We start from the raw sequence: 279,867 nt of genomic DNA, 5'->3' as shown, positions 1-279,867 counted from the left end.
TCTGTGTCTCCCTCTCTCTGACCCTCCCCAGTTCATGCTCTGTCTCTCTCTGTCTCAAAAATAAATAAATGTTAAAAAAATTTAAAAAAAAATGGCGTGCTGTGTCCAAGAACTGCTGAAAGCTTGTAAAAGATCACCAGGAGAATGAAAACATGATAGTCAGGGAATTAATGCATAGGAGGCATTTACCACCTAAACGTCACACTGAAATTCATTGTCCTCCCCAGTGACTGCATTTTCTGTGACATTCAGAAATACTTATTAAATGCATGCACCATCAGGGCCTCCCTACTGAGCAATTCTAGAGAAGGCCAATCACATCCTAGACTATTCGAATGGCTCCCTGCCCCCCCCCCAGAAGTGTGGGGACAGTCTATTTAGCAAGTGGCCTTGTGCTGGATAAACTCATCCTCCTCGCTCCCCAGAGATACTTGGGTTGAGAGAAAAGTTACAAACAAGCAAATAAATAAACAAAATAAACCAAAACCAGACTCTTACAGGCCTCATAAGGCCTGAGTCTCACAAAAACGAGTGTAAACAATTAGAGGCTTTGATTTCTCAAAACTCAGAAGCTGAATTATCTAGAGTGAAATAATAATGGTTTCTGAAACCGCTGAATTAAAGAGTAGCTGTATGTTGTCGAGCAAGGTGTTTGTGTTCCTCTCTCTTCCCCAATGAATCTATTCAGAATGGTTCCTTCAGAATAAGCTACAATTAAAAAAATATATATATGAGGTGATGGTTACATGTATATACAGATATATTAATATATATATAACAAGTGTGCTTTATTATTTATAAATGTACCTTAATAAAGTTGAATGTGTGCATATATATATATACAAAATATATTTATATACTATATATGTGTGTATAAACACTATATATATATTCACTATATACATAGATGATAGATGATAGCTAGATAGAGGATAGGTAGAGATATAGATATTCGTGTGTGTGTGTGTGTGTGTGTGTGTGTGTGAACGTTGGCATGCCTGAAGGCTCAGTCTTTGGACTTCTTTAGCTATTCTTGCATCCCTTGATGATCTGTCTTGTTTTTTTCAATGTTTATTTATTTATTTTGAGAGAGGCAGAGAGTGATCAGGGGAGGGGCAGAGAGAGAGAGAGAGAGAGAGAGAGAGAGAGAGAGAATCTCAAGCAGGCTCCTCACTGTCAACACAGAGCCCAACCGAAAGATCAGGACTTGAGCCGAAATCAAGAATCACATGCTTAACCGGCTGAGCCACCCAGGCACCCCTCCTTGATGGTCTATCTTATCCAGTGTTCATGACTTTATATTCCATCTGTACTAGCACTGTCCAATAGAAATATAATGTGAGCCTCATATATCATTTAAACTCGATTAGCCAAGGGGCACCTGGCTAGCTCAGGCAGTAGAGCATATGACTCCTGATCGCGGGGTTGTAAGTTCGAGCCCCACATTGGTATAGGGATTATGTAAAAATAAAATCTTTAGGGGCGCCTGGGTGGCTCAGTTGGTTAAGCATCCGACTTTTGACTCAGTCATGATTTCATGGTTCGTGAGTTGCAGCCTCACGTCGGGCTCTGTGCGGACAGCTCAGAGCCTGGAGCCTGCTTCGGATTCTGCGTGTCCCTCTCTCTCTGCCCCTTCCCTGCTCACACTCTCTCTCTCTCTTAAAAATAAATAAATGTTCTTTAAAAGTTAAAAAAAATCTTCTACTAGACATGATCAAAAATTTAAAAAAAAAAACCACAACAGATGAAAATAATTTTCTTTAAGATTTTCTTAAAAGTAAGCTAGCTCTGCACCCAGCGTGGATCTTAAACTCACAACCCCGAGATCGAGAGTCACATGCTCTACCGACTGAGCCAGGGAAGCACCCCTCGATGCATTTTCTTTAACCCAATACAGGTTGTGCCCACTGTGTTAGAGGAGAACATTGCCCTAAGTGAGATTTGTCGTAAGCCAAAATGGCATAAAGCAAAGAAGCAATTACCATTAATTTATACGGAAAAAGGTTTGAGTGTTCCCAGACCTCAAAACAACCCGTCTTGGGCTTTTGTGATACCGTAGAACACATTTTGCTAATGGATGCACAAAATAAGTGGAGACAGAGCACAGATTCTCACAGACACAGCTCAAAGCTACGGCTGCTGAGATGCCCAGATGCCGAGTGCTTTCCCAGGGAAGGGGCTTGGTGGGGCCACTGTCACGGTTTGGGGTGCACTGCCCCGATAACAGCTCACTGCCAAGCAAACGCAGTGTTCACCCTTTTTGCCTTGTCTGGTAAAAGTGAAAATCCTTGCACTTCTTTCAGTTAGCGAAAGCAGGTCCCAACGCAGGTTTTTAGTAAAAGCCAAGCGGCGGGACGCGACCTTTCGAAAGGCAAGGGAAAGCCGTCCATCCAAAATGCAATTTCAACGTGTGATTAATATACAGTAAATATTCGTGAGATATTTTACTTTCGTTTTTTTCTGTGTTGCCTTCGAAGTCCAGTGTGCGTACGGGGCGCCTGGGGGGCTCGGTGGGTTAAGTGTCAGACTCTTGATATCGGCTCATGTTGCGATTCTGCAGTTCGTGGCATCGAGCCCCGTGCTGGGCTCTGCGCAGGCAGCGTGGAGCCTCCTTGGGATCCTCTCTCTCTCTCTCTCTCTCTCTCTCTCTGCCCCTCCCGACTTGCACCGTCTCTGTGTCTCTCAAAATAAATAAATAAACTTAAAAAAAAAAAGAACAAATCTAGTGTGTGTTTTATACTTAACGGCCCCTCTCAGTTCGGATTGGCCAGGTTCCAAGTGTTCAATGGCCACGTGTACAGATCTGTAACCTGACAGCTTCCAAACTTACTTCCCCAGCTCAGGTCTCCCCCCGAACTACAAGGCATCCAAGTGTCTCTTCAACCACCCTACCTGGATTTAGTGTGGGCATCTTCTCCCCAAAACATTTCAAAGGCTTACACATCTCTGTTAACGGCAGTTCCATTTTTCCAGTTGTTCACACCCCAAACCTCCTCTCTTTCTCTTACATGGCTCCAACCTGGTGGCTTCAAATCCTGGTGGCTCTACCTTCCAATTACCGGGCCATTTCTCACCACCGTGACTGCCAATACGCCGGTCCAAAGCACCGTCGTCTCCTACTAGGGAATGCGTCAGCTTCCTGAATGGTCTCCTCGCTGGTAGCCTTGGCTCCTTCAGATTGTTCACACCCCAGCAGCCAGGATGGCCCTGTTACGGTTGACCCTTGAATGGCGCGGAGGAGAGGGGAGCCAACCCCCACAAAGTTGAAAATCCATGTGACCTTTGACTCCCCCAAAACTTAACTACCAATGGCCTACTGTTGACTACAAGCCTGACGGACGGCATAAAGAGTCGATTAACACACATGCTGTATGTTATATGTATTACGTACTGTGTTCTTACAAAGAAGTAAGCCACAGAAAAGGAAGTATTGGGGCGCCCAGGTGACTCAGTTGGTTGAAGCTCCAACTCTTGATTTCGGCTCAGGTCATGATCTCCTGGTTTGTGGCTTCGAGCCCCAAGCTGGGCTCCTCGCTGACAGTGCAGAGACTGCTTGGAATTCTCTCTCTCTCTCTCTCTCTCTCTCTCTCTCAAAAAAAAATATCTACCTCCTAAACCAAGAGCACACTGTATACACTGTATTTTAGCCAACTTGACAGTAAATTATATTTAAAAAGTAAAAATAAATAAATAAAATAAAATACAATTGCACCCACCTCCACCCCCAGATTCCTTCTTTTTTCCCCTTCCCTGTTTGATATTCTCCCTGAAGTACTTATTACCTACATCTGTTGTTTGTCTCTCCCCCGTAGATTATAAGCTCTGTGCCAGCAGGGGCGCCTGGGTGGCTCAGTATGTTAAGTGTCCGACTTCGACTCAGGTCATGATCTCCCGATCTGTGGGTTTGAGCCCCACGTCGGGATCTGTGCCGAAAGCTCAGAGCCTGGAGCCTGCTTCAGTTTCTGTGTCTCCCTCTTTCTCTGCCCCTCCCCTGCTCATGCTCTGTCTCTCTCTCTCTCTGTCTCTCTCTGTCTCTCTCTGAAAGATAGATGAACATTAAAATTTTTAAAAAAATTTTTTAAAGAGTCAGACGCTTAACTGACTGAGCCATCCAGGTACCCCATATATATTTTTTAAGATTTTTAAAAAGTAATCTCTACACCCAATGTGCGGCTCAAACTTACAACCCCGAGATCAAGAGTTGCACGTTGCACCGACTGAGCCAGCCAAGCATCACACACTGTTCTTGTTTTTAAACAAGATTTAAAAATTCTTTTTATTTAAAATTTTTTTTCATTAAAAAAAATCTTTTTGAGGGAGAGAGAGGGGCTGCAAGTGAGCAATGGGCAGAGAGACTATCCCAGGAAGGGCAGAGGGAGAGAGAGAGAAAGAGAAGCGGGGCTCACCCAAAGCGGGGCTCATGCTTTGCCAAAGCGGGGCGCGAGCTCACCCAGTGTGGTACTCGAACTCACGAACCATAAGATCATGACCCGAGCCAAAGTCAAATGCTTAACAACCAAGCCACTCAGGCGCCCTAATGTAAACATTTTTGAACATTGACTTTCATGTCACATTTTATAACAAAACTTAATAAAAATCTCTGAGCTTAATATATTTTGTTTTTCATAAATTAAAAATAAAGGCACCTGGTCGGCTCAGTCAGTAGAGCACGTAACTCTTGATCTCAGGGTTGTGAGTTTGAGCCCCATGTCGGATGTGGAGATCAAATTTTTTGAGAGAGAAAGAGAGAGAGAGAGGCAGAGAGAGAAAGGGACAGAAGATCCGAAGTGGGCTCTGTGCTGATAGTGTGGAGCCTGCTTGGGACTCACTCTGTCTCTCTCTCTCTCTCGCCCTCCCCTGCTTGCTCTCTATCCCTCTTTGTCAAAATAAATAAACATTTTTAAAAATTTTTATTTATTTATTTAAATGTTTTTATTTATTTTTGAGAGAGAGACAGAGCTCTAACAGGGCAGGGGCAGAGAGAGAGAGAGAGAGAGAGAAGGAGACACAGAATCCAAAGCAGGCTCCGGGCTCTGAGCCGTCAGCACAGAGCCCGACGTAGGGCTCGAACCCACAAACTGTGAGATCATGATCTGAGCCAGTCAGACGCTCAACCGACAGAGCCACCCAGGCGCCCCATCATTAAATAAAATAATAATGATGATAATAATAAAAGCTTTAAAAAGAAATAAAATAAAAATAATTTAATCTTCTAAATATGCTACCATTGGTATTTTGGCATCTTACACAATTTCTAAAGCCTGTGAATCAAATCACAATCTTTTCTTGAAGCAATCAATTTTCCAGAAAACATGTTTGGTTTTTGGCTGTCTACCTTAATTCAAATGGGCATTATGTCTTGAGCTCCTGGTGGAGTTCTGGTCACATATGATAATTTTAAGAGTGTCCCTTGGTCACATACATGTGGGAAATGCTGTTCGGTCTATTACCTTGTAGAAACTACTCTGTCTCCTTGGCCCTTTACTTAATTTTCTAGACTTCCGCCAGCTTGATGACTTATTCTGGTTATTTGCTCTTCTCCCGATTTGTTAACGTAGGAAAGCCCGAATCTCTCCACACCAAATGCTTTGCCATTGTATTGCTTTTCCCCTAGTAGTTAGGGAGCGATTTTCAATTTTTCCTCGGAGAGAATATATTTTTTGTATCTAATCCTTGATGGTTATTGACTTCGGCTTCATGTTTCTCTCGAAATGGCTGAAAATGTCTACTGAGTCAGTATATTTTTAAGTCTTTGTCCTCCTCAGAGTGCTCCATGTGAAAAGCTTTGTGAAACTTTCTTTTTTTTTTTTTTAAGTTTATTTATTTAAGTCATCTCTACAACCAACGTAGGGCTTGAACCCACGGCCCCGAGATCGAGCGTTTCATCCTCTTCCAACCAAGTCAGCCAGGGGCCCCCTGGAATTTTCTTTGTCCGCAATTGTGACTGGTAGTTCATTTGAAATTTCGGGGCTGGGACCAATCTAAATGTTCAATTCTTTCCTCATATCCTCCTTGCACTAGCAAAAAATTACGGATATATAATATGCATACCTATCGTTATGTATATATCAAATGTGTACGTATGTTTGTACATATTTGTTCACTGTGGCAGATTTTGAATAGTCTGTTAATTAGTATGGTGAATGATGAAAATATATTCCATTATGCATACATATGGTTATGGTCTGAATGTTTGTGTCCCCCCCCCCCCCCAGATTCTTATGTTGAAATCCTAATGTTCAGTGTGATGGTATTAGAAAGTGGGGCTTTTGGGGATTGGTTAGGTCATGAGAGCAGAGCCCTCATGAGTGGAATTAGTGTTCTTTCTAAAATTTTTTTGTTGTATTTTATTTTATTTTTAGAGAGAGAGTGCGAGTGGGGGAGGGGCAGAGGGCAAAAGAGAGAGAGAGAGAGAGAGAGAATCTTAAGCAGGTTCCATGCTCAGTATGGAGCCTGACACTGGGCTCGATCTCACAACCCTGGGATCATGACCTGAGCCAAAATCAAGAGTCAGATGCTCAACCGACTGAGCCACCCAGGCGCCCCGGGATTAGTGTTCTTATAAAAGAGACCCCACAAACCTCCATAGTCCCTTCTTCCATGTGAGGACACAATGAGAAGTCTGCATTCCAGGAGAGGGCCTTCACCCAACCATGCTGGCTGGCACCTTGAACTCAGACTTCTAGTCCCCGGAACCGTGAGCAATGAATTTCTTTTGTTTATGAGCCTGTGGTATTTTGTCACAGCAAAAAAAAAAAAAAAAAAAAAAAGAAAAAGAAAAAGAGAAAAAAAAGAGACACATGCACACACATAGGTGTGCATATGTGTGAATATTATGTATGTGTATACATAGAGTTGGTGTAAATATTTCCCATGCGAGCTTGTCTACTTTCACTCCATGTGTACTTATCCAGAAACAATATATAGTATCTCCCCTCCATTCCATTGCCTATTTTCTAGAATGAATCGGCTACCACTGCCTCTCCTTCCTTTGACACTTGTTCCTCAGCTGCCGGCCACCTGGTCTCTCATCACTGCCTGACACAATCTTCTTGCCTGCAAGTGTTCACCATGTTCAGTAACCTTTCCCCAGTCCTCACTGCCTGGCTCAGCACTGTGTCTTGCTCTTTTCTTCGGGAGTCTCTTCTCCGTGAAGGGCTTATATGAAAGCAAGCAAGAGGGAAGGAAGGAAGGAGAAAGAAGAAAGAAAGAAAGAAAGAAAGAAAGAAAGAAAGAAAGAAAGAAAGAAAAGAAGGAAGGAGAAAGAAGAAAGAAAGAAAGAAAGAAAAGAAGGAAGGAAGGAGAAAGAAAGAAAGAAAGAAAGAAAGAAAAGAAGGAAGGAAGGAGAAAGAAAGAAAGAAAAGAAGGAAGGAGAAAGAAAGAAAGAAAAGAAGGAAGGAAGGAGAAAGAAGAAAGAAAGAAAGAAAAGAAGGAAGGAGAAAGAAAGAAAGAAAGAAAGAAAGAAAGAAAAGAAGGAAGGAAGGAGAAAGAAGAAAGAAAGAAAGAAAAGAAGGAAGGAGAAAGAAAGAAAGAAAGAAAGAAAGAAAGAAAAGAAGGAAGGAGAAAGAAGAAAGAAAGAAAGAAAGAAAAGAAAGAAGAAAGGAGGGAGAAAGAAAAGAAAGCAAGAAAGCAAGCAAGAAAGAAAGAAGAGAGGGAAGGAAGGAAAGAAGGAAGGAGGGAGAAAGAAAGAAAGAAAGAAAGAAAGAAAGAAAAGAAGGAAGGAAGGAGGGACGAGGGAGGGAAGGAAGGAGAAAGAAAGAAAGAAGGAAAGAAAAGAAAAGAAGGAAGAAGAAAGAAAGAAAAAGAAAGGAAGGAAGGAAAAAAGGAAGGAAGGAGGGAAGAAAAAGAAAACAAAGGCTCGTGTGGCCTGGTCCCGGTGACGTGAAAGGGTGGGCTTCAGGGCCAGTGTCCTGCTTTGCCACTCCCTGTACACAGGCCAGTTTCCTGTCCCGACCTCTGGCTTCTCACATCCTAATGTGTGTTTCTTAGCTGGATGTTCTGCTGTTTCTTTAAGCTGAACGTGCCCGAAATATACCTCCTTATCTTCTACAAAGCCAGGTTCTCCAGCTTCTCCTTTTCTGTCAATGACATCATCACCAGACACGAAACCTGAGTCATCTTGGACTCCTCTCTTGACTTCAAACCCACATGCACCCAGTCTTGTTGGTTCTTTAAAAAAAAAAAAAAAATGTTTTGGATTTGTGAAATATTTCAAACACGTAAAAAAGGATCAGAAAATAAACGCCTATTTAATCACAGCTCAGACATGACAAATCCTAATATTTTCCAATATGGGCTTCAGAGATTTTCTTTTTCTTTTTTCTTTAAAAGTTTTGTTCCATGGGGCGCCTGGTTGGCCCCGTGGAAAGAGCGTGCCGCTCTTGATCTTGGGGTTGTGAGTTCGAGCCACACGTTGGGTGTAGAGATGACTTAAATACATTTTAAATAAATAAATAAATAAATAAATAAAATTTTGGTTCCAGTTTTTTTTTTTTTTATTTTTTAAGATTTTAGTTTTGTAAGTAATCTCTACCTTCAACGTGGGGCTCAAACCTACAACCCTGAGATCAAGAGTCGCATTCTCTACCGAAGGATGTACATGTTTCCTTGTGCACCTGTGTAAAAGTGTCTCTGGAGTTTGGAGAGCCAGGACCATCCTTACCTTTCCCATGAACTAGCGATTTGCGAAAATTCCCTTTTCTCCTTATCCTCATGACTGTTCTTATCAGACTTCCTTCCGAAAGCATTCACATTCTGTTTTTATATTTAAGTATTTAGTTATCCCGGGATTTATTTTCGTGCATGGCGTGTTAGTGATGTAACCTTATCAATCTCTTCCATTTGGACAACCGATTTTTCCAGAAGCATTTAATAACGAACAGTCCATCCTGTCTCTCCTCTTATTTATAGCCAGCTCAGTCATGTAGTAAGTTTCCGGATATGACAGTCTGTCCTGGTTTCTCTGTTCCATTCCATTGAAACGCTTATCTATCAGGGCGCCTGGGTGGCTCAGTCGGTTAAGCGTCCGACTTTGGCTCAGGTCATGATCTCACACTTGGTGGGTTCGAGCCCTGCGTCGGGCTCTGTGCTGACAGTTCGGAGCCTGGAGCCTGCTTCGGGTTCTGTGTCTCCCTCTCTCTCTGCCCCTCCCCGACTCATACTCTGTCACTCTCTCAAAAAGAAGTAAACATTTTTAAAAAATTAATTAAAAAAAAAAGAAAGGTAAATTAAAGCAATAATTAAATATCATTTCTTACCCGTAAACTAGCAAACATTTTTTTGAAGTGAGACTGTTGGTGAGTTAGAAATTCCTGTTTATTGTTGGTGCTTCTTTTTATTTATTTATTTTTAAATATTATTATCATTATTATTTAGTTTAGAGAGAGAGTGTGAGCAGGGGAGAGGGGCAAGGGGAGAGAGAGATAGTCCTAAACAGGCTCCACGCTCAGCACAGAGCCCGAATTGGGGCTCAACGTGGGGCTCGATCCCATGACCCTGGGATCATGACCTGAGCCTAAATCAAGAGTTGGACACTCAACCAAGTGAGGCACCCAGGCGCCCTTCGGTGCTTATCTTAAGTAAAGCGATGTGATAGTGCGGGGAACGTTTGAAATATTCACTCGTGGCCGCCCATCACCTTTGGAACAGCATTTCTGTTCACGTTACCAGGTTTAGCAAATAGAAACATAAGACACCTGGTTACCTTTGAATTTCAGAGAAACCACAAATAATTTTTAAGCGTAGGTATGTCCCATAAATGTTTGGGATGCGCGGCTGTTAACTATTATTCATCGCTTCCCTGGAATGTGGACTTAACCAAGTATCCTGTATTTTATCTGGCAGCCTTAATTTCTATTTTTGTGGAAATTCCGAGTTTCCAAGCCCTGCGTCAGATTCTCAGGCTCTTGCGCTAGCCTGGAAGCAGGTGACCTCACCCCTGCTTTCAGGAGACTTAGATTTGACAGTGAGGGTGGTAATTAAACCAGACTCTCCGTGGAGCTTCTCTTTTTGCTGACATAGATGATGAAAGGAGAGATTCTGCTTTTTCCTGGTGCTGGTGACAGTGTAGGGCAGTGGGGTTTTTTATAGTGAGGTTCAAAGCCCTCGTATATGTACATCTCCAGAATGTGCCATTTCCTTAGGCCGTGATATCTTTTTCATCAAGCTTGTTCAGTGACCTGGTTTCAGGCATCGTTTCTGGCAGTTAGACTTTAGATTATCCAGTCCTGCCAACAATTCTGTGAAAAACTCCATATTCCTTAGTCAACTCCTTTCCTGCTTAACCTTCCAGAGTCAGCTTCTATTGCTTGTGATTAAGAATCCTGACTGATCGGGGCGCCTGGCTGGCTGAGGCGGTGGAGGGAGCGACTCTTGATCTCAGGGGTGTGGGGTTCTAGCCCCACGTTCGGTGGGGAGATTATTTAAAAATAAAATCTTAGGGCGCCTGGGTGGCTCAGTCCGTTAAGCATCCAACTCTTGATTTCTGCTCAGGTCATGATCTCGCGGTTCATGGCTTCGACTTGTGCGTCAGACTCTGTGTCTCCCTCTCTCTCTGCCCCTCCCCCGCTTGCTCTCTCTCTCTCTCTCTCTCTCTCTCTCAAAAATAAACATTAAAAAAAAAGAAAATTGAAAAACTGGAAACAGTCTAAACCTCTAACATCTAATTCTAGGAATCAGGACTCTGTTCTAGAAATCATTAAATGGAATTAGGAGAATATTTAAGGACACAAAAAATGCTGTAATATTAAGGGACAAAATGAAGATAAAAATTTACATATGTAGTATGATCTCTATTGTGTAAAAACAAACAAACAAACAAACAAACGGCAGGGAAAAAAGCTGGAAGAAGATTTGCCAAGATGGGGCTGCTCTGGGTCATCAGCTTATTTTTTTCCTGCCTTTTTTTTTTATACTTTTCATTTGATTTGTTACACAATGAATAAGAATTACTCCTGTAGGAGCACCTGGCTGGATCAGTCAATGGAGTGTGTGACTCTTGATCTTGGGTTGTGAGTTCGAGCCCCATGTTGGGTGTAGAGATGACTTAAAAATAAAATCTTAAAAAAAAAAGTGGGGCACCTGGGTGGCTCAGTCGGTTAAGCATCCGACTTTTGGTTTTGGCTCAGGTCATGGTCTGCGTTTCGTGGGTTTGAGCCCCGCACTGGGCTCTGTGCTGACAGTGGGGAGTCTGCTTGGGATTCTCTCTCTCTCTCTCTCTCTCTCTCTCTCTCTCCCTCTGTCTCTGCCCCTCCCCAGCTTGATCTCTCTCTCTCGAAACGAATAAATAAACTCAAAAATTTTTGAAAACAGAAAAAAAAGAATTACTCTAGTAGTCATAAAAGGAAATCTCTTCTCTAACCCTATTGGACCATCTATATCTTACCAGGCAGACACATTTGCCTTGTGTAAACAGTCCGTGGGGGTGGGGATTCTGTAGGCATGGGAGGTGACGTCCCGAGTCAGGCCGTGAGAACACAAGAGCAAAAGAGCTCACTGCTTCTTTCAAAACCGTTCACAACAGAACTCCTGGAAAAATACCCCAAGCCCCTTGGAGTAATGTCTCACTTTGAGTCTCATTATTTGCTTTTCACTTGTTTAGGAGCCCCTGACTCCCTTCTGGCATCCTTTTTGGGGGATCCCTCCTGTATGAGGTGGAAAAGCCTAGCCAGGCAGATCTAAATATTAGAATCTGGTTAACAGTTTCATCATGATTAAAAAAGCCTGTTTCTCAAACAGAGATAAACGAGCCTATGGAAGAATGGGGTCAGGTGGAAAAGGGGTCATGTGTAAAGCAACAAAATGCATCTTCTTGGAGTGTCCATTTTTACGAGATGATGAGTAACTTTAAATGTTTATTTTTTTAATCTTATATTTAAGTCATCTCTGCACCCAATGTGGGGCTTAAAATCACAACCCCAAGATCAGGAGTCTCATGTACCGCCAACTGAGCCAGTCAAGTGCCCCTAAGTGGCGTTTTTTTTCAAGTTTAAAAAAACTTATCTATTTTGAGAGAGAGAGAGAGAGAAAGAGAGGGAGAATGTGCACACACACGCACTCGTGTGCAAGGAAGTCGGAGAGGAGCAGGGAGAGGGAAAGAGAATCCCAAGCGCAGAGCTTGATGTGGGGCTCGAACCCACAAACCGTGAGATCATGACCTGAGCCGAAATCAAGAGTCAGACGCTTACATGATTGAGCCGCCCAGGTGCCCCTAAATGGTATTTTTATATTGTAACAAACCTAGATGTATTATGTAGTAAAAAGCAAAATGTGCATGGGCTTTTAAAGTAAAATCCAAGACTTCATGAAATTTTATGCTTGTAGCATTCATACACCTGTACTTTGGAATATTTCTGTGGGAAAATGTGGGAAGCACGGAAGGGCATACTTTTGCTTCTCTGTAAGGTGAGTATTCCATTTCTCCCTGTATTGGAGCCATATGGTTCTTCACAGAACATCTCCGACTGCGCGTAGGGAGCCCGGGGGAGGGGGGGTTGAACTTGAGAATAAGACCCGTTTTATTTAATAACAAACATGGATTTGGGGGGGGTGGGTAAAGAAGTTGCGGTACATATAGAATGGAATACTATTTGGCCATTAAAAAAATGAGGAAATCTTACCATTTGTGACATGGATAACCCTTGGAGACACTATGCTACGTGAAATAAGTCAGACAACAAAAGATAAATGCTGTATGATCTCACTTACACGTGGAATCTAAAACGAAACAAAACCGAGCAAACCCCAAACTCATAGGGACAGCTGGCTGGCTCAGTTGGTAGAACATGCAGTGCTTGATGTCGGGGTTGTGAGTTCAAGCCCCACGTTGGGCTCTCCACTCTCTGAAGCAGAGCCTGCTTCGGATCCTCTGTCTCCTTCTCTCTCTGCCCCTCCCCAGCCATCTCTCTCTCTCTCTCTCTCTCTCTCTCTCTGTCAAAAATAAACATTTAAAAAAAATTTTAAAAAGAAAACGCACACTCATAGAAAAAGAGATCAAATGAAAAGTACACAATAGGGAATATAGTTAATAACATTGTAGTAACATTGTATGGTGGCTACAATTATCATCGTGAGCACATGAGTAACGTATAGTATTGTTGAATCAATGTACGGTATGCACTCCTGAAACCAACATGCCATTTTATGTTAATTATACTTCAGTTAAAAAAAAAAAAAGAGAGATCGGGGCGCCTGATCTGGCTCAGTCAGTGGAACGAGTGACTCTTGATCTTGGGGTTGTGAGTTCAAGCCGCACATTGGGCACAGAGCTTACTTTAAAAAAGAGAGAGAGAGAGAGAAATCGGATTTGTAATTATGGTTGAGGGCAAGGGTAAGGGGGAATTGGAGGAAGGCGGCCAAAACGCACAAACTTCCAGTTATCAGATAAGTGAGTACCAGGGATGTAATATACAATGTGACAATAGCTAACACTGCTACGTGATATATAGGAAAGTTGTTAAGGGAACGAATTCTACAAGTTCTGATCACAAGGAGATTTTTTTTTCCTTTTTCCTTTTCCTCATTCGTTTCTTTCTTTCTTTTTTTTTTTTTTTAACGTTTTTTATTTATTTTTGAGACAGAGAGAGACAGAGCATGAACGGGGAAGGGGCAGAGAGAGAGGGAGACACAGAATCGGAAGCAGGCTCCAGACTCTGAGCCTTCATCAGCCCAGAGCCCGACGCGGGGCTCGAACTCACGGACCGCAAGATCGTGACCTGAGCTGAAGTCGGACGCTTAACCGACTGAGCCACCCAGGCGCCCCTCATTCGTTTCTTTAAGATATTTATTTATTTATTTATTTATTTAGAAGTATTTATTTATTTAAGTAACTCTGCCCCCAGTGTGGGGCTTGAACTCATGACCCAGAGATCCAGAGTCACATGTTTTACCAACTGAACCAGCCAGGGCCCCTCTTTTCTTTTTATTGCATTTATATGAGAAGATGGATGTTAGCTGAACCTATTGTGGGAATCATTTCACAATACATGTAAATGAAGCCATCATGCTATATGCCTTAAGGGGCGCCTGGGTGGCAAGGTCGGTTAAATGTTTGACTTCGACTCCTGTCATGATCTCACGGTTCGTGAGTTCAAGACCTGCGTCGGGCTCTGTGCTGACAGCTCGGAGCCTGGAGCCTGCTTCGGATTCTGTGGCTCCCTCTCTCTCTGCCCCTCTCCGGCCCGCACTCTGTCTCTCAAAAATAAACAAACATTAAAAAAAATTTTTTTTTGTAAATTACACAGTGACATATGTCAATTATTTTTTTATTTTTATTTTATTAAAAAAACTTTTTAATGTTTATTTATTATTGAGAGAGGCAGAGTGAGAGCAGGGGAGGGGCAGAGAGAGAGAAGGAGACACAGAATCTGATGCAGGCTCCAGGCTGTGAGTGGTCAGCACGGAGCCCGACGCGGGGCTCAAACTCACAAACTTCGAGATTGTGACCTGAGCTGAAGTCGGACGCTTAACTGACTGAGCCACCCAGGAACCCCTTTCTTTTTATTTTTTTAAAGCAAGCTTTATGCCCAATGTGGGGCTCGAACTCATGACCCTGGGATCAAGAGTTGCAAGCTTTACCAACTGAGCCAGCCAGCCACTCCAATTATTTTTTCAATAAAACTGGAAAAAAAGATTTATTCAACACAACTAAGTAAATGGGCAGTAATGATTTCTTTTCCCCCCTCAAAGCTTGCATGAGGAGTTTTTCTTCTTTGTCTACCTGGTTTGTCCTAAAGTTTTTGTGCAAGACTGGACAACAATGTTATCTCTACTCAACTTAACTCAATATATGCCAGAAATCAAGTGTCGCCAGAGAGGACTTTCTTATCAAAGCTTTCCAGATACATTCTATGAATGCAGAATCAGACCTAAATAAATTCCAGCGTGCAGGCTCCCCTTCTAGAATCTCTTCAATGAATCTTTGTCCTTTTGTAATATTTTCTTCCAAACCCTGACAGTGACCTTTGTTCTCTGAAGTGATTGCAGGGCATTTCCGGCTGCACTGTGAAACACTGAGATTCTAGAAGGAGTGGAGGGTCATGTAAAAACTCTTAGTGGAACACACAGAGATCTATTTATTCATCCGTTATTTCAACAATGCTTAATAAATTAAGCGTCTACTGGGTATCCAACAATAAACCAGAATTTTATTTTGTTGAATTGTTATTTTCTTTTTTTTTTTTTTTTAGTTTTTTTATTTATTGAGAGAGAGAGAGTGAGCATGAGTGGGGAGGGGTAGAGAGAGAGGGAGAGAGAGAATCCAAGTAGGCTGTGCACCGTCAGCAAAGAGCCCGACATAGGGCTTGATCTCACAAACTGAAAGACCATGACCTGAGCCGAAATCAGCAGTCAGACGCTCAAAAGACTGAGCCACCCAGGGTGCTGAGTTGTTCTAAAAAAACAACAAAACAAAACAAAACAAAAAGCATCTGCTATGTATGAGGGACTGTTCTAGATGCTGCAAATTCAATGATGAGCCAAACCCAACACCATCCCGACCCTCAAGGAGCTCTTACCCTGTGTGCAAGGGATAGGCCTTAATTAAATAAGCCGTGAATGCATGAATAATTATAATCAGAATAACATAAACAGACAGGTCAACTCTTCTCTGGTGTATGGACAAGAGTGCCCAGAATGCGGGATTACTCGTCTCTTCTCTACCTTCTCCCTACAAAAGAAAGATACATGCGCACCCTTTGCCGGGCAACTTCCCAGCACATCCCACCCAGGGGAGTAAGCGGAATGTGTTTCCCCATTCCATGGACTCTGGGCTTGGTCATCTGACCTATTCTGAACAACAATTCCATTTGGTCCATATTCATGGGCCAAGTTGATAGCGTCTCAGTCCTGAGCAGAGGCTTTCAGAGGCGTTGTGTTTTTGTATTTTTGCTTTCGTACGCCTGTATTTTTGCTTCCTGCTGCTCTGCTTTGGCATGGGTCCTGAATCAAGGAGCAGACCTGAACTCAAGCCTAAGAAGCCAGGTTAACTGAGCCTAGGAGGCCCACAGCCAGCCCGCAGAGCCGCAAAGCAAGGGAGAAAGATTTGTCGTCTCTGAGATTTGGGGGGCTGCTACTTAAGCAAAAGCTGACAGTCCACCAGTTTGTGAAGATTTATTGAGTACCTACTATATGCCAGGCACTGGGCTAGGGGCTGAGATTAAGTAGTTAGCAAAACCTGACCTTGTTCTCATGAAAATCACACACTACTTCTTCCTTTTGTTTGGCTGACGTATTTTTTTCTCACTCTTTCTGTTTATTTCCTCCTTGAGGTGGAGCCAGCACAATGTACTAAGAAATGCCTGAGATCTCAATGTTGTTTGATCTGGTCTTGAGTTTCCACCTCCTTCCAATCCCCCAGTATTTTTGTAGCCTTTCCTTGGGCTCTGAAAATGGGGATATTACCATCGAATTTTCATGTCCAATGGCATGGAAAATCTGTCTTCTTTGGGAAAAGAAGGGTTTCCTTGCCAGTGTCCAGGAGCTGAAAAAGATTGTTAACTACCCATATTTTAAAATTCTGTCTTTTAGTTAAAGTTTATGATTTATTTTTTGAGAGAGAGAGAAAACACAAGTGGGGCAGGAGCAGAGAGAGAGGGAGAGAGAGAATCCCAAACAGGCTCTGCACTGTTAACACAGAGGGCAATGCAGGACTCCAGCTCACGAACTGTGAGATCATGACCTGAGCTGAAATCAAGAGTTGGACGCTCCACTGACTGAGCCACCCAGGCGCCCCTAAAATTCTGTCTTAAGTTGTAAAAAACTTTCCAGTAACTGAGTGCCTTTAAGATGCTTCATAGATGGGGCCCCTGGGTGGCTCAGTCAGTTAAGCATCCGACTTCAGCTCAGGTCATGATCTCACAGTTCGTGGGCTCGAGCCCCAAGTCGGGTTCTGTGCTGACAGCTCGGAGCCTGGATTCTGTGTCTCCCTTTCTCTCTGCCCCTCCCCTGCTCGTGCTCTGTCTCTCTGTCTCTCTGAAAAATAGATACACGTTAAAAAAAAAAAAAAAAGATGCTTCAGAGATGGGGGCGCCTGGGTGGCTCAGTTGCTTGAGCGTCTGACTCTTGATTTCAGCTCAGCTCATGATCTCATGGTTTGTGGGTTCAAGCCCTGCCTCAGGCTCGATGCTGATAGGGTGGAGCCTGCTTAGGGTTCTCTCTCTCTTCCTCTCTCTCTGCCCATCCCCCACTCACGTGCGCGTGCTCTCTCTCTCGCAAGATAAATAGATAAAAACCTAAAGAAAAAAAAGATGTTTCATAAACGTAAGCAGAGTGTGCCTATGCCCTGGCTGTTTCCTATCTGATCACAAACATGCAAGGTAGAGGCGCTCCCACCTTTGTTCTGCGAGGAGACATCTTCATCACTCCCGAAGCTTTGATAGAACTGCTGGGGCCTCTGCTCAAAAGTTACAAACTCGTTCAAAAGTTACAGCAAAGGACATCAAGTGCTATTTACATCGTCTTCTTTAATCTTCCCAGCATTCCTAAGGTGTAAGTCTTCGTGAAAAACATTACTGAGGGGCGCGTGCGTGGGTGGCTCAGTCGGTTGAGCACCCGTCTCTCTCGATTTCAGCTCAGGTCACGATTTCACAATTTGTGAGATCGAGCCCCGTGTCGGGGTCTGTGCCGAGTATGGAGCCTGCTTAAGATCCTTTCTCCCTCTCTCTCTCCCTGTCCCCCGTACTCTCTCTCTAAAATAAAAATAATAAGAAAGAAAGAAAAGAAAAACATTACTGAGGGCTTACTACATGCCAGACGTTATTCCAGATGCTTGGGAATGCATCATGAAACAAAACCAAGACCTCTGCCCTTGTGGGCAGTGGGGGAAGACGGAAAAGAAATGATTCCAATGCTAAATAAATAATATTTTAGAATATCATAATTACTATGTAAAAAAAAAAGTATGACGAAGTACTAGTATCTTCTTTGGAAATGGGGTATCAGTGTCAGACCTGCGCTCAAATCTCAACCCTGCCACTTAATAACTAGGTGATTTCGTGTAAGCTGCTGAACATCTCTGAGCCTCGGTGTCCTCATCTGGAGAACCATGATCGAACCTCTCTTCAAGTACTATCTCAGGGACTGAGATAATGCAGGTAAGTGCTCGATGGTCGGTAGCTGCCTCTGCCGTGAATTCGTATATGTCGTCTGTGGTCATAGAGATCGAAGGGGCGTGGCCACATCTTCTATTTTAAGCTTTTAAATTTAGAAATAATTTCAAAATTACAGAAAAGGAGCAAAAATAAGAATGGTACAGAGAACACGTATTGCTGTTGTTATAGCTCATTTGTACCTGCTTTCTCTCTCTCTCTCTCTCTCTGTACATATTCTTATTTTTTTCTGAGCCATTTGAGAATAAGTCACATAACTTATGACCCATTACCCCGAAATACTTCAGTGTATATTTCACAAGAACAGGGAGACGCCTGGCTGGCTCAAGTTGGAGGAGCATGCGACTCTTGATCTCAGGGTTGTGAGTTTGAGCCCCACGTTGGGCGTAGAGATTACTTTAAAAAATAAAATCTTGAAAGAAATAAGACTAGCGATATTCTTTTACTTAACCATAGTACAGTTACCAAGGTCATTAAATTTAATATTGATATAATTTTCTGTAATCTATCATCGTATTCCACTTTTGTCAATTGACACAGTCATGTTCTTTATGGTGTTATCTCCCCCACCCATACAGGCTCCAGCCTAGGATCAGGTATGCATTTAATTGTCATGTCTTTTTAGTCTCCTTTAATCTGGAAACATTGCCAGAGATTTACTTTGTTTTTATGACGTTGACAGTTTTTTTTTAATGTTTTATTTTATTTTATTTTTTGAGAGACAGAGAGTGAGTCGGGGAGGGGCAGAGAGAGAGAGGGAGACACAGAATCCAAAGCAGGCTCCGGGCTCTGAGCTGTCTGCACAGGGCCCGACGTGGGGCTCGAACCCACACTCGAACCGTGAGATCATGACCTGAGCCGGACTCGGATGCTGAACCGGCTGAGCCATCCAGGCACCCCATGATGTTGGCACTTTTTAAGGTTTTATTTTTTTTTAATTGTTTTCAATAATCTCTTTGCCCCAATATGGGGCTCAAACTCACAACCTTGAGATCAAGAGTCACGTGCTCTACCGACACGGACGTTTTTGAAGAATACAGTCTTCGTGCCCTTCTTCTTCTTCTTCTTCTTCTTCTTCTTCTTCTTCTTCTTCTTTTTTGTCTGTTTGTTTCCTTCAACAGAACTTTCCTTATTTGGTGTTTGGTGAAGTTTCCTCACGATTAATTTAGGAGATGCATTCTCAGCTGAAATACTACAGAGGTGACGCTGGGGGTCTTTCTCAGGGTCTCACGTCTGGAGACACATGTCCCCCTGTTAATTTGTGGTGTTAGTTTTGATTGCCTGGTGAAGGTATTGTCCAATTTCTTCGGTGTATCATTATTTTTCTTTTTACTGTGCAGTGAGCAAGTACTTTATGGGGTAATATGTTAAGACCATGCAAACATCCTAGTCCTAATCAAAAGCCATTGATGATTCTTGTCTGACTAATATTTAAGTAAGATCCGTCCCCTCTCCTCCATTTTATTTATTTAGTTAGTTATATTTCTTATTGATATAGACTCATGGCTTTCTATTTTTTTTATTTAAGAGAGAGTGTGTAAGCCAGGGAGATGGGCAGAGGGAGAGAGAATCTTAAGCAGGCTCCATGCTCTCTAGGGTGCCTGACTCAATCCCACGACCCTGGGATCACGACCTGAGCCAAAATCAAGAGTCAGATGCTCAACCAACTGAGTCACCCAGGTGCCCCTGGCATTCCATTTTTCCAATGTTTCATAATTTATTACTGTACTTAATTATTGTGATTCTCAGTGTGTCCCAGATTTGGCCAATGGCCCTTTCAAGCTGGTTCCTGTCCTCGTGACATACCCCTGTCGTTTATTTTGAGCACTTCCTTAATTTGTGGCATAACAGTATGTTCCAGACTGGTCTTGTGCCTACCTTGCCCAGCCCTGAAATCAGCCATTTTTCCAAGGAGCTCTTTCTATCACACCACGCCTGGGTCAGTCTTGCCAACGCCAAGGCAATGTTTGTGAGATTTTTATGGAAAGGTGCATCTCAGGGGTGCAGGATAATTTCTGGGGAGTAATGGGACACAAAGTTGATTAGAAAGTTGCCTAGAGAGCTAGAACTTTTTGTGGTAAGCAAATGGAAATCAGTGAAGGTTCCTGATCAAAATTCTCAATTGGGAATCCCAGTAAAAAGAATGGGAAAGATTGACTCAGTAAAGATTGAATTTCTTAGCTGGGGATAGACTGTCTGGACACAGCATTATTAATCAAGTTTTTTTATTTTTTCCCTGAAGATTTTATTTTTAAGTAATCTCTAAACCCAACGTGGGGCTCAAACTCACAACATCAAGAGAAACATGCTTCTCTTACTGAAGCAGCCAGGCGCCCCAGCAATCAGGTATATTCTTGATTTCCTTAAATGGAATAAAAAGGAAATCATGTAAAACACCCCTGTTGTCATCTCTTTGTGTAATATATTAGGAGCCTAACAGCTACAATAAATGAAACCAACAGAAAATCCCTATTTTGTTTTTGTCCATGTAACATCAGTTTTGTCTGCCAACTTTTTCTTGGGGGGGCGGGCAGGGTCAGGACTAAATGCAAAGAATACAAGTAACTGTTTCGAGCCTCATCTCCTTTCTCTGGCTACCCTCTAGTGGAGGTGAGCTGAAATTATACAACGGCCTAAAAACTGATTGCTGAAGGGAAAATAACAAACCAGGTGAATTAAGGTGGTGTAATCACCAGTTAGACCTGGAAGGACTTGAAATATCATTGTGTCCAATCTCTATTCTTGCAGATAGGGAAACTGAGGTCCCAGGAGGGAGGAAGCTATGTGGTCAGTCATGAAGCTAATGGCAGAGAGCCAAAATATATGTTGCTGTCTGGTAAGCACCATCATTTTAAATAAATCCTTAAGGGACGCCTCGGTGGCTCGGTCAGTTATGCATCTGACTTCGGCTCGGGTTATGATCTCGCGGATTGTGGGTTCTGGTTTCGAGCCCTGAGTCTGGCTCTGTGCTGACAGCTCAGAGCCTGGAGCCTGCTTCGGATTCTGTGTCTCCCTCTCTCTCTGCTTCAGCCCCACTCATGCTCTGTCTCTCTCTGTCTTAAAAATAAATAAAAACATTGCAAAAAAAAAAAGAAATTCATTTTTAGGAAGAGGGGGGCAGTCAGTAGTTATTCCAAAATACCAATTCCCAATTTTTTTTATTTTTTAAAAAATTTATTTATTTATTTTGAGAGAGAGAAAGAGAAAGAGAGAGAAAGCACGCATGGGGGAAGGGGTAGAGAGGGAATTCCAAGCAGGCTCCGAGCTATCAGCCCAGAGCCCAATGCGGGGCTCAATCCCACGAACCATGAGATCACGACCTGAGCTGAAATCAAGAGACAGATGGTCAACCGACTGAGCCACCCACATGCCCCCCCTCCGCAATTATTTTTTTAATAACAGCTTTATTAAGATGCATTTCATACACCATAGATTCATACCATAACAATTTACAGTCACCACCATGTCCTTCAAAAACACATAGGCAAGCTCCTCTTTTAACAGTTGAAAACAATGATTCTCTTTTCTCCTTGAATGTATACAGTAGTCCCTCCTTATCTGTGGTTTCAATCACCCATGGCCAGCCACAGTCCGGAAACAGGTGATCCTTCTTCTGACATGTCTTCAGATGGTTGATAGCAGCCTAAGGCTACGCCACAGTGCCGACATCATTCCCCTCCCTTCGTCTTGTCACGTAGACGCTCTACAATCTCACGTTGTCGCAGGAAGAGGGGTGAGGGCAGGGCCGTGAGATAATTTGAAAGACCACATTCACATAACTTTTATTGGAGTATATTATCATAATCGTTCTAGTTTATTATTGCTGTTCATCTCTTACTGTGCCTAATTAATAAATTAAACTTTATCATAGGCATATGTGCATAGGAAAAAATAGTATATAAGGAGTTCAGTAGCAGTATCTGCGTTTTCAGGCATCGACTGGGGGTCTTGGGACATATCCCCCATGGATAAGGGGGAACTACTGTACTTCCATTCCTCTTACCTCAGATTTGTATCCTAATGTAATATATTTTTATTCTTGAAAGTGTCTCTATTGATCATCCTGTCATACTTCTCTGCAGCCAATCTAGATACGCACATTAAACTTGTATTTTTCATTTCCTGTGACCACAAAGCTCTGAATGTTTAACACTTCTCTTCTGAATCAAGTTAGCCTTACAGTTTTGTTACTACACAGGTGATCGATATAAATGCAACGATTTTAACCAAGGGGCACCTGCGTCGCTCAGGCTCGGTCGGTTGAGCATCCAACTCTTGATTTCAGCTCAGGTCATGATCTCACGGTTTGTGGGATCGAGCCCCGCGTTGGGCTGTGTGATGAGTGTGGAGACTGCTTAAGATTCTCTCTCTCTCCCTCTGACCCTCTCCCCTGCTCGTGCTCTTTCTAAAAAATGAAAAATAAATAAACAATTTATCCAATAATTATTAAACATGAGAAGCAAATTTTTGTTGGAAGTATGGGGGTGCCTGGGTAGGTAGCTCAGTTAGTTAAGCGTCTGATTTCGGCTCAGGTTGTGATCTCATGGTTTGTGAGTTTGGGCCCTTCAGATCCTCAGTTCCTCGCTCTCTCACTCTCTCTCTGCCCCTCCCCAACTCACGCTCCCTCTCTCAAACATAAACATTAAAAAAGAAAAGTTTAAATGAGGTGTATGGGACCATATGTAATTAGTTCATATTTCTGTGGATGACTATTTCTTACTGCTAAAAGGAGACAAGGTTCTGCCTCCATTTTATTCCTACTTTTCTTTCCTTTTACAGATGTAAACACTGAAGAACCTTATTCACAATTTTAAGTAGATGACAATTTTGCTATAGCAATGCCACTCAATTCTTTGACTTCTTTCCAAGTATATACAAAGAATAGCAGTGATTGATTATCAAAGTTAATTTTTTTAATGTTTATTAATTTTTGAGAGAGAGAGAGAGAGAGAGAGAGCGCAAGCAGGGGAGGGGCAGGGAGGGGGCGGGGACAGAGGATCCAAAGCAGGCTCCTTGCTGACAGGAGCAAGCCCGACGCGGGGCTCGAACTCACGAACTGTGAGATCCTGACCTGAGCTGACGTCGGGCGCTCAACCGAGCGCCACCCAGGCACTCCTCAAAGTATTTTTTTTTTTTAATAAATGGGCAAATGTGCCTACATTTAATTTTTTTTTAATGTTTATTTTTGACAGAGAGAGAGAGAGAGAGAGAGAGAGAGACAGAGCATGAGCGGGGGAGGGGCAGAGAGAGAGGGAGACACAGAATCTGAAACAGGCTCTAAGCTCTGAGCTGTCAGCACAGAGCCCGATGTGGGGCTCCAACTCACAGACTGCGAGATCATGACCTGAGCCGAAGTTGGAGGCTCAACCGACCGAGCCACCCAGGCGCCCCCCCCCCCCCCGCTTTTTTTTTTTTAAAGTAGGCTCTACACCCAACGTGGGGCTCGAACTCACAATGCTGAGATCAAGAGTCGCATGAGCCAGCCAGGTGCCCCTACCAGAGTTCCTGCTTCCCTGTTGTTGTAGTCACTCATTTTCTGAGCCCCAGGCCCAGTCGTTTGAATTGTCTTTCTGTTTCTGTCTAGGAGGTTTTTATACCCTGGGGGCAGTCCCCGCAGTAAGTTTTGGGCTGGATGAGAAGGAGGATTTTCTTTTGTCTCTCAAGGGAGCCACAGGCACTCAAGAAAGGGGATACAGGAAAGAAGGTTCTGCATGCTGCCTCTTCCTCAGGCGGATGGATTTTAGGAAGCCTGAAAACATCTGGAAGTGCAGAGTCTGGAAATTGATTCCTCTGACACTATTTGTGCCCATACTTGCCTTGGAAGGTCTTCGCGCACCCTCGCAGGTATGTGTACTTATCTTTACAGTGGTGGCAACCCAGGGGTTCTCAGATTTTGGTGCTTATCAGAATTGCTTGGTGAGTTTGTCAATATGCACGTTCCGGGGCCTGGCTCCCCGTGATTCTGATTCAGGAGGTTTGGGGCACGGCCCAGGACTCTGCATTCTAAGCTTCCCCCCTCCTTCCCCACATGACGCAGGTTTTCCGTGCTTGGCACTCAGGGTCTCCTGGGCTAGAGTTTGAGATGCAGAGGACAGCCTGCCTGTGGGCTGCAGGCATACACACATACCCAACCACCTGTGGCCTTCTTTCTTAGCTCAAGGTCTAGAGCAGGACTCTGACTGAGGCTAAAATAGCTGCCTCGTGGGTTCTGTGTGACCCCCGAGGAGTGAACAAACCAATGGCAATGGGTGGATGTTGGTTACTGGCAAAACCCATCCTTTTTATTTATTTTGAGAGAGAGAGAGAGAGAGAGTGCATGAGCAGGGGAGGGGCAGAGAGAGAGGAAGACAATCCCCAGCAGGCTGTGCGTTGTCAGCACAGAGCCCGACGCAGGGCTTGATCCCATGAACCCTGAGATCATGACCTGATCTGAAATCAAGAGTCAGATGCTTAACAGATTGAGGCACCTGGGCACCCCTCCTAGCTCAGGGATTTTTTTTTTCTTAGAGATTTATCATTTTTAAAAATTTTAATGTTTATTTATTTTTGAGCGAGATGGAGCATGAGTGGGAGCGGGGCAGAGAGGGAGGGAGACACAGAACCCAAAACCGGCTCCAGGTTCCGAGCTGTCAGCACAGAGCCCGATGCGGGGCATGAACTCATGAACTGCGAGATTGTGACCTGAGTGGAAGTTGGACACTTAACCGACTGAGCCACCCAGGCGCGCCTCAGGGATTCTTAAACTCAAGGGTCCAAACGGTCTTCTAGAAAGGTTTTCAGAATCGATTCCTGACCCTCCCCCCTAATTCTGAATCAGTGTGACCCGAGGGTCTGCATGTTTCACGGGCTCCCAGGTGCTTCTGAGGATGGTGGGCCAACCAGACAGACCACAATTTGAGAAGGGCTGCCCCATCAGACTGAAGGGAGAGGAGCTGGAAAAAGGAGAAACAAAATGTCCTGTTCTTGACATGAATGCATGAGAGTGAAATGCTTTCATGTAATTGTTTATATTTATAAGCTTAAAATAAACCCTTTCCCTAATGGAGATGCATGAGAGCTTGGCTGACGGGACCCAGCCTCTAATGGTTTATTGCTTTGATTTAGTGAATGCTCCTGTCAAGGAAAAATCGAACCAGGGAAGTGACACATAATTTCCAATCTCTCTCCCGTTACTCTAACCCTTTCCACGTTGTACTGTGCAACGCAGCAGACACAATTCAGATGGGACATTTGTTGAGCACCTCATGGTTAGAAGGCCCTGCGGTCAACTTCCATATGCATTCTATGGGTCAATCCATAATGACCAACAAGGAAGTGGAATGATTCTCTTCTGGCTTCTGTATGTAGTTCAGCTTGACTCCCAGGGGGTTTTAAGACTTTCCAGCACCTTCCAGACCCATTGCTGCCTGTGCAGTCTGCACCTCGCTGGCCTCGTAGACCAAGCGTAACTTTCTGGGGCACCTGGGTAGCTTAGTCGATTCGGTGTCTAACTCTTGGTTTCAGCTCAGGTCATGATCTCACATTTCATGGGATTGAGCCCTGCGTTGGGCTCCACACAGACCAAGTGGTGTGCCTTTCTTTTTTGCCTCATCCAAAAGTCACCTCTTAGAAGACTCTCCTGATTCTGGACTCTGACTTTCCCAAGCGAGATTCAACTGAAGTTCTCTTTGGCCATTATTTTAATAGTTAAGTTTTACTCAACGTCAACGTTTTAAGAAAATGGGTTTAGTTCTGGTTGGCACTGCCTTTTTTTTTTTTTTTTTAATGTTTTTATTTATTTTTGAGAGAGAGAGAGAAACAGAGAGCAAGCAGGGGAGGAGCAGAGAGAGAGAGAGAGACAAAGAATCCGAAGCAGGCTCCAGGCTCTGAGCTGTCAGCACAGAGCCTGACACGGGGCTCGAACTCATGAACTATGAAATCATGACCTGAGCTGAAGTTGGATGCTTAACCGACTGAGCCACCCAGGCGCCCCTGGTTTACATTGCTTCTACTAAACCCTCGGTTTTGTAAATAACTTAGGTTAGTTTCATGGTTCCCTACAATATACATGAAGTTTGTTTTGGCGCCCAGCAGACTAACGCCGTTCATCCCTGTGTTTCGGTTCCCTCTGTTTGGTCTGGTCCCAGGAGAAGGAAAGCACTGCCATCTGCCATCTGCTGCGGTATTCCTCCCCACCCCCCACCCCCAACTAGGGATGGTGAAAATCTAAGCCTTTGTGTTTGGGGAAAAAACATTAGGGAAAATGCTTCTGATTTGGAGCATCGTCAGTTCTAATTAGAAATCCTAGGGGTAGATCTCCGTCACCGATTGTGCCATTTTGGTGCCCCCGGTCAGAAGTTATAACGTCAGCATGAACATCAAGACACTAAGAACAAAAACCAGTGGATACACAAACCAAAAGCAGAGCCAGACCTATACATACAGAGAGGAAACTGATGGTTGCCAGACGGGAGGGGGGGCGGCAAAAGGGCGAAAGCGAGCAGGAGATACAGGTTTCCAGTTATGGAATGAATAAATCACGGGAATAAAAGGCACAGCACAGGGAAGACAGTCAGTGATACTGTAATAGCGATGTAACGGGACAGATGGTAGCTACACTCGTGAACAGAGCATAAGGTACAAACTTGTCAAATCACTGTGTTGTACACCTGAAACTAATGTAATACTGTGTCAACTATACTCAAAAAAAAAAAAAAAAAAAAAAAAAAAGGCATTAACAGCACAAAGCCGGACCTGTCCTGGCAGCTGGGTGAGACAGGTGATGGGCTTTGGCCCCGATGGGATTCCTAGTTGCCATTCCCAGCTCCCGCATCTGCTTCCCTTTCTTCCTTCTTGGTATCTTCCAACATTTTCCCAGCGCCCTATTTTTCTTTTTGCTCAACTAAACTAGTTAGTCCTTCCCAGGGTGAAACACCTTAAGACCCAGACAGACGAGGCTATGGAAGTATAACAAAGGCGGGGGAGTGATATCCTTGGATGAGGCGGCTGACCTCCTAGACATGTGGGGAGAGGTGAGCCGATTCTGTTACCCACCCAACTTCTCCCATCAGTCAGTTCTGTTGCCAGGAATCCCATCTTGGGAAACGAGCTCCCAGGGGTGACTTCAACAGACTGTTCACATGGCTGTGACTTTACAGGGGACGTAAACTGTGAGTGCCTTGCATAGCACAAGTCCTCCATAGTATCTGAGGAGTAAATAAATGAAGGTGGGTAAATCCTTAGCTACAATGCCTCTGATGGATGGAATGTGGACAAGTACATGGACCATTAGAGTTAGAAGGGATCTTAATAATCTAAATACCTCATTTTAGGGGCACCTGGGTGGCTCAGTCGGTTAAGCGTCTGACTCTTGGTTTTGGCTCAGGTCACGATCTGGCTGCTATGTGAGTTCAAGGCCCGAGTCGGGCTCTGTGCTGGCAGCACGGAGCCTGCTTGGGATTCTCTCTGCTCTCCCCTCTCTGCCCCTCCCCGACTTGTGCTCTGTATCTCTCAAAATAAATGAATAAAGCTGAAAAAAATTTAAATACCTCATTTTATTAGGCTCTCAGAGAATTATTGCATTTTTATTTGTTTCCCAAATTTTTATTTAACTTCTAGTTTAGTGAAGATATGGTGTAAAGTGGTTTCAGGAGACTCAGATACAACACCCAGTGCTCATCATCAGTGCCCTCCTCTATCACCCATCTAGCCCATTCCCCTGCCTACCTCTCTCCATCAACCCTCAGTTTGTTCTCTATCCTTAAGAGTCTCATGGTTTGGGGCCCCTGGGTGGCTCAGTCGGTTGAGTGTCCGACTTTGGCTCAGGTCATGATCTCGCCGTTGTGAGTTTGAGCCCCGCATCAGGCTCCCTGCCATCAGGGCAGAGTCCACTTCAGATCCTCTGTCCCCCTTGCTCTCTGCCCCTCCCCCACTCACGCTCTCTCTCAAAAACAGATAAACGTTAAAAAGAGAGAGAGAGAGAGAGAGAGAGAGAGAGAGAGACTCATGGTTTGCTTCCCTTGCTCTCAGAGAATTATCTAACTGTCCTGAAGTTACAAAGCTACCAGAACCAGGACTATAAACTGGGGCTCCCAATTTCCATGCAGAAGATCGTTGTCATCTATGATACTGCTTATCCTTAAGAGTTCATGTTTTATGTTTTCATTTAAAAAATCTACCATCTTAAGTCAATAATTAGAAATTCCGACAAAGATATTTACCTCCGTATCTCCCATTGTTACCCATAGTGATAAAATACAGGTAAATCCTGGATGTTGGATAGATTGCTTAACCTGTGTTCGTATGATGGAACATTTATACACCAGAAAAAATGGAAACTGCCTATATGTAGCATGAATATTATTCAAATTATGGTGTATAACTGTATAAGCTCTTAAAGACATATATGCATCAAGTTAAATACACCAAAATGTTAGTACTGGTTATCTCTGAATTACGGGATTACGGGGGATTATTTATACTCTTTGGAATAGGTCAGGTTTTCTGTGTTGAGCAATTATTACAGTAAAATAAATAAAATTTTAAGTTAAAAGGGATTTCTTATAAATTTGTGTCAGCTTACAGATCTGGTATGCCAGCAGCTGAATCCTCTCTAACGTCTAAGCCTGGCTGCTAGTCCCAGCCAGCAATCAGCATATAGACCCCAACTCTGCTCCCACGGATGCTGCTGCCCTGAGGGTAATTGTTTGCATGTAAATAAACCTTTTTTTTTTGGAATTTATTTTAAAACTTTTTAAAAAAAGTTTATTTATTTTGAGAGAGAGAGAGCGCAAGAGAGCGAGAGAGCCAGTGAGTGAGAGAGAATGAGTGGGGGAGGGGCAGAGAGAGAGGGGGACAGGATCAGAAGCAGGCTGGGGCTTGAACTCACGAACCATGAGATCATGACCTGAGCCAAATTCAGACACTTAACTGACTGAGCCACCCAGGCGCCCCTGCATGTAAATAATCCTTAAGTCATGGCTTCTCTATAGATTTTTACCAAATCCTCCTAAGATTTAGGTTTCCCACAAAACTGAAAGTTGAGTAAATGTGTAACAGATCTTCACGCTGTTTATGCCCTTGCGTTAATCTGAAGAAGCTTTATTAACAATTCTAATAGTGGGAAAGCTTTGTATTAATGAAGGGTGTTCTGGCTGGGACTTTTGATGCCTTATTATCTTTCTATCCTTTACATTACCTAGTATAGTAGGAACTCAGAAACTATGCAGCAAAATGATTGAAGTCATAATTGTAACTCTTTCATGAGTTTCCAAGATCCAAAGTGTATATATTATAAATGGTTCAAGGCAACCCAGGTGATTATCTGAAAATTATTTGCTTTGAAATTTTCCTGTGTTGTTTTAGCCTCAACCAGCTGCTTCAAACTGGGTTCACACAGACTTTTGAAGTTCTGATGAGCCCTTCAGAAATACATCAAAAATATGTTTCGTCAGAGAAATTAGGATTACTTTTCCCATGAGATACCAAAAGTTTCTGTAGAAATCACCAAGCTGACCGAGCATGAGAAGGAATGACTTTCGATTTTAGACATTTATTTTAGTATCTGTATATGCGTAAACACCGTACACACGCACAATTGACACTTGAACAAATTTATATGGAAATGCAAGTGACCCAGAACAGCTAAAAGAACTTTGAAAGGGAGAAACAAAGATGGAGGTCTCATGGTTCCCGATTTCAAAAGTTATGACACAGGTGCAGTAATTATGACAGTTCGGTACTGGGAAGTCAAGTGACTTTCGCAAAGGATGTCAAAGCAAGTCAATGGGGAAAGAATCTTTGCGGGAAATGATGCCACAACAAGTGGACATCCACATACTCAAGAATCAAATTGGACTCTTTCCTTCTAACATACATAAAAATTAAGTGAAAGTGGATCAGAGACCTAAATGTAAGAGGTAAAAAAACCGTAAGACTTTTAGAAGAAAACGTAGGGATACATCTCCAATTGAATTAGATAGCAGTTGGCTAGAATTGGAGAAAATATTTGCAAATCGTATATCTGATAAGGGATTTGTATCCAGAATATATAAAGTACTCTTATGAGTCAATAACAAAAAGAAAAATAATTCAATTTAAAAATGGACAGAGCCGTCTGGGTGGCTCAGTCGGTTAAGAAATCGACTCTTGATTTTAGCTCAGGTCATGATAACTTGGTTGCGGGATTGAGCCCCGTGTCCGGCTGCACACTGAGCAGGGAGCCTGCTTGGGATTCTCTCTCCCTCTCTCTGCCCCTCCCCCGCTTGTGGTTTCTCTCTCTCAAAATAAATAAATATACATTAAAAAAATAATAATAAAAATGGGCAAATGATTTGAATAGACATTTTCCCAAAAATCTACAAATGCTGAGCAAGCACATGAAAAGATGCTCAACATGATTAGTCACTAGAGAAATGCAGATCAAATGACAATGGACTTCACACCCATGAGAATAGCTATAATTAAAAAAGTGGACAATAACCAGTGTTGAGGATGTGGAAAAATTGGAACCCATACACACTGCTAGTAGAAATGCAAACTGATGCAGCCATTGAAGAATGGCAGTTCCTCAAAAATTAAAAAGAGTACCATATGACCTAGCAATTCTATTCCTAGGTATATACCCAAGAGAACTGAAAACAAATGTCCACACAAAAAGCTGTACACAAATGTTCAACACATTACTACTCATAGTAGCCAAAGATGGGAATGTCCATCAACTGATGCGTAAACTAAATGTAAATGGAATATTGTTTAGAAATGGAACGGAGTACTGAAATATGATATGATATGGATGAAAATATTAAGTGAAAAGAGCCAGAGACAAAAGAACACACATTTTAGGATTCCACTTATATGATGTGTCTAGAATAAGCAAATCCATGGAGACAGAACTAGATTAGTGGGGCTGGGGCTGGGTAAATGGAACTGGGAAGTGGGGAGCGATGGGTATGGGTACAGGATTTCTTCTGGGCGTGATGAAAATATTCTAAACTTGGTGGTGATGATTACACACCCAAGACTATTGAATTGTACACTAAGTGGGTTTTGTGGTATGTGAATTAGATGCCAATAAAAATGTTTACAAGTGCATGAGAAGAAATGACTTTAGATTTTAGACATTTATTTTAGTATCTGTATATGCGTAAACACCATACACACACACAATTGACACTTGAACAATGTAGGGGTTAGGGGTGCCAAACCCCCATGTGGTCAAAGATCCACTTACAACTTTTGACTCCCTAACAATTAACTACTAATAGGTTACTATTGGCTGGAAGCCTTACTAATAACATAAATAGTTAATTAACACATATTTTCTAGGGGCACCTGGGTGGCCTAGTCGGTTGAGCATCCAATTCTTGATTTCAGCTCAGGTCATGATCCCAGGGTTGTGAGATCCAGCTCCACACTGGGCTCCACGCTGGGCATGGAACCTAACCTGCTTGAGATTCTCTCTCTCTCTCTCTCTCTCTCTCTCTCTCTCTCTGTCCCTCCCCCCAGCTCACACATGCACACTCTCTCTAAAACAACAAACAAAAAGGCATTAATAACACATATTTTCTATGTTACACGTATTACATACTGTATTCTCTCAATGAAGTAAGCTACAAAAAAGAAAATGTTAAGAAAGTCATAAGGAACATACATTTATCATACTATATTATATTTACCAAAACAAAACAAAACAAAACAAAACAAAACGTCTGCTTATATGGGTGCCTGGCTGGCTTGCTTGGTAGAACATGTGACTCTTGATCTCAGGGTTGTGAGTTCGAGCCCCACTTTGTGTGCAGAGATTACTTAAAAAAATTTTTTTCTTAACGTTTATTATCGAGAGACAGAGAGAGACAAAGCATGAGCATGGGAGGGTCAGAGAGAGGAGAAGACACAGAATCCGAAGCAGGCTCCAGGCTCTGAGCTGTCAGCACAGAGCCCGACATGGGACTCGAACCCACAAACTACTAGATCATGACCCAAGCCAAAGTCGGACGCTCAACCGACTGAGCCACCCAGGCACCCCTGTACAGATTACTTAAAAAAAAAAGAAAAAAACCTTTAAAGGAGAAAAATCTACTTATAAGTGGACATGCTCAGTTCAAACTTGTGTTCCCATGTTATTCAAGGGCCAACTGTGTGTGCATGTATATATATATACATATATATGTATATATATGTATACATATAAACACATAAGCCCTGATATTCTATTCGACACTGTCAATTTGCTTCATATTTGAGACTGTTTTAGATGGATTTCATGTATAACTCTAAACACAGGGCCTGGGGGCACCTGGGTGGCTCAGTCAGTTAAGCATTCGACCTCAGCTCAGGTCATGATCTTATTGTCCGTGAGTTCGAGCCCCATGTCAGGCTCTGTGCTGACAGCTCAGAGCCTGGAGCCTGCTTCCGATTCTGCGTCTCCCTCTCTCTCTGCCCCTTCCCTGATCACACTCTGGCTCTTTCTCTCTCTCTGAAAAAAAAAAAAAAAAAAAAACAAAAAACATTAAAAAAATTTTTTACATAAACACAGGGCCTGAAAAAACAGGCAAGGGCTGTAGTAGTTCTAATTTCCCTGTGTTTCATCTTATTACTACAGTTTTATCATTTTTAGATGCATTAAAAAAAATTTTTTACATTTATTTTTTAGAGACAGAGAGAGACAGAGCATGAGCAGGGGAGGGGCAGAGAGAGAGGGAGACACAGAATCTGAAGCAGGCTCCAGGCTCCGAGCTGTCAGCACAGAGTCTGACGCAAGGCTTGAACTCACGAACCGCAAGATCATGACCTAGGCTGAAGTTGGACACCTAACCGACTGAGCCACCCAGGCACCCCTAGATTCATTTTAAATAAAATGGCTGTTGTTAGGGCAGTGTTATGGACTGAATTATGTGGCCCCCAAATCTGTATGTTGAAGCCCTAATCCCCAATACCTTAGAATGTGACTCTATCTGGAGATAGGGCCTTTAAAGAAGTGATGAGGGGGCACTCGGGTGACTCAGTTAAGAGTCAACTCTTGATTTCAGCTCACGTCACGATCTCATGGTTGTTAAGATCGAGCCCCATGCTCTGTGCTGACGCTGAGTGTGGAGCCTGCTTGGGATTGTCTCTCTCCCTCAAAAATAAACAAATAAATAAAGAGGTGATTAAGTTAAAGTGAGGCCGTAAGGTGAGGCTTAATCCAATTTTACTGCGGTCCTTTTAAGAAGTGGAGATTAGGACATAAAAAGAGACGACAGGGACACATGTGCGCAGAGAGATGACCGTGTGAAGAGGCAGCATGAGGGCGGCCATCTGCAAACCAAGGAGAGAGGCCTCAGAAGAAAACAAACCTACCAACATCTTGACTTTGGACTTCTAGCCTCTAGAACTGTGAGAAAACAAATCTGTGTTGTTTAACAAATGTGTGTTAGGACAGACCTAGCAAATGAATGCAGGCAGAGTCCTTTGCAACTGAATTACGGGCTGTCAGGCTGGCCTCTATGAAGATGCACAGCAAGAATCCCAACAAACAATATACTCAATTTTTAAAGTGTCCATTACAATGGCTACACTTCCATGTCTTTTCATCAAGAGAGAATGAAGGCATTCATAACTTAGAAAGGACTTTCTTTGAAAGAAAGGCTTTCCTATCTTCTAATGAATTACTAATTCTTCAAGATGACACTAAATTGTATACTGCCAAATGTTTGCTTTTTGATAACTCAGAATACTGCTTACATATATACAAGGTATAATCAATACCTGCTTGCATGTTGAATTAGAGAAGTGGGTTTCTACTTTAACCTGACATTCTTTATAGAAATGTATTCTTTACACAAAAATTACATATATACAAATATACATATATATATCCCCTCTCTCTCCATAAATGGTTTGGGATTGAGGTAAGAAAACCTGAAGATGACCCCTTTAATCATGTAAAGATAGCCTTAACGGAATTATCATTCTTGTCTGTTTCTCCTATTAGACTGCACTTGATGTTTGCCGAATGAGTGAGAAACCCCAGTGCAGTAACAGGATGGAACTGTAAAACTGCTTTAGAAAATGCTAAGCATCTGAAAGCAAGCCAGGAAGTGGTCCACAGGAAAATGCCACTGCTCACTTACTAAATAAGGATGGCTATGTACATCAACAAATCCCGATAGATTGTATTAGAGGGACAGATAATTTACTCTAATATTTCAAAGATACTGGGGGCGCCTGGGTGGCTGTTGTTGAAGCGTCCGACTTCGGCTCAGGTCATGATCTCGCCGTTCCCGAGTCCCAGCCCTGTGTTGGGCTCCGTGCTGACAGCTCGGAGCCTGGGGCCTCCTTCAGATTCTGTGTCTCCCCCCTCCCTCTTTCTCAAAAATAAATAAACTTAAAAAAAAAAAAAAAGATACTGGGGGTGGGGGAAAAAAGGCACTGACCTAAGTAACTTTGGAAAACAGTGTTGTGACCAGTAATTACGACACCAAAGATAAAGAACTATATGTAAAAACTGTACTTCCAGTTGGTAAAGTTGTTTCTCATGGGGCCGTGGGCTAGCAATTCTCAAACTGTGGAATGTGTTATGCTGGGATTGAATAAGTAAATGGAGAGTAAATGGTGGGAACCAGGTTCCTCACGGTTGGAGAAGATTATTGGTAAGCAAGAAGAGAAAACTAGAATGATGCATGTATTAATGGATGCGTCAGAGACATCAATAAGAATTCATATTTAATCAAATATTGACGGTTACACAGAAATATTTCTAGGTATTTGTATATACAGGTATTAGTACACGTACATTTATTTCTTTGCTCTGCCAGCTGAGAAAGCCTAAGACAAATAACACCTCGTGGCACTGAGCAAACCTACCACCCAGATCTTGGTTTCTAATATCCCTGTCTAATAAAAGGAACAAGTGCTCCTTGAGAAATATACAAGATGAGCCCAGAGCATCTTGGAGTAACAGAAAGTGCTCAAAAAAAAAAAAAAAAAAGGATGAGATGTCAATGGGACACAGAAGCCACCTTGAGAGAATTCTTAATTGCTAAGGCTGGAAGAAGTGGAACAGCAAAATAATATACAGTACTGGTTTGCAACTCAAAGCTTAAATACCCACAAGCTCACGCTAACATAAATAAAGGGTTGGGTACTAAACAAATCGAGGGAGAAGAGACCTACCTCTCACACACAGCAGTGCCCCGTAAGTGGTATAGCTACTTGCCCCTCCAGGAGGTGGGCTTTAACTCCTCCCCACCCTTAGAGTTTGGCCTGTGCTTAGTGATTCATTTCCAAAGAGTAGATTTATAGAAAGAAAAAAAATTCAGTTGATAGTGGAGAAACCCGCCAAACACCACCTCAGCCAGCTGGTAAGTCAGGCTGATAGTATGTATCCTTAAAGTGATGTAATGAAAATAGCAATTTACCTCTGTGATCTTCCTCCCCGGGAGTCCACACACCGAGTCGAATCAGGAGAAAAACATCGGACAAACCCAAACCCACGGACATTCAACAAAATACTTGACCAGTACTTCTCAGAACTGTTGAGGTAATCAAAGGCATGAAGAATCTGAAAAACCGTAATAGCCAAGAGGAGCCTAAGGAGACCTGACAAAGACATGTAACATCATATCCTGGATGAGATCCCGGAACAGAAAAAGAACATGAGGTTAAAAACCAGTGAAATCTGAATAAAGCATAGAGTTAACAGTATTGTACCAATGTTGGTTTTTTAACGCAAAAAATGCACCACAGTAATGTAAGACGTTGGCAATCGACAAAGTGGTGCAGGAGATACTTGAGAACTCTTTGCAAACTTTTTCTCAAAATCTAAAACTGTTCTAAAGTTAAACGTTTATTTAAATGAAGAAAGCATAATGTGCCTAAATGCACTATGATATTCTAGATTGGATCTTAGAACTGAAAAAGGACACTAGTGGAAAAACTGTCCAGGTTGAATAGTCTGGACTTCACAGTAATGTGCTAGAATCGGTTTCTTAGCTTTGACTAACGCGCCATGGTAATTCACGGAAGACGTCAACGTTAGGGGAAGCTGAGAAAGGAGTACATGGGGATTCTCTATTTTCCTTGCAACTTTTTTGGTAAATCTACTTGTTTGTCTAGCACAGATGTTCTCATTCTGCCACATCAAGGCCATGATGAAATTTTCACAGGAGAAATGGGAAAAGAAGGGAATATGGTTATTTTTTTTTTCAGAAGCTAGGTTTATTCACCTTAATAGATTGTTCACTTCTCCAAGATGAGCAGACTATACTTCAAAGTTATTCCACAATAAAAATTTTATTGAAAATAGTGTAAAGGCACCTGGGTGGCTCAGTCAGTTAAGCGTCTGACTTCAGCTCGGGTCATGATCTCACAGTTTGTGGGTTCGAGCCCCACATTGGGTTCTGCACTGACAAGAGTAGAGCCTGCCTGGGAGTCTCTTTCTCTCCCTCTCTCACTCTGCCCCTTCCCTGTTCATGCTCTCTCTCAAAATAAATAAACAAACTTAAAAAAATATAACGCAGGGTAGCTGGAGGTATGAGCTAACTCTATCTGCTTGGACCACCCACCGCATGATGGCATTTGATTTGTTTGGGACTCCGCAATATATCTCTCCCTTCATGTCCACACTCGTACCCCTCTCGACCCCCCTTCCCACTGGCCCGGCTGTGTCAATCTGAATGTATTTCATATGCATGAATCTATAGCAGAAAAGTGGCTGTGGTTAACAAGGGGAGCCTGGGTTCCCCAGGAGCATAGATGACTCAAGTCTGGACAACAAAACGGAACAAAACAAAACAAAACAGGCAAGGCTTCAGAACTGAAGGGAACAGGAGAGCAGCTGAGCAGAGGGGAGCTATTAAGCAGGAGTTAGCTCAAAGCAGAAGACAGTGAAGATGTCTTGGGAAATAACAGACAAAGATTTTAGGCTGGGAGGAGAGGACTAGAGGCCAGGAAAAATGATGCCATGGAGGTACTCCACTTCTCTGCCTCACCTATGGCTTACTTTTAAACTCTGTTACCCATATGCTCCTCGCTGCTCGTAATATTAGGTGAGCAAAGATTGGCCTGACATCAACTGGCTGCCACGAGTTACCAGGAGGGCGAGAACAGACAGGGGTTAGGATGAGAAGGGGCATTTCTAGGGCCACAGGCACAAGACACTTCCAAGCCTCTTACTTGTTTCTGTGGGCATCTTCTCCACCAGATCGTGAGCTCTTCTGGCACAGGAATGCTGCCTTAGTCTTCTCTAGTCCCAGCAGTGCTCTGCATACAGTAGGTGCTCAGTAAACATCTGGTTAATGAATTAGTAAGTCAGACAGCTAGAAACCGGCGAAACTGGGCATGTTTTTCTTTTGACAAGTTATGGAACCATTAAATCCCAAACATGTCTTTACCTTGAATCCCCATAGTAATTATTTTAAAATATTCCGATTGGGGCACCTGGGTGGCTCAGTTGGTTAAACGTCTGACACTTGATTTCGGTTCAGGTTGTGATCTCACGGGTTCATGGGTTTGAGACCCGTGTTGGGCTCGGCGCTGACAGTGCAGAGCCTGCTTGGGATTCCGTCTCCCTTTCCCTCTTGCCTGCTCGCACTCTCTCCCTCTCTCTCAAAATAAATAAATAAATAAAAACTAATAAAATTCTGATGATTTGATTCTTTTTCACAAGTGGGGATATCTGGTCTCTGATTCTCAAAATCATACAACTGAAATTGGAATTTGAGGGATAATATATTAATGTTAAACATGCATTTCAAAGAATAAAAAGTCACTGTCCAGCTGTATAACTTGAAGGTCGGAGAAAGTGGTATGCTAAATTATGTTGTCATTCATACTGGAATCCCAATTAAGGTAAACAAGAGAGAGAGAAAAAAGCTCAATATGACTTTCAAAGAGCTTTTGATAAAATGTGCTTTTAAACTTGTTTGTCTAGCACAGATGTTCTCATTCTGCCACATCAAGGCCATGATGAAATTTTCACAGGAGAAATGGGAAAATAAGGGAATATGGTTGCTTTCTTCAGAAGCTAGGTTTATTCACTTTAAAAGATTGTTCACTGCTCCAAGAAGACTGTACTTAACTTTTTTCTTAGTATTAAAATGTTCTCTTTTCTGAAGAGGTGATGGTAGATGGCTTTAAAAAATGTCAACTTGGCAAAACAAAGAATGTTGGTACCTTATGTCAATCTCTCAAATGCTATGCATCCGTGAACTCTCAATGTTTAGAAAGCGTTTCTATATGCTGTTTTTGGGCCAAGGAGGGTCCAGAGGGCACCCAGGGATTTGGGAAAGACAGTGAGAAATATACATTTGTCGACTACATCTACTGGCTAGACACCAAGCTTTACACATACATGATTTCTCAGCAAATCTTACAATTTCAGTTAAGTGTTCTCATAGTACAGGTAAGTAGAAATTAATACAGGATAAATAACTTACTCAAGGAATGCACTAATAGAGGAAACCAAATCTAAGTTTATCTGAGTCTAGAATCTGTGCTCTTTCCATCTGACTTTGGCTCAGGTCACGATCTGGCAGTTCATGAGTTTGAGCCGCATGTCGCATTCAGTGCTGACAGCTTAGAGCCTGGAGCCTGCTTTGGATTCTGTGTCTCCCTCTCTCTCTCTCTGCCCTTTCCCCGCTTGTGCCCTGTCTGTCTCTCTCTCTCAAAAATAAACCTTAAAAAAATTTTTTTTAAAAAAGAATCTGTGCTCTTTCTTATACCACACCACTTATTACAGTGAGTTTCTAATCCTCATTTTAGGGAAAAAGATCATTCAGTTTTTCTTTGTATACATCTTTTTCTTTAAACAAAAAATTTTTTAATGTTTATTTATCTATTTATTTATTTATCTATCTATTGAGAGACAGCACGCGTGTGAGCACGCACGAGCTGGGGAGGGGCAGAGAGAGGGAGACAGAATTCAAAGCAGCCTCCGCGTTCTGAGCTGTCAGCCCAGAGCCCAACACGGGGCTCGAACTCACGAACTGCGAGATGGTGACCTGAACTTGTCAGATGCTCAACAGACTGAGCCACCCAGGCGCCCTAAACAAAAAAATTTTTTAATTTTTATTTATTTTTCAGACAGAGACAGAGAGAGCAAGTGGAGAGGGGCAGAGAGAGAGGAAGACAAAGGATTTGTGCTGCCAAACCAAAGCCCGATGCAGGGCTCGAACTCAAGAACAGTGAGATTATGACCTTAGCCAAAACCAAGAGTCGGATGCTTAGCCAACTGAGCCTCCCAGGCACCCCTCTTTGTATATGTCTTGATTCTGTTTTCAAATTCACTTTGTGATTTGTAAACCTGCAGTGTATTTATGTAGTGATAGCAAACATTCTAAAAACTAAACTGAGCTATGTCAGTGTTACTCTCTCAAACTTGCATCCCAACTATTTTTTGCCTTTTTGCTTCAGAAACCACATAAAACCTACCAGGAAGTATTCATACGGCAACATCCCAATTATCTGCAGTTTTAACGATTAGCACCACAGTGGACTACAAGTCCTCAGGCAGAAGTCAGTGAAAGCCAAGCTGCCTTGAAGAGTTGAAGACATCAAGCTCTTTGAAACACTAGACCGTCCTACTGCCACCTAGATCTGGAGACTAAAGACACTGACTGGTTAGCAAGCCAGTGGGATAACAGCTCCATGTGTCAGGCAGAGTACAGAAGAGTGAGCAGAGAGGGCCGGGAGGGAGGAGAGAATAACTCCGGAAAGAGGAGGAAAGCAGCACGGGGGGCGGGGCGGGGGGGGGGGGGTGGAAACCAAGGCAAACTAGAATATCCAGAACACTCCAAGACCATGCTCATTGATAAGGATAGGATCATGGCTCCCTGGCTTCTCACGTAGATACCGAAAACAAATGCAATAAAGAACACATAGACGTTCAGATGAAGTCTCATTCAGAAATAGAAAAAAACTATTATGTTTCTTAAAGGTATGTAGCCAATGCATTATAACGGGGTCTAAAATCTGACCTTCTGCTTGCTAAAAATCAAAGCATAAAACAAGACCTTGTTTTTCTTACATTGCTCAGTTTACCAAAGTCATCAGAAAATAAAGTCACATATTTAACAAGTGTTTGGTGACCGACTTTTAATATACATATTTAATTTTCAGAAACATATGCTAACCATCAACAACATGATCAGGGTTCCATTGCCCCAGATGTTATTTCATTGGTACATTATATCAATATTTACAAAGGCTTTCAAATTCAACAACACAAAACAGAACAGCTTAATTTTTAAAACTACAATGCTTTAAAAAAATGTAAACAGTTCATTTTTACATTATTGTAAAAAAGAAGACTCACTCCTTAATGCGGCTTAATTTTTTTAAGTGAGCAAAGCCTGGTGCTCATGGATAAAGAATGAAAAGAATCCTTTACATAGAAACATTGTGCTCCAGTGTGGCAAAAAAAAAAAAAAAAAAAAAAAAAAAGAACAAAGAAAAAGAAAGAAAAAGGCAAAAAGAAAAAAAAAAGAGAAAAAAGAGAAAGAAAAATTATGTATATATACATACAAAGAAAAGAACCCTAAGTCCACAATTTAGACCACAAAAAAAATCTTGTCTCCAAATTGAGAAATTTATAAAAACCATTTACACATGGTTGTTGACCTATTGAAAACCTGTATAACATTTTCAAGACAGTAACTCCGTCAATACCACTTCTCTGAAAAATGAAATTCTGTGCAAAAGAAATTGTTTAAGCTAGAAACAAGACTCCCCCCCTCCCTGTAAGGGGCCAAAAGGGCCACTCAAATAATTTAACTCTGTTAGATTTAGTGCATGTAACCAAAAGGCACACACATGTGATTAATATATTAATATATTTTCATGCAGAAACCTGTGCATGTTCACAATTATATAACAAAAACACAAATATAACAGAACATAAAGCCTAATGTTTGGCAATGTTATTCTAGCCACATTTCTTTCTAATCTATCAGTCCAGGGTTTAGAGCTCATTAACACTGCCTCTCAAAAAATATATTATATTTGAACAACTTCCAACAAAAATTAAAAAAAAAATGTTAGCCTGAAACAGTATATTTTTTTTCAGTTCTGATACATATAGAAACTTACTGATATGTTTATTTTAAATGTCATTTCAAATTAAGATACATTTTTCCTTTTGTTGATAAACACTTTGATAGCTCCAGTGAAGTCAGCAGAAAGAAGAACTTCTGTATTATCTGTCTTCAGAATACCTTAAAAGCATAAAAAAAAGTTTTTAGTTGATTTTAAAGGAATGCAGAGCCTGCCATTATAAGTGTCACACGCTCATGACCCCACACCTTTTCCCCACGTTTTGTCTTTTTTTTTTTTTTCTTCAAGATTTTAAGTAATCTCTTCACCCAACATGGGGCTCGAACTCACAACCCCAAGGATCAAGAGTCACACGCTCTATTGACTAGGCCAGCCAGAAGCCCCATGGTCTTTCTTTTCTAGCTCGCTCCTGTAGTCCTTTCACTCTCCTGTACCTCTCCTCCTCTGTGAGGCTCACTTCCCCTTACCATATCTTAGCTGGTCTTTCCCTGGCTGGGGGATTACAGTCGCTAGGGGCTGGATGCCTGGATTCACTGCCAGGCAGCAGAGGCTTCGAAACTGCCCATTGCTTCACTTCAGGGCAAGAGGCTAGTGTGTGATTCAGCCCCAGAAATGGAACGCTGGCAGCATGGGATCAGCTGGGTAAGTGTGTTGCTAACAGGGGTCTCTAATGAGGTTGACAGTGAGGTTCACTGTCGGGCAGACATACTGAAATTGCCATGAAATGAAGTACATACGATCGCTCTGGGAATGCTGACAGAGACTTTTTGCCTCTATGGTTTGTACTGGAGAGCTAGGTAGCTATGCTGAATGGCAAAATACTTACCTCTTATTTGCCGTAAAAAGCATTTAACAAACAAAATTCTCGACCCTACTATGCATAGGCAAAAACCGTAGATTTATGAAGTACTGATTAATAAGGAAGAAAATAATCTAAACTTTAATTGGAAAGTTGTGCACAGAACGAGTTAAGACCAAATGGCTTCATTTAGATTTGCTAAAAACACATCCTAAGCCTGTGAACGTTCCTTACCACCCTTTGGCGTATCTCAAAGTTGTCCCATGCGGCAGTAGCAGCAGCAAAGGACTTGAGATATGAGACATGAGAAAGGCTAGAGAAAAAATAATTCGTCATGTACAGATAAATGCTTTATAAGATATGACAATAATGAAGACGACTGTTCTACGCACCAGGCATTTTGCTAGACACTTTATATATTATACATTCTTTTTAGTTTTTATTACAACCTTATAAACTAGGTATTGTCACTATTTTCTACATGAGGAAAGGTGAAGTGTAAATTGCCAACTATGTCAGAAATAGAGAGGGCAATCAGATATATTTTATGATTTTATACCACGAGTTTCAGAGTTTATTCTTAGATTTTACCTCAATAGGTACAAAACGGCAAACAAAATCTGAGTATGACACATTAAAAGTTGTGCCTTTTTAGAAAGGACCCAGTGAGTTAACTGAACCTTGTTAATATGGTGCAGTTTTTTTTTAATTTTTTTTTTTAAAGTTGGATTCATGCTCCCACAGAGCCCAATGCACGGCTTGAACTCATGAACCTGAGGTCAAGACCTGAGCTGAGATCAAGAGTAGGACACTTAAACCAGCTGGGCCACCCAGGTGCCCCAATATGGTGCAGTTTTGAAAAGTTTTTTTAAAAACTTTTTCGGGGTGCCTGGGTAGTTGCTCAGTCAGTTAAGTGTCGGGACTCTTGATGTGGGCTCAGGTCATGATCTCACGGTTCAGGAGTTTGAGCCCCGTATCAGGCTCTGCGCTGACAGTGCAGAGCCTGCTTGGGATTCTCTCTCTCTGCTCCTATCCTACCCTCTCTCAACAAATAAACATTAAAAAAAAAAAAAAGCCAGAAATTTCAGTGAAATGTATACAGGAGTTGTATAGAGTTTCTATAAAAAGGTATTACTGGGAGAGAAAAAAAAGAGAAGAAGAAAAAACCCCAAATGCCTTAAAAGAGAATGCCAGATCTGATTCAGAGAAAAAAAAAAAAAGACAAAAGAAAAAGAAAAAAAATATTTTCAAACAGGCGGTTTAGTAAAGGTAATCCTGACTTGCTGTCTTTTTAAATCTTGTGACTGAAGGGAGTACTAGGCTGAAGTTGATCCCTGCTCTTACAGACAGAAGAAATACTGTATTCTGTGCAGTGACACCACAAGGGAAACCACCTGAGATTAAATGAAGTAAAAATACTTGAGAACTCTGAAGTATTCAAATACTTTAAGAAGCCCCGTTTGTGCACTGTATCTTCTGTTGTGTCTTTAAAAGTCCCCAAAAGGCCTAGTTGTAGGCCGTAGAACAACAAAGGGATTTAATAAACTATTCTGGAACTCGTCTTAATAATACAGATTTGTTAACAACTAGTCCAAATTTAAACGGTCTCACCATACACTTAAGGACTAGCAGGGACCATTTTTATATAATTGGCACCGAATACTACTTGTTGGTGGTTTCTTTTCACTTCCTAATCTGATCATTTTATATAACTGGAATTACTCCTCATTTCTCTAGGCGTATACTGCAAATCGCAGGAAAGCAAAGGCTTGTAAATAGCTACGTATCTGAGAAGTTACAAAGCTATAAATTTGTGGCAAGTAGAAAAAGCACTGCTTTCATTTTGGTTTAATTCATTTGTTCAACACATGCTTATTAGGACCAAGTAGAAGCAGGCAAGCGCTGTGCTAGGCCCCGGCAGTCCAACAATACACAGGACATAACAAGTCTCTGTTCTCAGAGAGGACAGTCTACCAGAAGAGGCAGATAATAAAGAAATTTTGTATTTGTATGCCTTGTTAGCACTTCTCCAAGGGAAACAACTGCCCGTAAAAAAATTACGAACTTTCAAAATTTTCATTTTTAATTCCCAGATAAATTTAAATGAAGTAAAACTTGCAAGCAATAGGTTACTGAAATAGTCACAAAGGGATACAAGCATCACGTTGTAAATAAGAAGTATTCTTTGTACTCATGAAAACCTCATAATACCCTATGTAGGTCAATGAGACTACTGAGTGCTGGCTAGAGAAAATGTAGGACAAACAAAATAGGAGTACCTACCAGAGGGCATGGTATCCAAAACTTCGGCGTCTTCACCTTTTTCGTTCCCTTCTGACTTTTCAGATTGCACATCCAAAGACAACATCAAACTTGGGTTTGGAGCAAAGATGGCCGACGTAACAACTGCATTATGTGCTGGGGAAAAAAATTTACTTCAGATTAACTCATAAATTTGATTCTAAACATCAAGACAAAAAGTGTCATATGCAAAAAATATAATCGTGTATGTTTATGTTAATATCCTTTAAAATAAAATATCCCGAAAGTAGGGGTACCTGGGTGGCTCAGTTGGCTAAGCAGCTGACTCTTGATTTCGGATCAGGTCATGATCCCACAGTTCAAGGGATCAAGCCCTGCGTCACACTCTGCACAGAGAGTGTGGAGCCTACTTGGGATTCATTCTCTCTCTCCTCCCCCCCCCCCACCCCCCGCCTCTCCCCGCTTGTGCGTGCGTGCTCTCTCTCTCTCAAAATAAACACTGAAAAAACAAAACAAAAGGATATTCTAAAAAAAAAAAATACCTCATACAAGCGTACCTCAGAGATATTGCAGGTTTTGTTCCAGACGATTGTAATAAAGCAAATATCACAATAAAGCAAGTCAAATGATTTTTTTTGGCTTCCCAGTGCATATAAAAAAATATGTCTACATGTACTTAGTCTATTAACATACAACAGAATTAGGTTTACAAAAACACTGTACATACCTTAATTAAAAAATACTTAATGCTAAAAAGTAGTAACCATTATCTGAGCTTTCAGTGAGTCATAATCACTGATCAGTTCACCATAGCAAATATAACAAAAGTTTGAAATATTACAAGAATGACCACAATGTGACAGAGAGACACAAAGTGAGCAAATGCTGTTGAAAAAAACCTCCCAATTTGTAAAAAACGCAGTATTGGCGAAGCACAAAAAAATGAGGTATGCCTGTACAAATTCTGAGATTCCATGACCTCCCAAATTTTAGACAAGTATAGGTTCTTCCTTGGTATGGAGAAATCAAACAAAGCCGAATACAAAGCAAAAGCGGTTATAACTGCCAAACTGTCTCTGAAACAAGGCCTACACAAATTTACTCATAGTACACCTCCACTTTAACTTTATTCGCTTAAGAAGTCACACAAAAGTAGGCATTTACTTACCTTTAATACCTTCCCAAAAGTCATTACGGTCTCTCCTGACTGAAGTAAACTTGCTGAGGTCATGGTAAGTACTCCAGATATAAACATACTTATCTTCTGAGCCACTGACAAGGTAACTAAAATCATGGCTAGATTTGGGAAAGAAAGGAAAAAACCTCAGTTTGGATTTTTGTTTTTTTAAGTTTCCCTCTATGAGTGCTTCTTCCTTGAAAACACCTGAGCAAACACCCGAGAGAGCTTGTTGAAATATAGACTCCTAGTCTCACTCCAGAGGATCCGAACGTGCAGGTTTGACACGGAGGTCAGAGGCGTGAGGATTTTCGTTAAAGCTCTAGGTAACTGTGCTGCTAGCTAACCCACACTGGGAGACACGCCCACGTGAGACAGGAAAGAGAGGAGAATGCTTTACCAGTTACATTTCCCGGTAATTACTGGGTAATTCAAGAAGAAAGGAGAACCGTGAAGAAAAGGGCTTCCAGGAGAGTCTCTAGACCCCAAATTAAGAGTTCAAATGATACTGTCATGCAAAGGCGTAAATACAGGATACTGTACTTTAGGGTGTTAAAAATGCTTTATTAGCTTCAGTACCTAAAAGGATAAAGACCGTGGGTGGGTGGCAGATAAACTTCCTCTTAGAAAGCTTACATAATAAAGTACAGATGCACAAATTCCAGAGCTGGGAGTCTTCTAATCCTAGCGCTGCCACTAACCAGTGACTTTAGACCAGTTACTTAATTTTCTGAGGCTGGGTTTCTTTGACAGCAGAATAGGGGCAATTCTAACTGTATCTACTAAACAGGTGGATAAGGTAAGTACTGAATGATAATAACAAGAGACAGCAGTTGCAAAAGTGCGAAGAAACTAAACATAAGGCACAGATCACAGAAAATATGGGGAGAAATAGTCTATCTCTTTTGGGAATTTTTCATTGCCGATTTACCTGAAACTTGCTTTGATCTGGCTGCTACTGTTGACATAACCCTTATACTTCATGGACAGTGACAAATCTCTAAGATCATAGAGTCTGATTCTGGAGTCATTTGAGGTTACCAGTATCTAAAAATAAATTAAAGAAAAAGTTAAAAATATCATCTTTTAATCTACGTTAAGGTATAACCAAAAACGGTATTACGTACACATATATAGCGAGAATATACCTCACAACTACAAAATGCTGTATTTCACATGAGACAAAATATATTCTTAAGCCAAGGTATTAAGAGTTTTCAGGAGTCTACATATAGTGTGAAGAGAGATGGTTTTGAATACTTATTACCTTATTTTCTCCGGGTAAAGGTTCAATGCCAGTAATTTTTCTTCCAACTTTGTTGCGTCCTCTGGTAGAGCGGACATGTATTTGTGTGTGGTATTTCAAATGCTAAAAAGAAATCACAAATTTAAAACATGAGAGTAAGAAGGAACCTCAAAGATCATCTGATCCAACTTGTAGACAGACACGGTATTATTTGCCCCAATTTATAAAGCCCAGAGAGGATACACCAAGTTTATATAAAACCACTAAGTATTCCATTATGTAATTTATACAAGATAATCATTTACCTCGGTATCATAGAAAATACATCTGCCATCATATGTCCCAATTACTGCGTATTTGCCATTCTGACAGAAATTCGCAGCTGTGATCAATTTTGTTTGACCGTCTACTTCATTCCACAAAGCTACTTTTTTGTCAGGTATGTTCCAAAGGCGGAGCTTTCCATCCAATGACCCACTCAGAAAATACCTGTCATCCTAAAAATGTGGCAAAAGAAAAAGCTTTCGTTTTACCAGATCAAGAAAAATTCATTAGTGAATCAAAACATAAAGCCTATTAGGAAATAATGTTGAAAATATGTAGATCCTGAGACGCCTGGGTGACTCAGTCGGTTGAGTGTCTGACTTCGTCTCAGGTCATGATCTCATGGCTCCTAAGTTCAAGCCTCGCGTTGGGCTCTCCATTGCCTGCACAGAGCCTGCTTTGGACCTTCTGTCCCCCCCCCACCCCCCACCCCTCCCCTGCTTGTGCTGTCTCTCTCTCTCAAAAATAAACAAACATTAAAAAAAAATTATTAAAAAAAATGTAGATCCCATTGAAAAAATATTATTCTTCAAGCATTATTATTATTATTTTTTTAAGATTTTAAAGATTTTTAAGTAATCTCACTCAACGTAGAGCCTGAATTCAAACCCTGAGGAGATCAAGAGGGCTCGGTTGGTTGAGGGGCACCCAGGTGGCTCATTTGGTTGAGCGTCTGACTCTTGATTTCGGCTCAGGTCATGATCTCACAGTTTATGGGTTCGGGCTCCGCAATGGGTTGTGCGCTGACGGTGTGGAGCCTGCTTGGGATTCTTTCCCTCTCTGTCTCTCTGCCTCTCCCCTGCTCAGGCATGCTCTCTCTCTCTCAAAATAAATAAACTTAAAAAAAAAAAAAAAAGAGGGCTCAGTTGGTTGAGCATCCAACTCTTGATATCAGCTCAGGTCACAATCCTAGGATTGTGGGATTGGGCTCAGCATGGAACCTGCTTCTCTCTCTCTCTCTCTCTCTCTCTCTCTCTCCCCCCCCCTGCTTTTTCTCTAAAATTAAAAAAAAAAAAAAAAAAGTCATACAGTCCACCGACTGAGACAGCCAGGAGCCCTCAAGCAAACATTATTTTATTCACTAAGAATAACAATTAGAGGGGCGCCTGGGTGGCTCAGTCGGTTAAGCGTCCAACTTCAGCTTGGGTCATGATCTCGCGGTTCGTGAGTTGGAGCCCCACATCGGGCTCTGTGCTGCCAGCTCAGAGCCTGGAGCCTGCTTCGGATTCTGTGTCTCCCTCTCTCTCTGCCCTTCCCCTGCTCACACTCTGTCTCACTCTCTCTGTCAAAATGAATAGACATTAAAAAATTAAAAAAAAAAAAAACCAATTAGAAACTTCAGTATTCGCTTTGGAAATAGGACTTTCTAATTGCTTTATCATATCCTCAAACTGCTTTTCCCAAGGTATGGATGTTAATGGATAATGTGTTTAGAGTGTATACTGTGTAGGAGAATGGTTCAAGTAAGTTTGAGACATTCTGGGTTCCAGAAAGTTAAAGAGGATTCTCAGTTAACATGCGTTCTCAGTCTCCAAAGGAGGGATAAAGTATGTAGTGTTCTCCAATTTATTTAACCAGGGACTTTCCTGGTGGGGGGTGGTGGTTGGGAGGGAGTCAGGTAGGAACTTCAAGGAGCAGGCCTAGGTAAAAACTATCCTGTAATGATACGTTTGTTCACATCCTCCTCCTCCCTCTGGGATACATGTAAATACTTGGATAGAAGAATAATGCCGGTTAGCCCACAGAACCAGTTATTTATGTGGGAACTTTGACAGGGTGTCAGTAGGAAATCACTTCAGTATTCAAATTTTCAGTCTCAAAGCAGGGGTTCTCAACAGGGGGCACTTTGGCTCCACAGGGGACAACAAGCAATGTCTTGGGGGTGGGGGGCTACTGGCATCTACTGGGTAGAGGTTAAACATTCTGCGATGCACAGGACTTTCTTCCCTCTACAACAAAGAATTATCCAGCCCAGAATGTCAACAGTGCCGAGGGTGAGAAACCCTGCTCTAAACTAAACCAGGCCTACCACTAAACTAAACTGGTCTAATTTTTGATAACATAAGAATTAAGAGTAAAATAATTGGGATGCCAAAACAAGAAACATTCCCTTCTCTGCTCAAGGCTATTATTCTTACCCACCCCAGGGCCTGTCAAGAACAATCTACGCAGATTGGACACCTTTATGGCTATGGTAGAGTAGGCTCTGCTCAATGTCTACCAGTAGAAGAGCAGAACAAGTAAAAATACTTCATCTTGGTCTTATAATTCAGAATTTTATTTACATACATGCATATGTGTGTGTGTGTGTACATGTGTGTGCATGTGTTATCTTCATTTTACTATTTCTTTTGTAATTCTGCTACCCTCCTTCCAGGTAACATTACATAAGAGAGTCACATTTCCTAAGAAAATGTCAACACCACACCGTCCTTCCCTAGCCCCTCTTAAAAATCCTTCAGATCTGTAGATTTTTAGAATTAGGGCTTTTTAGTTTCCAAAATAGAAACCCAATAAAAGAATAGAAAAACTACTGGCTAGAGAGGAACCTTAATAAAAAGTACTACATAGATAACCATCATCACCCAATACCTCTCTCTTTCCATCCTGACACATTATAGTTAAAATAGAGGTGAGGGAAGGATTTTGCTCACAGTTGTGGACAGGAATAAAGCCATTCTTTTGTTGCACCCTTGGATGACAGGATGGGGGTGTTATTCTGAAAGAAGCCTCAAAAAGCTTGATGGTCAAAACGGATAAGGTATCAACACAGATGCAATATTTTTAATTTGCCAAAGGTCTTAACCAAAGTCTTCTAAGGGTTCAAAATTATTACTGTCTTCATATCATAAACCTGCCCAGGGAGGGAAATTATACTGAGGAAGAAAAAAAGTCCTCTCCTAATCTGGGAAAAAAGGGGAAGAAATGTGAATATAACTGAAACGTTGCATTAAAATGACAACGGGTGTTAAACATACAGAGATGAGGACGCAAATAGAAATGTTGATTCACACATCCACGTAGGGGAGGGCAAGTCAGGTCAGCTCAAGGCCTCCATTTCGTTCGATCTAGCTAGTGGACTGACACCACACAGGACTCCTCTTGTGCTTCTAGTTGCAAAGAGCAAAACGTAATTAAAGCCTTACTCATTTGGTGGCTCTATCCTACAAAAACATAAGATAGGTCAGCAATTCCATGATGAATTTTCCTCCTTTGGTTGAAATCGTACGAAATACTTCCTTTTCAGAGGAAAGATAGGGATTTTCTACACTGAAAATGAATAAGGATGGATCTCAAGATTAATAGTATTTCCAGGGGCGCCTGGGTGGCTCAGTCGGTTGAGCGTCCGACTTCGGCTCAGGTCACGGCCTCATGGTTTGTGAGTCCAAGCGCCACACTGGGCTCTATGCTGATGGCTCAGAGCCTGAAGCCTGCTTCAGTGTCTGTGTCTCCCTCTCTCTCTGCCCCTCCCCTGCTCCTGCTCTGTCTCTCAAAAATAAATAAATGTTAAAAAAAGAAATTTAAAAATAAATTAATTAAGAAAAAGATTAACAATATTTCCAGGGAGCCTGGCTGGCTCAGTCGGTAGAGTAATGTGACTCTTGATCTCAGGGTGGTGAGTTAAAGCCCCACATTGGGCGTAGAGCTTACTAAAAAAATAGAAAACAAAACAAAAAAACACACAAACCCCTCCTGCAAACACACACACACTGTATTTCCAGACATTACACAGGAATTCAGTATATCTTATAATGAATTTTGGTCTTTGCCTCTTTCAACCTTTTCCTCTTTGTCTCTTCCCACCCTACCCCTCCCACTATTCTTGCCTATATGCTTCCCTCTTATTTATTCACCTACTGTCTCCTCTTCTTCCTCCGTCTCTAATCTCTCTCACCTTTAATAGGATACTTTAGTTCTTTATTTATGCCCTGCATGTCTTATTAAAGATTTGGGATGACTTTTCATTCTTATAGTTGGACCATAACACTTCCAGTTCTTCTAATACAGATTAACAAAATATTTCCTTTCTAAACAAAATGAAACACTAAATTAAGTTGTCCTTAACTATGCGGCTGTTAATAATTTTTTTTTTCCTTGTAGTCCAACTGTCCTCCAGAGAAGCCAGGTTCCCTCACCTTCCTTATAGTACAACAACAAAAAAAATACATAAACAATTACTTACTCTTGGATGGAAAGCTATGGCAGTGACAAAATCTATATGTTGAAAACAGCAAAGGCATTCTCTTCTGGAAATGTGCCATAACCTGACTGTTTTATCCATCGAAGAAGAAAGCAGGAAGTAGTTCTATTGAGAAATTGACATTGATCATTTTATCACCCTATGAAAAAATACCACGTACACACTAATAAAAGCAAGCTTTTGGTTTTATGTATCTCAATAGTTTTGTTATTGCTATATCTAGCATCAGAAAGAACAAAAAGATTACCCATTTCATCTGGAAGATCCCATTTTTTCCCAGTTAAATACCGTATTCTTTCGATTCTAAGACTTTTCTGTATTACCTGTTCTGAAATTAGAATCTTATGATCTAGGTAAAAAAAAACCTGCTAGGCACTAAGAGAGGACTAAGGTGTATCTTACTTATTATAGTCCGCATATACGGAAACTTAGCTATGAATACAAGGCATCTATTCATTTGATTGTCACTTCACTTCAGTTACCCTGACATTGGCGACGCTGGCGAATTTTAACTCCCCAGAATTCCCTAATTGTCACTTAAAATGCCTTCAAAAAGATTACCCTATAATGCAGCATGCAAATGAAAAATTACTGTGCACCTGTCACACCACAGGCAAGAAAATGAGAGAAGAGAAATCGTCAAATGTCTCAGAATAGATCATAGAATTTTCAAAGGTAAAAGAGGGTAGTGTAACTGCTTTAGGCATTGTGATGGCCCCATCACCCAGGAACCAAACATTTATCTATCAAATGCTTCAGCTGGCAGAAATTCTTTAACTTTTCAACATAATCTATTTAAGGAGAGAACTATGAGTTATACTGAACGAGGAAGCCCAAATGAGACACTATTCTTTGGTATGCCTAAAGGTGCTAAACAAACCAAAGTAATGATGACATTTATTGAATACTTGCAATGTGCTAAAGACTGTTCTTAACACTATATTATGAGGTAGGTATATGATTATCCCCTTTTACAAATGAGAACACTGGGGCACAGATGCTAAATAATTTGTTGAAGACTACATAGCTCACTGGTGGCAAAACTGAGATTTAAACCTACGTAGTCTGCCCTTAGGTCCAGACTCTAACCACTACACTCTTCTGCAGAGTGCTTAAGTAGAACACATGTTTAAACAAAAAGCCACAAGATGCTTTGTCATCTACTAAAAGTAATAAGCAATCTTTAATCTCTGAATGTAAGAAGACTAAGTGCAAATACTGATTTTGATAGGTACTGCAATGATAAATAAATGCTATTTGGGGCTAGTTTTAAAAGTGTACACTTTGTGTGGTATGCCTGTTTTTAAATAGATCATGAAACGTAGAATTAAAAAACTGAACTTTGAGGGGTGCCAGTTGGGTAAGCGTCTGACTATTTTGGTTCAGGTCATGATCTGGTTCTTAAAAGTTCGAGTCCCGCATCAAGCTCCATGCTGACAGTGCAGAGCCTGCTTAGGATTCTCTCTCTCCCTCTCTCTCTGCCCCTCTGCTGTTCGTGCATGTTCTCTCTCTCTCTCAAAATAAATAAATAAACTTAAAAAAAAGCCCTGGGGCACCTGGGTGGCTCAGTTGGTAAAGTGTCCGACTTTGGCTCGGTCATGATCTCACGGTTCTTGGGTTTGAGCCCTGCGTCGGGCTCTGTGCTGACAGCTCGGAGCCTGGAGCCTGCTTCAGATTGTGCCCCTCCCCTGCTCGTGCTCTCTCTCTCTCTCAAGAATAAATGAAATATTAAAAAAAAAATTCCCTAAATCTATGGTTTGCTCATTAAGTTGATTTTATTCGATTCTTGCAATAGTCCATTGCTTTAAGCATATGAAAGAAATATGAAAACATCCCTAAAAGTGAAGACACTAGAGACATGCTAAGACGTGTTTCACTATGCCAAGTTCTGTTCAGTAAATACTTACTAAATAAGTGAAATTAAATAATTTTCTTGAATTTCATGATCTTCAGAAGTCAAAGAAATTAGATTCAAACCTAAGTTCTACCTATAACTAGTTTTGTGGTGTCAGATGGGTCAGAGACCCAGCCTCAACTACAAAATGAAGTACCATAGGGGCACCTGGGTGGCTCAGTCAGTTAAGTGTCTGACTTCAGCTCAGGTCATGATCTCACAGTCCGTGAGTTCGAGCCCTGCATCGGGCTCTGTGCTTGAGCCTGCTTGGAGCCTGCTTCGGATTCTGTGTCTCCCTCTTTCTGCCCCTCCCTCACTCACACTCTGTCTCTCTCTCTCTCTCTCAAAAATAAACGTGAAAAAAAATTTTTTTAAGCAAAATGAAATACCATCTACCTCACAGGTTACTGTAAGAATTAACAAGGTAATTCTCATTACCTGGGACAAAGTAAGTCTTCAACACGTAGAAAACCCACTATAAATACTGATTACGCTAGATCCTGAAGAGAAACAACAGTAAAATAAAATCTGGTCCCTACTCTGGAATGTCTTACAATCCTGTTGTAAATAATACCTAGAAATGTGCATGAGTAAACAGGTAAAAAAGAAAGTTAAAGAGAAGAACATCCAGACAGACAGATGAAGGCCTTAAGAACAAAAAAGTTTCCTGGAGAAGAAATTCTGCCTTATGATCCCAGAGTGACTCCTGCTGAATTTCTAGCCTGCCAGACTGCCCTACAGATTTCAACTTGGCTACACCCACAACTGAGCGATCCAATTCCCTAAAATAAATCTCCTTATGCATATATGTTCTCTTGGGTGTGTGACTCTGGAGAACCCTGACGGATAAGTGGTCAATGGAGATCCAATTTCTTCCAGTCAGCATTACACCCCATACAAAATATTGGGTTGCTTTAAGAAAATAAAAGGAGTGCAAGGTTCCCAATTATGTGCTTTGTACTTCTTATCCCAGATGAATATGATTATCAGATTAAGGACACTTTAGATTTCCATCTCTGACAACTCAGATTTCACACAGGGTTGGGGAGGAGTATAAAGACACAATCAGGGCTCAGTTTAAAACCAGACTACCAGGTGAGGTCTAAGCTTCTTCCGAGTTAGAGAAAGACATTATGACAGATGGTTTTTGAAAAGCATCCAGAACATGTAAACAAGTATGGCAGGAGTAGCAATTCAGAAATGGAGTGATTCAAAGCTGGAGCTCTGAGAAAGCCTGACTCGCCTAAGGAAACCAGCAGTAACTTTGTGGTACGTGAGGTTCTCCTGACACAGTGAAAATATATGGGCAACACTGGTATCTCTAATAGTATTCTGTTTACTCCGTTGACTTTTCTCAGTTTAAGGCTTTTCAATATTACTCCCCCCCCATTCTAAATATATTTTAGATCCTGATTACTGACAAATTTTAATACGAAGGAAGGGTAAGGTATTACGCAAAAATTCAAAACACTGTTTCATGCTTTAAACATGTTCAATAAAATTTGAAGTATCTTTAAATTTTTGCAAAACTGCTCAGATATTTGTTCCATGGCAAAATAGGCCCTCTACTTCTGAAATAATTTTGCTCTAAGGAAAAAAGAAAACATAAAACGATGCCTTATCAAAGATTCATATATTTGCAAACTTAATGATTTAACAAATATAGCAGATTAGCCAAAGCAGTCCTGATTAGATAAATCGGACTTCACCTTTGCAGCGAAAGTCGAAAGTCGTATCCATTTTGCAGAGAATACTTTGCAAAATTACTTTGTAAAAGAAGCAAAAAGTACAAGTATGTAGACAGATCCAGACAGAAACTGTTAATATAAACATTTTCTTATTTGCCTAATGTGATGTTTCTTTCTTTCTTTCTTTTTTTTTTTTTTTTTTTGATGTTTCTCCTCTTTTAATCGATAACTTCCAGGAAGTAAATACAATCACTCGACAGTGTGACAATCGTACAGATAAAACATTTGTTTTTATCCTAAAGTCATAGTTACATAGAATTCATACACACTTCTACTAAGAATTTCTTACTTTGGACCATGAAAGATCAAGGAGATCAGCAGTGTGTCCTTTGTATTTGCAAAACGGCCGCTGCCGAAATGGTGCATTTTTATCATCAGGGTCTTCATCGGCTCCACCGCACACCTATTTAGACACAAAGACAAATGTTAAAAGTGGAGAAACAAAGGCTTCGTACTCGTCCCACCCCATCTGTTCTCTCGGCATTCTGTATGCTGCCTGACTGAAATCTCGATCTACCGAAAACAAACTCCCCTTTCCGATGAACCTCCTACTGATCGCTTATTCGCCTCCGTGTCCTAATGAAACAGGATCGTCCCTGAAGACACTGTGCTGTCACCATCTTTCCCTCCCTAACAGAGCCCCTGCCTTGTCCTTTTCTGAGCATCTGTTCCCTCAGGAGAGGTGGGAGCCAGCCCCAGGGTGTGATTCATGCTTGGTCTGAGCTAATCACGATGAGCTCATTCCCTTTCCCAGTGAAGACTGGTTTGGGCATGGGCACGTGCTACCATTTTTGTCAATTAGGCAGGAGGGCAAGTTTACTGAGGGGAGTGAGGGGGAAGATAGGGGGACGTTTCTACAAAGATGTCCTCACTCTTAAAAAGGGCCACACTAAAGGGACGCTCCTGCCTCTGAACACTGCTGTCCGTGTGACACCTGAGACTGTAGTTGCCATCTTACCACCATGAGGGGAACAGACCCAAGAAAGGCAGACCAAGAGCAAAGCAGGAGGATGGTAGAACCCTGACGACATTACTGAGCTGTGCAATTAACCAACCCTGGAACCGCCTTACCTCCAGACTTGCTTCCTCATTGTTTAAGCCATTTTCAGTTGGATTTCTGTTATTTGAAGTCAAAAGCATCCTGACAGAGGTAGGTAGAAAATAATGCCATACATGTGTGCCACGCATTTAGTTTACAACATGCTTTTGTATTCATTACCTGAATGAATCCTAATGACTCTGTCAAGGAGGTATATTAACGTTATGAAGATGAAGAAATTAAGAAAAAAACCTGAGGCTCAGAGAGGTCAGGATAACATATTAGAGGACACACAGCCACCTGTAAACAGCAGAACCAAAGCAGAAATACAACTATAAGTTCAGAGATCGCCCCTCAAATGTTGTAGAGGATGTAGCCTGAGCCAAAACATGGGGCTCTTAGCGATAAGCTGTGCGTATTTACGGAAGGGGGCGGGATGACGGGGACGGAGGAAGAGTGTGTGCAGACATGGCGTGGGATTAGAGCGGACGGGTACTCTGGGAACAGACTGTAAAGAGCCGCGGATTTGCGGCTTAAAAGTGCAAACGTTCTACGGCGATGGGGAGAGCCAGCACAGGTTTCTGAAGAGAAAAAAAATCACACGAGGTGACTGGCGCTTCAGAAAGAGGAAGCTGGGCAAGAAGGTAACAGCATGGAGAAAGAGCGGAGGCAGGAAGGGCCGTCGGTAAAGTGTACCTAACACAATGAGGGCTTAAACTAGGACGGTGGCCATGAGAACAGATAAAAACTACTGCTACTGTGTGTCTAGAACCTTACGGTGTATAATAAAAACCTCCTCCTATCCTCTGTGCAGGCAGAGCAGCCGCAACCCATGCCCTGACCTTCCGCCAGGCACTCCCACTCCTGCGGACTCCAGCCGTGCCCTCGAACTGTGCTGCCAGCCTAGCGAGCGCGCCTCGAATACAGAACACCCAACGGGCCTGCCCTCTTGCATAAAATTCAGCATTCTGCTTAAGAGTCACTTCCATTTCAGGAACTTCTCGGCAGAATTCCTCTAGCAGTGATTCCAGATCTTATTTTTCTCCTCAAATGTCCCGTTTCTTCTCCTTATATTCTTTATGTCTTTCCAAATGACTTAAATAAATTCTTTGACTGTAAATACATGCCCAATAGAGACTGCTGAGAAAGCACGGGAAGTAGAGAAACTAAAATTAAAACAACAATCTGCTAACATTTTGATTGCCTTCATCTTTCCGTTGTAAAAAAACATTCACTGAAATCACTGTGCACAAGATTCACTGTCTTTTTATTATACCACGAGCATCCTAGGTATTTCACTCTCTGAAAACATTTACTAGCTGCATATGCATGTGCCATAATTTAATCCCGCTCCGACTTGTTGGTCATTTAGACATCTCCGACTTTTTGCTAGCATAAACGGCAATTCAGTGAACATCCTGGAACATAAACCTTTACCCCAATTTTATTATTTATCTTAATACAAAAGGTATTATGGTCAAAAGGTTTAAACCTGAGACTTTAACAGCATCTTCTGTTATTTGTGTTAATAAAAGCAGGCCTATTTACTAAAGAAAATTTTAGAAATACAGAGAAGTATAAGGAATCAAATAAAAATGACCTAAAATCCTACCACCTAGAGATGACTACTAGTAATAATTTAGCATTTTTTCCCAAAGATTTTATTTTTAAGTAATCTCTACACCTAATGTGGGGCTTGAACTCACAACCCCCAGATCAAGAGTCATATGTTCTACCGACTAAGTCAGCCACGTACCCCTATCTGGTGATTTCTTTCTGATAGGTTTTTAAAGGTAGAATTATTAATGGTAGAATCACCAAGTAAAATGTATTTTATCTATATGTATATATCTCTATAGATATCTATACCTAGAGAGAGATTTAGATCCTCTAAATCACCATATATTTATATCTCCATATAAACATATATAAAACTTTATTATGGCCATTTCAAACATACACTGAAACAGAATAATGTAATAAATGGTATAACAAAACCCATACATACATCACCTGCTTTGATGATTATCAGTATCTTACTCATGTTGTTTTAGCACTCTCCCACTTTTAAGTTTTGTTTATTTTTGCTGGAACACTTAAAGCAAGACCTAAACACTGTTGTTACCAGTAAATGCTCATGGGCTTTATGTATTTCCAACTAATAAGCGCTCTTTTTAAATATAACTACCATGCCATTATCACACCTAAAAAATATCATTCGTATCATCTAATGTCTAATCCATATTCAAATATCCTGGTTATCTAAAAATGTCATTTTAAAGCTGAACTGCTGTGAAAACTTGTAAGCCTTTTGATATTTATTACATTGACTATATACCAGATAACTGCGTTAATTATCTGAGATAACAAAATAAGACACTTCTTACCTTCTTATAATCTAGTCTCAGTATTTAAAAGCCAGAAGGAACCTTTTACAATATATCAGATTATGTCATATTCTCTGTTCAAAGACCCTTCACTGGCTTCCATCTTTCTCAGAGTAAAAGGCACAGTCTTTGCATTGGCTTGCAAATCGACTGCCCCTCCACACCTCTTGTGACTTCATTTTTTCTTTTCTTTTAATTAAAAAATACATTTTTTAATGTCTATTTTTGAGAGAGATAGAGAGACAGAATGTGAGCTGGGGAGGGGCAGAGAGAGAGGGAGACACAGAATCCAAAGCAGACTCCAGGCTCTGAGCTGTCAGCACAGAGTGCGATGCGGGGCTCGAACTCACCAAGCTCGAGATCATGACCTGAGCTGACGTCAGCCGCTCAACCAACTGAGCCACCCAGGCATCCCTGTGACTTCCTTTTCTACTACCTTCCCCCCTCGCTCACTAGCTCTGGCTACTCAGGCCTCAATGCTCTTGATGGTTTTTTTTGGCTTTTTAAGTTTTTATTTTAATTCCAGTTAGTTAACATACCGTGTTATATTAGTTTCAGGTGTACAACAATTCAACAGTTCCATACATCACTCGGTGCTCATCACAACAAGTGCACTCCTTTATCCCCATCACCTATTTCACCCATCCCCCATCCCCCCAACAATGCTGTTTCTGGAACACACCAGAGCTCATTTGCCATTCCCTCTACCTGGAATGCAAGACAGCCACATGATCACCCCCTCACTTCTTTAAGATTCTGCTCAAATGACCACCTCTGGGTGAAGCTTTGCTCACCCACCTTATTTATTCCCTGTTACCTCACTTTATCTGCTTTATTTTCATCTATGAAACTTACCACTTTCTAATAATCACAAAACTATGTATTTTGTTTCTCTGTCTCCCACCACTAAAATTTAAGCTTCACAAAAGATATTTTTGTCTCTTTTGCTCACTACTATATATCCTCGATTTCCTACAACACTGATTAATACATAGTAAGCCCTCAATAAATATTTATGGACTAAATGAAGACACAGTGCTAGACCTTACAATGACAATCAGTGGAGCATAATGGTTAACAGCAAAAGTTTTTCCCAAGACAGGTCAGAGATGGGTTCTAATTCTGACGCGATATACCAACTGTGTGAAACCAGTGAGTTGCTTAACATCTCTCAGCCTTCCTCATCTGTAAAACAGGACTCTTAACAGTACCTCACAACAGTACCAGGGCTATTGTGAGGTTAAACGAGATCAGATATCAACTGCACTTAGCAAAGTACATGGCACAGAATAAGGGCTCATAAAATGTTAGCTGTTGTTACATAAATTGATGTATTATATAGTGAGTGCCTTTAAAAGAAATATGAGCAAAGTATCATGAGGACAGTGAGGGAGTATATGAATAATTATGCACTGGGCAAAGCAAGAAATGCTCAAGCGAGGAGACTTGACTCTTAAACGAATTGGCCAGGCAAAGGCGAATAGTAAATATACGCAATCAACAAAGGGTTTGACATTTTTGTTGGGGCAACAATGCACAACCGAGTGAGTTCAGAACATAAGGTTTGCGAGAGGGAAGGGTGAAAAATAACAATGACAGCTGAGGTCAGGCTGATCTCTGAAAGACTGAGCCAAGCTAAGGAATTTGGACTTAAATCTGTAGGAAAAAAAGAGAGAACTAAAAGCAGTACTTAAACAGGAAAGGAACATGATCAGATGTGTTTTATAGGAAAGTAATTCTGTTAGCAATGAGGACGAAAGACTGGAATCTGGGAGAATAACTATCATGGTCCAAGTAAGAGATAAAGGCCCAGATTATAACAGTGGAAATGAAAGGAATGGCCAGATTCCAAAGACATTTCTGAGATCAAGTGGGCGGGATTTGATGAATGAGCAAACGTTGAAGGGAGAGAAGACTAAACAGTGAACACAGTTTCTAACTCGGGGAAGATACGGGTGTTAATTAACTGACATCAAGTACACTATCAAAGGAGGGGCTATCTAGGGAAAATGATACTTAATTCTGCTTTGGACATATATTATCACCATTGATACCGGTTTTTTGCCACACAGAGCTCCTTGACAGGAACTATCCATGGCTCCTTTATATTTTCAGTGCCTGACACACTGTAGAAAGGTAATAATTGTTGTTGACTGAACCAAAGCTAAACCAATGCATATTTTTAATAAAATGCTATACATGTACAATTTCACAAAAATTACCTCTCACCCCCCCTTAATCCAAGTTTTATGTCCAAATAATCTTGAAGGAGATCAGATTGTGTGACCGCAAATATTCCCTTTGCATAAAGATTATTTTGAGCTGAAGGCAACTGAAAGGAAACAGACACAAGAAAAGATCTCTGCTCTCCCCGCTTCTACCTGAAAGCAGAGCATGAAATTCTCTTTGTGAAGGTATCTCCCCTTCACCTCTTCTTTGCCAGGAATGGGAGAATAAAGCTTACGTCTGGAGACAGTACTAAATAATCTTCATCTTCCATTAGCTTCCCCCAAGGTTTTTACTTGGTCACAATTTACTGTACCTAAAGCCCAACCCCTCCCCTCCTTTGTGTTGTCACTTCTCCACAAACTTACTGCTTTTGTCAAAATGATGTGTGAGCCCCTGGGTCTAACTGCTTCTTTAGGTATTCACTATTCTTCTATGAGGGCCTCCATATGCACGTATAATAAACTGTTTCTCCTACGAATCTGTCTTTTGTCAGGTTATTCACGGATCCTAGCTGCCAAATCCTGGCTGCAGAACCTCAGAGAGTAGAGCGAATTTTTTCCTCCCCTACAATCTCTGAAAAATTCAAAGCAGCAGTTAAATGCTAGAACACCCATACTAATGTTCCACTAATCAAGCACACCAAACATAGATTTAACTCAAGAAAAGCACCAATTTCTAGGTAAACTGCATAGTTACAACACCTAGTGTCAAGGAGGAATTGTACAAAATCTCTAGCACAATGGAGCAAACGAGGCATGCCTTCTTCCTTTCTTCCTTACTTCAACTGAGCTACTTTTGAAAACCAACAGGAATGGAGAGCATAAGAGGCAGAATTCTAGGCATGGCATGACCAATGAGCAGGTCTGTGATCTTGGGTGTGCTGGTCTGTATGCCCAACTGTACAATAGGTACTTTTAGGTATTCTATTTTACATGAATGCTAACGAAAATGAGGATGCAGGTGGAAAAATAAATAGATCACTATCATGAGAAAAGAGGAAAGAACACACACATCAGGAAAATAAATAAATGAATAAGCTACGTCGTGTATACTGCCCCTCACTGCAGCTAACGCTACGTTCAAAGATAATAGCAGATACCACACTCCAAAGGCATGTGAAGTAGAGGATCCTTCTAACGGTCTCCAAATAGAATGACCAAAGTGAAGGAGCACCAATCTTTTCCTGAAGACAACAGATACAAATGCTACTCCACTACCACAGGAAAAAAGCACAGTACTCCAGGGGTCACTACTTTGGTGTCAAAGAAATACTACACTCCTTATTTAAAAGGACTGTTTTCAAACAAGATTGGGAGTTACTTAGGTCTTTTGGGGGATGGGGTGCGGTGGATAGACATAGTTAAGGAAGTCTGTCGGTAGGGTTGTTGAAATAAGCATAACACAAGATGGTGCAAATAGTTCCCGTTTTTAGTGGTCGTCAATGTCTGGAAACCGTATGGGGAATTAAACTAATAAAAGCAAACCCTTTTCCCTAAAGCAAAGTGGTTAAAATTTGTACCGCTACCATTAGTCAGGGAAAGCTTCATGAAGGAAGTAGGCCTTGAAGACTGGGCAAGCTTTGAATAGAAAGAAGGGAGCACCACAGGCATCCAGATAAAGGAGGACAGGAACGAAGCACAGAAGCAGGAATCCAACACCGATTCGGGCCCACCACAGTAAGGCACCAGGTCAGGTTCCAAGGACAATAAAATCTGGGAAGTACACTTTGTTGCCTTAAATCAGCCTAGAGTCTAACCAGTGAGACAAACTGGTAAGTAATAACAGTGTCAAAGGACCTGTAATGTTCTGTCAGAACACAAATCAGGGACAATTTTGCCTGCTTGATTCAAGGAAGATAATAAGAGAAGAAGATAAGAGATTTGAACTGAATCCTTGTGTGTGTGTGTGTGTGTGTGTGTGTGTGAACTGAATCCCGAAGGATGAGTCGGGCTCAGCCCCATGAGGAAAGGGGGCAGGGAGGGCGCTGCCGGCAAAGCAGACACCAAAGACGAAGGCACGGGAGTGACAGATACCGTAGAGTAAGGACAGACCTACGTTCGGTATGGCAAGTAGGATACATAGGCACCAGGGAATTAGAGCGGAGTTAGAAAGGTAAGATGAGGGGCGCCTGGGTGGCGCAGTCGGTTAAGCGTCCGACTTCAGTCAGGTCACGATTTCGCGGTCCGTGGGTTCGAACCCCGCGTCGGGCTCTGGGCTGATGGCTCGGAGCCTGGAGCCTGTTTCCGATTCTGTGTCTCCCTCTCTCTCTGCCCCTCCCCCGGTCATGCTCTGTCTCTCTCTGTCCCAAAAATAAATAAAAAACGTTGGAAAAAAAAAAATTTAAAAAAAAAAAAAAAGGTAAGATGAGGCAAGATCAGGAAGGACCTTATCCTGCAGGTGACAAGGAGCCACTGGAAGATTTTAAACCACAAAATGGCATCAGATCTATTATTTTGACAAAAAGCTGGGGACAGCAGAGAAAATGAACTGGGTACAGACCAGAAAAGCAATTAGGAGGCTACAGCAAACATTTAAATGGGTATTTAGGACCTAGATAATGTGAGTGACAACGGGGAACGAGGGGACGGATTCCATGGGCATTTGTAGGTGGAGGAAGAGTGGATAGAAATTTATAACTAATTTCATATGTGGGTAAGGAAAAAAATAAGTAATGGAGTATTTTCTGACTGAGTTAGAAAAGGAACTTATGGATGGTAATGCCATTAAAGAAGGCTCACAAAGGGCACCTGCGTGGCTCAGTTGGTTAACTGTCTGATTTTGACTCAGGTCATGATCTCACAGTTCGTGGGTTCGAGCCCCATGTTGGGCTCAGTGCTGACAGTGCAGAGCCTGCTTGGGATTCTTTCTCTCTGTCCCTACCCTGCTTGCTCTCTCTCTCTCAAAAATAAATAAATAAACTTAAAAAGAAAAAAAAAAAAAGATGAAAAACTGAAAAAAAAAAAAAAAAAAAAAAAAAGGCGGCTCAAAAGAGAGAGGCAGGGTTGTGGGTAGGTAATACAAATATTTCCATAAGTGACCATTCAACACCTAGCCAGTTATCCAATCCAGACAGCTGACACTCATCCTCGGCTACCATCTGCCTCCCCACCTAGTCGGTCACCTAGTGCCAGAGGTCCGACTTCTTTCACATCTCTCAAATTCAGCTCATCTTTACGGTTTCTAGACCCACTGCTTCATAATCGAAGTACTGTTTCTCTCCTGGGTTGGTAACCTCTTAGGTGGTCTCCCGGTCTCTGGCCTGGAGCCCCGATCTAATCAATCCTTTCCAGCGCTACCAGAATGCTCTTTCTGAAACAAAAATCTGAACATTAAAAAAAAATTTTTCAGTGTTTATTTTTGAGAGACAGAGAGCGAGTGAGTGAGCACGGGGGAGGGGCAGAGAGAGGGGAGACACGGAATGTGAAGCAGGCTCCAGGTTCTGAGCTGTCGGCACAGAGCCCGATGTGGGGCTTGAACTCATGAGTTGTGAGATCTTGACCTGAGCCGAAGTCAGATGCTTAACTGACCGAGCCACCCAGGTGCCGCAAAAATCTGAACATTTTAATTAAGCTCCTGATCGAAATCCTTCAAACCCCTGTTCCCCCGGCAGCCTGCAGGACAAAGTCCAAATGTCTTAACACACAAAAGGTCATGTAAAATCCTAACCCTGCCCGCCTCTCCTCCAACTCTCACACAGGCCCACTCTGCTGTAGCCGCTTGGAATTGTGGTAGCACCATTCACGTGCCATGCTGTTGTGGCCTCCAGGCCTTGGCACTCGCTATTTGCTCTGATGAACCCCTTCCTTCCTTCTCTCACACAGTTAACTCCTGGCTCACTCACAAAGCCTCCAGAAAGCTTTTCCTCACGCGCTGATTCATAAGGATACCTCCTATACTTGTGTAGTACCCTCTGAAGAGTATTCCCATCCAATACTAGAACTGTGGGTATATACTATTTCACTAGTCGGCATGGCCCTTGAGGCCAAAGACTAGGTCTCACTGGATTTGCAGAATCTAGCAGTATCTGGCACACGTAACAAGCAGTCAAAGAACATTTGTTGAGGGACTTCAGTTTGTGACCTCTTCATTGATGTGCGTGGTGAATATGCTGATGGAGAGATTCTCTATATATTGTGGTTTTTTTTTAATCTTTATTTTTGAGACAGAGACAGAGTGCGAGCAGGGGAGGAACAGAGAGAGAGGGAGACACAGAATCCCAAGCAGGCTCCAGGCTCTGAGCTGTCAGCACAGAGCCTGATGCAGGGCTTGAACTCACAACGTGAGATCATGACCTGAGCTGAAGTTGGACGCTTAACCGACTGAGCCACCAAGGCGCCCCAAGATTCTCTATATATTGTTATGTGAAAAGGGCAGCATGCCCAATAAGATCTCATCCTTGTTTAAAAACCATACAGCTATGAAAAGGAAACAGGAATTATGAAGGTAAAGCCAGTTCAGGACTGGAGGCAATGAATGAATATGTCAAATGAGGATGGCCAAGGACACAACCCTGAGAAACAGCAACATTTAAGTGGGAGGAAGAGGAAGAGACAGCATGCATATAGGAAGAGAACGAGGGAAAACAGAACCATAGAAAGCTGAGAAGAGTAAGTTTATCCATTATTTTTTTTAATTCTAACATGGATTTGAGGGGAGGGGAATTTTGTTTTATTTAAGTTAACATTGGTAGTTTGGTAGCTTGAGTAGTATCATTCACTGTATGACAACTTTTAAATATCACAAATTTTCATTTACTAATTCTAATAGAAAAAACTTTTGTTTCTAACATATCTTAATTTTAAATTAAGTGCTTTCATGAACTACAATTTCTAATAGACGATAAGGTACTTCATGGGAAACAAATCAAATTATATTAGTAACTATTAAATAAAGAACATACCCCTGTATCTGTATCAGACTTTGATGAATTCAGACTTTCCTGAGAAGGTGATGGAGACACACGTCCTAAAAACAACATAATTATAAAAAGGCATATGTATACACACACACACACACAAAACGTCAATCAGAAATAATGACATAGTAACACCTAATTAATAGTTGTAGAATGTAACATTCTGAAAAAACACATTTTTTAAAAATAGGCTCCATGCCTAATGTGGGGCTCGAACTCTCGACCCTGAGATCAAGAGTTGCAGGCTCTACTGACTGAGCCAGCCAGGTGCTCTGAGAAAATACATTTTCAAAATAAATGAAGCGTTGACTCGTTAGACACCAAAATATTGTTTTTATCACTTTTAATCAAAAAATCTTTATAAGCCATATTCCCAATTTAATAAAATACTGTTAAATCCTCATTATTCGTAGTGAATACAAAGATGAACAATAAAGGGGCACAAAGGGTCTAGGTTAGTAGAAGTCTCGAGGGCCACTTAGTCTTTCTGTTCCAGGCAGGGCAATAAAAGAAATGTATCGTAAACATAGTTCAACTTTTTGCCAACCCGTTATCATCTTCAATTATGTATCATAACATAATGCAAGCAATACCCACAGGGCTACGAAAGTGTACAGGGCCTCGTTTGCCAGTTTAGTGGATCTCCCTGGGTTTCTATGTTCCTCAAATTGGTGCTTCAAGTATACTCTATACTCCAGCCCATGGCCACTGATTCTCCTTTCTCCCATCCCTTAATTTCTTGTTTCAGCCTTAGTTGACTGGGGAAGGGACAGGTTTGTGGAGAAAATGTATTGGAGTTATGTAATTATGAGAAAAGAATCCCATAAACATAAAGCTTCTATTTACATCGATTCTACATACGTTCCTGGTAAGTTACCAATATACAGAAAGATTTCACAGTTGTAATCATTGTGTACATACATCACTCTCTGAGGTTTCTCTTTTCCATTTAACCTTTTTTCATATACCCTTCGATGTACGACAAATCACATTTACTTTTCATGGCTATGTCTCCTTTATCTTTATTATTGGATGGATATTATTATTCTCATTCTTTTTCTAGAGTTATCAGGTCTTTCATTTTAATCCAGGATAGAACTAAAGGTTGCCAGGGGACACCAAGTAACCTTGTTCCCAATGGTTGATGAAATAAACCCTGCGCTACACCTCAAAAGGGATCAAGTCAAAAACTTTGTGGTAGCGTTTTTCAGGGGATTTAGATGATTTTTTCGGTGTTGACTTCTGTCTACTTTTGGGTTTGTGGCTATTATGAAAAGTAGTGATTGCTGCAAATGGTTGCCAGATAAAAGAGCATTATACCTAAAATGTAAAAATACCAGATGTCTCTAGAGTTTTAAAGCCCACAAATAAGTGAAAAATACCTTCAGTATTGTATTTCATTCGCATATTGTTGAAATAGTCAAAAGCATTTTTTAAGGCCCATATTCTCACTACATTGTCTTGTCCAGCTGAGGCAAGTAGTCGGCCACAGTGAGAAAATTTCATGGTCCAAACGGCTCCCTATGAAAAGAAAGGAAGGCTCAAAGTTATTACTTTAAAAGTTGAAACGTTATTTTCTTTCAGATTTTATTATTTTTTTTAAGTTTATTTATTTTGGGGGGGCAGAGAGAAGAGGGAGACAGAGAATCCCAAGCAGGCTCCACATAGCAGCACACAGCCAGATGTGGGGCTCAATCCCACGACCTGATCATGGGTCTCACTCATTCATGGAGTGAGATCACGACCTGAGCCAAAACGAAGAGTTGGACACTTAACCGACTGAGACACCCGCACCCCTCAGGTTTTATTTTTAAGTAATCTCTACACCCAACATAGGGCTTGAACTTACAAACCCGAGATCAAGTTGCATGCTCTACTGACTGAGCCATCCACATGCCCCTAAGAGCTGAAACATTATTTTTAAGCCAAAGTAAGGAATTATGCTAAATTATACATACTAAGGTAAGGCTCACATTACTAACACCACTTAAGGCCAATAGTCCAATGATGCTACAACAGCACAAAGAGGAACTTTTAGGAGAAAGGCGGGATAAAATAGTAATTTACCATAACCTAAACTAACAACTTCAAAGCCCCAAGCCATATCCACATATTAATGGAAATGGAGTTGTGAGGTGGCCACGAATCACTGTAAAAACAAATCCTGGGACGCCTGGGTAGCTCAGTCGGTTAAGCGTCTGACTCTTGATTTTGGCTCAGGTCATGATCTCATGGTTCATAAGATCGAGCCCCATGTTGGGCTCTGGGCTCTCAGCGTGGACCCCATGTGGGATATTCTTTCTCTCTCGAAATAAATAAATAAACATTAAGAAAAACCCACAGGTCTTAGTTTGGGATCTCAGTCTCCTAGCTGAACATAAGGGGGAAGTGGGATTGGACGAGGCAGAGCCCTCAGGCTAGCACTAGCACTCCTGCTCAAGGCTGAGGGAAATGTAAGGGCCACCTTAGCAGGGACCCTCATGGCACTGGGCATTTATAAGTATTGGAATGCTGTGGTCTCATTCCTGTTTTTTTCCCCCCAGAAACAAGGTTTCAGAGTATATGGCTAGAATTCCCTGATACTGCTAACAATAGGGGAGTGTGGGTGTGTGTGTGTATGTGTTTGTGTGTTGGGGGGTGGTTAACGAATATAAACCCTTAAATTGGAAAAGCCAAACGCTATTACAAGAAATACTGTTATGTCTACTATTACAACACATACCTATGCAGAACAAAAAGATTATCCAAGTTATGGGGTGCCTGGCTGACTCAGTTGGGAGAGCATGCGACTCTTGTTCTCAGGCTCGTGAGTTAGAGCCCCATGTTGGGTATAAAGATCACTTAATAATAAATAAACTTAAAAAAAAAAGATACTCCTCCCTTTAAAAAAAAAAAAAAAGATTTTCCAAGTTAGAGGCAACAGCTCATTTACTGCAATAACACTGATTTCCACAAAATTCAAGTATATTAAAAAATTTGTAAAAAAAAAAAAATTGTTACTTGGAACCTACTACAATGAGATTTTACTTAAAACTGGAAGTAATGAAAGTGAATTAAAACAGTACAAAAAAATTCATCAGTTCCTTAAGGACATGACTATAACCAAGTCAAACATTTCATATGTAGATTATAAGCACCAAAGTTTAAATTCCAATCTGGCTGCCATCTGATAGGTTTATGGTTGCTTCCTTCCAATTAAGCCAAATTTTAGATTTAAAATCTAAATAGATACATAGATTCCCTGATCAAGGAGCCATAGCATCATCTGTCCAATTCTGAGTTCAGTACCACCTTCCCTGTGTTCCTAGCATTTTTAAGGGGTAACTGCAATATCATTGGTACATTTTAACTCTGATAGAAAACTTGTACCTCTCTCTCCTGGTTTTAGCCGCCATCTTACAAAATACATTGAACTACTGAAATATTTGTTAATTATTTAAAATATACCCAGGGAACATTTTAAATGTCTTCCAAAGTGTGATAGACCACCTTGTAAATTTAACTCTTTCAAATTTGGTACCTTTACATAGCTTTCTTAAAGATACGAGCTTAGAGTTGACTTATTCAATAACGTTCACTTCTTGAACAGTAATTCGGAGAGAGACTCTGAAGTCATCAAATCATGTTAATATCAATTTATTCTTCTTGAGTCAGTTTAGAAAAATTACATATATAACAAGAGATTGCCTTTATAGAAGCCAAAGTACTCCTCTCAATGAAAACAGAGTCGTGAAAAATATAAACGTTTCTTACCATATGCTCACCACTAAGATCTTGCACCACTTTGATCTGATCAAAATCATAAGGTCCTTTGAAACCATGCGCTGCTTTGAATTTGACTGGTCTCGTGTATGGCATTCCTTCATCATCACTCGATGAAGGATCATCTTGATCAGTATGAAACACTGAATAGAAAAGCAATATAGAAATCATCACTAGCTAACATAGATATATAGCTACTATCATATTTTCATATCCATTGTTTACTAAGAAAATTCATTAAATGGGAAAGCAAAATCTATTACTAAATAGCATATTAGTTAAGAGCATGGAGTCTGGTGCCAGATTGTCTAGGTCCAAATCCAGCTTTGTCATTTATCATCTGTATGACCACAGCTATAGCACTGGACCTTTTTGTGCCTCGGTTTTCTCATCTATAAAAGGGGGTAATAACAGTACTTACCTCTTAGGGCTTTTATGAAGATTAAATGAGTTAATATAGGTGAAAATGCTTAGAACACTGGCACAAAATAACCACTATGTTAGTGCTTATTAAATAAAGCAAATGAGTACAACAAAGGCACAGGAAGTTAAGATCTGTGCAATTCAGAAAATTTACCTAATTTTGAAAATGTTTACAAAAACTAAATAGCCTTGGGGCACCTGGGTAGCTCAGTCAGTTGAGCATCTGACTTCAGCTCAGGTAATTATCTCGCGGTTCATGAGTTCGAGCCCCGCATCGGGCTCTGTGATGATAGCTCAGAGCCTGGAGCCTGCTTTGGATTCTGTGTCTCCCTCTCTCTGCCCCACCCCCGCTCATGCCTCTGTCTCTCTTTCACTCTGTCTCAAAAGTAAATAAACATTAAAAAAAAAATTAAATAGCCTCACATAACTAGTTTACAACTGATTATTACAACTCTTCCAGGTTGCCACAAAGTATGTACAAATTCATGTTTAAGATGCACAAATTTCTTTTTCTTCCTGTTCATAAAATTAAGTGATAGATATCTAGAGTAACATGACTTACTGAAATGCTAAGGTGTTAGCTATAAAGGCTTATTACTTTCAACAAAATAGAATGTTTCTTATAAACTACAGGCTAAATTTGGACAATTACAAATCATTTAAATATTCAGTTGCAATGTTCTATTTCACTTACCTTCGTCTCTAACGCTTTTAACTTTATTTACAGCACGTTCACCATATTCCTCTGCAAGGTGCTTTGCTCTCTTTACTGATTTTCCTAAGAACTTCTTTAGTTGAGTCCTTACCAAAATTACAAAACAACAAAATTATTTCTTATTAACTAACTGTAAAAATTCAACAATTCACAGATAATCTCATTAGCTGTGACAAGTATATATTTTGAAATAGCTTCTTTTTAACGTAAATAGTAGGTCTTTGAGTTCCTCTATCCCTTGTCTCTGGAATAAATATATAGAAGCCAATATGACTGCAAAGAAAATACAGACACTTCTTCCCAACGTACAATATCATACTCTAAGAGCACTGGCTTTTCAATGGTGAATAATGAATTGATGGGGAGGGAGTGGGAGGAGAGTGTTTAAAGTGCATGAACTTGAGATCCATCTGTAGATCATCTGATTTAGAGGGTCTGGGGTGAGGCCATGAATCTGCAATGAGAATTGCTCTGAGAAGACAGCTTTAAAGCGTAATCCTTAAAAACACATTTTATCAATAAAAATAAGCTATAAAGAGGTATTTATTTACAGAATAGGATGTTTGGTACCCTCTGATGGCCCTTTATCTCTTCTCTTTCAGTTTGGGTGTTTGAAAGCAATACAGTCAGGCTGAGCTTTCCTAGGAGGTATTCCCAAACACAATGTAATGCAAGTATGCATCTCACACTTCCATAAATAGGACTTATTTATTGCTTTTTCAATAATCTTGGTCTCAAATTTCATACATTAAGATTATAAAAAACAAAAAAGCACAGTACACAAATGATATCTAAAACCAAAGCAAAATTTACAGGAGTAAATTTTTACCAATACATGGGAGCTCATGATATTAAGGACAGTATCTGAAAGACTTGCTAAGCTACATATACAAAGATATTCACTACAGCATTATTAACAAAGTGTAGAAAGTAGAGATTTCTCACAAAAGCCCTCCTTGACTCTTTAGAGCAGGTTTTCCTGTTTTATACTCCCAGAGTACCCCATACATTTCTTTTACTGCAATTACTACAAATGTAGTTAGATTTATCTGTGTAATTATATTTAGTATCTATTTCTCTTATTTAACTGGAAGCTCTATGAGGGCAGAGACTAAGATTGTCTTCTTAACGATGGTGTCTGCAGCACTGAACCCCCATATCTGGCTGATAAAAAGAATACAATAAATTTACTATTGGTACTGATATGAAGATATGTCCATTACATATTAGAGATTTTAAAAAAGCAAGCCAACAGGGTGCTTGGCTGGCTCAGTCAGTAGCGCATCTCAGGGTCGTGAGTTCAAGCCCCACATTGGGCATGAAGCCTACTTAAAAAAAGGGGGGGGGGCCAAAAGAAGCAAGCCGACAAACCATACGCACAGTATTATTTCCACTTTTGTGAGGGAAAACATTCTATGGAGAATACACCTAATTATTAACACAGATGATTTCTGGGGGTAAAAGTATAAAAGGCTTTCATTTTCCATTTTCCTCTATTTATTTTTTGAAATGTTTATTGATTTTGAGAGAGAGAGCACAAGCAGGGAAGGGGCAGAGAGAAAGAGAGGAAGAGAGAGAATCCTAAGCAGGCTCCACACTGCCAGCACAGAGCCTGATGCGGGGCTCAATCTCACTAACTATGAGATCGTGACCTGAGCCAAAATCAGGCATTTAACAGACTGAGCCACCCAGGTGCTCCTTGCAATCAAAATATGACCTGACATTCTTTTTTTTTTTTTTTTTTAATGTTTATTTTTGAGAGAGAGAGAGAGAGAGAGAGAGAGGCAGAGCACGAGCAGGGGAGGAACAGAGAGAGAGGGAGACACAGAATCCGAAGCAGGCTTCAGGCTCCGAGCTGTCAGCGCAGAGTCCTGTGTCGGGCTCGAACCCACGAACCGTGAGATCATGACCTGAGCTGAAGTCGGACGCTTAACCGACTGAGCCACCCAGGCACCCCATGACCTGACATTCTTATGTGTCGACTTACCTGCTGTCACAGTTTGCTACTTCTATTTTGCCAGGAGCTCAGACGAACCAGATGACCAGATATTAAAAAATTATGTAAAAAGTTAAGTACAGTGGCTTTGAATAAACCTAAGGAGCTTTTCTTTTGGAAAACTAATGAGCTTTGGGGCACTTCTCTCTCAAATAAATAAACATTTTTTAAAAATTAAAAAAAAAAAAGAAAAAAGAAAAATAATGAGCTTAAATGAATGGAGTAAGTGACAGCTCTCCTGGATGTTTACCTATCTCCTTCATAATTCCTAATTTTCCTATTCCTGTTAGTTGCCATTGCTGACAACCAAGTTCCAGACACCTGAGCTTTCATCCTATCCCTGCACTGTGGGTAAATCTTTTCGAAGAATTCTCAATGCTTTCTTTCTACACTAGGAAAAGATCAGACTAGAGTGGAGAATTTGCTTTGGACCATAGACTGAATTATTGTCAAATAAGTGACTGGTGTATAATGAAGCAAAATCTACATGCCCACCATTGTCTTGACGTTTGCGAGGGAAACAGAGGGATGGCATGATCACAATCCTTTTGCAACATATGGTTTAGTTATTTAGCCCCCATTTATCTCGTTTTTTAAAATTAGAAAACAATTTAAAATAAAACAAAGGGGAAATGTAAGTTACGTAGACCGTAGGTGCCACTGAAATTGAGACAAGCAAATTTACTATGAACTGGAGAAGTTAGGAAAAATTGCGTTAGTTGGGTTTAGAAAAACAAATAGGATTTGAGAGCAACTTCAAGGACAATCATGTCCCTCTACGAACACTTCTCATATCTACTGTCAGAAAAATAATCCAGGCATGATGCAAAATTTATTGATCATTTAGTATTTCTCAGATACTATAGAAATGACCAATAATACAGCCCCAAGTAATTCGTCATCCATTGGCTGGGGGTAGGAAGTGGTGGTGGTAGACAGACATATACACTAGATGGGACATAGACCGAAAGGAGTAGGGCAGGGGTGCCCGGGTGGCTCCGTCGGTTAAGTGTCCGACCCTTGATTTCGGCTCAGGTCACGATCTCACAGTTCGTGGGATCGAGCCTGGTCAGGCTTTGCTCTGTCTGACAGGGAGGAGTCTGCTTGGGATTCTTTCTCTCCCTCTTTCTCTGTCCCTCCCCCCGCTCACGTGTACTCACTCACTCACTCACTCACTCAATAAATAAGCATGGTGATTCTCATAAATTTTAAATAAAAGCTTGGAATAAAGAAAAAGGATGCACTGTAACTCACGTTTTCTGTTTTAACCTTCCACCATCAGTATCTGTTGTTTGAGACTGTAACTTCTCTTCATCATCTGACTGTGCTGCGTCATTACTACAAGAAGGGGAAGAAATCATTGTAAGAGAAGACATTTCCCCATCACCTCAAACGTCTTGTGGATACTTACTATATACTCAGATACTCGGAATAAGAAAAAAAAAAAAAAAGACTATGTTAACATACTTTTTGTAAGTTTCATTTAAATGATGATCCTGAGAAGTTAGACTTGAGAGATCAAATAGAATCTTTAAGCATGGTATAATGTACAAAATGCAAGTGAAAGCAATTTAGGAACTTATGGAAAACCTACTACCAATGAGCCTTTTTGCTGGACAAAACCTGCTGCACAGAAATGACAAATTAACTTTCTCCTAACTCTTCAGGCACATCATGTATTACACTTTATTAAGATTTGCTTTCAAAATAATTATTCCTTCGATCTACATATATCGCACAGTAAAGTCAATCCCCTTACTCTGAAGCCATTTTCTGACCTACAAAGATAATACAATTACTTTTAAAATCTGTGGCCCTTAAAGCAAGGTTTCAGAACACCAGGTGTTCATTCTGCATGGCTTTTTACCTTCAACATGTTTCAATAATGTCTCTAGTATTATATACATCATTTCAAAAGAGAAACCAAGGAGCGCCTGAGTGGCTCAGTCAGTTAAGCATCCAACTTGATTTTGGCTCAGGTCACGATCTCACAGTTAGTGAGTTCGAGCCCCGTGTCTGGCTCTGCACTGACAGCACAAAGCCTGCTTGGGATTCTGCATCTCCTTCTCTCTCTGCCTCTCTCCTGCTGGCGCATGCGCTCTGTCTCTCTCAAAAATAAATAAATCAACATTTAAAAAAATACATAAGAGAAACCAAATACTATGAGATTTAAGGTATATACTATTGTCTCTAAATAACTGTATGGTCTTAAGAGAGAACAATGTTGAAGAATACATACATCAACTAACTCTATTTTAATTCCAAATTTAAAAAAAGAAGATTGAATGAAACCACATTAGGGTCTGTTAGAGTTCATAAACAGAGAAATCTTCACCACTCCGAAATACTATGAATAAATAATAACAATAGCCCATACCTTACATATTCCTTAGTTCTTCTCATGATGTGCAGAGTGAGGGGATTAATACCTGTTGGCAGTTTCTCTTCCGCAAGACTCAAAGGGATTTCTTCGCCAGTATCCAGGTTTTTAATCATGACACTGGCTAAAATTTCCTGAGGTAACGAAGAACACCAAGAGGACCTATAATTTAATTATCTTTTTGAGTCTACGAAATCCTCAAACATTTAAGCTAAGGACTTTCTGGATACCTTCAGTACCGTGTACAATACTTTTCAACTTTTTCAGTGAGATACAATTCACACACTGCAAAACGCACTCATTTAAAGTATATACAGTTCAATGATTTTGAGTAAAATCGGAGTTGTGCAACCATCACCGTTATTTAAGTTTAGAGCATTTCCACTACCTCAAAAAGAAACCCCATGCCCATTAGACAGCATACCTCATTCCCCTCTCCTCCCAGCCCCTGGAAACCACCAATCTGATTTTGTCTCCGTGGTTTGCCTATTCCGGACACTTCATATAAATCAAAACATACAGTACGTGGTCTTCTGTGACGGGCTTCTTTCACTTAGGACCATATTTTTAAGGTTCATCCACACTGCAGCATGTTTCAGAACTTCACTCTTTTTAATTGCCAAAAAGAAGTGCCACGTGCCCTTGTTGGGATGAGCACTGGGTGCTATATGTAGGGGATGAATCAATGACTAGATTCTCCTGAAATCATTATCGCACTAGATGCTAACTGACTTGGATGTTAATTTTTAAAAAATTAAAAGAAAATAGTCCACATGGATAGGATATACCACATTTTATTTATCCATTCATGAGCGATGAACGTTTGTGTTGCTTCCACACTTTGGCTATTATGAATTTTGTGTGTGGACATAGGTTTTCATTTATCTTTGGTGTATACAGAGCAGTGGAATTGCTAGGTCACGGTAACTCAATGTCTAATATTTTGACGAACTGCCAAACTGCTTTCCAAAGTACAATAGGTTTTTAAAATGTGTTTAAATGAAATGAAAACTGGAGCGCCTGGCCGGCTCAGTCAGTGGAGCATGTGGCTCTTGATCTCAGGCTTGTGAGTCTGAGCCCCACGCTGGGTGTAGAGACTACTTAAACTTAAAAATTAAAAAAAAAAAAATCTTCAAAAAGAAGAAAAGAGGGGCGCCTGGGTAGCTCAGTTGGTTAAGCATCTGACTCCTGATTTCAGCTCAGGTCATGATCTCGCGGTTTGTGAGTTCGAGCCCCGCATCAGGAGCCGCACTGACAGCAAGGAGCCTGCTTGGGATTCTCTTCCTCGCTGTCTGCCCCCTCCCCTGCACTCTCTCTCTTTCTCAACATAAATGGACTTGAAAAGAAAAGACACATGGACACTAAGATTTTGCTTCCAAACTTCATTCGGAATAAATTGGCCAAAAGATGTATACTAAATTTTAATGGTAAGAAGCACTGAGTCTGTACTGTATATTACCTAACAAGTATAAAAACATATAACTATAATTAACATCAAGTTCTTTTTAAGCCCACTTGCTATAAAACTTGAGCCTTGTTTTCAACACATTTATTCTATCATAATTATATAAAAAGGCAAGTTAAAGTTACAGTTGCAAACCCTAGCATTTTATTAAAGAAACAAAAATGGGGCACCAGTCAGTAGAGGATGCGACTCTTGATCTTGGGGTTGTGAATTTGAGCCCTATGTTGGGTGTAGAGTTCACTTAAAAATAAATACATAAATAAATAATCTTTTAAACTAAGAAAATCATCATGGGGTGCCTGGGTGGCTCGGTCGGTTAAGCGTCCGACTTCAGCTCAGGTCATGATCTCACAGTTTGTGAGTTTGAGCCCCGCGTCGGGCTCTGTGCCGACAGCTCAGAGCCTGGACCCTGCTTCGGATTCTGGGTCTCTCCCTCTCCCTCTACCCCTCCTCCCCTCATGCTCTGTCTCTCTGTCTCAAAAAGAAATAAACATTAACCTAAGAAAATCATCAATTTTCATTTTTTCTTCTACGTATGTTTTTGCTTAACGGCAATAAACTTAAAAAAAAATTTAATCCTGGTAAAATACACACAATACAAAATTTACCATTTTAACCATCATATAGTCATATAGTTCGTTGTATAGTTCAGTAGCATTAAGCACATTCACAATGCTGTGCAACCATCACCACCATTCATCTCAAGAACTTCTTCAACTTCTCATTATGATTTTTGTATTTTATGTTTTTAAGAATAACAACAAAAAAATCTAATTATACCTCATCAGTAAGCTCTCTCCCAGAGTTGGATCTAGGTCGCTGAGGGCCCATCACTTCACCTGCTATGGTTTGCCCATCAGGTGCTTTTCCATTTTCCTAAAATTATAATTTCATAAATAGAAAGTAGATGGAGTCAATTTCTATAAATACTCAATTATTCATTACCACACACAGTTCTAAAGAATTCCATAATTCAGATAATGGAGGCTACTGAAAATTTAAATGAAACACTCCATTTCAGTCCTTTATTATTCCCAGCATGCTGAAAAACATTAGGTATCAAAACCATTGCTGCCCATGAAATAATGTATTAGTAGTCTTGAAAGCAAATAGATGTTCTATTTGAACCTGACCCAAAAGCAGTTCTCTACTAGGAGAATGCCAGCACTAACAATGCCATTAATCAGGGCTATACGTGCGCATAACTCAAAGGCAGGGGCTGGCAAACTTTTTCTGTAAAGAGCCAGATAGTAAATATTTTAGGCTTTTTGCTTCATATGTAGTTTCTGTCATGTATTCTTTTTTTTTTTTTAAACAGCTCTTTAAAAATGTAAAGACTGGAGTCAGTTGACCGTCTGACTCTTGGTTTCGGCTCGTCATGATATCATGGTTTGTGGGTTTGAGCCCCTCGTCGGGCTCCACGCTGTCAGTATGGAGCCTACTTAGAATTCTCTCTCTCCCTCTCTCTTTCTCTCTGCCCCTCCTCTGCTCACTCTGTCTCTCTCAAAGTAAATAAACTTAAAAAAAAATGTAAAGACCATTTTCAGTTTGGGGATCCTATAAAAACAGGCGATTGCCAGTCTTTGCTCTAAGGCTATGACAAGACCGAAGTGCTGTATCTCCGAGTCTGCTAACCTGCCCCAACCACAGCTACCACATAAGTAAGCCTTGAGTCCCAGAAACCGGCCATGGTAAATATACATGCCATCAGGTCCTTTCTATTGCCTCATATATGGATATATAGCCTAGTACATGAAGTTTTTGTTCATGATTATATAGAGGAAATTGTAATTTGACCACAATTATAAATAACTTTGACCACTATAGGTCAGGTAAATGAAGACTGTAGTTGATGTTTATTAGTATTACAAGAATATCACAAAATGCAGCATTCTTTCGTTATTTTAATTGTCTACTGAATGCCAGGTGCTTGGCACACATTAGCTCATTTCATCCTTTAAGACACCTTCAGGGAAGGTTTTCCCCTCATCCTATCCATGGGCCATCTGAAACTCAGATATTAATATAGCTTTGCTCGGATCACCGAGCTATGCAGTAGCAGAGCTGGCAAAGGGACAGAAGAAAGCCAGGTTTAGGGACAAGGAAATAATTTTGCCTGAAGAAAGAAGGCTCAAAAAGCAACAAGCCAGCCAGCTGCAGAAAATTGTTAACGCTTATATCAAATACAACATGAATTCACCAACCTGAGCAGTAACTATTTTATCTCCACTGGTAGCACTCGCCAAATCAAGAGAAGGCTGAGAATCCTTGACTGTATTCTCTGAAGCCATGTTCGTACTTAGGAGAGTATCAGATGTAATATTCTCTTTGGGAACTGCAATGATGATGATGATAATAATAATGATGATGATGGCAATGGCAACAACTACTGTTTATACAGGACCTTATATATAGCTTGAAAAGTGCTTTAACCTTTGTCTGATTCTTACGACAATCCCACGAGGAAAGTGGTTTTATAATTCTCATCTTATATATGGGGACACCAGGGTTCAAACAAGTTATTTAAATTCTTCAAAGCCATACAACTTACACATGAAGAGATCTAAGTCTTGAATGCAAATCTTAAGTCCCCAATGGAAACAGATTTCAAAGTTTGAAGTCTGCTGAAATGTTCTGTTCGAGTATAGTAATGTAACTTACTACCAATGTAAAACACTGTCACTTTTAATTACTAAAATAACTTTTAGAACTTGGTCATGGTCATCAACGTAGTTGTATATAGTATAAACTGAAATAAAATTGGAAAGTTAAATAGTTTCAACTCCAAAATCTCCCCACCAAAAGTTATTTCTCAGTTAATACTTGCCATCTAGATCAGGTGTTTTAAGGGCCTCAAACTCCAATTCGCTTTTCTTTTTTCTTGGTGGCGGAGCAGGTCGAGATGGAGGTGGGGGTCTAGGAGGTGGGAAATTAGTTGGAGGGGGAGGGCGTGCCGGAACAGGCTTCTTTGTACTAGCCACTATATCAGGTTCCGGAGTAAGTTGTCTTGGGGGTTTGGCAGGAGCCACTTCTTCCATGGCAGCAAAATCTTTAGTAGATAAAGAGTTTGAGGACACAGGTTCTAGAACATCACTTCCTTTGACTTCCACGGCTTCTTTGTTCAATACTTCTGCTTCGCTTTCAGGCACGTTATGCTGCTCAGCTGAACTTATTTCAGTTAACTTCGTGATTTCATCTATTGACTTCTCACAGGTGTCATCAGAAGGAAAACATCTATTTGATTCTAATTCAGTTTCTTCTATTGCATTTTGACTCTCTGCCTTTTTGGAATCTTCCTGCAGGACTTGATCTATGGCTAACAGTCCAGGTATGTTGCTAAGATCTGATCCAGCTCCAACAGGACTGGCAGTAGCCTGATCAGAGTGTCCTTTTCCTTTAGAATCCGAAGAGTCATCTTCAAGCTGTAGTACTTTCTGACTCTCCTCAATAATACTTTCAATAATCTGGTGAAAGGTTCAAAAGCAGCTTTTAAAAAATGAAGCTATTTATAAGAACATAATAACAGCTAATCATTTACATAGTACTTAGTATGTGCCAGGGCATGTTCTTAACACTTTACACATTTTAATCTTCACAATAACCATATGAGATAGCACTCTTAATGTCATTATACAAATGAAGGAACAGAGCATAGAGGGATCAAGTGACTTGTCTGGGGTCACAGAGCTAGTAAGTGATGAAGCTGGCAAAACTCCAGGGAGTTTGGTTCTGGAATCTGTACTCTTAAACCATTACAGAAGGGAATCCGTTAGTAGGTATAATCACAACAGTTCAACCAACCCTGTAAAGTTCAAACCTAAACTTACATTCACACTCTTGACGTCCTAGTGCATGTACATATTTATGCCAAGTTAGTTTTAGTAACAACCTGTTGCTTTGAGCTTAGTTAACAAAACCATGAGAATCAAAACCACCTAGTGCAAGAGTTCAAACTGTTTAGTTCTGAACTTAAGCCTATGGCAGAAAAAGCCAGCAGGTGCAGAGAGATTAACATTCTTAAACAAACTACACCTAATACTCCAATAGTCAGAGAAACAGTAGGACTACAAAAAGGGTTCAAACACTCAGCTCACCTTGCTTTTTTCCCTTTTATTTCTTGCCTGTAGCTGAAAAATACAGACAGGGTTTCTATATCTTCTAACATTTGGAAACAAAGATGTTCTCTATCCAGCCCTGTCATTATTACCACTTAAAAACTCCCAGTCCACTTATCTTTCCACCAGGCCCAACCATGGATGACGTCCGCTTTCTCAATTCCTTGGCTCCAGAAAGTTAACAGAACGTGTCACAGAACCATCCTGATGTGGCGTACCACAAATTCACGCTGACTTCAACTGGATAGGACTGCTGCTCAACAATATTCCTCCCTGATTTCCCAGCACGGTCCACACATTAATTGGTCTCAACCTTCACATTTTTATCCTCATCCTACCACACTTTTACCAGAGGGATATTAACTAGAGTCCACCTACTTTGTCAATTAGGGGGTTACCGAGCGCTGAGTACCCTAGTGATAACAGAAGCCAGCGGGTTGAAGAAAGAATAAGAGGTGAACAACACAGAGATAGCCAGCACGATGTAGGTTTTCCCAAAGCTTGGCTGTAAGCGGAAGAAGCTGCAAGAAAGTGACCCAGCACTTTTATAAGCTGAGGGGAAGGAGCCAATGGAAAGTAAGATAACAAAGTTCTGGAGGAGAAGGGAAAGAGGGTCTCTTGTGTATTAGACCAGTACACGTATTTCCCATTTAATCATCACATAGGCCTTGACGTAGCTGGATCATCTCCCTTCTATGGAAACAAGAATCTGAGGTAAAGCCATTAAGAATTTTGTCCAACGTCCCACAGCTAGTAAACTACAAAGTCAAAACTGAAATCCAGGTTTTTCTCAAAACTCTAGTGGGTTTTTTTTTTTAAATGTTTATTTTTGAGAGAGAGAGAGAGAAAAAGAGCAAGCATGGGAGGGGCAGAGAGAGAGGGAGAGACACAGAATGTGAAGCAGGCTCCAACTCATGAGCTGTGAGATCACGACCTGAGCCGAAGTCGGACACTTAACCTACTGAGCCACCCAGGCGCCCCCAGGCTTCTTAGTCTCTAATGTGTACATGAAGCAGCTTATCTGCTCAAAGTGAGAAGGATATAAGTGGGCACAGTGAATGTGAGATGACTGTAAAGGTCTGAAATAATCACTATGCATAATGGAAAGACTGACACCAGAAGAGGGGTTAAAACAAGGTTAAAAATCACAGGTCTTCTCTAATCCCTTATATGAGAACAATTTCTCCCTTGACTGAACTCTACCCTTCTTACCGTTCACTACAGTGTGAACTATAATATAAACACAAGGTGGTATATGGGTTAGCTCTACATAAATACTTTCTCCATGGCAGATAAATAGCTCTTGAAAAATAAAGCCCGTGTTGTCTTCCTCCTGATATGCCCCCATAGCACCTACTAACAGTCCCAAGCTCTGCTTCAGGAGGTAGCAAATAGAGGAAAGACCCAGAGAACAGTGAGGATTAAGACCAACAATGGAGATGATCGTGCTAAGGCAACTGTTGGCTTCCTATCACCTCCCTGCTTCAAAAAACTCACTGCTTTTCCAGTGACTGTACAATAGAAACCAGATGTATTAGTATGACATAAGAGGCATTCCCATAATTTGGCCGGGACTTTGGTCTCTATTCTCATCTGCAAACATGCTGCACGTTTCTCCATGCCTTTGGTTATGCCTTTCAACTCCCATCTTTGCCTGCCCAAATCTTATCCATTCATCGAGAACCAGCTCAGATGTTACTTCCTCCATGAAGTCTTCCTCATTCCTATCCTCAAGCAGGAAGTAAAGTCTCCCTTTCTGTTCTTATAATAGTTTGTAAGTCTACTTGAACACTTTTTACATTCAGTTTTGTGTTTATCTAATTTCCTCTACTAAAATGTAAACTACTGGGGACAGGGATTGTGTCGTGCCTGGTGCAGTGTATATCCCACAGCCTTTATCATTCATATGTGATACCTAAATTGATCGAAAAAACTAGGGCTTAAAAAGTGAGACCTAGTCTTGAGCCTCACTCAACCTCTCCAGTGTTTACTATGTTTTTCAGTTTCTAAACTACTTAAAAATCATTTTTTGGCCACTATTAGTTACCCATTTGCATCCTAAGAAAAAATTCTTAAAAAGGAAAAGAAAAACTCTAGTGGAAAACACAGAAACGTTCCAAGTTTTCAACAATAAAAATGGGCTAGATACATTGTAATATATTTGCTTGATAGAAACTGACACATGAAATAAAAACTGAGTATTGAGACTGTGTGATGAAATATGATGAAAAGTAATAATGGCAAGAGGAAAAGGTAAAATATAAAATTCTATCTACACTACAATTAGGTAAAAAAAAAAAGGCATGCAAATGGGTGAGAACCAGAAAGGAATGCTGAAAAATTAAGATGGCTGTTTGTTACAATGTAGAACTGTGGACAATTTCTGATTTAAACAGAAAAAAAAGGGTATTGCTCATATCTTACTTATGCTGATACACAATACGTTTCTCCCAAAAAAATTCCTTTTAAGGGGGGGAAAGTATGATCACTATTGAAATATGGAGTCCATTAAATTTATAAATTCCATAAGGGTAGAACAATGGATCTTCATTGGGGGGTGATTTTGCCCCCACACTCTTCCCCAGACATTTGGTGATGTCTGTAAGACATTTTTAATTGTTGTGATGGAGTGGGGGTAGGGAGGAATCTATTGATATCTAGTGGGTAGAAGCCAGGAATGCTGCTAAATATCCTACAACGCATAGAATAGTCTCCCCTTCCCTCTGCAACAAAGAATTATTCAGCCTAGGGGCGCCTGGGTGGCTTAGGCAGTTAAGCATCTTGATCTCAGCTCAGGTCTTGATCTCAAGGTTGTGAGTTCAAGCCCTGTGTTGGGCTCCACGCTGGGCGTGAAGCCTACTAAAAAAAAAAAAAAAAAAAAAAAAATTATTCAGCCCAAAGTGTCACTGTTGAGAAACTCTGGGATAGAGAATGTGTCATTTTGCTGGTCTCCAGAAACCCACTGGCTAGAACGGGGCCAGGGGCACAGAAAATACTCAAAGTAACATAACTGAACAAACACACAGCATCCTTTCTCCTTGGGTTTTATCCTGATACTGTGAACTACCCGTGGTCAAAATTTTTATCTTGTGTTCTGTCCCTTCTAGTAAACCAAACTCTGAAGCTTTTCTTTTCTTTTTTTTTTTTTTTTTTTTTTACTGTTTATTTATTTATGGGAGGGAGACAGAGCACAAGCAGGGAAGGGTAGAGAGAGAGGGAGACACAGAATTGGAAGCAGGCTCCAGCCTGAGCTGTCAGCACAAAGCCTGATGTGGGGCTTGAACTCACAGACTGTGAGATAATGACCTGAGCTGAAGTAAGATGCTCAACCGACTGAGCCACCCAGGCGCCCCCAAACTCTGAAGCTTTAAAGCATCAATTCTATAAAAGGTATTGAAGGCACTATCAGAGTAATGATTTCTTATAACCTCTAACTCATAAAGACATCAGGATTTGTTGCACTGAGCGTTTCAATACCTTTAACTCTTGGTAGTAACCTCAAGAAGAGCTGTTCTGGGGCGCCTGGGGGGCTCAGTCAGTTAAGCGTCCAACTCTTGATCTCAGCTCAGGTCACGATCTCATGCTTTGTGAGATGGAGCCCTGCGTTGGGCTCTGTGCTGACAGCACAGGTTCTCTCTCTACCTCACCCTCTGCCCCTCCCCCGATCTCTCTCTCTCTCTCAAAATAAATAAACTTAAAAAAAAAAAAAAAAGAATAGTTGTTCTGATAATGGCCTCTAAGAACAGCTTATTCTAATACAAATACAAGCATAAAAAATAAAAACACATTACATTTTTCTAAATACTGTTTCAAGGAAAAATTATTGATTACTTCGATTATCAAATGACCTCTAAAAAGCCTGATGTGTCTTCAATCAGAAACTCAAGATTCAAAGAACATTTACTGAACATCCAGCAAGTACACAGCACTATACTAAAAGAATATAGAAAACTTTTCCACTTTAAATATATCACATAAATAGAATATCTGTTAAACTAATACTGACATTATATCTTACTAACCTTTTTAGACACATCTTGTTTCAATTCTTGTACAGGAGACTCATTTCCAATTTTGTACGCAGTGTTCTCAGTTTCCTATATTAAAAAGAAAAAGCAGAGACCAAATGATGACTTCCTTTCTTTAAAATTCTGTTTAAGGGGCGCCTGAGTGGCTCAGTCGGTTAAGCGGCCAACTTCAGCTCAGGTCATAATCTCACAGTGCGTGGGTTCAAGCCCCACATCGGGCTCTCTGTTCTTTAGCGTGGAGCCCACTTCGGATCGTCTGTCTCCCTCTCTCTCTCTCTCTCCCTCAAAAATAAATTTAAAAACATTAAAATTCTTTTTAAGATGGGTACAAATTAGAAAATACAGCATTGATAAAGCAAAGGCCCATAGAGCTTAGATGTTTGTATACTGAAGACGGCCCAGAGATTTTATGTCAACTGGGACAATCTGATTTGTGTAAGGTTACCAATCAGCAATTTTCTATTTTTGTACAGCAATCAGATATTTTCCTTTAAAAGTGCCCCTCTTTTTAACATTAAAAACCATACCGGAAGATAAGAACTACCAAGCACCTCTGTAGCTTAAAAAGATTCAGGATTTAAACAAAGGGTTGAGTCAGAATTGTTCTTTTTCCCAGAGTATTGCTCCATAAATATGCATAAATATAAAAGTACATAATGCAGAAAACCACAGAGAATAGTTGTCTTAAAAGCTCTACATGTTTTAGATGAAAGCAATCAAGACAAGAAGTTAAATCAAGTCCCCCCAAACAGTAAGAGATGAAAAAAATTAAACCCACCAAAAATACATATATATCTACGTATACATTCATATACACATACGTACATATATATATATATTTGGGAGGTCAGAGACGGTAGAAATGGATACAGTTTTTCTGCTGGAAAAAAATTCTGGTAAAACAAGACAATCGTACATTTGCAAATGCAGCATAGTATTTATCTCCATCCTAAATTGTCACTACATTTACTAAAGTATAGCAATTTGAGTGCTACTAACAACACTAAGAAAAAAAACTTTTCGTAATTTTTATACACAACATAGAGTTAAAAAAGGTCACTATAACCATTTTTGACAGATAAGCAACCTAAGGCACATAAGGATGTATGTAAGTATCAAGGTAGCACTTATACAAGTATTAGGATATGATCATGATCGGTGCCATGATAAAATTACTCCAGATCAATATAATGCTGAAGATTTAATGTGCTAGAGAAATTTACGTAGAACTTCTGATATCTTCAAGCGTAAAAGCTGTTTCATGGAATTTTAAGTGTCAGGTAAAACCCAAACTACCACAACCCATGAGGGCCTACATCTTTGACATCTATATTTCTCACCTCCCTTGTCCACCACAACCCCACAATTACATTTTGGCCAACTGGATGGTTCTTTACCATCCTTAGAGCGACAGCTCAAGTGTTTTTAGAAAAGGGTGCCTGGGTGGCTCAGTTGGTTAAGCATCTGTCTGACTCTTGATCTCATCTCAGGTCTTGATCTCAGGGTCATGAGTTCAAGCCTTACAGAGGACTCTCTGCGCTGGGTCTGAAGCCTACATTAAAACAAACAAACAAACAAACAAACAAAAAATGCTTTCCCTAACCACCTTAAAATAGCCTTACCTGCTTAACTTTCTATCACATTATCATATTTTCTGTTTCTTCATTGCAGTTATCACCATCTGAAAGAACCTTGTTTACTTGTTTATTTATTTATTTTTTTTGTCTCTTCCCTGCCCCACTAAAACGTAAGCTCTATGAGAACAGAGACTTTTTCTGTCTACCACTGCACAGCCAGTACCTAAAAGAGTGCTGGGCAAAAGTAACCATTTGCTAAATGAATGTCGAATAACACATGCCTCTGGCTTTTCTTCAGTAAATATACATATCTTAAGTTTACATATCCTTTAATCAAATCCTGGTTTTAAACTGAAAAATAACAACTCTAATCAAAACCAATTAGTAAGATAATCTTGACAAGACCAGGGAGAGAGAATACTTGAAAGCTGATGGTCATTAAGAACAGTTAATGAATATTAGAGAAACACCTTCAGCTGTCGTATGAATTAAGTATATTTATCCAATTATCCTCCAATAATTGTTCATTAATAGGAAAATCAGAAGCACTGCACAACATAATCCCATGAGTATGTTTCCTAAGTTAACCAAAGCAAAAATACACACTCATAATTCCTGTACCTCGATTTAATTTGTTTTAATTAAGTATTTAGAAGGGTCACAGATTAACATTCTCACACTGATCAAAACTGCCAAGCAGTGGGGCACCTGGGTGGCTCAGTTGGTTACGTGTCCGACTTTGGCTCAGGTCATGATCTCAGGTCATGAGTTCGAGTCCTGCACTGGGCTCTCTCCTGTCAATACAGAGCCTGCTTTGGATCCTCTGTCCCCCTCTCTCTCTCTGCTCCACCCCACTCTCAAAAATAAACATAAAAAAAAAAAAACCTGCCAAGCTAAGCAGCGATTGCACTTCTATCTTACTTGGCTTTAACAAAACTCTCCTGGACTTTGAACCTTTGAAAGGTATCAACCTCTATAAGGTAAACTGTGATTAAGTCACAAGTTTAATGGAGTGATATGGCACCTACCAGAGGATCTAATCTCCAGAGACGTTAATCAGAAGATTTCTCAGTAAAACCTAATTTGGGGTTTATATAGTCATCTATGACTCTCAGTGGTGTGTAAGGTCCAGGTCCTTCCCCTAGCATCTTGATCAGGCTTGGGAGATGAAACAGTGGAAGCCAAAAATGTGCCTGCAGACAACCAACACCAGCTTAGACTTCACACACTCCTCACTTATCACCTCCTTCTGGAGATGGGCCTGCCCCATTACTAAAGCACAGGGCCTACTAAATCCCAGCTTCCCACCATTAGGCCGTTTCTTGAACCCCTGCTGATCACAACCTCAGAAACACACGTCCTTAAAAGGTATGGTAGATCATTCAATTTCTAGTCATTCACACCACGGTTTCCCTCCACGTCTGTTGGATATTAGAGAGCTGCGTGGACCCTCCTCACAGTATTCAGTTCTATGACTAGAGCTTTTAATTTTAATAAGCACATCCAACAAAAGACTAATCATTTTCACAAATCATTTGTACAAAAGTAATCTACGCTCAAGGAAATCTTCATTATTATTTACTAAAGAAGAGTAAGCTAAAAATGTTATTGAGGCATCTGGCTGGCTTAGTTGGTGGAGCATGCAGCTCTTGATCTCAGGGCTGTGAGTTTAAGCCCCGTGTTGGGTGTAGAGAATGTTTAAACAAACTTACAAAAACTCTTTAAAAAATAAAATAAAATAAAAATGCTAGTTATTAAAAAATTCAGGTCACTTCTAGTTTTTAGTAGTGAGGAATGGGAAGGTATTAACAGTGACTAAAGTGAAATTTTATTTATTTTTAAAAATTTATTTATTGCCCTTTTTTTTTTTTCCCAGTAATTTCTACCCTCAACGTGGGGCTCAAACTCAAGACCCTGAGATCAAGAGTCCCATGCTCTTCCGACTGAGCCAGCCAGGTGCCCCAAAAATGAAATTTTAAAAAAACGTTTTAGAGATGTGATCTCTACTCTTTTTTGCTGAGAAAAGTTAAAAAACAAAAACAAAAACAAACAAAAAAACAAGAAACAACTCTTAAATAGTGGTCATGTCCATCCACCGATTCCTATCAATGTGATCCCTTTGTCCAAGTCTCCAGTCTTGACATTCTAACTGCCTCTTAACAGCTCTCTGCACTTAGTCTCTTCCCTCCAAACTGTCTCCCACCCTTCCACCACTTATCTTTCCATTAGTTCCTCCATAAACAAAACAAAACAAAACAAAACAAAACAAAACAAAACTCTGAAGAGCACAACTGTAAGACGTATAAAACCTGACTTTTAAAATGTCTTGCTTCAAAATTTTAAAGCCCAGAGTTCTTAACCTGACATTCAAGGTTGATCGAAATCTGGCCCCACTTTACTTCTCCATCATTTTACCACTGAAACGTTTACATGGGTCACGCCAGTCTTTCAATGCTCCCAGCAAATTCTATACCTTTGCATCGTAATGAGCTCATGCTACTGCCTAACATATAATGCTTTCCCAGTTTTTCTCTGCCTATGCAGATTTCTCCCAATTTTCAAAGCCAGGCACAAGTTCTACCTCTTCCCTGAAACTTTTCCCTGATACACCGGGTACCTGTGCTCTCATGATTGTTCTATCTTCCCTTCCCCTTCCAAACTTGTTGTGGCACTTCAAGTTTATTCTATTCTACAAATCATCAAAAATCATCTATTTTGATTCTACAAATCATCAAAATTTTCTTTGGATTGCTTAAAATATCAATAGGTGTGCTGCTATACGTGATATGCATTCAATAGTCAGAGTACATTCACACCACAGACTACCATTTAACAATACAAAGGAATAAACCGTTGATAACACGCAACGACTTGGATCTCAATCCTTTGAGCCAATCTCAAAAAGTCACACACTATATGACTGAAGTTATAGGACATTCTCAAATGACAACATTACAGAAATGGAAAAGAGCTTACGGGCTGCCTGAGGTTAGGGATGATTTGAGGTAGATGGCGGGTGTGACTTTTATAAAAGGGTACATAGCTCAAGGGAGAGCTTTGCGGTGATGAAATAGACCTCCATTCTGTGGTGGTAGTTACACAAATATACATATGTAATAAACTGAAGCAGAACTATACACTCATATTGTACCAATGTCAAATTTCTGGTTTTGATATTGTACTATAATTGAGATATTGTACTATAATTAAGATATAACCACTGGGTGAAATGGGTGAAAGATACACAGGAGTTCTCTGTACTATGTTTGCAGCTTCTTGTATCTATAATTATTTCAGAATGAAAAGTAAAAACGAACACTATCCAACTGCATGTTTATTTACTAAATATGTATATTTTCTAACTTTATTCAAGTTAAGCACAATCTATAATTACTGAGATAAAGTAAATTTCCCAAACCTGTTTGTTACAACCTAAAAACATCTTAGAGCTAAGTGGCTCTTAAAACCTACAAGCACAAACAGCAATTGTCTCTGGATATGGGGATTGGGAGGTGGCAGATGAGGAATGGGAGGGAAGCTACATTTTCAACCATCTACTTTTTGTACTAGACAAATTTTCACCATGTCCACGCATTATTTTTAAAACTTGTTTTTATCAAATACAAGTAAATTTTTATAAAATAGAAGAACTAATTCTCCTTAAGCATTCAGTTTAAGAAAAAGAACATTACCATTAGCTTCCAATCTCTTAAATACCCTTCTCCATCTTCATTACATTCTTTCTCCCTGAGAGATGACTGATACCTTCAAACTTTGTGTTTATTATTCCCTTGCTGTTCTTTATAGTTTTACTATGTTTGTATCTTTAAAGAATATATTCTTTAATTTTACATGGTTTTGAACTTAATATAAATGGAGTATTACTGTATGTATCTTACTGTGACTTGTTCTTTTCCCCCACTCAACGCTATGGTGCTGAATTCATCCATGGCATTGTACGTAATGAATTCATTCATATCTACTGCTGTAGAGGATGCCACGTGAACATGCCACAATTATCAAAAAGATCGGTATCCAATGTGTATAAATAGAAGGTAAGAATACTGGTAGTAAAAAAAAAAAAATTCGGCACATTTGAGATTATATATACATTATATACAGACATACACAAACATACACAAACAGTATGTACTCTATTTGACGTAAATAGTTCTGTTGGGTGATGTTCTTGGCCTTAAAATGGCTCTCATTGGCACAGTATCTCATAATGTCTCAACACCAAACTTCTTTGCTTGGATATAAGGCTGGGATTGCTTTTTATATATAATGATGATACCAATGCATGTGCCCATAAGAAGTATAAAAGTGTTTTGGTTATTCCACATTTTTGTCATGCAAGTATTACTTTTTCAATTAACACACACGTATTTTATAGTATTCTTTTATTCTAAACATTATAAAACAAATGGAAATTAGTGGAAATCTAAAAAACGTACAATCCTTTTCCTCATAGCACAATATTTGTTATTTCTAGAGCACCCAACCACACCTAGTAAGATACAGTGACAATACTATTTAACAAAAATAATAAGCAACAGAAAAGCAAGAAAATTTACATAAAATAGAAAAATGAGTGAAAAGTATACACAATTTGTAGAAATAGAATTCTCAGAAAACACAGCTTACCTTTAATGTTGAAATCCCAACCTTTCCTGGAGACCTGTATAGAAATAAAAGGAAGGAGGTATTGAATAGTGGAGGCAAGAAGGGAAATACATCTACACACTTATTAAAGACAAGCCCACATTTTAAAACACTTATATACTTTGTGATTGAAAAAAGTCTTCTGTGCACATAGCAAATGTAGAAAACATAAAAAAGAGAGAAGAAAATTAAAGTGACCTATAATCCTACGATCTAGGGATTTGAGTATGTACCTTTTGTCTTCCCATATACATATGATGTATAATACTATAATAAACATCCTTGTAAATAAAATTGGGGCACCTGGGTGGCTCAGTCGGTTAAGCATCTCTTGGTTTTGGCTCAGGTAATGATCTCGTGGTTCGTGAGTTCGAGCCCTACATCCAGCTTTGCACAGAGCGCACTTTTGGGATTCTCTCCCTCCCTCCTTCTCTTTCAAAATAAATAAATAAACTTTATTTATTTTTTTTTTAATTTTTTTTTTCAACGTTTATTTATTTTTGGGACAGAGAGAGACAGAGCATGAACGGGGGAGGGGCAGAGAGAGAGGGAGACACAGAATCGGAAACAGGCTCCAGCTCTGAGCCATCAGCCCAGAGCCCGACGCGGGGCTCGAACTCCCGGACCGCGAGATCGTGACCTGGCTGAAGTCGGACGCTTAACCGACTGTGCCACCCAGGCGCCCCAATAAACTTTAAAATAAGCATCCTTCATAAATAAAATTGTGTGCTCTTCCATGATAATTTTTTTTAAGTGTATTTATTTTGAGAGAGAGAGAATCCCAAGCAGGCTCTGTGCCGTCAGCACGGAGCCTGATGATCCCACAGAACTGTGAGATCATGACTGGAGTCGAAATCAAGAGCTGGATGCTTAACCGACTGAGCCACCCAGGTGCCCCCATGATAAATTTCCTTAAAATAAATTTTCTAAAAGTGGAATTGCAGGTCAAAAGTATACATATTTTTCAGCATTTTGAGAAACTTTCAAAGCGCCCTTCAGAACAGTTGTACCAGTTTATACTCTCACTGCTCTGAGTGCCTGTTTCTTAATACCCCCGCCAAAAATGAGTGTTATTTTGAAAATCTTTACAAATTTGACAAGGAAAGTATCTCATTATCATCTTAATTGCAGTTCTTTGATTTGTAGTGTAGATGGAAAGTTTGATACACATTAGACAGTTACTCTGCTTTTGAAGAGAGGTACCCATTTTTGTTTGTAGCTCATTTATCTACTAGAGCAAAACTATTCCTTTTTTTCAAAAAATTTTTTTAGTGTTTATTTTTGAGAGAGAGAGAGACAGAGTGTGAGTGGGGGAGGGGCAGAGAGAGAAGGAGACACAGAATCTGAAGCAGGCTCCAGGCTCTGAGCTGTCAGCACAGAGCCGGATGCGGGGTGAACTTGGGAAGGGCAAGATCATGACCTAGGCCAAAGTCAGACTCTTAACCAACTGAGCCACCCAGGTGCCCCAGTAAGAAACACTTTTAAATGAATATTAATACGTCATTTCTAAAACTTTTTTGTAAAATGTAATGATTACAGATGATACTTTATTTTGAAAGGCATCTTCAACATTATCAAATCAGATAGCCTCTTTTTACAGATAAAGAAACAGAGGTGCCCAGAGGTTAAATGAGTTTCCCCAAAGTCACATATTTAGGGGATAAACCAAGAGAAGCATCAAGTTCAACTACCATGCTCTTCAAATGGCAAACTGAGTAATCCATATTTGCTGTAGCAATCTTGAACTTCTAATCAAAACTTAATGTGATAAAAAAAAGTATTTTGGTCACTTAACAGAACATCAACCCCTTTATTCAACAAACACTTATGGAATATCTACTATGTACCAGGGACTACAGATATGAAGATGAATAAAACATAATTCTAGTTTAGGAGGTTTTTAAAGCTCGTTTAAAAAACAAAAAGGTAGTAGGGGCACCTGGGCTGCACAGTCGGTTGAGCATCTGACTCTTGATTTCGGCTCAAGTTATAATACCAGGGTCATGGGATCGAACCCCACATCGAGAGCATAGAGCCTGCTTAAGACTCTTTCACCCTCTGCCCCTCTCCCTGGCTCATGTACTCTCTCTAAAACAAAACAAAACAAAAAAAAGGTAGCTATATAAAATAGTGCTGACCATTTAACCGTAGTGCCCAGACAATATAATTTCATGTTGACAAAGGACAATTTGCAGAAATGAAAAAATATATTCCCAATTATTTGGCTTCCCTGGCATACCTATACAGTACTGCTATGTAACAAAATCCTCTTTATCCAGGGGTGATTAGGACCAAAGCTACTCTGATTTAAAAAAAGAAAAGAAAAAAAAAGTGTTTGACTCTTGATTTTGGCTCAGGTCATGATCTCATTTTTTGAGTCTGAGCCCCAGCACTGGGCTCTGCGTTGAAGGTGTGGAGCTGGCTTGAGAGTCTCTCTCCCCCTCCCCTGCTCTCTCTCAAAATAAATAAACTTAAAAAAAAAAAAAAAAAAAGAGGGGTGCCTGGGTGGCTCAGTGGGTTGTTTTCAGCTCTTGGTTTAGGCTCAGGTTGCAATATCACTGTTTATAAGTTCAAGCCCCACATTGGGCTCTGTGCTGATAGCGCAGTCTGCTTTGGATTCTCTTCTCCTGGGCTCACTGCCCCTCTCTCTCCCTCTCTCTCCCTCCCTCTCCTTCTCTCTCTTTCGCACGTGCACACGCACTATCTCTCAAAACTAAGTTAGCATTAAAAAAACTAAAAAAAAGAGAAAAGATTCTACACAAAGGATGTCTAAATGTAAGTGGAAATCAAAAGAACAAAAATAAAAACAAAAAACCTCGAAGGTTATCCAATTTCTACATGGCACATATTTTGACTGTCAATTAGAAAACACAAATCATCTGCCTCAGAGGTGTAACAGCAAATGGAAATAAGATTAAAAAAACCTTAAGCCCCAGGGCACCTGGGTGGCTCAGTTGGTTAAGCATCTGACTTTGGCTCAGGTCATGATCTTGAGGCTTGTGGGTTCAAGCCCTGCATTGGGCTCTGTTCTGACAGCTTGGAGCCTGCTTAGGAGTCTGTGTCTCCCTCTCTCCTCTCTCTTCCCTTTCCCTGCTTGCACTCTCTCTCTCTCAAAAATAAACATGAAAAAAAAGGTTTTTTTTTAAATACCTTAAGCCCCATATGAAGTAGACAGTAGAAGAAAAAGAAAATCTGCCTTCCCATGACCCTCGTCACTTCAAGAAATCTGACCAGGTTTTTTATTTTATTCTTTTTTTAAGTTTATTTATTTATTTTGAGAGAGAGAGAGCACAAGCAGGGAAGGGGCAGAGAGGGAGAGAGAATCCCAAGCAGGTTCCACGCTGTCAGCATAGAGCCTGATGTAGGGCTTGAACTCACGAACCATGAGATCATGACTTGAGCAGAAATCAAGAGTCAGACGCTTGGGGCGCCTGGGTGGATCAGTCGGTTCAGTGTCCAACTTCGGCCCAGGTCATAATCTCACAGTTCGTGAGTCTGAGCCCAGCGTCGGGCTCTGTGCTGACAGCTCAGAGCCTGGAGCCTGCTCCGGATTTTGTGTCTCCCTCTCTCTCTGTCCCTCCCCTGCTCACTCTCTGTCAAAATAAAAAAACATTTAAAAATTAAAAAAAAAAAGAAAAAAGACGCTTAATCAACTGAGCCACTCAGGTGCCCCGGACCAGTTTTTTTTAGCTGTCAAAAAAAGAAAAACACACACGGAATGGGGAACTACATTTATCTCTTGTATGTAACATTTAATAAAGGGTACTTTTTGGCTATTGATTCACAGGGTCTAAATTATGGACTAATTGTTGACACACATGGAAATATTCCAGATTGGTGCTAACAGGGCTTTACCTATGCGTGTACAAACTATAAAATTTATTATTTTTGAGAGCTAAGGGGACATAGTGAAAAGAGCAAGAGCTTTCAAGCATATGGCCCCTGCTTAAATTAAATATTCTTCCTACCATTTACTCTATGTGTGATCTTGATGAAATCACTTAATTTGTCCAAGCCTCAATCTCCTCTGTAAAACAGGGTAAAAGCACTCTACTTCATAGACCTTTCTGTAAGCATTAAATGAGAGCACATGGGGCACACACAGTAAGTGGTAGTTTCTTCAGCAGCTTCGAATTGCTTCATCGAAATTCACAAATGAGGACCTTCAGCAAGTTTCTCTAAGGTACTTTAGCAGTCTGTTGGTAGTGGGGAGACTGAGACCAATTTCTTAAACACAGAAAAGATACCCTACAGGCTGTCAAATTCCAGTCCACCTACCAACAGGGAATACGAGAAAAACCAGATTATATTGAGCTGGTGATTAAAATGGGATCCGGCTTACATTTTGTGATGGCATTAAACAAAAAACTAATAACAAAAGACAGTCATGTTTGAGACATATTTTAAATGTTACAAAGTTGTTATGATCTTGATAGGCAGTAAAACAGCTTCTTCTAGGCTAATCAAGCCTAAAATTGTCTTTAATAGGGGTAGCCTATATGACCAGGATTCTTTAGTGATACATTTTTTTGATCCATTTATAGAACACTGGCATCTAGTAAAAAGTGAAAGCGTATTTATAATTTGTAAAGTTGGCTAAAACAACGTGTATGATTTGTATCATGTACTAAGATGAGAAAGGAACAATGCGTTTCACCCTAAGAAACAGTAAATCATAATTTAGTATTCCCACAGGAAGTATTCCTAATGGGGCATTATAATAATAACGAAACAATGGCCATCTTTTATTAAGCATGTGCCCAAAACCTTGCTAAGACTTGACTTAGTTTTAACTTCTTTTGTCCTCACAACTTTCCTATGAGGTAGTGTTATTACGTTCCCTATTATACACAACAACACATTTGAGGCTTGGGTCAGATTAGGTCACCTAAATTGCACTGCTAGTAAATTGTAGGGCCAGAATCTGACCCCAGGCAGTCTGACTCTAAGAGCCCACTCTCTCAAATACTTTGCAATATTGCCTCGTTTCCGGGCAAGGTCTTAAAAGATGATGATTATGAAAATACTACAATTGGCGCTATGAACACCAAAGTAAAGGCAATTAGTGCTGCTTCTTGGGTTGGACTAGACTAAGTCAAAGGCTCTGAATCCTGATCTGCCTTTAACAACTACAATTAACACCTAATTGATTTGGCACTGCTAGGGAATAAAATAATGAAATGCTCCATATATAAAAGTTCAAGAGTGATGAAGCTTCTCTTTTAGTGCCAAACTTCTGAAAGTATTTTAATTATTTTTGAATTTCCATTTCAAAAGCAGCTTGTAAATAAGTACATTATAGGCTAAGCCTTGCCCTTCCAGTAATCTTTCCCTTGCAAATACCTTCTTAAACAAAGGATATACAATTTTCCCTTTCTTACTGACCTGGAGTAATTATGCTCAAATACCACACTATGTTTTAATATAGTAATGCCCTCCAGAGACATTTATTTGCAGGGAATTTATTTGCCTTCACACTACAGGACCCCAGGCTATTATGCCTGGAATGTCTGTGTTTTACAGTTTTGCATCACTTTCCTCAATTTAAGTGGTCACTTTAATTGGTCACTTCTTCCAGTTGGCCATGTGCCTGTCTTTAAAAGCTTCCCTCCCTTTCTAATTTTTGCTTCTAATCTGCGTTGAGCTGGGAAACCAGGTTTTTAAAAATGGAATTGTACGGTAAAGGAAGAATCCAGAGATTCTCAGTAAAAGTCTCCCGTGAAAAAATTTTTACACGACTTTACTGTGGACTTCATGGCACATTGTTTGATTGGTCAGGGGCTGTTTAAGTGATTATTTCTTATTTTCAGCTGTACTGGAGAATCTATTACCAAAGAAGTGGCTGTCAGGTAAGCAAGGTGTCACTAATCTTTGGTATCCCTGGACAACCACTCAAGTCTTCTCTGTTTCTCAGTCTCTGACTTCAAAGTAGAGATAAGAACATTATACTATTTCAAGGTGATTATGTGCCTAAAGAAAACAACTATTCATGTTCAAGTTTGGAGACAGGAGAAATGGGCATCTAGAGGTCAAGAAAATTAAGTTCTATTCTAGGTTTTCCCAACCAACTAGCTACATGACCTTTAAGCATGAGTTTCTAGACTTCCCATAATTTTAGAAAATTTTAAGACCCTTCATTAGTTTGAGAGTGAAGGTGTTAATTTATACCATGATTAATGATCTAAATTTTATATCCTCTGATATCCCTTAAAATTGAGAAAAATTGTAGGAAACACTGACATAATCCAACACACATACATCCTGAAATGCCCAGTAATACTTTGATACATCTAGTTAAGTAGAAAAATAGTCCTTCAAGATTTCTGTAGATACTAATTATAGCAAATTAGATTCCTCCTGTTTACAGGTTAAGGTCAGTAATTTTTCCCAGAAAAAGTCCAAATGCCTACATAAAATAACTTTTATTGCACCCCACACAAGAGAAATTTTGACGAAACTCTGAAATGGGGCACCTGGCTGGCTCAGTCGGTAAAACATGCAACTCTCAATCTCAGGGTCATGAGTTCAAGCTCCATGTTAAGGTATAGAGCCTACTTTAAAAAAAAAAAAAAAAAAAGAGGAAGAAAAGAAAAGAAACTCTGAAGTAACAGGTAGACATATTTAAGTATTGGTGGTATACCCCACTTAAATAAGACTTAAGAAACCAAAATGAGAGCTTCAAAAGTTCATTTTTTCATTTGAAAAGTTTTTATTGTAGGGTATTTTTAAATGAAATATTTTCAACACATTTAAATATCTGACAAAGCTTAATTCAAATAATAAACGTGCTTCTTATGAAGTTGAGCAAAAATATAAAGGGCTAAACTTCCTTGATTACCTAACAGTGTAAGAAAAACTTCCAACATACGAATACTAGTTACAAACACAGAAAATCTTTGATTTTTGCAGCAGTTTCTGAAACTGAAAACATGTCTACCAATTGTACTATTAAACATGAAAAGCAAGCAATTTCTAAAACAGCTTCAAAATACAATCTGCTTTAAAAAAGTATCGGTATTCTGCTAAAAAAAAAAACACCCTATACGGCTTACAGATCAAATATTAAAATTATTTTTAGTGTGTTTTCCACTCAGGTTTTGAATATAAAAGCAATTTTCAAATTTGTACTTCAGTAACTTACAATACAGATAGAATATCTTAATTCATTATACCTTAGTTTCTAAAAGACAGTTATTTTCATGTACTCGTTATGTTGAGTTTATACTAACAAAGCTCATGTTTGAATATAAAATAATGTGTGACAGATGCTTTCTCAGAGTCCCTATCCATTTAGCATTTTAATTACAGTTTTCCTTTTGCAGCTAGGGTATTTGTGTTTAGAACCAATTCATTTTAATGTCTGCACAACATTCATTATTTTTAAAATTTACGTGGCTTCAAAACATTGCTTTGTGGATTTTGCAAGACAGTATAGGAATTGTTTTTCTTTTATACACTCTGACCTGATCCAGCAATAGCCTTCACATACCTCAAGCAAAATTTCATTAGAATAATAAGTTCACTAATCCAAAGGTAGGTCCTGGATTTGGATCTGATGACAATAACGCAACTTACCTAAAAGGTTGCCCACCAAGTTTCCACAGGAAGCACAAAACTCTGACAAAATAATACTGCATTCAATACAATTTCAGTGAACGCTAACAAATATGCAAGCAACACATTTTATTAACCCTCTTAGCTTGACTTTGGAACTTGCTAAACCTGACTCTCTGGTAATGTCGAGAACAGTACTCATTTACTTTAAAAAAACAAACTCAATCTCACAGAAAATGCATAGCACTAGGCTATTTTCAAGAGATCTGGATGCACCATAACTGTGGGGTTTTCTGTCACAGGTGTTGGAAGTGAATATCCTATCTATTGATGTTACCTAGCATCAAAAAAATTTACAGTAATCCCTCTCAAAATTCTAAAAGGACTTTAAAAAATCAGTCAGAAAGGAAGAATAATTTTTTTTAAGTGTTTGAAGGAAGCTTAAGAACCATTTAGACCGGGGCACCTGGTTGGCTCAGTGGGTAGAGCATGAGACTCTTGATCTCGGGGTTGTGTAAGTTCAAGTCCCACATTGGGTGTAGAGATTACTTAAAAATAAAATCTTAAAAACAAAAAACCAACCAACCATTTAGACCAACAATCTCATTTCACATGTGAGGAAAAGAAGCTAAATAAGGTTAAATGAATGGTTAAATGAATCCATTCATTTAACCTTTACCTACTGCTTACCATGGACCAGCATTGTGCTAGGCACTACGTGTAAAACAGTGAACAAGGCCGACAGGATCCCCACCCTCCTAGAGCTTAAGCTAAGATCAAAGGCCTACTTAGTTAGGACTTGGACTCAAGTCTCTTTGCGGATTTTAACAACTCATGCAGCCTGTGAACTCACCCTAATAATTCTAAAAACCCTTCATGGTTTCACATGGGTAGGTAGCCAATCAAGTAAAACTGGCCATTTATTAAAGCCTTGATTACCTAAAATACCACCACAAATTTCCCAGGGAAGATTTGGGGATCCCAGAGACTGAAAGGGCAACATGACATCAATTTGGAAGTAGGACTATTAAGCTTAGCTACATAGTAAAAAAAAAAAAAAAAACAAAAAAACAACAAACCAAAAACTGAGAGCTGGAATCAGGAGATCTGTGTTTTAGTCCTGAATCTGCTAGTAACAAGGACTGTGGCCATAAAAATATATTCTGGGGGAGTTTTTCCAACTTTTAATTGTGGCCATTTCAAACATACACAAAATTGGGAGAATAATATTATGAACCCACATGTACAACATATCAACCATGTTCAATAATGATCAATATCAATACTCTTCCCTCCACACCCCTGCCATATTATTCTGAAGCAAATCCCAGAAATTGTTTTATTTTTACCCATAAAAATGTCATACGTATCTAAAAAAGATATTTTTTAAGACATAACCACAACACTATTACCAATTTAACAATACCTTATTATACACAGTCATGATTCATACTTTGATACACAATTCATACTGCCCAGATTGTTTCAAGTATTTTTTACAGTTGGTTCATTTCAATTAATATCCAAATAAGGTTCACGTGTTACAATCAGTTGCTACGTCTCTCTCAATCAGTAGGTTCCCCTTCAATCTCTTTTATTTCTTGTTATTCATGTGTTGAAGAACTAGTTTATTCATCCTGAAGAGGATTTTTAGGGCAGTGAAACTATTCAGTATGATACTGTAATGGGGGTACCTGTCCTACATTTGTCCAAACCAGTAGAATGTACAACACCAAGTGTGAACCCTATGGCAAACTACGGACTATGTATGGGTGATTATGGTGCGTCAATGTAGACTCCTCAATGGGTAACAAGTGTACCACTCTGGCAGAGGATGCTGGTAATGTGGGAGGCTCTGCATGTGTGCATGGGAGGAGGTAAATGGGGAATCTCTGTACCTTCCTTTCAATTTGGCTGCGAACCTGTAACTGCTTTAAAAATATAGTCTTTAAAAAAACACCCAAACAAACAACAGCAAACAAAGAAATGAGGTCATCCATCCTGTAGAAATTCTCATGGTCTGAATTTTGTTGGTTGCATCTCCACCATGTCACATCATAAAAAATATTTTAAAGGAAAACCTTCACAAGAGGCTGGAGGGATGGAATGCGCACATACCCAAAGAAAACTGCAAGCACCTATAAGAACAATATCAGAAAGACTGGTGCTTAGAATGTGCTCGGATTAAAAAAAATTCCAGACACAGCTTTCCTGTATTTTCATTTATATTCAGAACAAGAACAACAAAAGGTGCGGGTCTGTTTACATGTAGACAAATAGTATAATATAAAATGCTGCTCCAATTCTTTTTTTTCTAGTGAAGATTACCGATAGTCAAACCAGAAAAGGAAAAACAAATTGTAATGAGGAAACTGAATCCCAAAGCATTCAAGGAGATAAAAGTACCTAGATAATCTAAATGAGTTCAGTTCTCCCGTCCCAGACAAATTATATCCCAGCATACCCTAAGAATGTACACAGCTTCCTATCTAAAGCCTTTAAAGAATCAGGTAGGATAGAAGAGGAAAATGAGAAAAACACTCAATAGTCAATAATGGAAAGCAGGTAAATGCTAAAAAACTATAAGCAGATTTGCTTGATGTCAATCCCAAGCAAAAAAAAAAAATTTTTTTTTAATGTTTGTCTATTTTTGAGAGAGAGACAGACAGAATGTGAGCAGGGTAGGGGCTGAGAGAGAGAGGGAGATGGAGACACAGAATTGGAAGCAGGCTCCAGGTTGTGAGCGGTCAGCACAGAGCCCGACGTGTGGCTCGAACTCACAAACTGCGAGATCATGACCTGAGCCGAAGTTGCACACTTAACAGACTAAGCCACCCAGGCACCCCATTTCCAAGCAAAATTCTTAAGCACACTGTTAAATGGTTTAAGGGCCCTAGGCATGGGTAAGATAATCATTAAGAGTCAGTAAGCATTCAGGACACCTTAGGTGGCTCAGTGGGTTAAGTGTCCAGACTCTGGATTTCAGCTCAGGTCATGATCTCACAGTTTCTGAGATCAAGCTCTGTCTCCCTCTCTCCTGCTTGCACATGTGCTCTCTCCCTCAAAATAAATAATAAACAAACCTAAAAAAGAAACAAAAACAAAAACCTAGTTTTAAAAAAAGAGTCAGTAAGCATTCACAGAAAGCCTGTCATACAAGATTAACCTAATTGCCTTTTTTGATAGGGTAATGGCTTAGAATATAAAGGGAATACTGTACACACGTGAAAAAAATTTGGATTTAAGCACTCAATTTTATAATATTCTCACCGATATCCTCTTTAAAAAAAAAAAAGATTTCATTTTTATTTATTTATTTTTATTTGTGAGAGAGAGGCAGAGCGTGAGCAGGGGAGGGGCAGAGAGAGAGGGAGACACAGAATCTGAAGTAGGCTCCAGGCTCTGAGCTGTTGGTATGGCGTCCAACGCGGGGCTCGAACCCACAAACTGCAAGATCATGACCTGAGCCGAAGTCAAACATTTAACCAATTGAGCCATCCAGGCACCCCAGAGATTTTATTTTAAGTCATCTCTACACCCAAGTGAGCCTCGAACTCACAACTTTGAGATCAAGAGTCACATGCTCCACTGACTGAGCCAGCCAGGTCCCTCACAATAATATCCTTTTAGACAAGGATATTAACAAGGAGATGTTAAACTACAATACACTTAGATGGGTTTGTAACTGATTGAACATTACTCGAAGTATGCTGATTAATGCATCAATAAAAAACCATAAGGAACTATCAAATAATTTCTACTGTACTCTATCCTACTTATTTTATTTTTTTAAGATTTTTTTTTATTTTTTATTTTTAAGTAATCTCTACACCCAATGTGAGGCTCGAACTTATAACTCCAAGAGTCACACCCTCTATGACTGAGCCAGTCAGGTGCCCCTATCCTACTTATTAATGTCTTGAATGTGGACACTGCTGGCATATCTACCTAATTGGCAGATGACACAAAGTTGGGAAGCATAGAGAATATACTAGCTGACAGCACCCACAAATATTTTAAGAGTTTACAACAATAAGCCAGTCTTAACAGAATGCAATGGAGCAGGGATAAATATAAAATGAATGATTGGGGATATACAACTTAACAGCAAACAACGTAAAAACATTTAGGTATTTCTGTTGATTGCTCAGACACAGCAAAGGCTGTGATATGGCTGCTGAAATAGCTGGTGTAATCTGAGGAACTATTATGACCAGGGCAAGGGGAGTGGTTCGATTCTGCTCTACTTCTCACTGATAAGAACACATTTGAAGAGGAACACTGATGAAAGAGAACATATCTGCAAGAGAAAAACCAATTTGGTGAATGTTCTAGAAACCAAGTAGAATGATATACAGAACTAAGGATGCTAACCTGATGAAGACGAGGAAGAAATAAATACCTCTTTATTTGGGGGATCTGGGATTTATTTTGGTAAGTACAGGCAGTGAAACTTTGCAGGTAGTCTGATGTTTTCATTGCAACCTATAATTTAACTCTTAAACTGATATTTTATATTTGATATGTAGCACATACATGTAACTATGAAGCATAACAAACAAAATGAACTGTGATTCACCATCTTACCTGACAATGAGAATAGCATGAAGACTAGGACAGCTACTGTGTTGCCCTATTCCATCTGCTGCCTTTCTCTTAAAGGGAACCGGTAGCCCAGATTTGATTTATTGTTCCCTTACTTTATCATTTTAAAAAGATAAGGTATCCCTGAACAATGTATTGTTAAGTTTTGTTATTTCTGAGCTTTGTTTTCACTGATGCACTTCCAAAGAAAAAAGTGTTGGACCCTAAAATAAACATTGCACTCAAAAATCTTAGTATTCCTGTCAGAGTAAAGGCTACCTTTTATCACTGCACACTCCAGTTGTATTTAAGTCTCCTAAGTGTGCCCATACCCACCAGTCTTCTGCTTCTCCCCCACCAAGGGATGCCAGATTTAGCAACCAGAAGTACAGGCTGCCCAGTTAAATTCCAATTTCAGATAAACAACAAATACACTTTCAATATTAAATGCTTATCTAAAATTGGAATTTCACTGGGAGTCCTGTATTTTATCAGGCAACCCTACCCCACACCCAAGTTAATTAAGTGGACAATTAATCCTATGATCTGTTGCTATGTGATAAAGGGACAAAGCGGGAAGAACTGCATGGCCAATGTCATTGTATAAACATTCATCTAAGTATTCAACAGTGTTCACTGACCAGAAAAAAAATAATTTGCACATGTGTGAATTCAAAGCTTTCCCAGACAGTGCGTTCAGTGTGTATGCCCAAATGCAAATACCACTGCATATATGCAGTTAAGTACATTTTTCAAAAACACTCGGTGAAGAATAGGAAGGTATATTAATAGCTTAATTATGTTGGCTTGGATTGTCCCCTCTCCAAAAAACCAAATTCTCTAGATATGTAAATTGACTTATAACCATTATGTAAACATATTCATATCATTTGTAAGCTGTCCTCAGTATGTTCAAAATGAGGTTAACTTATATAGGTTAAATAAACATCAAGCCAACTTTCTAGATAAATATCAATTAAAATGATGTTGTCATTAAAAAGGGATTCAAGGGGCACCTGGGTAGCTCGGTGGGTGGAGCATGTGATTCTTGATCTAGGGGTCATGAGTTTGAGCCCCATGTTGGGTGCAGAGATTACTTTAAAAAATAAAACCTTTCAAAATACATAAAGAGGGGCATTTGGGTAGTTCAGTCGGTTAAGCGTCCCAGTTTGGTTCAGGTCATGATCTAACGGTTTGTGAGTTCAGCCCCGCATCGGACTCCCTGCTGTCAGCACAGAGCCTGCTTCAGATCCTCATTCTCGCTCTCTCCCTCTCCAAAATAAACATTCAAAAACTTTCTTTTAAATAAATAAAGGGATTCAGTTACCATATACACAAAACCACTTTAGGACACGCTTCACTTTACAAAAGGGATACCAGAAATATTTCAGATGCAATCAATACAGGTGTGTATTAAGAACCTACATAGATTAGATTCCCCAAACAGAAGCTAGTAACATGCACTCTTTTGCCTGGCTTACTAACCACAAAGCTAATCTTTTGGAACCAGGTATTGAAATGTCTGACTGTATAGGAGTCTTGGTTTATCAGAGCTGCAGCAAGTGGTTTCTCTCCAATCACTGGATCACCTTTTCCAATTTTCAACTTAAATCTTCATCACTCATGTGCTATGGCTTTAGGGTAATCAGGCCTTAAAATCACGTAGCAAGTGCTTAAGTCTACTTTAGAAAAGAACACTGCGTTTGTACGGTTTCAAAGAGCCAGATCCCATAAACCATCCTACCTCTAGTGTCTCACCCTTTAGCTACAGACAGATCCTTCTGCCTTTTGGGCTTGGTGTTTCTTTACCTCTTACCTGAGGGTTATCTGAAAAACAAACAAACACAATCTGTAAGCCTTCTGAGAGCAGGCAGGAAGAAGAGTGCAAACTAAACCTACATCTGCCACCTGCTTCACGGTCAACTGAACAACGAGGAGCTCAAAGACCCACCTCCTAAAGTACACAAAGTATTAAAAGCAATCTCACACTTCACATTCGTGTTTCCAGACTTCTTACTGTACTGGGTGAAAAGAATATACCAAAACAATTTGGCAGCACACAGAAAAACAGACGAACGAAGTATTTTTCTGTCAGTAAGAGGACGCACCTTTTTTTAGGCTCAGAAAAAAAAGGTGGTTGGCTCTGAAGAAGCCTCTTGTCAGGTTGCAAAATTCCTGACAGGCTCCTAAAGGGTAAAAAGAGGCAACGACATAGAAGGAGGGAGTAGAGTCAGTCAGCTGGAATAAAGCTGGTAGCCTGGAAAACACTGTTCTTCTAGGAAGGTGACTACCAGGGGCCAACAGAGAATTACTCTATAGCTTGATTTTGTTTTTATCCTCCCTTTTTTTTTTTTTTTTTTTTTTTTTTTTGCCTGTGCCACCAGGAAAACGAAAAAGATGAGCCTCAACAGTTTGTCAAGAAACTGAATCCACAGAACAGAGAACAGCTTTCCTGTACAAAGAAGGTGCTGGAGAATCTAAGGCCCTTGAGGTGAACAGGATATGAGCATAGATAAGGCCTTAGCCGGTCATTAGAGTAAGCAGGTAATCAGAAGAGTTTTGCTTTCTAAAGCCCAGTCAACTGAATAGGAAATAGTTTGCTTAGGGGAAACGGAGATCAACACGAAAGTGCTAAATCTAAATTATGAATCAGAAGGGTTCTGGTGATTAAAACACCCTGACATAAAGATTTTCTACCCACTAAGGCCAGGCAGAAAAACAACATCAAACACAAAGCCAAAAACTAAAACAAAACCCAAACCCCAGGTTGAACAAAAATGGAACACAGTTCAAATTTAGATAAGATACTGTTTTATTTTAAAAAAAATTTTTTTAACGTTTTTATTTATTTTTGAGACAGAGAGAGACAGAGCATGAACGGGGAGGGGCAGAGAGAGAGGGAGACACAGAATCGGAAGCAGGCTCCAGGCTCTGAGCCATCAGCCCAGAGCCCGACGCGGGGCTCGAACTCACGGACCGCGAGATCGTGACCTGAGCTGAAGTCGGACGCTGAACCGACTGAGCCACCCAGGCGCCCCCTGTTTTATTTTTTAAATCTTGCTCTAAGTGCATAGTTTTTAAAATTTGGTATGCAATACTGTTCGTTGGTATTGAAGTGTATTTACGGATTTTATTAGTTACATTCTTATGGGACATTTTATTAATCATATGTGAAGTAATAAAGTCACCCATAGAAAGTGGAAGTCAAGTAACACCTTCAACTAACAACAGTCCTCAAATTAAAGAAATGGGATCTAAGAGAGAATCATTTGCTAGCTTTTCAAAATCAAATCATTTATGACAGTATCACATCCATTCTCAGAGCTCTATTTTAAGTTGGCTACTACCAAAAGTGACAATCCCAACTAAACCTGAAAAGCCTAGGAATAGCAGGAAAAACATAAGTGCTAGGCAATCACAAACAAGTCTTATTTTCCTAGTACACCCTATCATGTCATGTTTTCACTAGGCAGTTGAAAATAGGACTCATTCATATTTCCCTAGATACATGGTAATACTGACTTATTAACAAGATTAATAAAAAGCCAAGAACATACTTATAATTATCAAATAAGGAATTAACTGAATCCCTCAAGTTGTGAATTACTACTTCTAGTATTCTTTGAAAGGCCATTTTATGTTTTAAATACTATGAAAGCCGAGAACAATGTATCTAAAATACCTAATAACTATTTTGTCAATGACATTAATGGGAATAGATGGTGAAAAATTTGGCACAATGGCTGTTTTTTGAAAGCAGGTTTTGTGGCAATATTTATAAATGATCTTTAATAAAATAAAATCTCATGAAGAAATATAAATCTAGTCACATATAAAGTAATTACAAACTTTAAAAATAGACTCTTAAGCAACTGTGTGTATTCTGTCTAAAATGACAACTTGATTTTTCAAAACTGATTTACATAATTTATGTAGTTTTATGCCATATTCCTGAAGGAATATCTTGAAAATCTATTTACTGACAAAAATAACAGAAAAGCATATCCATTCCCTGGGCCCACTCAAAAATTCTAAACTAAAAACATTCTACTTTGCACATTTACAGCCATTCAATAAATACCCACATTGAAACAATAACTCCAGGAGAAGACATCTATTTCACAATGTCCCAATTTGTTAAAGGGGGTTAGTTAAAAATCATATCTATTAATGACTTAAAGTAATTTGTAAAGGGTGCCTGGGTGGCTCAGTCGGTTAAGCATTTGACTCTTGATTTTGGCTCAGATCATGATCTTGCAGTTGTGAGATCAAGCCCTGTGTCAGGCTCCCTCACTGAGTGTGGACCCTGCTTGAAATTCTCTCTCTCTCTGCTTCTGCCCCCCTCCCTTGCTCTCCCTCTCTCTAAATTCAACTAGGAAAAAAAAGTAATTTTTAGGGGCGCCTGGGTGGCTTAGTCTGTTAAGCGTCTGACTCTACTCTTGATCTCAGCTCATGTCTTGATCTCAGGGTCGTGAGTTCATGCGCTGTGATGGGCTCTATGCCCAGCGTGGAGGCTGCTTAAAAAAAAAAAAGTAATTTTTAGTAAAATCACAACAGAAACAGGTAACTAAATTTATGACTGCCTGGAGAACTCAATACTAAGGCAGTCATGCTAAATCACTTTTAACTTATTTTTTAAAAAGTAAACAAGAGGTTGGACTACAGGCTGTATCAGAAGTGTTATCAATTTTTGTGCTAATATGATTCTGTAAATTATCTAAAACACCCTATAGTGTACTAATCTTAAAAAGTAAATGCCCCGGGTGCCTGGCTGGCTCAGTAGGTGGAGCATGGGACTCTTGATCTCGGGGTCATGAGTTTGAGTCCCACATTGAGTCCCACCTGACTGACCTACTTGGTAGAGCATGTGACTCTTGATCTTGGGGTCATGAGTTCAAGCTGAATGGTGGGCATAGAGCTTACTTAAAAAAAAAAAGTAAATGCCAATAACTTCTAAGGTCACCCTATATAAAAATTAGAGCTCTGAAGAATCTGTCACAACCCCCTCTTTAAAAACTTTACATAAATAAATTCTATAATCAGTGAACTGATTACTCAGACTTTGAGATCCTTTGCTTTTCTCCTTCTGAGTTTACTGCTCAACACCAAAGATGGGCAGAGGAACAAAACAAAAAAATAAATCAAAGCAAACCATTTATTTTTAAAATTTAAAAAAAAATTTACTGCTGTGATAAAAGGTTTGATGGGAAAGGAAGTTGTAAACTAATGACTGAACTGAGGTTTTGGTATAAGTGGTAGCTTTTAATTATTCATGTTCTCCCTCCATATCATGAATAATAGAAAAATGAACATATTTCTGTACATTTAATATTAAGCATTTTATTTAAAAATTTTTTTTAACATTTATTCACTTTTGAGAGACAGAGAGACAGGGTGTGAGTGGGGGAGGGGCAGAGAGAAAGACACAGACTCCGAAGCTGTCAGCAAGCACAGAGCCTGACTTGGGGCTCGAACCCAAGAACCGTGAGATCATGACCTGAGCTGAAGTTGGACGCTTAACCGACTGAGCCAGCCAGGCATCCCAAGCATTTTATTTTATAAATTTGATTACCATGCTTTATGTATCTGAATTTCTACTTCTGCATTCTTTAATGAAATATGTATTAGATACTTGATAAACACTCTAGAAAAATCTCAAATTACCTAGAATGCTTACCTACGTAAAACATTCTGAGTGGCAAGTTTATTATTGATTATTAAAAAGGCTATTCAATCTTATTTATAGCCTAAATAGTAATTACTGACAATGTAGTTTTTGTAATTACTTAGCTACTATGAATGCATTTTTCCCATTAATTTGACAGCCAGAAGAGGTTTGATTAGGTGGAAAATATTAATAACTACCACATGCATTCATTGTGACTGCTAAAACACACCTTTGAAGGGGAAGAAAAACAAAACAAAACATGGTGTTTCCAATTAGTGGCTTGTAGCCAAAAATATGAATCAGTTATGCTAAAAAAAAAAAAAAAAGGAGAAAAAGAAAAAGAAAGAAAGAAAGAAAGAAAGCCAGCCACAAAACCGTGGCCTAAATAAACAACTGACAACAATCTACAAAACAAATAGAGGAAAAAAAAATCCAGGATCAAGACGTTTTGATGAGGCACAGAACACAGAAGCCCCATCAGCACTGGCTCACATCTTGAGGGGTTTTCCCTTAGGAACAAAGAACATACCCTTTGAAATGCAGTAGCAGTATCTGGGATTCCAGCGCTTTCAGTAGCAAGGTCATTTTCTGACCTAGCTACTGTACCATAATCAATTCCATCAGCGCTTAAAAAGAACATTAGAAATACTGCTTTTTGGGGCGCCTGGGTGGCTCAGTTGCTTAAGCGTTCGACTCTTGATTTCGGTTCAGGTCATGATCTCCCAATTCGTGAGATTGAGCCCCGAGTCAGGCTCTGGGCTGAGCATGGAGCCTGTTTGGGATTCTCTCTCTCCCTGCCCCTCCCATACTGGCTCTTTCTCTCTTTCAAAATAAACAAATAAACTTAAAATATATATATTGCTTTTGGGGGGACGCCTAGGTGGCTCAGTTAAGCCTCTAACTCTTGATTTTGGCTCAGGTCATGATTTCCCAGGTGGTGGGATCAAGCTCCGCAGCAGCCTACCTTCTGAGCATGGAGCCTGCTTCAGAGTCTCTCTCTCTGCCCCTCCCCTACTCACACTGGCTCTGTCTCTCTCAAAATAAATAAACATTAAAAATATACTTTGTAGTGGTGCCGGGGTGGCTCAGTCGGTTAAGCATCTGACTTTGGCTCAGGTTGTGGTTTGTGAGTTCGAGGCCCCATTGGGCTCTATGCCTAGGGCTCGGAGCCTGGAGCCTGCTTCTGATCCTGTGTCTCCCTCCCTTTCTGCCCCTCCTCCACTCGCACTCTATCTCTCTCAAAAGTAAATAAACATTTAAAAAAATTATATATATACTTTTCATTGTTTTAAATGAATTATACATACCCAAACAGCAGAAGAGTTAGTCTCATCATTCTAATAATTCACATTTAAAACTTAACATCACAAATGTTTATAGTTTAGAAAAGAAAAGTAGGGCAAAATCTAATGTTTTATATCTTCATTCAAAACCATCATCTTAATTACCACAAAGTGGTAAAGCTCCACTTTTGCTGGCTGGCCCTTATCTACCCTGAGTTTTATTTGCAAAATTAGGGTAATAATTGTCCTACCTGTTTCACAAAAATTGTCCTTCTGTTTCACAGAAGTGCAGGATAATCAGAAGAGATAATGTAACCAAAAGTACTTTGAAAACTAATGCCCGACATTGGTAGAGAGTATGGCATTACCATTCTTTACAAGTAACAACATAATACTTCTTTCTTGCTGTGAACACATTCATCCCTGGAAGAAACAGTTGGTAACAAGGAATCGATATGGCTATGGGATAACTGGAAACACCTCCTAAGGCTTCACTGTTAACATTTAGTATTTGCTGAGTACAGGGCGTCCTCAAGTTACAAGGGTTCCATAAATCCAAACCACTGTCCTTGCCTCAGCCCCCTCCATTTCCTCCCTCTTTGCTCTTAATAGGAACTGGTGTGGGGGTGGGAGTACAGATTTGAGAGAACCAGGAAGTTCAAAAGTAGAAGAAAATGTGAAGAGAAGTGGAACACCACAGAGCATGCCTACTCACCATCCCTATCACCATCTAGACCTTTCTTTCACTACTACACATCAGCTGTGGACATCTCTCTATGCTGGAAAATAAGGCAAAGGTTAGAAGTCAATAGCTAAGAGCTATGACGTGGAACAAAAGAGGGATAGTAAAGTTCACTTAAAGGAAAAACAACTGATTTCAGTCATTAGCCATAATCTCTAAAGCCAATCCAAGAAAGTCAAAATACCAATTGCAAAATATTGACAAACCTACTCACTTTCACTCACAAAGGTGTTAGTGGGTTTTTTTTGTTTATTATTATTATTATTTTTTTAGTAATCTCTACACCCAATGTGGGGCTCAAACTCAGAACCTCAAGATCAAGAGTCGTATGCTCCTCCGACTGAGCCAGCCGGGCACCCCACAAAGGTACTAGTTTTATCAAGCTACCTATTTATTCATTATGCTCACCTACCTTCCACTAACCCAATGAACTACCCTCACCTGCGATGCTAACCAATCCCACTTACCAATGTATTTACAATATCCAATTTAACCAATCTTTCCCTTGCTTGTTCTCAAAGATCCACCCATTATATTTCAGCCATCATGGTCCCTTCTCAGTTTTAAGGGACAGACAATAAGTTATTGAATCTCTGTACTGATGACATTGGGTAATCGAGGAAGGAGACAGCTGGGAGTTAAGTGGAGTAGAATTGAGCCTGCAGAAATGTTCAAACAACCTGCCATTTCAGTTTGACGTGAGTAGATAAGTGTATTTTAAAGGAGATTTTTTAAAAAACACACAAATTGTTAATAGTACTGCCAATAACCAGAAAGAGGATTCCCTCAGTCTCCCTGAGGATTCTCCTCAGTCAATTTAAACAGACTTTCAGGAACAAATTTAAAAGAGAACTATGGATATTAAGTTCATCCATGGCTAGTTTTTCCAGTTCAAGAGCAATGCCAGAAAAAACACTCCCACCTCTTCTTTTGAGCGTATTTAGTAACCAGTGGGTTTGAATACAGCTCTACATTCTATTTACTGGTTTTCTAGAAAGTCTGACCTGTAAGAATGCCCACAGTTCAATGAATTTGTACTGGAATAGTCTGTGACAATTAGTAGTGGTCAAGTAGGTTTTATACAGGTATGGCTTGCTCTGTACAGGCTGCCTACTGGAAAATATTGTTAAAATTTTCTGTCAGAAGCTTCCAAAAATTTTATGCTTCACGCTTGGCCTTTTTAAAAAAAAAAAAAAACAAAACACATTTTCTCTCCCCCCTGCCCACCTCCTTCTTTCTAAAAATGTTAAGGATTGGGGCCCCGTGGAGAAAGTAAACCTTTTACTGCCCCTAAATCTATTTGTGCAACTAAAATAAAGTTCTCCTTGGAGCATTAGCAGAATTTAACCACAGTTTTGATTAGGATACACAAGTCTTAAAATGAAACCGTTCTAATCACAATTTCAATAAAAATTCAAACCAGGAAGATTTAATCATTTCATAAACTTAGTCTTACAAAATAATCTTTTATTTAACAAGATAAACACTTGGGACGTCTGGGTGGCTCAGTAGGTTGAGCGTCCAACTCTTGATTTTGGCTCAGGTCATGATCCCAGGATCATGGGATTGAGCCCAGTGTTGCCTGCTTAAGATTTTCTCTCTCCTCCTCCGTGCACACACACACGCACGCGCACTCTCTCTAAAAAAAAAAAAATAAAAAGATAAACACACTTAGAAAAGTAAAAAAAAAAAATCATTTTTTAAATTAAAAAAAATTTTTTTTAATGTTTATTTATTTTTGAGACAGAGGGAGAGAGAGAGAGAACGCATGAGCGGGGAAGGGGCAGAGAGAGAGGGAGAAATAGAATCCGAAGCAGGCTCCAGGCTCTGACAGAGCCTGACGCAGGGCTCGACCTCACTATCTGTGAGAGCATGACCTGAGTCAAAGTCGTACACACTCAACTGACTGAGCCACCCAGGAGTCACCCATGCAAAAAAAAAAAAAAAAAAAAATCTTAAGACTAAAATTCTACTTTGATTTTTAAAAGATTATTTATCGTTATGTATGGAAATGGATACTATTTACTAAATCATAGTGATTATGTCACTTAATGTCAGAGATTAATTGTGCATATTTAGAAGTCACTACTACACCCTACAATATTAACAAGCATGAGCACCAAAGACAAACACTAACACAAATACCAGCAGTTTATATATCCTAAATATTTCTTCAATATATTTTTTTGTTTGTTTATTTTTGTTTTAAGTAGGGTCCATACCCAGCATTGAGCCCGGGGCTTGAACTCACAACCCTGAGATGAAAACCTGAACTGAGATCAAGAGTCGGTCGCTCACCTGACTGAGTCATCCAGGCACACCCCTCCCCGCTGCTGCTTCTTTTTCAAAGTAAACTCTATGCCCAATGTGGGGCTGGAACTCACGACCCCAAGATTAAGAGTTGCATGCTCTATTGACTGAGCCAACCAGGCGCCCCTTCAATATCCTTATTTTTAGCAAGACAAGTAAAGTCTTATGGTTCAAAACTATTTTATTTTCATGAATTCTGAGGTTTTTAAGAGATAAAAAATGTACTTGTCAAGTAAATACGAAGACTTCTATTATAAAGACCCATATAATAATTCAGTCTTTACCTTTCAGAATTTTCCTGTTTATTCCAAGGCTGCAAAGGAAAGATAACCCTTCCTATTAAATTTCTAAACAATTTTTCTCAAATTAGAATGAATTAATCTAAGGGCTAAACATTCTTTCTACAACGTACAGAAATCATTTTTGTTAGAAGCCAGATTACTTATTTGGTAGCTGCTGATAAATCAAGGTGCTTTTGGGTCACTTCATTTAGTGTGTGATGATACCAAGTCTAAAATCACATTTACAAATACATTTCTTAAATGGTCACTCTTGATCTTGAAATTTATTCTAGCTTGTATCACAAAAGGATGGCCATCGGATGTCAGTTGTGCAATGTACTCAATCTTCAAGACAATGACTAACAATGGAACTGAGAACAGGAGTATGAGGAACCGTTCCCTAAATGCATTCTTGTTAAATTCTGTATGCTTAAAATGTTTGGAGACAAAAAGGTTTTGTGGACTTAAAACTAATTGACCCTGATGGAATGCCAAACTGTAAACTGCCAGACAGCTGCAGCTGGTAATAAAATGCTAAGACCTGAAGAGCTTTAGCAGAACCTGATTATATGGTAATCCTAGTAGCTGAGAGAAGGCAAAAGAGCTAGAAGAATAACTGATAGGCTGGTTGCTATGGTAACCAAGATAAATTTGTATACTGACTGGGGAAAACATTGGGATTGCCATCAGGTATGAGGCCCACACTATGTCTCACGTGCTTTTTCTTCAATTTTGAATCACGAGATGACAAACTAACACAAAGACCGCTCAGTTTGAAGAATAGGGTTCTGCTCTGAAGAGTAAGGAAAGCACCCAATTAAAGGTTTAGCTGTTTAGCTGCATAATTTGACAGACTGCTAGAGGGGAACAGACTTTGTGAACGTTTGTAGAAATCAGTTTAACTCTGGGTAGAAAACAGAAATGTAGGTTATTTATCAATTCAATTTAGACGTCAGGAGGATATCATAAAGTACCTACAATTTTTGTTACTTTAAATTTTGTTTGAGGTTATTTCTTATGGGATATTAATCTCTTACAAAAAGGATTATTTAATTCCCACTGTGTAGGTGTGAATGTAAAACCATAGTAACTGGTGTGCTTTGTCTTATCTCAGTTATCTATACTCCAGGAAGCAGCCTTTTAACTTGGGTCTCTATTCACCACCTCTACCTCAATCACCACTACCCCCATCAACCAAACCCTTCCTCCACCTACACTACCCCGGAAGTAATTACCAGAATTGTGGGCAGAGTATGAGGAGGAAACAAACAGTGTCTTCAAGGGGCTTTCCTAGCAAATTCACTCGACTTTATCTAAAGTTAAAACAATGAAGAGAACACATGGATGGTTGTGGAGTGTATAGGTTACACACTTAGGTCTCAAATACCAATAATTAGAAATCATTTTCTGTTCTGTAGGGCTACAACTGAATTGTCACCATCCTGCAAGTATGTAGGCTTTCAAGATTTTAAAAATCAAATTTTATCTACCCTATTTTATGCAGTTATCACAAGAACGGACTAAAGTTTTCAGTTAATAGGAGTTTGTACAGATTCAAATTGAGTCCCCAAATTGCCATACTAATACAGACTGTTCTACCTCCATGAGTCACCGATTGATAGTTGGAGGCCACTAAATTTAGAGCCTGAATTTACCTTATATGTAGGTCCCCCTCCCCACCTCAATATAATGTTACGTGGGTGTGATAAACAGCATTTACAAATATATTTCTATCAACCCACAAAGTCAAAAGCAATCAAATATAATCCATGACTTATAAATATAATCTGATTAAATGCCAACCCATGAACAGCCATTTTTAAGGAATCTTTCCTAAAGTAACCCATACTGCACAAATTTTTTTATTGAAACTTGTATCAATTTTCTCTCAGAAAGAAATGTTTCTGATGCTTAAGTAAAGTGAGAAGCTGCGTTTCAACAAAGGCTGCTATGCAACTTGTTGCTTTTAGACTGAACTATTCTTCAGGACAGTTTGATCTCAGTTCTCATCATTTAAAAATCAAGATTTCACCATTACTTCAATCTAAAATGATAGACTGGTGGGGCTCCTGCCTGGTTCAGCTGGTAGAGCATGCAACTCTTGATCCCAGGGTCGTGAGTTCAAGCCCCACATTGGGCAAGGAGCCTACTTTAAAAAAAAAAAAAAAAAAAAAGAGGGTCACCTGGGTGGCTCAATTGGTTGAGTGTCCAACTCTTGATTTTGACACAGGTCATGATCCCAGGGTCCTGGGATAGAGCTCTGCATCGGACTCCGAACTGAGTGTGGAGACTGCTTAAGATTCTCTCTCTCTCTCTCTCTCTCTCTCTCTCTCTCTCTCTGTCGCGTGCGTGCGCGCTCACTCTACCCCTCTCCCCTTCACTCTCTCTCTCTCTCTAAAAAAAAAAAAAAAAAAAGAAGAAGATAGACTGGGGTTAATACTAACTAGACTCCTTTTTTTTTTCTTTCTTCCTAACTAGACTCCTGAAAGTGAACTAAATAACAACCACTGTTCTTAGATCAACCTTTCTGCCACCTGTTTTCATCCTGATTTGGAGAAAATTAGTGGGCAAAAGTTAGAATCCTAGACAGAACAGTCAATGTCCTCTGACAGCAGGACATGAAAAAACAGAATCAAGGTAGACAGACCATCTTAAGATCCCACTAACAGAGTAAGGGACAGTAACCTAGAGCAGGGATAGCTAGCAGTATTTTCCCTCCTTCCACAGACAAGGCAACATGGTATAAATGAGGAATCAGGAGACTTGGGTTCTAGTTTCAAGTCTGCTACTAATTAGTGATGTGTTGCCTTTCCCTCACTGAGCCTCGTTTTCTCTTTCACAGTTAAATGGGAGGGCTGGACTGAATGATCTCTGATCCTTTCCTATTCTAAAAATGTCAACCATTCTATCCTTCCTTCCAAGGCCTCAAAAATATTTTGGTTGCCATTAAAAAAAATAATAAAGAAAGAAAGAATGCTCAAAATGTCACATTTATTTTTATAACATGTTCTCACTGCCAGCCTTTAGTATGTGTATGTATGTATAATCCACACAAACTAGCAGGAGCATTCATCTTATATATAATTTACCCAGTAAACATTTAACTTAAAATCAATGGGTCTTGAACCATGTACCAAATATCATCAAGTCTGCTAAACTAAAAACTTTTTAAAAAAATCATGGAAAGATTTCCCAAGAACAAAAGCTTATCAATAAAAGCACACTATTAAACCTCAACACGATGACAGACTTTTAGAGTTGGAGGAGTTCTCAGAGTGTAATCTCAATTTAAAGATGAGGAAATGAAATGACTCAGAGTCCAGGGCTTTTTTTCTACTATACCTCACTTCCTCCTCCCTTTCCTGCTTTATCAAAAGACAGCGTAGTAGCAAAAAGAACGCTAGACTGTGAGACTGACCTGGATTCCAGTCCTCATTGACATTAATTTGCTGTGGCACCTTGGACAAGTCATTTCCCCTCTTTAGGCTTTGGTTTTCACAATATTTTATATGAAGAAAGTTAACTGTATGCCCCTTCTACCTGTAACATGCTAGGATCTTATTAAATTCTTTTCTGATACAACAAAATACACATTCCTGAAAGAGAAAGTGGAAATTTCTAGTCAAGAGAACCAAAAAGCAGGCTGCTGCTTTTCAACAGATGCATCAGGGGCGCCTGGGTGGCTCAGTCGGTTAAGAGGCCGACTTTGGCTCAGGTCATGATCTCGCGGTCCGTGAGTTCAAGCCCCGAGTTCAAGCCCCGTGTCGGGCTCTGTGCTGACAGCTCAGAGCCCGGAGCCTGTTTCAGATTCTGTGTCTCCCTCTCTCTGACCCTCCCCCGTTCATGCTCTGTCTCTCTCTGTCTCAAAAACAAATAAACGTTAAAAAAAATTTTTTTTTTAAATAAACAGATGCATCAGTTCAATTTAGCAAGCTGGTCCTAAAGCAATTTACTCCAGAATCTCTTGGAAGAAGATATCCCTGCCCCACCCCCGCCTCTAGACAGACAGACAGACACACACACAATGTGAGGCAGCTATGATATACTGCAAAAAAAAAAAAAAAAAAAAAAAAAATACTGGACTAGGAGTCTGAAGAACTGGCTTCAAATCCTAGCTGTCACTTACAAAGCTGTGTGTCTCATAGGTCAATTCATTAACCTCTCTGAAGCCTAAGGTTCCTCATATATAAAAACGGAGAGAACAAGGAAATCTGAGCTAAAATATTACTCAAAAGAAAGCTTTACAAATGTGGTGCATATTGCAAAGCTGGGCAAGCGGAGATGATCTGCCACTGTGGAAAAGTAGGCTGGACTATAATGAAGTCTGTCTATTAAAAAGCAGGGCTGATTTTTAACTTACTAAATTTGCTTTCCAAGACTAGGACAACAAAGTTGAAGATACCACTGGAGGGGAACAGAAGAAATAAATCAATTTTAGGAAACGGACTGTGTATTTGGATTCTGATTAACAAAACATATGAGATAACTCTCGACTGCCTAATCAGTTCACTAAATTTCACGAAATGGTCTGTGTACTGTGGCACACCCAACAGCAAAGAACATTTCTTAGTTTGCAAACTCAGTCTGTTAACCTCTTAGAGTTTGCACGGTGTGCCACTCCAATTCCTATCAAGGGACAGAAGGCATTTCTGATAACCAGATATCCAGTGACACCATCTGTTTCCACAAATCAAGATTTCTCACTGCATTTCTAGGTTGTTAGTTACCCGGCCAAATCTCTTCACAGTACGTTATGCAAAAGACAAAACCTGTCACAAAGGATAGAGGAAATGTTAATGATGCCAACCTTTTTCAGTCCTCCCAGTACTGCTAGTTCTTTTCAGATTCAATTCTCCAGATGAGTCTAATTCTCTTCCAAATTTCCCCCACGAATACAGAATGAAACCGTGAAATTCACAGACTGACACCATAGTTTTATCCATACAGCTCAACACGTTGAATATTTGGACATGTTATAGAGTCAAAATTAGAAGGGTGGATCCCAAAAGACGTTTTTACTTTTCACCTACTACAGAAGGATCAAAGTGCTTGAGAAGCTCTATTATCCCAAGAGGCAAGAAGTGATTCTATTAATTCTATCAAGATGACTCACTGGGTTCAAATAAGTTAAATAGCTCCAAGTTCTGCATACTTCCTCCCAAAGTAAGCACCGTGTGAAGTTAAATTTGTTAACTCCAAGAAAGGAAGGAGAAGGGAATGGACATTTGAGTTCTTCCTCTGTGTCAGGTACTAAGCTAGATAATATACACTCCTGATATAACTGTCCTTCAAAATTAAATGAATGTTTCGTTCATTGAAAAGAAACAATACTCACATATTTCTAAATTGATTACAATCATATACATAGATTGTTATTTCCTCCCCTCACTCCACACACATTCAAAAGGTCATTTAACCTAAATCAACAGTTCCTTACTTTGAGGGGAAAAGCACAAAAACAGAATTTTGAGGGTATCCAATGTATTTGGAAATCCAAAAGTATTTTCAATCCTCCACTGTCTAGCGATGAGCCTGTTTCAGATACTGAACTTGAAGGAGACTCCGTGCCATCAAGATTGGCCACTGCCACCCAAAAATCTTTTAATAGTGATAGGAAGGTTGGTGGAAACACATCTGCGACCTACCAATGAACATTTCTGATTTTCGTTCTGTAACTCTTTGGGTATATATCATATATAATATATATTAGGCTTTCGAATGTCTTCTAGAAAGTACAAATAACTTGATTTGCAGCAAACATGGTATTTCTTCCATGGGGGTAAGCTTGAGAATTGAAGGCAGATCAACGCCTGTAACCATACGGCGTCTACTTACACTAACACACGAAGTTCACCAATTCTCAAGTTCTTACAGCACGAAAATATATTTCCCTGCCTCTACTTCCACACAAGCCCGCAGAAGAGTTCGGCGAAATAGCTTTAAATCCCGTTTCAACTTTGAGAAGAGGAGGAGTGGGTAAGAACAAGTCCCAGGCAAGCGGAGCATTCCAACTACTGCACTTCCTTACTCAGAATCTCCCATACTAATCATCACTAAAACATCTTGCAGAATTAGATAAATAACACAAAGCTGTGGCTCTCCTTCCAACCACCAGATTACTCAGCACTTGTTTGTATCTCTGTAGCCGGTTGTGTACAATTGCGTCCGGCTCCCCTTTTAAGACAGCGTTCTCCCGAATGGGAAGGACCTCGTCTTCGATTTCCTTTGCCTCGCCGTAAGGTGCTATTTTAATAAAACACTGTTGATCTAGAGTACATCAGCTAGAGGACTCCCCGAAGTAAATACCCAGCCTTCCCCCCGCTCCTTCTCTTTCTGGGCAACGAAAAGAGGACGGCGAACAGTTACGGCCACCTCTGAAACGAACAGGCAAGTTAGCGGCACCAGAAAAAAACAAACGAGAAATGCAATTTCTCCTTTAATCTGTGGTCCCCAAGGCCAAAACGGATGTTTCAAAGGTAAAGCGCGGAACCCCAACAATACAGATCGCCGGCTCTCGGGCACGTAAACTGTCCCACCTCGAAGAAAGCCGGACGAGACGAGAAAGGGGCTCCGTAGCCCCAGGGACCGCTCGCCCAGGGAATGGAGGGGGTTTGGCCGAGGTGGGCGATTCCCCCTCCCCCGAGTCCCTCTGAAGTGCCCGAGCGAGACACCGAGGAGCAGCGGTGGCGGACACAGCGGGACCCGGGAGGGGTGCGGTGGGGAGGCACGGGGGAAGCCGGGGGACTGGAGCGCCCGGCTTCTGGGCCATAGCTCCAGTGACTTACCCCACAGGGTCGCCGCCCCCTAGGTGCACATCTTCGGGGGCATCAAAGAATTCCTCGGTGTCGCTTTCCGACGCCATTTATAGGACACACCCGCGGGTGAGGGGGCCGACGCCGCCTGGAGGGAGGGTGACTTTCGTCTCCTCCTCGTCGTCCTCCACCCCGGCGAGACCGTGGGGAGGTGGGTCCCGGGCGAGGACAGGGACGGAGCGGACTATCTAGAGTGAGGAGCCGGTGAGGGGCAAGGGGCCGCCGTCAGCTGCCGGGCTGCGAGGATGACCGGCCGAGCGGCAGCCTGAGTAGGCGGCGGTGGGTCCAGGGACTGTTGCTGCCGCCGCTCCCGGCTATAGGTGTACAAGGAGAGCGAGAGAAGAGGCGGTGGCTCTCTGTGGGGGAGGGCGGGCTCGCCGACGACAGCAGCTCCAATTTCTCCCGCAGCAGCAATTACAGCAGCTGGGAGAGCCAGTTGCCCGCAAAATACGGACGCGCACCTAACCTCGCGAGATTTCGGGAGGGGCCGGTGAAAGCGTGGGCGGGGCGAAGAGAAGGCGGGGGCGGTTCCAGAGCGGCGGCGCTCAGATTTCTTCCACCCGAGAGGCCTATCAAAACGGCGCAAGCGCGTTGAGCGCGTTCGGCGAGGGCCGGAAGTAGCGGAGGGGGGCGGAGAAGAGCCTCCTGAAGGGAGGAGCCGAGAACCTGCGCAGGGGCGGCGTGGTGCCTCGGTTCTGAGGGAGAGCGCCCGACGTGGGTGGGGTCGTACAGATCGACTCGTCCCCTAACTCGGCAGATGCAAAGACGGGCATCTTCAGAGGGGTGGTGTTGAGTCCTTTTTTTTCCCTTGTGAGGAAATGCTGTCGGGAGACGCTGGCATTGTGTCATCAGCATTTACGTCGTCTTAAGGTATCCAAGCCCAGGATATCCCACCACCTCTAGGACATAGGCAAGTCCATCACCTCTAGCGTTTCGGAAATAACCTGCCCTAGGTACTACAAGATTTCTAATTGAGATCCCTAGATACGACCCTGCCGGCCAGAGGGTGGGGTCCATGAGAGCTACTTGGGGAGTGTGCCAGTTCCATGGAGTAATGATGGATTTGTTGCTGGAGCTGCGCCGACGTAAGGCCTCCAGTTACTCTTTCTCTCCGAATATTTGTTGCCACCCACACTTAACGTGAGAGAAATTCTTACAGACTGGCCAAGGTGTGCATCAGTCAAGTGGTAAATATGTATTGAACAGAGACCGTTGCAAAGCTAAGAGCTAGTAGCTCCATTCTGACCCTCGATTGCCCAATGTCCAGCGATGAAAATAGAAAAGTATTTTTTCACAGACCAAGGTGGTCTTTCTTAACGGGTCATTGACCACCAAAGTGAAAACATTGACTTTCTTCTCTAAGAGCGCTGAAACACATTTGTTTCCCATTGATGTCACGACAGGAAGGCTCTCAGACCTGTTAGCACAGGCTCAGCTCACCGCTCAAGATGGCACCCGGGAAAGACCGAATTGGGTCTGGGTGCATGCCCTTAGAGGCTAGAATGGGGTTCTAAATTTCTGTTTGTAATGCAACCAGGAAAAGACCTGGCGTTGCCTGCCTTACTTGAGTAAAACCGAATGCCATACACTGTCACTTCTGTAACGTCCCAGGGAGTTCGGGGGAAACACTGCATATTCAAATACAGTAATATTTTTTGCCGCAAGCCACATGATTATTGATACGGGGTAAAGGAATACCAGTAAATAGCCTCATTCAGTTCGGGTCAGATACTACGGCCAAGTAAGTTTAGGTTAGATCAATTAGACTATCAAATAAGTTACTAAAACTACAAAACAAAATTTTTAGTTTCCAGAGCTTTTTGGATTTCAGAATTGCAGACAAGGGATTTCTGGGTCGTTGTGAGGATGTGACTTTTGTCACGATCTAGTAATTATTAGCTTTTATGTGTTTTAAACATGTTAATTTCCCAGATAGAAAACTGTATCTCCGAATACTTTTTCTTTTGTTGCTCACTAGGAAAGATACGCTTTTTTCCTTATGGATTTTGGAAAGATAAAAGTAAATAAACTACCTGAATTTATTCTCTTCCTAGTCATCTAATAGTGAATTTATGTTTGCCTTAAAAATTAAGTTTGGCGTTGGGGTGCCTGGTTGGCTCTGTCGGTAGAGCATGTGGCTCTTGATCTCGGGGTCATGACTTTGAGCGCCACCTTGGGTGCAGAGATTACTTTAAAAAAAAAAAAAAAAGATGACAATTTAGTTCCTGTCTTCCAGGAGCTCACAATCTAGCAATGGATCCAAATATGGATTCCTAATTTGGTATCTTTTTTCACCACACTATATTACCATATCACCTCTCTTGGACCTTCTTTTTCTCTCTCTCTCTCTCGGACCTTTTAAGGTACCTTAACATTATACTTAGAAAAAGTCAAGAGTGGAGAAATGATTAGGTGATAACATTCTTAGAGGTATTAAAGTTGTTGGTTTAAATGCTTTTTATCAGTTATGTGAGAAAGTGAATTTCTGGTAACACGAAAACATGTGTACTGCATGTCACAATATTTTTATAAGATTTGAAGCAATTTCTACACCCAGCTGGGGGCTCCAACTCACCACCTTGAGATCAAGAGTCACACCCTCCACCAACTGAGCCAGCCAAGCCCCTCCCCTCCCCCCCCCCCCCCCAGCCCCACGTGTCATAATTTTAAGAGATGTTTTGGCTGAATCTAAAGTTTTAAAGCAGCAGATTTTAGGTCTAGTACAAGGCAGTAGTTTTAAGGCTTTTCTCCTTATTAGAACTGAAACTTATTTTTTTTTAAGTTTATTTATCCATTTTGATAGGGGTGGAGGGGCAAAGAGAGAGAGAGCGAGGGAGAGAATCCCAAGCAGGCTCTGCTGTCCGCACGAAGCCCAACGTGGGACTCCATGTCACAAACCATGAGCTTATGACCTGAGTCGAAATCAAGAGTTGGGCTCTCAACTGACTGAGCCACCCAGGCACTCCTAGAAATGAAACTTTTTCATCAAACTTAATTCCATGCAAAAGTGTACTTCTCATAAAAATAATAACTGCTCCAGTTGAAGCAGGAGTAGTCCAGGTCCCTGCCTGCATGGCCTTCCCTGAGGTGCCAGAGACTGCCCCAAGGAGCCGTTAAAAAAAATTGAAGGCTGTTGGTCCAAAGCAGGAGTTGGCAAATTATGGTGCACTGGACAAATCTGTCCCACCGTCTGTTTTTGCAAACACAGCAATTCCCCCTTATCATTATTTCGCTTTCTGCAGCTTCAGTTGCCCGAGATCAACTGTGGTTCAGAAGCAGATGGTCCTCCTGACGTATCTTCTAATGGTACATCAGAATACCTACATCATTTACCTCACTCTGTTTCATCACACAGGCATTTTGTCATTTCATGTCACCACAAAAAGGGGTGAGTACAGTACAACAGCATATTTTGAGATAGACCGTATTCACATAAGTTTTATTACAGTATGTTGTTACAAGTATCCTATTTTATTATTAGTTATTGTTAATATTTTACTGTGCCTAATTTATACTTTTTTAAAGTTTATTTTTACTTATTTTGAGAGAGAGAGAGAGAGAGAGAGCAGGCAGAGGGGAAGCAGAGAGAGAGAGAGAGAGAGAGAGAGAGAGAGAAAGAGAGAGAATCCCAAGTAGGCTCCATGCTGTCAGCACAGAGCCTGACATGGGGCTCGAACTCATGATCCGTAAGATCGTGACCTGAGCTGAAATCAAGAGCCAGATGCTTGAGCCACTCAGGTGCCCCTATAAATTGTACTTTTCGTAGGTATGTATGGATAGGGAAAAACATAGTATATATAGGGTTTGGGACTATGTGTAGCTTCAGGCACGGCAGGGTCCAGGGCTAGAACATAGCCCCCATGGATAAAGGGGGGCTACTGTAAAGTTTTATTGGAACACAGCCAGGCTTATTTGTCTCTGTACTGTCTGTCTGCTTTTAGGGTGGAGTTGAGTAGTTGGGACAGAGACTGTATGGCCTACAAAGCCTAAAACATTTCCGATTAGGCTCTTTGCAGAAAATTGTGCCTACCTTTGGTCCATGGGATACTATTTTCTAAGGTATCTCAGAACTGAAAACACACGCATATTAAATGGCTTTTGAATTCGTTTCATGACGGAATTGTATAATGCCACAAAATCGTACATACAGATAAGAATGAGGATAAAACCTTTTCCCACCTGGCTCGTTCCTAGTGACTTTAAAAACTACACAGGCCTAGTGGAAACTTTTCATGCCTCCTTTTCTGTACAGCATAAACTCTACTTAGGGGTTCCAGAGGTGAGAGTTCCCAAACCAGTGTATGGAGCACTTTGTCTGTGGGATGCTTACTCTCTTCTCTTGGCAAGAATAATACAAACTGGCAGTGTACTTGGGGCCAATTTTTCTGCAACCTCAAGGGTAATCACTGGGAATGTCAGTGACCAGACTGTCATGGGCATAGACTTTTGTTACAAACAAGAGCTAAAGTGATAACTCAGGGAAAAACTTTTTTCCTTTAATTTTTTTTTAACATTTCTTTATTATTTTTTAATTAAAAAAATATTGTAATGTTTATTTATTTTTGAGGTTGGGGGGAGATGGAGTGGGGGAGGGGCAGAGAGAGACTGACTCTGAAGCAGGCTCCAGGCTCTGAGCTGTCACCACAGAGCCCAATGCAAGACTCAAACCCACAACCCGTTAGCTCATAACCTGAGCTGAAGTCAGATGCTCAACCGACTGAGCCACCCGGGAGCCCCAGGGAAAAACCTTTTATATACAAGGTTAGATGATTTATATACAGGGTTAGATGATTTGAGAAACAATATTGATGTGAACTGATTTAATATTATAATCTCCATGAGAGTTTTTATGGATTTTGAAGTGTCAGAATCCATAAAAGAAAATCATTCTGAAACTGGCCAAAATTTCTCAGGGGCAAGATGAAATTCTGTAATCATCAACCTTCAATTATGTTTGAAAGGTCAGCTGTGTTCCAGATTATGATGGTAAATATTAAAAAAAAATTCTGTTTGGCTTTGGAGTCTTTATATATTTTTTAGGTCCATACCACCTTCTTAATAATGTTTTGTTTGTCTTAATATTAAAATGAATTTTCAACCTCTGAGCACACAAGAGCTGAAAGTAGAGAAAGCTGGTCTGAAATTTGTTAAGAGATGCAGAAAAGCCCGTTCGGGATTTAAATTGTGTTATTATTATGTAATAGAATACTAAGTAGCCATGCACGTATTACTGTTCGGGACGCTGGAATAAAACTAACTGGGATTATCTGAAACACAAAAAGGGAATTTATTCATTTGCACAATCAAATACAGACTGCTCTACCACTTGTCTGTTCCTTTGTGATTAATATTATTAGAGAGCAATTTGAGCATAAGGTGCATTTTGCATTTCCTTACGTGTGAGTCTGCCAGCCAGGAGCACTAGGTGAAAGCAGAAAAGGACACCCAGCTGAATCAAGTCACATGGGAATGCGCAAAATACACACGCACGTACCTCAGGCAACTGCCATCTGCTTCAGCTCGTCGGATGTGTTTGAGCCCCAACCCATTTCCGCACGAAGCAAACTTCAGGCCTTTTCAAAAATAGAGTGCCATAGGGGCACCTGCGTGGCTCAGTCGGTTCAGCGTCTGACTCCTGGGTTTGGCTCAGGTTGGGATCTCGCGGTTTCGTGGGTTCCAGCCCTACATCAGGCTCTGGGCTGGCACTGAGGAGCCTGCTTGAGATTCTCTGTCTCCTTCTCTCTCTACCCCACCCCCACCCTGCTCTGTCTCTCTCAAATAAATAAGCTTAAAAAAAAACATAAAATAAAGTGCCATATTTATTTCAGTATTTCTTTTGTAACCATTTAATAGGTGTAAAACTGTGCTACCATTTTTATTAGGTTTGTATCTTTTTGCGTGCATGTCACTGACAACAGTTTCTGTTTTTATTTTTTTGGCTTTTGGGGGGTGGTTTAAAGAGCAGTTAGGTATTATTCTGTTTTCATAAACACATAGCATTTTCTTGGTATGGTTTTTAAAACACTTTTTTATTTGAATACAGTTGACATACAGTGCTATGTTAGTTTCAGGTGTACAATATAGTAATTTAACATCTCTATATCTAAAGTTTGTGAATGTTGTACTCCTAGCCTCATTTTCCACGTAAACCCTGGGGTTTTTATTGAACAACTTTGTGCGGTAAGTGATTGTGAGGAAAGCATATGTCACCGCCTAGCAGCACTAACTGTAGTCCAGATGAAGTAGCTCTCGGCGTGGCTGGATCCAGGGTCCAATATATCACTTCTCTCTTACGTCCACCTCTCATCTTTGCTGATCTCTGCTGCTTTTTGTGCACTGGCTTCAACTTTCCTGTCGCAGACAGCTTCCTTCTTGAAGTCAGTGAAGAGGGCTGCAGGCAGCTTTGGTTTATAATGTCTTAATAATTGTCAATCCCAAAGGAAGCGAGACTTTCTTTTCCCCTGCGGTCCTATATTAAATCTGAGAGATGATGTTGATTGGCCTCAGGAGATTCCTCTCGCTTTGTGAGGCCTGGGTCAGCCAATTCCCTGCTACACACCAAGTGGGGAGAGACTACTGTGAGTATTCCAGGACCACATAGAATATGCCATGGTTGTTTTTGTCCGAAAGAGAGTTACCAGCAGACAGGAACAATGTGCTAACCCCAGTTGCTAATGGTTCAGTCTCTGTACTCTTCGACGTGACAAAAGCTCACGACGTGTTAAATGAAAACAGATGTTATGAAATACTGCATGTGGAATAATCCCATTTATGTAAAATCATTTATCTGTGTATATGTGTATATAAGCACAGAGAATTCTGGAAGAATGTTCACAAATGATTGATGGTGATTGTGTTTGGCTGCTGATTAAAATAATGAGGTGTGTGCCTTATTTGTACCTTCATATGATGATTGAGTTTTCTACAGTGAATATGTACTACTTTTTCTGTAATTTCTTTATTTTTTTGGATTTTATTTAAAAAAAAGTTAACGTTTATTTTTGAGAGAGAGACAGAGTGTGAGCGGGAGAGGGGCAGAGAGAGAGGGAGACACAGAATCAGAAGTAGGCTCCAGGCTCTGAGCTGTCAGCACAGAGCCAGATTCAGGGCTCGAACTCACAGACAGTGAGATCATGACCTAAACTGAAGTTAGATGCTTAACCAACTGAGCCACCCAGGTGCCCCTAGATTTTATTTTTAACTAATCTCTATACCCAAAGGGGGGCTTGAACTCACAATCCTGAGATCCAGAGTCACATGTTCCACCGGCTGAGCCAGCCAGGCATCCCATATTACTTGTTAAATGAGAGAGAATAGTAAAAGAAAATATATAACCAATCATATACAAGGTAGACTTAAATACAAAATAAAGACCTGAGATTCATTCCCTATATGGTACATGAGTATGAGTCCCGGGCCTATTGTTAGCTTCTGGAACATTTCAGTAAGTACCACTAAGAAGGTGAACTTGGAAAAAATACCCACAAAGGAAATCTTGAAATGTAGTTAATCTACCAATAAAAAGTACTATTTTTTTGCACTGCAGGCCTGACACACAGAGAATGGTAATGGGAATTTCCAAAGTAACTATGAAATGATGGACTGATGTGAAGCTTCTAGAGGAAAGGATAATATTAGAGGTTCACTTATGAACTAACCGTGATTTTGTTTTGCAAAACAATAAGCAATATATATGGCCTGATCTAAACAGGAATAAATAAAGACATATGAACTTTATGCTTCAAAAAATTATTTCAGGTCAAAAACTAGAGATATTTTTGTTTTTCTCCTGTGACATTACATATATTTTTTAATTTTTTTTTAATGTTTATTTTTGAGAGAGACAGAGCATGAGGAGGGAGGGGCAGAGAGAGAGACACACACACAGAATCCAAAGCAGGCTCCAGACTCTGAGCTGTCAGCACAGAGCCCGACTCAGGGCTCGAACTCATGAACCACGAGATCATGAACTGAGCCGAAGTCAGACGCTTAACCGACTGAGCCACCCAGGTGCTCCTTTTACATATATTTTTAATTGCTAACACTGAATTGAATGGCAAACATTTGTATAACAATATCAGTCATCAGGCTAATACACACGTGTGCATGTACACACACACACTCACAACAGCAACAACTAAAATTTCATGGACTCTTACAATTAGAAGGGACTTTAAAGATCATGAGTCCAAACTGCACTTCTGATATATGAATTCCTTTTAGAAGTTTCCCTGATAAATGGTCATTCAGGGACCTGGCGCTTACTATTTACCCGATATGCTTTTTTTTTTTTTAACTATTGTTTTTACTTTATTTTATTTGTTAACTAATCTCTGCTGAACATGAGGCTCAAACTCATGACCCCAAGATCAAGAGTTGTATGTTCTACTGACTGAGCTGGCCAGGCACCCCTACCTCATCCGCTTTTTGATGAATGTTAACAAATTTCTTCATTGTATTTAGCCCAAATCTGCATCTGCATTTCTTTTTTTTTTTAAGTTTTATTTATTTAAGTAATCTTTATACTCAGTGTGGGGCTCGAACTCACAACCCTGAGATCAAGAGTCGCATGCTCTTCTGACTCAGCCAGCCAGGCGCCCCCCACCCGCACCCCAAATCTGCGTTTGTAATTTACATCCACTGATTATAATTCTGGCTACTAAATCCATATACAACCTTTTAATCTATTTAAAGATGGTTATCAGTCCTCTTTATATTTTTTATTTTGAGAATAGACACTGATGTATTTACACTACATGTGTTCAGAGGCAAAAACAAATGGGAATTTCAAATGCACAAATGTATGTTAATTAAATATGGGATATTAGGTATACATACTAAACATGTCCACCTATATATGGAACACTTGTCTAACGGTATGCTCTTTGTGTGTGTACCTAGTAATAATATATTACATTAGAATAGCTCTTTATACTTTCTGAGACAGCTTCACATCTCTTATATCATTCAATGATAATAAAATAACACTAATTGCTATCGTTAAGTTACTGCTAGGTACCTTATTAAGGGCTTTGAATATATTATTTCACTTAATCATTATAATACATGAGGAATATACTATTTTCTAAGCATGGAAACAAGTTTAGACGAATTGAGCAACTTGCCCAACGTTTCACAGCTCACATTTAGTGGTCAAGATTTGAGTCTAAGGTCACACTTTTATTTTATTCATTATCTCCCCAGAGTTTGCTGTAGTTTTACTACCCTGTAGCAACTGAGCCATGTTAAAGAGTGAAGTGTCTGAAACCATAATATGGCAACAAAAAAATTAAAGCACTTGGTTGACATTTCTTTTCTTTTCTTTTTTTTTCATTTTGTAATGCTATTCTTAATCGAAATGAGTACGTCTCAACATTGGGAGTTGTAGTAGGCAGAAGTTTAAGATAGACCCCAAGATTTCCTAGCTTCTAGTGTACTCACCGTCCCTCCCAGTTACTCAATTCAACACTAATCTACGTGCCGCTGGGAAGGGATTTGGCAGATGTCATTAAAGTCCAAAATCAGTTGACCCTAAGATAGGGGAGATTATACAGGTGGATTTGACCTCATCACATGAGCCCTGTAAAGGCAGAGTTTTCTCTGGCTGGTGGGGAAGAGGAAGTCAGAGAAAGGCACTCGGGCTGGCCTGGAGGAAGGCAAACAGGCTGTGAACTGCGTATGAGGTGTGGAATGTGGCCTCTAGGAACTGAGAATGGTCCCCTGCTGATAGTCCGTGAGGAATCAGAGACCTCGGTCTTGTGGTCCAGGGAACTGAACTCTGCCAACAACCGGAATTTGTATTTTTTAAAGCCACTAATTTGTGGGTAATTTGTTATGAAGTAATAAAAACTATCACAGGGAAGGGGCGCCTGGCTGGCTCAGTCGGTGGGGCATGTGACTCGATTTTGGTTGTAAGTTTGAGCCCCACGATTGGGTGTAGAGATCACTTGAAAGGAATATCTTTTTTTTTAGTGTTTTTATTTGTTTTTGAAGGAGAGAGAGAGAGACAGAGCATGAGCAGAGGAGGAGCAGAGAGAGAGGGAGACACAGAATTCGAAGCAGGCTCCAGGCTCTGAGCTGTCAGCACAGAGCCCGACGCGGGGCTCGAACTCACAAACTGTGAGATCATGACCTGAGCCGAAGCCGGATGCTCAACCGACTGAGCCACCCAGGCGCCCGAAAATAATATCTTAAAAAAAAAAAAAAAAAGAAGGCCAGATCTAAGTAGGTCATGGTAAAACAAGTGTAATTCATCAACAGATGCTTGTTTGCTTTCTGAAAGGCTTGAGTGTACTTGGGAATAAATGTAACACTGGAATGAACATTAAGGTATAATTTAACAGAAAAGAAAAACAGTGAATTTAGAAAAAGTAACTTAACATGCATTTAAAATATGAAATATCTTGCTTCACATACACCCACAGACAGACCACACCCCAGATTCAGCTCCATTTGCAAAATGTCCAGAGCCTAGTAATCCTGCTACCCATGTGGCGTTAGGGACTGTCTGATCCCCTGCTTCTCCAGTCTTTTACCATCGCACGAACCTGCTTGCATTCAGAATTTGGGCTTAGTTTCAATGTTACTCTTACTACTGACCTCCCAGTATTCTTATCAGACTTCACTGTGGTTGCTTGATCATCCATTCATTCACTCAACAAGTATTTATTAAGGGCTTACTGTGCACCAGGCATTGTGCCATGTAGTGGGTTGACAATGGTATGGCCTAGTCCTTCTGGGTTAGGCTCTTCATCCTGTCATCTGCGCTCTTGATCTGAGCTCTGACGTACAGCTTCAGTAGCCTGCTCCTGGAATCTGGCATATGTGACCTAGATCATTTGGGAATGGGGCTTCCCCTGGCCATTGCTCAGCCTCTGAATAAGTAAATCTCTAGCTTTTCATTTACGGCTTTTGCGTATGTTCCTTATCTTGGAAGCCTAAACGTCTGGACACCAGTCTTTCCTAGTTTTGGAGAAGCCTTGACCACAGTCTTCCTATGTTCCCTGACTAGTGCTAAGTTATGGACTCTTGACCTCAGGGTTGTGGGTGGAAGCTCTATGTTGGGGGTAGAGCTTACATTTAAAAAAAAAAGAAAGAAAGAAAAAAAAGTAAAAAAAAAAAAAAAAAAAAAGACTCACAAAAACTAATCTTTGATCTGGCCTCGGTCTTGGGTAAAAAGTTTGAAAGTCATGACCTAAGAAGAGAAATGGGGGGTGAAAAGAGAATAGTCATTTGTTCTGTACCAATGTTCTGGCTAGCATTTAACATTTTATCTCAATCATTCAATTTTCCAACCTCCCCACCCACTGTGCTTTTATTTTTATTTTATAGGTGGAGACCTGAAGCACAGTAGCAGGGTCAGAATTTGAACTTAGGTGAAGCTGGCTTTTTTTTTTTAAGTTTATTTATTTTTGAGAGAGAGCGAGAGAGATTGCACAGGAGGAGCAGAGAGAGGGAGAGAGAGAATCCCAAGCAGGCTCCATGCTGTCACTTTGGAGCCCCGATGCGGGGTGGAACCTAAGAACTGTGAGATCATGACTTGAGCCTAAATCAAGAGTCGAACACCTAACCGACTGAGCCACCCAGGCGCCCCTGAACCTGGCTTTTCAATGTATGCTTTCGCTAGTATATCTCACCAAAATACATACTTTCATTTCTGCTTTTCCTTTTGGAAATTGCAGAGTTAGAATTAACAGAGCTCACCTACCAGATATCACTTCGGACTCTGAAGGAACGGTCACGTTGACTATACAAAATCTCAGTTCTAGCATTCTGAAAAAAAGAGAACAACACAAACACAAACAAACAAACAAAAACACGTGAGGCTTATTCAAGCAACTCCACTAATTGTCCTTTGCTCCTTTTGGGGATGAGACATGACTGGGTACCTCACATAGGTAAATGAAGGGTTGGCCTTATCCTATTCAGTTTAGTAGACAGAGTAAGGATGCTACGTAAATGTGGCCTAAATCTGAGGGTTTGTTTATTTCACTAATTGTGGAATGTGCTCAGCCATTATCTATTGTATATTGTCTCTCTTCTGCTTTTTTTTAATCTTTAAAAAATAATCTAAAAAAAAATCTCTATACCCAACGTGGGCCTGAACTCACAACCCCAAGGTCAAGAGTCACATGTTCTACCCACTGAGCAATCCAGGCACCCCGTCTCTCTTATTTTCTAATATTTCCTTCTAGAACTCCCATTAGATGCATTTTGGCCCTTCTCATTATATCCTTTATTTTTCTAAGTCATTTATTTATTTATTTTGAGAGAGACAGAGACAGCATAAGGAAGGGAGGGGAAGAGAGAGAGAGAGAGAGAGAGAGAGAGAGAGAGAGAGAGAGAATCCTAAGGGGGCTCCACACTGTTAGTGCAGAGCCTGACTTGGAGCTTCAACTCGGGAACCGTGAGATCATGACCTGAGTTGAAATCAGGAGTTGGACACTTAACCGACTGAGTCACCCAGGCGCCCCTCTCATTATATCCTTTATATGTTTTAACGTGTCCTTCATTTTTGTCCTTGTGTGTATGTGATATTTATTTGTGAGCACACCGTTATTGTAACCTTCTCTTTGGAGGTTCTTTGAGATCTGGGTTTGAAGTGAATTCTTCCAGAAAAGAGGTGCACTCACTCCTACTAGTAACTTGGAAATCCATTTGGCCCTTGAACAACGTGGGGGTTAGGGTTGCCAACCCCCTCTGCGGTCAAAAATCTGTATGACTTTTGACTCCCCAAAAAGTGAACTAATAACTTGCTGTCAAACAGAAGTCTTACTGATACCATAAACAGCTGATTAACACATATCTCGTATGTTACACGTCTCATATACTGTATTTTACAGTCGAGTAAGTTAGAGAAAAGAAAATGTTAAGGAAATCAGAAGAGAAGCACCTGCCTGGCTCAGTAGGTGGAGCATGTGACTCTTGATCTTGGGGTTGTGAATTCAAGTCCCACATTGGGCATAGAGCTTGCAAAAAGAAAAAAAAAGAAAAAGAAAATCATAAGGAAGAAAAGTACATTTATAGTACTGTACTGTATTTATTGAAGAAATCTGCATGTAAGTGGACCCATGCAATTAACGTTTATTTATTTTGGGGAGAGAGGGAGACAGAGTACGAGCAGGGGAGGGCCGGAGAGAGAGAAGGAGACACAGAACCTGAAGCAGGCTCCAGACTCTCACCTGTCAGTACAGAGCCCAACGCGGGGCTCGAACTCACGGACCATGAGATCATGACCTGAGCTGAAGTCAGTCACTTAACTGAGCCACCCAGGTGCCCCAAGGACCCATGGAATTAAAACCTGTGTTGTTCAAGGGTCAACCATACTGCCAATACAGACCTATTTTAAGCTAAATTTCTGGTATGAGGTGTTTTGGCCATATAGGTAATGTGAATTCTGGACCCGAGCATGCCTGAGTACAGGTTTGAGGTTATGATGTCTAAAGGGAATTTCTCTCTCTCTCTCTCTCTTTTTCTTCTTCTCCTTTTTCTTCTTCGTCTTCTCCTCCTCCTCCTCCTCCTCCTCCCTGTCCCCCTCCCCCTCCCCCTCCTCCTTCTCCTTCTTCTTCTCTACCCAGAGCACAAACCAAGACAAGCACATATCTCTATCATCTGCCTCTGGGTAGTGTTTTTGTTTGTTTGTTTGTTTTTTGGTTTTTTTGGCTCTGTTCATCCATTAAAGCCGTCACCTTTAGGGATGTGACTTTGAGCAGAGAAGGAGGGAGATGCTGTGTACCTGATTCAACTTATAACCTAGCCTCAACCCCTGGATTTGTTTCTTTTGTCCCTTGCCCTTGATTGGCCCGTTAAAACTATTCCCTAGTGTTGCTAAGAACCAGTAGCTATCCCAAGGTAAATGCCAGCTTTAGAACTTCCTTTTTTTTCCTCTGGATTAGCACTGACATATTCCTACTGGCTCTTGTTTTCCCACCATCTCAACCATCAGCCCTGCATTTAAAAGGAAACTGTCTATCTGTCCCCTCTCTCTTTCTCTCTGTCTCTCTCTCTCATCTATCATTTTAAGATGTGCTATACTGGAAGTATTTCTTCGGTCATCTCTGCTGCTATGATGCCTCAGTTCAATTCTGCTGCACAGAAAGACAGCGATTTGATGAGGCGCCCGGCTGGCTTTGTCAGTGGAGCACGTGACTCTGGATCTCGGGGTTGTGAGTTCGAGCCCCACTTGGGTGAAGAGATTACTTTAAAAAAATAAATTAAAAAAATTAAAAAAAAGAAAGATAGGGATTTGGCTAGGTGGATTAAGTTCTGGTACAATTGTCATGGAGGCAGTCTTTCAGGCAAAAAGTGAAACTGTACAGGAGCTTTGCCTTTGGGTTTATATTGATTAGGCTATTATATAGTTGTTGCGGTGAATGTGTTGTTACCAGACTTATAGTGTCTTTTTTTGTTAAGTTTGTTTATTTATTTTAAGGGAGAGAGTGTGTCAGCAGGGGAGGGGCAGAAAGGGAGAGGGAGAGAGAGAATCCCAAGCAGGCTTCGCACTGTCAGTGCAGGACCTGACGGCAGGCTCGATCCCACAAACCGTGAGATCAGGACCTGAGCAAAAATCAAGAGTGAGACGCTTCACTGACTGAGCTACCCAGGCACCCCCCAGATTTAGAGTGTCTTTGAAAAAAATAAGGATGTTTGAGGTCCTGAATCGGGTAGTGTGTTGTAACTACCACCAGCGACAGGTCCTGAAGAGGACGCTTTCTGGACTGGAGAATTGCAGAAAGGGGATCAATCACTGTTTGGGTGGAAAGTGAGCATCCATTCTCCCTGCCTAGCAAGTATGGAGGTTCGATCTGATTGAAACTGATTTTAAAAATAAAAATTTCAAGGGCCCCTTGGTGGCTCAGTCGGTTGAACGTCCAACTTTGGCTCAGGTCATGATCTCGCGGCCCGCGGGTTCGGGCCCCGCGTCGGGCTCTGGGCTGACGGCTCGGAGCCTGGAGCCTGCTTCCGATTCGGTGTCTCCTTCTCTCTCCGCCCCTTCCCTTCTCATGCCCTGTCTCTCTCTTTCTGCCTCGCAAATATAAATAAAACTTTTTAAAAAATTAAAAAAAAAAAAAGCTGAGTTACAGAATATATGACGGGAACTGGATGGCACAGCAGCCAGGGAGTCAGCCTGGAGAGAGAAAACAGACAGAAACTGCAGACCATTTAGGATGCTATAATCCTGAGCTCAGGGATTGGAACAATGTGGGATCAGGGCCTCTGTCACAAGCAGGGAGGAGGAGATAGAAACAGGACATCCTGGGAGCAGCCAGAAGGAAACTAAGCCCTGTGGGTGTTGAAAGGTGGTCAGGAAGTTAGTGCTGTTTCGCTCCCAAAGCCCAAAACCATGTCTGTTGAAGGCCAGATAACAAAGGACTTTGCTTCTCAAAAGACCAAAGAGCTTATATTGTAATCTGAGATTGGGAGGTGAAAGTAGGGAAAATTAATTAGAAAAACGAGACTGCAAGGTCAGGGTCTCCTGACTATTGTGAATCCTCTGGACTCTAGGGAATGTTACCATGACTACTGGAAGGACCTAGTTAGTAGTTCAAGCTGTTGCAAAGTTGAGCAATACTTTTCCATCGCTACAAATGTAAATCGCTTTCCCCCTGATCTTCCTCTTAGTGCTTTAAGTTTACTTGTGTCTGGAATAGACCAAGGGAGCTGGTCAGTAGAGAAAGGAGGACCCCAGCTAGAGGGCATCCGGGTGCATTTCATCCCATCAGCAACCCCAGTAGACCTTTCGGTTGAAGAACAAGATGCTCACCCTTTAAGTCCTGAGAAGAGGAAGAATGTTTGCCATTTTTGTCTCCAAGCAGTCATCCTGAGACTAGAGCTGAAGGAACAATGAGCCTCCAGGCCGTCGGTTGCTTTAGATTACGCTTCTGCGTATATGATGGCCTTATCAAATATTCAGGTCCCTGTTCGCTTGGAAAGGGATAATGGTCCTGGTCCATAAATACCCTATGTATGTCAGGTAAGGTGAAAGGAGTTGAGAGGGCCCTTTAATAGGACACCCCTGTCAATGCAGGGTTCAGATTAAGACCCAGCTCAGGTCAGACCTTCACATTTCCCCATGGCCGGAGACCTCCAAATCATGGGTAGGCACCCCTACCTGAGGTAAAGGCCCAAGTTTTCTGGTATCTTCTTTGTTGTGGAATGACATCAACAGATGTCTTCTATTTCCATGGTCTCTCAACTATCTTCTAATCCCAGAAATATCTTCAGGTTCTTTGGGCTGGGTTGGCTGAGCTGTCCTCGGGACTTTTTAGCTCAGCAGCTGTTGATAAGAATGTGATGGCGTAGTGAAGGCATCTAGGGAAGCTGCTCTGGGGATAAATTGTCCTTGGTGCCAGGATCAAGTTCTATCTAAAAAAGAAAAATTTAGGTGGCTTCATTGCACTCTGTGTCTTGGAATGTTGCTGCATATGCCAGTAGTAAATCTATCCCCACAAAATAGGACTAGCTAGAATTATAAATATCCTCTGAAGAGATTTATTAATTTACCTACAATGGTTTTATAATACATTATTCCAGGGAGCTAGAATTATTATGGCTCTATCTTTCAGCAGCTTGAGGTAGTTTTTAGTGAGGACAATCACATTCTTTACGCAAGTAACAATAGTTAGTCCACATCAGCAAGACAATTCTTGCACGCTTACAAGGTAATGTTGCAACATATTTTAAATATATATTTTTAAGTTTGTTTATTTTTGAGAGAGAGAGAGAGCATGAGCAGGGGAAGGGCAGAGAGAGAGAGAGAGGGAGACAGAGAATCCCAAGCAGGCTCTGCACCATCAACGCAGAGCCCAATGTGGGGGTTGGTTCCACAAACCTTGAGATCATGACCTGAGCCAAAGTCAAGAGTTGGACACCTAAGCGACTGAGCCACCCAGGCGCCCCTGCATCGTATTTTTACAAAAGAGAACTGTATGTGGTTATAACAAAAATATTAATGGAGGGGATTAGTAGAGCATGCAACTCTATTTTTTTTAATTTTTTATGTTTATTTAGTTTTTGAGAGAGAGAGAGAGAGCGAGTGAGCAAGTCGGGGAGGGGCAGAGAGAGAGGGAGAAAGAAATCCCAAGCAGGCTCTGTGAGCCTGACATGGGGCTTGAACTCACAAACCCTGAGACCATGACCTGAGCTGAAACCAAGAGTCAGACGCTCAACCAGCTGAGCCACCCAGGCGCCCCTAGAGCATGTAACTCTTGAACTCAGGGTCATGAGTTCAAGCCCCACATTGGGAGAGAAGCCTACTTAAACAAAAACATTAATGGAAACTTGTGTTTTTACATTCCTGATAAGGCTTATTCACTCATTCATTTATTTTCCATAGGATTAAATTGAGTAAGACATGGTTTATTCCCTCAAAGACCTTAGAGTTTGGAAAGGAGGACAAATACGCAAAAAACTGGTTGAAACACAGAGTAGCGTTAGAGATATATGGTAGAAGTGGTTCGCAACCTTGGATACAGATCAGAATCACCCGGAGAACCGTGAACCATTCTGGTGTCCAGATACCCGGAAAAGAGAGGAAACTCTGTAGCTGAATTTTGAAGAATGAGTAGTTCACCAGGTTAGAAAGAAGAGGAAGGCCTTATAGGCAGAGAAAATAGCACTTGCCAAGGCACAAATAGGGGACCTGCAAGGTTGGAGACATCAGATCTTAGTGTGTAGAGAAGGGGCTACGAAGGATGTGTTTGAAAAAGTAGGCAAGCACCAGGTCTTAAGAGGCCCTCAGGAGATATTTATTATCCATGGAGCCACTGAAGGGTTTTAAGCAGGGGACTGTCATGATCGTGGTCAGCTTTTTGGTTTTATTATTTTTATTATTATCATTTTTTTTAAGTTTATTCATTTATCCTGAGAGAGACTGAGACAGTGCTGATGGGGGAGGGGCAGAAAGAAACGGGGACAGAGGATCCCAAGCGGGCTCTGTGCTGATATCAGAGAGCCCAATGCGGGGCTCGAACTCACAAACCGCAAGATCATGACCTGATCTGAAACCAAGAGTTGGACGCTTAACTGACTGAGCCACCCAGGTGCCCTGCACACACTACATTTTTAAAAAGTGTGTCGCTTCAATTAATGGGATCGTGAAATGGATATCCAGAACTCTGGTTTGCTCAAAATATTCTCGTAGGAAGATTCCAGTATTAGTGCCTGGTGGTACATCTATGCAGCAAGGGTCTCAGGTGGAGCCTGAAGTTATTTGCCCTAATTTGGAGAGAGTCAAAGGACTTGTGGTTTCCTACCAGGAATCTATTTAGGTGAGAAATCAGAGGGTCCTCCATGAAAGAATTTATTTTTTATTTTTTTAGCGTTTTAATTTATTTCAGAGAGAGAGAGAGAGAGACAGAGCATGAGTGGGAGAGGGGCAGAGAGAGAGGGAGACACAGAATCCAAAGCAGACTCCAGGCTGTGAGCTGTCAGCACAGAGCCCGATGCAGGGCTCGAACCAGTGAACTGCGAGATGATGACCTGAGCCCAAATCAGACGCTTAACCAACTGAGCCACCCAGGCACTGCGAAATAATTCTACAGCAGCGGTTGTCACCTTTGGCTGCACATCAGAATCACTTGGAGTGCTTAAAAAACAATTCTGATGCCCACGACGCATCCCAGACCAATTAATCAGAAACTGAGGGTGATACCCGGACAGGCGTTGATATTTATTAAACTTCCTCGGGTAATTCTTCATGCAGCCAAGATTGAGAAGTGCTGCCCTGGAGGATGAGAGCATATTGATACACAGGGTTGAGTCAAGAATCTCGGCTGAAGCAGGAGAGGAGGAGCAGTTCTGGGTGCTGCATGCCACGTGGGTCTACCAATCAAATTGCCCCTGGGTTCAGCCCCCGGGGAGCCCTACCTGTGGCCATGTCTGAATCGCCATACTGGAGACCTGGGTCTAAGGAGCTACAAAAGAGTAAAAGCTAAAATAATAGTGTCCTCTAAAACTCAGTAGGATAGGGGGCGCCTGGCTGGTCAGTTGGTAGAGCATGCAACGCTTGATCTTGAGGTTGTAAGTTCGAGTCCCACGTTGGGTGTAGGGAGTACGTAAAAAAATAAAATCTTAGAAAAAAATAAAACTCCGTAGGATAGTAAGAACGTGAGGAATTAACAGCTTTGGCATTGGCAACGCCACTGGCAGTATTGGTGATCGTAATTCCTCCAGCAAAATTTTATTGAGAGCCTGTACTAGGAACTAGACACTAGTCTAGGTGCTACGGATACAGTGGCGAACAGGACTGACAAGGTTCTTTCTCTCTGGGATCATGGATTCTAGTAGTTTTGTTGGTGGGGATGGATTAACACAATGTCAGGTGGTGAGAAGCACTATGCAAGATATTAAAATAGAGTGGTATAATAGAGAATGAGTGTCTATTTGATTTGGTAGGTCAGGGAGGTTGCTCTTTGCAGAGGGGACATTTAAAGTAATGTGTGAATGACAAGAAGGAGGCAGCCATATGAAATGCAGGGAGAAGAACATTCTAGGCAGGGGCAATGGCAACTCTAATGACCCGAAGGCAGGAGAAGCTTGGCATGTTTGAGGAACAGAAGGGAGGCAGTGTGGCTGGACCAGATTGCCTGAGGGCAAGAATGGCACAAGATGAGGTTCTAATGATAGTCGGGAGCCAGATCATGTACAATCTAGTCAGCCATAGTGAAGTCTGAATTGTGTTGTTTGTTATTGTTAAGTCTGAATATTTTCTTAAGTTTATTTATTTATTTTGAGAGAGAGAGAGAGAGAGGGAGAGAATCCCAAGCTGATCGCACAGAGACCGATGTAGGGCTTGAACTCATGAACCATGAGACCATGACCTGAACAGAAATCAAGAGTTGGACGCTTACGTGGATGGAACTGGAGAGTGTGATGCTAAGTGAAATAAGCCATGCAGAGAAAGACAGATACCATATGTTTTCACTCTTATGTGGATCCTGAGAAACTTAACAGAAACCCATGGGGGAGGGGAAGGAAAAAATAAAAAGAGGTTGGAGTGGGAGAGAGCCAAAGCATCAGAGACTCTTAAAAACTGAGAACAAACTGAGGGTTGATGGGGGGTGGGAGGGAGGGGAGGGTGGGTGATGGGTATTGAGGAGGGCACCTTTTGGGATGAGCACTGGGTGTTGTATGGAAACCAATTTGACAATAAATTTCATATATTGAAGAAAAAAAAAAAGAGTTGGACGCTTAACCGACTAAGCCACCCAGGTGCCCCTTACGTCTGAATTTTAATCTAAGCATGATGGAGAGTCACTGAATGGTTATGAGCAAAGAATTGATAAAACCTAACATATATTGTTGTTGTTTTTAAAAAATTATTTATTTTTGAGAGACAGAGCATAAGCAGAGGAGGGGCAGAGAGAGAGGGGGACACAGAATCTGAAGCAGGTTCAAGGCTCTGAACTGTCAGCCCAGAGCCCAACGTGGGGCTCGAACCCACAAAGCAAGATCATCACCTGAGCTGAAGTCAGACGCTTAACCAACTGAGCCACCCAGGTGCTCCATAAACCTAATTTATATTTTAAAGGATCATTCTTACTACAGCTGTGGAAAATATATTGGATTGGCATAAGAATGGAAATGGGGAGACCAGTCAGTAGGGTATTTGCAATAACAGAAATAAAGATACGGTGGTGGCCTGAGTCAGGATAATAATAGTGCACCTGGAAAAAAAGCTGGCATATTTGAGATACGTCTTAGAGGTTGAATCCGTATGACTTATAGACAAATGGGACATAGGGGTGAGGGCAAGAGATGTATCGAGATGATGGCGACGGTGCCAGCGGCATTGGCAGTGGCATTCTTGAGGACGGGAGCTCTTTGGGCAACGGTACCGTCAGTGTCTTTGGCAACCAGCATAGGGGCCTCCGGCTCAGACGTCAGCCTTCGTGGGCATTCTGAGCACACAAGCCACTCTTGGGCACGGAAGAAACAGGAGACATCGTTACTGGAGAAAAATGGCAGCCACACGGCAGCAAAGCAGACTCATTTACAGAGCATATGTGACATGGCCTCTGGGGATGTACTGCCAGAAGTATCTGGGAAGAACTTAAGAAGGGTTATTTATAACTTCTGCAGAGCAGAGGAAGTGGAGTCAGAGATAATAACCATTTTGTGATTGTGAGCCCATGTTATCCACAATCTGCTTTGACAAAACGTATCTGGATTACTCTTGAAAGAGGTCCCGGTCAAAGCTATACTAAATGAAGCATTATCAGATATATGTTTTTGGTAAAAATTTCCCCACCAGCTATGCACGCATGAACATTTTATATCACAATTATGCAAGATATCTTCAGATACATGCTTATGCAGATTCAAATAATGCAGAAGTTAAATGTTATAATTGTTAGCTTTCCTCCAGCTGCTCCCTGGTCACCTGCCCCAACAAGAGGGAACCACAACAGTTTACAGTTTCCTTCAAAACAGTTTTATATATGTGTACGTATTTTATTATTATACGTGTACACATAGATGGTTTTTTAATATGTTTTTTAGTACCTAAATGCATATATCATATATATGTATTTTATCTTTATACATATATAAAAGCATATAAAAAAGCATATATTTGTACCTATAGATAAAAGCATAGAAAAATATTTTGAAGGAAAAACATATAGAAAAAAAGCATATGAAAAAGCACCATATATAGGGGGGTGCCCGTGTGGCTCAGTTGGTTAATCATCTGACTGAGATTCAGGTCCTGATCTTACGGTTCATGGGTTCCAGCCCCGCATCAGGCTCCAAGCTGACACTGCAGAGCCTGCTTGGGATTCTCTCTCTCTCCCTCTCTCCCTGCCCATCCCCTGCTTGTACTCTCTCTCTCAAAAAAAAAAAAAAACAACAAAAAACCAAAAAATAAAAAACAGAAAACAATTTACTAAAAGCATACAGAGGGACACCAGGGTGACTCAGTCGGTTACACATCCAACTTCGGCTCAGCTTACGGTCTCACCCTTCATGAGTCTGAGCCCCGCATATGGCTCTCTGCTGCTAGCATGGAGCGTACTTGGGATCCTCTGTCTCCCTCTCTCTCTGCCTCTTCCCTGCATGCTCTTTCTTTTTCTCTCTCTCTCAAAAATAAATATTCAAAAAAACCATATATTTAACATTTATATGCATGTTATTTATTTCTGTCTATAAACAAACATATAGTTTTTAAATTTTTATTTCTTAAGATTTTACTCTTTTAATTTTTTTGTAACGTTTATTTACTTTTGAGAGAGAGACACACACACACAGAACATGATGAGGGAGGGGCAAAGAGGGAGACAGAATTGGAAGCAGGCACCAGGCTCTGAGCTGTCAGCACAGAGCCTGATGTGGGGCTCAAGCCCACAAATCTCGAGATCATGACCTGAGCTAAAGTTGGACGTTTAACCAACTCAGCCACCCAGGCACCCAGTCTTAAGATTTTATTTTTAAGGAAAAAAAAATTTTAAACTAAAAAAATAATTACAAAGATTTTATTTTTTGGTAATCTGTACACACAACAAGGGGCTCAAACTCACAACCCCAAGGTCAAGAGTCTCATGCTCTACTGACTGAGCCAGCCAGGTGCCCCTATTTTTTTAAAATAAATAAAGTCATACCATTTTTAGTATAATATATGTGCTACTGAAGTGAGCACAAAACCATACCAAAAATACTGTCTGCATGTTGGTTTCTTTTTTTCTTTTTCTTTTCTTTCTTTTTTTTTTTTTAAGATGTTTAGGCTTCAGATCCTCTGCCCCCCTCTCTCTGCCCTTTCCCTGCTTGGGTATGTGCTTTCTCTCTCTCAAAATAAATAAATAAACTTCAAAATAAAAGAGTCCATTTCTCCACACCCTCATCTGTACCACTGAATATTAACAAGCATTTGATTGTTTTCTTTCTTTTTTCTTTTTTCTTTTTTTAAATTTTCTTTTCTTTTTTTGTTTAATGTTTGTTTATTTTTGAGAAAGAGAAACAGAGCATAAGCAGGGGAGGGACAGAGAGAGAGAGGGAGACACAGAATCCATAGCAGGCTCCAGGCTCTGAGCTGTCAGCACAGAGCCCGACTCAGGGCTCGAACTCATGAACCACAAGATCATGAACTGAGCTGAAGTTGGATGCTTAACCGACTGAGCCACCCAGGTGCCCCCAAATTTGTTTATTTTCTTTTTTCAAGTTTATTTATTTTGAGAGAGAGAGAGAGAGAGAGAGAGTGAGTGAGGAGGAGCAGAGAGAGAGAGAGAGAGAGAGAGAGAGAGAATCCCAATCAGTCTCTGTGCTGTCTTGACAGAGTCCCAGGTGGGGCTTCAAGTCACAAACGGTGAGATCATGGCCTCAGCCAAAATCAAGAGTCAGATGCTTAACTGACTGAGCCACCCAGGTGCCCCTTTTTTGTTTCTTTTTATTCTTTTTAATTTTTTGTAGAGGGAGAGGGCGACTGGGGGACAGGGGCAGAGGGAGAGAGAGAGAATATTAAGTAGGTTCCACGGCCAGCTTGGAGCCCCACGTGGGGCTCAATCTCATGACCTGAGCTGAAATCAAGTGTCAGACACTTAACTGATTGAGGCACCCAGGCACCCATTCTCATCTTTGAATTACCTGTTTGACTATTTTCTCTTGGATGATCTTTTCCTATTGCTTTGAGAAAAATATTTTTTAAGTATTTTAATCCTTTAATTTGTAAATCTATTTTCTCCCATTTGCATTTATTGGTTTTTTTTAATAACAATACTTGATTTTTGTTTATTCTGTCATTTCTTGTAGAATTTTAAATTTGTTTGCAGTCAGACTTATTTAAAAAAACATTTTCTAAATGTAATTTTGACACCCAATGTGGTGCTCAAACTCATGACCCTGAGATCAAGAGCCATATGCTCTACCAACTGACTTACCCAAGAGCCACTATAGGGTTTTTTGTTGTTGTTGTTCACTTTACAGCCCCTTTGTTTTGTTAGTTGCATTAGAAAGCTTTTCCTATTTCTTTTTTTTTTAATTAAAAAAAACATTTTTTTAACATTTATTCATTTTTGAAAGGCAGAGAGAGACAGAGCGTGAATGGGGGAGGGGCAGAGAGAGAGGGAGACACAGAAACAGGAGCAGCCTTCAGGCTCTCTCTGAGCTGTCAGCACAGATCCTGACGTGGGGCTCGAACTCGTGGACCGTGAGATCATGACCTGAGCCGAAGTTGGCCGCTTAAGGGACTGAGCCACCCAGGCGCCCTTTTTTAAAAATTTTTTAATGTTTATTTATATTTGAGAGAGACAGAGAGAGAGAGAGAGAGAGAGAGAGACAGAACATGAGCAGGGGAGGGGCAGAAAGACAGAGACAGAATCTGAAGCAGGCACCAGGCTCTGAGCTGTCAGCACAGAGCCAGATGCGGGGCTCAAACCCACCAACTGTGAGATCATGACCTGAACCGAAGTCAGATGCTTAACCAACTGAGCTATCCAGGTGCCCCTTTATGGTCTTCTTGATATCTGTGTTGCACAGTTTTTCTAAGCATTTTATAGTTTTGTTATTGTCAGGAATATGTTTTCTCATTGCATTTTCTAGTTAGTTATTATTATATTGAAAGAAATTGATTTTTGTGTATTCATCTTTTATCTTGACTCCTGAAATTTTATTAGTTTTTATGTTGTACTTTTCAAGTTAGGTCATCATGTTGTCAACAAATAAGTTGTCTCTTTCCAATATTTAGCACTAATCTTTTTCCTTCTTTTAATTTTTTATTAAGATAAATGGGGTGGAAATGGATATTTTTTTTCCTTGTCACTTAATCCTGTTAAGCTTGCATCTCTTGCATTTTATTTTTAAATTATTTTTCTTTACTTAAAAGTATTGAAAATTAATTACAAATAATAAATTCATAAATTATTATTTATTTATTTACTATAATTTATTGTCAAGTTGGCTAACATACAGCATGTACAGCGTGCTCTTGTTTTTGGGGTAGATTCCCGTGGTTCATCGCTTCCATACAACACCCAGTGCTCGTCCCAACAAGTGCCCGCCTCAATGCCCATCACCCATTTCCCGCCTCCCCTGCCCCCCTCCCCATCAGCCCTCAGTTTGTTCTCTGCATTCAAGAGTCTCTTATGGTTTGCCTCCCTCCCTTTCTGTTTGAAACTATTTTTTTTTTTCCCTTCCCTTCCCCCATGGTCTTCTGTTCAGTTTCTCAAGATCCACATATGAGTGAAAACATAGGATATCTGTCCTTCTCTGACTAGCTTATTTCACTCAGCATAATACCTTCTGGTTCCATCCACGTTGCTGCAAATGGCCAGATTTCATTCTTTCTCATTGCCAAGTAGTATTCCAATGTATATATAAGCCACATCTTCTTTATCCATTCATCAGTTGATGGAAATTTAGGCTCTTTCCACAATTTGGCTACTGTTGAAAGTGCTGCTATAAACATTGGGGTACATGTGCCCCTATGCATCAGCACTCCTGTATCCTTTGGATAAATTCCTAGTAGTGCTATTGCTGGGTTGTAGGGAAGTCCCGTTTTTAATTTTTTGAGGTATTTTTATTATTTTTAAATAAATATTTATTTATTTTGAGAGAGAGAGAGAGCACAAGTCAGTGGGAGAGAGGGACAGAGAGAGAGGAGAGAGAAAGAATCCCAAGCAGGCTCCGTGCTATCAGCGTGGAGACTGATGTGGGGCTCGATCTCACAAACTGTGTGATCATGACCTCAGCTGAAATCCAGAGTCAGATATTTAACCAACTGAGCCACCCAGATGCCCCTGGTATTATTTTTAAGTAAGCTCTATGCCCATCATGGGCCCTGAGATCAAGTCAGGTGCTTAACCACCTGAGCCACCCAGGTGCCCTGGATATTTCCTGGAACCTTGAGCTTAGCATGTCCAAAATCAAAGTACATCCTGATTGCCCAAACCTGCCCAAACCCATCCCTAGCGCTCTTTTCTTTATTTCTGTTATTTGGGTTCAAATGACTCAAGTGTTCTAGCCATTCAGGTTCAAAACCTTAATCATCCTCGATTTTCTGCAAACTCCTTTCTTCCCTCTCACTACTTTTGTTCAGAAATTTCTCTTGATTTGGTCTTTACCCATTGTTATAACACATACCTCCTCCTTTCTATTCTTACTGTTATCCCTCCCTTCAATCTAATTTAACAAACTATTAATTAGGGTCTTCAATATTTAGGTATCTAATTGGAGATACAGATGCAAATAAGATAAAGTTCCTGCTCTTGAGGAAATAGTGGGTAATGGTTCTTAAATTCAACCAACGACAGTACCATGTAGTAGATGCTATAAGAATTATATGTACAGAGGTGCCTGGCTGACTCAGAGGTGCCAGGCACTCAGTGCATGTGACTCTTGATCTGGGGGTCGTGGGTTTGAGTCCAACGTTGGGAGTAGAGATTACTAAAAACAAGAAATAAACTTAAAATCTTTTTAGATGTTTTTATTTATTTTTTAGAGAGAGAGAGACAGAGCATGTGTTGGGGAGGGGCAGAGAGAGAGAGAGAGAGAGAGACCCAGAATCTGAAGCAGGCTCCAGGCTCGGAGCTGTCAGCACAGAGCCTGATGTGGGGCTTGAACTCGTGAACCATGAGATCATGACCTGAGCCGAAGTTGGACACTTAACCGACTGAGCCATCCAGGCACCCCAAGAAATAAACTTTAAATAAAAGAACTATATGTATTAAGAAATACAGTAGCTTGGAGGAGGAAATGATTATTTCTGCTTTATGCTGAGTCAGAAAGGTTGACGTTTGAGCTGAACTCTGAAGTTCAGGTATAATTTTTTTAGATGGAAGAGGAGAGGGAGAAGAGACATTTCTGGTAGAGGAAACAGCATGAATGTATGTCTTATATATTTATTCAACAAGCATTTATTGAGTGCTTACCATTTGTCAAGCATTTTACTAGGTGTGGAGGCTTAAGCAGCTCAGTCTTGTGGGAGACACAGATACATGAACAGATAATCACAGTAAGACATTATATAAAATTATGTGATTCTTTTTTTAATATTTATTTATTTATTTTGAGAGAGAGAGAGAAGGAGCATGAGGAGGGGTGGGGCAGAGAGAGAGAGAGAGAGAGAGAGAGAGAGAGAGAGAGAGAATCTCAAGCAGGCTCTGTGCCTGACATGGGGCTCAATCCCAGGAACCAGGAGATCATGACCTGAACCGAAATCCAGTCAGCCGCTTAACTGAGCCACCCAGGCACCCCAAGTGATTCTTTATTAGAACAGTCACTTCACTCAGTGAAGATGTCCTTTTGGCCAAATATTTGGGTATAGAAGCTACACATGCGCAGTGCTAGAGAGTCTTAACCAAATCTGACAGATTCTTCAAAATGTGTTTGTGACTGAGTTTGTGGTAGATGTTTCCCCTCCCCCAAGGCATTTCTTCAGTGTTAGGTTGGGGCAAGGAGATTGGTTTAGCAAGCAACTGATAGGACATAGTCCATTTCCTTGTTAATTTAATCAGCAAGCGTTTATTGTGCCTATTGTGTACGATATATTGTTAGACTTTGGGGATACACAGAGGTTAATAACGAGTCCCTCCCTTGAGAGAAAAGTATGACCCAACGGGTTCATTGGCACACAAAAATATAATTAGGATACAATGAACTAAAAACTGTGATGGAAATTTACATTCTGTGTTAGAGGAGGCTGTATGAGAGGTGCTCGTGTGGAGGTACCAGGGAAGATTTCCAGGAGGTAATGGTATCTGAGCTGAGTCTTAGAGAGCCTGTAGGAATTAGGCCGAGGAAGGGGCTGGGGCTGCCTGCGGCGTTCTTAGGAGAAAAAAAGCACCCGCAAGTCAGAGCGAAAAGTACAAGTGACAAACTATAGGCAGTTTGGATTGCCAGAGCATGAAATACAAGGCAGAGAGTGGTGAGGAATTTGATTAGAGAAGTCAGAGGAGGCTGGATCGTGGATGGCCTTGTGTGCCATGTTCAAGACTGAATGTTATCCTGCAGGTGAACGGGAGCCAGCCGGTGCACATTTAGTCATCATGTTCAGTGTGTTGAGGGTAGATTTGAATGGAAAAATTAAAACAGTTACACCAACAATAAAAAATTCCCTCCAACAAGATTGGATTGGCATGGAACCTAAAAGTACATGGTATTGAAGGGGTGCTGGATGAGTCACCCCAGCATGTGCCACTTTGGCATAAAGATTATTTTGAGTTAAAAGTAATCAGGGGTACCTGGGTGGCTCAGTCGGTTGAGCATCGGACTCTTGATTTCTGCTCAGGTCATGATCTCACGGTTCACACATGTGTGCAGGAGCGTGCACACATTCTCTCTCTCTCTCACACTCTCTCCCACAAAAAAAAAAAAAAAAAAAGAGTAATCAAAGCCCAGACGGTGCAGGAAAAACTCTCTGCCTCCCCCTCAACTGCCTAAATTTACATTGGAAAGGAAAGCCTTACCGGGAAGACAGCTGTTAACTGAGACTGCCCTTTACCTAAGGAGCTTATCTGCATAATAGAGCAACCTTTGTTTGTCCAAATATTTCCTGTCCCCTTATTGCTATCCTCAGGGCCTTACCCCTCTCCTTAGGTCTTGTAAGCTTCATGTTGCTTAAGTGTCTTAGGAATTTCCCTGTCTGTGTGGATTCCTCGTCTGCACGCCTATTAAATTTGGTTTTCTCCTATTACTCTGTCTCACGTCAACATGATTCTAAGTCCAGCTAGAAGGACCATAGGGCAGAGGAAGGTCTTCCTCCCTGACAGTATCTTTGGGGAGTAGTTGAGTGGGGGCTAGAGTTATGCATTGGGAGAGATCTGGTGGTAAATGGCAGAATCTGAAAACAAAATAGATTGTGGCCAAATTGTGAAGGACGTTGGTTGTCAAGCTAACCACGGCACTTGATTTATTTAGTAGGCACCAACAAACTTGAAAAAAATTTGTATCATGATCAGATTTGTGTTTTAGGAAGATGATTCTGCTAACAGCAAGATGAATCATAGCTTTAGGGAGCTATGTGATATTACCAATAGAGAGAATTTTCTGGAGCATTTAGAAATTAAGAATAAGTAGGGGAGGGGTGCCTGAGTGGCTCAGTGGGTTAAGTGTCCAACTTCGGCTCAGGTCATGATCTCGCAGTTCGTGAGTTCAAGCCCCACATCAGGTTCTGTGTTGACAGCTCAGAGCCTGAAGCCTGCTTGGGATTCTGTGTCTCCCTCTCTCTCTGCCCCTCCCCTGCTCACAGTCTGTTTCTCTTTCTTTCAAAAATAAATAAGCATTAAAAAACTTAAAAAAAAAAAGAATCTGGACTTGTAATTGGCATCCTGAGTTGGTAGGGGGGTTTGTTGAAACCTCCCAATTTGTATCCTCTTGGTCAGAAGCACAGGGAGCAACCCGGGCTCATGGCTGATGTGTGTGTGTGTGTGTGTGTGTGTGTGGTGCAGTCTTGTGGGACTGAACCCTTAACCTGTGAGATCTGATGTCTTCTCCGGGTAGACAGTGTCAGAATTGAGTTGGCTTGTAGGACATCCAGCTGATGTCCGGAGCATGGCTTCTTGGTGGTGTCGAGGAACACCCCCACCCCACACACACATTAAAATTGGGAGCAGATGGGGCCCCTGGGTGGCTCAGTCAGTTGAGCGTCCGACTTCGGCTCAGATCATGATCTCACAGTCTGTGAGTTTGAGCCCCGTGTCGGGTTCTGTGCTGACAGCTCAGAGCCTGGAGCCTGTTTCAGATTCTGTGTCTCCCTCTCTCTCCGCCCCTCCCCCGCTCATGCGCTCGTGCGCGCGCTCTCTCTCTCTCTCTCTCTCCCTGTCAAAAATAAATAAACATTAAAAAATTTTTTTTAATTGGGAGCAGAACCCTAAATAGGGCATTTGGGCTTTATCTTTATGGGTTTATCTTTGTGAATCACAGCAGTATGTCTTGAAGCAGTATGTCTATAGCGAGAAGACCGGAATTAGTGTTTCCATACTTCTATTCTTAACATCAGTGACAGCTAAATTCCTTAAGGTGTAGGTACAGGAATAAGGTAATATATTTTGGAGGAAACATGTGATTAATGCAGCTCTCCATAAAATTGAGGTTGGTTTTATTTTTTATTTTTTGATGTTTATTTTTTTTTAAGTGATCTCACCATATGATGTGGGGCTTGAACTCATGGCCCCAAGATCAAGAATCGCATGCTCTTCCAACTGAGCCAGCCAGGTACCCCGAGTTGGAGGTTGGTTTTAATAACTTAGGAGTATGTTGGGGTGGGTAGGTAGGGGAGGCAAGGGTAGACGTGGAGGTAAACAGGGATTTCAGCTGCTGGCATGTTGTGACCGTGGCCAGGGATTAGGTAAAAGCTTTCGTCCTTAAGAAGGTGTGTTAGTGGGGTTACTAGGGTGGTTGTGGAAAACTGGGGGAATTCCTGTAATTGGTTGATGTCCTTAAGAGTTTAGGGGCTTTTCCACTCAGAAGATAATGATACGTTGTCCAGCATGCTGAAGATAACTCAGCCCAAAAGAACTTGTCCTTTGCATGTCTCAGCCTTCTAAAATAAACATCTCTGGATTGGCTCAGGAATGATACGTTGTGACAGCAGAGATACAGGGAGTTCTTCAAGACTACTGAAACTCTGGGCAGGACATCGTGAGGAATCCCAGTGATTGGTCTTTGGACCAGCAGGGCAGAGGGCATTATCAGATATGCTAGCTCCCCAAGGTATATCTGGAAGGTCCCTTTCTGTTTACCACACTCACTCAAGTCCAGATGTGTAAGTGCCTTAGGAGATTGAGCTGAGGTTAGAGCTAGTTGCCTCAGAGTGGGTGTCATGTCAGAAGATAAGTTTATGGTGGTCACTTACACTTACTCCATTGAAGACACGGTGCCTTGGGAGATCAAGAGCACTAGATTTTTCTTCTTTACAAAGAACACCAGGACATTACAACAACTCGTTAATCATTTGGTGAAATAAAGAGCCTTACCGTACATCTTGCACCAAAAGACATTGTGTCCTTAAATGAAAACAGTAAAATACATATTCATATAATATAGATGCAGATTCATATAATCCATGTGTAGAGGCCCTTCTAAACATGAAGACAAAGTAAATATAAAAGGAATAAGATGATAGAGATTTGACTTCATAAAATTTTTTAAAATTCTGAGAGGCAAAACATACCATAAATAAAATTAAAAGATACATGGCCAACTCGTTAGTATTTTTATATCTAAGTGTAAGCGAACCAACACGAGCTTTGCTCCTTGGTGAGACAGAAAGTACACCCGGTTGTGTTGTCCCACAGAGAAAACTTTCAGTCGAAGCAAAGGAGGAGATCGTGGGAAATGGCTTCCAAAGCTGTGACTCCTGAGAGAGGGCGGATGGGTTCCTTTGTTTAGGGTTAGGGTTAATATTTAAATAGGGAAGCCTTGTCATCCTATATAGAGGTGGGCATAAGTCACACATGCGCTTTAAGGAAACGTGTCTATACATACATTGTATGTTATGTAAATGAGGCCTGTGCTCCTCCTTGGGCAGAGATTTTAGTATTATAATGAGGTAAAGGTAATTGTGGGTCATTCCAGAGGTCACTTCGTAGAGGTTTAGCTCAAGAGGCCTGGGTGGTCTGGGCTAGTGGGAGGTCTTCTCAGGGCACTGGCCGCCATCACCTGGAGGGTGGTTTGGGGTTTCATTTGCCCGAGTCCAGAGGAAAGCCAGAAGGAAGAGCTCAGAGGAAAATGTAAGACAAAGGTTAGTGAGTACAAGCAGGCAGGCAGTAAAGGCCAGGTCTTGGGGTCTAGCTGGTGACATCAGGAGCTCTCAAAAATCAATAAGAAAAATATAAAAAGATGAGTAGAATAATGGGCAAAGATCTTAAGCCAGAAATTCACAAAAGAACAAATAAACATGACAGAAATGGTCAACCTCACTAATACCTGAAGAAATGCAAACTAAATAAGATTTTACACAACGTTTTGGGCAAGTTTAGTGTCCACTGTTTGAGGACCATGAGAAAGGGCATGTCCTATATTGCTACCGGGAGTTTAAATGGGTTCTAAATTTTGTAGGGTATTTGGTAACAAGTATTAAGGTCCTAAAATGTATGTCACATGGATAATTTTTCACATACCTGTCTGTGTGTTTCCTTTTAATAGTAATCTGACTGCTTTCCATCATTAAGTCCCTGGGGAATGGAAAGAGGGAATGCCACCTTGAGAAGGAGGGGACATTTTGTCTTGTCCAGATAGGAAGAAGTCAAATATAATCCTTTCTAGTTCCTATAAGGGGTGGGCTGGGAAGGAGAATGGAGTGATATCAAATAAGTCGGAAGGATTCTTAGAGCAGCAGAGCCCATTTTTTTGCATCCCAAGTGCAGGCTGGGGAAATGGTAAGCTTCCTTGGAGAAGTATCATGTCCAACATGATGCTCCCCAGATAAAAGGTTTAAAAGGGCATGATGGTACAGTGAGTTGGAAGAAAGAAACAATCATCCCCTACTTTCCCGTGACACTAAGATTGGCAGAGCTGAGACTTGGAGAAGGCTCTGGAAAGTTACTGGAACATGGGCCAGCTAACTCTCCAAATGACACTAGAAGGAGATGCTCAAGTATTAAAGTGTATTTATCTCTGTGTCTCAGGATTTGCAATGAGTTTTGTATATTTTTCTTTTTTTCAATTTTTTAAAATATTTATTTATTTTTGAGAGACAGAGTGTGAGTAGGGGAAGGGCAGAGAGAGAGAGAGGGAGACATAGAATGTGAAGTAGGCTCCAGGCTCCGAGCTGTCAGCACAGAGCCCCATGTGGGGCTTGAACTCATGAACCATGAGATCATGACCTGAGCTGAACCCGGCCACTTAACCAACTGAGCCACCCAGGCGCCCCTGTATGTTTTTCTTTTTTGATGAAATGTATTTTCTAATTTTCTTCTAATAAATGTGTTTTGTGAAATTAAGGCGGTGGGGGGGGGGGGGAGAACAAAATATCATCAAATCCCGGGTTCCTTGAAGCAGAGCTAGAGTGCCTCAGTGTCCTCGAGGCAGTCGTTGGAGTGTCTTGCCAGGAAAATGTGGTGGCCGTGCAGGACTGGCTCCCTAATTGGCCAAGCCCAGCGCAAAATGAAAATGCTTTTATCAAAAGCAAGAACAAAATTGCTGTTCGAGGTACTAAATATAAAGCTTTTTTCTTCTACGTGATCTTCTTGGTTCATGTGCATGATCCATGGTCTCCTGGAAAGTAACTTATAAATTCAAAGATAAAATTATTAGGAATTTCAAGGTGACGCTGGCAGAGCATTGAATCCAGTGCCTGGCCCTTGTCGGTGGGAGCTCCCTGTGACTGCACAGACTGCACACTCCTTTGAAGTTGGCTTTGTGATCACAAGGGGAAGAAGCCTGGCTCTGTATACCATTGGCCAGAGGCACTTGTGAAACAATGGCAGTGTCTCTTCCCACAAGTTGCAGAACAATTTGGAGTGGCGTATTTAGTTGGAATTCAGATCAGGCCTCTCTGCTCTGGTGTGCAAAGCCGATAATTTGCCAGATTGTGTATCTGGAATCCATTTCAACCTATTCTGACTTCTACGAAGGACTAGTATTTGTTAGCAGCACAGTGTTGAGTTGACCAGTTGTCTCTCTTTCTCTTTTTCAAAAAATTTTTATTTTAATTTTTTTAGAAAGAGAGGGGTGGGGGGAGAGGGGCAGACAGAGAGGGAGAAAGAGAATCCCAAGCAGGCTCCACTCTCAGCGTGGAGCCCAATGTGGGGCTTGATCCCCTGACCCTGAGATCGTGACCTGTGCCGAAACGAAAAGCTGGACGGTCAACCAACTGAGCCACCCAGGTGCCCTCAACCAATTGTCTCTTTGTTTGTGGGCTACCTGTTTCCTAACAGTGACTGTGGTTGTGTTTTGGACAGAAAAAAAAAGGGACCTGTCCTCCCAATGTTTAGTGAGAACTTGACCTAAATCTATCAACATTTTCCTCCCCCGTTTGGAGATAGTTCCTAAGCTTTGACTTCAGCCTCATGCAAAAGTGTGTTCCCAAAACTTTGCTACCTTGCTAACTCAGCACTCCTTACCCTAGTTCTAGAACAGTCCATGCCAATCCCTGACAAGCAGGATTGCAAATTCTCCAAGTCCAAGCAGCTAGTGGCAGCTTCCCCGGTCCACGGTTCTGTCTCAATAAGATGAATGCAGGCTGGGGGTGCCTGGGTGGCTCAGTCGGTTAAGCATCTGAACGGCATCTCGCTGTTGGTGAGTTCAAGCCTCATGTTGAGCTGTGTGCTGACAGTTCAGAGCCTGCAGCCTACTTCGGATTCTGTGTCTCTCTCTCTGCCCTTCCCTGGCTTGCACTCTGTCTCTCTCTCTCAAAAATAAATAAACATTAAAAAAAAAAAAAGACGAATGCATGCTGAATTAGGGATGGGAGGCAGACATGACAGGTTCCTGAGTTGAGGACCCCTAGGGTGAGGATTCCGTAGAAAGCAGTGGAGTGGAGATAATAGACAGGTGAGGAATTAGAACAAAGTTTTGGAGAAAGGGAAAAGGTAGTTGCAAAGGGATGTGTGAAGAGGAGCAGGGACTCTCAGGTAGAGAGAAGCATGGCCAATTTTATTCCTGGGGATATATTAAAAAAAATCAATGTTGGATGAGGGTTAAAATTGTGGTATATTTCCAGTGTATATATTTAACAGATTAATGTTTTTTCTTAATACGGGCCATACTGTGCAGTATAATTGTTCAGAATAATCGCTGGGTTTGTATAAAATAAAGATTTGTGGTATGTACACTATATAGGCAGTTACTAGAAATGAGGGCAAAAAGGTTGAAAGTTATACGAAATATATATATTTACAATTTTTTTTTAAGTAATCTCTAGACCTAATTTGGGGCTTGAACTCATAATTCCAAGATCAAGAGTTGCGTGCTCTACCGACTGAACCAGCCAGGCGCCCCTAAAATGTTTTTAATTTAAAATATGTGGTGGTGCCTGGGTGGCTCAGTTGGTTGAGTACCCAGCTTCGGCTCAGGTTATGATCCCACGGTTCATTAGTTCCAGCCCCACGTCAGGCTCTGCTGTCAGTGCAGAGCCTGCTTCGGGTCCTCTCTCTCCCTCTTTCTCTGCCCCTCTCCTGCTCGAGCTCTCTCTTCCTCTCTCAGAAATAAACATTAAAATAAATTAAAAATAAATAAAATAAAAAATAAAAATAAAATAAGATATGCATAACAAAAATTTACTACCATAACCAATTTTAAGCATATAGTTCAGGAATGTTAAGTACATTCACATTGTTGTGTGACCAGTCTTCCCAACTCATTTCATCCAGGGGCGCCTGGGTGGCTCAGCCAGTCAAGCCTCCGACTCTTGATCTTGTCTCAGGTCATGATTTCACAACTTGTGGGATCAAGCCCCAAGTTGGGCTCCACGATGTCAGCTTGGAGCCCACTTGGGATTCTCTCTCTCTCTCTCTCTCTCTCTCCTCTCTTCTCCTCTCCTCTCCTCTCTCTCTGCCCCTCCCTCGCTCTCTCTCTCAAAATAAATAAACAGTAAAAAAAGAAAGAACTCATTTCATCTTGCAAAGCTGAAATTCTATACCCATGAAACAACTCCCCATTTACCCCTCCCCACTAGTCTCTGGTTAACCACCATCGTACGTTGTGTTTCTATGAACTTGACTATCCTTATATCTTATATAAGTGGAATCCTACAATATTTGTTCTGTAACTGGCATATTTTATTTAGCATAATGTCCTTAGGGTTCGTCTGTATTGTAGCATGTGACAGGATTTCCTTCCTTTTTTTAAAGATGGAATAATATGCCATTGTATGTCTTTATCACATTTTGTTTATTCATTTGTCCATCGATGGACATTTGGGTTGCTTCCATCTCTTGACTGTTATGAATAATGCTATGAACATGGGTATGAAAATATTTCTTTTTAGATCTGCTTTCAGTTCTTTTGGCTATATACCCAGAAATGGGATTGCCAGATCATTTGGTAGTTTTATTTTCAGTGTTTTGAGGAAACTCCACACTGTTTTCCATAGTGGTTGCTCCATTTTACATTATCCAAAACAGTGCACAGTGGTTCCAATTTCTCTACATCTTCATCAACACTTGTTCTTCTGTTTTCTTTCTTTCTTTCTTTCTTTCTTTCTTTCTTTCTTTCTTTCTTTCTTTCTTTCTTTCTTTCTTTCTTTCTTTTCATAGTGGCCACTACCATGGATGTGAGGTGACGTTTATTCCACTAAACAGTTTGTTTAGCCATCCATCTGTTGAAGGACATATGGGTTATTTCCAGTGTTTGACTATTATGACAAAAACTGCTATAAACACACATGTGTGGGTTTTTGTATGTTTTCATTTTTCTGGGATAGATGCCCAGGAGTGCAATTGCTGGGTCATATGTTAGTTTCATGTTTAGTTTTTTTAAGAAATTGCCAAACTGTTTTCCAGTGTGGCTATACCATTTTATATCCCTACCAGCAACGTGTGAGTGATACAGTTTCTATACATCCTCATCAGTATTTGAAATTTGCCATAATCTTTTTATTTTAGCCCTTCTGATAGGTGAGTAGTAATATCTCATTGTGGTTTTGATTGCCCTCTTGATGGCTAGTGTTGTTAAATATCTTCATGTGCTTCTTTGTCATCTGTATAGCCTCTTCAGTCAAATGTCTCTTCATGTATTTTGCCCATTTTCTAATGGATTGTTTGTACTTTACTGTTGCGCTTTGAGAGTTCTTTATACAGTCCATTTATTAGTCCTCTGTCATTCATGTGGTTTGCAAATATTTTCTCCCATTCTGTAGCTTGCCTTTATGTTCCTTCACAGAGCAATAGTCTGTCTTTCTTTCCCTTTCTTTCTTTCTTTCTTTAAGATTTTATTTTTAAGTAATCTCTACACCCAACATAGGGCTCAAACTCATAACCCCAAGATCAAGAGTTGCATGTTCCACCCACTGAGGGACCCAGGAGCCCCAATATAGTTTCATTTTGATGAAGTCCGACTCAACACTTTTTCCTTTTATGGATCTACTTTTGGTTCCAAATCTAAGAACTCTTTCTTTGCTTAACCTAGATCCTAGGGTAAGATTTTTTTGCTTAGATTTTTTTCTGAAAAGTTTTATAGTTTTAAACTTCTCATCCATTTTGAGTTAGTATTCATATAAGGCATGCGACGTAGATTGTTTGATTTGTTGTTGTTGTTGTTGTTGTTGTTGTTGTTGTTGTTGTTGAGGGATGACCAGTTGCTGCAGCATCATTTATTGAAAAGGCTATCTTTCTTCCATCACACCTTTGTCACATTGGGCATATTTGTGTGGGTCTAGTTCTGGACTCTTTTAATTTGTTTCATTGATCTATGTTTCTATTCCTCCAGCAGTATCACACAATCCTGATGACTGTAGCTATGCAATAAGTTTTGATATCAGGTAGACCGATTCATCCCACGTTATTGTTTTAAATTGTTTTAACTATTCTAGTTACTTTGTCTTTCTATGTAAATTATGGAATAATTTTTTTTTAATTTTTTTTTAACGTTTATTTATTTTTGAGACAGAGAGAGACAGAGCATGAACGGGGGAGGGTCAGAGCGAGGGAGACACAGAATCCGAAACAGGCTTCAGGCTCTGAGCTGTCAGCACAGAGCCCGACGCGGGGCTCGAACTCACGGACCGCGAGATCATGACCTGAGCCAAAGTCGGCCGCTCAACCGACTGAGCCACCCAGGCGCCCCTGGAATAATTTTATCTATATATATAAAGAAATCTTGCTTGGATTTTGACAGCAATTGCATTAAACCTGTATATCTATTTGAGAGAGGATTGACTTCTTTTCTATGTTGGATCTTTCAATCCATGAACGAAGTGTGTCTTTCCATTTATTTAGATCTTTGATTTCTTTAATCAGCATTTTGTAATTTTCAGCATGCAAGTCCTGTACATGTTTTGTTATATTTGCACCTAAGCATTTAATTCTTTTTTGAATGATTGTAAGTGGTATCATAGTTTTTATTTTGGTGTCCGTATGTTCAATGGTAGTATATAGAAATACGATACATTTTCATGTGATTATCTTCTATCCTGACACTTTCCTGAACTCAATAGTTCTAAGAGTTTTTTTGTAGACTACTTGGGATTTTCTGCATAGACAATCATGTCCTCTGCAAATAGGGACTGTTTTATTTCCTCTTTTACTATCTGTGTGCCTTTACTTTAAAAACTTCTTCTATTTGACACACACAAAGTTTTTTTTCTATTTGAGTTTAGTTGACACACAATGTTACATTAGTTTCAGGTGTACAGCATAGGTATTCAACATCTCTATACACTGTGCTATGCTCACCAAAAGTGTAGCTACCATCTGTCCCCATACAATGTTTTTTTCTTTCTTTCTTTCTTTCTTTCTTTCTTTTTTTCTTCCTTCCTTCCTTCCTTCCTTCCTTCCTTCCTTCCTTCCTTCCTTCCTTCCTTCCTTTTGGCCTTATTGCACTGACTAAAATTTTCAGCACTATGATGTATAAGAGTGGTAAGAGCAGATATCCTTGCCTTCTTCCTGATCATAGGAAGTAAGTATCTAGTTTTTCACCATTAAGTACGATGTTAGCTGTAGGGTTTCTGTAGATGTTCCTTATCAAGTTGAGGAAGTTCCACTCTATTCCTATTTTTCTGAGTTTTTTTTTTCTTATGAATGAGTGTTGGATTTTATCAAATGCTTTTTCTGTGTGTACTGATGTGATTGTGTGATTTTTCTTTAACTTGTTAACATGGAAGATTGCGTTGCTTGATTTTCAAATACTGAAGCAGCATTGCATTCCTGGAATAAACTCTGCTCATGGTGTGTGTGTGTGTTGTGTTGTGTGTGTGTGTGTGTGTGTGTGTGTGTGTGTGTATTTTTAATATTTAAAAAACATTGTAAGCACAATGTACCCCCAACATGGAGGCGAAAACTCATGACCCACCCCCCAAGATCAAGAGTCACATGCTCTACTGACTGAGCCAGTCAAGTGCCCCTATATATTTTATTTTTAAATGGGTTACCGAATTCTGTTCACTAAAAATTTTAAGAATTTTTCTACCTATGGTCATAAAATGCATAGTTTTCTCTTTTTGTACTATATTTAGTTTTTGTATCAGGGCAGTACAGTAATTTGGGAAATATCCCTTCCTCTTCTTTTTTCTGGAAAACATTATATAGAATTGCTGTTAATTCTTTGAAGCCTTGGTAGAATAGTTCAGTGAAACTATGTGGATGTGAAAAATTTTTTTTAATTGAAGTTATTTATTTATTCATTTTATTTTTTTAAGTAATCTCTACACCTAACATGGGGCTTGAACTTACAACCCTGAGATCAAGAATCATTTGCTTTACTAAGGCAGCCAGGCACCCCTTAAATTGAAGTCTTTTAAATCAAGCCTTTTATGTATTTTTGTATTTATTTATTTATTTAAATGTTTATTTATTTTTGAGGGAGAGAAAGTGCGGTGTAGGGATGGGGGTGGGGGTGGGGGGCGGGGACAAAGGATTTGAAGCAGGCTCCTTTGACAGGCTCCGAAGACAGCACAGAGCCTGATGCACTGCTGGAACCCATGAACCATGAGGTCATGACCTGAGCCGAAGTCAGAAGCTTAATTGACTGAGCCATCCAGTAGTCCCTAAATTGAGTCTTTAAAATGCTAAATAAATTTCCTTATAGTTATAAGGTTATTCAAACGATCTATTTCATGTTGAGTGAATTGTGTCAATGTGTGTGTGTTTTTTTTAAAGATTTTATTTATTTATTTATTTATTTATTTTTAAATTTTTTTTTTCAACGTTTATTTATTTTTGGGACAGAGAGAGACAGAGCATGAACGGGGGAGGGGCAGAGAGAGAGGGAGACACAGAATCGGAAACAGGCTCCAGGCTCTGAGCCATCAGCCCAGAGCCTGACGCGGGGCTTGAACTCACGGACCGCGAGATCGTGACCTGGCTGAAGTCGGATGCTTAACCCACTGCACCACCCAGGCGCCCCTAAAGATTTTATTTTTAAGTAATATCTATACTCAACGTGGGGTTCAAACTCACAACCCTGAGATCAAGAGTCACATACTCTACTGACTGAGCCAGCCAGGCACCCCCTAATTTGTGTTTTTTGAGGAACTGGTTAATTTCACTGAAATTGACAAATTTATGTTTACAGTTGTTCTTAGTATTTCCTTGTTATCCTTTTGATGTTTGCAAGGTATACAAAGTGTGTGTTCCCTTTTCTCTGTAAGGCTGACTAGAGGTCTGTCAATTGTTTTGATCTTTCTAAAGAGCCAGCTCTTTGTTTCACTGATTTTTTTCCTATTGTTTTCTGTTTTCATCTCATGGGTTTCTCTTATCTTTATTATTTCTTTCCTGCTTGCATTGCATTTATTTATTTATTTATTTACTTACTTACTTACTTTATTTAAATGTTTTTTCATTGCATTTATTTTGTTCTTTTGCTAGGTCCTTGAGGTGGGAGTTTGGATTATTGATTTCAGATTTCTTTTTTTTCAATTATATGTTATTAGTGCTATAAATTTTCCTCTCAGCACTGCTTTAGCTGTGTCCCACAGATTTTAATATGTTGTGTTCTTATTTTCATTCAACATCAATATATTTAAAATTTTTTTTTAATGTTTATTTATTTTTGAGAGAAAGACAGCACAAGCAGGGGAGGGGCAGAGAGAGAGAGGGAGACACAGAATCCGAAGCAGGCTGTAGGCTCTGAGTTGTCAGCACAGAGCCTGATGCTGGGTTTGAACCCATGAACTGTGAGATCATGACCTGAGCTGAACTGACTGAGCCAGGCATCCCTCAATATCAATATATTTTTTATTTCCCTCAAAACGTCCCCTTTGGTTCATGGATTGCTTTTTATTTTATTTTATTTTATTTTATTTTATTTTATTTTATTTTATGTTATTTATTTAAGTTTTTTAAGTTTATTCATTTGTTTTGAGACAGAGACAGAGCAAGCAAGCAAGCAGGGGAGGGGCAGAGAGAGAGGGAGAGAAAATCCCAAGCAAGCTCTACGCTGTCAGCACAGAGCCCAATTTGGGGCTTGAACTCATTAACTGTGAGATCAGGTCTGAGATCATGACCTGAGCCAAAATCAAGAGTTGGACACTTAACCAACTAAGCTACCTAGGCGCCCCATGGATTGTTTTTTAGTAGCGTGTTGCTTAGTTTTTCATTTGAACTCAGGGTTGTAAGTTCAAGTGCCACACTGGGTGCAGAGTTTACTTCAATCAAGCAATCCATCAATCAAATCTTTAAAAAAAAATGTAGGGGGAGGTGCCTGGCTGGCTCAGTCGGTGGAACATGCAACTCCGGATCTTGGGTTGTGAGTTCAAGCACCATGTTGGGTGTAGACATTACTTAAAAATAAAATCTTTAAAAAAAAAAAAAAAAAGTTGTGCTGCTCAGTTTCCAAGTTTGGAAATTTTCTTGTTATTTTTTTTTTTATTATTATTGATTTGTAGTTTGATTCCACTGTGGTCAGAGAACATACTCCATATGATTTCAGTTATTTGAAATTTGTTAGCATTTTATGGCTTGGGATAGGGCCTATCTTGATATATGTTCCATGGGTATCTGAAGAGAATGTGTATCCTGCTGATGGGTAGAATGTTCAACAAATGTTTATTAGATCCTCTTGGTTGATGGTGTTGAGTTCTTCTATATCCTTGCTGATTTTCTGTCTACTTGTTATGTCAATTAGTAAGAGAGGGGTATTGAAATCTTCAACAATAATTGTAGATTTTTTTATTTCTCCTTTTAGTTCCATTAGTTTTGCTTCACATATTTTTTTAATGTTTATTTATTTTTTATGTTTTTAATTCTTTTTTTTAATGTTTATTTTTGAGAGAGACAGATAGAGTGTGAATGGGGGAGGGGCAGAGAGAGAGGGAGACACAGAATCCAAAGCAGGCTCCAGGCTCTGAGGTGTCAGCACAGAGCCCAACTTGGGGCCTGAACTCACGAACTGCGAGATCATGACCTGAGCCGAAGTCAGATGCTCAACTGACTGGGCCACCCAGGCGCCCCATAATGTTTATTTGTTTTTGAGAGAGAGAGAGAGAGAGAGAGAGAGAGACAGAAAGAGAGAGAGAGACAGAGAGAACCCAAGCAGGGGAGGGGCAGAGAGAGAGAGGGAGACATAGAATCCGAAGTAGGCCCCAGGCTCTGAGTTGTCTGCACAGAGCCCGACGCCGGGCTCAAACCCAGGAACCGTGAGATCACGACCTGAGCCGAAATCGAGAGTCAGGCACTTAACTTACAAAGCCCCCCAGGTATCCTTTCCAGGTGTTTTGTTTTTTTTTAAAGGTTTTATTTTTTTAAGTAATGTCTACACCCATTGTGGGGCTTGAACTCACAACCTTGAGATCAAGAGTCACACACTCCGTCGCATGAGCCAGCCAGGTGCCCCTCTTCTGTTATTGTTGCTGTTGACATGCCTGCTGTCAGTTTTTCTTCATAATAATCTATTTTTCCTTCTGGGTGCTCTAAAATATTTTGTTTTTGATATTTGACAGCAATATGTTTAGATTTGTGTGAGATAAAAGAAAACATATATATTGGTCTCTGCCCCCAGTTCCTGGCACCGAACTCCTAAAACCCTTGTGATTTCCTAATATAGGAGCACTAAGAGCATCTTTTGTGCTGTTCGAGTGACTCTGCATGGATCGGGTCCTGCATGGCTCTTGGGTGAGGGCTGGTCACCAGAAAGCCCAAGCCGTGATTAGTAGCTTGGGATTTTCAGCTTCCACCCCATCCTCCAGAGCGGGCACAGGGGCTGGGAACGGAGCTAATAATTGGTCATGCCTGCATGATGAAGTCTCCGTAAAATCCCAGAGAGGTTTCAGGCTGGTGAACACGTCTACACCGGGAGGGTGATGAACCCAACTCCATGGGGACAGAAGTTCCTTTGTTTGGGAATTGGCCATATGTGTCTTTTCATCTGACTGTTCATCTGTATCTTCTGTCATATCTCTTAATAAACTGGTAAATGTGTTTCTTTATGTTCTGTGAGCCACTTTAGCAAATTAATTGAACCTGAGGACGGAGTCATGGCAACCTCCCATTTGTAGTCAAATCGGATGGAAGTTATGAGTGACCTGGGGGCCTGCTACTTGCATTGGCATCTGAAGTAGGCAGTGGGAGGGTGAGCAGTCTTGTGGGACCTGAGTCTGAGACTCCTAACCTGTGGGGTCTGGCACTATCTCAAAGATAGTGTTAGAATGGGGTTAAATTATGGGATACCTGGCTGGTGTCACAGAGCATTGCTTGGTGTGGGTAAAAACCTGCATCTGGTGACCAGAAGTGTCAGAAGGGAAGTGTTCTGTGTGAGTAGGGTGTCTTTGTAAAAAAGTAAAGAAGATGGGGCGCCTGGGTGGCTCAGTTGGTTAAGCGTCCGACTTCGGCTCAGGTCGCGATCTCGCAGTCCGCGAGTTCGAGCCTCGCGTCGGGCTCTGGGCTGATGGCTCGGAGCCTGGAGCCTGCTTTGGATTCTGTGTCTCCCTCTCTCTCTGCCCGTCCCCCGTTCATGCTGTGTCTCTCTCTGTCTCAAAAATAAATAAACGTTAAAAAATTTTTTTTTAAAAAAAGTAAAAAGAAACACAGGAGGGGAGAACTGAGTTTTTCCCAACACACTAGGTAGACTATGATGAGGGAGCGTGGGGCGAGCTGAAGGCAAAGTACATGCTAACAGCACCGCCCCCCCCCCCCCCCCCCAGGAGTATGTGTGCTATTCCTCGGACACTCCTGGCTGCCCAAGGACAGGGGAAAGGAAAGAAAGCAGATAGTTGGCCGATAGAGATGACAGTCATGCAGGACAGGAGTCTCCTTCAGTTCACGGATAACTGAGTAAACTGCAAGAAAAAGGCAATCTTCTCCATAGCCTAATCTCCAGAAACCTACAGACTCTGTCTCCTGAAGCCCTAATATCACCCTCACCAAGATGGAAGGGGTTTACGTGCTTGCCATGGTGATGTGACAAACTAAGGCAAATGAAAAATTAAATTCCCTTGCTGCCTACAGCCCATTGACAAGTCCTTGAGACCAGGAGAGTGTCCTCCCTCTGGGAGCTCAGCTGCCTCGATGATGACACTTTGCTAGGGGCAAAAGGCAATCTTGGCTTAACATTATCCTGACCCCCCGGGATCCTATAAGTCTACTGTACCATATAAAAATTCCTTTGGAAACTTCCTTTATCTCAACTCCCCCAAGATATATGCTGGCAATCATACTCCAGGCTTCTGGCCCCTGATATACATCTAAAGGGTCTCATGACTGAGGTTTTATTAAATGGTAATAAATGATGTTTCCCTAGCAACAGCTGACCCCTCAAGGTGCTGGAAACCTTGCTTCCAAAATATCTTAGAGACGAATGCTGTCCCTAACAGCCTCCCAATTTGAGGGTATATAATCAGTTACTCGTCACAACCCCAATGCAGCTCTTTCTGCCCACACATCCTGTCCCCATGCTTTCATAAAATCACCTTTTTGCACCAAAGATGTCTTCAAGAATGCTTTCTTGGCTGTCAGCTCCACCCCCCTCCATCACCCCAAAACCCCATCAGACTAGATTGAGGTTTTTCCCTACATAGGAAGAACAAATCTGAGTTTTTCCTTTACAACTTGGAATTTCTCTTTTTCAAATCCTGCTTTTGGTTTGTGCCTTCTGAATTTGAGGATTCATAACTTTCATAAATTCTGAACATTTCTCTGCTAATATCTCTTTGAATATTGGTTACAGACAAGTGTGAAAACACCCAGGGCTGTTGAAGCGTTAACATCTGTTTACTGTTCTGCCTTCAGCATCTTTTTTTGTTTTTGACTTTTGGAGATTTCCTCTTCTTTCTTGATGGCTGAGTTATGTTACACATCAAAAGGATTCAAAATAAACCTACAGGGGTGCCTCAGTCAGTTAAACAACCCTTGATTTTGGCTCAGGTCATGATCTTGGCTTAGGTCGTGATCTCACAGTTCGTGGGAACGAGCTCTGTGTCGGGCTCTGCATAACAGTGTGGAGTCTGCTTGGGATTGTCTCTTTCCCCCTCTCTCTCTGCCCCTCACTCTCTCTTTCTCAAACTAAATAAACTTAAAAAAATAAAAGCAAACCTACAGAATTTCTAGGTATTTTGTAGGAGGAGATTTTTTTTTTAGGAGACCTAGTCTTCCATATTCCTGGAAATGGAAGTCCAAAGACTTTTCCATCCCTCCATTTGTCTCTGAGACAGTGTGTATGGCTTTATTGTAAGTACCATTTAAGAGTTAACTTTAAGGTAATATTAAGAGTTACAGTTGAAGGCTCATTGAGAATACTAGGCTGGAGTATACAACTGGCCCTGCTGGTCTCAGGAAGATGAGCCCTGGGGTTGAGGGCTGGAGAGATGTGGTGAGGAGGAAGATAAGCAGAATTTGCCTTCCTTTAAGTTTTTTGATTCCCCTTGTTTCTTTAAAACATTTTTTTTAATGTCTATTTTTGAGAGAGATAGAGAGGCAGAGTGTGAGCTGGGGAGGGGCAGAGAGAGAGGGAGACACAGAATCTGAAGCAGGCTCCAGGCTCAGAGCTGTCAGCACAGAGCCCGACGCGGGGCTCGAACCCAGGAACTGTGAGATCATGACCTGAGCCGAAATCGGATGCCCAACCGGCTGAGCCACCCAGGCGCCCCTGAACCCTTGTTTCTTTTATGACCTGTGTTAGCTGTGTAAGTGTCGGGCATATTTTTTAAAGGATCCATGTGGCCTCTGTTTCATCATCTGTACAACTGAAGATAGTAGTTCCAATTTTGTAGGGTTGGTACAGAATTAAATGACATGGCACATAAAAATGCTTGGCCCAGCCCCTGGCACAAAACAAGTATTCAAGGAACGTTAGTTCCTCTCCATCTCTTGATCTCTTGAGTAGCATTCCCTTTCTTTTTCCTGTCTCCATTTGCCTGCCAGCACTTAGGCCAGATGGGACTGGGGCTGGGTGGAAGGGGTTATAGTGGAGGCAATGTAGCATGGGACAAAGAGGAGCTAAGAAAAGGGCGGGGGGGGGGGGGGGGGAGGGTCCTGTAATAGAACAATAGAACAAAAGGGAAATGTTGGTTGCCACTCCCAATGGGGCAGCCATTCATACATAGCATGGGGACTGAGAATGAAAGACCACCTACCCGCTCATCGTCTGAAATAGTGTGGTGATGTTTCTCTTTATAAGCAGTATTTCCATCTCACACAATTTACGCTGATCCATGATTCTTAGAAAACCGGCATCAAAGGGAAAAAAGAGGATGGGAAAGAGTCTAGACTTAAATCACAACCAAGAGTAAAAGAGGATATAATTCCTCTTACTTAGAATAAATGGAGTGTAGATTTAATGACATAAAAATGCTTTCTGGTTTTTCATTAATTGGAAAAATGTGTTTTCAGAGGAATAACTTGTCAGCTGCAGATTACAGGCTTTTAGTTAAGATCAAAAGGCCTTACTCTATGTAACATGCAATGTAAATGAAAACAAAATATACATCTATTTAGCATGTTATATATTGCAGCATTAAGGTATAATACTAAGAATTAAAAGCAGAATTTTAATCTTGTGTCTTAATTTATGAGTTTCTGGGTGATAGAGTTAGATTTTATAGTCATTTATATGGGCTTGCTTCGTGGTTTAATTTTAACCATATATTACTGTTCCTATTTCAAATGTCAGAGGCTTAGATTAAGAACTCAAAGAGGATTTAAATTATGGGCTCGTGCTGTTTTTCACTTGCCTGATTTACCCATTGCAGTAAAGCATGAATTATAACCTCGCTATTCCCTGGAAACCATGACTAATACTAGAAATAATAATAATTGCTACCACTCCTTAATCAAGAGAAACAGCATAAAAGCAGTAACTGATTTGGGATGTGGACAGGAGATTTATTTTAGAGAGTGAAAATAGGTGATTTGCATATACTTTAAGGGAAAAGATATAGGGCTGGTTTTGTGATAATCAGGCAATTGTTATTCAAGAGGAACTTTGAGAGATTTTATAGAGAAGAGAGATTATTTTGCAAGCTGGGGGTTGGAAGAAGGACCCGTGTATAGTTCTGAGGTCGGGATACAGCTCAACTGGTTAGTATATATATTTTTTAAGTACATCACTCAAAAAAGAAGATCATTGTTTTAGAATCCCTATTTTCTAATATGACTTCTTGACCATAAAACAGTAATCTGAAATAGCAGTATTAGGTATATTAGCATATTTAGTTAGAATTGTGTTCTATTGAATCTACTGTAAAGTAAGGATTGTTATTTTTAGCTGTGTAAGAATTTGCAATAATTTATATTCACACGAGGGTTGAGTCTTGAGAGCACTGGACTAGTGTGCTCCAGGCCTTTCCCGCCATAGTCCTCAGCCAAGCTCCAGGAAAACAGTCTTTCCCATTTCTCTTTGTAGTGCTTCTCTATAAAAACGTGCTGTTGGCTACTTATCCCAAAGACATCAAAGCTACAATATTTGTGTGGGGGTAGTGGAGTTCAATTTTAACCTAATTAAAAACCATTTACAGATACATAGTATATTGACAGAGTCCAACTTCAGTTAAATAGATGTCTCTCATTTGTCATTGATTTAGAGAAACTGAAATCAAGACATTTATGTAGTAAATACAAACAACAATTGTGTGTGCTTATGTTTTGCAACTTCATTTTTTTAATGTTTATTTTTGAGAGAGAGAGAGAGAGAGAGAGAGAGAGAGAGTGCAAGCAGGGGAAGGGCAGAGACAGAGACACAGAATCCAAAGCAGGTTCCAGGCTCTGAGCTGTCATTACAGACCCCGACGCGGGGCTCAAACTCACGGACCATGAGATCATGACCCCAGCCGAAGTCGGATGCTTAACCGACTGAGCCACCCAGGCACCCCATGCAACTTCATTTTCTTTTTAAAAGACAAAGTTGCTGCTGTTATATCTGCTCTTCCCCACCCCCCCCCCCCCATCCATCATCAATAGAAATGCCCAATTCTTTCCCTAGTGTAGCGGTTGAATTCCGGCTCTGAAATTAGTCTGGCTTCATATCAGACTCTACCACTTACTGTGATCCTTGTCAAATTACTTAGCTCCTCTGTGCCTCAATTTCTTCTATAAAATGGTGATACCAATGCTTTTTGTTTTATAGGGTTGTTATCAGCCTGAAATGTGATAATGCACGTACAGCACTTCCCATAGTATCTGGGATATAGTACACAGTGAATGCTCAGTAAAAGTTAGCTGTCATTACTCTATCCTGGAGCGATAAATGACAGCACAGAGTTAATATGTAACTATGATCAGCATTTTGTCAATCTCAACAACCAATGTTTTGATACAATAACATGTCTTAATGAGAGCACTACTACCCTTTTTACCATTAGGTTGGGAATAGTATAGTCACAATTTAATTTACTAATAATTCTTTAGACATTAATTAAGCAGCTGCCAGTCAACTGCATATTTGAACAGACCTTCTTTATGCATCATTATCTTCTATCAAAGCAAATCATTTCACAGGCCATATAGACTTCATCTGATGAAGAGGTCTGAAAAGGGGATGGCAAATCTAAAACGGGGAAAATATTAGAAATGGTGCAAAATTGAGCTTTCATAGAGGAACGATACGTGAGGCAGTATTAGTTAAGTAATTCTATTACCGGAATCTCTGACACATTACTGTTTTTGCTTTTAGTCATTCTACTCTGACATTTTGAGTAAAGCATGTTATTTATTATTTTAGTGTTAATCACATTTTTCCCTCTAAAATACGTAATTGAAAATTCTGCATTTGTAAGTGTAATTCTTTTTTTTTAACAACCAGGGAACAAAACACTTTGCAGGGCATCGTGGCTCCAATTTGGTGGGTAAGTCAATGAAAAGATGAATTCCTTAAGTTCTACTTTACAGTAAACTTTTCAGAAACTAGGCAGTTGTGTTCAGTTAGGGCTACCCATGTACATTCAATGCCATAGTGTGTGATTACAGGGGAAACCAGAAAATATGTTCTTCTCCCAACACTTTGACTGTAGCCTGTGTGTTATTGCTAGAAATGGAGCGAGGAGTTGTCACAGAGAGTGCTTCTTCGGCAGCGCGCATTTACCTCCCTTCCCCCCATGGCTAGAGAAGCCCGGCCCTTTGCCAGCTGCTGTGTTCAGTTGTCTGGGTTATTTTGGGTGGCAGTGGGTTGATTCCAGTGGGGGAAACAGTTGTATAGCTCTGTTTTTTAAAATGTTCTGTTCAAACCTGTTATGAGAAATTTGGGGGTGGAGATCGGTCTTCCTGAAGCAGTTTGCCTGAGTTCTGGGGGATTGGCGACACTGTAAATTTCAGAAGCCTGTAGAACATGGTAAAGAAACCAACCATTTATTAATTTTAACTACCCACTATAAAAGGGGTTTCAGAATAGCTTACTGAACAAGGGAATGCTATGGACACTGCAGTAAAACATTTGGATCTTCAGATAACCTTTGGGCAAGGGTAAGTGGGAAGATGTGAGTGGAATTGATAGATGGTACAATCAATTGGATTGGTAGCTAGCTCATTACCCAAAGAGATGGATTGATGAGATCCTGGAGAAATGCCTAGTCCCACCAGCAGAGCACTGCTTAAGCCTTGTCATGTGTTAAACATTTTCAACAACAATGTGGGTGGAAATACGGAAAGCATGCTTACCAGGTTTAAGGGGATCATAAAGATAAATGCGATGGATCCAGAATCATGATGCAAAAAGAGCCTAGCTAACTGGCTATGGATACAAATGATGAAATTTAACAGGGATACATTCAAAGGTTTATACTTAGAAACAACAATGTATTATTGATTGGCTGAATAGTTCATTCTTATATACAATTGGTTTCATTACTACCTGTATAACCTTGAGCAAGTTACGTAACCTTGTTTGGGCCTCGGTTTTCTCATCAGTAAATATATACTCACAGTAAAAAAAAAAAAAAATCCAATGGCACAAAGGCACACACAATGAAAAAGTAAGTTCCCCAGGCTCCCAGTTCACCAGTCCTTTTCTCCAGATATTTATTTATTATTATTTTTAAAAAATGTTTATTCATTTATTTTGAGAGAGAGAGAGAGAGCACAAGGCAGGTAGGAACAGAGAGACAGGGAGACACAGAATCCAAAGCAGGCTCCAGGCTCTGAGCTGTCAGCACAGAGCCCGATGCAGGGCTTGAACCCATGAACTGAGATCATGACCCGAGCCAAAGATAGACACTTAACCGAATGAGCCACCCACGTGCCCCTTTAACTTATATTTTGAGCCCTGTGCTGACAGCATGGAGCCTGCTCGGGATTCTCTCTCCCTCTCTCCCTCTCTGCCCTCCACTTGCTCATTCGTTCTCTCTCTCTCTCTTAAAATAAATAAATAAAACTTAAAAACAAATGAAATACATTCTTCAAGAGATAGCATGTGTATGTAAACCTTTTTATAAAACATAATATGTACACTATTTTCCTCCATGATTTCTTCAGCTAATTTGTCTTTAGGGGGGTTCCTGCCTGGCTCAGTCAGTAGAGCATGTGACTCTTGATCTTTGGGTCATGAGTTCAAGCCCCACGTTGGATGTAAAACCTATTTTTTGTTTTTAGTCTACTTAAAAAAAAAATGAAAAAAATTTGTCTTTAGGTAATTTTATGTCAACATATGTATAAATGACATAATTTCCCCCCTATGATTTGCTTTATTTATCTAGCATACAGATTAAAAGCTCCGATTCTGAAACCATGCTTCCTGGGTTCAAATCCCAGTTTTACCACTTACTGGCTGTGTTTCCTTGGATAAGTTACTTAGCTTCTCTGTTGCCTGCAGGAGACACAATGCCTAAGACCTATTATACTTTTATGAGCCCATGAAATGTTTTACTTTTCTTTAAAATCAGAAGTAAAAATGAATATAAAACTAATGAGTATATGGGGCACCTGGGTGGCTCAGTCGGTTAAGCGTCCGACTTCGGCTCTGGTCATGATCTTGCGTTTGGTGAGTTCAAGCCCTGCGTCGGGCTCTGTGCTGAGCGCTTGGAGCCTGGAGCCTGCTTTGGATTCTGTGTCTCCCTCTCTCTCTGACCCTCCCCCTTTCATGCTCTGTCTCTCTCTGTCTCAAAAATAAACAAATGTTAAAAAAAAAATTTAAAACTAATGAGTATATAGTAATGAATCCAGGGGCTCCTGAGTGGCTCAGTTGGTTAAGTGTCCAACTCTTGATATTGACTAGGTCACGATCTCATGGTTGTGAGATCAAGCCCTTTGTGGGGCTCCTCGCCAAGCATGGAGCCTGCTTGGGATTCTCTTTCTCCCTCTCTTTCTACCCCTTCCCTGCTCGCACACACTTCTCTCTCTCTCAAAATAAATCAACTTAAAACAAAATGAATCCAGCCTGGTATTATATTTGTTGTTATATACAAAAGCAGTTTTAAAATATAATTTTCAATATTTTTTATGATGGAATTGTTCCACAACATCCAAAATACCCAGGGCCCACAGAAGTCATAATGTGACCCTATATGCTTGGGTTTCATCATCTGTAAAATGGAGACAATAATAGTACTACCTCATAGGGTTGTTAAGAAAAATACCTGAGTTAATATTTGGAAAGCTGATAGTGTTTGGCATATGCCAGTTTCTACGAGTTTATTAAATACATAAAAATAGTTTAAAAAATCAGGGGCTCCTGGGTGGCTCAGTTGTTTGAGTGCTGCTCTTGATTTCAGTTTAGGTCCTGATCCCAAGGTCATGGGATCAAGTCCTATGTTGGGCTCTGTGCTGATCTTGGAGCCTGCTTAAGATTCTCTCTCTCTCTCTCTCTCTCTCTCTCTCTCCCCCCCCCCCTTTGCCCCTCTCCTCTGCTTGTGTTCGCTCTAAAAAATAAAAACAAAAAAACCACAAACCCCAAAATAGGTAAATTATGGACAGAATAAAAACCTCAAGGAGTATTTTGAAAAATATATATAATAGGAAGTCTCCTTGTAATCACTGAACCCCAGTCTATGAGTTTGCTTCCTCAGAAATAGCTTTTACCATTTTTCATGTGTCCTCTAGAGATCATGTAGAATATAATCATATAGATCTTTTATCTATCTATCTATCTATCTATCTATCTATCTATCTATCATCTATCTATTATTTTTAAGTAAGCTGTACGCCCAACTTCAGGCATGAACTCACAACCCCGAGATCAAGAATTGCATGCTCTACTGGCTGAGCCGACCAGGTGCAGTGATCTTTTATTTATTTAAACTGTCCCCAGGGCACCTGGGTGGCTCAGTGGGTTGGGCATCTGACTTTGGCTCAGGTTATGATCTCACAGCTCGTGAGTTCGAGCCCTGTGTCAGGCTCTGTGCTGACAGCTTGGAGCCTGCTTCGGATTCTGTCTCCCTCTCTCTGCCCCTCCCCTGCTTGCACTCTTGTCTTTTCTCTCTCCTTCAAAAATAAATAAACATTAAAAAATTTTTTTTAAATTTAACTGTCCCCTATTTGATGGGAATGTACAGTGCTGCAATAAATAACCCCATATATATGTCATTTCATAAATGTGGGAGTATAACAGTACTATAAATTCTATGAAGTATAGTTACTGGGTCAATTATCTTAAATCTTGATAGGTATTGCTAAATTGATCTCTGGGCTGGTTGCATCAATTTACATTTCCGTCAGAAGTGTAAGAGTGCCTGTTTTCTTACACCCTCATCAAAAATAGTGTTATCAGGGGTGCCTGGGTGGCTCAGTCGGTTAAGCGGCCGACTTCGGCTCAGGTCATGATCTCGCGGTCCGTGAGTTTGAGCCCCGCGTCGGGCTCTGTGCTGACTGCTCAGAGCCTGGAGCCTGTTTCAGATTCTGTGTCTCCCTCTTTCTGACCCTCCCCTGTGCATGCTCTGTCTCTCCCTCTCTCAAAAATAAATAAAACGTTAAAAAAAAATAGTGTTATCAAACTTTTGGATCTTTCACAGTTTAATAGGTGAAAATGGTATGTCATTGTAAGTGTGCATCTTTTTTTTTTTTTCAACGTTTATTTATTTTTGGGACAGAGAGAGACAGAGCATGAACGGGGGAGGGGCAGAGAGAGAGGGAGACACAGAATCGGAAACAGGCTCCAGGCTCCGAGCCATCAGCCCAGAGCCTGACGCGGGGCTCGAACTCACGGACCGCGAGATCGTGACCTGGCTGAAGTCGGACGCTTAACCGACTGCGCCACCCAGGCGCCCCTGTGTGCATCTTTTTAATATGCGTGAACTTTTAATAGTTTTGACATTCTAAAACCAATTCCCTTTTTTTGTGAACTGTCAGTCCATATCCTTTGTCTATCTTTTTTAAAAACACATTTTATTTGTTTTAATTAATTTATTAAAAATTTAAAAAAATGTTTATTTATTTTTGAGAGAGAGAGAGAGAGAGAGAGAGAGAGAGACAGAGCATGAGCAGGGGAGGGACAGAGAGAGAGGGAGACACAGAATCCAAAGCAGAATCCAGGCTCTGAGCTGTCAGCACAGAGCCCGATGTGGGGCTCGAATTCAGGAACTTCAAGATCGTGACCTGAGCTGAAGTTGGACACTTAACCAACTGAGCCACCCAGTGGCTATTTTTGTTGGCCTTTTCCTTTTTGAATTGTAGGAGTCTTTATATATTAAGGAAACTAGTACTATGTTTCATATGAATTGCCAGAATTTGTCCAGGCTGTCTTTTAACTGTGGTTTTAGTGTTTTTTTCTAGGCAGACCTTTTAAATTTTCAGGCATTCAAATTTTTCAATATTTTCTTGATACTTCTAGATTTGATGCCCTATTGGGAAAGTTCTTCCCCACTTAGGAATTATTTTTTAAAAACTCTCGTTGTTTTTTATGATTTAAAAAAATATTTAAATCTTTGGTCCATCTGGAATCATTTTGAGGTAAGGAGTGTTTTTTCCTGCAGAACATTTTAATTTTTAATGTAGTCAAGTATATAAACATTTTCCTTATGGCTTTGTATTTTGTGTATTATTTAAAGGAACCTTTCTTATTCCAAAGTCCTAAACATATCCAGTTAATTTTTCCTAACATATTTTTGTTTCTTAAGAACTAATCCCATCTGTAATGTATTTTGGTATAAGAAGTGTGGTAGGGATCTAGTATACATCTAGCCAGTTGTCACAATGCCATTTGTTGAATATAACCATTTCCTTCACTGATTTGAAATGTGGCTTTTATTCCTACCGTTCCGTATATGTTTGTCTCTATTTCTGGACCATATTCTGGTCTGTTGCTATGTCTGTCTTTCTGTTTACACATCAGTATCAAATGGTTTTAAATATCATGTTGAGCAAGTCTCTATCTATCCCCAGTTTATTAACAGCATTTGAAATATGCAGTCAATGTTGAATTTTGTCAAATATGTTTTCAGCATCTATAAAAATGATCGTGGTATTTTTCTCCCTTGATCTGTTAATATAGTGAATTATATTGATGGGTTTCTTCACGTTAAACATTTTTTTCTTTTAGAAATAGACCACTTGGTCGTTGGTGTGTTATTCTTTCAATAGGCTGCCTAATTCTATTTGTATATATCTGGTATAATATGTTTGTGTTGATATTCATAAGTGAGACTGAGCCCAAGCTTTCTCTGAAATTTGAAGAAGATAATTTGGATTCTTTCCTGCCATGAAACAGGTGAAATAATATCAGAGTTATTTAGTACTTGAAGATTTGGTAAAATTTATCTGAAATTTCTGGGCCTCCTTGATTGTGAAGGTATTCTTTGACAACATTTCCAGTTTCTTTCATAGTACCCTTACCCATTTAGCCAATCCCCCCTCCCACAACCCTTCCAGCAACCCTCTGTTTGTTCTCTGTATTTAAGAGTCTCTTATGTTTTGTCTCCCTCCCTGTTTTTATATTATTTTTGCTTCCCTTCCCTTATGTTCATCTGTTTTGTCTCTTAAAGTCCTCATATGAGTGAAGTCATACGATATTTGTCTTTCTCTGACTGATTTCGCTTAGCATAATACCCTCTAGTTCCATCCACATAGTTGCAAATGGCAAGATTTCATTCTTTTTGATTTCTGAGTAATACTCCATTGTGTGTATGTATATCTATCTATCTATCTATCTATCTATCTGTCTATCTATCACATCTTCTTTATCCATTCACCCATTGATGGACATGTGGGCTCTTTCCATACTTTGGCTATTGTTGCTAGTGCTGCTATCAACATTGGGGTGCGTGTGCCCCTTTGAAACAGCACACGTGTATCCCTTGGATAAATACCTAGTAGTGCAATTGCTGGGTCATAGAGTATTTCTATTTATAATTTTTTGAGGAACCTCCATACAGTTTTCCAGAGTGGCTGCACCAGTTTGCATTCCCACCAGCAATGCAACAGCATCCCTCTTTCTCTGCATCCTGGCCAACATCTGTTGTTGCCTGAGTTGTTAATTTCTGGCCATTCTGACAGGTGTAAGGTGGTATCTCATTGTAGTTTTGATTTGTATTTCCCTGATGATGAGTGATGTGGAGCATTTTTTTCATGTCTGCTAGCCATCTGGATGTCTTCTTTGGAGAAGTGTCTATTCATGTCTTTTGCCCATTTCTTCACTAGATTATTTGTTTTTTGGGTGTTGAGTTTGTATGCCATGATTTATTTAAATATCTTATTGATGATCCTTACTGATGAATGTTTGGGATGCCATGAACATTTTAGCTATTGCAAAACACCCCGAACACCATTGCAATAAAGATCCTTATGCATTCATCTTTGTATTCTTACGGGATTCTCTAAAACAGTTTCCTACAGGTCTAAAGACTATATTCAAAGGTAATGAATATTTAAAATGTTAACAAATGCTGCCAAATTTCACAGCAGTTTTTAACTTGAGGGCAGTTTCTGCATCAGGTGAAGCCTGTTGGCAGAGACTACTTTTCCTGAAGGGGATTGAGGTCCATGTGGACCTCATGCTGTCCTCTCCTTTTGAGAAGCCCATTTTGGGAAATTTCCATATCCATTTGGGGGAAATGCTGGTATAACGTTATCTTTTAAACTTTGCCCATTAGGCTTAATAATATTTATTTTTTTGAGAATATATTCATTATTATTAGATAATGATTATTGAGTACCTACTACATGTGAGGTATATACTAAATTGCTTTACTTGGACTTCGTCATTTGATTCACTTGAAAGAGTATAAATAGGAAGTAAAAAAATTTTTTTAACGTTTATTTATTTTTGAGAGACATACAGATCATGAGCAGGAGAGGGGCAGAGAGAGAGAAAGACACAGAATCCGAAGCAGGCTCCAGGCTCTGAGCTGTCAGAGGAGAGCCCGATGTGGGGCTCAAACCCACAAACCATGAGATCATGACCTGGGCCGAAGCCAGACGTCCCCCCGACTGAGCCACCCAGGCGCCCCAATAGGAATTATTTTTATACAGTGTTACAGATGAAGTAATTAAGGGTTAGTTAAGAAACGTGGCCAAAGTCAGAAAGATAGTTCATGGTAGGGCAAAGCTTGGTAATTAGGCATCTGGTTTCCAGAGTCGGGGCTTTCCAATGCTGTGTAGTATAATTAAATCATAATTTGCGTGAATGAACAAAAGTTGAAGAAATAAGGGAATGGAAATCATTTTACTTGATACTGTCCAAATTCCATATCTTTCTAGCAATGAGAACCTCTTTATTTAATTATTTTTTTAAATTAAAAAAATTTTTTTTTAATTTATTGTCAAGTGAGATAACATACAGTGAGTAAAGTGTGCTCTCGGTTTTGGGGGTTCCCATGGGGATTCCCGTGAGTCATTGCGGGATGAACACCCAGTGGGATACATGAACATCGTGGGATACAACACCCAGTGCTCATCCCAACAAGTGCCCTCCTCAATACCCATCACCCATTTCTCCCCTCCCCTACCCCCCCATCAGCCCTCAGTTTGTTCTCAGTATTTAAGAGTCTGTTATGGTTTGCCTCCCTCCCTTTCTGTTTGAAACTATTTTTTCCCCTTCCCTTCCCCCATGGTCCTCTGTTCAGCTCAAGTTCCACATATGAGTGAAAACATATGATATCTGTCTTTCTCTGACTGACTTATTTCACTGGAGGGTATTATGCTAATTGAAATAAGGTTTAATAACATTTAATGAGAAATACACTACCCATGTTGGAAAAACTATGTATATGACATTGCAGTATTTGATGCAAATCCTTTTTTTCCCCTTTTGGTCGTCTCTTCCGAAAGCTACCATATGACTCCTTCCCATCTCAGCAATAGGACTATGAATTATGATTATGGCAATTCTCTTTTCCCGTTAAAGATAATGAACCCACTCATGGGTATGTTTTATAAAATATGTTCATAATGAGGTTGCCACATAATCCTGAAAGAGTGTAATTCTCCTATATCTCTGTTATGTGTGATGTATTTCTGTTCAAAATATGCTCACACAGCACAAAGTTGACATCCCAGAACTATGATTTCTGTTTAAAATGAACCCTCATACACAAAATGCGTATTATTGTATTCATGATACAATATGTTCATGGTCTATGCCAAGATTTTTATACTTGCAAAAATATACAATATTTATATGGAATATAAACATCCTTGCAACCCAATGTACAGTAAATGATACCTGCCATTGGCATGAGACACAGGCAAGAGGACTGTCCCAGTCTCCTGCTACATTTTGTTTTTCTTTTCCTGTTACCATGCCAGCAATCTTAACAGTTTCCTTGTTACTGTAAACTGCCTAGATTAGCCTTCTACTTCAAATCAACAAGGCCAGCATTATCCAATTACAGCCTAAGGATGGCCTAATCTTCAAGGCCAGCTGCCATAGGATAGCGTAGCCTTCCCTTTAATCAAAATTAGGACATTTTATCCGTTCAGTTTTGCCCACTGCAACAATGGAAATGCTGAGCACGAACACAAGAAAATATCTACATTTTGCATTGATTTGTTTATCGCTTCTCCCAGCTTTTTGACATAATGTAGCAGAATAATACATTCAGATAGTGTTTGCTTGAAAATAGCATTTTCCAGTATGTTCTTTCTTTTGTCTTAACTGTTGTCGCTTTGAGTTTTCCTAAAGAAGACTAGAGTTGTGTTCAGGCTCCCTTGATTTCTTTTTAATTGTCCCTACTTAAAAAATATATATATTTTTACTGCTTAATGCATGCTTATTGTAAAACAAAACAAAAAGTTGCAAATGTAGCAGATAGTGGTAGCAGGTTGCAATGCAGTCCTCTAGACACAATCTTAAGAGTCAGGTGCATATTTTTTGCATGCTTATTCCAACATATATGTGACTTTAATTATTCCTATAAAATATATACATATACATGATTTCTTATGCTTTGCTCATCTCTTTTAACTTATTTTTTAAAATACGAATTCTTTATGTCATAGAGACAAGAATAGGAACTAAAATAATGAATGCCTGGGTACCCACCACCTACCTTCATGAAATCTTAATATTATGTTTTAGTATTAAATAAAAGAGATTTAGGGGGCGCCTGGGTGGCTCAGTCAATTAAGTGTCTGACTCTTGGTTTTGGCTCAGGTCATGATCTCGCAGTTTTAGAGTTCGAGCCCCGCATCGGGTTCTGCACTGGCGGCGCAGAGACTTCATGGGTGTCTCTCTCTCCCTCTCTCTCTCTCTCTCTCTCTCTCTCTGACCCTCCCCTGCTCGTGCACACGTGTGTGCTCTCTCTCTCTCAAAATAAATAAACATTTTAAAAAATAAATAAAAATAAAAAAGAGGTTTTGGAAATAGAAATGAACATGTACACAGTTTAGATACTCTGTATATTCTTCCTTGATCTCATGTTTTCTTCCCAGCGATAACTGCTGTCACAAATTTTGTGTTCCTCATTCACCTATAAACATTAAGTGGTTTTGTCCTCTGGGCTTTTTTAAACTTCATATGAATTGTGTCATTTTATATGTATATATATCTGCAACTCACATCTTTTCACTTAGTTTAGATTCCACTTATCAACCATTTTTTTCCTTGCTTCTTCCTCTTCCCACCCCACCTCTGCTGTCCAACCTTCTGTTGGATTAATAAAGGTTTCTATGTTCCCTTTATTTCTTCTGCTGGCTGAGAAGCTAAATATTGTGTTTTTATCTGTTTAAGGTATCCCTTAACATTGTATGAGGTATACTTACCCTTTTGTAATAAAGCCAACCAGTTATTTGCTGGTCCTGTCATTTTGATTAGCACCACAAGGATCTTAGCATACTTGACTCACTTAATATTTCCCCTGTATTGTTACTGTCACTTTAGCTGTTCTCCCCACGTGTCCAGCCTCCACCACTGTGGACATCCCATAGCAGAGCGAGCAGGTGCACAGTTGTTAGACTGGATGAATCTACACTGACACATTATAATCATCTAAAGTCTATAGTTGACGTTAGGGTTCACTCTAGGTGTTGCACATCCTGTGGGTTTTGACAAATGTATAATGACATGTATCCACCCTTAGAGTATCATGCACAATGTTTTGCTCCCCTGAAAATCCTCTGTGCTCTGCCTGTTTATCCCACTCTCCTCCCTAACCTCTGACAGTCCCTGATCTTTTTATGGTCTCCATAGTCTTGTCTTTCAGAATGTCACATAGTTGGAAACATACACTATGTAGCCTTTTCAGATTAACTTCTCTCACTTAGGAACACCCATTTCAGTTTCTTTGCTGTCTTTTCATGGGTTGATTTTTTTTTTTTAAGTGGGGAATAGTATTCCCTTGTCTCGATATATCACTGTTTAGTTATCCATTCACCCAGTGAAGGATATCCTGGTTGCTTATGTTTAGGCGTTATGAACTATGAATATCTGAGTGCAGGTTTTTGTGTGGGCATAAGTTTTCGGCTCATTTGGGGGAATATCAGAGAGCACAACTATTCATTTGTGTGGCACAAGTATGTTTAGTTTTAGAAGAAACTGCCAAACTGTTTTCCAAAGTGGCTGTAGCGTTTGGCATTCCTACCAGCAAGGAATGAGAATTCCTGGTGCCCCACCTCCTCGGCAGCATTTGGTGTCGTCAGTATTTTGGATTTTGGTCATTATAATAGGTGCCTAGTGGAATCTCATTGTGGTTTTAAATGTTTATTTATTTTTAAATGTTTCTGTATTTTGACAGAGAGGGCAAGAGAGCAAGGGAGGGGCACAGAGAGGAGAGGGAGAATTCCAAGCATTCTCTAAGTTGTGAGCACAGAGCCTGAAGCAGGGCTCAAACTCACCAACCTCAAGTCCATGACCTGAGCCGAAATCGAGAGCTGGACGCTCAATTGACTTAGCTACCCAGGTGCCCCTCATGTTTATTTATTTATTTTGAGAGTGAGAGAGCGTGAGCGGGGGAGGGGCAGAGAGAGGGGGCATGGAGAGAGAGAATCCCAAGCAGGCTCCGCCCTGCCAGCTCAGAACCTGGTCCCATGAACTGTGAGAGCATGACCGGAGGCCAAAGCAAGAGCCAGATGCTCAATTTACTGAGCCATCCGAGCGCCCCTCATTGTTGTTGTAATTTGTAATTCCCTATTTTTTTTATTTATTATTTTTTTTTGTAATTCGCTAATTTTAAATGATGTTGAGCATCTTTTCATATGATTATTTGCATACATATGGTGTATCTTTCTCCATTCCTTTACTTCTAACCTGTATGTGTCTTTATATTTAAAGTGGTTTCTTGTAGACACCATATAGTCAGGTCTTGTTTTTGATCCCCTTTGACAATTTCTACCTTTTAATTGGTGTATTTAGACCACTGACCTTTAAAGTTCCAATGGATTAACATTTACCATATTTGTTATGCCTTGTGTGGTTTTATTGGAGAACATTACATGATTGTTTTCTTTCTTAGCATTTCAGTTATATATATTAAAAACATTTTTTTTAATGTTTATTTTTGAGAGAGAGAGAGTGACAGAGTATAAGCGGGGGTGGGGGGTAGGGGCAGAGACAGAGGGAGACCCAGAATGCAAAGCAGGCTGCAGGCTCTGAACTGTCAACACAGAGCCCAACGTGGGGCTTAGACCCACGAACCTTGAGACCATGACCTGAGCCCAAGTCGGACGCTTAACTGACTGAGCCACCCAAGTGCCCCTCAGTTACATTTCTTTATGTATATATGTATTTTAATGGTTACCCTAGAGTTTGCAGTATACATTTGCAATTAATCCAAGTTCACTTTCAAGCAAGGCTATACCACGTCATAGGTAGGAGGAGTACCTTCTAACAGCAAAATAATTTTAATTTCCTCCTTTTGTCCCTTGTTCCTTGTATCATTGCGTGTCACTCATTTCATTTATATATAAGCATCTATAACTGTGTGGATTTTTTTCAATAAATACAGTATAGTGTTGTACTGTAATCCAATAAATACAGTATAGTACTATACTGTATTTACTGAAAGAATTATTATTCTTTATGATTTTCTTGACAACATTGTCTTTTCTCTAGCTTACTTTATTGTATTAATGCAGCATATAATACATATAACATACGAAATATGTGTTAATTGACTGTTATCGGTAAGGCTTCAGGTGAACAGTAGGCTATTAGCAGTTAAGTTTCTGGGGAGTCAAAAGTTGTCCACAGATTTCCAAGTGTGCGGGAGGTTGGTGTCCCTCACCCCTGCATCGATCAAGGGTCAACTGTGTGTATAACTGAATACATTGTTGCTATTATTACTTTGAACAAACTGTTGTCTGTTAAATCAATTAAGAGTAAGAAAGATCAATACTTTTTATTTTACCTTCACTATTCCTTCTTCAATGCTGTTCCTTTCTTTATATAGATCTGACCTATATCATTTTCCCTCTCTCTGAAGAACTTCTTACATTTCTTGCAAAGCAGGTCTCCTGGCAAAAAATGCCCTCAATTTTTGTTCATCTGAGAAAATCTTCATTTCTCTTTTATTTAAAAAAATGTTTATTATGATTTGAAGTTTTACTTTAAATTCCAGTTAACATACAGTGTAATCTTAGTTTCAGGTGTACAATATAGCGATTCAGAACTTTAGTACAACACCCGGTGCTCATCACCAAAGTGCACGAAGGAGAATTTCACAGAGTACATTTTTAGGTTGGTGGGTTTTTTTTGTCCCAACACTTAATAGTTCAGTCACTCTCTTCTTGCTTTCATGGTTTATGAAAAGTTGGCTGTAACTCTTACCTTTGCCCCTCTATAGATAAGGTCCCCCCCCCCCCCGCCCCGCCTGCCTTTGGCTAATTTCAACATTTTTTCTTTTATCATTGATTTTCTGAAGTTTGAATACGATATATCTAGGTGTAGTTTTGGGGCATTTACCCTGCTCAGTTTTTTCTGAGCTTCCTTGGATCTGTGGTTTGGAATCTGACATTAATTTGGGAAAATGTTCAGTTAAAATTGTTTCAAATATTTCTCCTGTTTCTTTCTTTCTTTCTTTCTTTCTTTCTTTCTTTCTTTCTTTCTTTCTTTCGGTAGTCCCATTATACACGTTATTCCTTTCGTACACGTCTCACAGTTCTTAGGTATTCACTGCTAGCTTTTTTCAGCCTTTTTTTCCCTTTGCTTTTTTCTTAAAAAAATTTTTTTAATGTTTATTTATTTTTGAGAGACAGAGTTGAGTGGGGGAGGGGCAGAGAGAGGGAGACACAGAATCCAAAGCAGGCTCCAGGCTCTGAGCTGTCACCACAGAGCCTGATGTGGGGCTTGAACCCGTGAACTGTGAGATCATAAACCTGAGCCGAAGTGGGACATTTAACTGACTGAGCCACCCAGGCGCCCCTCCCCTTTGCTTTATTCAGTTTTAGAAGTTTCTATTGAGCTATCATGAAGAGCAGAGATTCTTTCCTCAGCTGTGTCCAATCTACTAATAAACCCATGAGGGGCGCCTGGGTGGCTCAGTCGGTTGAGCGTCTGACTTTGGCTCAAATCATGATCTCATGGTTCTCAAGTTCGTGCCCTGAATCTGGTTCACTGCTGTCAGTGCAGAGACTGCTTCGGATCCCCTGTTTCCCTCTCACTCTCTCTCCCACCGCCCTCAAAAATAAACATTAAAACAATTTTTTTTTGACCTAAATCCCAAAAGATGCCCTCCTCAATGCCCTTCACCCACCCTCCCCTCCCTCCCACCCCCATCAACCCTCAGTTTGTTCTCAGTTTTTAAGAGTCTCTTATGCTTTGGCTCTCTTCCACTCTAACCTCTTTTTTTTCCTTCCCCTCCCCCATGGGTTTGTGTTAAGTTTCTCAGAATCCACATAAGAGTGAAACCATATGGTATCTGTCTTTCTCTGTATGGTTTATTTCACTTAGCATAACACTCTCCAGTTCCATCCATGTTACTACAAAGGGCCATATTTTCATTCTTTCTCATTGCCACGTAGTACTCCATTGTGTATATAAACCACAATTTCTTTATCCATTCATCAGTTGATGGACATTTAGGCTCTTTCCATAATTTGGCTATTGTTGAGAGTGCTGCTATAAACATTGGGGTACAAGTGCCCCTATGCATCAGCACTCCTGTATCCCTTGGGTAAATTCCTAGCAGTGTTATTGCTGGGCCATAGGGTAGGTCTATTTTTAATTTTTTGAGGAACCTCCACACTGTTTTCCAGAGTGGCCGCACCAGTTTGCATTCCCACCAACAGTGCAAGAGGGATCCCGTTTCTCCACATCCTCGCCAGCATCTATAGTCTCCTGATTGGTTCATTTTGGCCACTCTGACTGGCGTGAGGTGATATCTGAGTGTGGTTTTGATTTGTATTTCCCTGATGAGGAGCGACGTTGAGCATCTTTTCATGTGCCTGTTGGCCATCCGGATGTCTTCTTTAGAGAAGTGTCTATTCATGTTTTCTGCCCATTTCTTCGCTGGATTATTTGAAACAATTTTTTTAAAAATAAAAACATAAACCCATGAAAGGCATCCTTTACTTCTGTTACAATGTTTTTGATCTTTGGCGTTATCTTTGATTCTTAGAATTTTCATCTCTATGCTTACATTATCTACCTGTTCTTGTATGTTGTCTACTTTTGCCATTAGGGCCCTCATCATAATCACAGTTGTCATCACTGCCTTAATCATAGTTGTTTTAATTTCCTGATCTGGGGTGCCTGGGTGGCTCAGTTAGTGAAGTGTCCGACTCTTGGTTTCCACTCTGGTCATAATCTCACAGTTCGTGAGTTTTAGCCCTGCATCTGGCTCTGCACTGGCAGCGTGGAGCCTGCTTGGGATTCTCTCTCTCCCTCTCTCTCTCTGCCCCTCCCACACTGTCTCTCTCTCTCAAAATAAATAAATAGACTTATAAAAAAGGAAACTGCAGTTGAAAAATTCCTGATCTGTTCATTTCAGGTTGCCTGCCATATCTGAGGCTGCTTCTCATGCTCACTCTGGCTTCAAACTGTTTTTTGGTTTTTTGCCATTTAGTATGCCTTGTAATTTTCTGCTGGAAGCTGGACATGGTGTAATGAGTAAAAGGATCTCTGGTAAATAGGCCTTTTGTGGTGTGGTGGTAAGGTGTGGGGGAAGTAGGGGAAGTATTCTATAGAACTATGATTGGGTCTCAGGCTTTGAGTGAACCTATACCCATGAGCTGTGAACTTCCCAAGTGCTTCTGTTTTCTTTCTGTTTAAGTGGTACAGGATGTCTAGAATGGGCTAGAATTGGGTTTTGCCCTTTCCCTGAGTTGTTTAGACTCTGATAAGACTCCAATAGGTTAGGCTTTGGTAAGATAGTTTATTTTGAGAGCAGGTTTTCTTTTTCTTTTTTCTTTTTTAATTTTTTTTAAAGTTTATTTTTTTATTTTGAGACAGAGACAGAGAGAGTGAGCAGGGGAAGGGCAGAGAGAGAGACGGTTCTGTGCTGTCAGCGTGGAGCCCACTGTGGGGCTCGAACTCACAAACTGTGAGATCATGACCTAAGCTGAAACCAAGAGTGGGATGCTCAACTGGCTGAGCCACCCAGGTGCTCTGAGCAGGACTTCTTAAGTACAGAATGTTCTGGTGTGTTTCAAAGTGGTTACCTTTTCCCTCCTCGTGAGGGATTTCCCTCAGATATTCACTGTGAGAACGTTCTAGGGCTTCTGGAGATAAAACAAAAGAGTAGCGGCTCCCCTATGACTGGAATTCCCGGAGTTTTCTTTTTTATTTTTATTTATGTATGTATTTATTTAAAGTATTTATTTATTTTTGGGATCCCCTGCCGTTTTAAATGCTTAGACTTGTCCACACTTGAGCCTCCAACAATTTGTCAGTTACAGTGCAGGTTTTCCTCCCCTCATACTGGTTCCCATGGAGATTTCTGCCTATGGGTTCCTGCTCCAGTAAGATGTGATTCTTAGTGCTCAGTTGTCAGTCTCTCCAATGTTGGGGCAGTGGTTTGCCCTGTGACCTCACTTCTCTGATGGATCTAAGAAGAGTTGTTGATTTTTCAGTTTTAGTTGATTTTTCAGCGTTTTAGTTGTTAGAATGGAGTGATAACTTCTAAACTGCTCGTGTGCCTGACTGGAAGTCGAAAGTATCTCTACCCATTTTAAAATTGGGTAATTTGGTTTTTTTAATTATTGGTTGTAAGATTTATTCATATATTCTAACTGTAAGTCCTAGTTTTGTTTGTTTGTTTGTTTGTTTGTTTTTAAGTAGGCTCCACACCCAACGTGGGCTTGAACTCATGACCCTGGGATCAAGAGTCACATGCTCTACCAACTGAGCTGGCCAGGTGCCCCAGTCCTAGTTTATTTTTGACTTTGCAGTTCTTTTAGTCCTTTAAGTTTGTTTATTTATTTCTGGGTGGCCATATTTATCAGTCTTTCATGTTACCTCTTTGTGCTCTGTACCATGTTTAGAAAGACCTTTGCCACTCAAAATATATTCAGCCACATTTTCTTCTCATACTCATGATTTCACTTGTTTTACATTTTAATCTTGGCCAACCTTACTGAGTGAAGATAAAAATTATTCCAATACCAAAAATATCTTTAGGAAAAGTGGGTAGAATTGTTATAATTAGGCAGTAATTTTTCTGTTTTGTGTGTTTGGAACCAGGATGGCTTTGGCAAAATTGTGAAACTAGTGCGTGGCCTCGTCTCCTCCCACAAGATGCCCTTTGGTCCTGTCGCTCAACGCTCTTATGCTGTCATGTAGCTTTTCTTAAAAGCTCTGCATGATCCTGGGGTGCCTGGGTGGCTCAGTACGTTAAGCATCCAACTTTGGTTCAGGTCGTGATCTCATGGCTCATGGGTTCGAGCCCGACATCTGGCTCTGTGCTGGCAACTCAGAGCCTGGAGCCTGCTTCGGATTCTGTGTCTCCCTCTCTCTCTGCCCCTCCCCCACTCTCACTCTGTCTCTCTCAAAAAAATAAACATTTAAGAAAAAAAAAAAAAAAAAAAGCTCTGCATGATCCTAAACTGGACCATGCTCTTTAGGAAGTCAAATCTGTGTCAAGTATTCATTCTCACCCATCTCCCTTCATGTTCAAAAGAAGCTAATTTCTGTTGATCACAGCCAGCATATTATTTCTCCAAGAGGTATTTGCCGTTTGCACTCTAGAAATGCAGTGACTTAAACTAAAGTAAGGAATCCCTAAAGAGTCCTGGAGGTTGGTTCCCAGGAAGAATTTTTTTGAACGTGAGGGACCTTTCTGGTGACCCTGAAAGTACTCCATATCAAGTGATTACATCTTCTGCAGGATGGTCCTGTCTGGAAGATTTTGCTCCTGATGAAGGACTGATGTTGAAGCCCCTCTGGCCGGTGTCTAATCTCTCATCCTTCCTTAATGAACTTTGAATGGTTTGTTCCATGGTTTGTTCCTTTCATAAAGACTGTTGATGAACCAGAGGGCTTTTATATTTTTAAAGGTATATCTTGTTATTCTTTAAAGTTTATTTATTTATTTATTTAAAAAAAATTTTTTTTAAGCTTATTCATTTTGAGAGAGAGGTGGGGGGAGGGGCAGGGAGAGAGAGAGAAGGAGAGAGAGAATCCCAAGCAGGTTCCGCCTTGTCAGCACAGAGCCTGACGTGGGGCTCGAACTCACAAATAGTGAGATCATGACCTGAGCCGAAATCAAGAGTCAGAGGCTTAACCGACTGAGCCACCCAGGTGGCCCCACTAACTAACTTATTTGATTGATGAAAAATAAAGATCAAGTCATTAGTAAGCAACCTCCGATCTCACTCTATATCTCTGTCCATGCTGACATCACCTATTTTGATTTCATTTTACAAATCCCCAAATGAAAGTTAAAGGAATAAGGGTTCCTTTTCTACAATCATGGACACAGCAACATGAAAGAGAACGTTGCCTAACATGAGACGCAGATATAGGGTTTATCTACCGCTTGTTTAATTTGTTAGATCTGTTGGTTGACCTACAACTTTTAAGGTCTGAAAACAGTGTTGACAACCTCAGACCATACCACTGACCTCTTAGAGGCAGGATAAAATTGTATGCAACTAATTTTGAAGAAACCTCAGAAAACTGTTTAGGAACAGATACACTAGGGCTCAATATTCAGAGAGGTGTCTTCCCTTACATTTAAGAAGAATAAGGTTTAGGGGCACATGGATGGCTCAGTCGGTTAAGTGCCTGACTTCAGCTTAGGTCATGATCTAACAGTTCGTGAGTTTGACTCCCGTGTCAGTCTCTGCACTGACAGTATGAAGCCTGCTTGGGATTCTCTCTCTCTCTCTGCCCCTACTCCACTTGTGCGTGCACGCGCTCTCTCTTTCAAAAATCAATAAACTAAAAAAAGAAAAAAAAAAGAACAAGCCTTAAAATAGTAATAAAGGAGCTTGGGTAGTACAGTTGGTTGTGTCTGACTTGATTTCATCTCAGGTCATGATCCCAGGGTCATGAGATCAAGCCCCATGTCAGTGTAGAGCCTGCTTAAGATTCTCTCTCTTCCTCTGCCCCTCCACCCCACTTGCATGTACATTCTCTCTCTCTCTCTAAGATAAAAAAATCATAAGGGGCACCTGGGTGGCTCAGTCAGTTAAGCGTCTGACTTTGGCTCAGGTCATGCCCTTGCTGTTCATGGGTTTGAGCCCCACATCGGGTTCTGTGCTGACAGCACGGAGCCTGGAGCCTGCTTCAGATTCTGTGTTTCCCTCTCTCTCTTCCCTTCCCTGCTCACGCTCTGTCTCTCTCTCTCTCTCTCTCTCTCTCTCTCTCTCTCTCACAAATAATCAAACATTAAAAAATTTTAAAAAGAAAAGGGGGCACTTGGGTGGCTCAGTTGGTTAAGCATCCGACTCTTGATCTCCGCTCAGGTCACAGTCTCACGGTTTGTGAGTTCAGGTACCACCTTGGGCTCTGTGCAATGATGGCGCAGAGCCTGCCTAGGATTCTCCCTCTCTCCCTCTCTCTCTGCCCCTTTCCCCCTCGCACTCTCTTTCCCTCTCTCAAAATAAATAAATAAATAAACTTTAAAAAAATCATAGGTCTTGCTTTGGATTTTGATTTACTCTTGAATTTCTAATAGTTCAAATGATATTTTGATTATCTAAGGCTTAAATAGTAAAAATGCTTCATTTTCATAACTTTTTATTTTATTTTCTTTTTTATTTAAAAAATATAGAATGCTTCATGAATTTGCATGTCATCCTTGCACCGGGGCCATGTTAATCTTCTCTGCATCATTCCAGTTTTAGTCTATGTGCTGCCAAAGTGAGCACCATAACTATTTTATTTTATTTTATTTTATTTTATTTTATTTTATTGTTTTAAACTGAAGGTCTTTTCTTAAATAATTTTTTTAATGTTATTTATTTTTGAGGTGGGGGGGAGGGACAGAGAGAAAAGGAGACACAGAATCCGAAGCAGACTACGGGCTCTGAGCTGTCAGCACAGAGCCCAATGCAGGGCTGGAACTCACGAACCATGAGATCATGACTTGAGCCGAAGTCGGATGCTTAACCAACTGAGCCACCCAGGCAGCCCGTAACTCTTTATTTTAAATGGCATTTGATTATGACCCTGTCTTCTTGGATTGGCCATAGCATTGCTCTGTTTTGCAGTATAGTGATCAAAGAAAATGTGCTACCTTATCTTATTTCTTGAAACTTAAATTTAAATTCTTTCTATTCATAGCCAGATGGCATTATTAAACTGAATCTCATATGAATTTATTGTGAATAATGTAAAATATCTTTGAGACTTTTAGATACTATGTGTGGTATATACATTGCAGCTGAGGTAAAAAAATATGTTCCAACACCTTTATTAAATTGTGTCTCACAAGTACAAGATATTTTGTTTTAGTGAATTATGGATATTTCTTTCTTAATTGTAATTATCTTCTTAGTCATATTAGTTTATCAAACCAGTTTCCTAGTAACTATTAAAATAAAAGTTTATAATCCTTTCTTTCTTTCTATCCCCACATTTTATATTTTGATTACAGTAGCCATGGATCCTTGGTGCTAGGATTCAAATGAGAAGTCATTTGGATATAGGAACAAATAAGTAAAATGTCTTTCCTTATATGAGTAAATAAGGCTGTAGTTGGTTGACCAAATGTGATTATAAACATTTTCATCATAGCTTTTGTCATATCTAGAGGTGTAACTCCTATTTCAGGGCTATAACCATGAAAGCTGTATGAGCCTTTAGAGAATTTTTTTTTTTTTAAATCTTGTAACTCAATTCTAAAATGTGAGCCTAATGAAGGACAATTTGCAAAGTAAGGCATGGACAATTTAGGAGACATTCTTCCTGTATTGGCAATGCCCTAGTAAATAGCCTGAAATTGTAGCGCTCAATGTGAAGGGGACACTTTAGATATTTATGCTGAAGTGGCAAAGGACCTCTTGTTAAAAATTTAAAACAGCAAGAGTGACCTGTAGTGATGTCAATCATTATTTGTCATTGTTATGTTCTGAACTTATTCCAAATATAGCCATCTGTCCTCCAGTGCTGGCTGAGGTTCCTCATTTAGATTCTGTTGGACAAGGGATTACAAGTGAAGAGAGGAGGCAGGTGTGGTTGCCTTGGCTGTGCTGATTACCTCATTTCTGGATTCCTGAAATAGCTTTCTTTTTTTTTTTTAATTTTTGTTTTCAATGTTTATTTATTTTTGAGAGAGAGAGAGAGACAGAGCGCGAGCAGGGGAGGGGCAGAGTGAGAGGGAGACACAGAATCCGAAGCAGGCTCCAGGCTCCAAGCTGTCAGCGTAGAGCCTGACACGGGGCTTGAACTCTGAATCAGTGAGATCATGACCTGAACCAAAGTCAGACACCTAACTGACTGAGCCAGCCAGGCTCCCCTGAAATAGCTTTCTTTTTCTTTTTCTTTTATTTAAAAAAACTTTTTTTTAATGTTTATTTATTTTTGAGAGAGAGACAGAGGGCGAGTTGGGGGGCGAGGCAGAGAGAGAGAGGGAGACACAGAATCCAAAACAGGCTCCAGCTGCCAGCACAGAGGAGTCCATGATTTTTGTGTGTGAAAAATTCTTGTTCCCAGTACCCAAACCCTTCCCTGGTAGAGGAATTTCAAGGGCAGCTCAAATGGAAGAGTCCAGGAATAAATAACAAGTTCTGGGGTGTGGCTGAGCCAGAGAGATCAGAGCAAGCATCTGGAACACCTTAATGAGGAGAGCAGGCATTGTCTGCAGATAGATTTTATGGGCAAGATTAGGGTAGAGGCGGTTGGGGAATACAATGAGTTCAGGTTTTAATATGTCGAGTGTGAGGTGCCTGTTTGAAGTACCCATCAAGCAGCTGGGCTGTCTTGCTTTGGTGGATATATCCAGCTGCTTGGTGGGTGTTTCCAAGATGAGTGTGCAGGGAGAGGTCCGGCTGGAGATATGAATTTGGAAGTCATTAGCACATAGCGATACTTGAAATCCAGGGAATGATGATAGCCTCTCGGGAGGGTAAGAGGAGGGTGTAGGGCAAGAGGAGAAAGAGGCTGAGGAAAGTATTCTTGGGAACACCAACTCTTGAGGACTGGATAGAGGCTGAGAGGAAAGAGGCCAGCCAAAGAATGAGGAGAAGTGACAAATAATGGTGGCATGATAACTGAACCAAGAATTTCAGTAAGGCTGGAGGGGTCAACAAGACCAAATGTTGCAGAGAAACCAAGGTAGATAGAGCTGGAATTATGTCTATTGGATATGGTCAAATGGATATGGTCGTTGGTGACCTCAGCAAAGGTGTTTTCGGTGCAGTGACGAGATGCATTCATGTGGTCCTGAGGGGAGAAAGTAGAGATAGTAACTCTGGATTATTCATTTAAGATATGTTGCTGAGAAAGAAAGAGAAAAGAAGTAGCCAGAAGCCTGTGTGAAGTAAGGGAAGGATGTTTTAAGGAAAGTCCTAAGCAGGTATAAAGGTAGAGGGGAAGGGATCAGGACAGTGGGAGGAGTTGAAGGTAAAAGGTTCTGGAGGTTGGAGGGATCAAGATTGAGAGCACAGGTGGGGGTGGGGAGGGTGGGGGAGGTGAAAGAAAGAGTGAATCGCACTTATAGGAAAGTGCAGAGTAAGAAGAAATTGAGGGAATTCATGTGTTCTGTCAGCCACCTCTTACTGGTTCTCTGAGGGGGCTCTGATGGACTTACACCAGTGCAATCTGCCAGTTTCTCACCACATGCCCTGGGGCCTTCCTGTGGGTGTTGAGATTCCATGCACAGTGGAGAGGAGTTAACCCAGCCCATTGGTGCAAAGCTTTGGTCAATAAAAGATGAGAGCTAGCTGTTAAATTCTCTTTCCATCCTTCATGTTGACTAATCAGAGATGCAAGTCTTGTATTTATGATCTCCCAAAAAATGGCCCCATGAGCTCAAGCGTGATACCAATGCACCTTCATATGGACTCTCTCTTTCCTTCGTTTTCCCCTTTCCCTCCCTGTTGCTTTTCTGGGATTGCATTCTCTAATAATGCATTAGGTTGAACCGGATGGTTTCTGTATGTCAAAACAGTTGAATCTCAGCACTTTCATATGGTTCAGCCCAATAGCACATCAACCATTGCTCTGCTTTCTGGAGAACTCCAGCTAAGAAACACTTAATGGGCTTAGTGAAGTAGGTATAGTCACCTACTGAATGTGAGCTTGTATTAATAGCTATCATTTATTGCGCACCTGCTGCTGGTGGTGTTGTTTTACATATGTAATCTTAACATATAAAGTAGGAATTATTTTTGTTTTACTCATGAAAAAAACTGATGTGAAAGGAAGTTAGGTCACCTGCTCAAGACCATACATCTAGTAAGTGGAACCAGATTTCAGACCCAACTTTGTTTTTTAAGCCTGAGATCTCTTTATAAGACTACGTTGCCTTGCCTAAGGTAAATGTGATAGGGGAGTTAAACAGAAGCCATTGAGAGAGATAGCCTAGAGGTAGTGAGGGCCCAGATACGATTTAAAATCATGATTTTATGGGACTCAGGTTCAGTACAGTATTCACCCACTGTGTTCGGCCACTTGGCTACAGGATCAGGGAAATCTGGCGATTCAATTGATTCAGGAGTGGGGTATGGTGTCGACAAAGAACAGCAGAAAGAAGGGAGCACGAGGAGACTGAGGATGCAGCCGGAAAGAATAGTGATTGACCATGGTGTGTCCAGACTGGGGAGGGGGGAAGTGAGGTCAGACGGAGGCCAACTAACTGGGAGGAAAGGCAGGGGGTCTCAGGTCAAAGAGCAGATTTACTGGGGAGTAAGGACTTGGAAAGTCTGTAGGATAGGAGTTGCGGTCAGCCTGGGGTATTGGTTTGAGGATATCAAAAGTGTAATAGTTCCCAAAGGAGTAGGTTGTTGAAACGGAGTGGAGGTGAAAGTCACTGGAATTGAGGAAGTCAAGGCACTGTGAGGGCCATGGTGTTACACTGATCATCCTTGTGGATTTAGAAACCATCCAGGATGATGTTGGGACTAGAGATGGCCTGTGAACCGGATGCCAGGATCCTTAATAAACATGGCTGAACTGAGAATTGAGTACATGACAGGAACAAGGGAGAGGTTAAGATGGGGTATATAGTTAGTGTGATTTTCTTTCTTTCTTTCTTTCTTTCTTTCTTTCTTTCTTTCTTTCTTTCCTTCCTTCCTTCCTTCCTTCCTTCCTTCCTTCCTTCCTTCCTTCCTTCTTTCTTTCATATTTATTTATTTTGAGAGAGGGAGAAAAAGAGTGAGCAGAGGAGGGGCAGAGAATGGGAGAGAGAGAGAGAATCCCAAGAAGACTCTGTGCTGTCAGCACAAAGCCCTAGGTGGGGCTTATCCCTGGAGCTGTGAGATCATGGCCTGAGCTGAAATACAAAGTCGGACTCTTAACTGGCTGAGCCATCCAGGCACCCCTAGTTAGTGTGATTTCCAAGTAGGAAGGGGTTTGCTTTGTTTTGCAGCAGCTGGAAAGATTAATAGTTTAGACTACAGGTCAGCAACCTTCCCTTGGGTCAAATCTGGTCTTGCGGCCCATTTTTGTAAAGAAAGTTTTATTGGAACCCAGCCATGCCCATTTGTTTGCCTATTGTCTATGGCTGCTTTCAAGCTACGACAGTAGAGTCAGGTAGTTCGGTCAGAGCCAGTATGTCCCACAACTCCTAAAATACTTACTGTCGGGTGCGTCAAGTAAACATTTGTCAACTCCTGGTTTAGAAAATGCAGTGTGTGTGAGGGCAGGTGGGGGGAGTAAGGAGAATGGTCACAGCTCTCCCTAACCCTCATTCTGGCCCGGTATACAAACTCTAGAAAAAAGAGTTGCCTCAGGATGACCGTACGGGACACGGTGTCGTAGAACAGAGAGCCTGTCTTCAACTAGCAACAGGAAGTGGAGTGATTATTCGAGGAAGAAGTGGCGGGCATGGGAGCAGACTTTGTTGCTCATGGAATAAGAGGCCCAGACCGGGCAGTGGAAATGGGAGAGAGAAAAGTGGCAAGAAATGGATAAAGAGGGAGGAAGCACGGAACGGCCTCGAGAAAATTGTTGGATTGTTGACGCCCAGCCAGAATTTGCAATTTGGGTGGTGCCCAAGGATCATAGGCATAAAAAGGCCGGAAGGAATTTAGCCAGGGTTCTCATTTGGGTCAGGTTAGGCGACTTCCAGCTCGCCTCTAGCTTATTCCAAAGGCAAGATGCCCATGGCGGGTGGTTTCCAGGGCAGCCCTAGACGTCTCTCATTTCCTTGTTTTGGCAGTCTAAGAAAAATGTCACTGGTAATTTTCGAATATAGAATATGATCCAGTTTTCCCCCTATTGAAATATTCATGGGGTTTACTTTCTGTCAATGGAGTTCCAAAGATGATAAATGTACTTTTTTTTTTTTGTCACCTAGCTAGAGAATGTGCATGCTGGTAGTTCCCTTTCAAAGCTAGTACATTATTTGAAAAATATATCTGGAAGGCATCCCTGGGTCAGAGTCAGCTTCTTCTTTCTTTTCTATTTTGAATAATATTCAGAACCATAAATTCCATCAGGCCAGGGACCATGTTTGGCTTTTTCATTGTGGTATGCCCGGAGCCTAGGAGTTGTTAAAAGCTCAATAAATTTTTGTTGCATGAATGAATAAGAAACGGTTTTTCTCTTAATGGATTGTGACTTTGGTAATAACGTTGAAAGCACTGGAAAGTGCCATTTCAGATTTTCCATGAAAACCAGTGCTTGCTGCCCACTTCATGTGTTTGCAATGAGGTCGCTCTGGAAAGACATGCAAGAAACCAATGAATGTTGCAGGTGTGGGACATAGAAGTGGGGAGGGGAATGTGACAACTTGGAGAGGGGTGGGAGATGTAAATGTATTAAATACAGAAACGGGGCGCCTGGGTGGCTCTGTCAGTTGAGCGTCTGACTCCTGATTTCCACTCGGGTCACGATCCCAGGATCGTGGTATCGAGCCCCATGTCGGCGGGCCCCACGCTCCGCGTGGAGCCAGCTTAAGATTCTCTCTCTCTTTCCCTTTGCCCCTCTCCCACTCGCGCGTGCTCTCTCTCGCTCTCTCTCTCACTCTCAAATTAAAAAAAAATACTGAAACATTAGCAACTAATTTTGAAGTTGCCAGAGAAGTTCACAGGCACTCGTGGAAAGCATCTCTCTCACCTGGTAAATCACAGGGCCTGTACCTTGCAGGTTGCCACAGTCCCCACCATTTCCTAATGTCTGCCTCATATAGAGGCCTCACCTAAAGGGGACAGTCACTCTTAGCTCCAGTCAGTTGTTGCCACACCTGAATGTGGGCCCAAGGTGGCCAGATTCCCTCATTTTCCGAGAGGACTGGAAAAGCCAGACTTTTATGTAAAATCTTCCAGATTTGAAAAATTGGCAAGGAATTCACTTTTTCTGGAAAGTGAAAACTGCAGTCTGTACACAACCTCTGATCCAGAGGAATCCAGAATCTGTGCCTCCTCAAGAAATCTTCTGGAAACTTTTTCTTTTCTTTTTTTCTTTTAAGATTTTATTTTTGAGTCATCTCGACACCCAGTGTGGGGCTTGAACTCACAATGCCAAGATCAAGAGTTGCATGCCCCGCTGACTGAGGCAGCCAGGTGCTCCCTGGAAACTTTTTCTTTACTGAGTGGTAGAGTTTGTGGCACTCTAAGAACCTCTAGGGCCACTATTTTTTGTGCTGTTTGAAACCAGAGATGCCAGGGGACAATAACAAATGCTGGAGAGAGGTTGCTGAAGGCATGCACTGCACAAGTGCTCCCGACCAGATAAGAGAGAGGAAGGTTGAAATATAATCCACTGATGGAGACCTTCCTGATGGATGGATCAAGCTGCTAATATCAGAGCCCCTAAAATTCAACATCACTGAAAGAGATAACCAGATGTGATGTGCTACCTGATGAAGCCACAGGAAATACCCAGCACTGTCAAAGACTTATTCTTGCAAAAACCAAACCAAACCACTAAAACCGAATCTGATTGATCCTCTGGATCAGGGATCATCAGACTGTGGTCTCCCAGTGATTTCCAGCCCTTGACCTGAATTTGTAAACAGTTTCATTGAGACCCAACCACACCCATTTGTTCACCTATTGTCAATGGCTGCTTTATTTATTTATTTATTTATTTATTTATTTATTTTTGATTTTATTTATTTATTTTTTGAGGGAGAGAGAAAGAGGGAGGGGCAGAGAGAGAGGGAGACAGAGGATCTGAAGCGGGCTCTGTGCTGACAGCAGAGAGCCTGATGAAGGGCTCCAACTTACCAACGGTGAGGTTGCGACCCGAGTGGAAGTCAGACTCTTAAAGGACTGAGCCACCCAGACACCCCTATCAATGGCAGGGTTAAAACCATATGAAGTGCGAAGCGTTGAATATTTATTATCTGGATCTTTAGAGAAAAATTTCACCAACTCCTGGGCCAAATCTAGGTGCCCGTTCACAGGAAATAGGGAGGACAGAGAAGCATGCTAAACCAACACCATGGGGGATGCGATCAGTGCAACCCAAAGTGTGGAATGGCCGCCAGGACAATGGGTCCAGTTCCCTCCATCAATAAGTGGCAAGAAAGCAAAAAGAAGGAGACAGAACTGTTATAGATTCCAAAGCTTACAAGATGTATCTGCCAGCCAGGGAAATGGGGTGGATATTTGATGAGATTAAAGAATTAGTCATTTTTGGTAGATGTGAAAATGGCATTGTGCTAAATGCAATGGTATTTGGGGTTGGATCTTGGAGGAGCAAATAGGATATTAATGGAAAAACTGATGAAATCCATATAAAATCTGTGGTTTAATTAATAGTAATGTACCATAGCACTGAATCACACTAATGTAAGATGGTAACATTAGTGGAAACTGGGTGAGGGGCATACAGGAACTCCCTATTATCTTTGCAGCTTTTTTCTGTAAATCTAAAATTATTCCAAAATAAGGAGTTTATTTTAAAACAAAAAACTAGTGCTTACTCAAATCGAAAACAAACACCAAGCTTATAGATTTTACCAAATTAAAAAAATAGCACAGAAGACCAACCTTTTCTTAGAAATAAATGCTTTAGGGGTGCCTGGGTGGCTCAGTTGGTTGAGTGTCCAACTCTTGATTTTGGCTTAGGTCATGATCACAGGGTTGTGGGATTGAGCTCCACATCGGGCTCCTCAGTGATCATGGAGCCTGCTTAAGATTCTCTCTCTCTTCCTTGGCCCCTCTCCCCTTCTCTTGCACTCTATCTCTCTCTAAAAATAAAAGAAAGAAAGAAAGAAATGCTTTAGGAAAAATTCTGATTTGAATCGAATTAACACTGGTGGAGTTTTAGAAATGTGTAATTTTCTTTCTTTACTTTTTTTTTAATTTTTAAAAAATGTTTATTTGGGGGGGGCGGAGAGAGACACAGCACGAGCAGGGGAGGTGCAGAGAGAGAGGGAGACACAGAATCCAAAGCAGGCTCCATCCAGGCTGTCAGCACAGAGGCCGACGCGGGGCTCGAACTCACAGACCATGAGATCATGACCTGAGCCAAAGTTGGACGCTGAACCCACTGAGTCACCCAGGCGCCATCCCCCCTTTTATAAAGTAGGCTCCATGCACATCGTGGAGCTTGAACTCACGACCCTGAGATTAAGAGTTGCACACTCTACCAACTGATCCAGCCAGGCACCCCAGAAATGTGTAATTTTCAACAGGGTTTTATTTATTTATGTACATTTATTATTTTTTAATTTTTTATTTAGAGTTTAGCTCATTAACATGCAGTGCAATATGGGTTTCAGGAGTAGAATTCAGTGATTCATCACTTATATACAACACCCAGTGCTCATCACAGGTGCCCTCCTTAGTACCCATCACTCATCTAGCCCATCCCCCACCCTCAACATGGTTTTATTTTATTTTATTTTATTTTATTTTATTTTATTTTATTTTTTGTAAGTTATGAAGTTTTCTTTTCTTTTTTTTAAGATATAATTTATTGTCAAGTTGGCTAACATGCAGTGTATATAGTATGGTCTTGGTTTTAGGGGTAGATTCCCATGATTCATCACTTACATACAACACCCAGTGCTATTCCCAACAAGTGCCCTCCTCAATGCCCATCACCCATTTTAGCATGGTTTTAAATGAATGATGTTTGAGGGGTCTGAGATGGGGAGTAGGACAAGGTACAAGATAAATGGTGAAGGGACACAAAAGCTAGCCTCTCAGTGTCTTTGGACTGCTATTATAGAAATACCAAAGACTGGGTGACTCAACCAGCAAACATTTATTTCTCAGAGTTCTGGAGGCAGAAAAGTCTAAGATCAAGGTGCAAGCAGATTCAGTGTCTGGTGAGAGCCGGCTTCCTAGTTCGTAGAAGGCCAACTTCCGGCTGTGTCCTCACATGGAGGTGTAGGGGCGAGGGTGCTCTCGGGCATTTTATAGGGGCACTAATCCCTTTCATGAGGGCTCCACCCTAAGCATCTTCCAAAGGCCCACCTCCTAATACCATCATATGGTAGATTAGGCTTCAACATATGAATTTTGGAGGGACACAAACATTCAGTCTATAGCACTCTGTGACAATACTTTATACTCAAAATCACAAACCGAGTCCTTGGCAGAGTAGAGAAAGAACATGGGAGGTAAGGCCAAAGAATTCTAAATCTGTGATGACCGTTGGAAGAATAGAAAACGAACCACGGGTCTTGTCCTACCTTTGCCAATTTTGGCAAAGACTGTGGACAAGACCATGGCTTCAAGTTGTTTATTTTGAGAGAGATTGTATCAAATTTGAGCTATAGAGAGGGGCAGTATGGCATAGTGGTTTCGAGTCTGGGCTAGTGAGCTTCAAGTTCTTGGCTTTTAATAGCACTTATTAACCATATGGCCTTGACCAATTTACGTGACTTCTCTGGCCTTTAGTTTCTTCATCCATAAAATAGAGTTAATAATAGTGCCTACGTTATAGGGTTGTGTGATTATTAAATGAGTGTATATATATATATGGCACATAACCTGGTACACAATAAGTACTCAGTAATCATTATCATTATTATTAATATCATTATTATTTGGTATCAAGTAAAAAAGGCTCCAGTGTTTTACTGATTTAGGTGTAGCTTCTTACCTAGTATTCCATCCAATGACCAAGTGAAAGGTTTTGTTTAACCTTAACTCAATCTCAGCCATTTTGGCACTTTGAGCATATTGTGGAAGAGGATTTACTGTTTGTTGGAAGATGTAGTGTGCATTTTTTGATTCCTTTCCCCTATGACTTTCTAGGAGAATTCTAAAAATCTTGTAGGTAGAGTGAGAGAGAGGACAGAAAATTGGGTTCAGAGAGCTTAGTGGCGTTTTCTTTGGTGTACTTCAAAACATTACCATAAGGTGGAGCTCTTCCCTTACTCTGGAATCACAGAAGCTTTCAAATTCAACTTTTTAAGACTTGAGTCCAGGGAGGGATAATAATGATAGCCACTTAAGTTGATTATGGTCTTGCTACATTAAAAGTAGTCGTGTTATTTAAAAGAATGAAGTTGTAAAAGTTTGAACTTGAAATATTTTGTGATAGACAAATACTTGCTTCTAGGAAAATCAAAACATCTATTTGAAGATTTTAGGTTCAAATCAGAAACATGAGAAATTCTTTTAAAAAATCGGGCAATCTAAAATGAATTGTATAACATAAATCACTTTACATGTGACTATCTCATGTGTTTGTGTGTTTGTGTATATGAATGTGTATGCATACACCTCAGTCTCCCGAAGACTGTTAAAGGGTCTCAAATTGGGCACCTGGGTGGCTCAGTCGTTAAGCGTCTGACTTCGGCTCAGGTCATGATCTCATGGTTGGTGAGTTCAAGTCCTACACTGGGTGAACTCGAGCCCCGCTTCTCTCTCTCTCTCTGTCCCTCATTCACTTGTGCCCTCTCTGTTTCTCTCTCTCTCTCTCAAAAAAAAAAAAAAAAAGGGTCTCAACTGATGTTGAATGTGTTTGCTTTTGGGAGGATTGAGGTAATTCAGGTCAGTTGTCTGCAGTCATGGGCTTACATAGTGCAGGTGTCCACCCCAGGTGTGCAACATGATTTTAGACCTTAAATGTTGGTCTCAGCATAGCCTCACCTATATAGCTTGTGGCAAGCACACAATGAGAGAGAGCTTTCCAAATATTCTCACTCGGTCCATGACCAAAGTTCTGGATCCTTTCATTTTGTATCTAAAGGACCGAATCTAATGGTGGGGGGGGGGGGCTGGGGGGTGGGGGGCGGGAGTATCAGAGACTGGTACAACTTGGATGGGTGGGGTTCCTCGGGGCTTGATCAGGAAATCCTCAGCTGAGTCAGAACAGGGCATCATCATCATCTGGGTGAGCAGATCATGGATAATTTGTTTCCTTTTTATACGTTCTCTATTGGCTGATCTTTTTCAAAAAATTTTTTACAATGAGTATATGGTATTTTTATAATCAAAACAAAAGAACCCAATTTCAATTTTGGAAGAACCAACAAACAAGCCAAGTCAAAACCTGGATGAGGCCATCCAAACCTCTGGTCTCGGAGGTGAGCCTAAAGTATCACCAAAACTGAAGGGGGCTAAATACGAATGTTGACATTGGGGTGTGGAGCCAAGAGTCCAGGTTCTGGGCGTTGTGAGCAAACATCAATTGATTTGAGAACAACAGGGATGGTGGTGGTGGGTAGTCCTGACTAAGCGCTTAGAGGGGCGGGAACCCGGCCCTTCAAGGTGAGTAAGGCCACGTCTTCGTAGGGTCAGCCGTGTGCCCGACAGGTTCTGTGGTGTGCTTGAGGCAGAAGGCAAGTTCCCTGACTCTTGGTCCATACCCCTGAGTTGTGGGTGGGAGGCAAGTACTCAAGTTCCTGGCCTGGAGTTGTCGGGGTGGGTCAGAGCTGGGGAGTGGCAGGCCCCTCCCTTCTTTGGGAACACTAGGCCGCTCCCAGCGGGTGAACTCTAGGGTTATAGGTTTATCGGCAGCGTTCCTGCGTTCTCCATATTCTGGAATGCTGCGTAGTACTCCCGAGGGGATCTCTGGTTGATGAGGAATCGCTTTGGTTAAAGGAGGACCTGAGAATATTCATCTGTTCCTGTCCCCTCCTCCCCATCCCAGGCCAGTTGTGAGTCCTGGTGCCTCTGAATAGCTATGGTTGTAGGAGAAAAACCCCAGTGGGGGGAGCCACTGGGTGTGGAGAAGCAGAGTCATGCAGGCACACACCTAGTCATTCTAGCAACTTTGCTGAGGCTTTCGTTTTTTCTGCCTTAAGTAAAACTACTCGGTCCCGTTACTGCATTTTTCCTCACAGTGCTTTAGTCCCAGGAGTGAGAAGAATTGGGCCTCTTCCATATTCCCCAGGTGCCTGATGGAAAGCACTGGAAAGCTGCCTAACCTGTGTAGTTTCCCTTTCGTGTGTGTGTGTGTGTGTGTGTGTGTGAGAGAGAGAGAGAGAGAGAGAGAGAGAGAGAGAGAGACGGAGAGACAGAGAGAGAGATACAGAGACAGAGACAGAGATAGAGACAGAGACAAAGGAGCCAGCAGAATTGGTATTGGACCAAAACCCCAAAGTTCACAAAATTATTCTAAATGGGGCACTATGATTTATGGGATTAGAGGCAGCTATCAAAGCTGGAGCAGAAATCTAAGAGTTTAAAGTTAAGGAAACAAGAAATTGGTGCAAAAACAGTCTAGAGGACAGATACCAACAACTAATACTTTTAAAATCCATCTTTGGTGGTAAGCAGGCTTTGCTCAGCATAAACTTTTTTGTTTTGTTTTGTTTTACTTATTTGAATCTTTAGGGTTGGGTTGTGTTAGCCAATTATTTCGCTTGTTTGTTTCCCTGACCCTGCTAACATTTGATAAGAAATAAAGCCTCATCAGATAAAAGAGTTGACAATGATCGTAGGTCCATCATTTGGCCTTTCTTACCCTTGGAAAGTGCCTCTGTATATCCCGTCAGAAAAGAAAGATGCTAGGGCTCTAGCTTATTTTTCTGTTTAGATGAGAAATGTCACGTCTTTGTGTAATTGGCTTTATTTTGAAACACAGATTTTTTTTTTTTTCAGGCCAAGTTTGTTTCTCTGACCCACTTTTCCCTCTATTTTGTCACTTGGCTTATTTAAAATATGAAACTGGGAACAAGGCACTTGGGGCCTCATGATGACTGTGTCAGTGATTTGGTATGTGATCTTGGCCAGTGTGCTTAACAGATGAGACACAGAAAGGTTAAATGGGGTTTGAAGGACTGTAAATACGGACCTGCCTCATTAAGATATTGTTTAGGTCCAGCATGTCTTTTTTACCCAAAAGCAAAGGAAAGCAAAAAGCAAAACTCAAAACCACCCCCCTGCTTTTGTACTCCCTGTCCCTTTCTTGCTTTATATTTTCCTCTGTTCCCATATCTGCTGATTGAGTCCAGAGTAGGGAAGGTTTCTCTGCAATATGTCTCATCCCTCTTGCTCTGGGTTCTGGAACAGTCCGGCAGCATTTTTGGATACATTGGGGTGCTTGGTCTTTGCAAATGGGGAGTTCTGTTTGGGAACACATAAAAATTCGTTTTCGGTCTTCTTACTTGGCCCATGTAGATCTATACTGGGTATGACGAGAGGTCTAAGCCTAATCTCAGGCCTGTTTAGGGTTAATAGAAGGGAAGGCTGGGAAAAAATATGCTTGTTGCTAGAAAGCCCAGAGGAGGACTTGGTGGTTGAAGCCATCTGAGACCATAAGCATCAGTTTGTCCCGACCTTGTTAATAAAGTGAATATGACATTTTTGTCTCCTGTGTAACTCCTGTGCCTATCATGTATATTAGATCAAAAACGACGAGAAGCAGTAATGTATTTGAATCCTTCGGAAATACAATTGGAAGGCATAATCCTAATAAAACATGGTGACTGTATTATAAGTACGTTTGGAGGTCTGGTGGTGTAGATTGTGATTCTGGCTACTGCAGCCCGTAATAGCCAGGACGCCAAACGGCTCTTTTCTGGTCATAATCTACATGCGTAGCTATGATCAAATCTGTTAGTGGGACTAGAGCTGTAGCGTCTTCTGAGTTGCTTCAAATGGGAAGACTATTTTAAAACTCTTTAAAATGCATAAATCCCCTCTGGGCCATATTGGGATTGAGTTTAGTTGCAGAGAAAAACTCTTCTTCCAATCACCGAGGCTAGAAAACTTGTCAGCCATGACAGCTCCTCCTTCCCCTGGCTTTCCCTCTCGATCTTCTAGAGTTTCCCTTCTTTGTAGACACTGCCGGTTACCTCCCGTTGTCCATTTTTCTTTTTCTTTGTTTTGTCTTGTTTTAAATAAGAGGGGCTGAATTTTTAGTGGGGTACATTGTCACTTAACCGGAAGGCACTATTTCTCTGTTTTCCTTGCAAGTGTCTACGTGACTAGGTCCCGGTTAATTAGATAAATTAATCTAAGGTGGGTGTGCTATGTGATACTTTCAAGAAGTCTCCCTAAAAAGGTAGAGATCACACGTTTCTTCTCTTCTTTCTCCAGCACACTGTCTGGAACAAGGATGTGATGGCTGGTATTCCAGCATTCATCTTGGACAATGAAGACTCACACCCTAAAAATGGCAGGGATACACCTAGGAGTTTAGATCCTTGCAAATTTCATGGTGCTGTCATAGTAGCCCTGGGCCTCCTACCTCTGAAACTCTTAGTTAAGCCACCCTTGTTTTGTGGTGGCACCCACAGAAGAAATGCTTTTGGGAGGAAAGGTACTGGGTTTGATTTTCAGCCTGTGAGTGTATAGCATTGGCAGGTCACTCAAAGAGAAAGGTAGAAGAGTCAAAGGTATGGACTGATGGTAGGGCTGAATTCAACTGGAATTTTCTCTGCTTCTGCTCTCCTGCCGTCCAGCATTGTCATTAAAGTGCAGAACAAATAGATCTAGTTCCATAGAGCTACTTCAGGAGGTGTTGGCCTGCGGTAGGAGGCCATTAAGCTGCTAACTGGTTTTCCCACTGCAGTCCTTGCCTTGCCCAAGTATTTGATGTATTGTTCCTAGGGTAACTTCTCCTCCTCCTCCGCCTCCTCCTCCTTCTTCTTCTTCTGTTTTTTTTTTTTTTTTTTTTTAGTTTATTTATTTTGAGAGAGAGAGTGAACACGAGTGGGGGAGGGGCAGAGAGAGAGGGAGAGAGAGAATCCGAAGAGGCTCCGCACTGTCAGCACAGAGCCCGACATGATGCTCGATCTCACTAACTGCATGATCACCACCTGAGCTGAAATCAAAAGTCCGCTGCTCAACTGACCAAGCCACCCAGGCACCCTCCCCCACAGGGTAACTTCTGGAAACCATTTTGACCCGTGCCTACTGACTGGAGTCTGATTTTCTTTTTTCTTTTTCTTTTTAGCATTTTATTTAGTTTTTGAGAGACAGAGAATGAGCAGGGGAGGGGAAAGAGAGAGACGCACAAAATCCAAAGCAGGCTCCAGGCTCTGAGCTGTCAGCACAGAGCCTGACGTGGGGCTCAAACTCATGAACCGTGAGAGCATGACCCAAGCCGAAGTTGGACCCTCAACCGACTGAGCCACCCAGGCACCCCGAGTCTGATTTTCTTATGCCGCCACTCAAGGCCGCAGTCTGGTCTGAATCCACTTTTCCAAATCTTTTTTTGTTGTGTCTTCTCACGCACCCCATGCTTTAGTCAGACTGATATATTCTCTCTGCCGTAATCATGCTACACACTTCTTTTACTTGGGATCATGTCTAGCTCATGGAATCTTGATGCAGAGGAGAAAGAGGTGGCCCTTCCTCAACACATCTCTATCTGTCAGGAGACCGTTGTCATGTACCGATTGTGAGAAAATGGCATTTTCTTGCTGTCTACTAGAAAATTGTGAGAAACATACACGTCACTCTTCTTCAAAGGAACAAAGTAGTTATTAAACTATAAGAATGTTCAAATAACCAAGATGTCAACGATGTGAACAGTGCCCCCTGTAGGTGCGGTGGTCTTTTTGTGGCACACAAACTGAGGAACCGTGAGCGGGGCTTCCTCCACTGTATCTCCGAGGACTACTCAAATGCCATTTTCACACAGCTTGTCCTGATTCTTCAAGGAAATGGAAGCAAATCATCTCTCACCCTGAAAACCCAGTAAATTTTATCTGGGCTTCTCTCAGGGTGTTTATCACTTTCTAATGGTATTCGGTTCCTTTACGTTCATGTCTTATCACTCTACTAGACTTAATGCTCTTTGAGGACAGGATGCACTTATGCTTTGCTTTTGTAGTTTCATAACAATTGGAGGAGTACCTTATTCTTAGGGTTACCGTATGTCTCAGTTTGCCTGGGACACTATGGATTTATGCCTGTTGCTCTGATGTAGGTATTAACAGTGCCCCCTTTCACACTCAAAATGTCCCAGTTAGAACGATAAATTATACAGTCACCCACGTGGCATACATTCAGTAAATTGATGGATGAATGCATGAATGAGTGATAGAGGTTAGGTAGCCACCCACACAGAGGTCATTGAACCCGTGGAATTGGTAAATTGCTCAAAAGAGAGAGAGCAGACGAGGGTCAAGGACAGGACCTATCGGAAGTGCTTACATTTAAGGGATAGATGGAGGAAAAAGTCAACACAGGAGACAAACCCACAGTAGTGGTTTCATGGAAGCCAGGGAGATGGTTTTAAGAGGGATGAAGTGGTCAACATTGGTAAAAGCTGCAGCTAGGTCAAGCGGGGTGAATTCTAAGAAAAAGCCATAGAATCTGCCAACTATTAGGTCATTGCTGACTTTCAAGACAGCAGCTTCAATAGAGTATAATAGAGTGTGGGGTGGAAGTTAGGTCGCCAAGGGTTAGGGAATGAACTAATGCTGAGGAAGGGGTCAGTGAGCAGGGGCTACGTGTGCAAGAAGTTTGACTCATGACAGGTGCCCGTGAAAGGAAGCGGAGGAATAGAATGGTCACTTGGGTCAAAGTCAGAGGAGCCCTGAATGTGTTTCTAGGCCATGGGAAAGGAGCCACTGAACACAGCTGGTGGGACAGTTTCTCTCAGGAGTGGCGAGGGGGTGGGATCGCACGTCCAAGTAGAGGGCATAGTCTCGGCAGGCAAAAGAGAGACATGGCTCGCTTGGAGACAGAAGGGCGGTGTTGGAGTACAGATAAACACACCATGTATTCGGCAGCATGCGGGAAGAAGGGGAGCGAGGGAGCCTCCATGGCCACGGTCTTTGCAGTGCAGTAGGTGGTGAGGTCATCTGTGAGAGGAGGGACAGCTGGGTTAGGACGGGGGACTTGAGAGCAGTGGAAACAGTTTGGATGGAGAACAACTGTTTAAGAAATTCCCGAGGGAGTCAACAAGCGGCCCTGCCAAGCTGCAGTACAAGTCCAGCTGAGGTCCAATTTCCCATACCGAATGAGACAGTTGTTTCCACAGAATCCATAGAAAATGTATTTCTCAAGCTCATTATCAAAATAGGGTGGTTCTCCCCCCTCCCCCCACCAGGGAGAGAATAAAAGAAAACACGCTGGCAGTTTACAATGTGGCAGAGAGTTCTAAGCAGTTAGTCCTTCCCAAAAGACGGCTGTCGCTCCGTTATCCAGAAGCCTTCTAGCACCCTGAGTGAAAACGAAGGCTTCACGGAGGTTGCGAGCGGGTGGTTAAGAACATATACCTAAAGCCAAGGATCTTCTGTTTTCAAGCTGCTCAGGGACAGACCTTGAGTTTCTACGCCCCAGCTCAGAGCAAAGGCAAACACCCTGACATTTCTGTGAGACAGAGCATAAAGTTGCAAATAGCCTCTGTGATAAAACCCGATTTAACCAGGCCAAACCTTTCAGCTTACGAGGGGCCTGTTAAATCTACCAAAGACCAAATGTCAGACGTTGCCCTTTAAAGCCCGAGTAAATGACCACAGCGCGATGGCTTAAAATGCGAAAAGTTAAACATCTCATGCGCCCACAGGTAATCTTTCCAAATGTGGTTCGATCATATATTCCTAATTACTACGGTGTCCTTTAAGGAGGGTAACATTTGGAACAACTGTTTGGCCAAAGGGTTAGGCGTTATTTTCTGGAAAACAGAGTCCGCTTCCTTTGTTTCAGTGGGGAATCAGGGTGGCGCGGGTCCAACAGCACAGCTGCCCAAGCGCATAAAGAAGTGACTCCAATTCTTTTCATCCACCTCGCTAAGCAAAGTGCAGGATGTACACATATGTACTTGATTAAGGCTATTTTCATGTTTGTGTTGCCAGACTCTTCCAATGACACATATCTCAGAGGTGAGCAGTAAAACAGAATGGAGGTCTTAAGACATCCATGCATAAGGCACCATAAGTGATGTCACTTACATGCCTGTAAATTACTCACAGTTTCCCTCTTTTGTTTACTCAGTGAAAGGGTTGTTTATTAAGCACCACCTGCGTTAAATTATATCAGCATTCATTTCCTTTGGAAATAATTAGCTTGTTTATGCACCATGTTCTTTAGCTGCATCAACTGTAACATTTCAGGGGCATTATAGAGAGAGGGAAAAAACACCATCTGAGAATGACCTTTCTCAATCTCAGGGAGGAGTGTGGCTCTCTCACTTCCTCCCGAAAGAGTTCCCTTTGTTTATTCTGCCATGTAATTCTAATTAGCAATTGGATGGAGTTGAGAGGGTACATAGGCAAAGGAATCACTCTGCTCTCCTGTAGAGCCCAGAGAACCAAGTTACTTGAATAAAAGGGATGATTTTGTTATTATTATTACTAAGCATTTATTAAGTGTCGTTACTATACCAGGGGTGGTGCTAAATGTTCTTTTTGTTATTTCATTTGATTTTCACAACAGCCATGTTGTGAGATTAGGAAGTTAAAAAAAATTTTTTTTAATGTTTATTCATTTTTTTGATAGAGCGTGAGTGGGGGAGGGGCAGAGAGCGAGGGAGACATACAATCAGAAGCAGGCTCCAGGCTCTGAGCTGTCGGCACAGAGCCTGATGTGGGGCTCGAACTCCTGAACCATGAGATCAGGACCTGAGCCGAAGTCGGACGTTTAACCGACTGAGTCACCAAGGCACCCCGGAAGTTGGGTTTTTTTGTTTGGTTGTTTGTTTTTTTAGTGAGAAACTGATGATCACAGAGGTTAAATAATTTCCCCTAATGTCATACAGCCAGGAAATAAGTGGAGGAGTCGGGATCTGAACCCAGGTCTTCTGCTAGCTGTCCCTCACCTGATATTCTCAGTGGTTAGTTGGAGGAACTCCTTCCAAAGCTTCGGTATTCCAAAATTGGAAGCCTCTGTAAAGGCCTCTCTTTCTACCTCATGAAAAGTCATTGAGCAAGAGTATACCTTCTGTCTGCAGTGAAGACTCATTTTTCCTGCCTGTGGCTAGCTCCCTTCATTTTGCACATTTGTTAATTCACTTACGAATTTGCTTTTCCTTAACTATTACTTGTTCATCTCTCAGTTCCCACAGAAGTATAAAAGGACAAGCTTATAGTCTAAAAATATCGAGGCAATTTCCACAAATGGCTGCTAAATTCCAGAAGCGCTGTGATTTAAACCAGCTAGTAATTATAGACTTAGCAACGCCCTGGGCCCAATCACAGCCACTGAAACATGACTTCCTACCACACAAGCCTGATCAAAGATAATTCGAGGAGAGCACAGGTGGCAAGGCTGTCCCCTGGGAGAAGAATTAGAGCTGGTTTCCACCATGCAGTAGCCAGAAAAATGATCCCTTGGCATTCTCTGGGCCAGACTCGCAAGGGCTCCACTTCTCGTCTCTAACCTCTAGTTGCTGCTGGCCCCACCCAACTTTTTAATTTTTGTTCTGCCATTATCTACTCAGTGGGGGGACAGTACTCCACAGTGGGTTCCGGGTGAACCAGTAGGTAGAGACTGGAGGGGTACATGACGCGTCCCCCATCAGCTTGCTCTGTACTCCCAGTGGCTGACTTAGTGTCTCCAGAATGCTATTGGGTTGTGTCTGGACCCCCGGCCGTGTTGCTACAGAGGATGTATTGACATGATCATTCACTGGGTGCTCCTGCTGAATTGTATTTGCCCATGCAGGTTAAGCTTTTAGATCTCTGCAGCCATCTTCTAGCTCCAAATTCTAGTAGGTTTCCAATGGGATGCAGATCGAGTAAGTAGTCCAGTCTAAGAAGAAAAAAAAAAACTTGGCCAAAGGCATGAATTCTAACACCAGTTCCATGAACTCTCTATACCTACACGCGACTGGCACATGTAGACCTCAAAGGGATGCATGACCAAGAATAACAAAGCAGTACAGTTTCTAGAATCACATTATTATTTACAATGTGTAGAAAATGAACGAATGTGGAAACAAGTAATATAAACAAAGGGCAGCCTGGGAAAAAACTCTCCATGGAAACGAGTATTCATAATTCTGAGGCATACATCTGGTCCTTAACTGTTGAAACACAGAACACAGGTTTCTCTTCCTTCTGATTTCCCATTCATCCACTAGTGATTGTTTCATTTTCCTCCATTGTAATACATTAGATGAAGAGAGTAGCCGTATTTCAGTCCTGTGGCTCACCACCTACCTTATGCTAATTTCTACTGACAGCAAGCTGGGCAAAATGCAGAGACTAAAAGGGCCACTTCAAGTCTAATAACCACAATTACTTTGAAACTGAAAAGTGTCTGAATTTACAGCCTCACAAATTCTGAGACAACACAAATACTGCAGCCAAGTATGTTCATCTTAATTACGATTCAGTGTTCACAATCAAAAGGAACATTAGGAGTCCAATTCTAGGGTTTGTTCCTGTAAACATAATAGGGAATACAAACATATGTGCTTGAAATGAATACGAGAAGACAATTCATTTTTTCTTTCATTGATTTATGTACTAGAGCGAAGAATTGCTGTTTGATGTATGTTCATTATATTTAGTTCGCAAAAAGCAATGTTTCCCTAAAAAATCTAATTTAGTCCTAATTGCTTCTATTTCTAGATAAAACCAATACTTAATTGTTGAAAAGATTGACTATTTGAATTTTTTTTTAATGTTTATTTATTTTTGAGAGAGACAGAGCATGAACGGGGGAGGGTCAGAGAGAGAGGGAGACACAGAATCGGAAGCAGGCTCCAGGCTCCGAGCTGTCGGCACAGAGCCCGACGTGGGGCTCGAACTCATGAACTACGAGATTATGACCTGAGCCGAAGTCAGACACTTAACTGACTGAGCCACCCAGGCGCCCCAAAGATTATTTGAACGTTGGGTTTAAATAATATTTAGGGGCGCCTGGGTGGCTCAGCCAGTTGAGCGTCTGACTCTTGGTGTCGGCTCAGGTCACAATCTTGCAGTTTCGTGAGTTTGAGCCCCTAGTTGGGCTCCATGCTGAGCATGGAGACTGCTTAAAATTCTCTCTCTCTCCCTCTGCCCCTCCCCACTTCTAAAAAATTTAAAAAAAGAAAAAGAAAAAATGCTATATACATACCATGGAATATTATTCAGCCTTAAAAAAAGAAGGAAATTCTGTCACATCGCACATTGATGAACCTTGAAGACATTAAGATAAGTGAAATAAGCCAGTTGCAAAAAGACAAGTACTATATGATTCCTCTCACATGAGATATCTAAAGTGGTCAAACTCATAGAAATAGACAGTAGAATGATGGTTGTCAGGGACTGAGAAGAAGGGAAAATGGGCACAGAGTTTCAATTTTGCAAGATAAGAGTCCTAGGGGTGCCTGGGTGTCTCAGTCGGTTAAGTGTCCAACTTCGGCTCAGATCGTGATCTCCTGGTTCTGAGTTCGAGGCCCACATTGGGCTCTGCACTGATGATACAGAGCCTGCTTGGGATTCTCTCTCTCTCTCTCTCTCTCTCTGCCTTTCTCCCACTCTTTCTCTCTCTAAATAAATAAATAGACTTAAAAAAAAAGAAAGTTCTAGAGATCTGTTGCACAACAACGTGAATATACTTAACACCACTGAACAGTAATGCTCAAAACTGATTAAAGCAGTAAATTTGATGTTGCATTTTTTTTTTACCGCAATTTAAGAAAAATACAAAAATGATGAAGTCCTATTGGAGTAGGATGGGCCCGTAATCCAATAAGACGGGTGTCCTTTATAAGAAGGTGGCCATATGAAGACACAGACACATTAGGAAAATGCTGTCTGATGACTGAGAGACTGGTGTTAATGGAGCTGCAAACCAAGGAATACCAGATTACCAGCCAACCACCAGAAGCTAGGAAGAGGCAAGAAAGGATTCCCCTACAGTTTTCAGAGGGAACATGGCTCTGTGAGTACTTCAGTTTCAGACTCCGAGTTTCCAGAACCGTGAGAGAATACATTTCTATTGTGTCAAGGCCCCCAGTTAATGGTCCTTTGTTATGGCAGCCTTAGGAAATTAATGCAAGCAGGGATGATATCTTTTTCACCGCTCTACGCTCAACATCCCATCCAGTGCCTAGCACATGGCTGATGCTCAATAAATATTTATCGAATGAAAATACCTCGACATGCACAAGAGTAGATGCTCAATAAATATTTATCGAATGAAAATAACACGTACAGGAGTAGACGGAATAGCAGTGGTGTGCTGATGAACGTTTTAACGTCCAGCTTTTGGGGAGAGAGCTGATTTATAGCATGTGTGTTGTCAGAATTCCTGACACTTCAACAGTGGGCTTTCATGAGCAGGTACTGTCCAGGTTCAGTATACCACTGCTGGTGTAATGAGCCCTTTGGTACTTATCGCCCAGCTTCAACAATGATCAGTTCCTGGCCAGTCTTGTTTCATCTCTACCCTTACCATTTTTTCCCACCTTTATTATTTCGAAGCAAATAATATTTTGATGAGGTAATTTTTTTAAAAAGTTTTTAAAGTTTATTTATTTTGAGAGACAGCGAGAGAGAGAGAGCACAAGCAGGGGAGGGGCAAAGAGAGAAGGAGAGACAGAATCCCAAGCAGACTCTGCACCAACAGGACAGAACCCGACGCAAGGCTCGAACTCCCCAACTGTGAGGTCATGACCTGAGCTGAGATTAAGAGTCGGATGCTCAACCGACTGAGCCACCCAGGTGCCCCTGAATTAAATTTGATGAAAGAAATTTCATCAGTAATATTTCAATGTGTATCTCTAAAAGATGAGGACAGTTAAAATAATCACAATACTGTTGTTATGCCTAAAAAGTTACACTTGCTAAATATAATCAGATACCAGGTCAGTGTTCATATTTCCAATTGGCTCATGAGTGCCTTTTTTTCCCATTGCTTGTTTGACTCAGGAAGCAAAAAAAAAAAAAAAAGACCCCACGTTGTGATTATTTCCCGAGTGTCTTAAGACTTTTCATCTGCAGTTTCCCTCTCCATTTCTTAATTTATTGTAATTTACTTGCTGAAGTAAAGTAGTTCCTTTGTCCTGAAGAGTTTCCCACTGTGTGATTATGTAGATTTTCTCTGAAGGAGCCCACGGGGTCTGGTCGTCTCTTTTAGAATGTTAGTCACCCACCATTGATCAATACCTATATGTTAACTCACTAAGGGCTGCAAAATGATGATGTTCTAATTGCAACAGCCTTTCTTCATTTATTAGCTGGAATACCTGTAGAAAGAGTACCACTTCCTTATATCGACTATTTGGTTACCCTGAGGTCCAGCGTATGTAGGAGAGGCAGGCGAAAATGCGTGAGTTCTTCCCGTTATTTGGCATCCTCCAAAATAAGGAATTGGTTTGCCAGCATCCTTCAACAGTGACTTTTCCCCCCCTTTTACCCTAGTTACAAATTAATGGATTTAAATACATGTGATGGATTTCAATCCACTGCAGCTAATAGTTTCCTTGATACTTTATTTGTCCCATCTCTGGACATTGGGACCTTTCAGTCTGGCATCTTGTGTCCTTTTGACCTGGTCCTAGTAGTTTTAGATAGCTTTTGTTCTGTCTAATAGGATGAGATGTGCCATTCTCAATTAAAACTCAGGACAGGGTGTTAATGTCTTCTAGCCTACACCTTTTGACTTTGCTTATGTGTTTTGGACATGCTAAAGTTTAACAGTTTTTATGTAATGAAATTTATCTTCTCTTCTTGCCTTTGGAGTTTGAGTCGTATTTGGGAGAGATTTCCTAGCTGTCAGGTTATACAGGAACATACCCATATTTTCTAGCACTGATATTGTTTGTGTGTTTGCTTCATTTATTTTTTATTTTTACTGAGCTCTACGCCCAGTGTGGGGCTTGAACTCACGACCCTGAGATCAAAACTCACATGCTCCACCAGCTGAGCCAGTCGGGTGCCCTGTTTGCTTCATTTAAGTCTCTGATTCAGTTGGAATTGATCTTGTTTACGGTATGAGGAATAGATCCAATTTTACCTTTTTTCCTTATGGCTGTCAAATTCTCCCACTACCATTTATTAACAAGCCTGTAATTTCCTCTCTGATTTCAGGTGCTACGTTTATTTTAAACTAAATTTGCCTATAGAATTGAGTCTATTTCTAGATTTCTATTCTGTTATTGGTCTGTCTTATTCTGTTTTATTTATAGAGGCTGGATGGTATATTTTATTATTAGATGGGTCTTCCTCCCCTGGGGTATCATTTCTCAGGGTTTTCTTACATTTTATCATTTGTTCTTTCAAGTTAACTTTATAAGTGTTAATTATAGTTTTTAATAAAGTATACTTCCCATCTTATAGGTAACCTGATGTTAGGCTTCTTTGTTAGGAAGAGGAGAACCAGCCAGGAGCCCCAGAAAGAGTTCATTTTTAATAAGTGGTTTTACTTTTTACATTGAAATATCTGATCCATTTGGAATTTATCCTGGTTTGTAGTGTGAGGAATGGATCCAATTTTATCTTCCACTTGGAAGATTGAAAGGGCAGGTAGCATATAGGAATGAACTATTGTTGGGGATATGAGTCAACAGAAATATGGTAAAATTTCATTCAAAGAAGACATAATGAGACCTTCCACCCCTGTACCATCTATTATGCCACTGGTATTTACACTCTACTCTTTCCCCCGTTGATAAGAAGCACTGCTCAACAGGAAGCCTTGTAGTCTGGTCACTTCTGAAGGTCAAGCTCAATGTATATTAATAAGGCAGGGAATGGTGCCCCAAAGATAATCTCAATTTATCTTGGGATTAGGATGTTGATAGTACTTTTATACATTGGAATCTGTTTTCTGGAGATGCTGATTAATAGTTACCCATTTATTTGAATCTTTACTGGACAAATAAAACTATTTTTACAGGATAATTGTTAAGCGGAATTGCAATGACAGAAATAGGAGAGGCAAGATTTGATGGAAAAGAAAGGTAGGGAAAGTTCTGGAGAATGGAGAAATGGGGTACACAGTCTTGCCTTGGGCTGCTCCAGTTTCTTCTTTTTTTTCCTTTTAATATTTATTTATTTTTGAGAGAGAGAGAGAGGGAGGGAGGGAGGCTGGGGGAGGGGCAGAGAGAAAGGGAGACGAAGAATCCAAAGCAGGACCCAGGCTCTGAGCTGTCAGCCCAGAGCCTGACGCGGGGCTTGAATTCATAAACCCTGAGATCATGACCTGAGCTGAAGTCAGACACTTAACTGACTGAGCCACCCAGGGCACCCCTCTTCTAACATTTTGATCAGAATCATTGTTCATGTTAAAAAAGTAAAAAATAACTAACACACAAAAAAGTTGATCCTGTCTTCCAGCAACGTTATTGGTAAAAGGCATATCATGTTCCTTGATTTTCACCACCCTGGTCCCCACCTTTCTGTGACATACCTTCCTTCCCACCTGCTTCCACACCAATATTGTATTTGAGGCTCTTGACAGAGAAGTCCATCTTGAAATGACTTCTAGTCAGCTTAGGTCAAGGAATAGTTGAATATCTTTGAGAGACAATCACTAAAGTGGTAAATATATACTCCTTCGGGTTCTCTAAGTATATTTGGACATAACACGTGACTTTTATTGAGAGAAAGTATTTAAAAAAAATTTTTTTTAATGTTTATTTCTGAGACAGAGAGAGACAGAGCATGGGTCGGGGAGGGGCAGAGAGAGAGGGAGACACAGAATCTGAAGCAGGCCCCAGGCTCTGAGCTGTCAGCATAGAGCCCGACGCGGGACTTGAACTCACAAACCATGAGATCATGACCTGAGCCAAAGTCAGTCGCTCAACCGACTGAGCCACCCAGGCGCCCCCAGAGTTTTAATATATGCTATTTATATCTTTATTTTCACTATTCTTGGTATATGTATCCTTGCATTATTTTTTTAAACTATATATTGTATCTAATTCTTTCAGAAGCAAGTAGACTATAAATAGTAAATAAAAATTATAAATAAGCAAATAAATAAAACAGACTTTTTCTATGGTGAAGTGATGTTTACTTAAGCACTAATCATATGTATTTGGCACTTGGCTGGAATGCTATTCTTCCTTGGGCATCTCCAATTGCAGAAAGATATATATACTTTAAATTTTTTTTTGTTTATTTATTTGTAAGTAATTTCTACACCCAAAGCGGGGCTTGAACCCATGACCCTGAGGTCAAGAGTTGCACGCTCTTCTGACTGAGCCAGCCACGCCCTCCACAAAAGGATGTTTTTATCTTTACTTATTTCTTATAGGCTTCTAAGTCTGGAATGGAGAAAGGTCTTTTTCTCTGTTTCCTTTTTTTTTTTTTTTTTTTTTAACGGCTGGTCGGTTGTTGTTGCAACTTGGACTGCAACTTGTTGTTGAAACTTGGACTGTTTCATTATCAACTCATCTTGGGTTGTGGGAAGTTTGATGCGAGAAGACTAGGATCTTGTGAGAGAAGAGTGTTGAGGGTTGATACACAGGCAGCTTCCATTATGGATCATCCTAATGTGCCGAAGAGTTACTATTGCAACAGGTGATTTTAAGCATCGAGAAAGAGATGGGACAGGCACGGGGTGGGTGAGAGCCAGGGAAGCTGGCAGTAATGGTTAGCAGGTGGGACCAGACTCAGGGAAGGAGAATCAAAGGCTCTAAGCAGTGTGTCCAGCCCAGCGATCTAGGTCCTGGGGCTGGGTCAGAGGTATTGTCACTAAGGTAAGCAAGTAAAGTAACAAAAGAGAATAAATAAACCTTATTCACACGGAGTACTCTCACGTTTCAACATTCCAGTTTCAAAGAAATCTCCTTCTTTTTAAAAAATATATTTATGTATCTAAATATTTATGTATTTATTGAAAGAGAGAGAGAACGCAGGGAGGAGCAGAGAGAGAGGGAGAGAGAGAGAGAATTCCAAGCAGGCTCCCCACTGTCAGCACCAAGCCCGATGCAGGGCTTGATCTCACAACCGTGAGATTATGACCTGAGCTGAAATCAAGACCTGGACACTCAACCGACTGAGCCAGCCAGGTGCCCCTAATATATTTTTTAAAGTTTATTTATTTATTTTTGAGAGAGAGAGAGAGAGAGAGAGAGAGAGAGAGAGAGAGAGTGAGTGAGCGTGGAGCACCGGGGGTGGGGGGGCATCCCAAGCAGGCTATGCACTGCCAGCACAGAGCCTGACTCAGAGCTCGATCCCATGACCTGAGCCAAACTCACGAGTCAGACGCTGAACCCACTGAGCCACCCAGGTGACCCTGTCCTTCCTTCCTTGATGACGGTATGTTTCCCTTTATCACCTGGAGGTCTGGCTCTGTTCCTGGACTGTAGAGTCATTAGTAGTTTGTTGAATAATGAATGTCACAATGAGTAGTAGTGTAGACTGAATGCATACTGCCTGCTCAGTGTGGATTGGTTTCTCACACTAAGGGTCCTGATTGTTGGCATAGAAAAGAGTCGGATACCCTGAAACCACACTGTGTACCATTTAAATTGTCCAAGAATTCAAGTCCCAACAGGTCTCACAGTCTTTGAGACTTTGCTCGGAATGGAACCACCTTGGGGTGGCGAACGATCTAGATTGGTGCTTTGGAAGCTGTCCTCTTGAGCCTTGGTAGGCATTACCTTGGGGAAGGAATATTGCTTTTCAGCCCACTGTCACACTTGTGAAATGGCTTGCCAAGGAAACACCAAAATGCCACTTCTCCCCAACTCCATGTTGACTTCACTTCAGAAGGGGTGACGGCTTTTGTTTTGATTAAACTTTGCCAAAAGCTCGATTCAGTGAAAGCCACCTGTCCTGCGGAAGCCATTTTTTTTCTTACAATGGGACGAGCAACTTGGTCTTCCTGATTGTCATTCTCCAATTTTGCCACAAACTCTAGCTCTATGTGGCCAAGGGACTTCTTTGTCAGGCAAGTAACTGTCTCCTCGCATGACCTTCATGCCCAGAGTCACTGTGTCAGGAGCAATAAGGGTTTCGTATTTGTCATAATATTTCTGAACATCTTAAAAAACCCCATTTCCTCACACTGCACCAGCCATTTGCACCTTCGTGAAGCCGATTACGTTGGGGGTGTTCCTCACTGCTCCTCGAACCAAAACTTCATGCCCCCAGCCCCTCAGATAGTCAGACTCCCTTTCTTCTGGCTCATCCAAACATTTTTCAGGAAAGGATCTTATATAGGTCATTTCTTATTTGCATGAAGGGATCAATGTCCTCTTTACAGGATTATTGTCACAGTCTCATGTCCGTTTGCTGAATACATGGCTTTCTGCCCACTGCCTTTTCTTTTCTTTTTTTCCTTCAAAAAGAGGCATCATGAAATAATTAGGGGAGAGACTGGAAGGTAGACAGCCATTTTCTGTGTATCTGTTGTGTCTGGCCATTGCGTGTTCCATCTAAGTGTCCTGTTAAGTAGAAAATCTAGAGAGGGCAGCCACATTTGCTGAACCTCAGTGTCATGCCCTACTATATGCCTCAAAAACTTGCAGAAAAACACAGCATTTAGTGGCTAAAGACAGTGTTCTCTTGCAGAGGATTGCTTGCCCTCTCAGAAATGCCCTGATAATTTGATGGATCACTGCAAGCTGGACATTGGCAAATACTGCCATGTCATTGAAGATTGGGTCACTGACTAAGAGAAGTACCCTGAAATACAAAGTTGGAGCGAAGGAGTCATGAATCGAGGCATGTGTGTGGCCTCCAGAAGCTGGAAAGGGTGAGGAAATGGATTATTCCCAGGAACCTCCAGAAATTCAGCCCCTGCTGGCTCCTTGAGTTTACGACTTTTGACTTTCAGAACTATGAGATAATACGTGGACGTGGTTTTAAGCCACTAAGTTTGTGATGATTTGTTACAGCAACCACAGGAAATGAATACAGATCCCATGCTCTTGATTACTAGGCCGTACTGTTTTATATGCCTACAAAAAGAGAGCTTATGGAATTACAGGGCTATTCTAAGGAAAAACAGAAAAACATGCCTGTTTGGTGGGTACAAACTTTAAGTCTGTATATTCAATTCAGACCCATCAGTAGCAGATACATAGTTTTGCTTTCGCATTGAAAAATGATCAGATCTTAGGTCATCTTTAGAAAGCATGAGAGGGAGAGAGATATACATTTATTGGTTCACTTAACTCAAAACTGATCTTTTAAAAATGGAGTTATTGTGGTGGTATCCGGTATCTATCCACTAGATGTCAGGAGAGACAATGTCAAGGTTCCTACTGATTGCTTCAACCCTTTTCTGGGGTAGCATTCCTGATGAAACTGAAAAGCAGAAACTAAGTAATTGACATGTAGAATGCAGACAGGATATAACAAATATTCTAAATTGGGGGGGGGGGATATGTACAAAAGCACATACTCACAGTCTGTGTTCTCATCAGGGCCAAAGAAAATATTGCCAGCTCTTTTAAACGCTTTATGGTGGCCCACAGAGGGTATTTTGGGCATTTCCCAGTGGCCTGAGGCTTCACCTGTACTTTGTGCACGTTCAAACAACACTTCACCTAGAAAGCTTCTCGGCAGCCCAACACAAGGGAATTTTATTAATTGGTTTTGTGGAAGTTAGATAATTTTTGTGGCTCTTTTTTAATACCTGTTTCTGGCTGGCTTAGTGTTCATGCAAAAGAAGGCTTTGTCTTCAGTAATAATGAATTTGCTTATTTAGAAGTTTTAAACCATTTGCCCTAGATCCTATCTGCTTTCTGTTTTCAAATTGGCCAGCTTGGTTCTGATGGACGGCAGTTTTCCCTTGAAGTTCCACTTTTTTGGGTTTGCTCCTGGGTCCGGCTGGGTGGGGTTGGTAGGAGAGAACAGAAGGTTAGACTCTAATAAGGATCGTAACAAAGGTTAAAGGCGTAATGTTGTGACATGACTCATCGGCATGGCATTGGGGTCAGGAGAGCAAAAGCAAAAACAACAAAGAAAGTAAAGGACTTCTTCCTGAAGTGTGTGTGTGTGTGTGTGTGTGTGTGTGTGTGTGTGTGTGTGCGCGCGCATGCTGAGTTGATTCCCAGGGGGAAAAAAAATCACAGCTTATTCCATCGTATGCCTGACCACAAATCACTGAACTGCCCATTGATTACAGAAACAGCCTGGATCAGTAAATTGGGTCAGAGCTCCTAAGCAGGTTATGTCAATGCCAAGTACAGGAGAATGCTGACCTCCTTAATTCCTCTTATTACATACATCTCAATGTCATTAGTATCATGTGGTCTTTGCAGATAACACACTTTGAATCCTTCTTGTGGTATAATACCGCTTTCTAATTTTTTTTTCTTTTCATGAATCTTGTTGAATATTTCTTGCCTTGTATCTGTAGAGCTTTCTGAATTTTCTTTTCTCCTAACTTATACATACTCTCAGATCATCTTTGTTTAACTTTCTTAAGTCATCTATGATAGTTTAACAGTCTCTTCATATATCCTAAGGAGTCAGTGACCGTGCCTTCCATCTGCAGGCTTAAGCTTTCATACATTCATCCACACCTTGTTGACACATGAGTGTTTTGAGATATTATTCTCCCCCGTATCTACTTTTTTTAAAAGATTTTTTTTTAAGTTTGGGGCCCCTGGGTGGCTCAGTCGGTTAAGTGTCCGACTTGGGCTGAGGTCATGATCTCGTGGTTTGTGAATTAGAACCCCACGTTGGGCTCTGTGCTGACAGCTCGGAGCCTGGAGCCTGCTTCCGATTCTTTGTCTCCCTCTCTCTGCCCCTCCCCTGATCGCATTCTGTCTCTCTCTTAAAAATATATAAACATTAAGATTTTTTAAAGTTTATTTATTTTGAGAGAACGCATGCACACGTGCAAGCCGGGAAAGGGCAGAGGGAGAGGGACAGGGAGAATCCCAAGCAGGTTCCACACTCAGCACAGAACCCGACGTGGGGCTTGATCTCACAAATGGTGAGATTGTGACCTGAGCCGAAATCAAGAGTCAGACACTTAAGCAATTGAGCTACCCAGGCCCTGCCCCCATATCTACTTTTTTTTAGTGATCTTTTAACTTCTATCCATTTTAACATAATTTCTGAATAAGTAATACATGCACTGGGTGCAAAACCCAAACAGTAAAGATAAATAAGTTTTAAAAAGACCCTCAAAAAACGAAAAGTTTTTTTCCTATCCTAACCCCAGCCATTCAATTCCCTTCCCCAGAGGTAATAACTATTACTGATTTTTTCTTTATTCTCCAAAGGTTTTCTAAACATTTATACAATACATACAATAACATACTTTATACACTCTTCAACACCCGACTTGTATCATTTAATATTACTTTGGAAGTAGTTAACATTAATACATGTAGAAATACCTGATTCGTTGTTTGGATGAACCATAATTTGTTGATAGATAGCTTAGATGGTTTCCAATATTTTGCTATTACAGACATTGCTATAACACATATTTTTGTAAAGTCTTTTTGCCCACGTGGGAGTATATCTGTAGCATAAATCCCAAGGAAGGGAATTGCTGGGTCAAAGGGTAGATGCATTTTTAGTTTTGACAGAAATTGCCAAATTGTTTCCACTGAGATCAAAAGAGTTATTAGTCCCATCAGGAATGTATGAGAATGCCTACACGGAACGGTGTTATCCTAAGTTTTTATCTTTCTTTGTCTTGGGCATATTGTAGATCTATATATTCTAAAGATTTTATTTTTAAGTAATCTCTACACCTAATGTGGGGCCCGTACCTACAAGTCCAAGATCAAGAATTGCGTGCTCTACCGACTGAACCAGCCAGGCGTCCCCATAGATCTATATATTCTAGATTTAGCCTGCATTTCCATTATGAGTAAAATTGAACATGTTACACATATTTAAGAGAAATTTGTATTACCTCTTTTTGTGAATTATCTCTTCTTATCCATTGACCAATTTTTAACTGGGTTGTTGACCTTAGTCTTATTGATTTGTAGAAGTACTTTACATGTTAAGGAAAGCAGCCCTTTGTCTTTGGTGTGTGTTGCTATTTTTTCTAGTTTGTCTTTTGATTTCCTGATGATGGCTTTTTTTTGGTGATAGGGTACTTCTAGATTATATAAGCAAATTAATCAGTCTTTGCTTTTATGGCTTCTGGGTTATATGGCATCTTAGGTCTTTCCCTCCTTGGAATAGTTAAAAATTTTACCCATATTTTTTTCTAGTATTTTTATGGTTCTGTCATTTCAGATTTAAATATTTAATTCATTTGGTATAAGGAATGACATAGTGATAATTTCTCAAATATACTTTTTAACCATTACTCCCCCCTGATTATGTAAGTAATAGTTGCTCATTGTAAAAAATTTAGAGATAAAGGAAAAAGAAAGCAAAATCGCCTATTACTGCATTATTTACAGATATCTACTGTTAACATATTGTATTTTCTTTTTCGTTTTTATGTATTTATAGAAACATAGCTTCTTAGGAAAATCAGGATCATATTGTATATACAGTTGTATATCCTGTTTTTTCCAACTTAATATTATGTCATGAGAAAATTTCCCATATCAAATGTGCTTATTCTTGAAATATGAGTGCCTTTTTGGTCTATCTGAGTCTGTCACATCTGCATCTATTTTGAGGCTTAGTTTGAAAGCTCTGAAGTGATAGAAACTGTTTTTGGACAAGTGGTTATGATTATTCTTTGGGAAGTCTTATTTTCTGATGGGTATCTAGGAAACATTCATTGATAATATCATGCTTTTCCTTCCATCATTCAAATTCTTGATTAAAAGTTAAATGTAAATAATACTTAATTTGGGATCAAATTCTCTTCTTTATATAATGCTCCAGGAATTAATCACAGTGCTGTTTGTCAGGTATGTATTCTAGAATTTTGACCACTTAATCACCATTTCCACCATGACCACCAAATCATCATTTGCTGTGATCTATTTCTATGCAACTTATATATCACTTAATGGAGTAATCATTTACAATTACCTAAACAGGTAATGCAAAGGGAAAATGGTGTGGAAAGACTCCGTTTTTGATGTATGTATAATAAAAGTCTTTAAGGAACAAGTGGTATTTGATATGGGACTGGATGGAATTCGAAAGGCAGAAATAGAGGTGGGAAGGGCAAGACATTCTGGCAGAGAATAAAATGTGCTAAAATCTAAAAGTGGGGATGGACCAGGTATGTTCTGCAAATTATCAGTAGTTCAGTTTGGTTGGTATGCAAGTTGCATGAGTGGGAATAGGGAGATAGTAGGTTTAAAAATTGACCTTGGTGTGGGCGGAGGTGGGGTGCACCTGGGATAATAAGTTGGAGAAGACTGGAACAAGGTTTTGGGAGGTTTAGGGGGAGGGTTGTTGCGTAAAAGGTTCCTTTTTAGGGGCGCCTGGGTGGCTCAGTCGGTTAAGTGTGCAACTCTTGATTTTGGCTCAGGTCAGGATCTCCTGGTCGTGAGATCAAGCCCTGAGTGGAGCTCCACACCGACAGTGCAGAGCCTGCTTGAGATTTTCTCTCTCCACCCCCCTCTCTCTGCTCCTCCCTTGCTCACACTCTCTCTCTCAAAATTAAATACACATTAAAAAAAATGGACCTTGGAGGGGCGCCTGGATGGCTCAGTTGGTAGAGCATCTTGATCTCAGGGTTGTGAGTTTGAGCCCCACGTTGGGTATAGTGATTACTTAAAAAAGTTTTTTTTTAATGTTTATTTATTTTTGGAGGAGAGAGAGAGACAGAGCGTGAGCAGGGGAGGAGGCACAGAATCCAAAGTAGGCTCCAGGCTCCGAGCTGTCGGCACAGAGCCCGACATGGGGCTTGAACCGGGAGATCATGATCTGAGCCAAAGTCAGACCCTCAACCGACTGAGCCACCCAGGCACCCCATAGCGATTACTTTAAAAAGTTAACTTTGTAAATGCAAAGCTTCACGAAGGCTTGGAAAGACAGAACAAGGAGCTGCTACTTCTCCAGGCATTAGAGTGATAAAAGGTTTTGACTTCTTACAGTGGAAAAGGATAAGTATATGCAGAAGTAAACAGAACAACACATGGGCTAACCATGGTACCAAAACATAACCACACCTAAAAGAACTAACAATATTTCCTTAAAATAATGTGAGGGTTTTGAAGAAAGCATGCCATGACCAGTGCAGTGCTGAACCCAGGAAAGAATACGGTCGCTTTCCTAAGCATAAAATGCTGTTCTATTTAATCGAATGGGTGTGATGTTGTGTAGAGACTTGCCTAAATGCAGATGACAGAAATGAAGCATTTTTTATGAGTGGTGGGTGTTCCAAGTCACTTCACTGACACAAAGTCATTTAGAGATTTAAAAAAAAAATTTTAATGTTTATTTTATTTTTGAGGGAGGGGGAGGGGCAGAGAGAGGGGGAGACACAGAATCGGAAGCAGGCTCCAGGCTCTGAGCTGTCAGCACACAGCCTGATGTGGGGCTCGAACTCACAAACTCTGAGATCATGACCTGAGCCCAAGTGGGAGGCTCAACCGACCGAGCCACCCAGGATCCCCTAGTGATGTTTTTTTAAAGCACGCAATTACATCAGGGGCAGAGCTTGTAAACGATGTTTCTCAGAAGGGAAAATGGAATCGTTGATTTTCATTAAAATATAGCTGACAAAATAATTTTTGAACCTTTTAAAGTCTTTCATGGAAATAACAGGGGTCTATTTCTTTCCATCTTTGGCACCTTTGCCTGGAACTGCCAAGAAAGAGCAATTTTTTAAAGACTAAGGTTAAAGAGAAAATTAAAGGAGAGGAAGAAAATAAATGGCTCAGTATCCCAATAAATTCTGTTCTTCTAAAGAAACTGCATTATATTAGAATAGATTATTATCGAGGGGTTGGTTGGAAAAAGGCTATCATGGTGGGAATCCAATTACGTCGTGTTGGATGTTGATGGAGGGAAGGCCATCGAAACCCAGAAGCCTGTTTATTCCCCTGGGTGCCTTCATCCCTGTGACATTAGCCACCTGGAGCCCTGTTTGTTCTGTTGCCCATCTGACAGAATATCCAATCTCCTCATGTTCTGGGCTGTGGAAAATTATTTTATTCAGCAAGTGACTGAAACCTTCTTTGGAATGGAAATTGCTGATGCATTTGAGACAATGTATTTGGCACAAGGCAAGGATGAGTCTTAGATTCTTTTTTTCTAGCAGACCTGGCCCAAAGCCTGCTGATTTTCTAAAAAAGACAACAGAAGGTCCGAGTGGGTTTGGTAGAGCAGAGTTTATTTCAGAAGGTAAATGTTTTCTTTATGTCAACTTTATTTTCTGAAGACTTACTCTTCTCTAACAAGATGGGAGAGGGAAAAAAAAACCACATCTGTTAGGAACAACTGTTTCTACTGCTAAATTTTAATTGTAACTCAGCCCCTCTGTGAAGCTTTGCAAGTTACAGTGAGATGCTGATGTCTGTACTGAATGCCTTTCAAATTTAAGATGGATGTAAGTGCGATATGCGAACTTTAAAAAACAAACCCGCACTTTGTTTGAAATGTGGTAGTCCCAATGAGAAATAGAGGCTTCTGAGTGCAGGAGGAAGAACTTGGCATATATTTTATCTTTCCTTATATTCTTGTTCACACAGGCCTTGCTTTTGCTCTTTGCGTTCTGGCTTGTTCTCCGTCGTTCTGTCGCGGACTGCGTTGAGTTTATGCAAACCTAGTTCTCCCAGATTATAAGGCTCACTGGTCCTTCTGTTGAGCACGGAGGTAGAACAAACATGTCAACAGTTTAGACTAGATAGATGTAAACTGTGGTAACAGCCCCTTTATCTGTCGTTTAGACTTCCAGCAATCCTCACTGACCTCTCTGGAAGATGGCCAGAACCTGTAAGAAAACAAAGAACGCCTTTGGGAGTTGAAAAGAACTGTCACAAAGACCATGGACTTTCCCCTGTAGGAGAAGCATCAGGAGAGGCAGTCAGATGCTACCCTTAATCAGTAACCTTATTTTGTATACAATTCTAATAGACTTCATTATCTTGCTTGCTGGCCCACAGTGAATTAGATGAGAGGCTGTTAGCGGCAGGTCCACTAAGAGCCAGGAGAAATAACAGTCAGAAGTTTGAGTGCCGGGGGAGAGTAGAAATTTCATTTCATTTCAGTTCATTTCATTTCAGTTCATTTCTTTTCTTTTCTTTTCTTTTCTTTTCTTTTATTTCACTTTATTTTATTTTTATTTTCTTTATTTTGGAGAGCAGGAGAGCACGTGAGTGGGGGAGAGGGGCAGAGAGAGAGACAGTCTCAAGCAGACTCCACGCTCAGTGTGGAGCCCGACACAGGGCTTGATCCCACGACCCTGGAATCACGACCTGAGCTGAAATCAAGAGCTGGACGCTCAACCGACTGAGCCAGACACGTGCCCCATTAAAAGATATATGCAAAAAATTGGCAAAAGCTCAGCTGTCAGAGACCATTGAGTGAAGGGGCAAACAACCACGTGCATCACGATGCCTTGAGCCTATCTCTGCTATTAAGAATAGGAATTGTCATGGGGCGCCTGGGTGGCTCAGTCAGTTAAGCATCCGACTCTTGGTTTCGGCTCAGATCATGATCTCATGGTTCATGAGTTCGAGTCCTGTCAGGCTCTGTGTTGGCAGCTCGGAGCCTGCTTGGGATTCTCTCTCTCTCTCTCTCTCTCTCTCTCTCTCTCTCTCTCTCTCCCCGCCCCTCCCCCACTCGTGCTGTCTCTGTCTCTCTCAAAATAAATAAATAAACTTAAAAAAAAAGAATAGGAACTATCAGAGGGGAGATGGGTGGAGGGCATGGGTGAAATAGATAAAGGGGATTAAGTGGTAGAAACTTCCAGCCACACAAAATAAGTAGTCACAGAGATGAAAAGTACAGCACAGGGAATATAGTCAGTATTGTAATAACACTGTGTGATGGTAGATGGCGACTACCCTTCTCACGATGAGCACTGAGTAACGTATAGAATTGTTGAATCGCTGTGTTGTACTCCTGAAACGAATACAACATTGTATGCTAATTACACTTGCACTAAAAAATAAAGTGTGTCTATTCTAAAAAGCAAAAAAAGAATAGAACCGGTCTTGCCTCTATATACGTATTCCCAGCACAGAGCCCATAAAGTAGCATGAGATAGACACTCAGCTTCTGGGGCAAGGTAGACATGAAAACGGAACCCCCGTATAATCCAACAGTGCTTATAATACTAACCGCGACTCATCGGAAAATAATTAGATTATATTACTAGTCTGATTCAGAAGGCAGGGAAAAAAAATTCCATCCTTGAGGCAGCTGGGTGGCTCAGTCGGTTAAGCGTCCGATTTCAGCTCAGGTCATGATCTCATGGTTTGTGGGTTCGAGCCCCGCATTGGACTCTGTGCTGGCAGCTCAGAGCCTGGAGCCTGCTTTGGATTCTGTGTCTCCCCCTCTGTCTGCCCCTCCCCCACTTCTGCTCTGTCTCTCTCTCTCTCTCTCTCTCTCTCTCTCTCTCTCTCTGAAAAATAAATAAACTGAAAAGAAAATTCCATCCTAAAAAATTTGATGACAAACACTTGAATGAATACCTGAACGTGGGATTGCTGGATTGTATGGTAGATTTATGTTTAACTTGTTAAGAAACTACTCAATTGTCGCTCAAAGTGGCTGTACCATTTTGCATTCCCATCAGCAGTGTTTGAGAGTTTATGTTGCTCTGCGTCCCCATCAGCACTTGGTATTGTCAATTTCTAAACATTCTAATAACCTAATAGATGCCTAATGGCATGTCATTTTGGTTTTTAATTTGCGTTTCTCTGATTTGTGATGTTGGGCATCTTTTCACATGCTTATTTGCCATGTGTTTATCTGTTTTTGGTAAAGTGTCTGTTCAAATATTTTGCCTCTTTCAAAATTGGGTTTTTGGAGTTCTTCATATATTCTGGGTATTAGCCTTTTCTCAGGTCAGTGTTTGCTGAAGTGAAATGAAAACTTTTGTTCACACAAAAATCCATACACCGACGTTTATAGTGGCTCTATTCATAATTGCCAAAAACTGGAAACAATCCACATATCGTGCAACTGCTGAATGGTGAAAAAAATTGTGGTCCGTTGATAAAACAGAATACTCCTTAGCAATAAAAAGTAACAAACACCTGATTCACGTCATAATATGGATGAAACTCCAATGCCTTATGCTAAGTGAAAGACGCCGGTTCAAACTGCCATATACTGTTGTTACAATTCCATTTATGTGACATTCTGGAAAAGGTAAAATGATAGGGACAGAAAAAAGATCAGTGGTTTTCAGGAGCTTTGGGAGCGGGGAGGGGTTCTCCACAAAGGGGGGCAGCATGAAGGAAATTTGAAGGGTGAAGGAAGTGTTCTATGTATTGATTTTGTTGGTGGTTTGTTAACACTCAGAAAACTAACATCACAAAAGGTAAACTCTACTCTATTTTATTTTATTTTTTGTCAGTAAACTCTGTCCCCAAGGTGAGGTTCGAACTCACGACCCTGAGATCAAGTGAGCCAGCCAGGTGCCCCTATACCTCAGTTTTTTAAAAGGGAAATAAAACAAGAGGTGGGAGTATCAATAGGAGGTAAGTTTCAAAGTGGTGGAAAGTAAAAATAAAAATGGGCACAGTGGTGGAAAATATACTACTGTGGCTACATCTCAGGAAGTGCGCTAAGTTGGAGCATGGAATTCGCCATTAGAATTCTAGAAGAAGTTTTGGGGCGTTGGAGTGGCTCAGCCGGTTAAGTGTCTGACTGTTGATTTCAGCTCAGATCGTGATACCGGGGTTGTGGAATCAAGCCCCACGTCGGGCTCTGCACTGGGCGTGGAACCCGCTTGAGATTCTCTCTCCCCCTCTCCCTCTGCCCCCTCCCCCCCAAAGAAAGAAGGAATTCTATAAGAAGTTTAATCTTGTTTCTAGAGTAACACAAGTAATAAATTATGATCACCTGAATTTGAACTTGCAGGAAATTGTGAATGTAACAGCATGAGGACTTTGCTTAGCAGTGAGTTATTCATGTGATAGAGTCATGGTGGAAGAAGGGGACAGGGGAGAAAAGCAATCGTGAATAAATGACCATCAGCTTCTCCAGTTTCTTTATTTCATATACATACAGAAACACACACACGCACAAATGTACACCCTACCTTTTCTTCTCCCTCCTCCCCCTCCTCCTCCTTCTTCTCCTCTTCCTCTTTCTCTTCCCCCTCCTCCCCTTCACCCATGTAGCAGTCCATCCTTCACATTGGGGCTAAATCTCCTTGTGATCCGGGCCGACATCCAACAGCTCAGCCTCCCAGCGTTACTATTTTTCCATGAACATTCCTACCTGTGTGAATTTGCTCACATTTGTCCTTTTGCCCTATGACTCCCCTAATCTCTGATAGGTAAAACTGAACCTACCTTTTGAGATCCAATTCAAAACCTATCTTTCTTTTTTTTTTTTAATGTTTATTTATTTTTGAGAGAGAGAGAGAGGGGCCAGAGAGAGAGGGTGGGGGGGCGGATAGAGGATCAGAAGCAGGCTCTGTGCGGACAGCAGAGAGCCTGATGTGGGGCTCGAACTCACAAACCGGGAGATCATGACCTGAGCCAAAGTCAGACTCTAATCGAATGAGCCACCCAGGTACCCCAAAACCTGCCTCTTTCATGACACCTTATGCAATCACCCCATTCAGAAGTGAGTTTTCCCTTCTTGGACCGAGTAGAGTCACAGAAAATGCTTATTGTGTTGACTCCAGAGGCAGCAAGTTGAACAAAAGAACCAATATGTGCACATTACAGATGCTGGATAAATATTGAATGATGGTCCTGGACCATTAGCTTTGTTTGACGAATTAAAAGCATGGAGATGCCATGTTGCCTAGGTTTGAATATCAGCTCTGCTACGTATCAGTTGTGTTATATTGGACAAATTATTTAACCTTATAGTCTCAGTTTCCTTATTATTATTATTTTTTAAGTTTATTTATTTTTGAGAGAGCACGGGGAAGGTCCAGAGAGAGAGGGAGACACAGAATCCAGAGCAGGCTCCGGGCTGTCAGCACAGAGCCCGATGCGGGGCTTTGAACTCACAAACCTCAGGTCATGATCTGAGCCGAAGTTGGACACTTAACCGACTGAACCACTCAGGCGTTCCCACGGTTTCCTTATTTGTGAAATGGTACTAAGAAAAGCATCTACCTGGGGTTGTTGAGAGGAGTAAGTGAATTAATCCACATAAGTTGCCTGGCACACAGGGAGCCTCACGTAAGCACTGGCTGTCAGTATTTTGGAAGCGGCTTTAATACTTCCAACTCATTCTAATCAGACGGGCTTAAATACATTAATTCAGAGGGTGTGTTGGTTTTAAGGGGATACTACCATTAGGAGACGTAGAAATAGAAGATCACATTTGTATTCGTCCCACCCAGGCATGTTAGGAAGATCAGCGACACTAGTTCCATTATGGATTCTAACCTAACTGTGAAAATACATCCCTGCAGCCTTCATAATGGGACTTTAAAGGGGGCTGCGCTGGCGGAGGACGGGGGGAGGGGAAGTCAGCTGCCGTGGGGACCTTTCCGGAGCGAACCTTTCTAGCCGGCCTGTGCCACTAGCAGCCATTTGATATTCCAGGCAGCTGCCTGACACTGCACTTTGGTGCCCCACAGTGTAATTAACAGGCACGCACGCAGCTGCCTTGTCAAACAATTGGCCAGACTTGGCAGCGTGTGTCGCAGAGGCGGGGTGGTGGCAGGGAGGACCCAGGACATGTTCAGCACCTTGGGCACTGAGCTCTCCCCACGGCTCCGTAATAACACCCCAGCTGCAGTCTGAGGGCTTCTCAGAGCAGTGAGCCTGCTAATTTCTTAGAGGGGACCTTCCGAATTGTGCGATTCATTATGAGTTCCCATTCTCTGGCTCACTTAACAACAATACCACTGGCTTGAACCCCTTGATGCAATCTGAGTCCTCTGCGACTGGGCCCCTCGCTCGTTTTTTTTTTTTTTTTTTTCATTCTGCTCGAAGCACACCAAGTGGTTTTCATCTCCGTTCCCACTGGCCAGATAAATCTTGTTCAGGGAAGGAAGTGGAAGAGGAAGTGTGAGGTCAAGCAAAATGCACGGGACTGGGGATCAGGAGATCTCCCTTTTTGTTCTAGCTCCTCAGTTGTGTGACCTTGAGAAAGTCATGGATTCTCTGGAAGTTTGCATTCTTAACGTGTGCGAATAAGACCGTTAGGTTAGAAAGGGCCTTTGTGGGAGGTTAGTGGCTTTGGTGATCTACTAGTCTTGAGCCATTTGAGGAATCTTAGGAATCTTGGAACCTTGTTTAGGACTCCCAGAACCTGAAATTGCTCCTTGCCAAATAAACAGTCCTTCTGTGGAATGGGATCCCGGTCCTTGAAACTTTCGGCCCATCTTGCTTTCCAGCCTTTCTTGAGGAAAAATACACGGGGCTGTATTCAGAAGGCTCCAGCGGCTTTTGGTAAAAAGCCCAAAAATGAAAATATGGAATGCAGAGATCAATTCTAAGCCCAGGCTTTCCACTCCGTGTAAGTCCATGTTCCCTGGACTTGCTCATCTAGGTTATGTTTTCCCCATGTGCTTCGTGTCAGCCCTCAGGCTGTTAGTTTGAGAAATACTGTGTTGGTTTCACCTGGGCTCAAGTACCTAGTTTCCCTCGTGGGGAAATCTCTCACGCCTCCGGGGCCCCCCCCTAGAGCCTGAGGGACTGTGCCCTGGCAGTCTCATTGTATGCCCTCTGCACACACTTACCTGGTTCAAATTAGGTTGAAGAGAACACCAGCACGCTAGGGGCTTGGGAGTGCCTAAGAAGGAGATCGACAGCGCCGGGGTGTGTGTTGTCGGAAGGCTGAGGCTCTAGCCCTTCTGCTTTGGCCTTGGGGGTTGAGAGATGTTTGTGGGTAAGAGACAGATATGCACATCTCTCCTCGACTGGCATCTAATGATGACCAGTTGGAGCCTTGATAGAAGTATTTTCACTGTGGAAATTGGCAAACTCTCGGGGCACCTGGGTGGCTCAGTCAGTTAAGCGTCCGACTTCGGCTCCGGTCATGATCTCAGGGTTCGTGGGTTCGGGTCCCACATCAGGCTCTCTGCTGTCAGTGTGGAGCCTGCTTTGGATCCTCTGTGCCCCTCTCTCTTTGTCAGTCCCCCACTTGTTCTCTCTCTCAAAATAAATAAACTTAAAAAAAAAAAAAGAAAATGGCAAACTCTCCTAATCAGGGGTGTTTATTTTTGCAGTCTTTTTTTTTTCTCTTGTTCAGATTGGAGAATTTCTATGGATCTAATGTTTATTGTCTCCTTCCTCTGTCATCTCCAATCTGCTATTGACCCCGTAGAATGAGTTTTTAACTTTGGTTATTGTATTTTTCAATTTTGACACTTTACATGTCTTTATATCTTCTGTTCCTTTTTTGAGGCTTCACATTTTCCAAGTTGTTTGAAGAATGTTTATGAGTGCTTGCAGGAGCATTTTTATAATAGCTGTTTTAAAATGATTGTTGGATAATTACAACATCTGTGTCATTTTGACATCGGCATCTGTTGGTTGTCTATTCTCATGGGAATTGAGATTTTCCTGGTTTTTTCGTGTGCCGAATATTTTTTGGATTGCATCCTGGACATCCCAACTATTGTATTATATAAGACTCTAGGTGGTAAGCCCTATAAAAGATGCTAATATTCAGCAGACAATCAACCTGGTTACGTTTGGGCTGCAATTTCTAACCTACCTCTGTGAGCTGTAGTTCCAGTTTGAGTTTGATTTTCTTTACATTGTTACTGAATCTGTCCCAATTCTGTGCCACCCAGTGGTCAGTAGAGGACCTGGACAGTGATCTCTCTTGCGGTTCTGTTCCCCAAGTTTTCGTCATAGTCATTAGGTTCAGGGTGACTCGGATCAGATTGGCGGTGAGTCCAGGAGTTCGTAAACGACCTTACGTGGTTATTTTCCTGAGCTCCTCTCTCTCTCTCTGCGATCTCCTCGATACTTTACAGCTCTCTGGGGCTCCTCCCCTGTTTTTGGTCCTCTAGCCAGACATCAGGGGTTTTAGTTCCCTCATTCTGCTTTGTACTTCTGTGCCTGTGCCCACTTGCAGGGCCGAGCAGTGGGCAGGCGGAAGGACACGACACCAACAGAAGAGCCCCCGCCCCAGTGGGACCAAAGCTCTGCTGATCGCAAAGGAAGGTTTTGGCCCATACAGCCTCCTCTGCCCCCCACTGTCACTGAGTCGTTTAGCATCTGAGCCTTGAGAGACTGGAAGGAGATAAAAGAAAACCTTTCTGACCATGAGGAGTCTCTTTTCCTGGTCCTGGAAACGAGACTGGAGCGTTTCCCCAGAGCTTTCTCTGTTCATGCTGACGCCCACTTTCGAGTTCTGTTTAGGCTGCCTTGTGTTTAGGCTGGGGACAGCCGCAGGGGGAAAATGGTAAACTCACCACTGATTTACTGATACTTTTTTTTTTTTATGTTTATTTGTTTTTGAGAGAGGGAGAAACAGAGCACAAGAGGAGGAGGGGCAGAGAGAGAGGGAGACACAGAATCGGAAGCAGGCTCCAGGCTCCGAGCTGTCAGCACAGAGCCCGACGCGGGCTCGAACTCACGGACCGCGAGATCGTGACCTGAGCCGAAGTCGGACGCTCAACCGACTGAGCCACCCGGGCGCCCCATTTTGTTGATACTTCGGATGCTGGTTTTCTTCTTCCACCCTCCTGGCACCACTTACTGGTCAGCATCTTCAAAGAGCTGCTCCACGAATCTGTCCCAGTTTTATAGCTGCATGACGTGGGAGAGATGGTGTGTGTGTGTGTGTGTGTGTGTGTGTGTGTGTGTGTGTGTGTGCTTACTCTATCTTGCCTGTCTGCAGCTGAGGGCCCTTTCTTTTCTTGCCGCAGATCCAGTTGTTAAACATTCATCAGCACACTAGTGACTGACCGTGTCAACTGTGACTGTAAGTCAGGAGATTCCTTCTGTCATCTCTCACATTGTTCTCGGGCAGGCCTGATCAATTAGTTACTCTACCACTCAGTGTCCTCATTTGTAACTTGCAGATATTAATAGTGCATACCTAACTGGGCCTTTGGAAGGGTTAGATGAAATACTGCAGGACCTAGAATAGTGCATGGCATATAGTATGTGCTCAATAAATGGAAGCGATACTTTTTTTTTTAAAGTAGGCTCTATAACCAACCTGGTGCTCGAATTCATGATCCCAACATCAAGAGTCACGTGCTCTACTGACTGAGCCAACCAGGTGCCCCTGGATGCTATACTATTAAAAAAAATAAAGGAGGGGTGCCTGGGTGGCTCAATCTGGTTAAGTGTCCCACTTCGGCTCAGGTCATGATCTCATGGTTTGTGGGTTCAAGCCCTGTGTCAGGCTCTGTGCTGACAGCTCAGAGCCTGGAGCCTACTTTGGATTCTGTGTCTCCCTCTCTCTCTTCCTTCCCCTCCCTCCCCCCCCCCCCCCCCCGTACTCTCTCTCTCTCTCAAAAAAAAACAAACATTAAAAAAAAATAAAGACTCTTCATGTTTCAGTCTCTTTCAGAAGTAGAAAAGAATGTATTTAGTTAGAAATAAAACCCAGAGATGAAAAAGCCCTCTGGCATAGTTATTTAGAGCTTCAGCTTCAGAGGGGCGCCTGGGTGGCTCAGTGGGTTGAGCATCCGACTTTGGCTCAGGTTGCAATTTCACGGTTCGTGAGTTCGAGCCCTGCCACGGGCTTCCTGCTGTCGGCACAGAACTCACTTCGAATCCTATGTCCCCCTCTGTCTCTGCCCCTCCCCTACTTGTGTTCTGTGTCTCTCAAAATAAATGAATAAACATTAAAAAAAAAAAAAGAGCTTCAGCTTTGGAGCCGGTGGGTGAGGCTTCAGTTGAGTTACTTATTAGCTCTTTGACTCTGGGCAAGTGGTTCCACCTTTCTGTGCCAGCGATAGAATGAGTACAATGACAGTGCATGCTTCACGGGGTTCTTGGGAGGATGAAAGCAGATAATACATGAAAAATGCCCAGTAAGTTTGGCTATTATTAATATCGTGTTAACTTTATTTTTTTAAGTTTATTTTGAGGGAGAACTTTATTTTTTTAAGTTTAGTTTTTTTATTTTGAGAGAGGGAGAGAGAGAGAGAGAGAGAGGGAGACAGAATCCTAAGCAGGCTCTGCATTGTCAGAGCAGAGCCCGATGTGGGGTTCGAACCCACCAACTGCAAGATCATAACCTGAGCGGAAATCAAGAGTCGGATGCCTCACTGACCAAGCCACCCAGGCGCTGTCTACTGTGAACTAGGCTCTACAGGGCTACTTAATGGATATTTTATAGATAAAATGCCTATAGATGATTACACACACACACACACACACACACACAGTTATTGTTGTTGTTATTAAAAGTTTATTTTATTTTATTTTTTAGTAATCTCTACACCCAGTGTGGGGCTCAAACCCATGATCCCAAGACCAAGAGTCACACACTCTTCCAACTGAGCCAGCCGGACACCCGTACAGGCGTTACATTTGTAAAACATCCACTCAATAGCCCTGTGCTACCTTCTCTTCCTGAGACACTGCCCAGCCACCTGATCTCTGTGGCATTGCAAGGCCCGGCGCCAGTGTCACGATCCACTTTAAAACGCTTGACAATGCTTACTGGACTATAACAAAGAGAAATTAATGAGGACACAGTTAATCTCTCCAGATTGACTAAGGGCTCAGTCACTTCCTGCTTAGAGCTGTAGTCCTCTGTTCCCTTCAAGTTAACAGCTTGTGACTTCTTGGCCTGCCCTTTCCTTGAGCTGGGCTGAGCGCTCACCCGGGCGCCCCCCGGGAGCGCCCACGTACAGCGTTTCTGTTGCAAATGGTCGCCGAGGCTGGAATTAGGAGAAGTGGTTTTGCTGATACATTATTTTGTGGTTTGTCTAACGCCCTCTTGCCAGAGCAGTGCATGGCCTCTAATTTTCCTCTTTAGGTTTCTGCTGGTGTTTTTATGTCTTTTTTATATGGTCTTTTTGATTTCAGAATTTTCCACGCTCTAAGGATGTTGAGATTCCATTTGACAGTCTTGACAAAGAGTGCCCTAGTTGGGTATTTGATATTCAAAGCAGCGGCAACAAAAGCAATTAGTCGAATACGATGGTGTTCTACATGTCCCCGGTGCCTGCTCCCTTTCGGGAGACAGCCCGTGTTGTAGCCGGAACTGCATCGGCAGTCCAAAAACTGGTACCAAGTCCTGGATCTGCCCCCTCACACCCTGGGAGTCGTAGGCAAGTCACATCACTGCTCTGGGCGTCACTTTCTGTTATCTGAATACCTGGAGGCTCGGGCCTGGAGCAGATGATACTGGCAACCGCCGCTCATGCTCGGCCGGCAGGTGCACGTGAGGCCTCCAGGGCCCCCGCGGGGGAAACCAACGGGTTTAAGGAGCTGGTCTCTCGTCGTTCCGCTTTGCTCTTTGTCCCGCAGGCTGATGGAAGCTCTGGAAACTTGAGTTCTGTGAAACACGGAGGCTTGAGCCAGATGATTTCTGAGGCCTTTTAGCTCCAGAATTTGGGGATTACCATGGGCTGGACTGGGTTAAAGCAAGTGCAGCAATATCGCTGAAGCTTGCGGGCCCTAAGCAGGAGTGAAAATATCTGGTCATATTCCCTCACAGTTTTTGTTTCCTTATTTCAGAAATAGGGATAATATGTGTAATATCTACTCTGCTTTGTGCTTGGGGCAGCTGTGAGGAGCAAATGCGTTAATGGCCGTGAACATGGTCCTGGTAGTACTCCGAAGCAGAAATAAGCCTCTTCCCAAATGTAGGCCCCATTTGGGAAAATCTGCTCCCTGCCTGGCCTTCCCATCCTGGGCACCAAAGTCTTTTTCTTTTTTAAGTTTATTTATTTATACTGAAAGAGAGAGAGAGTGAGCAGGGGAGGGGCAGAGAGAGAGAGAGACAGAATCACAAGCAGGCTCCGCACTGTCAGCACAGAGCCCGACGCGGGCTTCAAACTCATGCACTGTGAGATCATGACCTGAGCTGAAACCAAAAGTCGGACGCTTAACTGACTGAGCCACCCTGGTACCCCTGGGCACCAAAATCTCCACTGCATTTGTCAGGGGGGTTCCATGCAGTCCAGTTAACTGTACTTGAAGACAACAAAAAGCCGAAATGACTCAAGGTAGCCAAAGATTATCTAGAACTTAGTGCAATTTAAACCGAAGCATAATTATCTACATCAAACCACAGTTCCTATATTGTTGGGTTCTCATATTAATTTCCCTGTAGGGCTTCGACAAGAAGAGAAGCACAAAAACCCAGAATGGTCAAGAACAGCAACAACCTCTAAACCACATGGAACTCAATATGTCTTGTTGAAGCCCTACAGGTCCTTCTCTGTGTGTCCCACGTTTGAGTCTCATGCCAAGCTGCTCTGGGAAGTGAGCTTTTCTGCCGTCGGAGCTGAGGGTGACGGGAGTAGTCGTTGTGTCCTTGGATTAGGGGGTTGGTAATAGATTCTTCCAGGCAGAGGAAGCAGCAGTGCCAAGGCACTGGGGCATCAGAGAGCATGGCATGTATAGAGCTACCATGGCTCAGTTGACTCAAGAAAAGGGATTAAGGGGGCGCCGGCGTGGCTCAGCCGGTGAAGTGTGCGACTCTTGATTTCAGCTCAGGTCACGATCTCACGGGAGATCAAGCCCCGTGTCATGCCTCATGCTTCTCGCCGAGCGTGGATCCTCCTGGGGGCTCTCTGTCTCCCTCTCTCTCTGCCCCCCCCCCCCCCCCCCCGCTCACGTGCACACACACTCTCTCTCTCTGTCTCCAAAGAGATTAAGAGGTGGAGTGATGGACATGAGGCTGAAGAGATAAGCAGAGGCTGGATCATGAAGGGCCTTGGACACCATGCTGGAAAAGCGCACGAAACTAGTGAAAGGTTTGAAGTAGGGACTCATCATGATCAGGTCTGTGTGTTTGAGAACGCAATACTGAAAGAAGATTCAGAATGCTCAAGCACATCACAGGAAGGCCAGTTGGGAAATGAGGAAGGACCCCCCAGTTTCCATCCAGGATGTGGCAAGGTGTTTGGTTATAAGGCAGTAGCTGTGGAGACAGAGATTCAAACTTGGCCCTGCTGAAGCAGGAGTAACCAGGGACTAAGGATAGCACTGGCTAAGTGCTGTAGAGGTCAAGGCCTATAAGGGCAAGGAAGAGGTCCTGCATTTGTCTCATGGGAAGTCACTGAGGCAGTTCTTTCATGTGCAGAGTCCCCGACAGCTTTAGCAGGTGTAGGGCATTGAAGTCAAGTCCAGCACAGTTCATTTGTTTTTTCATTTGAGAGAGACAGAGAGAGAGCATGAGCTAGGGCAGAGGGACAGAGGGACAGAGGGAAACACACACAGAGAGAGAGAGAGAGAGAGAGCGAGCATGAACTCGGGCAGATGGGCAGAAGGCGGGGGGGGGGGGGAGAGAGAGAGAGGGAATCCCAAGTAGGCTCTGTGGGGCTCAATGCCATGATCATAAGATCATGACCTGAGCCAAAATCAAGAGTCAAGCGTTCAACTCACTGAGCCACCCAGGTGTCCCAGGACAGTTAATTTTTTGTGTGTCATTTTGCTTGTATTAAAGAACACAAACCAGTACTGTATTTGTGGGGTTTTTTGGCCTATACAACATTCTAAGTATTTTGAGTCAGCAGTTAACAACCAGGAGATTTAGGGGCACCTGGGTGGCTCAGATGGAAAAACATGGGACTCTTTTTTTTTTCCAAGTGTTTATTTGTTTGAGAGAGAGAGAGAGAGAGAGAGAGAGAGAGAGAGAGAGAGAAAAGGGAAGGGAAGGGAAGGGAAGGGAAGGGAAGGGAAGGGAAGGGAAGGGAAGGGGCAGAGAAAGAGGGAGACAGAGAATCCCAAACAGGTTCCACGCTGTCAGCACAGAGCCTGATGCGGGGCTCGAACTCACAAACTGTGAGATCATGACCTGAGCTGAAATCAAGAGGTAGACACTTAACTCACTGAGCCACCCAGGTGCCCCAGCATGAGATTCTTGATGTCAGGGTTGTGAGTTTGAGCCCCATGTTGAATGTAGGTATTACTAAAAAGAAACACAAAAATCCAAAAACACCCCCACAAACTTAAAAATATAGGATGGGACACTTGGGTAGCTCTGTCTATTGAGCATCCAACTCTTGATTTCAGCTCAGGTTATGATCCCAGGGTTGTGGGATCGAGCCCTGCGTGGGGCTCTGCGCTGAGTGCTTTTCCCTCTGCCCCCCCTGCCCCACTCAGGCGCGCTCTCTCTCTCTCTCTCTCTCTCTCATTAAACAATAAATAACTTAAAAAAACCAGGAGATTTTACATTTTGAAAGTCCAAACTTCTCATTTCTCTTGAGAATTCAAAAGCTCTGTATGCACTGGCCCTCCATTTGTTCACGGTCATGGTCAGCTGGAACTGAGTAGCTACTGCTCCCTTTAGATGTAGTGCTTGCTCTCCAGTCCACCATGAACCCACCCTGGCACTCTTCTGTGGCCCGCATGGCCTTATGTAGGCTTTCAATTTATGACCCTCAGGTTATCTCAGGCCAGGCTTTAAAGGGGATTTAAGGAAGCTACATTACTCCTACAAGATGGTCTTTATCACCATACTCAAGAGACTAGCTCATGAGCTGAGAATCAAGGTAATGGAGGAAGGATAGGGTTTCAGGTTGTCATGGAGCTCCTGGGTGGCTCAGGTTAAGTGCCCAACTTCCGCTCAGGTCATGATCTTGCGGTTTGTGAGTTCAAGCCCCACACGGGGCTCTGTGCTGACAGCTCAGAACCTGGAGCCCGCTCTGGATTCTGTGTCTCCCTCTTGTGATCTGTCTCTCTCTCCCTCAAAAATAAATAAACATTAAATTTTTTTTTTAAAAAGTCATGATACTCTAAACATACGAGGCTTAAAAATATTTGGTAAGTGTGGAACCTTCTCAAAGGTATTTTATTTTATTTTTTAATTTTTAAACATTTTATTTTTGAGTAATCTCTACTCCCAAGGTAGGGCTCGAGCGCACAACCCCGAGATCGAGAGTTGCACACTCTTCCAACTGAGCCAGCCAGGCACCCCTTAAAGGCCTTTTATAAAATATTTTCTTATTGCTCTGTATTATGTATTATGGATATCTTTCCCACTCATCTTACGATCCTCTTTGGTTCTGTGCCTTTTCCTTGGCTGTGGGTCTGAAATAATAGAAGGTGCCGAATACACACATCTGTTGAAAGAGCAAAAACCGGGGAGAGGTAAGGCTGCTCCTCTTTCTTGTCGGGAGAACCAGATGAGACACTGCCTATTACAGTCCTATTGTGCATACAGCCCCGTGCTAGGCACTGCAGGGACACCAGAGGGACGACCCGGTTCCTGCCGCTTGCTCTCTGCCTGGTAGGGGGGCTCGACACTCTAACATAAGCAGAGAAAACGATGCCGTGTGCCACAAGAGAGGACAGGCAGAATGCCCTTGCCGTTCAGAGGAGGGAGGAGCCCCAGGAGGTTGGAGGAGTCAAAAAAGGGTTTCTGAAGGTGGGGTGGTAGCGAAGATGCACTGAGAGGGATAGGATTTCAGCACGGGACTTGGAGAGGCTGGTGGAGGCAGCTCCCTGCCTACAGGAAACGCTTCCCTTGGAATTGTGCCTCCTTGCCAAAGACCTTTTGAAAGTCTAAACCAAGTAGACACGCTGGTTCCTCTTTTGCCAAGCGGTCTCCTTTACCCTCTTTGAGAACTCTGCACGTGGACGATGACGTAGGCAGCTAAAAATCCCACAGTATGACACTTCGCTTGGTCGTGACACCGGGCTTATTTGAACTGTTGAACTGATACCATTTCGTTGCTAAACATTCATCTGGCAAAATATTTACTGAGTGTCTTTTGTATGCCGGGTACTGGCATTGTTACAAGATGCAGGAGCATATTAATGTGAATATTATATAGATATGCCCCCACCCCCGTCCCAGCCTCTGGTCTATTGAGACAGCTATGAAGTCTGTTTAACGTGGAAAGTAGTCCAAAGGTCTGATCAGAAGTGCTACGGATGTACAAAGGAGGAAGCGATTAGCTAAATCTATAAAGGGGGTGAGGGAAGCTTTCATGAAGGAGGTGACATGTTTGGTGGGCCTTGAAGAATGAGTAGGATTTAAAAAAAAAAACCAAAAACAAACAAACAAAAAAAGAATAAGTAGGATTTCTCAAGGGGGAAGGGAGTGAATTAACATTAATCAGAGCCAAGTACTGTGTACTTACCCTACAGTGATACTTGTCGTCCAGATATCACCATTTCTACTAAATAAACCTGGTCATTGTCAGTTAGGCTTTGAACTCAGGCCTCTCTAGGCCCACTCTATCTAGCTGCCTTCACGAGGAAGAAGCAGGGGCCGGCGGGGAGGTAGAGAGGCACGCTAGGCAGAAGCAAAAGGGTTGCTGGAGATTGACAGGAGTTGGGTCAGCAGGGCCTCCTTTCAGCTATGAACGTGATTGCCCGACTTTGGAGCTCTTGAGGGGCGATGATCGTTTCCTTTGAGACCTGCTTTTGCAGTGGGACTTGCTCAGTGTCTGTTGCTCGGTGTCTGCTTACGTTGATGCGAATATTCAGTTCAGCAAGCATTTATTGACTGAATTGGCTGCAGCGCGAGGGATTTGGGCTGCTTGGCCATCGTCACAATCATTTGTACGGTGATAGATGGGAGCGATTCTGAGAAGACTCCCGTTAGGCCTTCAGTTAGCCAAAGTCACCAGATTGATGATGCTGTTTCCTGGTCCTTATAGACAGAGAGACATGGCCTGAAAGTAAAGGCTGAAAGAACTTATTTGTCAAGAAAGTAGCTCTCTTGAAAGTACAAAATGTTGTATATTTAATAGCCACTTAAAATCCTTTCTTGAATAACCAATGGTTTAAGTCAATAGGTACACAGATAAGATGATAGAGGAAGCAAATGTCTGGGACGCCTGCATGGCTCAGTTGGTTGGGTGTCCGACTTCGGCTCAGGTCACCATCTTGCCATTCCCGAGTTCCAGCCCCACGTCACGCTCTGCTGACAGTTCAGAGCCTGGAGCCTGCTCCCAGTTCTGTGTCTCCCTCTCTCTCTGCCCCTCCCCTGCTCGTGCTCTGTGTGCTCTGTCTCTCTCTTTCAAAAATGAACAAATGTTAAAAAAAATTAAAAAAAAAAAACCCAAAAAGCAAATATCTATACACTCCCATACATTCGTATATGCACACATGAGTAGTGAACTGATTAGAATTTGTACATGGGCTTAATTGATAAAAATGGCCCCAAAGCAAAGTCTACTGTAGTAGTTCCCTACCCCACTTAACAAAAACAAAAACTTCCCCTTTTTCTCCTTTGAGCAAAAGAAATATGTCTGACTAAGGACTGTTGAGGTTGTTACTGAAAGGAAAAGTCATGTAAGCCTGCTCACTTTGCTGACGGGAACAAACTTAGCAAGTATTAGAGGAGGCAGAAACCTCAGTGCCAGCGACGAAGGTTCCACAGACCCACGTAACTAAAGAATTTCTCTGCATCGCTCCGTGGGGAGATGTTGGTCAAAGGGAACAGAGTTTCAGAAATGCAAGATGAATGAGTCCTGGAGATCTAACGTACAGCATGGTGACTTTAGTTAACAGTAGTGTATTGTATACTCGACATTTGTTAAGAAGGTAGATCTTGGGGCACCTGGGTGGCTCAGTCGGTTAAGCGTCCGACTCTTGGTTTCGGCTCAGGTCACTGTCTCACGGTTTTGTGGGATCAAGCCCTACATGGGGCTCTGCACAGACAGTGAGGAGCCTGCATGGGATTCTCTCTCTCCCTTGCTCTCTGCCCCTCCCCCACTCATGTTGTCTCTGTCTCTCTCAAACATAAATAAACTTAAAAAAAAGAAGGTAGATCTCAAGTGTTCTCACCACATACACAAAAGAAGGAAATAAAAGAACATGGTAGCTATGTGAGGTGACGGGTATGTTAATTAGCTTGATTGTGGTGATCATTTCATAGTGAAAACATCAAGTTGTATACCTCAAATATATACAGTTTTCTGTGTTAATCCTACCTTTATTTGGTTATTATTATTTAACATTTTTTTACATTTTTTAATTTATTTTTGAGAGGGAGAGACAGAGCGAGCTGGGGAGGGGCAGAGACGGAGAGGGAGACATAGAATCCGAAGCAGGCTCCAGGCTCTGAGCTGTCAGCACGGAGCCCGACATGGGGCTCTAACTCGCGAGCTGTGAGATCATGACCTGAGCCGAAGTCGAATGCTCAGCCGACTGAGCCACCCAGGTGCCCTGGGTTTTCCAAACATTTTTTAAAAATTAATTAATTAATTAATTTTTAAGTAAGCTGTACACCCGAGATCAAGTGTCGTATGCTGTACTGACCGAACCAGCCAGATGCCCTAATCCTACCTTTATTTGTTAATCATAAAGCTGAAAAAAAAAAAAACCCAAAAAACCAGAACCCTTCCCTGTATGCTACCGGTTTAAAGCACACATAGGCACCTCCAAATTGCTAAACCTTCTCCATCCCTTATCTTTCTTTTTTTTTTTTTATTAGCCATGATCCTAGCCCAGATTGTCACCATAGCACCCGGACACTGCTGCAGTACCTTTTGCATTGTTCTGTTTCTAGCTGTTTTCCAACCCATCTATGCGTAGCTGTTCGAAAACTGAACCTTACTTGCTTCTTCCCAACTGTCTTTCATTCAGGGAAAATAGACGGACTCTTTTCCTGATTAGGTACAGAACACGTGTTTATTCATAAAGTGCAAAAATAAAAGACAGAAAAATATAAGGAATAAAGTAAAACATCACTTGAATCTCACCACCCTGAGACAACCACCCATGGCCTGTTGGTCATGGTCTCTTCATGCATCTCTCATATGTATTTACATGGAAATGCAATCTTACAATTCTTTTTTTCCCTTCCTTCCTTCCTTCCTTCCTTCCTTCCTTCCTTCCTTCCTTCCTTCCTTCCTTCCTTCCTTCCTTCCTTCCTTTCTTTCTTTCCTTCTTTCTATTAAAGGATTTTTAATAATCTCTGCACCCAGCACAGGCCTCTAACTCACAACCCTGAGATCAAGAGTCGCGTGCTCTACCCACTGAGCCAGCCAGGTGCCCCTCAATTTTACAATTCTTAATTGTTTGCTTGTTACCTTTCACTGAATAACCAGTGTTAATGACTGGGTGTATATATCCTTTAGCCCTTTATTCAGGTTCATATAACTATGTTAAAAATAATTAGACACAGGAGCGCCTGGGTGGCTTAGGCGGTTAAGCATCCAACTTCGGCTCAGGTCACGATCTTGCTGTTCGTGAGTTTGAGTCCCGCGTTTGGCTCTGCGCTAACAGCTCAGCGAGCCTGCTTCAGATTCTGTGTCTTCCTCTCTCTCTGACCCTCTCCCACTCCCACTCTGTCTCTCTCTCAAAGATAAATAAACATTAAAAAAAATTATTAAAAAAATAATTAGACATGGACACATAAAGAGAATTAAAAACCATTATTCATTTTCATTTATTTAGTTTGAAAATTTTTTAATGTTTATTTATTTTTGAGAGAGAGAGAGAGAGAGAGAGAGAGACAGAGTGCGAGTGGAGGAGAGGCAGAGAGAGAGGGAGACACAGAATCCAAAGTAGGCTCCAGGCTCTAAGCTGCCAGTGTAGGGCCCGACATAGGGCTTGAATCCACAAACTGCAAGATCATGACCTGAGCCAAAGTCGGATGCTTAACCGACTGAGCCACCCAGGCGCCCCCAAAACCATTATTCATTTTTAAAGAAGTATCGTGTGATATACTTTTTTTTTTTGTCTCTTACATTTCTTGCTCCACAGTGAAATCTCTCCACCTTTACTAGTAAGATCTAATGAATTCCTTTAATATCTGCACAGTATTCTATGGTATGGATATATAATTTATTCACTTATATCTCTGCAGAAGGGCATTCTTTCTGCTGTAAACATCATTGTGTATGTATTTGTGTAAGTCTCCTTAAACTGGTATTTATATTTCTTTGGGATAGAGTCACAGCTGTGGAATTTCTGGGACAAAAGGTATGTGTAGTTTTAATTTTTATAGGTATTCCCAGATTGCTTTCCCAAAAGGCTGTAAATAGTCACATTAACGTAAGCAGTTTTATGAAAGTATACTCCTCCTCCCCCATCCTGCCAGCAGTAAGTGTTGGTACTTAAATAGTTGCCAATCTCATGGGCGAGAAATACCACATTATTTTGTTTTTAATTTGCATTTCTCAAACTGCCATTGTTTAGTTACCGTTTGGATTTGCACTTCCTTTCCTTTGTTAATTTTTCCACTATGTTTTTTGTCTTATCAATTTTTAAAAACAATTTTTTTGAATGTTTATTTATTTTTGAGAGAGAGATGGCGCAAGCGGAGGAGGGCAGGGAGAGAGGGAGATGGAATCTGAAGCAGGATCCGAGCTCTGAGTTGTCAGCATAGAGCCCACTCGGGACTCGAACTCACAAGCCATGAGATCATGACCCAAGCCGAAGTCAGAGGCTTAACCATCAGGTGCCCCTGTCTTATCAGTTTGAAGGAGCTATTTGAGTCTTACAGATATTGACCTCTTATCTGGCAATGTATAGTAAGTTTTCTTTCTCACTGTATCATTTGCCCTTCTATATGGTATTTTTTTTCCCATAGAAATGTTGAAAAAGAAAAAAAAAGTCACATGGTAAAAAGTTTAAATTTTTCTTTATAGCTTGTGGGTGTTCCATATCAGTTAAAAGAGTTCCCAAACCAATAAGTTAAACATGTGTTTTCATAAAAGTTCCTATAGTTTTTCTTGTTTTAGCATTTAACATTTTATTTTATTTTTTGAGAGACAGAGAGTGAGTGGGGCAGGGGCAGAAAGAGAGGGAGACACAGAGTCTGAAGCAGGCTCCAGGCTCTGAGCTGTCAGCATAGAGCCCCATGTGGGGGCTCGAACCCACGAATGTGAGATCATGAGCTGAGCGGAAGTCAGATGCTCAACCGACTGAGCCACCCAAGCGCCCCTCTTGTTTTGGTATTTAAACTTATGTTTTTACTATATCTCAAAGTTTTAAAAGTGGGGTATTAAAGAGAGTTTAAATTAATTTTATACTGGATCGGTAGGCAATTGTGCCAGTCTCTTTTTATTAAATAAATTGCCTCTTTCCTATTGAATTGAATTACCAGCTTTGTCATATATCAAAGGCCCACATAAACTCATCTCTATTTCTACACTTCGTTTTGTTTCACTGATCTATTAGTCTATTCTTATGCTAATATCATACTATTTTGTTTATAAAGGGCTTCATGATACATTTAAAATCTTTTAAAGCAGATATCGCATAGGGGCGCCTGCCCGGCTTGGTTGGTGGAGCATGTGACTCTTGATCTCCGTGTCATGAGTTTGAGCCCCATGTTGGCATGGAGCCTACTTGAAGAAAAAAAAAAAGTAGATATTGCAGATATTGTTTTTATTTTCTATAACTTTATTAGGTATTCTGAGACATTTATTTTTCCACCTAAGCATTAAGATCATGTACTCTGTTTATAAAATAAAGGAAACAAAAATTATGGGACCCTAATTGTAATTGCATTAAATTTATATATTCATTAAAAAATTTTCTTTTAATGTTTATTCATTTTTGATAGAGACAGAGCATGAGTGGGGGAGGGGCAGAGAGAGATTGAGGGAGACCAGAATCCAAAGCAGACTCCAGGCTCTGAGCTGTCAGCACAGAGCCTGACGCGGGGCTCGAACTCACGGATGGTGAGATCATGACCTGAAGTCGGACACTTAACTGACTGAGCCACCCAGGCGCCCCATATATTCATTTTGAAGAATTAAAATCATTTTTATTTTAGTTAGGTTTCCCATCCAAAAACGTTGTATGTGTTTTCATTTATTCAAGAAAACTAACTTCAATAGGGCTTACATTATAGCCAACTTTATAAGCCCAGAGTCAGCATAAAAGACCTAGCTATTGAAAAAAGTGGAGTCAGAAGTGGTCATTATTTGCTGACACTTTGATTTCTCTTTGTAAACTGTAAAAGATTAAACTGAAAGTTAAGCAACACTAATTATAGATATTAGAAATGTAGTAAATACAAACTAAGCACAGGTAGCCATCATTCCCACTGTCAAAATAGTTGCTAGACGGGCACGAAAAAAAAATCTACCAAATGATCAAATTTCACTCTCTGAATTGAAAACCTTCTATAATGGACCCATATGTGCATATCACTAAAACAATTTACGACTAGGTTTTTTTTCATTTTGCTAAAGATCATTTGTAGCAATTACATATCTTTAACATATTATTTTACTCTTTATTTACGTTAAAGGATGTGGTTGTTGCAGCATAGAAGGAAAATAATTCATCTGATGCTGTATGGTGTCACGACATATTGCATGCAAACATACCCACTAATGAGGTCATTAAGGGTTAAGTTGTTAAGTAATTACTGTTTTAAATTGTTTTTTAATGTCTATTTATTTTTGAGAGAGAGAGAGAGAGTATGAGCAGGGGAGGGGCAAAGAGAGAGGGAGACACAGAATGTGAAGCAGGCTCCAGGCTCTGAGCTGTCAGCACAGAGTCCAACATGGGGCTCAAACCAACCAACCGCGAGATCATGACCTGAGCCAAAGTCGGACGCTTACCCCACTGCTTAATATTATGTTGAAATCTTTGGTGGGTGGTTGCATAGGTATCTAAGAGTGCGTTAGTGATAGTTGAGGAAATTCATTGGTATTGAGAGGGCTGGGAATACACTATTTTCTTTTGAAACAATGGACTGGAGGCTCCTGCTTTAGAAAAAAAAATTAACGTTTATTCATTTTTTGAGAGACAAAGAGAGAGAGAGCGCCAGTGGGGGAGGGGCAGAGAGAGAGGGAGACACAGAATCCGAAGCAGGCTCCAGGCTCTGAGCTGTCAGCACAGAGCCCGATGCAGGGCTCGAACTCACAAACTGTGATATCATGACCTGAGCTGAAGTCGGCTGCTTAACCGACTGTGGAGGCTCCTGCTTTTAGAAAATTTGTCAGTCAACATGTTTTTCACGCATTGAATAGATTCTGATGATGAGTGGTACCTGTGCCCTACAAACAGTAGATTTCCTCTGCTATACCAGTGAAAAACAAATTCGGGCTAAAATGGGAAAAGATACACCCACAATGGCCACTGTGGTTTGGGGTGCCGGAGGACACTTTGACCCTACCTAGCGTTAGGCAGTGTCTGTGATGGCTCCCAATGATCCCGGCTTCCAGGTATTCGTGCCCTGATGTAACCTACCATTTGTCGCATGGAGCTCAACCTACTTGACTTGGTTCTAATGACCCGCATCTCACAAAAGTGATGGATGTCACTTTTGAGATTAAGTCACAAAAAGACCGTGACTTTCTTCTTGCCTCTTTTCCTCTCTGATCTCTCACTCTGGGGGAAGCCAGCTGCCATCTTTTTAGTATGGAGAGGTCCTTGAGGCAAGGGACCAAAGCTAAGAAGGATTTGAAGCCTTGCCATTAGCTTGTGAGTGAGCTTAGAATTGGATCCTGCCCAAATCAAGCCTTGAGGTGACTGCGGCCTGCCGGACCCCTTGATCGCAGCCTTGCGAGAGACTTGAGACAGAGGCGTCGGCTAACCACCAGATTTCTGGTGCACGGGAACTGGGAGATAATAAATGTTTGTTATTTTAGGGGGTGATTTGTTGTGCAGCAATAGATGAATAATGTACAGCATCAGAATGTAAGGGCTGTGAAGAGAGGCCCCAAGAATATCCGGTTCCCCACTGTATCTCTGTAGCACTTAGCATGGAGCATTGTGCAAAGTAGGCTTTCAGTAAATATTAGTTGAATGAATGAATGAATGAATGAATGAATGAATGAATGAAAAGGCCAAGAGAATTGTCCTTTTCCCAATTCTGTCACATTTTTGTCATCTGGGCCCCAAAGCAGCTCTAGGCGTAGAATCATAAAATCTCTTCTGGAAAGAGTTGCAATGTGCTTGTGATGCTCCTTTAAACACAAGACCTAAACTGAGTCCAGAGAACCAGGCCAGGAACAAACTGACACTGTGCCACCACTCCCTCTTGCGCCAGAGACCTATTTTCTCCCAAAGTATGCTGGTCTATGGAGATTCAGCTCTGCTTTCCATAAAGGGTACCTTTTTAATTTATTTTTTATTTTTACATAATCTCTACACCCAACGTGGGACTTGAACTCACAACCCCGAGGTCAAGAGTCACATGTTCTACTGACTGAGCCAGCCAGGCAGCCCATAGAGGGTAGCTTTAACATTATCACCCTAAATGTGGAGACTGAATTCCCATTTTCATTTCAGAAGAGAGCCTTTGTTTAGCATTTGGGTGTTTTTCTTCTCAGAACAAAGGAAGAGCCCGCTTTAAAGGAGCATTGGTAACTCCGCCAACTACTAGAAAGAAATTGCTTTTAGTGTGAAAATGACATTTTGTTGTTGCCGGTTTTCTCCCTTCTCAGCTTTATCCACTGAGGTTAAGAAAGTATCTTAGGGGTTTAGACTTTCCCATGGGCCCCTTTGGAATGCCGTAGCCCATAGATCCCATGCTACTTACCAATCTACTGCCCTGGCTCAGTTTCTCCCCTGGATTTGTAACATTATAGCAGAAAGCCTTTTTTGCTTGTAAAGCCCGGGGAGAGGAGAGGTGCATTGAGAGTGCCAAAGATTAAAAAAAAAAAAAAAAAAAAAAACGGATATTAAAAATAGAGGCTGGTTCATGTTACCAGATCTGGCTGCAGATCATCTGGAAAAGACTATTAAAATTTTAAGTGGTCATATTTTCTCCTGTGAAAATGAAGCTCCAATAAAACAACCCAGTGAATTGTTTCTTAACGCTTTTCTTTGGCTCTCTGTGAATAGTGAAAACAACCTGAATAGTTCCAACCCATTTTATTTATTAGCTACATAGATAGTATTGTAGCTTAAACTTGTTCTTAGCTGAAAAGAATTGTACTTCTCTGTTCTAACTTCACACAGAAATATGATTTTTTTCCCCTCGAGGTAAATGTTGTGGATATGAGCGTTTCAGGGTGGTTTGCATCAAAATTCAGAACTTAATTCAATAAACTTTTTTTTTCTTAATGTTTATTCACTTTTAAGAGATGGAGAGAGACAGAGCGTGAGTGGGGGAGAGAGAGAGGGAGACTCAGAATCCGAAGCAGGCTCCAGGCCCCGAGCCATCAGCACAGAGCCCGATGCGGAGCCCCAACCCACGAGCTGCGAGATCATGACCTGAGTCGGATGCTTAACTGACTGAGCCACCCAGGCACCCCAATAATCTTTCTTTAATGTTTATTTATTTATGTTGAGAGACGCAGAGAGAGCACAAGTAGGGGAGGGGCAGAGAGAGGGAGAGAGAATGTCAAGCAGGTCCCCCTGGCTGTCAATGCGTAGCTCAGTCCCACACACTGTGAGATCATGAGCTGAGGTGAAATCAAGAGTCCAATGCTCAACTGACCGAGCCACCCAGGCGCCCCAAGTCAATAAAGTTTTATAGAGTCTACTATGTGCACATATTTCCTGTCCTCAAGGGGTTTATAATCTAAGAGTTAGAAGAAATATGATGATAATGGCATCTTTTACTGAGTGGTCAGCAGTGCCCAACACCCGTTCCCCAGATGACTTCCTTTCGTCTCCCCTGGAACCTATTTAGCAGCAGTATTATTATCTTAATTTGATCTTATTTGTAAAGTTTATTTTTTTTAAAGTTTATTTATTTATTTTGAGAGAGACAGAGTGTGAGTTGCGGAGGGGCAGAGAGAGAGGGAGAGAGAGAATTCCAAGCAGGCTCCGCGCTGCCAGTGCAGAACCCGATGTGGGGCTCGAACCCACAAAACTGCGAGATCATGACCTGAGCCGAAACCAAGAGTCGGACGCCTAACCGACTGAGCCACCCAGGCGCCCCTAAAGTTTATTTATTTTTTTAGTAATCTCTACACCCAGCGTGGGCCTCGAACTCACGACACTCTGAGCTCAAGAGTCACACGCTCCACCGACTGAGCCAGCCAGGTGCCCCATCTTAATTCTACAGATAAAGTAAAGTGAGTCCTACAGAGGCCAAATAATTCTGGGGATAAAGCCCAGGTCTGTCTGCTGGCATTCTTAACTGACAAAGAACTATAACACACAGTTTATTAAGGTGACTCTGGTATGAAAACCTGCTGGGTAGCCTCCAAGAAACCGAAGCCTGTGGGTCCCTTGCAGTGGGAGAATAGAAGGTTGGGTTGCAGAGCTGACACTCAAAGGCATTGATGGAAGGGCATTGCCAGGTGTGGAGCCCGAGGCTAAGTTTTCCTCATGGGTGGAAACTTCACCTGGCCTGCATACGGCGAGCACTGACAGATTGAAAGCTCTCTTTTGATGCTGTGGGAGATAATGAATGATTGTTTTAAGTCCCTAGTGATTTAGCTGACTGATCCCACTAACAAGACAAGACAGAATGTGGTAAGTGGCATAAGAGAGATTTATCTAAAATGCCATTGGGTTTCAGATTAAAAAAAAAATAATGAAAGCTTGTAGTTCCAGAACGCTTCCCCTGTGCCAAGCACTATGCTAAGTGCCTTACGTGCATCATCTCACTCCGCCCTCACCACGCTTACCTTGTTGAAGGGGGAAATTTCTCAGGCCCATGGATAACTCTGAGTTCATCCTCTTGTCTAAAGCCACACAGCTAGTGAGCAGTGGAGCTAGATTCAAATCTAGATCTGTCTGGTTGACCTCAGAGTTTCTAGCGGGTGACTTAGGACAGTCTTTATGAAGTAGGTGGCATTTGCGATGGACCCTAAAGGGTGGGTAGCTAGCCACAGGCAGAGGTCATTCTAAGCAAGAGCGCAGAGCCTGAGCAAAGGCTTGTACGAGGTAGGGGGTGAAGTCAAGGGCAGGAACAGCAAGGAGTGTAGTTTGCCTGGAGCTTCTGGTATTCAAAGAGCTAGGGGGGAAGAGAAGACTGAAGAGAGCTATTAGATCCATATTTGGGTGGTCTCTGAATTCCAAACTGAAGAATTTGTACTATATGTTTGCTAGCGTTGCTAGAACAAACTGGACGGCAGAGCCCTTTCCTTCTGAGGGCTGTGGAAGAAGGATGTGTACCAGTTCTGTCTCCTTGGCTTGTAGATCTTCTCCTACCCCGGTCTTCACATTGTCTTCCCTCTGTGTTTATGTCCAAACTTCCTTTTCTTATAGGGTCACCAGTCAGTTTGGATTAGGACCCACCCTAAAGACCTAATTTTAATTCGATTACTTCTATAAAGACCCTCTCTCCAAATAAGGTCCCATTCTGAGGTACCAGGAGTTAGGACTTCGACATACACATTTTCGGGGGATCACACAATGCAAACTATAACGCTAGCCAGGAGATGGTTGTTTAATGTCAGATGTTCAAATCAGGTACATAAAATCATGCAATGCAAATCACACGAAATAAAAAGGGTAATAAATCTCATAGGCTTTGGTATAATGACAAGCAAAAGAAAACCTTTCTATTTAAAACAAGAACTGACTGCAGAGATTTTTTGCATCAAGAAAAGAGGCATTATTCACGTCCAGGGAGATGAATCTGTGTTTAGAAAAATGTCTTGGGGTGCCTGGCTGGCTCAGTCGGTGGAGCACGCGACTCTTGATCTCAGGGTTGTGAGTTCGACTTTTGATGTTGGGGCTGTGAGTTCAAGCCCCACGCTGGGTGTAGAGATTACTGAAAAATAAAATATTAAAATATTTAACAAAGAAAAAAAGGAAAATGTCTCCTTAATGGCCTATTTGAGTTTCAGTGGCATTGTTAGAAAGGGGAGAATGAAACAAAGAATTGAATTTTTCATTATACTAAAGGTTGACTTTGAAGAAATGGGGTCGGGTGGCGATGATGTAAGAAGAAAGGAAGGTGAGAATAATGAGTGGGGGAAGAGAAAGGAGAAGTAAAACATGACCGGCAACTCGGGGATAATTCGGGGTAGCGGCAGTGGTTGGGGGTGTATACTATTCCATTTAAAATTGTTTATTATATTGCAAGGCACGTGATACCTTCCTTTCAAAAGGCTTCTGTGTGCAATATCCTCTTGCTAGTGGCGTGTCAGGGGATTAGTGGAAAAGGAGCTGCATTTTATGGCTAGGTAGGTCTATATGGGGTAGAGAAGAGAATGACTACAGAAAGCAAGATATTTCTGAGATCATGAGCTTAGTGGAAAGAAGAAATTGAAAGCTTAGAGTTCTGGAATTAGATCAAGTAGGGATCACTGCTTATTAGTGGTGTGGCCTTTAGGAAATCAACTAACCTCCTAAGCCTCAATGTCCTCATCTTGAAAGTGGGGACAAAAACCAGAAGCTAGCTCATAAAGCTGCTGTGTGTAATAACTAAATGACAAAATGGTTGTAAAATGTTTGGAGCCACCGCAGACGCATAATTACGTGCATGATAAATATTAGCTGTGGGGGACTACCAGCAGTTTGTGGCATGGGGACTCAAAACACTTTTTTTCTAACTATTGAAAGGAATGGGGAGGCCAGAAGGAGGGGGGTCTTGGGAACACCCAGGCTGGAAACATCTGGGTTGCTCTGGGGAGTAAGGCTAGGTCTGTAGGAGTGGAGGACCCGTAGGAAGAATGAAATTAACACAGTTCCTGGAAGACAACCCAGGACAAAATGGCTCTTGAAATTAATTCAGTCAATAACGAGCACTCCTCTTCTCATTCTTGCTCTTTCTTTCTGTCTCATAGTTTGGCTCTGTTTTCAGCAATTGTGCTACTGAATGAGTGCCTACATCCATTCCATTTTTATGTTTTATAGTGATGAATTCTAAGAATGCAGAGAAGCATGGAGGAAAATCATCATGAACATCTATATGCCCACCACCCAATTCTATCAAATCTTAACTTTTTGCCAGATTTTCTTCACTTCTTTTTATTTACTTATAGTTTAGGAGGAAAAAAAAAAAAAAAAAGAGGGCGCCTGGGTGGCTCAGTCGGTTCAGCATCTGACTTCGCCTCAGGTCCTGATTTCACGGTCCCTGAGTTCCGGCCCTGGCGTCGGGCTCTGTGCTGACAGCTCAGAGCCCGGAGCCTGCTTCGGATTCTGTGTCTTCCTCCCTCTCTGCCCCTCCCCCGCTGGCACTCTGTCTCTCTCTCTCAGAAATAAATAAACATAAAAAAAAAATAGAAATGAGGATGTGCCATATTAAAAAAAAAAAGAAAAGAAAAGTGAAAGCAAACCATTATAGATACAGTTGAAACTCCCTGGATATTTCTCCTTCCTTTCTTCCGGTCTGTGAATGCCTCTCTCCGGAATACAATTTTATGGAATACAATGTGAATTATGCCCCTTGGAGGTAGGCAATAGCAGTACCGAATCCAGAATTAGATGTTTATCATTCTTATGTATGCTTTAGTACTTTTAACACCTAGGACCGTATCCATAAACAATATTCTTTTACAGGTTTAAACCTTACTTATGGGACTGCCCTGTATTTAACCTTCTGCAACTTGCTTCTTTAAAAGCCACCACTCGATTATTGAATTCATCATGCCAATACATGGAGCTTCATTCATTAATTTCACTAGTTTAAAATGAAATTCCGTTGTACAAAAATGCCCCAATTTGTCTTTTCTCTGGTTGATGGACGTTTAGGTTTTTTGCTACAATTTTTTGTTGTTGCTATTGTTGCAATGAGCATTCTTGTACATCGTGCAGAGCACAAGAGTTTCTCTAGGGAATATACAGGAGTGGAATTGTGTGCCCTCAACTCTGTCAGATATTGACAAATTGCTCTCCAAAGTAATTGTACTTGTTTAAAATAATTGTACTGGAGGGGTGCCTGGGTGGCTCAGTCGGTTGAGCGTTCAACTTCGGCTCAGGTCATGATCTCACAGTTCGTGGGTTCGAGCCCCGCATCAGGCTCTGTGCTGACAGCTCAGAGCCTGGAGCCTGCTTCGGATTTTGTGTCTCCCTCTCTCTCTGTCCTTAACCCACTTGCATTCTGTCTCTACCTCTCTCAAAAATAAATAAACATTGAAAAAATATTTTAAATAACTGTACTGGTGTACTTAATCCGCCAGCGGTGTGTGAGTTAATACTGTTTCACACCCTCATCAACAATTGGTATTGTCAGATTTTACATTTGCCACTCTAATAACTAGGAGATATCTTATTCTATTAATTTAGTTATTCTGTGTTTTTAATGTTTTAAATATAATATTGTTGACGAGCTTAAGTATACCTTCATAAATTTATTGACCATGTGGGTTTTCTCCTCTGTGAATTACCTATTCAAGTCCTTTAAGGATTAAATGAAGTAATATGAGTAAAACAATTGGAACGGTGCCCAATACAAAGCACACAATTCAAATACAAAAAATGGGGTGCTGGGGTTTCAGTCGGTCAAGCGTCTGACTCTTGATTCTGGTCAGGTCACAATCTCACTGTCGTGAGATCCAGCCCTTTGTCCGGCTCCAAGCTGAGCGTGGAGCCCTCTTGGGACTCTCTCTCTCCCCCCCCTCTCTGCCCCACCCCAGCTCCCGCTCTCTCTCTCTCTCTCTCAAAACAAACATTAAAAAAACCAACCAAGCACACAATACACGTTATCTATCATTATTTTCCTGTTTTCCTATTTGATTGTTATTGATTGATAGTTACTACCTATTTTTATATAAATCCTTTGTTATGTGAGTTGCAAAAATTTTGTCTGTAGCTTGTATTTTCATTTTTTATAGTGTTTTATACATTTTAGATTTTAATGAGTCAAATTTATCATTTTCCTATATGTTTTTGTAAGTTTTATGTCCTGTTAAAGAAATCTCTACCCAGATTTCATAAAGACAGTCTCTTCTTTTTTCTTTTTTCTTTTTTTTTTTTATAAAGTTTATTTATTTATCTTGAGAGAGAGAGAGAGCAGGGGAGGGGCAGAGAAAGAGGGAGAGAGAGAGAGGATCCCAAGCAGGCTCCTCATCAGCAGTTCTCAGCCTGATGTGAGGCTCAAACTCAGAAACAGTGAGATCATGACCTAAGCTGAAATCAAGACTCAGGTGCTTAATCGACTGAGCTGCTCAGGTGCCCCTGCTCTCTTTTCTTATACAATTTTTAGGTTTCATTTTTACATTTAGATTAAAAAATTTTTTTTTCCTAAGATTTATTTATTTTTCAGAGAGACACAGAGCATGAGCTGGGGAGGGACAGAGAGAGAGAGGGAGACACAGAATCCGAAGCAGGCTCCAGGCCCTGAGCTGTTGGCACAGAGCCCAATGTGGGGCTCGAACCCACAGGCCATGAGATCGTGACCTAAGCTGAAGTCGGATGCCTAACCGACTGAGCCATCCAGGCGTCCCTACATTTAGATTTTTAAATGTACCTGGAATTTATTTTTGTGTGTGGCATGAGGTAGGAATTGAAGTGGCTTTTTAAATTTTTAAATTTAAAATTTTTAAATTTTATTTATTTTTGAGAGAGAGAGAGAGAGACAGAGCACAAAAGGGGGAGGGGCAGAGAGAGAGGAAGACAGAACCCAAAGCAGGCTCCAGGCTCTGAGCTGTCAGCACAGAACCCGACGCAGGGCTCAAACCCACAAACTGTGAGATCGTGACCTAAGCTGAAGTCGGTCACTTAACTGACTGAGCCACCCAGGTGCCCCTTTAACTTTTTTATTTGAGAGAGAGAGAGAGAGAGAGCACGTGTGCCAATGGGGGAGAGGGGCAGAGGGAGAGAAAGAATCTCAGGCAGGCTGCATGCTCAGTGTGGAGTCCTACTCGGAGCTCGATCCCGCACCTGGTATCATGTCCTGAGCTGAAACCAAGAGTCGGATGCTCAACTAACCAAGCCACCCAGGCGCCTTGAAGTGTTTTTGTTTGTTGGTTGGTTGGTTTGTTCCCGGTAGATAGCTGGCCACATTTGCTAAATAGGCCATCCTTTCCTCATCGATATGTAATGTCACTTCTGTTGTGGAGGTCTGTTTTGTAGTTTCTATATTTGTTTTTTATTTTATTTTATTTTATTTTATTTTATTTTATTTTATTTTATTATTTTATTTATTATTTTTATTTATTTTATTTTATTGTTTATTTCGTTTTTTTTTCTATTTGTTTTGTAGTTTTTCTATTTGGTCATTTTGGGCTATTTGTCCCTGCACCATTACCATACTGTCACGACAACTCTAGTTCTGTAGTAAAATCTGTCAACAAGGTTCTTCTGTGTTGCATTTCTTCACACATTTTCTCCCTCATCTTGGCTCTTTGTTCTTCCGTATGAGTTTTAGAATCAACTTATAAAATCCCACAAAAATCTTTTTATTCAAAGTTTTCTTTATTTAAGTCATCTCTACACCCAGCGTGGGGCTCGAACTCACAACCCCGAGATCGAGTCATGTGCTCTTATGGCTGAGCCAGCCAGGAGCCCCCAGAATCTTTTTTGATTGCAGTGTTGTTGACCTACAATATTATATTAGTTCTAGGTGTCCAACATAGTGATCTGATATTTATGTACATAATGATGTGATTGCTGTGATAAGTGTAGTTACCCTCTGTGACCATGCAAAATGTTTACAACATTGTCGATTGTATCTCTGTGCAGTGCATTACATCCCTGTGACTTATTTATTTTATAAATGGAAGATTGTACCTCTTAATCTCCTAAACCTATTTCATGCGCTTCTGCACCCTATCCCCTCTGGCAACCTCCAGTTTGTTCTCTGTATTTATGAGTCTGTTTCTGTTTTTTTGTTCTTTAGGTTCTACATATGGTATTTGTCTTTCTGTGTCTAACTTGTTTCACTTACCATAATACTCTCTAGGACTATCCATGTTGTTGCAAATGGCACGATTTCTTGATTTTTTTTATGGCTGAGTAATATTCCATTCTGTATACATACCACATCTTATTTATCCATTCATCTATTGAACTGCTGTTCTTGTTTCCTTTAGGTAAATACCCAGCAGTGGAATTATTGAATTGTATGGTATTTCTATTTTTAATTGTTTTCGGGAACCTCCATACTGTTTTCCACAGTGGCTGCACCAAATTACATTCCCACTAACAGTGCATGAGGCTTCCCTTTTTTTGCCACATCCTTTCCAGTATTTGTTATTACCTATCTTTTTGATACTAACCATTCTGACTAGTGTAAAGTGATATCTCATTGTGGTTTTGATTTGCATTTCCCTGATGTAATGTTGAGCATCTTTTCAAAAAATGCCCATTCAGATCCTCGGTTCATTTTTTAAATGCATTATTTGTTTCTTTGGCGTTGGGTTGTATGAGTTCTTTATAAATTTTGGATATTAACCCCTTATCAGATGTATCATTTGCAAATATCTTGTCCCATTCAGCAGGTTGCCTTTTCTTAATTTTTTTTAATTTTATTTTTTATTTTTAAAAATTTACATCCAAATTAGTCAGCATATAGTGCAACAATGATTTCAGGAGTAGATTCCCTTAGTGCCCCTTACCCATTTAGCCCATCCCCCTCCTACACCCCCTCCAGTAACCCTCAGTTTGTTCTCCGTATTTATGAGTCTCTTCTGTTTTGTCCCCCTCCCTGTTTTCATATTATATTTGTTTCCCTTGCCTTATGTTCATCTGTTTTGTCTCTTAAAGTCCTCATATGAGTGAAGTCATATGGTTTTTGTCTTTCTCTAATTTCACTTAGCGTAATTAATACCCTCCAGCTCTATCCACGTAGTTGCAAATGGCAAGATTTCATTCTTTTTGATTGCTGAGTAATACTCCATTGTATATATATACCACATCTTCTTTATCCATTCATCCATCAATGGACATCTGGGTTCTTTCCATACTTTGCCTATTGTTGATAGTGCTGCTATAAACATGGGGGTGCATGTGTCCCTTCGAAACAGCACACCTGTATCCTGTGGATAAATGCCTAGTAGTGCAATTGCTGGGTCGTAGGGTAGTTCTATTTTTAGTTTTTTGAGGAACCTCTGTACTGTTTTCCAGAGTGGCTGCACCAGCTTGCATTCCCATTAATTTTTTTTAATGTTTATTTTTGAGACAGAGAGAGAGAGAAAGAGAGAATGCATGAGTGAGTAGAGGAAGGGCAGAGAGAGAGAGGGAGAGAAAGAGTCCGAAGTAGGCTCTAGGCTCTGAGCTGCCAGCACAGAGCCCAATGTGGGGCTTGAACTCACAAACCATGAGATCATGACCTGAGCCAAAGTCAGACGCTTAGCCGACTGAGTCACCCAGGCGCCCCATCGGGTTGCCTTTTCATTTTGTTGATGGTTTCCTCTGCTGTGCAAAAGCTTTTAGTTTGATTTAGTCCCAATAGTTTAATTTTGCTTTTGTTTCCCTTGCTTGAGGAGACCTATCCAGAAAGACGTTACTAAAGCCAATGTCTAAGAGATAATTGCCTATGATTATATTTAGGGCCTTTATGGTTTCAGGGCTCACATTTAGGTCTTTTTAAATTGTTTTTTAAAGTTTATATATGTATGTATGTGATCTCTTACATTTTTAAAAAATGTTTATTTAGTTTTGAGAGAGAGAGAGGGAGACGGAGGCAGAGAGAGGGAGACAGAGGATCTGAAGCAGACTCTGTGCTGAGAGCAGAGAGCCCGACGCGGGGCTCAAACTTACGAAACACGAGGGCATGACCTGAGCCGAAGTCTGGCACTTAACTGACTGAGCCACCCAGGCGCCCCTGTATATATGTAATCTCTACACCCAATGTGGGGCTTGATCTCACGACCCCAAGATCAAGAATCGCATGCTCTCCTTACTGAGCCAGCCAGGTGCCCCACATTTAGGTCTTTAATCCATTTTGAGTTTATTTTTGTGTTGGTATAAGAAAGTGGTCCAGTGGTTTCATTCTTTTGCATGTTGCTGTCCAGTTTAAGCCAACACCATTTATTAAAGAGACTGTCTTTCCCCCATTTTATATTCCTGCCTCCATTGTCACAGATTAATTGATCATATAAGCACATGGTTACTTTTGGAATCTCGATTCTGTTTCATTGAGCTATGTGTCTATCTCGTGCCAGTGCCATAGTGTTTTGATTACTATAGCTTTGTAGTATAGCTTGATGTCTCGCATTGTGATCCCTCCGGGTTTATTTTTCTTTCTCAAGATTGCTTTGGCTATTAGGAGACTTTTTGGTTCCATACAAATTTTAGGGTTATGTGTTCTAGTTCTGTGAAGAATACAGTTGGTATTTTGATAGGTTTTGCCTTGAATCTGTAGATTGCTTTGGGTAGTATGGACATTTTAACAATATTTTTCCAATCCATGAGCATGGTATATGTTTCCCTTTGCTTGTGTGATCTTGCTCTTTCACCAGTGTCTTATAGTTTTAAGAATGCAGTTTTAAGAATTCCTTGGTTAAATTTATTCCTAAGTATTTTATTCCTTTTTTTAAATTTTTTTAATTTTTATTTATTATTGAGACAGAGAAAGAGTATGAGCATGGGAGGGGCAGAGAGAGGGGGAAACACAGACTCTGAAGCAGGCTCCAGGCGCTGAGCTGTCAGCACAGACCCTGACGTGGGGCTCAAACTCACGAGCTGTGAGATCACGACCTGAGCTGAAGTCAGCCGCCCGACCGACTGAGCCACCCAGGCGCCCCAAACACTATGCTGCTTTAAATTGCAGCTTCACTCCACGAGGCTCAAAGCTCAGTAGACCCCTGATTTAACCATTACTGCATTGTATGGAACATATATTATCAAATCAGAGTGTCTTAGAAATCTGAATATGAATGAGTCTTGGCTGAATACCCTTATTTGGCTTATTTGAAAGGCCTTATAAAATGCGTTGGTGTTCTTGGACCCAATGTAAGTTGTAATGAGTCTAAGAATCTAAAGAGTCATTACCATAGAGCTCCAGAATAAAATAAATCTTTCTGTTGTTGTTGTTATTGCTACATTTTGCCTCTATCTTTGATGTGATGCTTTTCAAGTGGAACAGAGACTATTGATGGGATGCAAGCAAATGGAGACTATCATGTTTCAACATCTAAAAATTTCCCAGCTGCTAGTGATTCACATTTATGTCCTAAATAATTCCATATATTGCTTGGAGATTTAGAAGGTTTGGGGGTGGGTGGGGTTGTTTCCCCTGGAGAGATGCTCAGTTTGTATAATAACAGTGTTGGTCTCTAGAATTTTTAGGGGGTTGGCGGGTGTTGTGACTTTCTCTATGGTAGTCAGATTTTGGACATTAGCTGCCTGAAGCAATACTTTTCTTGGCCTTTCTTTTAGAACACAGAAGGGGAATCATTATTTTTTGTTATTTGGAAGTAGATGAAGGAATGATATTTTAAGTCATTTGGGAGGATGCTTAGGGTAAGAATATGTAAACCCTCTTTAGGAGAAGACCTCGACAAAGTAATTTCAGGTTAGCTTGCATAACCCAGAATCTAAAATGTTATAGTTGTCTGCACAGCTAACCCTCAGATTTACAGAGATCTATTCCCACACTTTTTTAAGTTACATGTTTGGAATTTGGCCTTTGGTTTCCTGCAGAAATAAGGCTATATTTGATTAGGGTTCAAGGTGGGCCTACAAAAATGCCACTTCACCCACAGCGTGACTGAAATATCGTTACGACTGTGATTTTAAACTTTATTTCTTTTAAGCTTTGTAAAGTACATTTAAACATACAAAATCCCTTCAAAAGATACCCAACACTCAGGATCCTAACCAGCCTGGCCCGTATTTGGGAACTCAGCTGGCATGTTGTCCATTGCTTAATCCCCCTCAAAAGCGCTGCTAGAAATTGGCAAGGAAGCCACCGGAAGGAATGATGTTTCCTGTACCTCAAGGTCCAATAACACTCTGGATGCCTCTGTTTCTACTTTTCTACATCTCAGGGATCAAGCAGCACCTCTCACCAAGAAGAAGGGAAAGAATGAGGTGGATTGTGGTAGCAGGAGTGCGTAGCATATCTGACGTCAGCTAGCCGCCCAAAGAGCCAGATGGAGCCCTAGCTGGCAGCAACGGGGAGCAGGGAAGCTGGCTTCTTTCAATCAGTCATGCTGTGGAGTGCAGTGAGGACACCTCTCCCAAAGCTGCCGGAGCTGCAAGCCTGCCCCAGCAAGATGAGAGGGAAGTCGGGAAGGCCAGGTAAGTTCATTGAAATAGCAATCGGCTGGCGAAATCCAGACTGGGCAACTATTAGTGAAATAGCCTGGGGGTTTCAACAGGTAATTCTAAGGAGAAGAGGAATGGAGGGGGAACTGAAGATTAAAAGAGACGTGAAAGAGGGGCGCCAGGATGGCTCAGTCGGTTAAGCGTCTGGCTCTTGATGCTGGCTTGGGTCATGATCTCACGGTCCGTGTGAGATCGATCCCGGGGTCGGACTCTTTGATGACAGTGTGGAGGCTGCTTGGGATTCTCTCTCTCTCTCTCTCTCTCTCTCTCTCTCTCTCTCTCTCCCTCTCTCTCTCAAAATGAATAAATAAACATTAAAAAAAAAGAGACGTGGAAGACATATGTAATTTTTTAAATGGGCAAGACTAAGATAGGGTGTCTAGGGATGCACATACAGGTGGGAAAACTTATTTAAGAAAAGCAAGCAAGTGATGGCTATAAAAGTCTAGACTATAGTTATGTATGAGTAAAGGAGGGGCTTGTGATCTGGCCGCTGCACACATGGAAGGGGTTCCCGGGGTGACTGCAAAGATCTATTTCTTGACCTGATGATGGTTACGAGAGTGTTGCTTTATGTGAATTCATTAAGCCGTGCGTCTGTGTGGTGTTCTTTATCTGTTTTACTTTATAATAAAAAGCATTAAAAAATAGAAGAAGGTCATATCCATGGAATCAAAGCACTGAGCCGACACCTGGGGACTGACCTGGTTGTAGAAGCTTTTAAAAAGCATTCCCATCAGAGCAGGGGTCGAGTGGAGCAGAGAAGGAAGAGATGGCTGGGGTGGGCCAGCAGTGACAAACAAGGAGAGGACTCAAGGCTTGGAGAGAATGGGAGCACTTGCTAAGTAATTTGCAGGCTGCATCTACTATTCCTTATTTAGGGAACCGAGATTGAGGGTGCTTGTAATGGTGCTGCCCCAGAAACAAGTGTTTCACATGTTTTTGTTCCATTTCAAAACAAGGATAATGTCACCAACCTGCCCCAGGATGTTATGAATTAGCAAAAATACATGGTCTGATATTTAGTCTAAATTTTAGCAGTATGGGTCAAATTAACACAAGATTTCTAGGTCAAGAAACACCTAATAAGATGGCAAGAAGTTAAAAACAGGCAGCCTGGGGGGCACCAGGGGGCTCAGTCAGTTAAGCATCTGACTCTTGATTTCGGCTCAGGTCATGATCTTTCAGGTTCATGAGTTCGAGCCCTGCGTAACTGAGGGCTCCATAACTGAGGGTGTAGCCTGCTTGGGATTTTCTCTCTCCCTCTCTCTGCCCCTCTCCCGCTTGAGCACATATGCTCTCTCTCTCAAATAAATAAACATTAAAAAAAAAAAAAAGAAAGAAAGCCTGGGAGCAGGCAAGAAACAGGGTGCAAGTAGGTACTTAGCAATATGGAGTGAGGACCCAGCAGGTGCATTGGAATTCGAGGTCAGGACCCTAATCTTAGGAATATTTTAAGAATCAAGCAGAGCCCCTGTTTCAGAGCAACTCTGGCAATAGGTACGTTAGTCAGATAGAAAAGTAGTCACAGGGCCTAAAGCAGTCAACCAATAATTGAATGTGGTGTATGAGTCACACACAATGTTCTATCAGGATCAGTGGCCAGGTTGACTGTATGCAGTCATGTGAGTTATGGAACTCGGGCTCCTCAATTTCCCCTTAATGGATAAACAGGAGCTGTTCTAGAGCAGTGGGCTGCCTGAATCTACAGGAGTGGGGTTGGGACAGTCACGTGGCTTCAGCTGTGAGAATTGCTTTGCTCTTTCACTCCTTGAATATAAATCAAACACTTTTCATAAGTAGTTTTTTTTTTTTTTTTTTGTAGAGATTCGATCAGATTTGGGTTCACTTTTTAAGTTAAGAATCCCTCATGGGTGGTGTCCTTTTTTTTGTTTTTGTTTTTAGAGAGAGAGAGAGAGAGAGAATCTTAAGCAGCCTAGTGTGGAGCCCAACTTGAGGCTCCATCTCACAACATGAGATCATGACCTGAGCCCTAATGGAGAGTCAGACACTCAACCGACTGAGCCAAGCAGGTGCCCCAAGGTGTTCTTGATCCTTCATTGCATCTTTCCATCAGGAGGCCTATAATGTCTGGTGTCTTACTTTTTATGATATTAAGATTGATGAGGGGCACCTGGGTGGCTCAGTCGGTTAAGCATCCAGCTTTGGCTCAGGTCATGATCTCACACTTCATGAGTTCGAGCCCCACGTCATGCTCTATGCTGACAGCTCAGAGCCTGGAGCCTACTTCGGATTCTGTGTCTCCCTCTCGGTCTGCCCCTCCCCTGCTCACACTCTGTCTCTTTCTCTCATTAATAAATAAACATTAAAAAAAAAGATTGATGAGTGGGGTTCAGATGGTGTCAGGCTGAATTTTGCATTCTAGCATCCTATTATCCTTTAAGCTGATGATTTTAGCAGTCACTGATGATCACTGCCTAGGTCCACTCTGTCATTAGAAGGAGGAGACTTGATTTTCCAATGCCATCATTTCTTCTGCATTAGCTAGAAGTCTATATAGAAGAGATTTCCCTCATCAACTTTGTGTCTATCTTGAAATGTAGGCAAGGTAGGACAACTGTGTGATTTTTGCCTTCTAGATCAATTTTCAGAATGATTTTGGTGTTCAAGGGTGACTAATGTTTTTATCAGCTCATTATGAGTTCAGGGATTTTTATATATTGGATGTGTCTCAATATATCAGTGATTTTTCACTTTGATACCCAAATTGTCCCTTATTAGACCCCTTTAAAGTTGACTCATGAGGCTTTTTTTTTTAAGTTTATTTTTGACAGAGAGAGAGAGAGAGAGAGAGAGAGAGAGAGAGAGAGAATGAGTGGGGGAGGGGCAGAGAGAAGGAGACACAGAATCTGAAGCAGGCTCCAGCTCTGAGCTGTCAGCACAGAGCCCGATGCGGGGCTGGAACTCACGGACCACGAGATCAGGACCTGAGCTGAAGTCAGATGCTGAACCGACTGAGCCACCCAGGCGCTCCGCTTCTTCTTCTTCTTCTTTTTTTTCTTTAACTGTTTATTTATTTACTTTTGAGAGACAGAGCATGAGTGGGGCAGGTGCAGAGAGAGAGGGAGACACAGAATCCAAAGCCAGCTCCAGGCTCCCAGCTGTCAGCACAGAGCCCAATGCAGGCTCAAACCCACGAACCGTGAGATCATGACCTGAGCCAAAGTCAGACACTTAACCGATTGCGCCACCCAGGTGCCCCATGAGGCATCTTGGCATAACCATAGTAGTTGTTGAGAGTTTCCTTGCTTTCCTGCACAAGAAGACCTCCCTGGCTCATCTCATACAGGCCCTTGCCCCAGACCTGGAGTCAGAGATTTCTCTAAAGAATCCTATTTTATTTAGTGGGGGATGATCTTCAGTAATTATAATTTGTGGCAGGGAACTGATTGCTATTAGGTGGTCATTGCTTCTCGGACTTTTCAGTGGTCAGGGCGAATAATAACCTTTTTGTTTAAAAAAACCCTGAATTTAGGGGCACCTGGGTGGCTCAGTCGGTTAAGTGTTCGAGTTTGGCTCAGGTCAAGATCTCAGAGTTCATGAGTTTGAGCCCCCACTTTGGATCCTCTGTCCCCCTCTCTCGCAGCCCCTCCCCAGCTTGATCTCGTGCGCGTGCTCTCCCTCCCTCCCCCCCCTCTCTCTCTCTCTCTCAAAAATAAATAAACATTAAAAAAAATTCCTTTGGAGGGGTGTCTGGGTGGCTCAGTCAGTTGAGCATCTGGCTTTTGATTTTGGCTCAGGTCATGATCTCACGATTCCAGAGTTCAAGTCCACATTGGCCTCTCTGTTGTCAGTGCAGAGCCCGCTTCAGATCCTCTGTTTCCTGCTTTCCCTGCCCCTCCCCTCTCAAAAATAAATAAACACTGGGGCGCCTGGGTGGCTCAGTTGGTTGAGCCTCCGACTTCAGCTCAGGTCATGATCTCATGGTCTGTGAGTTCGAGCCCCGTGTTGGGCTCTGTGCCGACAGCTCAGAGCCTGGAGCCTGCTTCGGATTCTGTGTCTCCCTCTCTCTCTGCCCCTCCCCCGTTCATGCTCTGTCTTTCTCTGTCTCAAAAATAAATAAACATTAAAAAAAATAAACATAAACAAAAACTCTGAATTTGTAGTGATATTTCCAATTTAAATTGAACATGGCAGGTTTTTGCCTAACTTCAAATTTCTCCACGTATTTCCATTCTCTTATTTTGAACATCTTGGTTCTTAACAGCATTAACACAGTCACCTATGATATAACTTCCTATAAAAATAAAAATAACACTATTATCATTAACAAAACTGTTGAATGCAGTTTAGAATGTCTTTGTAGTTCTCTCTGTCCTGAGAATATATCCAATTTGGGATGTACAGTCAAAATTCTGTGGTTTTTTTTTTTTTAATTTTTTTAACGTTTATTTATTTTTGAGACAGAGAGAGACAGAGCATGAACAGGGGGAGGGTCAGAGAGAGAGGGAGACACAGAATCTGAAACAGGCTCCAGGCTCTGAACTGTCAGCACAGAGCCCGACGCGGGGCTCGAACTCATGGACCGTAGATCATGACCCGAGCCAAAGTCGGACGCTTAACCGACTGAGCCACCCAGGCGCCCCCAAAATTCTGTGTTTTTAAAGTCAAGTTGAAATAATTCTTTTCTCCATATCATTTTGTCACAAATTTAGTATAAAGGTCAGTCCATTTGTTTCCTTCCATCTGCTTTCTATTTTTAGGGATTTTTTTTCTTTTTGATTAGTTTTGTTCAAAAGTCAAAGTATATAACAAAGTATATTTAAAGAAGCCTCAAGATCATGCCTGTCTCCTCCACCCTGTCCCCTTCCTTGCACTATAGATGGAAGCGCCTTTATTAGTTATTGTTTATTTTTCTCTTGTATCATTTTGAAACTATAAGTAAATGTGGGGGTGCATATATGTTTCCCTTTAGATTGGGCTACTAAAAAGGTGCCATATTACAAGCATTGTTTTACTCTTGCTTTTTTTCCCCAGTGATAGATCCTGTTGATATACCATCTCAGTATATAGAAGTCTTTCTCATTTTTTCATTTTTTTAAATAGCTGAATAATACCCTTTGGTGAATGTACCGTAGTTTCTTTCAGCAGTTCCCAACTGGTGGACATTTGAGTTGTGTCCAGTGTTTTGCTACTACCAATGATGCTCCATTAAATGGCCTTGTACATATACCATTTTGGTTTTGTCGGTGTATCTTTGTAATAATCATGGATGTAATTATTATTGTTTCTTAATGTTTATTTATTTATTTTGAGAGAGTGAGCAAGGGAGAGGCAGAGAGAGGGGGAGACAGAGAATCCCAAGCCGGCTCTGCACTGTCAGATGCGGGGCTCGAACTCACCAACCTGGGAGATCCTGAGCTGAGCTGAAACCAAGTCGGACGCTTAACTGACTGAGCCCTGCGGGCGCCCAACACGGATACGATTATTAATGCGAGCTTCAGTTGAGCAAGACTATTTCCATATCCTAGTGGCTGGTCAATAATGAGAGCTCTTTGCTAATCTAGTGTTGATGAATGCTATAACAGGAATAATCCTGAAGATAACGGAAATACACACAAGTCACATGTAACTCACTGTCTCGATTTTCTGCACTTTCAAGTTTGTAGTTTGACTATCCAAGGAGTTTTCAAAATGATACTTACCTTCCCCCTGCAATTAGGGTAGACTGCTGCTACATGACAGAAGTATCTTGGCTTTGTTCTCAAGGTCCAAGCCTCAAAACATGGGCAACTTGGGGAAACTTCTCAGAGCCTGTCTCCTTATCTGTAAATTGAAAGGGATGGGTTGGGTGATTTCTAAATCTCTGTCTCTAACTTCCGTGAGTCTAACTTCTATTAGTCTAAACAATTTCCGAATTGCTTTCAGTTTCCTCTGACTGCCTTTTTGTTTTTTTTAAGTTTATTTTATTTTTAGTAATCTCTACACCGCATGTAAAGCTCGCACTCAGAACCCTAAGATCAAGAGTCACGTGCTCTACTGACCGAGCCAGCTGGGCGCCCCTGACTGCCTCTTTTATTTCCTCTTGGTAAGAGAGAAGAATGAGCTATGGTTTTTTCCTAGGCTGAAGGCATATAATACTTAAGAGTTCTCGCTAACTGGAAAGAAAAACTAGAAAAGAAAAGCCATTTTACATGTTATTCTGACCGAAGAGTGAAAATCCTCATGCTTATCAGTTTTTGTTATTTTGCTTTGTTTTGTTTTATAGCTGCTGGCTAGGTATTACTTGAATCCGTATTTGTTTGACTTGATAATTTATTTACTTATCCAACAAATATTTGTCAAAAGTCTTCTATGTGCCAGACACCATTTGGTTATTATTGGCTTTGCTGCTTTGGTTGTTTTTTGTTTTTAGCGGTAGCTTGGGCTCTAAATCTGTTTTCCATCTTTCTTTCTTTCTTTCTTTCTTTCTTTCTTTCTTTTCTTTCTTTCTTTCTTTCTTTCTTTTTTTTTTTTTTTTTGGAGCTTCCAATTATAAATTCAAACAATTCTCAGAACAGAAACTTCTATATAACAAATTTAAGCAATTTTCTTGACTAAACTCTAAACCAGATTGATCATATTACTTTAGTAGGTGGAAGTTATTTACTGAGTCTCATTCATTTTGAGTTAACTGACCAATAAAATTAAAAGCAAAAAAGAGCCTGACTTAGAGTTGACATTTTTTTTGTTTGGTTTTGCTAAGTTAAGATGTTAAAAAGAGGCAACTGCGACCACGAGATTAAAAAGAAACATTTCAGTTTCTAGAACAGATTAGAAAGAAAATATTCATAAGAAACTTATAATAAGAGAAATTCTTTCAAATTGAATGGAAGTTTAGAGTCACAAAACATTCTCTGTATTATCCTTTCTTTTTCTTTTCATTTTGCCGTGGACTTGTATAAACACTGTCAGGAACCAGTCCCAATGTATGGACTGGTATTTGGGAGTCACCATTTTAGGACTGGAACTTTATTTTATTCTGACTTGTATTCCCATTGTGCTAAGGCTCCAAGAAATAATCATCAAATTCAATTGAAGTCTATCTTTGGAGTTCATGTGTTTTAACAAAAGCCTTATTGTTTTGACTGAGGAGGGGGTGTGTTATGCTGTGAAGGACACTGATGAAGGAAAAATGGCTTTGTACACAGTTAAGTATTTGTAGCCCCGATTTTACAGATGATGAAAGAGACACAGAAAGGTTGAGTGAGTCAAGAAAACGGACAAGAATAGAACAAGACTCTGGACTTTGAGGACCACTTAGCCACTCAACTACACTCAGAAATAAGAACAGATTAACTGGCATTGAAAAAAATTTTTTTCTATAATGTTTATTTATTTTTGAGAGACAGAGCACGAGTGGGGGAGGGGCAGAGAGAGAGGGAGACACAGAATCCAAAGCAGGCTCCAAGTTCCCAGCTGTTAGCACAGAGCTGGATGTGGGGCTCAAACCCACGAACCATGAGATCATGAACCGAGCCGCAGTCACTGCCCAACTGACTGAGCCACCCAGGTGCCCTAAGGTTAACTGTGATTTTTTTTTTCACCAGCTTTGACTAAGTCATTACCTTAATGACCCAGTAAGACTTTTCTAGCAAATATGCACAGTTTTATACCCTGGTCTCAGGCTGAAATTCACTTTATCTGTGTTTACACTTGGCCGTGGAATAAATTTACATTTTGCTCCAGCGTGCTAGAAGAAAGTGAATTTTTTTTTTTTCTTTTTTAAGTAGGCTTCACGCCCAGGGTAGAGCCCAGTTCAGGACTTGAACCCATGACCCTGAGATCAAGACCGGAGCCGAGATCAAGAGTCAGACGCTCAACTGACTGAGCCACCTAGGCGCCCCAGGGATTGTCAATGTTGGCAAGATTTTCTAAAGATTTTGTGTATGTCGTGTGTCCAAAGCCATTTTTAAATCATCAGTGGAGTCACAGAGAAATTTTTGCTTTGTTTAATTTTATTTTTTGGTGTAAAAATACTGAGAATCTGAGAGAGAAGCCATATTACACCTCATTCATATTATTGTAAGTCATCTCATACTATTCTCTCTAGTCCTAATCATCCTGTGAGGTTAAATTTTATCTCACTGTTTGGAAGGAAAAAGGCATGGCTTAGAAAGGTAAAATTTCAAGTGATCCTGGAGGACCACAGGGCTGTCGGTAAATATAGTTGTTAGGCAATGACCACAACTCTGTAAGCCTGGCTCTAGTCATCAAGATGTGGTCCCTTTAAGACTTAGGAGAGGCTACCAGAGAAGACCTGAGCTGAAAACCTGGCCAAGATCCACAGACCTTGTTGACACAACCTCACTTCTCCGGAGAGGTCCTTGAGGCTGTTTTGTGTGGCTGGGCTCCTGCCTTGCTATGGTTTCCACTTCCTTGGCTCCTTGTGTGTCTGTTGTAGCCCTGACCCCACATTTCCAGAACCAGACTGCTTGATCAAATAAGGGGTGCTTATTCGGTTTATGTTCATGGTCTGTCTCACTCCCCAAGTACATTCACCCTTTCTTTTTTATCTAAATTCCTCTGACACGAATCTCAGTCCGTGTGGCCTAGCAGGCACCAGTCATGGCTCGCTTTTGCTCATGTCTGCTCGAGAATCTTCTGTTGCCATCTTGACTGTAAACCTTTCTGTTCAGTCTCACCTCTTCAAGTTCTGTTTCAAGCTGTATAGTTTCCAGTAGTTTGGGGGTTAGAAGTGATTATATAGCTTATATTTGTTCGCCGACATTTATTCATTCGCATCCATTTATTCCAAATATATTCACTGGGTGTCTACTATTAGCCACCGTGGTAGGCACTGACAATAAAGCAGTGAACAAGACAGTCATGGTCCCTGTTCTCATGGAACTTAGAATTTACCAAGAGAGATGTTCATTAATGTAATAATCACACTAATGAATATATAAGTATGAACTGAGACAAATGCTCTGAAGGAAAGGAACATGTTTTTATGAAATCATATGAAAAAGTAATTTTACCTTGACTAGGGGTGGGATTGGGATCAGGAAAGGCCTCCCTTAGGAAATGATCCTTTAGGGGCGCCCGGGTGGCTCAGTCGGTGGAGCGTCTGACTCCTGATTTGGGCTCAGGTCATGAGATCAAGCCATGTGTTGGGCTCCATGCTGGATATGGATTCTGCTTAGGATTCTTTTTTTTTTTTTTTTAATGTTTATTTATTTATTTTTGAGAGAGAGAGAACGAGTGCAACTGGGGGAGGGGGAGAGAGAGGGAGAGAGAGAATCCAAGGCAGGCAGGGCAAAGCCCGACGCGGGGCTCAAACCCACGAACCGCGAGATCCTGACCTGAGCCAAAGTCGGACGCTTAACTGACTGAGCCACCCAGGCGCCCCGAGCCTGCTTAGGATCCTCTCTCTTTGTCTCTTGCTCATGCTCTCCCCCACCTCTAAAAAAAAAAAAAAAGGAATGAGCCTTTAGCTGAGATTGGCCCTTGCCGTTATGAATAGAGGAGGCAGGGGGTGTGTTGGGGCCCATTAGAGATGACTGGCAGACTGGGGGCCTCAGCTTCCCATGGCCTGTTCCCTCCTGGGACTGAGTGGGGATCCTAAGGCAGATTTCCACCCGGGAGATATGTGGACTGCTCTGTTTGGCCTCCTTTGACATGCGGAAGCTTTGTTAAATCGCGTGGTAGTCTAGACCACTTCCGTTCAGCCTTCTCTCCTCTCTCCCTGAGTCAGGGTCGGGCTTTTGCTACAGCTCCCTTCCTCTCTTCTGATACACAGTCATTTCTCCTGTGAAAACCTTGCCATGTTTCATTCCGTCTTGACACGTGCTTCTTGGAGGACCTCAGATAACGCAAGCAGAGTGGGGGTTCAAATCGCAGGAAACAGTCTTTATTTCCTGGGCCTAGATTTGACTTGCATGCATTGGAAAGAAGACTCAAAGCCGTGAGCCTTCAAAACACTAATTGTTGCTGGGTGTGTATTCAAGACCAGGAGTGAAGTCAAGAGGGGAGATGAGGTAGATGTTGGGGGCTAGCGGCAAGTCCTGCCATGCCCTTCTGCCGTCCACAAGCTGGGGGAAAGGTCTCTGAGCAGGGGTCTTGGGGACACTATTTTGTTTTTGTTTTTGTTCTTAATTTTTTTAATGTTTGTTTGTTTGTTTATTTATTTATTTATTTATTTTTTTTTAACGTTGATTTATTTTTGAGACAGAGAGACACAGAGCATGAGCAGGGGAGGGGCAGAGAGAGAGGGAGACACAGAATCCGAAACAGGCTCCAGGCTCCGAGCCGTCAGCACAGGGCCCGACGCGGGGCTCGAACTCACGGACCGCGAAATCATGACCCGAGCCGAAGTCGGACGCTTAACCGACCGAGCCACCCAGGCGCCCCAATGTTTATTTATTTTTGAAAGAGAGGGAGAGAGGGAGAGAGACAGAGCGTGAGCGGGGGAGGGGGAGAGAGAGAGAGGGAGACACCGAATCCGAAGCAAGCTCTGGGCTCTGAGCTGTCGGCACGGAGCCCGACGCGGGGCTCCAACTCCCGCGCTGTGAGATCATGACCTGAGCCGAAGTCAGTCGCCCAACCGACTGAGCCACCCAGGCGCCCCCTGTTTTGTTTTTAATTTGAGAGAGAGAGAGAGAGTGAGAGCAAGCAGGGAGGGGGTGGGGTTTGGGGGAAAGACAGAGGGAGAGAGAGAATCTCAAGCAGGCTCCACACTCAGTGTGGCACCAGACATGGGGCTGGATCCCATGACCCTGGGGTCATGACCTGAGGCGAAATCAAGAGTTGGACTCTCCACTGACTCAGCCACCCAGGCGCCCCCGGGGACACTTATCTTTATTTCCCACCATCCTGTTTTGCTGCCTCTGGGCTGTTAGCCTGGCTACAGTTTTCACTCTTTTGCTCCAGACAGTTGCTGCAATTACCAAGTGAGGAACTATGGGTAACACAGTAGAGAACTTAGAGTACACTTTCCCGGAGATCATCTCATTCAGCCAGGGCCTGTCTTCCAGCTTCCTCAAATCTCGCCAGTCTTGGTTTGGGCCTTTCCACAAGCTCTTTGCCCTATTTTTCTCATCTCCCTAAATCTGAAATAGTTTCTTTTCCACACCTAATGAAAATGCCCTTCTGTTTTCAACTCTATTTGCAGGGGCAGTGAGTATTCTAGAAAGACTCAGACCACGGGGTGCCTGGCTGGCTCAGTAGATAGAGCATGTGAGCCTTGATCTTGGGGCTGTGAGTTCGAGCCCCACATTGGGTGTGGAGACTGCTTAAAAATAAGATCTTAAAAACAAAACAAAACAAAACAAAGAGTCAGACCAGAGGTGGAATCTCAGCTGCACCACTTCCTACATGTGAGACTTTGGGCAAGTTACTTAATGATAAGCTTCAATTTTCTTATTATAGAACAGAGATAATGACACCTGCCTCCCAGGATACATGTCAGGATTAAATGACCTAGGATATATGAAGGGACCTAGTACACAGTAGATATGGAAAATGCTAGATCCCTTTAAGCTCCCATACCTCCTTTCCTCTTGTCCGTCTTAACTCCTTACTTCCCCGGATGCCTGGTCCCCACAGCAGATTTCCCTTTCCCCAGACAATGAGGGCCTTGAAAGACCTATTTATGGGGTGCCTGGGGGGCTCAGTTGGTCAGGTCACGGTTCGTGAGTTCGGGCCCCACATCAGACTCTGTCTGTGCTGGCAGCTCAGAGCCTGGAGCCTGCTTCGGATTCTGTGTCTCCTTCTCTCTCTAACCCTCCCCAACTTGTGCTCTGTGTGTGTCTCTCTCTCAAAACTAAATAATAAACATTAAACATTTTTTTAAAATACATAAATAAAATTCCACATCCCATTTATCCAGCGACAAATAAGTCCTTTCTTTCATTCATTATCTTTTCTTATTCTGGACTTCGGTACATTCAAAAGTCAAACAAAAAGTTCCAGCTCGTCATAGAGACGTGGGGCTTACAGCACCACAGGAGGAAAAAATGAAAAACTATGGACTAGACTCCACTCGTTTATCCATTCATTCATTCACCAAATGTTTCTTGACTGTCTATTATGTCTCCACCGTATGAGGCAGAAGTGTTTCAAGGCTCGTTTTTCAAGGGTGGATCTTAGCCTAGAACAGGGAGCAATATAAAATGGGAAACATCAAGGTTCCCAAATCTCCTGGGCCACATCTCATTAGAAGGATTGTCCTACTGGTAGATCGCTCCCTCCTTAGGCCCTGGTGTCCCATCAGGTTGGGGAGGTCTGCTGTTAACCTACAGCTTTTCCATTTTCCAGCTGCGTAGCCTTGGGCAAGTTCCTGACCTTTGAAGACACTGGGTTTTTTTCACTTGTAACATAGAGTGATTACAGATGTTTTCCCCAAAATGTCCTCACGAGGATTAAGTGACCTGACTCCTATAAAGTGCTTAGTACAATGCCTGGCATATCACAAGTACCCAATATCTGTCCCCTTACACCTGCATTATCACTGCCATTATTACTCAGGTTAAGTGAGCCTGACAGCTCGCAGGCCCAGATGTTATACGTTCACACCATTTTCCCCTTTCTTTGGAGAAGGATAGGGGTGACAAATATGAATGCCAACTTTGCCACTTAGTAGCTGTGAGCCTTTGGTACGTCGTTCAATATTGCTAGACCGCAATGGTCAGATCTGTAAAATGAGGAGACTAATGGTCCCTATTTCACAAGACTGTTGGGAACATTACATGAGATAATTGGGGAAAGGCACTTAGCCTGGTTCCTAGAAGAACATAGTGAACACGCATTAGAAGTTAGCCATTAGCAGGACAAAGTTTGCTTCCTCACATCTCTTGCACTGCCTTTCTGTCTTCTGTTTCTGGGGTGGGGCTCTGTTTAGAGGAAGTTGAAAATAATTGCTCGCAAGAACCATCTCTTTAATTCCTAGAAAGACCTCCTTTCTACTTTATTATGTAGGCAATTATATCGCCTTTGACTAAATCTCCCCATTTCAAACTACACCCTGGGCTTCGGCTTTTATCCCCAGAGGATCCCTAACGGTGTTTTACGAAGCAGGAGAACAGCATAGCCCTCCTCCTAACATACGCACGCCCATGCATACGCTCCCCAGGTAAATTCTGCTGTCGCCTCCTCCGTGTGGATTCTATCATGTTTAGAAAGCAATTTTCCTTTCCTGCAATACAGTGGGTCAGTAAATAAGAGATTTCATGCATTGGTTTCCGACCAAGAGGCCTCACTGGCTACACTGTGTGTCCTCTCCACCTCCAGCAATTTCAATCTAGAAGTGCCTCTGACCTATTAATGTCAAATGCAATGTGCTCAGCCTCCAACAGCCTCTGCCAGCCTGTGCGAGGACACTTTGGCCTACAGGTGCACGAATGCCATTCTGATCCTCAGAAACCTTTGAGTCAGCCTGTGCAGGGAGAGGGGAGAGAAATGTGTGTGTGGTGGGGGGGTGGGGCGGGGTGGGGAAGGGCAGAAATCAACGGAATTATAAAGCACATCCTTGCCAGGTTATAAGAAACATTAAACTAAACAGCCTGTACAGTCCATTTGCTGAAAAGACATTTAATTATTTCAGCGAGAACTAGTTAGAGATGAGAGCTCATAAAATAAACAAAGAGACACTAGCATTTGATTTTAATGCCTTTCTATTTTGCCACAGGCCACAATTTAATTAAAATTCTGAATAGAAATTTTAAGACGACACATTCTCCTCCCTAGCAGCCAGACAATAGAGATAAAACATACCCAGTATCTTCCTGGAATTTTTGGACGCTTTAACGAAATGCCCAAAGTGAGGCGGTCTTTGCCAGCTGCCCCCACCCCCACCCCCACCCCCACCCCCGATGGACGGGAGATGTTTGCAATCCTTAGGCTTGATGTTTTCAATCCGGGCCAAGTGCCCACAGGTCATAGAAACTTTGCCATTTTAGAGAAAAAGGCAGAACCGATTATTGAAAAGCTGATCAAAAGAGGCGGAGGCTAGCGTGGGTGTTGGGGAGAGTCGTGGTTTTATTGATGTGATTTCATTGGTAGAGCAAATGAGGTGCAATTGGTAGAGCAATTCTGAATCAGAATTAAGGAATTCTGGGTTGTAGCCCTGGCTGTAATAGTTCAAAATGTATTGTAACCCTGTCATTAGTTCCACTTTGCCATCTGTGAAATGGGATGGGCTAGGCTGGTAGTCCTTGAAGGCCTCTCCAGCTGTGAGAGCCCATGTCTTTGATATAGGAAGATAAATATGGCCTTAGAATAGAAATGGCCACAAATTCAACTCGTTTGGAAATCGTTGGTAGTTCTTCCAACCGTGTTGATCAGGTTCCAGAAGGAATTACATAAATCGACACATCTATTTTTTGTTAATATCTAGTTGCTAGAGAAATGCCGGGCTCATAGTAGGTGTTCAATAAAAATTTATTGGCTGAGCATATATGACTTTTCTATGAGTATTTTAACTCTTTTTTTTTTAGCAGGGTTTTTTTTTTTTAATTATTTTTTTAATGTTTATTTTTGACAGAGAGGGAGAGAGGGAGAGAGGGAAAGAGAGAGAGAACGAGCATGCACGAGCAGGGGAGGGCAGAGAGAGGTGGGGCAGAGGATCCAAAGCAGGCTCTAAGCCGACAGCAGAGAGCCTGATGCAGGGCTCAGACTCACGAACCGTGAGATCGTGACCTGAACCAAAGTCAGATGTTTAACCGACTGAGCCACCCAGGCGCCCTGTAGGTCTGTTTTAATTAACTAGCTTTCCAACCCATGTTGTGTAGATGTTTAAGATGTTTCGATGTACTTGGGGGTAAAATTTGCTTAATAAGTAATATGTTAATTTATAGGCCACTACAATTGACTTGCTTTTTCTCTGTTAGTAAATTGCTACCATGAGGGATTTTTAAAATTGTTATCTCTACACCAATTAGGTAAAATCCTAGGCACAGCAATAATTTGTATCCTACCTCAGCATAGGTTGTGTGTTTTTGTTTCACTTTATGGATATAAAAACCAAAGTCCTGCAAAATGATTTCTGTCATAGTCTCCCTTTCCATTCATTTCTCTACATTTATGGTAAAAGATAAATGCGTTATTTAAATGTTTAAATTTTCTGTTCCACATAGAAAGTTGAAAGCGCCATCCCTTATCAGCAGGAATAATAAAACCTCTGAGTCTATGTCTCAAAAGTTATTTTGGTCAATCTCTCATCTGATGCTTGACTCCCTCGGACAATATTTCCAGTGGAACGATTCTGGCAGTGGTTCAGGTCCCTCTTATAAACGACCTTGCTTAACTACGATTCTTAGTTCAGGCTGCTATTACAGAATACCGCGGACCGGGTGGCTGATTAACAACAGAAATTTGTTTCTCACAGTTCTGGAGCCTGGGAAGTCCGAGATCAAGACCCCGGCCCATTCAGTGTCTGGCAAGAGGCTGCTTTGTGGTTTATAGATGGCTGTGTTTTTGCTGCGTCCTCACGGGGAGGAGGGGGAGGGAGCTCTCTGGGGCCTGTGCTACAAATGAATTTTATTCATGATAGCTCTACCTTCGTGATCTGCTCCTCTGCAAAGGCCCCGCCTCCAAATACCATCACCTGGGGAGTTAGGGTTTCCACGTAGGAGTTTTGGACAGACACCCACATTCAGTCTGTAGCAGATTCGCCCTCTCGTCTACTTTGTTCTTTCTGCTCCAGCTAAAGCTTCTAAACGGGCAGCTGCTGCTTCCTCGCTCCCGATTCACTGGTCCATTCACTCCTCAGTGTGGTGTGATTTCTGGCAACGATACCGCTCTCGCTAACGCTAAACTGCTGACCTCCATGTCGCCAGACCAGTGTGTGCTTTTCTTGTCTTGCGGTACTTCACAGCATATGGAAGGACAACCCCTCCCTCCTTGCAACCTTCCTTCCTCTGGCTACTGTGCCAATCTCCCGTCCTTGTTTTTTTTCTCTTACCTCTTACCTCATCCCCTGGCTGTGCCACGTTGGCTGGACTCTTCGATGCTGTTGTTTCCCAAGGCTCTGTTCCTTTTTTTTTTTTTTTTACATTTATTTTTATTTATTTTGAGAGAGAGAGAGGGAGGGAGAGAGGGAGAGCGTGAGCAGGGGAGGGGCAGAGAGAGAGGGAGAGAGAGAATCCCAAGCAGGTTCCTCACTGTCAGCACAGAGCCCGATGCGGGGCTCAAACTCACAAACCCAGAGTTTTGGCTAAGCCACCCAGGCACCCCAAGGCTCTAATCTTGACCTTGTACTTTATCCTGTACACTTTTCTAGACAGTCTAAACCACTACCATTTAGATACAGATGACCCCCAAATCTTACCTTGAGCCTAGATTTCTCTTCTTTATTTTTTTTCAAAGTTTATTTATTTATTTTGAGAGAGAGAGAGAGAGGGCACAAGCAGGGGAGGGGCAGAGAGAGAGGGAGAGAGAGAGAATCCTAAGTAGGCTCCACACTGTCAGCACAGAGCCTAATGTGGGGCTGGATGTCAGGAACCCGTGAGATCATGATCTGAGCCCAAATCAAGAGTCAGACGCTTAATCGACTAAGCCACCCAGATGTTCCTAGATTTCTCTTCTAAGCTCAATATTCATTCGTATGGATGTCCATATTCATTCATTCATAACCTACGTATTCAACTGCCTACAGAATATCTCCACTTGGATGTCTTATAGGTACCTCGCCATGTCCTACCTGGATCACTGTGGCAATCTGTGTCTTCCTCACTCTGTTCTCCACACTTCTGGCTGAGTTATTTACTTATGTATGTATGTATGTATGTATGTATGTATGTATCTATCTATCTATCTATCTATCTATCTATCTATCTATCTCTCATCTATCCAGCTATCTATCATTTTTAATTTTAAGTAGGCTCCATGCCCCACATGGGGCTTGAACTCACGACACCAAGATCATGCATCGCACGCTCCACTGAGCCAGCCAGGTACCCCTGGCTGAGTAATTTTAAAAATTACAAATTGGGAGCGCCTGGGTGGCCCAGTCGGTTAAGCATCTGACTTCGGCTCAGGTCATGATCTCACAGTTCGTGGTTTCGAGCCCCGCATCAGGCTGTCTGCTGTCTGATGTCATCGCTATCTGATGTCTTCTTTGGGTGACTGGTACTGTCCTAACTATTATGGGGGAGGAGGGGTGGCCAGACTCATAGGGTCTATTACTATTTCATAATAATGGTACTATTGCACGAAAGTCAAAATAGTGGTAACTTCATTGTGGTGGGGTGTGATCAATCGTGTGTTCCAAGAGACGCTTCTGGTAGGCTATTAGATTTTATATGGCGGTCTGGGTGGTGGTTACGTTGGTGTATCCATAAATAAAAATTTATTGAGTGATTCGCCTAAGACGTGCACACTTTACTGAATGTATATTATATCCCAATAAAAAAAAAGAGGCCAAAAAAAAAAAAAAACGAAGGGAAAATATATGTAGTGGAAAAAGTAGCCCATCACAATCTATACTTCAGACAAAGCTTGGCAGCCCGGCGCAAACTGCTGTATTATAATTATGTCTCACCTAAGGCCTTTAGAGGACAAGTTGGTGAGCAAAAAAACAGAGCTTCCTTACAACAGTATTTCCTTAGAGGTGCTTAGCCGCTGCAGAGACTCGCGTCTGTCTACCTGCTCATCTCCCTCATCGTATGTTAAGCCTCCTGAGGTCAGGAACCATACCTTTCATCTGTGCATTCCAGACGCGTAGCGCAGAGTAGGGGCTTAATCGACAGTCGCCTCTGTAACAGTTAATACTCTTTTCTGCAAAAGACTAAAGCAGACCACGACTATCCTTTCACCTCCTGTCTTACTTTTCCATGTTCCTGACCCCGCTCTTGGTGCCACTGTGTCCTCCCTTGTCCCTCCCAGGTCCCTGCCGTGGCAGCTATAGGAACCGTTTGCCTGGTGGAGGGGTGCTGTGCCTGTCACATATGAGGCACTTCATAGACACTCCACGACAGAGGCGGAGAGCCAAGGTTCCAGAGTGCTGGTGTAACTGGGGGGCTGAGTGGGTTGAGGAAGTCACACAGCGGAAAGGCGTGTTAGGTCACAGGTAGGAATGGAGTGAAGCACACGTCCTGCCAGCAGCAGCAGCACACTGGAAAAGAAAGTCGAGAAATAGCCCTAGGGCTCAGAAGCTAGAGCCAAGTCTGGGCCCTGGGGCCCGGAATGCCAAGCCGAAGAGTGTCCTGTCACAGGAGCCGAAGCCAAGGAGAGTCAGAGCTAAAGCAAGTGGAGGTGAATAGTAAGGTCTGATGACGCCCCGGAGAGACTCACCTGTCCATGCTGACAGTTTTGAATTGGCCAGGCCGTGAATCTTTTTGGTTTATGCCTTGTCTGTCCTTCTACACTGGCCACATACATTGCTTTGGTTGTCGGTAATTCATGTAATCCCACCAGGGGTTTAGGCGATCAGAATAACAGCTTAGAGTTGTATGGTCCTTTAAAGTCTGCAGAACGCTTTTGCAACCACTAAATTCCTGCAACAATCCTAAGAGGGAGTCACAGCAGTTGTTACCATTGCCATTCAACAGATAAAGAAACGGAGACTCAGAGAAGTTAAGTGTCTCGCCTGAGGTCACACAGGTAGTAATTGGCATTAGAGCTAGAAGCCAACTCTTCCGAGTGCAAGTTCAGTGAGCTTTTTTTTTTTTTTTTTTTTTTTTTAAAGTAGGCTTGAACTCACGACCCTGAGATCGAGACCTGGGCTGAGACCAAGAGTCGGACACTTAAGCGACTGAGCCACCTGGGGGCCTCGAACTTTTTTTTTTTTTTTTAATCACACTGTAGATGCCTGATAGTGATTTAAGGGATGACCTTGCCCTGTGATATTTACCTTTTCCTAAGGGACTCTTGAAAATGCAAAAGCCTTCAAGAAGTGGAGAAGTGACTTTTGAATGGTGGAAATTAGGATATTTTTACAGAAGTTGGGAGATATTTTGGGACAGGAGATTCTGCTCAGTTGTTCCCAAATCATCACATGTAGTTGGCAGCCTAGTCTGCATTCTCCTGAGAATAGCCCTGCCATCTGGACTTTATGTTACATCTACCAGGGCTAATGTGGGTGGAACAGGCTAGTCCTTTGCTCTACCGATCAGGCCGTACAGCAGAGTTCATTGGGAGCAAAGACTCTGGAACCAGTTATCTTGGGCTGGAACTGCAGCTTTGACTTGTAC

The 279,867-nt window shown here is 41.4% G+C and overlaps 1 protein-coding gene, 1 long non-coding RNA gene and 1 other non-coding gene across 4 annotated transcripts; 1 reads left to right on the top strand and 2 right to left on the bottom strand.

Annotated features, from left to right (window-relative positions):
- Positions 1–40,142: 40,142 nt before the first annotated feature.
- On the bottom strand, positions 40,143–120,162 carry WDR44 (WD repeat domain 44). Of its 2 annotated transcripts, none has more exons than XM_027054400.2 (20): positions 119,669–120,162; positions 90,444–90,477; positions 84,214–84,288; positions 78,904–79,540; positions 78,281–78,411; positions 76,857–76,952; positions 74,609–74,745; positions 73,486–73,569; positions 70,215–70,321; positions 69,089–69,240; positions 66,718–66,856; positions 65,321–65,385; positions 55,055–55,168; positions 51,106–51,228; positions 46,904–47,095; positions 46,620–46,721; positions 46,284–46,399; positions 45,344–45,471; positions 44,233–44,331; positions 40,143–41,275 (listed from the first exon to the last, which is right to left on the bottom strand). In XM_027054400.2, exons 1-20 carry the CDS (start codon positions 119,743–119,745, stop codon positions 41,181–41,183), a joined length of 2,703 nt encoding a protein of 900 aa, XP_026910201.1. In that variant the 5' UTR covers positions 119,746–120,162; the 3' UTR covers positions 40,143–41,180. The 2 variants fall into 2 exon arrangements, with proteins under 2 accessions (XP_026910201.1, XP_014939763.2); XM_015084277.3 differs by having other exon boundaries at positions 44,197–44,331; positions 119,669–120,161.
- Positions 120,163–120,291: 129 nt separating this feature from the next.
- On the top strand, positions 120,292–269,759 carry LOC113597651 (uncharacterized). The gene is made up of 5 exons (XR_008289825.1): positions 120,292–120,565; positions 122,938–123,083; positions 168,449–168,491; positions 260,458–260,710; positions 266,659–269,759. It is a non-coding gene; the product is annotated as an uncharacterized LOC113597651 (long non-coding RNA).
- Positions 188,144–188,250, bottom strand: LOC113597666 (U6 spliceosomal RNA). The gene has a single exon (XR_003418460.1). It is a non-coding gene; the product is annotated as a U6 spliceosomal RNA (small nuclear RNA).
- Positions 269,760–279,867: the final 10,108 nt, after the last annotated feature.

This window comes from Acinonyx jubatus, chromosome X (assembly GCF_027475565.1).
Source record: "Acinonyx jubatus isolate Ajub_Pintada_27869175 chromosome X, VMU_Ajub_asm_v1.0, whole genome shotgun sequence".
In the NCBI taxonomy this organism is placed as follows: domain Eukaryota; kingdom Metazoa; phylum Chordata; class Mammalia; order Carnivora; family Felidae; genus Acinonyx; species Acinonyx jubatus.
Note: the sequence above shows the minus strand (reverse complement) of the source record. Positions and strands in the feature narration are given on the sequence as shown.

Coding starts and splice junctions, on each gene's coding strand:
- WDR44 (XM_015084277.3), bottom strand. CDS start 119,745: ATGGCGTCGGAAAGCGACACCGAGGAATTCTTTGATGCCCCCGAAGAT. Junction 74,746..76,856: donor GGAGAGAGCTTACTGATGAG/GTATAATTAGAT, acceptor TCGTTACCTCAG/GAAATTTTAGCCAGTGTCAT. Junction 51,229..55,054: donor TTGATCTTTCATGGTCCAAA/GTAAGAAATTCT, acceptor ATTTCTCAATAG/AACTACTTCCTGCTTTCTTC.